This window comes from Salvelinus alpinus, chromosome 2 (assembly GCF_045679555.1).
Source record: "Salvelinus alpinus chromosome 2, SLU_Salpinus.1, whole genome shotgun sequence".
Lineage (NCBI taxonomy): Eukaryota > Metazoa > Chordata > Actinopteri > Salmoniformes > Salmonidae > Salvelinus > Salvelinus alpinus.
Genome location: NC_092087.1, coordinates 129,268,140 through 129,494,432, shown reverse-complemented (window position 1 = coordinate 129,494,432; position 226,293 = coordinate 129,268,140). Strand labels below are relative to the sequence as shown.

At 43.1% G+C, this 226,293-nt stretch overlaps 4 protein-coding genes, 4 long non-coding RNA genes and 1 pseudogene across 13 annotated transcripts; 4 read left to right on the top strand and 5 right to left on the bottom strand.

Annotated features, from left to right (window-relative positions):
* The first annotated feature begins 21,380 nt into the window (after positions 1–21,380).
* Positions 21,381–32,170, top strand: LOC139568777 (mitochondrial import receptor subunit TOM20 homolog). Its single transcript, XM_071390856.1, has 5 exons — positions 21,381–21,707; positions 22,888–22,934; positions 23,562–23,643; positions 23,986–24,128; positions 31,282–32,170. Exons 1-5 carry the CDS (start codon positions 21,584–21,586, stop codon positions 31,327–31,329), a joined length of 444 nt encoding a protein of 147 aa, XP_071246957.1. The 5' UTR covers positions 21,381–21,583; the 3' UTR covers positions 31,330–32,170.
* On the bottom strand, positions 31,424–39,236 carry LOC139568779 (uncharacterized). Its single transcript, XR_011673662.1, has 4 exons — positions 38,437–39,236; positions 35,050–35,646; positions 34,741–34,954; positions 31,424–34,579 (listed from the first exon to the last, which is right to left on the bottom strand). It is a non-coding gene; the product is annotated as an uncharacterized lncRNA (long non-coding RNA).
* LOC139568778 (tubulin-specific chaperone E-like) lies at positions 39,236–49,978 on the top strand (annotated as a pseudogene).
* A 1,031-nt stretch (positions 49,979–51,009) lies between these two features.
* LOC139568776 (uncharacterized) lies at positions 51,010–52,812 on the bottom strand. Of its 2 annotated transcripts, none has more exons than XR_011673661.1 (3): positions 52,722–52,812; positions 51,494–51,850; positions 51,010–51,362 (listed from the first exon to the last, which is right to left on the bottom strand). It is a non-coding gene; the product is annotated as an uncharacterized lncRNA (long non-coding RNA). The 2 variants fall into 2 exon arrangements; XR_011673660.1 differs by having other exon boundaries at positions 51,494–52,519; positions 52,722–52,811.
* A 10,650-nt stretch (positions 52,813–63,462) lies between these two features.
* LOC139568774 (complement C3-like) lies at positions 63,463–108,500 on the top strand. 4 transcript variants are annotated; one of them, XR_011673658.1, is made up of 42 exons: positions 63,463–63,586; positions 68,146–68,341; positions 70,786–70,951; positions 71,471–71,541; positions 71,726–71,814; positions 71,904–71,986; positions 74,888–74,975; positions 75,142–75,244; positions 75,411–75,531; positions 75,637–75,752; positions 75,946–76,098; positions 76,232–76,441; positions 76,786–76,980; positions 77,224–77,379; positions 78,890–79,019; positions 81,137–81,205; positions 81,516–81,710; positions 81,892–82,006; positions 82,126–82,205; positions 82,287–82,426; positions 82,602–82,814; positions 84,195–84,255; positions 84,918–85,004; positions 85,423–85,626; positions 86,105–86,180; positions 86,773–86,932; positions 87,216–87,314; positions 87,501–87,651; positions 96,611–96,774; positions 97,049–97,207; positions 97,542–97,601; positions 97,933–98,023; positions 98,244–98,292; positions 98,466–98,553; positions 102,000–102,058; positions 104,031–104,120; positions 104,252–104,357; positions 104,684–104,773; positions 105,243–105,326; positions 105,500–105,583; positions 106,682–106,817; positions 108,181–108,500. XR_011673658.1 is itself a non-coding variant. In XM_071390852.1 (41 exons), the coding sequence occupies exons 1-41, from the start codon at positions 63,516–63,518 to the stop codon at positions 108,323–108,325; spliced, it is 4,944 nt and encodes a 1,647-aa protein (XP_071246953.1). In that variant the 5' UTR covers positions 63,464–63,515; the 3' UTR covers positions 108,326–108,500. The 4 variants fall into 4 exon arrangements, 2 of the variants coding, with proteins under 2 accessions (XP_071246953.1, XP_071246955.1); XM_071390852.1 differs by lacking the exon at positions 102,000–102,058 and having other exon boundaries at positions 63,464–63,586; XM_071390854.1 differs by lacking the exons at positions 102,000–102,058; positions 105,500–105,583 and having other exon boundaries at positions 63,464–63,586.
* Positions 108,501–109,849: 1,349 nt separating this feature from the next.
* Positions 109,850–181,986, bottom strand: LOC139568775 (nidogen-1-like). Its single transcript, XM_071390855.1, has 20 exons — positions 181,670–181,986; positions 158,496–158,798; positions 157,837–158,069; positions 157,008–157,555; positions 149,959–150,099; positions 149,478–149,729; positions 147,708–147,908; positions 145,893–146,126; positions 138,781–138,918; positions 137,769–137,897; positions 137,283–137,426; positions 129,070–129,198; positions 126,227–126,463; positions 125,607–125,779; positions 124,498–124,624; positions 120,920–121,091; positions 120,481–120,638; positions 119,546–119,669; positions 118,257–118,369; positions 109,850–112,262 (listed from the first exon to the last, which is right to left on the bottom strand). The coding sequence occupies exons 1-20, from the start codon at positions 181,871–181,873 to the stop codon at positions 112,144–112,146; spliced, it is 3,879 nt and encodes a 1,292-aa protein (XP_071246956.1). The 5' UTR covers positions 181,874–181,986; the 3' UTR covers positions 109,850–112,143.
* A 4,615-nt stretch (positions 181,987–186,601) lies between these two features.
* On the bottom strand, positions 186,602–190,100 carry LOC139551725 (uncharacterized). The gene is made up of 2 exons (XR_011670310.1): positions 189,589–190,100; positions 186,602–186,789 (listed from the first exon to the last, which is right to left on the bottom strand). It is a non-coding gene; the product is annotated as an uncharacterized lncRNA (long non-coding RNA).
* A 4,873-nt stretch (positions 190,101–194,973) lies between these two features.
* Positions 194,974–200,710, top strand: LOC139568772 (vitamin D(3) 25-hydroxylase-like). Of its 2 annotated transcripts, none has more exons than XM_071390851.1 (9): positions 194,974–195,248; positions 196,808–196,970; positions 197,213–197,365; positions 197,734–197,894; positions 198,219–198,392; positions 199,172–199,310; positions 199,503–199,690; positions 199,856–199,951; positions 200,144–200,317. In XM_071390851.1, exons 1-9 carry the CDS (start codon positions 195,087–195,089, stop codon positions 200,171–200,173), a joined length of 1,266 nt encoding a protein of 421 aa, XP_071246952.1. In that variant the 5' UTR covers positions 194,974–195,086; the 3' UTR covers positions 200,174–200,317. The 2 variants fall into 2 exon arrangements, with proteins under 2 accessions (XP_071246952.1, XP_071246951.1); XM_071390850.1 differs by having other exon boundaries at positions 194,975–195,248; positions 199,856–199,997; positions 200,144–200,710.
* A 695-nt stretch (positions 200,711–201,405) lies between these two features.
* Positions 201,406–202,986, bottom strand: LOC139568773 (uncharacterized). Its single transcript, XR_011673657.1, has 3 exons — positions 202,890–202,986; positions 202,482–202,634; positions 201,406–201,625 (listed from the first exon to the last, which is right to left on the bottom strand). It is a non-coding gene; the product is annotated as an uncharacterized lncRNA (long non-coding RNA).
* Between the last annotated feature and the right edge of the window lie 23,307 nt (positions 202,987–226,293).

Here is a 226,293-nt window from a genome sequence, read left to right as displayed (position 1 = left end):
GACTAGCGGCTCTACTTTTGTTTGTGCGTATGTGTGTGTTAGAGTTTTGACTTACCAGGTTTAGTATCACGATACTCGATACCATCACAATAAATTGATACCAAAACGATACCACGGCAAAAAAAGAAGGCTTATTAGCCAAAGTCACAGAATGGTACTTGACAGATCGTTTAAGTTCAATACCGTTACATTTAGCATTTTAGATTTTTGAATGTATGCATTAATGAATCAATTATAGAACTATACAATAAATTTGACTTTTACATTTTTTGGGCCATCTAACTACATAACAACATAATGGTAATCATTTATTTGAATGGTAAATCTCTATTGATAAACTGGGCCTATTCACAATACAGGGAAATGCATATTCAGTAGGAGTGTGTGCATGCAAGAGTTATTGATCTTGTTTTGTCTGAATTCATGAGGCTACTGATGAAAAACTGTTTACCTGTTTACCTTCTTTTCGGGATACATTTGTTACTAATTTTATAAAAAAAGCTGGATCCCTTCTAGCCATGACTGCTCGTAGGTGGTGGGCCACAGCAACCTATTGTTACGTGTACGCTGGGAGTTGGGAAGCAAGTTCAGGGAGTGTATTTAATTAATAAATTAACATAGATCAAATTAAGAAACACGAGTAGCGTACAGACATGAAACAACGGAACAGAAACAATGACGCTTAATGACAGAACCAAAGGACCAAAGGTAATCAGGCAGGTGATGGAGTCCAGGTGAGTCTGATGAGGCGCTGGTGCGCGTAACGATGGTGACAGGTGTGCGTAATAATGAGCAGCCTGGTGACCTCGAGCGCCGGAGAGGGAGTATACGTGACAGTACCCCCTCCCTGACGCGCGGCTCCAGCTGCAGGACGCCGACCAGGGGGATGGTCCCGGGGACCAGGAGCGGGCCGGTCACTTCTGCTGAGGCGCAGGAACCTGTCGACCCGGCTGAGGTGCGGGAACCTGACGAGCCGGCTGAGGCGCGGGAACCTGACGAGCCGGCTGAGGCGCGGGAACCTGACGAGCCGGCTGAGGCGTGGGAACCTGACAGGCTGGCTGAGGAATGGGAGCCTGATGAGCCAGCTGAGGCATGGGAGCCAGACGAACCGGCTGAGGCATGGGAGCCTGCCGAGCCTATCGAGTCTTGTGAACCTGTCGAGCCAGCTGAGGCATGGAAGCTTGACGTGCCGGCTGAGGCATGGAAGCCTGTCGAGCCAGCTGAGGCATGGAAGCCTGTCGAGCCAGCTGAGGCATGGAAGCTTGACGTGCCGGCTGAGGCATGGAAGCCTGACGAGCCAGCTGAGGCATGGAAGCCTGACGAGCCAGCTGAGGCATGGAAGCCTGTCGAGCCAGCTGAGGCATCCCCGTTTGCTCTGGTAGCGACACCTGGACCCGACATCACCTACACAAACAAAAACAAAAAAACGCTCCCTGATGCTTCCCTTTGGTGAGCCGTTATTCTGTAACGTGTACGCTGGGAGTCGGGAAGCAAGTTCAGGGAGTGTATTTTTAACAAACAAGCAAATAAGCAAAACAAGAAACACGAGCAGCGGACAGACATGAAACAATGGAACAGAAACAATAACACGTAGGGAAAGAACTAAAGGGAGTGACATATATAGGGAAGGTAATCAGGCAGGTGATGGAGTCCAGGTGAGTCTGATGAGGCGCTGGTGCGATTAACGATGGTGACAGGTGTGCGTAATAATGAGCAGCCTGGTGACCTTGAGTGCCGGAGAGTATACGTGACACCTATATGCTTTCGTTTTTTAGATGATCGACCTCTGTCGAGGGAGGAACTGGTTTTTACATATTGTGTATATTTATTTATTCTGAATACATATGTTTGTTAGCAATGTCAATTCTTAAGAATTTGGAAAAAAAACTACGTACTTTTATGTTCGCTAACTGGACAGGCAAACACCGCTGCGTACTAAACTGTAAACAAATCCAAACTTGAGCACTATCCATGGTACTATCTCTGCTGATCATATCTGCCAATCACATTATCCGTATCCAAGGTAGTAGACCGCTAATGACATTTCCAGAGAGATCTCTGTCCGACAAACTGCTATCAGGTCAATTATTTTTATTTCATTATATAAACGTGATACCATCAATGCAAGTTGTAAAATGTCTCTCAGCTTAGAACACAGCAACCATAGTAATGTAGCTAGCATGCTAGTTAGCTAGTTACCACAAGTAGAACAGTTGCTAGCTAGCAGGAACAGGTAGCTCTATCACTAGCTAGCATGTCATTCTGGGACAAGGATGTTTTAGCTATCAGTTTATTCCAAGTAATAATTTAAGACTACGAAAATCTGTTGAACTAGTAGTGTAAATCTAATACAGTCATCAAGGCACAAACCCACTAATTTAATTCATACTGACAAATAAGAAATGCCACATTGTCCCTGACAATAGTTGGAGAAGGATGATTGCAGATCACCCTGTCTCAGACTGGCAGAATGTTCATTTTCTAGCTCACATACTACATTCCTTTGCCGTGATGATTTATTTTATTAATTCTTGTCTATCACGTTTGACTTTTATTCATTTTTATTTAACCTTTATTTAACTAGGCAAGTCAATTAAGAGCAAATCTAGTCGCTCAAGAGCATCCTTACCTGCCGATCTATAAATTACATCTCTGTAATCTAGCATGGGTAGGATGGTCATCTGAATCAGGGTTAGTTTGGCAGCTGGGGTAAAAGTGAAGCGATTACGATAGTCTAGATTTAACCTTAGCCTGCAGCTTGGATATGTGCTGAGAGAAGGACAGTGTACTGTCTAGCCATACTCCCAAGAACTTGTATGAGGTGACTACCTCAAGCTCTAAACCCTCAGAAGTAGTAATTACACTGGTGGGGGGACATTCTTACTACCGTACCACATTACCTTTCTTTTGGAGGTGTTCAGAACAAGGTTAAGGGCAGAGAAAGCTTTGTTGTAAAGTGTTTAACACAAAATCCGGGGAGGGGCCAGCTGAGTATAACACTGTATCATCTGCATATAAATGGATGAGAGAGCTTCCTACTGCCTGAGCTTTGTTGTTGTTGTAAATTGAGAAGAGTGTGGGGCCTAGGATCGAGCCTTGGTGACAGGCAGTGGCTGACACAGCAGATGTTCTGACTTTAAACATTGCCCTCTTTGAGAGAGGTAGTTAGCAAACCAGCCCAAAGACCCCTCAGAGACACCAATACTCCTTAGCCGACCCACAAGAATGGAATGGTCTACCGTATCAAAAGCTTTGGCCATGTCAACAAAAAAATAGTAGCACAACATTGCTTAGAATCAAGGGCAGTGGTGACATTATTTACGATCTTTGAGGTTGCAGTGACAAATCCATAACCTTAACGGAAACCAGATTGTATAACAGACAGAATACTATAGACATCAAGAAAGTTTTTCCAACACTTATGATAAACAGGGCAAGATAGAAATTGGTGTATAACAGCTAGGATCAGCTTGATCTCCCCTTTAAATAAAGGATGCACTGTGGCTGCCTTCCAAGCACTGGGAACCTCCCCAGAGAGGAAAGACAGGTTAAAAGGGCGAGAGATAAGATCGGCCACGCTAGGAGCTGCAACCTTAAAGAAGAAAGGATCGAAACTATCTGACACAGATTCTTTTTTTGGTGGGGGGGGGGAGTTTAAGGAGCTCCTTTAGCACCTCAGACTCAGTGACCGCCTGCAGGGAGAAGCTGTGTAGTGGGGCAGGGGGGAAAGAGGGAGGAGCAGTCGCAATAGAAGGGCTGGGAGATAAGGAAGTGTTGGATAGGCATTTCTCACATGATCTATTTATCATTTCAGAGTTGAAGAACACCCACTACAGATACATGTGCTTGTTTGAGTATCTTGATTCATTTTTGTCTCTCAATTTTGTCTCCTATGATCTATTCACCAAGTCCTGCAGTTTGAACTAACCCTCCTGTCACCATTTAGACATTGAGACTACAGTGCATAGGCTTCTGACTGTTGTCATTTTCTTTGTGGGTTTTGTCTTACACAGTCTAGTGCACTTTAGAGTTGAGGAACACCAACTACTGATATTGTTTGAGCATCTCAAAGACTAAATTCAATGTAGGATCTAAATATTATTTTAGTATTGTAACATGCAGTGGGGGAGAATTCTACGGTCCCCGTCAGGAGGACCACACAAGCTTTAGATTGCATTCTGCTAAGGCACTTGTCCTGCTCTACACCGGTCAGCTACATTGCAGCTTCAATACGCCTATGGGGCCTGGGAATAAAAATGCTTCTAAACAGAAAGGGGAATACTGAAACATGCGTTGGGGATAGTTCTATAGTATCAATCAGAAGCCCAGGCTTTTGGCATAGGTGGTAAAGCACTGATTTCTGGACTGCAACATTGTAAGATTGTACCCTCCAAGGCACTTGATATACAGTACATTGATTGGTAGGTTACACTATATTTAAATACTTCAAATACTGCCTGAGACACCTTTGCTATTTGTCTACGTAGTCAATAAAATGGTGAAAACACAAATTGTGATGGTGTTCTTCGTTCAAATGTATATGCATGAAACGTACATTATAGAAAACATGTCTCAAACTCCGTCATAGTTAGCAGAATAATGAATGATTGGCAAAATGTTGGCACCGTCAACTTTTAGAAAGGTAGTAGGAAAGTTAATCATTTAAACCAGCTATAATCACATCCACTGAACATTTAGTATTTCGAACTCAAACATTCATTTACCAACTGCTTTTTCTATAATCGTACAGACTCTTTATCATTCTCCATACCTTATATTCCAATGCATCCAACGTTACGCATGCCTGTCACGACTTCCACCGAAGGTGGTTCCTCTCCCTGTTCGGGCAGTGCTCGGCGGTTGGCGTCGCGGGCCTACTAGCCATCACCGATCCATGTTTCCTTTTCCGTTTGTTTAGTCTTTGGTTCATTCACACCTGGTTTTCACTCGCTTTAATTTCTGTGTGTATATTTACCCCTGTTTCCCCGTTTAGGTTTGTGCGGGATTATTTTCTTGTTGCTTGTGGAGGCTTTCCTCCGTGTATTTCGCGTGTGGTTATTATAGTAAACTGCGTTGTGTTTTTGCGCCTTACGGGAGTACTGACTCCTCACCTGACTCATCACCTACCTTCAGTGCGTAAACGCAACAATGCCCACCATGATATTGGCCATCTGCAGTTTGAGAATTCCTCTGGTTTAGAAATCAAACTCTGCTTATCTTATTGCAGAGCACGTTGTCCATCTATTTTTAAAGAACATTGTATTGCAAGAAATTCTACAATTAACAAAAATATAAACGCAACATGCAACAATTTCAAAGATTTTACTGAGTTACAGTTCATAGAAGGAAATCAGTCAATTTAAATAAATCCATTAGGCCCTAATCTATGGATTTCATTTCCTCCTCCTCAGACAGTCCCGCAGGTGAAGAAGCCAGATGTGGAGATCCTGGGCTGGAGTGGTGACATGTGGTCTGTGGTTGTAAGGCCAGTTGAATGTACTGCCAAATTCTATAAAATGATGTTGGGAGGTGGCTTATGGTAGAGAAATGAACATGAACAAATGAACACTTTACATGTCGCGTTTATTTTTTTGTTCAGTATACAGTGTATTCAGAAAGTATTCAGACCCCTTGAATTTTCCACATTTTGTTGCATTACAGACTTATTCTAAAATTGATATAATTGTTTTTATTTACTCATCAATCTATACACAATAACCCATAATGCCAAAGCACAAATGTATAAAATAAACTGAAATATCACACTTACGTAAGTATTCAGGCCCTTTACTCAGTAATTTATTGAAGAACCTTTGGCAGCGATTACAGCCTCGATTCTAATTGGGTATGACACTACAAGCTTGGCACACCTTTATTTGGGGAGTTTTTCCCATTCTTCTCTGCAGTACCTCTCAAGCTCTGTCAGGTTGGATGGGGAGCGTCGCTGCACAGCTATTTTCAGGTCTCTTCAGAGATGTTCGAATGGGCTCTGGCTGGGCCACTCAAGGACATTCAGAGATTTGTTCCGATGCCACTCCTGCATTGTCTTTCCTGTGTGCTTAGGGTCATTGTCCTGTTGGTCGTGAGCGCTCTGGAACAGATTTTCATCAAGGATCTCTCTGTACTTTGCTCCGTTCATCTTTCCCTCGATCCTGACTAGTCTCCCAGTCCCTGCCACTGAAAAACAGCCCCACCAGCATGATGCTGCCACCACCATGCTTCACCGTAGGGATGGTGCCAAGTTTCTTCCAGATGTGATGCTTGGCATTCAGGCCAAAGAGTTCACTCTTGGTTTCATCAGACCAGAGAATCTTGTTTCTCATGGTCTGAGTCCTTTTGGTGCTTTTTGGCAAACTCCAAGAGGGCTGTCATGTTCCTTTTACTGAAGAGTGGCTTCCGTCTGGCCATTTTACCATAAGGCCTGATTAGTGGAGTGCTGCAAGGATGGGTGTCCTTCTGGAAGTTTCCCCCATCTCCACAGAGGAACGCTGGAGCACTGTCAGAGTGACCAAGGCCCTTCTTCCACGATTGCTCAGTTTAGCTGGGTGGCCAGCTCCAGGAAGAGTCTTGGTGCTTCCAAATTTCTTCCATGTAAGACTGATGGAGGCCTATCTGATTGAAGCCTTCCCCATATCTGTGCCTCGACACAATCCTGTCTACGGACAGCTCCTTCGACCTCACGGCTTGGTTTTTGCTCTGACATGCACTGTCAACTGTGGGACCTTATATAGACAGGTACGTGCCTTAGCAAATCATGTCCAATCAATTGAATTTCCCACAGGCAGACTCCAATCAAGTTGTAGAAACATCTCAAGGATGATCAATGGAAACAGGATGCACCTGAGCTCAATTTTGAGTGTTTTAGCAAAGGGTCTGAAAACCTATGTAAATAAGGTATTTCCGTTCTTTATTTTTAATACATTTGTAAAAAAAATTTGCTTTGTCATTATGGGGTATTTGGTGTAGATTGATGATAATTTATTTATTTTTAATACATTTTAGAATAAGGCTGTAACGTGACAAAATGTGAAAAAGTCAAGGGGTCTGAATACTTTCCGAATGCACTGTATATGTAGTCTATGCCATATGTATTGGTTAATATGCTTATGCAGCTGTCATTTTTAAACCTCCATTCTAGCGTACATGACACACACATCTTTCTATCACGTGCTTTTATTTGGGTTTCCATGCAAAGTATATGATTTAAGGTTTTTTTAAGCCTGCAGCTAGTTACTTGAAATGAGACATATAACCATGCCATGCTAACAAAAATGTAATTCACTGACAAAGAGATAGCTATTGAAACACTAATTTGCATTTACAGAAGCTGGCTAGGCTAGTCAAACTGTAACATTGGATAGCTTTCAACAAATTGGTTAAATGGTCTCTCTTCATATGACCAAAACAATTCGTATTGCATGCTGCATATTTCAAGTGCAATCGAAAACAGATACAGTATGTACAGTTGAAGTTTACATACACCTTAGCCAAATACATTTAAACTCAGTTTTTCACAATTCATGACATTTAATCCAAGTAAAGATTCCCTGTTTTAGGTCAGTTAGGATCGCCACTTTATTTTAAGAATGTGAAAAGTCAGAATAATAGTTGAGAGAATGATTTATTTCAGCTTTTATTTCTTTCATCAAAATCCCAGTGGGTCAGAAGTTTACATACACTCAATTAGAATTTGGTAGCATTGCCTTGAAATTGTTTAACTTGGGTCAAACGTTTTGGGTAGCCTTCCACAAGCTTCCCACAATAAGTTGGGTGAATTTTGGCCCATTCCTCCTGACAGAGCTGGTGTAACTGAGTCAGGTTTGTAGGCCTCCCTCTCGCACACGCTTTTTCAGTTGTGCCCACAAATTTTCTATAGGATTGAGGTCAGGGCTTTGTGATGGCCACTCCAATACCTTGACTTCGTTGTCCTTAAGTAATTTTTCCACAACTTTTGAAGTATGCTTGGGGTCATTGTCCATTTGGAAGACCCATTTGTGACCAAGTTTTAACTTCCTGCCTGATATCTTGAGATGTTGCTTCAATGTATCCACATAATTTTCCTACCTCATGATGACATCTATTTTGTGAAGCACACCAGTTCCTCCTGCAGCAAAGCACCCCCACAACATGATGCTGCCACCCCCGTGCTTCACGGTTGGGATGATGTTCTTCGCCCCTTTTTCCTCCAAACATAATAATGGTCATTATGGCCAAACAGTTCTATTTTTGTTACATCAGACCAGAGAACATTTCTCTAAAAAGTACGATCTTTGTCCCCTTGTGCAGTTGCAAAACGTAGTCTGGCTTTTGATGGCGGTTTTGGAGCAGTTGCTTCTTCATTGCTGAGCAGCGTTTCAGGTTATGTTGATATAGGACTCGTTTTACTGTGGATATAGATACTTTTGTACCTGTTTACTCCAGCATTTTCACAAGGTCCTTTGCTGTTGTTCTGGGATTGATTTGCACTTTTCGCACCAAAGTACGTTCATCTCTAGGAGACAGAACGCGTCTCCTTCCTGAGCGGTATGACGGCTGCGTGGTCCCATGGTGTTTCTACTTGCGTACTATTGTTTGTACAGATGAACGTGGTACCTTCAGGCATTTGGAAATTGCTCCCAAGGATGAACCAGACTTGTGGAGGTCTGCAATTTGTTTTCTGAGGTCTTGGCTGATTTTTTTTGAGTTTCCCATGATGTCAAGCAAAGAGGCACTGAGTTTGAAGGTAGGCCTTGAAATACATACACAGGTTCACCTCCAATTTACTAAAATTATGTCAATTAGCCTATCAGAAGCTTCTATAGCCATGACATCATTTTCGGGAATTTTCCAAACTGTTTAAAGGCACAGTCAACTTAGTGTATGTAAACTTCTGACCCACTGGAATTGTGATATAGTGAAATTTAAGTGAAATAATCTGTCTGTAAACAATTGTTGGAAAAATAGGTATATCTGTACACTTTCATCAGACAGCAGCTCACGTTTTCACAAGAGGCTGTGTTTACATCGTAGATAGAAGCAGGCCATTGGCTGCCCTCATTACGAGGGGTATGTACGGGAGTTTTGATTGGTTCCAAGTTTAGCTGTTTTTAAATTTGCCTGAGCAGATATACTTTTTATGAGAAAATGTGCAAAATTTGAAGGTGCCAACTAATTTTAGAGTCATCATAATAATATTTTACTGTCATATACAAAAAATCTGCTCCTTCCTCAAAGGGGACCGATCAGCGTCACTATTTTCAGCAAAGGCCCACCACCTATCGAGCAAAGATGCCTTGACTGGGAGAGACGTGGTGTGGGAGATGAAGTGGATGAAGTTTTGGCTGACAATCAGCCATGTAATCAGCAATATTTTGCGTTATGGTTTTCATATTATTACAAACAAGGTAGTAGGGTAGTGAATGGATGTTGGCTTGAGCTGTAGCTAGCAAGGAAAGTTAGCCTACAAAGCTGGAAGCTACCAGTATCACCACATTGCATTGTGGTGTTCCAGCTTGTACTGGACATTGTTTTGCGAACAGTAATTAGCAGTTTCAACATTTCTACATGCCGTGTTGCATTATTCAAGTGTTTTAACTTCTGAGCAGCATAAGTGGTGATGCAGCCCAGAGTTCAGTGGTTCCTCATGGCAGGCTAGAGCTAACATTGAGTAAGTGGAGAAGTCGCGGAGCTCTCGCGGTACAAGGACATCGGCTGCGTTGAGAGACAGACTTGATCCTCTCTTAATCAGTACACGTAAGACACATTTACCAAACTGTTTTTCATGTTCTAGTATCAAGAAAGTACAGACGTTTTGGTATTCCGTGCAACACTAGTGTGTGTTTGTGTATCCATCCATCTTGTGTGTGTGTTTGTGCATGTGTATATGTTTGTGTGCGCATGTGTGTGCGTATCAATGCATGCATCTGTGTGTACAGCAGGACTATCACTCGGCCGTGGGGCGTGCCAGGCCTGGAGGATCATGGGAAGCATTGTGAACTCGGGATGATTCAATTAAACACTGTAAATAATTGAGCTAATGGAGAAATTCTAGCCGGCGACCGCATGGGAGAGCTGACATCATGAGGTAAAGAGAAACCATACACCCCCTCCAACCGGAGACATAGCTGCCTGTTTCCAGATCAAAGCACCTGATCTGATTACTCACACACATGCACATGCACACACACACATACACACAGTGGTATATCCCCATCCCAAGTCAAAATAAAAGTAAAAGGACAGTGTACGATCGGTACACTGACTGAAATAGCAGGGTTTATTTCGGGACCTGTACAGAGGGCAGGTCAGGCTCCAGGGATAGAACTCGCTGATCCTCACAAACAACATGAAACCCTAACATGAAACCCCATATCAATACATGATCATTCACTTTACATAATCTTGATGAAAAGCTTGACATTTTTTGTCTCTTCTCTCATCCAAATGATTTAAGGTCATATAATATATGATATGGCGCCGGAGGAGATGGCTGCCGTTTTACGATCGCGTTACGATTGCGTTATTTGTAACTTATTTTGTACATAATGTTTCTGCCACCGTGTGTTATGACCGAAAAGAGCTTCTAGATATCAGGACAGCGATTACTCACCCCGTACTGGAAGAATACTTTTTCTTTAACGAGTCGAATGGGAAGAATTTACTTCAGATGCCCGACAAGGCCCTCATCCCCGTCATTCGCAGGAGAAAGAGACAGAGATATCGGGATGAAGGTCTGGGTGCCTTGTAAGGATCTGACGGCGAGCAGGTAATCTCCCTTCACCATCAGTCCTATTTGCCAACGTACAATCAATGGAAAATAAAATAGACTATGATCACGTATATCCTACCAACGGGACATTAAAAACTGTAATGTCTTATGTTTCACCGAGTCGTGGCTGAACGACAACATGAATAACATACAGCTGGCGGGTTTTAAGCTTTTCGGCAGGATAGAACAGCGGCCTCTGGTAAGACAAGGGGTGGTGGTCTATGTATATTTGTAAACAACAGCTGGTGCACGATATCAACAGCTGGTGCATGATATCTCAAGGTTCTGCTCGCCTGAGGTAGAGTATCTCATGATAAACTGTAGACCACACTATCTACCAAGAGAATTTTAATCAATATTCTTCGTAGCTGTCTATTTACCACCACAAACCAATGCTGGCACTAAGACCGCACTCTATGAGCTGCATACGGCCTGCATACAGAGGCGGCACTTCTAGTTTCTGGGGACTAGGGATAGGTAGCTTAGTGGTTAGAGCATTGGGCCAGTAACCGAAAGGTTGCTGGATCGAATCCCCGAGCTGACAAGGTAAAGATATTTTGTTCTGCCCCTGAACAAAGCAGTTAACCCACTGTTCCCCGGTAGGCTGTTATTGTAAATACGAATTTGTTCTTAATACTGACTTGCCCAGTTAAGTAAAGGTTACATTTTAAAACATTTTAAAAAATGAATACAGGGAAACTTAAATCCGTTTTGCCTCATTTCTACCAGCATGTTAAATGTGCAACCAGAGGGAAAAAACCTCTAGACCACCTGTACTCCACACACAGAGACGCGTATAAAGCTCTCCCTCACCCTCCATTTGGTAAATCTGACCATAATTCTATCCTCCTGATTCCTGCTTACAAGCAAAAATTAAAGCAAGAAGCACCAGTGACTCGGTCCATAAGAAAGTGGTCAGATGAAGCAGATGCTAAGCTACAGGACTGTTTTGCTAGTACAGACTGGAATATGTTCCGGGATTCTCCCGATGGCATTGAGGAGTACACCACATCAGTCACTGTCTTTATCAATAAGTGCATCGATGACGTCGTACCCACAGTGACCGTATGTACATACCCCAACCAGAAGCCATGGATTACAGGTAACATCCACACTGATCTAAAGGGTAGAGCTGGGACTCTAACCCGAAAGCATAAAAGAAATCCCGCTATTACCTCCGACGAACCATCAAACAGGCAAAGCGTCAATACAGGACTAAGATTGAATCGTACTACACCGGCTATTACAGACTACAACGGGAAGCACAGTGGTGAGCTGCCCAGTGACACGAGCCTACCAGACGAGCTAAATTACTTCTATGCTCGCTTCGAGGCAAGTAACACTGAAACATACATGAGAGCATCAGCTGTTTTGGATGACTGTGTGATCACGCTCTCCGTAGCCGATGTGAGCAAGACTTTCAAACAGGTCAACATTCACAAGGCCGCAGAGCCAGACGGATTACCAGGACGTGTACTCCAAGCATGCGCTGACCAACTGGCAAGTGTCTTCACTGACATTTTCAACCTGTCCCTGACTGAGTCTGTAATACCAACATGTTTCAAGCAGACCATCATAGTCCCTGTGCCCAAAAACACTAAGGTAACCTGTCTAAATGACTACCGACCCATAGCACTCACGTCTGCATACAGAAAGTGCTTTGAAAGGCTGGTCATGGCTCACATAAACACCATTATCCCAGAAACCCTAGACCCATTCCAATTTGCATACCGCTCCAACAGGTCCACAGATGATGCAATCTCTATTGCACTCAACACTGCCCTTTCTCACCTGGACAAAAGGAACACATATGTGAGAATGCTATTCATTGACAACAGCTCAGCATTCAAGAACATAGTGCCCTCAAAGCTCACTAAGCTAAGGTTCCTGGGATTAAACATATCCCTCTGGAACTGGATCCTGGACTTCCTGACGGGCCATCCCCCAGGTGGTAAGGGTAGGTAACAACACATCCGCCACGCTAATCCTCAACAAGGGGGCCTCTCAGGGGTGCGTGCTCAGTCCCCTCCTGTACTCCCTGTTCACGCATGACTGCATGGGCCAGGCACGACTCCAACACCATCATTAAGTTTGCCAATGACACAACAGTGGTAGGCCTGATCACCGACAACAATGAGACAGCCTATAGGGAGGAGGTCAGAGACCTGGCCGTGTGGTGCAAGGACAACAACCTCTCCCTCAATGTGATCAAGACAAAGGAGATGATTGTGGACTACAGAAAAAGGAGGACCGAGCACGCCCTCATTCTCATCGACGGGGCTGTAGAGGAGCAGGTTGAGAGCTTCAAGTTCCTTGTTGTTCACATCACCAACAAACTATCATGGTCCAAACACACTAAGACAGTCGTGAAGAGGGCACGACAAAACCTATTCCCCCTCAGGAGACTGAAAAGATTTGGCATGGGTTCTCAGATCCTCAAAAGGTTTTACAGCTGCACCATCGAGAGCATTCTGACGGGTTGCATCACTGCCTGGTATGGCAAGTGCTCGGCCTCCGACCGCAAGACACTACAGAGGGTAGTGCGTACGGCCCAGTACATCACTAGGGCCAAGCTTCCTGCCATCCAGGACCTCTATTCCAGGCGGTGTCTTAGGAAGGCCCTAAAAATTGTCAAAGACTCCAGCCACCCTAGTCATAGACTGTTCTCTCTGCTACCGCACGGCAAGCGATACCGGCGCCCCAAGTCTAGGTCCAAAAGTCTTCTTAACAGCTTCTACCCCCAAGCCATAAGACTCCTGAACAGCTAATCAAAGGGCTACCAAGACCCCTCTTTTACTCTGCTGCTACTCTCTGTTAATTATCTATGCGTAGTCACTTTAACTCTACCTACATGTACATATTACCTCAATTACCTCGACTAACCGGTGCCCCCTCACATTGACTCTGTACTGGTACCCCCTGTATATAGCCTCGCCATTGTTATTTTACTGCTGCTGTTTAATTATTTGATACTTTTATTTTTTATTTTACTTCTTAAAGCGTTGTTGGTTAAGGGCTTGTAAGTAAGCATTTCATTGTAAGGTTTATACCTGTCGTATTCATGTGACATATAAAATTTGATTTGATTTTTGATATGATATACTTGTAATTATTAAATCCAACTATTTCCCAGAAATCTAAAAGCATTGGATTGATGGAGGCATGGGCTAGAGCAGGTGTATGAAACAAATGTTGCCCTGGGGGCCCACATTCGGTTTTCACTGAGGTCAGGAGGGCCGCATTTAAAATGAATTATATTTCCTTACCGTCAAAAATAATTGTCTATCCATCGCTTTTTGAATTTTTGATGCTCCCTGACTGTCTAGCTTTCATTTTGATGACTGTTAGCAAACTAGACAGAGTGAAGAGTCTATAAAATGTTAGTCCATTATCTTTTCTACCCAGTTTCGAATTGGTTTTAGTCATTTGAATGTCGATTGAAACCCCCGCAAAGTAAAAAAGAAACAGGGTATTTTACTCAAACCAATCCCGGGATAGATTGAATGGCTTTACATTTTTCCAACATACATTCCATCTGAAATGCCCCTTCTTTTGTTTCTCCTCCCCGGACAGCGCACATGTGATGTGGGAAGCGGTGGCCCGGTCATCTGGAATCCACCGAAGCTCCCCTTTAAGTCTGGGGTAACCACCAGAGCCCTCCTTTAATGCGGTGGGAAATCATTGCCATGTGCTAACGGGAGGTCGGAGGGTACGGAAAATGTGAACGCGCTTAAGGCGGCCATGATGAAAGGATAGAGAGATGGTGGAGGGAGGGAGTGATAGGGGTGACTGTCTGAGAACAAGGTATTTTCTGTTTTGTGGAGGAGGGGATGTAAAGTGGAAGGGGAATGCGGTTGGGGGGGGGGGGGCAGGGCTTTTCTGGGATGTAGAAGTCAACCAATATTGTGACAGTCAAATGAAAGGTGTCAAGATCAAAAGAGAGGCGGACCAGTCCAATTGTTTTCTTTCTTTCTTCTGCGCACTCACTGGCTGGTGGTGCCCCTTTCAGAAAAGGTCACTGTCCCAACCTTTTAAAGTAGGTCTACCTCCTCGGTATGTACTCCACACCTCTTAAGCTCTCTCTTCTTTTCTTCTCCCACTTTTTCACAGGACTGCCATCACGCTCCCATAAAGCCTCTTTTCTTTTCTTCCCCAATGATCCCGATAAATCCGGGAGGGAGGTTAGGGGGTCAGACGCCGACATTCCTGAGCCCCTGGTTAACCCCTCTATTCTACCCCCCTCCCCCTACCACTTCATTGCTACATATCCCAAGCTATTACACATGTTAGACACATACATTCATTTCTATTGGCCACATATGTAGCCTGATGACCCATTTCTATCGGCCATAGGTGGATGCTATTGCTCACATATCACTCTGAATCGGATCATGTCTCCACTGAATCATACTTATGGGTACGGGTGCATTGACACGGCATGGCTCCGAAATATCCTTTTGCAACCTTATACTACAAACCAGTGGTGGCGGATTTAGCTATAGGCGACATGGGCAGGTGACATGGGCAGCACGGGTCGCCCGCACAAAAACAATCGAAATGGTGACATTTGCGCAATCGGTTTTTATTTGCTCATTTGCACGTCACGTCAATGATATCATGTCACCGTGTGGGACTGTGGGTCAATTAACCTTGTCGGAGTGGGCGCCCTGATTCTAGATTGCGAGCTAGGCAGGCTACTGCCTGGGAAGGTCTCCCACTCAGAAGTACGAGATGGGGAGGGGGGCGAGGGTAGGTTGACCTCAGATCTCCCCACTGGAAGCCCGAGGTAGGGGGAGCGGGGGAATCTATCAAATAGCGCACCTCTAACTTTATACAGTACCAATGCAATTAGTAAAATCAGTCACACTACGAAATACTGTGAATATATAGTTTCACAGACATATTGTTGCATTTTTTTCTGGTTTGTGCGAAATCGTTAAGAATAATATAAAACCAATCTGCACACCACCAAGGTGAATTGATTTAGTCTTGACGGTGTGGGGGGATGGGTAATGTATTGATGCTCGAGTGCCAAATCAACACAAATTTGTTTCTATTTGCCTTTGTTACTTCTTTTTGATATTTATCTAATTTTTGTATGTACTTTTATATTTATATAGTTTTAAATGTTATGATGAATTATTTGTATTGTTCCAAATGTCTATAGAAATAGAAATTACAGTTTGTGCAGAATGTTTTTTTTGTTTGTTGGTGGGCTGAAGGGGGGGTTCACCCAGGAAGCCATACAAGCTAGAACCGCCACTGCTACAAACCATGTAAAAGCTTTGCATTCCTGTCACCAGGAAATGGTAAGGTAAACAACATTATATGAACCCAAGCAATATGGCCGCCTCCGTCACTACACAGCCACAACCATGTTTACATTTTTCCCCTGCCACTGATTCCCACAGAAGAAAAATTGCGAAAAACAGTTGCTGGGGAATCCAAACAACAGCTTGGCCTGTGTATCGAGAAAGCCCAGAGGTCCGTCATCATTTCCTGAATAGAGCCCCCCTTTTAACACCCCTCTAGCACTCCTCCCCCTCCTTTCTCCTGGTACAGTGTGCTAAACTAAAGGCAGCGTGTCTGGCTACATCATTGACGACGGGAAACTCTGCTAAAAGCTCACAGACAACCTCATTAATCTCCCCAAATGCTTATCCCAGAGGAGTGCAGAGATTCGCTGCATGTCACTGCACGGTGGGTATCCCATGACGACGCTAAGGCCCACTCTGGTTTTAAATATTAATCTACTGATCCGTCTGCTTGTTTGTTTGGTTTACCCACCTCCAGGCAGGCTGGGACAAGCCACCTTTTCAACCAGACTGCTACCTGCCAAGCTTCCCGACACACTTCCTCCTCTTGTGCCCAAATTATTTCCTTTGTTTGATGCCTTCGACCTATACTCAGTATTCTCACCACAAAGCAAAGCAAATCTGTCTGCTGACCGAACAACAACAAAAATAATATGTTCAACCGCTAAGACAAAAATAACACCATAGCTATATTATATAGCGACAACACGATAGCTATACTTCAAAGAAGAGCGGGACCTCCAAGGCCAATTGGTATGCTGAGAGAAGAGCCTCCATGTAAATGGATGTCTATCTCTTTCAAAGAGGGTCTAATCATCAGAGGCATCTAAGGCGGAGGCGTCACACTGAGCTGCCATCCCCAGCCATCTGGACAGACAGCGGACGCTGCCAAGGCCTTCCTACGGGCGTGCTTGGCCAGGCAGCCGTGATGGCAGAGAGACGATAAAGCTAGCTAGCTTGCTAACCAGGCTACAGCAGACAGGGACGCTATAGCTAGCTAGCACTACTAACCAGGTGCCGCAGAATAGGGCTGGGGGTAGATGTATGATGCCACCAAAGAGCAGATCTAGGAACAACTTACCAGGACTCAATCTTTGATCTGACCATAGGAGATGGTTCTCTTAAGCGTAGATCAGTGCTAACGAGAACTTTCTCCCTATAGCTCCTGCAGCTGCAGTATGCTGTTATGGAATAGAGAGCCAGGAAAACAAACAAACGTACACAGATTAACACTGAAAGTAGCTTTATAGGTTGAGTTGTGCTTGATGGCAATTCCCCAAGTGTAAGAATATGTATTTTGTACTAAACTGCAGCAATGACAGAAAAGCATCTGCTGTATACAATTAATACAATCCTGTAGAGTTACTTCCAAAGCCTTATTTTGTCCACTCTTAAACTTCCCACTGGGCAAAAACGGGTTGAATCAACGTTGTTTTCACGTCATTTCAATAAAAAAAAGTCATTGTGATGACGTTGAATCAAGATGGAAAACTGATTGGATTTGAAAAAAAAGTAATCAACTTAAGGGAATTTCATAAATTGTTTTTCACCCAACTTTTGTTGATTTCATGTTGAATTCATGTTAGTTGACAACTCAACCAACGTCTGTGCCCAGTGGGTTGTGTGTGTTGATATAAGTTATTCGTAGAATACTACTTTTTTAGTGTCATTCACCCATTACTTCAGCTGAAAGTTATCTTGTTTTGGAAGTGTGTGTGTTTCTCTGAGTGTGGGTGTGTGTTAGTGTTTGAGTGAGCGAGTGTGTTTTTCTGTGTGTGTGGTGGTGCTGTGAAGGTTGTGCTGGAGCAGCAGCTACCCCTATTGACAGCTGAAGGGTGGTGGGCTGTCTGCTGCGGCCCAGCAGCCTCTGCTCTCTCTCACCATGCCAAATAGCTCCCTCTATCTTCCACTCTTTTATCAAATCCCTCTATTCCTCCTTGGCTCCCTAACAGCTCAAACCCTAAACTATATCTCAAGTTCTACAACCAAATGATAATCCAGGAGCTAACTCAGAATATAGAGGTCATTCTAAAATGCTAAATAGCCTGAAAGCTAACTCTTGGTCCTGGAGCTAACTCGGCTAACATTTGGAGATCAAATGGTAGCCAACTCTCACTGGCCAGAACTCTGTTGCACTCATATCCGTCCAGAGATTCCACTCACCCAGAAGGGTGGAGGGAGAGGGAAGGAAACTGGCTGGACCTGTAGCCAGCCGCCTCCGCCAGCGCTTACTTTCCCCTTACTGACCCCAGAGGGAGGGAGTGGTGATTTCAACATGGAGGACTAGTTGGACCACTGCAGGGAGGGAGACATGGTTCACTTACAGCCGCAGATAAAACCTCCACCGCCTATGCCGATGCCAAGAGCTGAAGAGAGAGCTAGCTAATGGGGTCCGGCGCAACGCCATGCTAACACAAGCGGTCCTCTTTACCTCTCTCTCTCCCTTCCCTCTCTCTCTCACTTTCCATTCCTTTTCAGTCAGCACTCTCTCCCCCATTCAGACAACCCAAACAGAAAAGTCTCTCTCTTCTCCACTTGGCTCAGAGACTTGGCAAGCCTGCCATCCTCCCTCCTCCCTCCATTCCTGGTTCCACTACGTGTTTCTCCCTTGAAAACACATCTAATGACATAGCCTTTGGAATGGGGAGAGCATAGGGTTCATGGAAAATACAGGGTAGGCCTGCCATTTCCAGTTTTATGGGACGTTCCTGGGCCGGGATTCAAAACGTTCTATATTTTATTCCAATATTAAGAGAGGGGATTTTTTTCAGTTCCTGTCTCCTGGCCTGTCTCTCTGCTGCTGGAGCCAGGGCTGCTAAGACACACAGAAAAGCAGCTGCAGCCAGGGTAAAAATAATTACTTCTCTGTTTGTCCCTGCAAGCTTTCCTTCACTGGAGCCCTTGTGCAAATCTCCACTCAAAAACACTTGCTTGGTGTGTGTGTGTGTGTGTGTGTGTGTGTGCGCGTGTGAGTGTGCATGTGAAGCATCAGTGGGAAAGACTTGTAGTGGTGTGTTTCAGCTGCTCTGAAATAAAAATATTTTTTAAAATCCTGTCATGTTTGAACAGCTTTCTCTTTCTATCCCCCTCTCAACCCCCCCCCCCCCCCCTCTAACTTATCTCTCTCCACCGCTTTGGGGAATACCAACAGTGTTGCCATAGTTACCTCTCTGGTAACCATGGCAACAGAGGAGTAGGAGCACCATTCCAAGGAAGATGACAGGGCAGGAGAAGATAATTGCTTTTGCACTCACAGACGCAAGTCGCCGTGCCAGGTTTTACAGTAAATGTGCAGAGTCAGCATGGGTGTGAATGTCATATAGCGATGAGCTCACCGTGCAGCATCATGCACACTGATTGGATTATGAGCCCAAGCATGCTAATTACCTAGCCTTTATGGAGCATGCTTAATTATTTTAATAGTGCTATGTGCACAGTCAATAAAGGTAGACAGTGTGGCTCGTATACTGCACAATAAGCAACTGCAGGGTGTCTCCTGTCTTATTGCCAACCTTAGCACACCCAGGAGAACAGTACAAGTTATACCCATATAAATGGTTTTAAGAGAGATGTAGGAATCAGTCGGTAAAGCCTCCCCATTGGTTGGTTCTCTTTATAAACCCTAAAGTCTTACATAATTCTACTATCTGATTGAAAGATAGTTTTGCAACAACCATTATTTGTACAACATCCCTAAACAGTCTCTGGTGCGTGTGTCGTGGTCTTTCTATCCAAACCTCCAACCCACATCGACATAAGGACATGAGATCTGCCTGAGTCCCAGCAAATGACAAGAGTACTTGTTTCCTAGGGAATTGATACAGACATGTATAATGTGGCCCGGGATGACAGCATGGATTAGGAGAGCTCCGAACACACACGCACTGGGATCACATACAGTAGGGCTTCCAAAGCAGCTTCCAGGAACGATTGAGTAATGGTAATAATAACCCACCGCCGTGAGACGACGAGCCTCTGGCTGAGCCGCCTCGCGTCATGCCCGGGCACCGGCGGAGCTAGATGTCCCTGAGGGGCGAATTCTTCGCCAACCCTCAGCCAGCTGCATGCCAGGTGCGGGCTGCTAAGCCGCTGGCGAGAGAGACGACAGGGCTGACGGATAATCCTCCTGCCATGTAAATTGTCCACAGACAAGTGTACACATGCACGCACATACACATACACGCCAGCGGAGGCTGCTGAGGGAAGGACGGCTCACTCCATTCCGGCCATTATTATGAATCATCCTCCCCTCAGCAGCCTCCACTGATACATGCACACACACACACACACACACACACACACACACACACGTAAGTATGAAGAAGTACACATGCAATGCATGCTCACATACACACACACATAGAGACATACATAAAGGTATGAAGGTGTACACACACTTGTTCAAACACACACTTGTACAAACACATGCACGCACACAAGCACACACCCACAGCTTAACTGGAACCCCCCCCAAAAGCACACACACCCTTCCAAAATCCTGTCAACCGGCGGCGTGTGGTCAATGACGCCAATCTCTAAGGTTCAGTTATTCCTTTAATAAACTGTAACCACAACAACCGGCCACAGAAATGGTGCAAGGGTGCAGAACGACTCGGTTGCCATTTAAAGGCAAAGGTGCACGTAATACCAGACACAGTATGGTGATGATGTAATACCATGTAAGGATGTACATGCCTGATGGTTTGTATTACTGCAGGTCTGAGCATGTGCCCTCAGAAGCCTAATAGTCAAGGTGGTATATTTTTGCAGCAGCCTGGCCTTGCACATGTAATGCAGCCGACCATCTGTTCTGTTGAGCGGCACTTCTAGGGATTAGCTATCATCTGGGAGATGAAAAGTGCCAACTAAGGCCAGAGAGGCATAGGAGCAAGGCTCAGAGCAACTGGCATCATTTTTCGTAAATGAATTGGTCATAGCGAAAGCAAAATTGTACATGTTTTCTTGCTAGTCTAAATGATTGTGCCACACCATGTAGCCTACTGTTCAATATTTCACTTGGCCATTGTTTGCTGCTGTGTAGTCTACCCCAGATTAGTTAAAATACCTAGAGTTGTAGTTAAATTGTTTCTATTTTTGTTACTCTGGAGAAAATACTGTTTAATTGTATAAAATGTGATCACTTGCCTGCTGCTTCTTTTTTTGATGAATTGCTACTGCACCCTTGTGGCACTTACATTTCAATGCGACAGACTACTACTTATATTGATTTGAAGAAATCCTAACACATTTCCCCCCCCCATCTGGGTTCAACAACATCCAACACTTTATATTCAATCAAATGCATACGCTATCGGAGATATCATGTGATTGGGAATTAAAGGTGTCTTATTTTCTATCAGGCGTTCAATGCGGACACCCTAGCTGTCAAATTAGTCAGTGGTCCTACTGGTCCTTTTTGCTGCGAACTTGCGCCTGTGTGAGGTCATGTACCATCTTTGATATAAGCCAAAATTGAAATATTATCTTTGTTAACATAGAAATATCAACCATTTCGGAAGTGATGATGGGCGGTAAATCGAGCACGATAGCCGCCGGTGTTTGCGGGGCTCTGTTCGTCGGCTACTGCATCTACTTCGACAGGAAAAGGCGGAGTGACCCCAACTTCAAGAACAGGCTGCGAGAACGTGAGTGTTGTCCGCGTCCTTTGCAACCCGCTCCGGTCTCTGTTTGCGAACTCGTTTAACTATTCCCAATTGGCGAAGTATAGAAGCTTTAATGGTAACGTTAATGGTTTGTGCATTAGATCTGATTCATTAATTGTCAGCGCACTGCAAACCCCAAAAGTCCTGCACTTAACTAGCCAGTGCTAACCTAGCTAGCTCCTAGCATAGGAACGCTCAACTCTGTTCTCTTATATAGAGTTGAGCGTTTCTCAGCTAACTACCTCTTTTATCATGTATTAATGTACTTCCTACTCACTCACAACAAGCGTTCTGTTAGTTGAATTCAGACATGGAAAGCTGCACCTACCCTGATTCATTCATTGATGGTGTGTTTTGAACTGCTATGTAACCTAAACCAACCATTCTAGGCTACTAGCCATATCAGACATAGAGTTTGCCAAGCAGGATTAAAAGCAACCTGGATATCCCTGGTGTTACTCTATCCAGGCCTACTACTCATGTAAGGCCGTGGGTTGTCGGTATGAAGAAGCTGATAATGCGCCTTCAGAGCGTTAGACTGCAAACTTTAATGATGCGACTGCATAACTCATAAGGGGTTATCAAATAAATACACCTCCACACACTACATAATGGCAGTTCTGCCTCGTCTTCAACCCAGAATCCCTCACTCTAATACAGGAGCCAATTAGAATACACATATGGATGCATGTCACAATAAAAATCCTATACAGATCACATTCCAGTCCCACATTAACTAGACTACAATTGTAGCTGGACTACAGTATGAAAGATGGATTTTGGCTGTCAGCTGGCCACAATGCTTTATACACCGGCTTTACTGCAATTGAATGAGCCATTTTCCTCTGTTAGCCTTTTTGTCATTAATCACTAGTTGTGACTTGCTACTTAGCAGCTACACTTAAATATTTCCTGATTCTGACCCGGGTAAACCACTTTATCAAGGGATATCAGAAGGGTTGTGGATTATTTTGGAGCTTTGTTCAAAGCCGAAGTTGTACTTAAGGGTGTCAATTTAGGATGTTAATGGGACTTCCTTACTGTTCCTAATCATAGTCTTGCATTGTAGCATTGCCTGAGAAACTTAAGTTGTCTAAGTACAAACAGGAGCAATCCCCAAAGCTATTTATATTAACAGTGATTGCGTTTACCTCTGCCCAAGGGAGGAGAAATCAGGCATCTGCAAAACCGGGGACAGGACTGTCAAAGGTGAGTAAAATCCCCTCAAGGTACTATTTCAATTCTTCCTCAATGAACACACGTCTAAAGAAGTAATGTCTAGTACACTTCAGATGATACCTTGTGGAAAATAATCTCCAATGACCTCAAGTGGAATAAACAGGATATCTTCACTGGCATGTATTGGAACACGGCAAGGTGATGGCTGGGTATGACTGATTTGAGACTGGAATTAGTGCATTTCCTAAACCTTTTGTCTGTCCGTGGTACCGAATGTCAGTCAACACAACAACTGTATAGCTCCCCAATGGAAACAGACCTACTTGACTACACTCTTCCCTCCAAAATGTGTTACTTAAGGCCCATATACTTGACTCGTACAAGAACGGTTCTGTGGCGAACAAGCCATTGTTTTCCAATGGAGGAAGTGCAAACCCAGCAAGAACTGCTGAGCTAGGCGGTGCGCTAAGAGTTCACTTAAATTGAACTCTTACCTTACACCTGACGAACTGGCAAACCTCAGCGGATTGTCCTGACTCGTGTGAACAGGCATTTTATTCTTCCTGGAGCATCGGCCATCGACAACAGCTTTTCCACCCGTCTATGTTTGAGTTATTTCTTGACCAATGAAAAGTGTGTGTTGTGGAACTCTTGCAGCTCCCAGACCTGAAGGATGCTGAGGCGGTCCAGAAGTTCTTTCTGGAGGAGATTCAGCTGGGAGAGGAGCTGTTGGCTCAAGGTAAACAAGTCTTGCTTACATTGACATCACTTAGGCTGTGTGTGACACTCTATTCCCCATATAGGCCTGCTAGTGCACTTTTTACCAAGCGATGACCCCCTATTCCCCATATAGTGCACTACTTTTTACCAAGCGATGACTGCATATTCCCCATATAGTGCACTACTTTGGACCAAAGCGATTGACATCCTCCCCCACTACTTTCGACCAGTGCAATGACGCCTTGTGCCCCATAATGCACGACCTAATGTACTTTTGACCAAAGTAACGACACTGCTCTCCATATAATGTACTGCTCGTTTTGTCAATCTAAACCTCTTTGCGCTCGGTCTTCCGGTATAGGAGACTACGAGAACGGCATCGAGCACCTGACCAACGCCATCGCCGTGTGCGGCCAGCCCCAGCAGCTTCTCCAGGTGCTGCAGCAGACTCTCCCGCCACCAGTCTTCCAGATGCTACTCACCAAACTGCCCACCATCAGCCAGGTACAGTTCTTTTCTCCACTTCAAGGTCATTTAGCAGACACTCCTACCCCTGGGCTGCTTACAGTAAGTGCATACAAGCAAGGAAGCTAATGTATCTAATATCTAATATGTAATATCTAATATGTAGTCAGAACTGCAATCCTATTCAAAATTGAGCTTGTGTAACAACCCCAACACTAACCACCAGCCAGGTATAGTGCCTCTCATACATTTCAGGGTCATTTGCAGTTGCAGGTACTGAAAAGTGATGTTGCGCTGTGCTATAACCATTGCCACAATGTGTGTGTGTGTGCAACACAGTCTGCTACAGATAGTTTTTGACTAACTAACTTTTTAGTGCCCGCGTCTGCAGCAGGTACGCTTCTATTCATAGCAATTTACAGTAAGTGTATTCAAGCAAGAAAGCGGGGAAACCAACTAGGGCTGGCCAATATGGCCTAAACATTCTATCTTTATTTCTAAACATTGGTGAGTCACAATATACCTTGATTTTATTTTTAAACATTTTCCCTAAGTTTTGTTGCACAGTTAAAGGTCAATACACCTCATTTCACAGTCAGCAATAATCTAACTGAATTCAGGGCTTGTGAAATTATAACTAAGCTAAATATTTTTTTTATTTTTTTTATTTCACCTTTATTTAACCAGGTAGGCTAGTTGAGAACAAGTTCTCATTTGCAACTGCGACCTGGCCAAGATAAAGCATAGCAGTGTGAACAGACAACAGAGTTACACATGGAGTAAACAATAAACAAGTCAATAACATGGTAGAAAAAAAATGAGAATCTATATACAATGTGTGCAAAAGGCATGAGGTAGGCAATAAATCGAAAAATTACAATTTAGCAGATTAACACTGGAGTGATAAATCATCAGATGATCATGTGCAAGAAGAGATACTGGTGTGCAAAAGAGCAGAAAAGTAAATAAATAAAAGCAGTATGGGGGGTGAGGTAGGTAAATTGGGTGGGTAGTTTACAGATGGACTATGTACAGCTGCAGCGATCGGTTAGCTGCTCGGATAGCAGATTTTTAAAGTTGTTGAGGGAGATAAGTCTCCAACTTCAGAGATTTTTGCAATTCGTTCCAGTCGCAGGCAGCAGAGAACTGGAAGGAAAGGCGTCCAAATGAGGTTTTGGCTTTAGGGATGATCAGTGAGATACACCTGCTGGAGCGCGTGCTGCGGGTGGGTGTAGCCATCGTGACCAGTGAACTGAGATAAGGCGGCACTTTACCTAGCATAGCCTTGTAGATGACCTGGAGCCAGTGGGTCTGACGACGAACATGTAGCGAGGGCCAGCCGACTAGGGCATACAGGTCGCAGTGGTGGGTCGTATAAGGTGCTTTAGTAACAAAACGAATGGCACTGTGATAAACTGCATCCAGTTTGCTGAGTAGAGTATTGGAAGCTATTTTGTAGATGACATCGCCGAAGTCGAGGATCGGTAGGATAGTCAGTTTTACTAGGGTAAGTTTGGCGGCGTGAGTGAAGGAGGCTTTGTTGCGGAATAGAAAGCCGATTCTTGATTTGATTTTGGATTGGAGATGTTTGATATGAGTCTGGAAGGAGAGTTTGCAGTCTAGCCAGACACCTAGGTACTTATAGATGTCCACATATTCTAGGTCGGAACCGTCCAGGGTGGTGATGCTAGTCGGGCGTGCGGGTGCAGGCAGCGAACGGTTGAAAAGCATGCATTTGGTTTTACTAGCGTTTAAGAGCAGTTGGAGGCCACGGAAGGAGTGTTGTATGGCATTGAAGCTCGTTTGGAGGTTAGATAGCACAGTGTCCAAGGAAGGGCCGGAAGTATATAGAATGGTGTCGTCTGCGTAGAGGTGGATCAGGGAATCGCCCGCAGCAAGAGCAACATCATTGATGTATACAGAGAAAAGAGTCGGCCCGAGAATTGAACCCTGTGGTACCCCCATAGAGACTGCCAGAGGACCGGACAACATGCCCTCCGATTTGACACACTGAACTCTGTCTGCAAAGTAGTTGGTGAACCAGGCAAGGCAGTCATTAGAAAAACCGAGGCTACTGAGTCTGCCGATAAGAATATGGTGATTGACAGAGTCGAAAGCCTTGGCCAGGTCGATGAAGACGGCTGCACAGTAATGTCTTTTATCGATGGCGGTTATGATATCGTTTAGTACCTTGAGCGTGGCTGAGGTGCACCCGTGACCGGCTCGGAAACCGGATTGCACAGCGGAGAAGGTACGGTGGGATTCGAGATGGTCAGTGATCTGTTTGTTGACTTGGCTTTCGAAGACCTTAGATAGGCAGGGCAGGATGGATATAGGTCTGTAACAGTTTGGGTCCAGGGTGTCTCCCCCTTTGAAGAGGGGGATGACCGCGGCAGCTTTCCAATCCTTGGGGATCTCAGATGATACGAAGGAGAGGTTGAACAGGCTGGTAATAGGGGGTGCGACAATGGCGTCGGACAGTTTCAGAAATAGGGGGTCCAGATTGTCAAGCCCAGCTGATTTGTATGGGTCCAGGTTTTCCAGCTCTTTCAGAACATCTGCTATCTGGATATGGGTAAAGGAGAAGCTGGGGAGGCTTGGGCGAGTAGCAGCGGGGGGGGCGGGGCTGTTGGCCAAGGTTGGAGTCGCCAGGAGGAAGGCATGGCCAGCCATTGAGAAATGTTTGTTGAAGTTTTCGATTATCACGGACTTATCAGTGGTGACCGTGTTACCTAGCCTCAGTGCAGTGGGCAGCTGGGAGGAGGTGCTCTTGTTTTCCATGGACTTTACAGTATCCCAGAACTTTTTGGAGTTAGAGCTACAGGATGCAAATTTCTGCTTGAAAAAGCTGGCCTTTGCTTTCCTGACTGACTGCGTGTATTGGTTCCTGACTTCCCTGAACAGTTGCATATCGCGGGGGCTCTTCGATGCTATTGCAGTTCGCCACAGGATGTTTTTGTGCTGGTCGAGGGCAGTCAGGTCTGGAGTGAACCAAGGGCTATATCTGTTCTTGGTTCTGCATTTTTTGAACGGAGCATGCTTGTCTAATATGGTGAGGAAGTAACTTTTAAAGAATGACCAGGCATCCTCAACTGACGGGATGAGGTCAATATCCTTCCAGGGTACCCGGGCCAGGTCGATTAGAAAGGCCTGCTCGCAGAAGTGTTTTAGGGAGCGTTTGACAGTGATGAGGGGTGGTCGTTTGACCGCGGACCCGTGGCGGATACAGGCAATGAGGCAGTGATCGCTGAGATCTTGATTGAAGACAGCAGAGGTGTATTTGGAGGGCAGGTTGGTCAGGATAATGTCTATTAGGGTGCCCATGTTTACGGATTTAGGGTTGTACCTGGTGGGTTCCTTGATGATTTGTGTGAGATTGAGGGCATCAAGCTTGGATTGTAGGACTGCCGGGGTGTTAAGCATATCCCAGTTTAGGTCACCTAACAGAACAAACTCTGAAGCTAGATGGGGAGCGATCAATTCACAGATGGTGTCCAGGGCACAGCTGGGAGCTGAGGGGGGTCGGTAGCAGGCGGCAACAGTGAGAGACTTATTTCTGGAGAGATTAATTTTTAAAATTAGAAGTTCGAACTGTTTGGGCATAGACCTGGAAAGTATGACAGAACTTTGCAGGCTATCTCTGCAGTAGATTGCAACTCCTCCCCCTTTGGCAGTTCTATCTTGACGGAAAGTGTTATAGTTGGGTATGGAAATCCCAGAATTTTTGGTGGCCTTCCTAAGCCAGGATTCGGACACGGCAAGGACATCAGGGTTGGCAGAGTGTGCTAAAGCGGTGAGTAAGGCAAACTTAGGGAGGAGGCTTCTGATGTTGACATGCATGAGGCCAAGGCTTTTTCGATCACAGAAGTCAACAAATGAGGGTGACTGGGGACATGCAGGGCCTGGGTTTACCTCCACATCACCCGAGGAACAGAGGAGTAGTAGGATGAGGGTGCGGCTAAAGGCTATCAAAACTAGTCGCCTAGAGCGTTGGGGACAAAGAATAAAAGGAGCAGATTTATGGGCGTGGTAGAATAGATTCTGGGCATAATGTGCAGACAGGGGTATGGTGGGGCACGGGTACAGCGGAGGCAAGCCCAGGCACTGGGTGATGATAAGAGAGGTTGTATCTCTGGACATGCTGGTCTCAATGGGTGAGGTCACCGCATGTGTGGGGGGTGGGACAAAGGAGGTATCAGAGGTACGGAGAGTGGAACTACGGGGTCCATTGCAAACCAAAACAATGATAATGATAACTAGCCTGAACAACAGTATGCAAGGCATATTGATATTTGAGAGAGACATACAATAAGGCATAAAGTGATTGCAGGTCTTGATTGGGAGAGCTAGCTAAAACAACAGGTAAGATAACAGCAGCTAGTCCACTAACACAGCAACAACAGGTAAAAATGGCGACGACTAGGCAGAGAGGGTCGGATTAACTACACACAGATCCTGAGTTAAAGCACAGAGCCGACAGATAAAACACAAATAAACAGAATGGAGTACCGTGAATTAATGGACAGTCAAGCAGGCATCAGCTATGTAGCCAAGTGATCATAGTGTCCAGGGGGCAGCCGTAGATGGAGCAGGGAGGCCTCCACTAAGCTAGCACGCGGCGTTTAAAGTTAGTAGCCCGGGGGGTGGTCTGCTCAGACGGAGGGGGTCTGCTCAGACGGAGGCCGGTTGAGGGCACAGCGGGTGGGGTATTCGTCTGCAGACCAGACGTGGTCGTGTCGACAGAGAATCCAAGCCGGATGGCGATGGCGAAAGAGAGGTTGTGAATTGTAGAATTGTGTTTGCTAACTGGTGCTAGCTTCGTGGCAGTGGCGCTAGCTGCGCTAGCTGCAAGCTAGCTGTGAGGATCAGAAGTAGTGGCTCAGGGATTACGGCAGGAATCCGGCGTTGTTGTCGAGAGACAGTCCGATGCTGGTAAATTGGTGAGTAATATCCAAGCTAATAACAGGGCTGGTGTCTGTGCAGAAGGTAAAAGCTGCTAGCAGCGGCAAAAAATGGCTAAATTAGCTTGTAGCTGATTAGCTGGTTAGCTACTGGGGGTTCTTGAAAGTGTTCCAAAGTTAAAAAATAATAGCGATTCCGTATCACATTGGGTGAGGTAGGTTACCGGAAGGTATAATCGAATTAAAAATCGAAAAGATAGAAAAAAAATGTTAAAATATATACAAGAAATACGAAAAAATACGAACGTACACGAGAGGACTAAAGAAACACGTCTACACTGCTACGCCATCTTGGATATGTGAGTATGATCCTTCCACAACCATAAGTCTGACTAATAATTGAATTATTTGATTAATAGGTGTCTCCCGGGTGGCACAGTGGTCTAGGGCACTGCATCGCAGTGCTAGCTGCGCCACCAGAGTCTCTGGGTTCGCGCCCAGGCTCTGTCGCAGCCGGCCGCAACCGGGAGATCCGTGGGGCGACGCACAATTGGCATAGCGTCGTCCGGGTTAGGGAGGGTTTGTCCGGTAGGGATATCCTTGTCTCAGTATGTAATAAAATGTATGCACTCTACTGTAAGTCGCTCTGGATAAGAGCGTCTGCTCTTGGCCGGTAAGGATATCCTTGTCTCAGTATGTAAAAATGTAATAAAATGTATGCACTCTACTGTAAGTCGCTCTGGATAAGAGCGTCTGCTAAATGACTAAAATGTAAAAAATGTAAATGTAGTTTAACCTGCTTAAAAAAAAAATCATTGATCTGGCTTTCATGTCTGTCTGAAATTGCATCTATTTATTTTTTTACAAATTTAACCAGAACCATGCACTAACTTCTTCTTGTAGCAGGCATAATAGAAAATTTAACACGGGTCTCGTAAAATCACTCAAGCACAAACCCACGTGCTAGTGAGTAGCCAATGTTTATTTCAAGTCTAACCAACTTGAATCTATTTGCTAGCTAACAAGGTAGAACAGTTGGAACTTATTTAGATATCGAAATCAAGTGGCCTACCTGGATAAACCGATGGTTATTTCTCAGAATGAGAATGAGTTGCCAATTCCTAATGTAAATGTGTTTTTTATGCTCATTGCACATTTATAAAAACACAGACTAGACAGCCAGCACATAAGTCTGTGGCTAAAATGTTGCTAGCGGTACCGCGTGTGACAGACTGAGCATGATTTTTCCACCATCATATTCATTGATACTCGTTTTAGTAGGGTCTGCTCTGTACTACATTTTGAGAGTTGACACACAAAACGGGTATCATTAGAAAGGTTAAGTTCTCGTCTATTTCAGTAAAAGTGTCTAAGCATTTCGGTGTTCCTACGACTGGTTCTGTTGGACCAAACCTCAAATAGCGAAGTTTAACTTCCTCTGTGACAACAAGCAGTTTCTTTCATCTTTGCTGTTGTGAGGGGCTTGGTGTCTGTGTGCTAGTGGGAAGGTGCACAAGGAGCAAAGGAGATGAGACCAAAAAGATACAAGCTCATAAAAATAATAAAAACGTAGATTCCTGCGATACAGGCATCTGGACATTTAGCAAAAACAAATGTTGATGAATTAGATATCGCCCAGCCCTAAAACCAGTTGTATGTACTTCTGTCTAGCATATAAATCTGATTCAAATCAATTTGTTTTGGTCACGTGTTTAACAGATGTTATTGTGGGTGTAGCGAAATGCTTATATATAAAAAAAATACTGCCACGTTGCCTAGGGGATAGAAGCACGGCTGCCCTCTTATCGGCCCCATTTTTTTCAAGAATGAGTTTAGGTAACAAACATGTCTGAGACTGAAACACAGCTCATGACTTTGGTGGAGCTGTATGTGCCTCCAAGTACAGATCCAGCATACTGCTTTTACCTATCAAACCTTGTCAAAAAACTATGATGGTCTTTCTAACATAATGAAAGGCACCCCACCACACTGTTTAACCATCTTCAGTCCTTTCAGGGGCTGCATGTCTCAACCATAGAGTAGGAGTGCTGATTTTAGGGTCAGTTTTTACCTTGAGTAAGAACATGGACAGAGGGGACCTGAGCCCGTATTCATAATACATCTGAGTAGGAGAAGATGCTTTTTGAATATGGGCCCTGATCCTAGATCAGCACTTCTACTCTGAGACTCTTTTTATGATTATGGTCCGAGATCAACAACGAAGAGGAAACTGGACACTTTTTGCATGTTTATGGCTTTAGAATTTGACGTTATTTCCCTCTTTCCTGCAGCGTATTGTGAGCTCACAAGGTAGCTTGAATGAAGAGGACTTAGAATGAGGATCGTCGCTGGAGATTTCCCCTCGGAACCCTCCTATAACGGAGTGCCCCTAGATGCTGATCTTGGGTCAGTTCTGTATTTCCCCCACTAATGGTTAAGGTTAGGATTGGGGGAGGGGAAGCTGATCCTAGATCGGTACCTAGGGGAAAGTTAATCCCGGTGCTCCTATAACCAATTTTCTAGACAAGTCAGGAGAAGAGGTTAACTTTTTTTTACTCGCTTTTTGAAGGGTATTGAACATTCTTTCGCTTCTGTCCAAATGAAAGAAACATGAACCCGTCCCCCACACGTGTGTTACTATTGGTCGCATCAAATTACCATATCGTGATTTGCAGCAACCAATCAAAAATGCCTATCGGACAGCATTTTTATTGGATTCATATGCAGTTAGAAAAATACATTGTTTTGCTTCTCTTAGTGGTCGGTCTCTAGAAGGTGTAGCAAAGCATTTACAATATCATCCCTGCAACCACTCCCACGTTTACACAGCTCTGGGACCATATGTATTAAGCGTCTGGAGTAGGAGTGCTGATCTAGGATCAGGTCCCCCCCCTGCTCATGCATTCTTATTCATTGTGATCTAAAATGGATCCTAAAAAAGCATTCCTACTTGATACATATAGCCCCTGTATTAAAACCTCTTTCTACAAACTTCTTAGATCACATGTAAGGAACAAGGAAATTGAAAGACCGTCTCAATGTTGTTGCTTCATTGTATTTAAGTTATTGTTTTGATTTCAGTCCGACGTGGAGATACTTTAGAAAGTGATTGAATGTTCTGTTCGGTCATTAAGAGGTTGTTCCTCTTTGTAAGAAATCGAAATAAAAAGGTAAATAACACTTGCTTCTAAAAGTTTATTTAGTCTCTCGGGTATTAATGTCCAGAATAGTTCATTCATGTTTTCCCTACCATTAGGTGGGACCATAGACGTACAGTTGAAGTCGGAAGTTTACATACCTTAGCCAAATGCATTTGAACTCAGTTTTTCACAATTCCTGACATTTAATCCTAGTAAAAATGCCCTGTCTTATTTAGGATCACTTTATTTTAAGAATGTGAAATGTCAGATGTTTATTTCAGCTTTGATTTCTTTCATCACATTCCCAGTGGGTCAGAAGCTTATATACCAAATACTAATTGAGTGTAGCATTGCCTTTTAAATTGTTTAACTTAGGCTACCTGTAACATTTGACCCTTCACAAGCTTCCCACAATAAGTTTTGTGAATTTTGTCCCATTCCTCCTGACAGAGCTGGTGTAACTGAGTCAAGTTTGTAGGAGTCCTTGCTTGCACATGCTTTTTCAGTTCTGCCCACAAATGTTCTATAGGAATGAGGTCAGGGCTTTGTGATGGCCACTCCAATACCTTGACTTTGTTGTCCTTAAGCCATTTTGCCACAACTTTGGAAGTATGCTTCCAAAGTTGTCCATTTGGAAGACCCATTTGCGACCAAGCTTTAACCTCCTGACTGATGTCTTAAGATGTTACTTCAATATATCCACATTTTCCTTCCTCATGAAGCCATCTATTTTGTGAAGTGCACCAGTCCCTCCTGCAGCAAAGCACCCCCACAGCATGATGCTGCCACCCCCATGCTTCACGGTTGGGATGGTGTTCTTTGGCTTGCAAGTTTCCCCCTTTTTGCTCCAAACATAACGATGGTCATTATGGCCCCATGTGCAGTTGCAAACTGTAGTCTGGCTTTTTTTAATGGCGGTTTTGGAGAAGTGGCTTCTTCCTTGCTGAGGGGCCTTTCACACCAAAGTACGTTCATCTCTAGGAGACAGAACATGTCTCCTTCCTGAGCGGTATAACGGCTGCGTGTTCCCATGGTGTTTATACTTGCGTACTATTGTTTGTACAGATGAACGTGGTACCTTCAGGCATTTGGAAATTGCTCCCAAGGATGAACCAAACTTGTGAAGGTCTACAATTTTTTTTCCTGAGGTCTTGGCTGATTTCTTTTCATTTTCCCATGATGTCAAGCAAAGAGGCACTGAGTTTGAAAGTAGGCCTTGAAATACATCCACAGGTACACCTCCAATTGACTCAAATGATGTCAAGTAGCCTATCAGAAGCTTCTAAAGCCATGACATCATTTTCTGAAATGTTCCAAGCTGTTTAAAGGCACAGTCAACTTAGTGTATGTAAACTTCAGACCCACTGGAATTGTGATACAGTGAAATAATCTGTCTAAACAATTGTTGGAAAGATTACTTGTGTCATGCACAAAGTGATGTCCTAACCGACTTGCCAAAACTATAGTTTAACAAGAAATTTGTGAAGTGGTTGAAAAACGAGTTAATGACTCCAACCAACCTAAGTGTATGTAAACTTCCGACTTCAACTTTACATGTTAATATTTACATACATTGGGTGGGATAGCCCCAACCTAAAAAAAACTGTTTCAACTGGAAAGGGTAGGCATGGATGTTACAACAGGAACGCTTACACACCATCTCATGATATGGCCCCACTGACATCAAGTACAAGAGGGGCCTAAGCACAAGTACAGGAGGGGCCCCCGTGTTGAGGATCAGCGTTGCGGATGTGTTGTTACCTACCCTTACCACCTGGGGGCGGCCCGTCAGGAAGTCCAGGATCCAGTTGCAGAGGGAGGTGTTCAGTCCCAGGGTCCTGTTCTTAGTGATGAGCTTTGTGGGCACTATGGTGTTGAAAGCTGAGATGTAGTCCATGAACAGCATTCTCACATAGGTGTTCCTTTTGTCCAGGTGTGAAAGGGCAGTGTGGAGTGCAATAGAGATGGCATCATCTGTGGATCTGTTGGTGTGGTATGCAAATTGGAGTGGGTCTAGGGTTTCTGGGATAATGGTGTTGATGTGAGCCATGACCAGCCTTTCAAAGCATTTCATGGCTACGGATGTGAGTGCTACGGGTCCGTAGTCATTTAGGCAGATTACCTTAATGTTCTTGGGCACAGGGGCTATGGTGGTCTGCTTGAAACATGTTGGTATTACAGACTTAGACAGGGAGAGGTTGAAAATGTTAGTGACGACACTTGCCAGTTGGTCAGCGCATGCTCGGAGTACACATCCTGGTAATCCGTCTGGCCCTGTGGCCGTTGACCTGAAAGTCTTACTTACATCATCTAACTCACTCAAAATGAGCACTCACATTGTCTGATGATGGGTGTGAGATGAATCTAATACAGTGAATGGAGTACTTACCACTGATCGAAATCGAATGCTTTCACTGGCTCCCTGATCCTTGAAGACGAGCTGTAGTGTCTGAAAAACCAAACACAGAAACAAGATACGGCATATTTGTATTTTCACTTGATCACCATTTATTTGCTTTGATTTCAAATGCTATTTGATCCCAGGTCTACTTTCCTAAATGAGGTTATGTTCACCGCTTATAACACAACTAGAACTGGTGCTGCTGTTACCTTCTTTGTGCAGCTGGCAGGAAGGTTGCCGACAAACACTGTTCGTTTCTGCTTTACCCTCGCCTCTGCAATTTGGGATCCAGTCCTCTGTTTTTTTGTCTGCCTCTCCTCCTCTTTCGCACTCCCTTCTCCCATCTCAACAGCTTTCCTTTTAGTCTTCTTGGGCATCTTTGGGACCTGTTCAGCTTTGTAAGCATTTTGTAATGCACTTTCTCTGAAAGCGACAGAGAAAGCTTTTATCTATCAATCTACATCTCTTGCAGCATATTCTTTTGCATGTCACACATTGTTTAATTTTTAATCGCTCACCTGTTTTCTAGACTTAGGTCTGCAGCTGATTTGTCCTTTGCGGCTTTCTTTGTTTGTTTCTGGTTGTTCGAGACTTTTGTGACCGTGCCTTCCTTCAACTCCACGCTCCTCAGTTCAGGCTATGAATGGAATAAAAATAAATAAACGTAATTTCACTCAGTTGGCAAATACAGAAGATTCTAGCAAGGGTACATGACTCAGGCCCTCAGGCTCTCTAGTTCTGTTGGTTTTCCAGGTAATACCTCCCCATCATTTTGGAAAGGAAAGCTAAAATATGTGTTTCTTAGTGGGCAGGTAGGAACTCCGTTTCACATTATTTCAGAACCTTTTCTCTACTGAATATGGCCTTGGTTTTTCTGGAAAACAAAAAAAAGTCAGCTGGGCAGCAGCATTAAAAGACCCGAGCTGTGCGTCCTTGCCTTGGGACTTATGGCCTTGGGAGCAGGAACAAAGAACAGAGTGTCAACTGCTGGTGCAGCTTGGAACAATGCAGATAACGACCCGGAGCTGGATGCGGACTCCATTGGAAACAAGCTGCCTGACACTGATCCCACTACATAGTCCATGGACTGTTTGTCCACAGATGGCCCCTCCTCACTAAGGGAAAAAAAAGAAAAGAACATGGTTAGACTTAGATACAGCAGCAGTTTGTTCACTACCACAGTTGTGTTGGGTAGCTAGATGTGCATGAATGCCAAGGGTACGTGTAATATGTATTGCTACAAAGACAGCTTGCTGCCCTTGTGATGTCTTCATAAGCATTTCCTGGACATCCAGAGGTAACACACACAAGGTAGGCTATCCAGTGTCAATGAGCTGCCAACCTCATTGGTTGCGAACAAACGGAAGCAATTTACTGAACAAAAATATAAACGCAACATGAAACAATTAACGATTTTACTGAGTTAGTTCATGTAATGATATCAGTCAATTGAAATAAATAAATTAGGCCCTACTCTACGGACTTCACAATTGAATACAGATATGCATCTGTTGGTCACAGATAGGGGAGTTGATCAGAATACCAGTCTGCCTGATGTAACACAACACATCTCCTTCGAATAGAGTTGATTAGGCTGTTAATTGTGGTCTGTGGAATGTTGTCCCACTCCTCTTAAAATGGCTGTGCAAAGTTGCTAAATATGGTGAGACCTGGAACACGCTGTCGTACATGTAGATCCAGAGCATCCCAAACGTGCTCAATGGGTGACATGTCTGGTGAGTATCAGGCCATGGAAGAACAGAGACATTTTCAGCTTCCAGGAATTGTGTACAGAGCCTTGCGACATGGTGCTGTGCATTATCATGCTGAAACATGGTGTTGGCGGCGGATGAATGTAACGACAATTGGCCTCTCGTCATGGTATCGCTGTGCATTCAAATTGCCATCGATAAAATTCAATTGTGTTCGTTGTCTGTAATTTATGCTTGGCCATACCATAACCCCACCGCCACCTTGGGGCACTCTGTTCACAATGTTGACATCAGCAAACTGCTCTCCCAAACGATGCCATACACGTGGTCTGCGGTCGTGAGGCCGGTTGGATGTGCTGCCAAATTCTGTAAAACGACGTTGAAGGCGACTTATGGTAGAGAAATTAACATTCAATTCTCTGGCAACAGCTCTGGATATTCCTGCAGTCAGCATGCCAATTGCAGGCTCCCTCAACTTGAGACATCTGTGGCATTGTGTTGTAGCATATCTGCACATTTTAGTGGCCTTTTGTCCCCAGCACAAGATGCACCTGTGTCAAATCAAATATTATTGGTCACATACACATATTTAGCAGGATGTTATTGCGGGTGTAGCAAAATGCTTGTGTTCCTAGCTCCAACAGTGCAGTAGTATAACAATTCACGTCAATATACACATCTAAAAAAGAATGGAATTAAGAAATATATAAATTAGATTGAGCAATGTCAGTGGCTCATACAGTATATACATATGAGATGATTAAAGCAGTACGTAAACATTATTAAAGTGACTAGTGTTCCATTACTAAAGTGGCCAGTGATTCCAAGTCCATGTATATAGGGCAGCAGCCTCTAAGGAGCAGGGTTGCGTAACCGGGTGGAAGACGGCTAGTAATGACTATTTAACAGTCTGATGGCCTTGAGAGAGATGTTTTCAGTCTCTCGGTCCCAGCTTTGATGCACCTGTACTGACCTCGCCTTCTGGATGATAGCGGCGTGAACAGGCTGTGGCTCGGGTGGTTTATGTCCTTGATGATCTTTCTGGCCTTCCTGTGACATTGGGTGCTGTAGGTGTCCTGGAGGGCAGGTAGTTTGCCCCCGGTGATGCGTTGGGCAGACTACAGCACCCTCTGGCGAGACCTGCAGTTGCGGGCGGTGCAGTTGCCGTACCAGGTGGTGATACAGCCCGACAGGATGCTCTCAATTGTGCATCTGTAAACGTTTTAGGGGCCAAGCAACATTTCTTCAGCCTCCTGAGGTTGATGAGGAGCTGTTGCGCCTTCTTCACCACACTGTCTGTGTGGACCATTTCAGATCGTCAGTGATGTGTAGGTCAAGGAACTTGAAGCTTTCCAACTTTCCGTTGATGTTGATAGGGGCATGCTCCCTCTGCTGTTTCCTGAAGTCCACGATCATCTCCTTTGTTTTGTTGACGTTGAGTGAGAGGTTATTTTCCTGCACCTCTCCCAAGGCCCTCACTTCCTCCCTGTAGGCTGTCTCATCATTGTTGGTAATCAGGCCTACAAATGTTGTGTTGTCTGCTAACTTGATGATTGAGTTGGAGGTGTGCGTAGTCATGGGTGAACAGGGAGTACAGGAGGGGGCTGGGCACGCACCCTTGTGGGTCCCCTGTGTTGAGGATCAGCATATGGGCTGGCAGCCTTGCGGAGGTTAACACGCTTAAATGTCTTACTCACGTTGGCCACAGAGAAGGAGAGCCCGTAGTCCTTGGTGTGGGCCACGTCGGTGGCACTGTGTTATCCTCAAAGCGGGCGAAGGTGTTTAGCTTGCCGGGAAGCAAGACGTCTGTGTCTGCGAAGTGGCTGGTTTTCCTTTTGTAGTCAATGATTGTCTGTTGACCCTGCCACATACTTCTGTGTAATGATCATCTTGATATGCCACACTTGTCAGGTGGATGGATTCTTTTGGCAAAGGAGAAATGCTCACTAACAGGGATGTAAACAAATTTGTGCACAGTATTTGAGAGAAATAAATTTGTGCATATGGAACATTTCTGGGATCTTTTATTTCAGCTCATGAAACATTGGACCAACACTTTACATGTTGCGTAAAAAAAAGTTCAATTTAATACAGTGTGTGTTTCCCGAACTACCTTGTATTTCCAACAATGTACAAATTGAACATAATTCTTAATGTTAGATACATGAGGATACTCGTGGAATTGCGACTAACCTCTCTCCAGAAAGTGTATTTTTCATGGTCAGTTCACTTCAATGTTCTCGATGGTTGATTCCAGCTGGTTTGAATGATGAGACAATCTTATAAAAACGTGATTTTTATCATGGAAATAATTAATCAAATAATTTGCACGGGAAGTTATAATGAACACATCTCATTAGAACTATGTGTTGATGCCAAAAAGAAATGTAGCTATTTACTCACGTTTTACTCCATGAAGACCTGTCCTTCACCTAATTATGTCCTACCATGCACAACGCAATTGTAAATGTCCCTAGCTGTTACATATGGGTGGGCTTTCATCCAGTGATCTAAATATAGATGCATTGATTGTTACCCGACTATAACGATGATGGCTATTTAAACAATGACACTAAAATAACGTTTATTGCCGGTAACTTAATCATTAATAATCTATCAAACTTGTACGGCAAACGTGTGCATCATCATATTCAGTTACTTCCTATCGGCGTTTGTGAGCTGTGATTATTTATGCTGCTGCGAAATATGACAAACTCTCTGATTAAGGTAACTTTCAAACACATATTTGGAAATAACATTATATCCATTCTGTGGACACGTGGTCCTCGTGTTTCATTGGCAGTGAAGATGTTTGTAGTAGCCAATCAAATAAAGCCAAACGACATTGCAGTTTCTTGGGAGTTGACATGACAGCAAGTATTTTAGCTAGTTAACGTTATTACCTAATGCTTTCTTAAATAGCACTGTCAAAGTACAACAAGTAAGTACAGAAGGCTTTACCTGCTCATTCTTTTTCATTGCACATATATAGGTCGACTTATACCCAACGTTATAGATTCAGTGAGTTCAATGAGAGTCCCTGGCCAGACACAAGCCACCACCATGGACGAGTGCCTTCCATCAGACGCAGTGGGCAGACGTGTGGCGGGGAGCGTGGCACGGTGCGGTTTGTTGGCACTGTACCACCAACTGCGGGTAAGCTAACTAGCTACAGAAGGCTTGGGATATCGATATAATAGGCAAAATGACATAAGAGTTATCCACAGTGTGTGTGGCAGCACTGTTTGAGAGAAATGCACAAGTATTCTTGGTCATGCACTATAACCAAGTAACGTTACTTATTCAATGCCTGTGCTTACCAATTCCTCTGTGCTTAGGGTTGTGGCTTGGTGTGGAGTGGGACAACCCTGATCGATGCAAACACAATGGAAGCTATGAAGGTGGCCACTACTTCACGTGCTAGGTGAAGTAAACCATATCTAGTATCTCCATGATGGTAGCATGACATAGGTGTCATCCTAATTACTGTTAACCCATAAGTAAAATCTTCTGTAATTTGGTCAGCTGTGTGATTCATTTCTGTGTTCGTACGTGTTAGAAATTGAAATTCTGGCAAAAATGAAGTCTCCACCCTCAAAAAAGAAAACAGACATTTGTTTTGGTTTGGAATGTGGCCGTTATGTGTTTTTGCTGCTCTCAGACCAAGGTTCTCTCCCCCTCCACCCCACCAAAGGCACCCGAAGGGAGGCTCTTTCGTCCGGCCCAAGAAGGCCAGCTTCGGGGTGGACTACCTGACGGCCATCAGGCGGCGTTACGAGATGGAGGTCCAGCAGGTCTTGGGAGAGGAGATCCAGATCTCCACGAGGACGGTGGAGATGGTGGGCTTCGAGGCCATCTCGGAGAAACAGAAGTAAGGGGACAACAAGGCTTTGGAGACCGAGAGTGAGAGGGCATTTTAGTCCAGGACTAGGCTTAATCTGATTTAGGGAATCTGTCCCAAAGTGGGCTTATTTGAACAGTCAACTCCGTATGTACTGTTTGCAATAGTTAAGGAATATTGTTAAAGCATGCCACCTATACCAGAGGATGCCAGTATCAGGTCCCAAAAAGCGGTTTCTAACCTAAAGGGTATTCCCTGGTTAAATAAATAAATATAAAGTTAAGAATGTTATAAAAAGTAGGCTAATGCACTTTAATTGGGACTGTTGAACTGCACCACTCTCCAACAGAGTTTGCACTTCTGATGTGCAGTCATCTGTACTTATTCAGTGAAAAGCGTCGTTGTCATCTGTGCTTCTCCGCAGGGTGGAAAACCTCACCGATGTTGCGCTGAGGTTGCGTGAGGTTTCCAGCCCGGGCCCTGCAAACGAAATCCAAAACTCCACTCCCCGTATCCTTTCATTTAGTAGCTTTTAATTAGTTAAATAAGTGCCCATGTCAAAAAAATACAACTATCATTTTTGTTCATTTTAATAATTTATTTTTAAACCCATTTTTCTCCCAAATTTTGTGGTATCCAATTGGTAGTTACAGTCTTGTCTCATCGCTGCAACTCCCGTACAGACTCGGGAGAGGCGATGGTCGAGAGCCATGCGTCCTCTGAAACACAACCCAGCCAAGCCGCGCTGCTTCTTAACACCAATGCCCGCTTAACCCAGAAGCCAGCCACAGACGTGTCGGAGGAAACGCCATACACCTGGCGACCCTGTCAGCGTGCATGCGCCCGGCCCGCCACTGGATTCGCTAGAGCGCAATGGGACAAGGACATCTCTGCCGGCCAAACGCTCCCCTAACCCGGACAACGCTAGGCCAATTGTGCGCCGCCCCATGGGTCTCCCGGTCGCGGCCTGCTGTGACAGAGCCAGGGTCTCTAGTGGCACTGCTAGAAACTGCGATGCAGCGCCTTAGACCGCTGCGCCACTCGGGAGGCCACAAAATTGTTAATGTTAATAATACTTGAGTGCACTTCTCTGACCTGGAATTACTGTGATATGTAGCGACATTACACCATGTTTGAGTCCCAAATGGCACCCCTTTTCCCTATATAGTGCACTACTTTTGACTAGGGCTCTGATCAAAAGCAGTGCACTTTAGTGAATGTGTGTGTTATTTGGGACGCAGGCCCCATGTCCTGTTAGTAAATGTACGGTCCACCCACCCAATTGAATTAGCTTGGGGGAAGCATTGATTGGACATTTAGCTGATGTTGCGCTACTACTGCATCCTTAATGGTCCCTGTCAGACGTGCTGATGTTGGGCCTGTGTGGGAACCTCCTGTGCTGCTGGGACGACGTGATGGCCGTCACGGAGCAGATGGAAGGAACTCAAAGAGCTTCAGCTCAGGTAGATCACACTGAATAATGGTGTGTGTGTTTTTGTGCCTGACTTTTCTCAACCTCTGATCCCCTCACTGACGTGTCTCTCTCTCGTCCTCTGTCCCCTCAGCCACAACAGACTGCGTGTGCCCTCCAACCCTACGGTGCGACCTCGGGCCTGCCTCAGTGTCCTCTCCCTCACCAACTGTGCCCTCACGTGGCCTCAGGTGGTGACAGCCACCACCCTGTACCCTTCCCTTAGGCATTATGGGTCTCTTTCTCAATGCATCTTTCCTCGATTCCTTGCATCCTCTATGCTTACATCCTCAAAACCCATTGGAGAAGAACGCTGGAGGGAAAGAACCTTGGACCTTATCCACCAATATGGTTGAGAAGGAGGCAAGGAGATAGGATGTGAGGAATTGATGATGGATTAATTCAGATCGATCCCATCTGAAGAAAATACAATTTTGCAGGCTGATTTTATTTTGAAAGGTGTTTTTGTACCAGTTAATACGGTAATAGATCATTAAGTTGCAGTGCACGATATGTTAATTAACGAGCTGGTGCAAACCTGTGAAGGCCTAATGAAATGAGAAAAACTTCTCTATATGCTGTCTCTTTACATTTATCCTCTCTCCCTTTGGTGTTGGTCTGTTAGCTGCTTGAGTGCGCCCCCATGTGGCCACTGCTGGAAGATCTCTACGTCTCTGAGAATGACATCACTGAACTGCAGAGGTAAGGTTTTAGCCGTTTTGGGTCTCCCTTCCGATTTTAGTTTTTTTTAATTTCTAAAACAACATATAGAACTGACGTGTATTTCCGCCTCTTTCGTGCAGGCCAAACAATGTCTTACAGTCCTTGGCAGTTTTGGATTTCTCAACAAACCCTTTGGTTGATGGAACCGTACTGAGTATTGCCAAACTGCCGAGGTAAGAGCGAGCATAACCCTACCAACACAGACACTTGTCATAACAGTTCTCTACGTCTTATGACAAATGACATAGCCCTGTCGGTAGCTTGGACTTGGGCATTGACAGTTCTTGGGAGTACTTTACTTTCGTGAGCAATAATCAACAAAACATTTTTTTTGTATACATACTAATATCCTAATAAATGTGTATTTCGTTATTTGCTTAACATTAGCATTTCAATGAATAAGCATTTGTAACATTCATAATAACTTATGTGGCATTTATCATGGAATTTACCATAAAGTGTAACCTTTTTACATCCATGATTTTCATGAATTTCAGACTGGAGAATCTAAATATGTCGAAGACTGGTTTGTCAGCCTTGAGGTTAGATGATGCACTGCCTGGTAAAGTTTACATCCACACTTTTTTTCGAAAACGTTATATTTTTTTGTGTTTGTTATTGGAAGTCAAGTTGAATGAACATATCAGGAGAGATATTTGAACAAGGTTTCCGAACATGCATATGGATCTGTGTTTTGATGACAGGTAATTTCACAATGTGTAAAACTGTAAGAGCGAAAGATCAACATTGAGTATGCTAGTATTTTTTTCATGTCTTCTGAAGGTTGCATGACAGCAATGTTTCCTGCCCTGAAAATTCTCACAGTTAATAGCGACAACATTTCAGAGGTGAGTATCGTCTGTGAGTGGAGATGAAACGTTATGAACATTTCGTATCACGATTGTGACAAATGTGCTGGAAATGTTCAAAAAGTACTGATACATACACACGGAAATCATTTCATATTGAAAACCAACAAATACAATTAGCAGCATTATTCACTTTGTGTGCATAGACATTAAAATAATAACATTAACATTAAAGATGGCACCATGTGGCCATGAGAGGTAAAAGTTTCCCTCGTGGAGGTTTAAATGAACACAACCTTTAAGGAAGCAAATCAAATGTGCATATAAAAGCATATAAAAGCAACACAAGTAAAGCAATGTGCATGTAAGAGCAATACAACCATATGTAAACACATCCAATGTGCATGTAAGAGCAATACAACCATATGTAAACCAATCAAATGAACAGCACTGATTGTATGTCCGTTCTCTCCTTCATACAGAAATAAGGTGCTGCTGGCCTAACATCCTGTATGTCCGTTCTCTCCTTCATACAGAAATAAGGTGCTGCTGGCCTAACATCCTGTATGTCCGTTCTCTCCTTCATACAGAAATAAGGTGATGCTGGTCTAACAATCCTGTATGTTGGCATCTTTGTTCACTTGAGAATGAAATGTAAAAATGTCAGCATATTTACTTGGTCCGGTTTAAGTAGTGATCTGCGAGGGGAGACAATGTGCCCGCTGGCACTGAATACCCTCTGATGGCACGCTGGTTGCTGGGATGCACAAAAGCTGCCTGGCAAACCTGTCAAGGTGAGACAGCTCTGATGCATGGTCCCTCCACCACACCAGTGGATCCTCTTCTGCTGGAATGGGTGGCAGAGACAGGTAGACCTTGATCTCTTCTTTCACTCTGTCTTCTGGGGAGGTCGGAATCTGACCCTCTTTACCTCAACAAGGCAGCAGAGAGGTGATCTTTCTCAGCAACCCAGCCAGGCCTTTCCCATCCGATTCCGCTGTGGGGGTGGAGGTGCTGCTGGTGCTTTGTGGTTCTTCCCTGACTTGTGCAGCTGCCAGCTTCAAGGCCTCCTGGACACAGCTGTCAGTGTCAACTTTTGCAGCCTCAGGCTCATCTAAAAAGCTCCTTTTGAAGCGTGGGTCAATGAAACAAGCCATATGCATGACTCTCTCTTTGCTTCTCTGTGTATCTGTTGTTAAATAAGGTCTTCTCTCATTACCCTTTTCATCTCCTTTGTCGGGGACGGCTCCGTATCCTTTTCCACCAGAACATCACGGGTGATGTGGTCCAGGACAGGCTTGATGGCTGACAGTGTCTCTGAGCAAGTTTACAGATGCACAGACTGAGGAGCTGGCACAGTTGCACCATGACACATGCCGGTATCCTTGGACATCAGATGCCATGTTCCTCTTTCACCAGCCAGTGTCGCACAGACTGGCTGCTGTTGGCTAAGGAAACGCTCAAGCATCTTGTGTGTAGATCCCCCATCGGGTCACCACATCATGGATCAGAGCCTTCTGTGTCATGTTGAGGGCAGCTTGCTTTTCTCTCAGTTCTCTCCTTCTCTTCCAGCTCCGTGAGAAGCCTTGGATGAGATGACGGCATTCCTTGACTGCTGTGTCAACTCTCTGAATTGTCAGAGCCTTTGAGATGGTTAGGTTCAAATTATTGCCAAAGCACCCAAGCCACAGATCTGGGAACTCTTCAAAAGCCTTGATCATGTTTGTTGCGTTGTCTGTAGTTATGCAGACCAGGTCTTTCTTGTTGATCCCACCCACTCTTTCAGCATATTCTCAAAAAACTCTGATGTTGTGAGCCGAGTGATCTTCTGGAAAGAACTGTGTTTCCAGGCAGTTTGATTCCAGTTGCCAGTCTGGGGTAAGGTAATGGATAGTGAAGGTGATGTAGGGTTGACCACCCCTGGGGTCCAGGGGCCAGTCTGGGGTGAGGTAATGGATAGTGAAGGTGATGTAGGGTTGACCACCCCTGCTTTCACTGGTCCAGAGGTCAGTAGTTGCAGCAAACCGTATGCCTTGAGCCAAACTTTTTCCAACATCAGCTTTAACCTGGTTGTACAGGTTTGGGATTTCAGTCTTGGAAAATAATATTCGTGATGGCACTTTGTAGTGAGGCACGGGAGCCTTCATCAGCCTCAGAAAGTCTGGCCTCTCAACAATTTGAAATGGCATCATGTCCTTTGCAATGTAATATGAAAGGGCTGCAGTGAGGTCTTGAGCATTTTTTTGATGTGGATGCATAAGCAGCCTGTCTTTTAAATGCTTGCTTCAGTGTCTGTGTCACAACTGTAGATGAGGAGGGACCAGTAGCATCACTGGTTTGCCTGCTGCACGAATAGAAAATGTTTTATTATTATTATTACATTATTATTATTCACCCTCTCTCTCTCACACAGTCTGTCGTCTGTGTAGCATTTGAGTATATGCAATGACCCCATGCACAATTTACATAAATACAAATGAGTCTTAAGAAGAAAGTTGCAATGAGCCCAACAATTGACATAAATACAGGAGTCTTGTATAGGAGTCTATAGTGTTTCTCCCGTTGGAACACTTTTACAACCAAGTCGACGACTGCCGGATTTTAAATGAACAAAATGTTGTTTGGGTGACTAAACTACATAACACGGTGCATTGGGCGTATCGAGTCTGCAGACACACGACTCATACAGCAGCAGAACAACGGGTAGTGTTTTTACAAGAGTAGGTAACACTGAAAGCTTCAGTTTACATTATTTACACGCTATTAGCAAGTTAGACAAACCATGACATTTTCCTCCATTCCGAAGTCCCCACATCATGCATTGAGCTAAAAGTTAATTTACCTTGCATTCGCTCTAAAGTAGTGGGTGGTGGTCATGAAGATGACTCGAGATTAAAAGTGTTGCCCCCTTTCGCAGAGATTTTCTCTCTCTTTTTGCTTGTTCTGCAGACAGGGTCACCATCTTCGATTAAGTTTCCCTCAGCACTCTTGTAAAACCCCAAAATACGACCACACTTCACAGCTCTGTCACTGCCTTCCGCCATGTTTTCACACAAAACTAAACCCACGTTGCATGCTGCGCCTGCGCCAGACTTGCTAACTTTGGTTGATGCTGGACAGTATTTAACGTGAGTTTTTCAAACCTCTGTAATCAAACACGGTTTTAATGATAATTAACATTTCAAATGGTCATACTAACCGTCGGGAATTTTACCGTGGTTTATCGTGAAACCGGTAACCGTTTCATCCCTATCTGTTAGTAAGGTCTCTCTTCTAAGAGAGATTTTATTTTAATGAAATGTATCTGGATATATGAATGATGAATTACTAAAACTAATTTGATGAATGTCACTAACGTTAGTCTGCAAAAAGTTAATACTTGTTCTGTAAAGATAGGTAGTGGGGGGGGAAGAAAGTTTTCACATGTAACTCAACCCTTTATCTCCCCTTTCTCTCTCTTTCCAAACTCTACACACACACCCTCTTGTGCTTACACACTGACACTGCAATACATACAACAATAAAAATCACACATTCAAACACACAGTCACTGACACACACTCATACAATCTCATTCACTCACTGACACACACACACACACACACACAGTGGTCGGTAATAAACGAGCTAGAGAAGCTGCAGAGCCTGGTCCGGGTGTCTTGTCGGCAGAACCCCCGGCACAGCCATGCAGCTGCTCATCGCCAGGGTGGGCCGGCTGGAGGCCCTCAACAGGTGGACGGTGAGGCCCCGTCCTCCATTTAACGCTACCGCCAAACCTGGGTGTGTTCATTAAGCTCCATTTTAATACACACGGGTTTGAAAGACGGACCCAGCTCCTTACAGTTGATCCCCACATGGCTGACATGCAATATATACTGGTGCGATTAATGGTCAGCCACTGCGCACAAGCGTAAAGGGATAGCTGTGATAGATCCAGCTATATGCCTCCATCCCAAATGAATGGAAAAGATATGCACCGAAGAAAACCAGGAAATTAGACCGTGCTTACTGTATCTTCATTCGAGATTTGAGGCGTGTAGTAGCTGGATCTACACATGTCATGGGATGTGGTTTCATCTAGACATTGTGAAATGTTCCTTTTTAAAGCTATATATGTTTCCTTCTCGTATCTCCCCCTATGAATCTATCAGTGTTTGCGGATGCGCTTGCTGAAATCCTCCATTCTCTTTCCCTGTTACCGTGGTTACCTGTAGGTCCTGCCTGAGGACAGGAGGGGCGCGGAGCTGGACTACTGCAAGATGTTTGGGCTAGAGTGGCTGGCATCCGGGGGACACCGAGACCCCCAGCAGAACCGCCCCAGTGCTGAATTCACCGCACAGTACCCCCGCTATCAGAGTCTCATACAGAGTGAGTCAAGAATGGTACGTTCCTCCTGAGGTTTCCCAGCCCTCTGCTGCAACACCCTATTTTAGACTGAGAAGTGGTACAGCCCATCCTATATCTACTCCACTATAGGCATTTCTGAAGAAAAAACATTTCATGTCTTGTTATCTGCCATACTGCTACCCATATCGCGAGAAAGAAGTGATACATCGCAACCCATGTCGTCACTCTTACAAAGAGACAATGGCGATCCTAATTCCCGCCCTGTATCATGAGTTCAATGAATTTACAGAGGCTCGATATCGTTTGTTTTTCAGAATACGGAGCTCCAGAAGACAGCGAACTGAAGAAGCAGGAGCCATTTGCATTGAAAAATCAGCTCTTAAGTGAGTCCTCCTCACTTCTCCTAAGCCTAATTTCTACAGAATGCAATTAGCAATCCTATATAGTTGCGTCAAGTTACAAATTCCGGGGCTGCACACATTTGCGTAAAGCAGTGTTTCTTAATCCTGGTCCTGGGTTTTTTGTCCTAGCACTACACACCTGATTCCACTAATAAACGTATTATCAAACATTGAATAAGTGTAATGTTGCTGTCTTGGGCAAACACTAAAATGTGTCCCCCAAGACCAGGATTATGAAGCGGTTATGGAATGAATTAGATAATTATTTTAATGATTTCGTAATAACCCGTAATAATAACCTGTAATGTGCTGTGACCCAATAAACACATATAAATATTTAGTCAGGAGACGAGTCAGAGTATCAAAATTGCATTAGTCCGTAAGAATAAAATAGAATTTCATACTTCCCCCACCAGGCATAACATTTGTTTGTCCGGATGAGACGGACCGAAAATCTGTGGTGAAGAAACTCCCAGGTAAAGACTCCCACCTGACTTCATCAGCTAGTTAGATGGCATTTGATATTATTATTATATTATGTGCGATAGCTAAGCAAATGAATTGAGATGTGCATGGATGTGCCGGACTCCAGACCACATATACCCCCTGGCAAATTTGTATCCCTCTTATTGTTTCTCCCTCTGTCATTTCTGACTGCTTTGAAATAACAATACAAAATATGTAAGGAGGCCGGGACCCCGATCTCCAATAAATAAATAAAAAAGACTTCACAATACTGAACCAAGCTGTACTGAGCTGGCCTGGTTAATCGTCGCCAGCGTAGTTACTGAAACGCACAATGTGAAAAGCAAATGTCAGAGCCAGCACAGTTTGGTTCTGTTCAGCACGATAGTGGGAAAGGGATATACCTGTGCCAAAGGTCTTTTTTTCTCATTGAGGGGCTGAAAATGAAAGAAATCTAGTTAACATCCGCCATACCTGTGTGGAATTATAGTAAGAGATACTTAACCAGGCAATAGGAAACGTGGTGGATGTTTTTGAACAGTGTGTTTCGGGCTCTACATCCAACAACCGCAGACTTTGGATTGTTTGCACTTGTTAGGCAATGTTTTGGGCAGCATGCACACTGCATAAAGTTGACTGTAGACCCACGTGAAAATGGCACGTCAAATTATGAAGTGCTGTTTGGATAAATAGTTGCACTGATCAACTGTTTTTATACTCTTCGATCTCTTTGTGCCAAAATGGGAGATCATGCATGTAAGATCCTAATGAAATGCTACCATCTGTGTGAGCGACCTTCTGTGTAAGAGCAATTGAAGTGACGGTAACCTATTGTATTTTAATGGAACACTCTTTTTGATGTGTTTTAGATTCCATGATCGTTCAGAAAGGGAAGGGGCTGCTCTACAGACTGCTAAAGATACCGGGTGCTGAGTTGAAACTCTCCTACACTAGCTCAAAGGTAAAGAGGTTTACTGACAACAGCAACTGCCCTATACTACCTCAAAGGTAAAGGGGTCTAGTCTAGTTTTATTTGGTGTAACCATACTCGGCATTCATATGTGAATCTGTTTAATAGACCAATGTTACAGTATCACTTTCATAGCAGTGGAAGGGACTCCCTAAAACGCCATTTGTCTTTCCTCAGATGGAGGGCAAAGAGATTGAGATCGACAACGACCTGAAACCGCTGCAGTTCTACTCCATCGAAGACGGAGACAAGGTCCTTGTCCGCTGGTTGTGATCAGCAAAGGTCCGGATTGGTTGCCTGATGACTCAAACTGAATTCTTCCGCTTCCGTGGCATAACGTTTGGCCGGAGCAAGGAGTTTGGGTAGCCAGGCAACCGGATTGGAAGTTTAAGCGATATTCCGAAATCCATGAGATAAATGTACAGCACTTAAACTTGGACGAAAACACAGCGCAATATCTATTCAGCCAGAGGAGACCAATCGATGTAGGAGAAGGAAACACTTGGGTTGTGTTCATTTGGCACGAAACGGAAGAGAACTGTCCGAAACGGGAAGGGAACATCTGAACTTGTCCAATAAGAGACCCTAGGGCCTAGTGTCATGTGCCCTTTAGAACATAACCCAAGTGTGCACTATGTGACCAATTTGTGTATTTGTATTTATTTGGATCGTATCAAGAGCTTACATCATAAATACAACAATTAATTATGCAATAAACTATTACAAAATGATTCTTATTACTCTCACTCAATGAGGTACCGGGCAAATGATAACTAGGAGACATTTAGGCCCACGAGGGGTGGAGTTTCCCATCCCTGAGCTATGATACCTTTCATAGCTTGGCCTTTGAGTTAGCAGCAGTTAAGGTATCATCAGGTGGTGTCAAATTAACCTACAACTTTCCAGCAAATATAGCTCTGAATATGTGGCTATGATCCTACACTAGGGCTGACTCCGTTTGGTCGATAGGCTGTTGGTCGACCAAGATGGGGTTTTTTGTTGTCATTTTTTTTCATGCCTCATGAGACACCTTTATGATTCGCGCCTGTCTCTGTGGACTAATCCATTGAGGAGGCCACGGTCCAAGAAGAAAGGGAGTGTGGCTGAGATGCACAAGGCACATTTCTGTCTGGAATGCGCTCTCTCCAACCATTTTGTGCGCGTTCATTGTTTCATAACTTCATTGTGGGAATTGTTTGCCCTTTGATGTTAGTGTCTATCAATTCCCCATTACATGTCACCAGTAGTAGCCTACATTTACCGTTAATTCCCATAATTTCTGATCTACAATGTTTCTTTAGTTACTGTCATTTCATTCAATATGATTTTTTTTGTCGTTTACCGTTTTCTGTCAGAGTGGACACATTGTTTGCAGACCTCAACCTATACTACACTTGTAAGAAACACGTTTTGGTTTATTTCATTCCATTTATGAGTTTTGTCCATTTTATTGTCTTTTGTTTGGAGTGCTCCTGTCAATGTTAAGGACGCGCACCTGATTCCGCATATAGAAGTACGCCCACTAAAATAGAAAGGTTCCTGGAGGCACCTTTGGGGGTTCCTCAGATTGCCACACCGGTGGAACCCCTAAAGCTGCTTCCAGGAACCTTTCCCTGAGGAATCTTTTTAAACAGGTTCCTCAAATAACCTTTTTAGGGTGTTAAGGTTCCTGTAGTAACCTTTTATTTCCCATTTATTCTATTGTTAATAATAATACATAACATTAAGTGGCAATCTTGTAAAGTCACAAATACATTTTATTGACTTTAAAAGTCACAGAAATATCACTTGCAGACATCACAGGAATCTCTGGTCTCCCCTATCTCGCACTACAGCAAAAAGTTTGCCATTCATACAATATTTGTTGATCATTTATCCCCTCATCAATTCCCAGAAGATGTCTGAATGAACAGCATTGCTCTTTAAACTGATGCTGCATACTCAATATTAGAAGGGAAATGCATCCCCATGGAGATGTCCTCTGGCTCTTCAGTAAGTAGCTCCTCTCCATTCCAGGAAGAGTTGGATGTGGCTCTCATCCGCAAAGAGTTTTTCCCTCTATTCTTATGGTAGATGATGGGAACTTTACACACTGTAAGAAGTATTGAAAAAAATTGAAGTTACTGAAGTCATATTTCAAACAATAAGTTAACTGAGCACAGCATACCTCACACAGTACAACTAACTTGGCATTTATTTATTTGTCTGCTGGGAAATACATACCTGGTCTGAGATGTACAGCCCACTCGGATTTTCTTTGAAGAGGTAGGGGAGGAGCAAAATGGCTGCAGTGACCTTCAATTGGAGGGTGGGTAATAAACATCTGGATTAGAATCAATAGAATTAGAACGGCTGCATACTGTTAAGGGTACGCTTCACATGCAGTAAGAGTGGAGAGAAAAAACAAACCTTTGTGAGCCTCCTCCGTGTGTGAGAGAAGTGCCGTCTTGTAGAGATTCAGCAACTCCACGGCCACACCCCTCTCCGTTTCTGCAATGATTTTGTCAGCCATTGTGCCCGAATCCGGACAGAATGTTCCTGTCCACATCCATACTGAATTTGCTTCTTATCTCTGAGAACCTGAAAGTCAGTTTGTTTATAATGCATCATCAATGTATCTTGGATTCAGATTACAGTACGTGGCTATGCTACATTAGTTGTGCTTTTTACCATTTACTTTCTATTAGACTTTACAATGGCTGACAAATGGAGTGCTGGGTACTGTTTTTAAGATGTCCTTGGTGCCTTTGTTGTTTTATATAAAGTTTCCTTTTTCAGTCCTTTTCATTTTGTCTTGTAGAGAATATATGTTTGCTCTTTTTTTGGCACTCCTGCATTTTTTTCAACATGTAACTTCTGACTGAAGGAATCCTCACCCGTCTCGATATTAAAAAAATCTCATGTAAATATAAAATATTGATACATGCAATATGAAACGCAAAGTTTATAGAAAAAGGCTAAACGTATTCACAAAGCATCTGAGTTCTGATCTAGGATCAGGTCCACCCACCTTTACAATATTATTTATGATCTTAAAAAACAATCTGGGATCAGCGGTTCGACTGAATATGGGCCATTATTTGTATACAGATACCGTGGCTATTTTGGTCGGGGCTTCATTTTCGGTGTCATCTGGACTTTTTTTCTCCCCTTGCCTCCCAAACCTCTTTCTGCATTTCCTGTACTTGTGCAACGTGAGCAAGTGGCTGCCTTTCTTTTTTGTATTTATTCTTTATCAGGCCATGACTCCTTAAAAAAATGTAATGTGGAGAGGAGAAATGTCATGACGGATTATTTCGACGGAGGTTAGAAGAGCAGATTTGAGATGGTCTTGAGATGGTCTTGAGATGGTCTATCCAAGCCAGCACATGATGGTCTGGCTTGGCACAAGGATGTAAAAAGGTTATTAGTGTGTGAATTAACGTGAGTAGGACATTTGAAGAATTCTTACATATCCCTTCCCTGTGTGGTATCTCAACGAGGGGTACTTTTGAATGAGCGCTGTGCACACATCCATGTATTGCCGGGTAGTGGAGTACCTAAAGCAAAAGAGATTACATTTAGACTAACAATTCTGTTTGTAATACAAATTACATTGATGGAAGGCGTTGATTATCATCATGTAAAAGTTGAGTGTGCTAAGCGATCAGCTGCAGTGATTATGACGAGACAGTATGGAGGAGAGTATGGAGGACGGAGACAGGGCTCAGGATGATACACACACAAGCATTATGACTCATAACTGAGGATCGTATGTCATTAACATTAAGCTAAGATCAGGTAACTACATAACTATACTCACCAAGTGTAAGTACAGTGGGGCAAAAAAGTATTTAGTCAGCCACCAATTGTGCAAGTTCTCCCACTTAAAAATATGAGAGAGGCCTGTAATTTTCATCATAGGTACACTTCAACTATGACAGACAAAATGAGGAAAGAAAATCCAGAAAATCACATTGTAGGATTTTTTATGAATTTATTTGCAAATTATGGTGGAAAATAAGTATTTGGTCTGTATACAGTTCTGTATATTCCACACACTTGCTCCCAGCGTTGTCTTCCCTGGAAACAGCTAATGGAAATTCAGGGATTTTTTTTCTGTCATGTATTGGATCCAGGATCTTTTTAAGACTGGGGCCAAGATGATGTCGGATATTGCTCGAAGCAGAAAATAGATATCCCAAGCACTGCCATTTTGTATTAGACTAAAACATTTGGGGGGAAAACTGAAAGTGTAAATATTTCTGATGCACTTCCGGAAAGATGCCCATTCTTCCTTAGGACATCTCGTTTGGCATAAAACAAGTTCTCAATCTCATAGTTGACCTGAGCAAGAGAAATTTGCCCCTCTTGAACCAGTTGTTGCAGCACTGAGCACTGTGGGTGACCTAGACAACTACAAGTACCATCAGGCTGTGGAAGAAAATCCAGACAATGCATTGATGTACGGCATCAAAAAAGCCTGTTGCTTCTCTCAGCTGAATCATTTTCAATCTCCAATTACACCAGACGTCATCATGACCTTCACTGGGGCATCATCAAATCAGTTCAGTCAATATGGAATATTTCAAGAACTTTCAAAGTTTCTCCCACTGCAGTTGCAAAAATCATCAAGCGCTATGATGAAACTGGCTTTCATGAGGACCGCCACTGGAAACGAAGATCCAGAGTTACCTCTGCTGCAGAAGATAAGTTCATTAGAGTTACCAGCCTCAGAAATTGCAGCCCAAAGAAATGCTTCACAAAGTTCAAGTAACATCTCAACATCAACTGTTCAGAGGAGACTGTGTAAATCAGGCCTTCGAATTGCTGCAAAGAAACCACTACTAAAGGACACCAATAAGAAGAAGATACCTGCTTGGGCCAAGAAACACGAGCAATGGACATTCGACCGGTTCCAACCGCCGTGTCTTTGTGATACGCAGAGTAGGTGAACGGATGATCTCCGAATATATGTGGTTCCCACCGTGAAGCATGGAGAAGGAGATGTGATGGTGTGGGGGTGCTTTGCTGGTGACACTGTCAGTGATTTATTTAGAATTCAAGGCACACTTAACCAGCATGGCTAACACAGTATTCTGCAGCGATACGCCATCCCATCTGGTTTGTGCGTAGTGGCACTATCCTTTGTTTTTCAACAGGACAGTGACCCAACACACCTCCAGGCTGTGTAAGGGCTATTTGACCAATGGGGAGAGTGATGGAGTGCTGCATCAGATAACCTGGCCTCCACAATCACCAGACCTCAACCCAATTGAGATGGTTTGGGATGAGTCGGACCGCAGAGTGAAGAAAAAGCAGCATATGCTCAGCATATGTGGGAACTCTTTCAAGACAGTTGGAAAAGCATTACAGGTGAAGCTGGTTGAGCGAATGCCAAGAGTGTGCACAGCTGTCATCAAGGCAAAGGGTGGCTACTTTGAAGAATCTAAAATCTACAATATATTTTGATTTTTTAAAAACTTTTTAGGTTACTACATGATTCCATATGAGTTATTTCATAGTTTTGATGTCTTCACTATCATTCTACAATGTAGAAAATAGTAAAAAATAAAGAAAAACCCTTGAATGAGTAGGTGTGTCCAAACTTTTGACTGGTACTGTATGTTCAGCAAATCCCCTTATTGTTTGGGATACCTTTAAATGTAGTTTCAGAGGTCATTCAATTCAATATTCATCAGTAAAGAAAAAGCTGTTTCTGTCCAAAGAGACAAGACTAACAAGGGAAATACTGGAACTAACAGTACAGGTAGAGAGCAAAAGAAATAGAAAACGGTACTACAGAGATACGAAGAAAGTTAGAGGGAAAACTAAAAGAACTCGAGGAATTTATTCAAGAACGATCTGTTTTTCAATTACAGCCCCCAGAAAATATACAACTATATTACAACAAATATTATGGTTGAACTCAAATGTGCTGGTTGATAAAATACCTGTATTTATAGAAAATATGTTTGGAAAGGGTATTTTGTTTTTAAATTATATGTTAAATTGGAATGGTAGAGTTATATCTTTCATGGCGCTATCGGATTTGTATGGAAAGGTCTGCTCAATGCCATCTACCCGGTACAGTTGAAACCGGGATTAATCCGTGAAGAGCACACTTCTTTAGCATGCCAGTGGCCATCGAAGGTGAGCATTTGCCCACTGAAGTTGGTTACGGCACCAAACTGCAGTCAGGTCAAGACCCAGGCGAGGACAACGAGCACGCAGATTAACTTCCCTGGGATGGTTTCTGACAGTTTGTGCAGAAATTCTTTGGTTGTGCAAACCCACAATTTCATCAGCTGTCCAGGTGACTGGTCTCAGACAATCCTGCGGCTTATAGTAGAGAAATTAACATTCAATTCTCGCAAATTGGTGCTCAGCAGCTACCGCCTCTTTGGCACGCTTGGTCCTGCCCAGCACAAGGTGCACCTGTGTAAGGATCATGCAGTTTAATCAGCTTCTTGATATGCCACACCTGTCAGGGGGATATTCCATAGTGATATTCAATTGGCTACATCTGTTGGTACAGAAGTTGAGAAATGATGACGTAATTTACATTTGTATTGTTCTCCAGCACCTAAAGAATTTGCACTACACCATGAATGGGAGGGGGATTGTAGTGTGTGTGTGTGTCCCGCAAAATCCTCCTGTTGTCCCGCATTTGGGTATTTTAAATGTGGTCACTCAACTGCGATCAACCAATAGTATTAGTATTTCCTGTGCCGAGCCATGTTGTATCTGGCACGTGTCACATACAACTTTCCACCTGAGAACAGGAATCAATCTCTGCTTCCAACCTTCCCACTGTTTCTCCCATTTGCCCGTCTCCCTGTCTCGTTTCATTACTGTCTGAATAAAGTGTAAAACCACCTTAAAAATATGTTGAAAAAAATTATTAGCATACTTAAAATTTCATCCCACAAAAAACTCAAAGTAAGAAAGTTGTAAATTTTGGAGTGTTCATTTAATGTTCAAAGTATCCTGAATACACTTGACCAGTTTTTTATTTATTTTTTAAAATACATTGTCGACCCTGGTTATAGGCCTAATATGTAAAATTGCAGGAAATGAGCTTTAAAACAGTAAATGTTCCTGGGAGAGGACCCCTAGTCCCCCCGTCTAGGGGTTGTGCAAGGGGGCAATGAAATTCACATAGCATACCTCACCCAAGCTTTCTACAAAAGTTGGCAGCCCTGATTTTGGTAGCCTTGTGAAACCAGACTGACCGCTGCACTCACGTTTCGTAACAGTTCTTGTGAAATCAGGCTGGTTTAACGATGCTAACATTTTGGCAATGTTCTTTGGCTTTCACACGACTCTGTTAAAAATGTATATTGATGAAACCAGTCGATTGGTTTGGTCCCCTGGTTAAACACTCCAAAATGGAAGCTTCTCCAACACAGCCCCTTCCTTCCGGGCAGTACATCAATATTCTGCATAAAATGTTTACTGCAGACCTTGGTCAAATACATATTTATTTTCTGTTGATTACCCAAGGTGTGTTTGATTTTGAGTCCAGTGTGAGTCCAGTGTGCTGGGTAAGCAACATTGCCTAAACAAACACTGATGTTTGCAGAGAGATAAGAGCTGCCGGGAATTTTGGTTCAAATGATCGATCAGTAATAACACAACACACATGCTTACAAATCAGCTAAATCGCAAACCCTTCCCCAGTTATTGGTGGGTAGGATGGCTCAATCTTCTGTTAGGTCCAAGATTACAACCAATCCAAGATTACAACCAATTGACTACAGCATTACCTCAAATGGAGGAAGCAGGTGGCAGCGGGAGGAGGTAGGGAACTGGTCTGTCTGCCCAATATAAAAGATCAAAACTGATGGAGGAACAAAAATAGCCAAATAGGAAAGTATAACAGTTTCATTTGAGGACCAGGATTTTGACAGCTGTGGCATACAGATTGCAAAATAACTGGGAAGAGATGTTTGATGTACCGATTCCATGGCACAGGGTGTATGAGTTGATATATAGAAACAGGATTGTGTCGAGGCACGGATCTGGGGAAGGGTACCAAACAATTTCTGCAGCATCGAAGGTCTCCAAGAACACAGTTGGCTCCATCATTCTTAAATGGAAGAAGATTGGAACAACGAAGACTCTTCCTAGAGCTGGCCGCCCGGCTAAACTGAGCAATCTCTGTGGAGATGGGAGAACCTTCCAGAAGGACATCCATTTCTGCAGCATTCCACCAATCAGGCCTTTATGGTAGTGTGTGGCCAGACAGAAGCCACTCCTCAGTAAAAGGCACATGACAGCCTGTCAAAAAAGACCTGTTTTTGCTTTGTCATTATGCGGTATTGTGTGTAGATTGATGAGGAGAAAAAAAACAATTGAATCCATTTTAGAAGAAGGCTGTAACGTTACAAAATGTGGGAAAAAGTCAAGGGGTCTGAATACTTTCCGTATGCACTGTATGAATCCTATTGTTTTTCTCTTAAAGATTATCATAGTTAAATGTCCAGTGTGCTGGCTGGGCGAATTTTGCACTTGTGGAAATTCCCTTGGTTCACTTGTCTGCTAACCCAAGAGCACTTCAACGTTTTGAGAGGAAAATACACATTTAAACCCCAAGTTTGGTACATAGTAAGTATTCTACAGTAGCAGGATAGCTCCTTTGTATTGAATGTGTACTAAATAAAAAGTTACAGAACTGCTGTCAACGTTTTTGTTTGGATTGTTCTTTTCTTTCAACGTTCTTTCAACGTTTGGGAATTTATGTGGAAAATTGGCAACATCATTTTAGCTTTGCAGTGTGGTGTGCGTATTAATACACTCTTCAACTTTGTGTATTTAATAATAAAAATTCATAGTGGTGATCAAGTTTGGAATAACCTGACAAACCACTGCAGCACCCTGCCTGCACCCCCTACTTTCTGAAACCAGGAGTCTTAACTACTGGATTTAATCTGAGACACGCTTATTAACGCAGCTGTTCTAGAAAGCCAACAATTTGCCTTTTAAAGGTAATTTCCCCAGCGTTCACTGAATTTGCATTCATGGTAATCGCTGTGGATGTTGGCTTAAGCGTAAATGTCCTTTAATACAGTACACGCGTTATCGAATGCCTAGCGCAGCTGTGCTATAGTGTGGCTTGGATAGAATCCCAGCCTTACACTTACTAGGCTAGTGGCCAATCCAAAAAGGGCTTTAGTTTCTGAGATACCTGAGGTAGAACAAAACACAACCATGTCTCTTATTTCTCACATTTATGAACTAAAACACCCCCTAAACTAAAAAAAAAGTGCTTCGTAAGCTTTTTTAACCCAATATTGCAAGCTCTGAAATTGATAAAATGTGGAATACAAGTAGTCAGTTGTCTGCCCTACATACACAAACAAACTGCATTACATCAATTTTTCCATTATTAAAGTGGCTGGAGTTGAGTCAGTATGTTGGCAGCAGCCACTCAATGTTAGTGGTGGCTGTTTAACAGTCTGATGGCCTTTAGATAGAAGCTCGCGATACATAGCCCCATCCATCCTCCCCTCAATACAGTGCAGTCGTCCTGTCCCCCTTGCACGGGAAAAAAAAAAAGCATCCCCAAAGAATGATGTTTCCACCTCCATGCTTCACAGTTGGGATGGTGTTCTTGGGGTTGTACTCATCCTTCTTCCTCCAAACACGGCGAGTGGAGTTTAGACCAAAAAGCTCTATTTTTGTCTCATCATACCACATGACCTTCTCCCATTCCTCCTCTGGATCATCCAGATGGTCATTGGCAAACTTCAGACGGGCCTGGACATGTGCTGGCTTGAGCAGGGGGACCTAGCGTGCGCTGCAGGATTTTAATCCATGACGGCGTAGTGTGTTACTAATGGTTTTCTTTAAGACTGTGGTCCCAGCTCTCTTCAGGTCATTGACCAGGTCCTGCCGTGTAGTTCTGGGCTGATCCCTCACCTTCCTCATGATCATTGATGCCCCACGAGGTGAGATCTTGAATGGAGCCCCAGACCGAGGGTGATTGACCGTCATCTTGAACTTCTTCCTTTTTGTAATAATTGCGCCAACAGTTGTTGCCTTCTCACCAAGCTGCTTGCCTATTGTCCTGTAGGCCATCCCAGCCTTGTGCTGGTCTACAATTTTATCCCTGATGTCCTTACACAGCTCTCTGGTCTTGGCCATTGTGGAGAGGTTGGAGTCTGTTTGATTGAGTGTGTGGACAGGTGTCTTTTATACAGGTAACGAGTTCAAACAGGTGCAGTTAATACAGGTAATGAGTGGAGAACAGGAGGGCTTCTTAAAGAAAAACTAACAGGTCTGTGAGAGCCGGAATTCTTACTGGTTGGTAGGTGATCAAATCTTATGTCATGCAATAAAATGCGAATGAATTACTTAAAAATCGTACAATGTGATTTTCTGGATTGCTGGCACTGTGCCACTCAGGAGGCCTACATCTGTCTTTTGATGTTGTGGCTATTGTAATCTGCTCTAAGGAAAACAAATGGGCTCAGACATAAGAATGAGATGTTTTTGGGTCCAAGGTTCCTTGAACGGATTTTGTATTTTCTTTGGGGCTACATTGCCTCAAATCCAATATCGCTGCCATAATACCATTTCATTAAAGTTAAATCACGTGTAAATATCAATTTTGTACAACTCACGCCCATAAAGACTGTTTTGGTGTTAATAAAATTTTATCAAATATATTGAAAATTAAATAACACAATAGGAACAGAGCCCCAGCTGTTTCCAGCGACGCCGCTCTGCCGTGGGGAGGTGTGTGGCCCCTACCTCCATGGGTTCAGGCTCTGCCTCAGGACGGCCAAAGGAGGAGGGAGAGAGGCGAAGTGGGGCGCTGACGCTCCTGAAGAAGGTTGTCCAGACGGATGGCCAGCGTATCCAAGGAAAGGTTATCGGCTCGGCACGCCAACCCTGTCTGGACCTCCTCACCCAGTCCACTTCGGAATAGGGAGTGGAGTCCCGGCTCATTCCATCCGCTGGAGGCTGCCACGGTCCGGAAGGTGAGGTCTTGGCACCCTGCCGGAGTGGGAGTAATCGTTTACCTCCCTATCTGCTCTCCAGTGGATGCTCGAAGACTACCCTTAACAGAGCCATGAACCTCTCGTATGAACCCAGCTCTTCCTCTTTCCCAGACGGCCGTAGCCCACTACAACACCCACCCGGTCAGCTGGGAAATTACCGTGGCAGCCTTGGACCTCTCAGGGGTGGGGACTCCCGTCTGATGGGCGAAACAGAGAGAGCACTGGAGTAGGATGGAGTCCTGTCATACTTGTCCAGGAGTGACATTCGGGCATCGTTGACCTAGGCGGACTGCTGGATAGGATGGGAGATTGGCTCGCTGGGACAACTCGTGGTAGGAGGCCCTCTGCTAGTTGGAGGTGAATCTTCTCGGGTGGCGTGGAGGCGGTGGAGGACGCAGAGGACCTCATCCATAGCCACACCCAGTTGCACCAGCTGATCGTGGTGTTGACGGAGTAGGTGTCCCTGCTTCCGCATTTTTAGGCAGTAATCTTTATTGAGCGGGAGTAGGTATGACACAGTGTCTGTTGGAGAGCAGACTGGACCAGGTTTTCCTTGAGTATTATTCCTGTGCTTGCCTCTATTCCATTTCTAATATATGGATTTCATGACTGGGAATACAGATATGCATCTGTTGGTCAATGATACCTTTTCAAAAAAGTTAGCGCCGTGGATCAGAAAACCAGTCAGTATTTGGTGTGACCACTATTTGCCTCATGCAGCATGATACAGTACATCTCCTTCGCATATAGTTGATTAGGCTTTTGATTGTGGCCTGTGGAATGTTGACCCACTCCTCTTCAATAGCTGTGCGAAGTCGATGAATATTGGCGGGAACTGGAACACGATGACGTACACGTCGATCCAGAGCATCCCAAACTGGCTTAATGGGTGACATGTCTGGTGAGTATGCAGGCCATAGAAGAACTGGGACATTTTCAGCTTCCAGGAATTGTGTACGGATGTGACATGGGGCTGTGCATTATCATGATGAAACATGAGGGGATGGCGGTGGATGAATGGCACGACAATGGGTCTCAGGATCTCGTCATGGTATCTTTCATTCAAATTGCCTTCGATAAAATGTAATTGTCTTCGTTGTCTGTAGCTTATGCCTGCCCATACCATAACCCCACCAACACTATGGGGCACTCTGTTCACAACGTTTATATCAACCAACCGCACGTCCACACAATACCATCTGCCCAGCACAGTTGAAACCGGAATTCATCCGTGAAGAGCACACCTCTCCAGCGTGCCAGTGCCCATCGAAGGTGAGCATTTGCCAACTGAAGTCGGTTACGACACCGAACTGCAGTCAGGTCAAGACCCTGGTGAGGACGACGAGCACGCAGATGAGCTTCCCTGATAAGGTTTATGACAGTTTGTGCAGAAATTCTTTGGTTGTGCAAACCCATAGTTTCATTAGATGTCCGGGTGGCTCGTCTCGCAGGTGAAGAACCCGGATGTCAAGGTCCTGGGCTGGTGTGGTTACACTTCGTCTGCGGTTGTGAGGCCAGTTGGACATACTGCCAAATTCTCTAAAATGACATGGTAGAGAAATTAACATTGAATTCTCTGGCAACAGCTCTGGTGGAGATTCCTGCAGCCAGCATGCCAATTGCACGGTCCCTCTAACCTTCAGACATCTGTGCCATTATGATGTGACATAACTGCACATTTTAGAGTGGCCTTTTATTGTCCCCAGCACAAGGTGCACCTGTGTAATGATCATGCTGTTTAATAAGCTTCTTGATTTCCACACCTGTCAGGTGGATGGATTATCTTGGCAAAGGAGAAATGCTCACTAACAGGGATGTAAACAAATTTGAGCACAAAATTTGAGAAATACGCTTTTTGTGCGTATGGAAAAAAATTTACGATCTTTGATTTCAGCTCATAAAACATGGGACCAACACTTAAATGTTGCATTTATATTTTTGTTTATGTATAATTTGTAAAAATGTCTAAAAACACAATTCCACTTTGACATTATGGGATATTATGTGTAGATCAGTGAAACAAAATATACATGTAATAAATGTTTAATTCATAATTGCAAGAGTGTGGGCAGAACAAATCAAATCCACAGATGAACCATTGACTGAAAAAAATGAGTTTCCAGTGTCTGAGCCCACTTGTTTTCCTTCGAGCCGATTAGATTACAATAGCCACAACATCAAAAAAACATGTGTAACTGTTTGTATTTTCGTCAGACAGGAGGACCAGTGAATGAGAGCAAATTTGCCTTGGAAAATTGTCTAGTAAGCAAGTACCAAAAAGTAAAGCTTACATTCATCATAAATATTCATGCTAGATATTTTCACCTATTGTATCTCTGTGTTTCCAGGTCTATATTTCCAAGATAAAATAAGATATCTTAGTGCTATGTGTATGTAGTGCATATGACTGACAACTTTTATTACATTAGTTTGTGTTTCCCATCACCCCTCAACACTAATTATTCTGCACTTTTTGAGTTTAGGTGCAGGGGGGTTGTCACAGTATCTATCAATTTAACCCCTTTTGCAGTAAAACATTTCTACACAACCATCCATTTCATAAATGGGGAGACATTAGGGACGTGAAAAAACATGTTTTTTATTTTGTTCTACCTCGAGTCGGATAATCTAAAAAATAAACAAAATGGGGGCTTTCCCACTAGCCTTTCACATAACAAACACTGCTTTCAGAGAGAGATAAGAGCTGCTGTTGTTGAAACGATCAATCAGTAAACACACACACACACACACACCAGCTAAGTCATAAAACATTACCAAGTATTGGTGGGCAAGTAGGGCTCAATCATCTATTTGGTCAAAGTTAAGTTTAGTACAAAAACCTACTTAGCCTATTGTTTTTCTTTGAAAGAGTCTCTCATTTGAACTCCTTCACACATTCATTTAATTTATCTAGCCAACCGGTTTCCCAAGTCCAAGTTTTTTAATATACCCACATGGCATTTTAAGCACTGACACACTTACAGTAGGTATAGACTTAACAGCAATAAATAAACAATTACACACAGTTAAGATGAAAAGACTCAAAGTCTCATTAATTAGGTGGCAGAAGTAGGGTTTAAGGGTGTCTCGTACTGTATCTCTCTGTTCCCGGAACAAATACAGGGTGGGAGGGTGAGCATGTTGTCTGGCGCTCGCCCAAAAGGGGAGGGTCAAGAGCGGAACTGAGGGAAAATGCAACGATAAAAGCTTGAGGCTGGGTGGGGCTAATTAATTTGGACTTGAATCAGACCCACGTTATGCTGGTGGAGCTGGTGTTGCTGGCCGCTGTGGCTCTGTCTCTCCCTATCCTCTCCAATGGTGAAGTGCTGTGAGTACATCATAAATAAGATCGTTTTCAATGTGGTCGAACATTTGGTCCCACAATTCTGAAGGCAATACATCAGCCATCATTCCTAGAATTGTCATGGTAAACGTGTCATAGAAACATTGATGAATAATAAATATTACTTCTAAAAATGGTAGTATTAAGAGATAGATTTCCATCCAATTGGAGACAGATTTTCATGCGAAATTCTAAAATCCGCTTAAAGGAATGTTGCGGATAAAATTGACTTTTTGTGGATAAAAATCAGGGTGTAATGATGTAGCGCACACAATGTACTTTTTTGCTTAAGTTTTCATGTACAAAATCTAAATCTAAAGTTCAATATTTTTCCATTGCATTTTCAACAGTACCAATAGTTTTGTCACAAAAACTGTTGCGTTAAATAGCAAATGTGCCTAATCTTGTTTTGGCACATGTACTCTAGACCAGTGGTTCTCAACTGGTTTTGCCTGGGGACCCAAAATTGACAATGACAATTGAGTCGTGACCCAATATTATGGACTGTTGTATTGCAGCTATATTTTGTAATGTTGTATTGCAGCTACCTTCTTGGACAGGCTTCACTTGCAAAATAGACTGTCTCAACGGGCTACTATTATGGTATAAAAGAAAGTCATTACACAGCCATATTAACTGAGAAAACATTTATTATCAATTCAAGAGAATAAGCCATTTAATTAGGCGACCAGTTCAGGAGTGGGTGTAATAAATGATCAGATTCAGAATATGACATCGAAACCAGTCCAATTATGTTAATGAACAGTAACACATAGCAGTGTTTAAAATAGAAACAACAACAATCATTAGGATTTCGTAATCAGCAATTACCATATGAATAGCTTCACAACCTTGAAGGTGTCAATTTTTAACCAGTTCAATAAAAGTAATAAAAGTTTTTTTTTTTTTTTTTAAGTAAAAATAAAAGTAAAGTCAGTAATAATTAACATACTGAACAATAACTAATTTACCTGTTTATCTGTGCTTGACAAGATCCTGTTTAACAGTTTTTTTCAGTGTGTCGCTGTGTGCTTTGTTGATCAGAATCTGAATCTCGAAATCAGCATTTGGGAAACATGTCAATCGTCCCGTTAGAAATATGATTTGCCCAAAGGGTAAGCTTCATCTTGAAAGCATCCACGTTGTCCCTCTGTTCAAGTCGATTGTGCCCCGGTCCCTTGCGTTGACACTTTGAGCGAATTCAGATTCAAAAAAATATCCGCCAGGTCGGCAAACTTTGTGAGCTACTCCTCTCAATCGAAATGTTCAGCCAGATGTAACTTGTTCTCCGAAAAAAACGCAGCAATCTCCGCTTGAAGTGGGTATGTGTGGGGTGAGAATCGTTATTGTTTTGGTCAGTGAGTATGTGCAGCGTGAAAATGTAGCTAGCCATTTCATCACTGCGGAAGTGCTGCACGTGGGGGGTCGTGACCCCCCAGTTGAGAATCACTGCTCTAGCCAACAGCTCGCAGATACAGTGCGGATAGGCTAGTCTAGATGATGAGATTATTATGGATAAGAGCAATAATATTTTTATTTGTCATCATATCGCCAGAATAAGACCCTCAATATTTATTGTAATGGATCATCAAGATCACTGTGCACTTTCACCACCCTGTGAAGTTCATCATCATTTATTTCATCAGTAGCCTAATAAACAGTATGGTTTCCCGAGTCATAGTGGGAGGACCTCACACCATATCTTCACGTGACTCCAAGTTAAGTACGATATGATGGTTATTATATATAATATATTTTACTGACACAAAAAGACCACACCATGTCAAACAAACAAATGACCTGTTTGCATTTTATAAAATTATATCGAAACTTCCCGTTTCCGTCACAGCTGTTGTGATTTTTTATTTCATATGATTTGACTTTACTTGCATAAGATCTGTGGTTGGAAACGTGATTAGTGCCATACAACTTGTTTACCAGTTACTGTGCATGGGTTGTGAATGTATTCACGTTTTGTTTGCATGGTCACTGCAGGTACCATAATGTTATGACACACCAATGACATTTTTATTTCCTGCAATTACACAAAAAAGTACAATATTTTATAAAAAAAGGAGGGGGGAAATTCTTAAAAGGGATTGTTCACTTTTTAAATCAAAGGGGAAGTTCAGGATTTTACAACTTAAGAGGATCCTCACCCTAAAAGTAGTCTATGGGCCCGAAGAAACTGTAATCTATGGTTTAGTTGTCTTTAAACAACCTCTACAAACATCGTCTTTGTTTAACCACCGTCTTGACTAGAGGTCGACCGATTATGATTTTTCAACGCCGATACCGATTATTGGAGGACCAAAAAAAGCCGATACGGATATTAAAATCTGCCAATTTTTTAAAATATGTATTTGTAATCATGACAATTACAACAATACTGAATGAACACTTATTTTAACTTAATATAATACATAAATAAAATCAATTTAGCCTAAAATATAATGAAACATGTTCAATTTGGTTTAAATAATGCAAAAACAAAGTGTTGGAGAAGAAAGTAAAAGTGCAATATGTGCCATGTAAAAAAGCTAGCATTTAAGTTCCTTGCTCAGAACATGAGAACATATGAAAGCTGGTGATTCCTTTTAACAGGAGTCTTCAATATTCCCAGGTAAGAAGTTTTAGGTTGTAATTATTATAGGAATTATAGCACAATTTCTCTCTATATGACTTGTATTTCATATACCTTTGACTATTGGATGTTCTTATAGGCACTTTAGTATTGCCAGTGTAACAGTATAGCTTCCGTCCCTCTCCTCGCCCCTACCTGGGCTCGAACCAGGAACACATCGACAACAGCCACCCTCGAAGCAGCGTTACCCATCGCTCCACAAAAGCCGCGGCCCTTGCAGAGCAACAACTACTTCAAAGTCTCAGAGCGAGTGATGTCACCGATTGAAACACTTTTAGCGCACACCCCGCTAACTAGCTAGCCATTTCACATCGGTTACACCAGCCTAATCTCGGGAGTTGATAGGCTTGAAGTCATAAACAGCTCAATGCTTGAAGCACAGCGACCAGCTGCTGGCAAAACACACAAAATTGCTGTTTGAATGAATGCTTACGAGCCTGCTGGTGCCTACCATCGCTCAGTCAGACTGCTCTATCAAATCATAGACTTAGTTATAACATAATAACACAGAAATACGAGCCTTAGGTCATTAATATGGTCGAATCTGGAAACTATCATCTCGAAAACAAGACGTTTATTCTTTCAGTGAAATATGGAACCGTTCTGTATTTTATCAAACGGGTGGCATCCATAAGTCAAAATATTCCTGTTACATTGCACAACCTTCAATGTTATGTCATAATTACGTAAAATTCTGGCAAATTAGGCGGCCCAAACTGTTGCATATACCCTGACTCTGCGTGCAATGAACGCAAGAGAAGTGACACAATTTCACCTGGTTAATATTGCCTGCTAACCTGGATTTCTTTTAGCTAAATATGCAGGTTTAAAAATATATACTTCTGTGTAATCGGTCGACCTCTAGTCTTGACCTCTGAATGCTCGGCTATGAAAAGCCAACTGACATTTACTCCTGAGGTGCTGACCTATTGCACCCTCTACAACCACTGATTATTATTTGACCCTGCTGGTCCTCTATGAACGTTTGAACATATTGAAGAACGATCTGGCTTTAATGGCCATGCACTCTTATAATCTCCACTTGACACAGCCAGAAGAGGACTGGCCACCCCTCGGAGCCAGGTTCCTCTAGGTTTCATCCTAGGTTCCCAACTTTTCTAGGGAGTGTTCCCTAGCTACTGTGCTTCTACATCTGCATTACTTCCTCTTTTGGGGTTTTAGGCTGGGTTCTGTGTAAGCACTTTGTGACATCTGCTGACTGATGTAAAAAGGGCTTTATAAATACATTTGATTGACGGACAGTTGCGCCTATCAATGGCCAAATCAACTGAAATCAACTACATATTTGGTTGCCAAAAAACATATTCTGTTTATAGGATTTTTCAACCCAAAGTTTGCATAGAGGTGTCAGTGAAGCATTAGCCTACTAGACATGCCAGAATGGTTGAATAAGTCTACTGGTTTGGAACCTTGTTCAGGGGTAATGCATTTCTCAGCAGTTTACTACATTTTGCTATACTTTATGAATGGCGTGAGAAATGGGAACTAGAAATGGATTCTTATGCTGTTCCAAACACAGCATGTTTCTGCAGACAGATTCCCCAAAAAACACACACGCAGACAGATGCATGTACACATTGATCAGATGTCAGTCATTCCATAACAAAAAGGTCTAGCCTGTGATTCAGTGCAAGGTGTGTTATCGTGTGGTGCACTGAACAGCCAACAATATGCCTTTTAAAGGCATTTTTACCAACGTTCATGGAGATCACATTCATGGTAAACGCTGCCCATGTCAGCTCAACTGTAAATTACCTTTAAAGTGTGTTATAGTGTGCTGTGACGTGCCCTGAATTACATCCCGGGCTTAGTCAAGCACAAATCAATATTCCACCCTCCATATTTTGAATCATCCTTTCCCCTCTCTTCATCACTGCAGGTATGTCATGTCTGCTCCTAACCCTATACGGGTGGGTAGCATGGAAAGGGTCTTTGTTGAAGCTCAAGGTTACTCAGGGGATGACTTCAATGTCCAAATCAAGGTGATGGACTTCCCTGCGCACGATAAATCGCTTTACACCACAAGTGTGTCCCTGAATTCAGTGAACAAATACCAGGCACTTAAGGACATTCAAGTAAGTCTTTATACATGTTTCCTCACATAAATTAAATGGCTTCAGAAAGAATTCACACCCCTTGACTTTTTCCACATATTATGATACAGACTGAATAAAATAAAAAAAATTGTCACTGGCCTACCCCAAAGTGGAATTATGTTTTTTGAAATGTTTACAAATTAATTAATAAAACAGGTAAAAGCTGATATGTCTTGAGTCAATAAGTATTCAACCCCTTCCTTATAGCAAACCTAAAGTTCAGGAGTAAAAATAATAACATAATAAGTTGCAGCTGCACAATTCACTTTTTGTCCTGAATACAAAGTGTTATGTTTGTGGCAAATCCAATACAAGACATTACTAAGTACTACTCTCCATATTTTCAAGCATAGTGAAGTCTGCATCACGTTATGGGTATGCTTGTAATCATTAAGGACTTTTTCAGGATAAAAAGGAAACGGAATGGAGCTAAGCACAGGCAAAATCCTAGAGGAAAATCAAGCTCGTCTTTGAGCCTTTCTACACAGGTCTTCCAGTCCCTTTCTGCTACTGGACAGCTAAGCTGTTTACCAGTGTATACAACAAGAGTAAACAGAAATCCAACAGGCTTGTCCTTACTGGGGTCAGGTCAACGGCCAAGTAATGTCCGTTAGGTTCCTGTCCAGCCACCACCCAACCTCCAAACGAATTATGTTCAGGTGTGTTCAATTAGGCTCATACCCTTCCGGGCCATCCTCTCTCCTGGCCAGCAGATGTAGCCAACGAGGCCATTGTCCACAGAGGATTTCGATGGGACAAGGCGTCTGCATTTCCTTGTTTTAACCCGGACCTGTGGACAACAGAGAAACAATACTGTTGGAGTCAGAGAGACCACCTGGTCACTATCGTTGGTTTCCTTGTTCCTGGACATCCAGACTAGAGGAGCATGGTCCATGACCAGAGTGAAGTGTCGTCCTAGGAGGTAGTACTTTAACTTCTTCAATGCCCACTGCACCGCTAGGCACTCTTTTATTTGGTTTCTCGGGGCAACAGTTTCCGGCTGATATATGATGGGATGCTCCTCCCCTTGTACCACTTGTGACAAGACCGCTCCCACCCCTGTGTCGGAGGCATCAGTCTGGACCACAATCTCTCTCCCAAAGTCCGGCATCACCAATACCAGTCCGGAGCACAGGGCCTCCTTCAAGTTCTGGAAGGCTTCTTCCGCTTTGTCAGTCCACCCGACCCCGTTAGGCTGGGTCGTTTTTGGTCAGGTCTGTGAGTTGACAAGCTACAATTGCATAGTTAGGAATGAACCTACGGTAATAGCTGGTTAGCCCCTCAAAGGTTTTTACCTGAGACTTGGTTTGGGGCCGTGGCCACTGTCGGATGGCTTGAACTTTCTTCTCTTGCGGTTTGACGTTGCCCCTCCTGACGATAAAGCCCAGGTATTCTGCTTCCTCAAGTCCCAGTCTGCATTTTTTTTGCATTGGCGGTTAGACCTGCTCTGCGTAGAGCCTCCAAGACAGTGTTGAGCTGCTCAGTTGAGATATCCAGTTAGGGCTGTACACAATCATGTCATCCAAATATGCTGCCGAGTACTCAGTGTGGGGTCTCAGGACCCTACTCCTTAGTAAGATCCAGGGTGCTGATATATCGGGTGTATATATTGAGCCTTTCTACAGAGGTCTTCCGGTCCCTCTCTGCTACCGGACAGCTATGCTGTTTACCGGCGTATCCAACAAAAGAAAACTGAAATCCAACAGGCTTGTCCTTACTGGGGTCAGGTCTACAGCCAAGTAACGTCCGGTAGGTTCCTGTCCAGTTGGGCTCGATATCCCTCCCAGTATTGGAGGGCCCTGCATGTCAGCTCTTGCTGCTCCAGACCAAACACAGATCTGGCCAAAGCTAGGTTAAAACAGCCACCACCCAACTTCCAATCTAATTTTGGGGCTCCCGAGAGGCGCAGCGGTCTAAGGCACTGCGTCTCAGTGCTAGAGGCGTCATTACAGACACCCTGGTTTGAATCCAGGCTGTATCACAACCGGCTGTGATTGGGCGGCGTCCAGGTTTGGCCGGTGTAGGCCGTCATTGTAAATAAGAATTTGTTCTTAACTGACTTGCCTAGTTAAATAAAGGTTACCTTTACAAGGCTCTTACCCTTCCAGGCCATCCTCTCTCCTGGCCAGCAGATGTAGGCAACGAGCAGGAATATTCCGGCCTTCACACACCCACCCTCTAAGCTCCATCACATTCTAAAAACATGTTTTTACTTTGCCATTATGGGATATTGTGTGTAGATGGGTGAGAAAAATATATATATTTAGTCAATTTCAAATTCAGGCTGTAACACAAAATGTAGAATAAGTCAAGGGGTATGAATACTCTCTGAAGGCACTGTATCTTCATATAAGATATTAATTTCACAATTTTACCTATGGTTGTGTACTTTGCACAAAAAATCACTTGTGTTTTCTCATCAGATCCCGGAGAGACTTGGCTTCCTTGAGGACTACACAGGGACCCAGTATGTGTACCTGCTCGCTGAGTTCCCAAGCCACAAGCTTGAAAAAGTAGTCCTGGTCTCCTTTCAAACCGGCTACATATTTATACAAACGGACAAAACCATTTACACGCCGGAAAGTAAAGGTATGGCTGAGCCCACTGACCTAAAGCCTTCGAATTAGCATCGCTCAGCAACCACCTATGCTCGGGGGCGGACTGGGACCAGAAATCGGCCCTGGTATTCCTAACACACCGGCCCATTTTTTTTGCTCGAGTCCCCCACACAGTCCATATTTTTTTTCTTGGGGCCCCCATTATTAGCCAGATAATGGTCATTTAGCGCAAAAAAAAACAAGTTAAACAGGCCCACTGGGCTAAAAATGGACCGACCCAGTCTGCCCCTGTGAATCAATTTGATTAATTTGGGTCAGGTCGAAACTCACATGAAACATTCATGGACATTTAGCTAGCTAGCTGGGAGATGAACATTGGGGTGTTACTTTACCTGAAATGCATTTTTTTTTACCAGATCTTTGTAGAATTTTGACCCGCAGTCAAAATCGTGTTTCTCTACTTAATCCACAGATAAAAAGGTGTTACTCTATAAAAACCTAACATCTTAAACTACATTCTTAGTGTATTAATTCAGTAACATTGTTTCAGTTAAATACAGAGTCTTCGCCTTAAACGCCGGTTTAGAGCCTGTAACAGATAGCATCAATGTGGAAATTATGGTAAGTAAGTCCTCATATTAAATGTAACTGCATTGACGCATTGATGCATATGGCCAGTTGTCAAAATAGGTATTTTCTGACGTTACTCATGTTTACAACTGTCAGTCTTGAGTAGTAACAGATTAATTATCTGTGATCCATTTATGTTAGTCTTTCACATTTCATGTATATTATTTATTTATAGAACCCTGATGGAATCACCTTACTGCAGGAAGATTTCAAACCAGATAATGGGATGGCATCTAAAGTCTTCAGTGTCCCAGAAATCACCAGGTTTGTTTTTGCTATTCAATCATCCTAACACACTTATCGGGAAAACGTTTGCCTGTGAACTCTTCTGCTCTCATTCTCTTTTTATATAGCTTTGGAAACTGGAAAGCGGTGGCCAAGTTCAAGAATAGCCCACATAAGAACTTCACTGCAGATTTCGAGGTGAAAGAATATGGTAAGAAGGGTATTGGTTTTGGGTGGCCTTTTATTAAAAGGACAATTACGCCACTTTTCAACCTCATATTCATTTCCAGTCTACATATGTGAAAATGGCACGTTTCTATGATCTGTGGTTAAAAAGATAAGAAAAGAATGTTCCTAAAAAATGCTTCTCTATGACATAAAAGTAGGATTAAAAGTAAGAAAAACAGTGATTTTCAAAACCTGTTTCTAGCCAGATGGAGGGTATTTTCTTTCTCCCCACATCACTGAAAATCTCATGATTGAAAATCACTTAAAAAAAAAATAATTTTTAATCTCTGATGTCATTGGGAATATTTTTTGTTTGTTCTTTCTATAAAAGATAGAAATGCACCGTTTTCAATGAGATGAAAAGAGGTGGAATTGCCCTTTAAGAACAGGCCTCGCTTGTCTAGGACGGAGTGTTTGTACAGTGTTTGTACAGAGTAAATAGGGCCTATGTAAACTACATGAACTGAACAAAAATATAGACCAACATGCAACAATTTAAAAGATTTTACTGAGTTACAATTCATATAAGGAAATCAGTCAATTGAAATAAATTCATTAGGCCCTAATCTATGGATTTCACATGACTGGGAATGCTGATACAGTGCATTCGGAAAGTATTCAGACCCCTTGACTTTTCCCACATTTTGTTACGTTACAGCCTTATTCTAAAATTTATTAAATCTTTTTTTCCCCTCATCAATCTATACCCAATACCCCATAATGACGAAGGAAAAACAGGTTTTTAGAAACTCTGGAGCTTTGTCAGAGTGAACATAGGGTTCTTGGTCACCTCCCTGACCAAGGCCCTTCTCCCCCGATTGCTCAGTTTGGCCGGGCGGCCAGGTATAGGAAGAGTCTTGGTGGTTCCAAACTTCTTCCATTTAAGAATGATGGAGGCCACTGTGTTCTTGGGGAACTTCAATGCTGCAGAAATAGATATAGACAGGTGTGTGCCTTTCCAAATCATGTCCAATCAATTGAATTTACCACAGGTGGACTCCAATCAAGTTGTAAAAACATCTCAAGTATGATCAATGGAAACACGCACCTGAGCTAAATTTCGAGTCTAATAGCAAAGGGTCTGAACACTTATGTAAATAAGGTATTTCTGTTTTTATTTTAAATACATTTACAAAAATGTCTAAAAACCTGTTTTCGCTTTGTCATTATGGGGTATTGTGTGTAGATTAAGGCTGTAACATAACAAAATGTAGAAAAAGTCAAGGGGTCTGAATACTTTCCAAATACACTATGCATCTGTTGGTCACAGATACCTTCAAAAAAAGATTGGTGCGTGGATCAGAAAACCCATCCGTATCTTGTGTGACCAACATTTGCCTCGTGCAGCGCGACACATCTCCTTCGCATAGAGTTGATCAGGCTGTTGATTGGAATGTTGTCCCACTCCTCTTCAAAGGCTGTGCGAAGTTGCTGGATATTGGCGGAACTGGAACACGCTGTCGTACACGTCAATCCAGAGCATCCCAAACATGCCCAATGGGTGATATTGAGCATGGAAGAACTTGGACATTTCAGCTTCCAGGAATTGTGTACAGATCCTTGTGTACAAGTCACTTTGTTCACAACGTTGACATCAGCAAACCACTCGCCTACACAACGCCATACATGCTGTCAGCCATCTGCCAGGTACAGTTGAAACTGGGATTCATCCGTGAAGAGTACACTTCTCCAGCGTGCCAGTGGCCATCGAAGGTGAGCATTTGCCCACTGAAGTCGGTCACAACGCCAAACTGCAGTCAGTGCAGGATCCTGGTGAGGACGATGAGAATGCAGATGATTTTCTGTGAGACGGTTTCTGACAGTTTGTGCAGAAATTCTTCAGCAAATCCATAGGTTCATCAGCTATGTGGGTGGATGGTGTTCTGACAGAGTGAAAAACTAACGGACAACTAGTCAAAGCTCAAACCAAGTTTATTCACCCACTGGGTCAAACAGCTGAAAATACATGTTTACACAGGCACATATATTTATACCCTCCTTCTAGGCGGAGTCTCCTCCTTGCACCTCTAGACAGCCAATACATCTCTGTCGCTAGGCAGGAATTTAAGTGGGGACTGTTACTTCTCACTTCATCTGACCTGACCGTGGCCCACATTCCTCACTCCTCCCTAATCCACGGCTATACAACCTTATCAGTGACTGAAACCAGACTGTTACTCTTTGCCTCTCTCCATAGGATACATGAGATTTGACAAAAACAGAATGTAAGCAATATGAGATCAGGAGCAGGAGACCGAGTCAATGCCATAGCTATTCTCACGGCAATCGCTGTATGGACAGAATGTAAACTTTCTGCACTCCCCTTTCTCACTCAGTAGATTTCCATACACCCAGTTCTAATATAATTCTAGATGAATAAGGATATTTTAAGTTAGAATCCAACACTTAAGAAGCCAGGTGTGAAGGTCCTGGGGTTGGCATGGTTACATGTGGTCTGCAGTTGTGAGGCCGGTTGGACGTACTGCCAACTAATCTGAAACGACGTTGGAGGCCGCTTATGGTAGAGAAATGAACATTCATAAATTCTCTGGCAACAGCTCTGGTGGACATTCCTGCAGTGCAACACTCCCTCAAAACCTGAGACATCTGTGTTGTGTGACAAAACGGCACATTTTAGTGACCTTTTATTGTCCCCAGCAAAGGCTTCTTGATATGCGGATGGATTATTTGACAATGGAGAAATGCTCACTAACATGGATGTAAACACATTATTGAACAACATTTTCGAAGAAATATGGTCTTTGTGTGTTTGTAAAATGTTTAGGATCTTTTATTTCAGCTCATGAAACATGAGACCAACCCTTTACATGTTGCGTTTATATTTTTGTTCTGTAAATTAATTCATAACTAACTTCCTATCTAGTTCTACCCAGCTTTGAAGTCAAATTGACAGTGAGCAAGTCCTTCTTCTACGTTGACGACGATGAGCTAACGGTCGACGTTGATGCCAGGTTGGAGCCATTGTAGAATGTCAAAATATATTTATAGTTGTCATTTCCATGGTAACCATTGCTAAAATTGCTACTTAACATTTCATCTCATTTATAGTACTCCTCGATCCGTTTCCCTCCCCCTGAATTCTCTGTGGTGATATTGCTGTATGGTTTGTGTCGGAAGGTACCTGTTTGGGGAGCCTGTGACAGGAGTTTGTTTTGTGGTGTTCGGGGTGATCCAAGGAGATGACAGGACGAGTTTTCCTGCCTCTCTCCAGAGAGTGGAGGTTTGTGCATGTAATATGGGAGAGAGTATATTTGGATGATTTGGTACACATACGGGTATTCACAAACATTCACCATGGGTAGTCTATATTTGATTAGCTCTATAGCTAGAATAACACAAAAAAGTCTGACAGATGGACATCTTGGCTTTGTTTCTTTCTAATGCAGCTTAAGGAAGGAGAGGGCAACGCGGTACTGAAGAAAGAGCACATTAGCAAAACTTTTAAAGACATCAATAAACTTTTGCATAATTCCCTATACATATCAGTCAATGTGTTAACAGACACAGGTACGTAGAGGTTGTAAGTTGTGGTACGTGCATACTTTTGCATCTTTTGAAGTGTGCGTTTGTGTTCAGTCTCAGAACAGGGAAGGTGTCGGTTTTATCCCTCAGGTAGTGAGATGGTGAAAGCAGAGAAAAAGGGAATCTTCATAGTCAAGTCACCGTATAGCATTCACTTCAAGAAGACCCCGCCGTACTTCAAACCAGGAATGCCGTATGACGTCTCGGTACATTTAAGAACATTCAATCACTGTGTTCTACATGAACTCAATTACTATGCTATTCCAAAGTGTTGCCTAGTTATTTTAACCATGGAAACCAACCAAGTAACTGTGGTCAAGGGGTAGGATGATATATTGGGCTTACACCGTCTTTCCCACCTATTGGTCTAATTGTACCCCTTTCCATTTGTACCATTAGGTGTATGTGACCAATCCAGACGATTCTCCAGCCAAAGATATCGATGTGGAGCTTTTACAAAAAGACCAAAAAATGCTGGGGAAGACCAATGACAATGGTCATGCCAAAATAACCATTAACACGATAGCGGGGGATTCTGAGCTGCCAATCACGGCAAGTTCAAAACCAAAACGTCTCTAAGCCGCAATCCAATTATGTGTGCATGTCTGTTTTGGCTTTTTGTTTTGTATCAATAACAGTGTTGACGCCTTGTAGTCATTCATTTTGTTACTCTATTTCCACACAGGTGAAAACCAAAGTCGTTGGACTTGGGGATGACAGGCAGGGCACACAGAAGATGACTGCCAAACCCTATCAAACAAAAGACAACTCACGGAACTACATTCACATATACATCCATTCTGCAGATGTCAAAATCAAAGATCAACTCACAATAGACCTAAGCCTCGGCAACAGTCCCTCGGCCCAAAATGACAATCATGAGATAACCTTCCTGGTGTGTACCGGTCAACTTTAACCACATAGACTTGTGTATTTTACCTAGCTGGGGTGCATTGGTCACCAACATTACAGGGTAAAAATGCTACATGGTGTGTATGTATTGTATTCAAGTGTGGTTATGTAAACCAATATATCTATATTTTTTGTTGTTTTTGAAAAACGTAAAAAGTGCAGAGGTGCTGCTTTGAGGAAGGAACAATGACGCTGAGTCGTGTTCCTTACTTAAACCATGAACTCACTGACTCCACCCATCACTGGCTGGTCATTTATTCCCTTAGTGCCAGTTTGTCATCCCCGTATGGGATGATTACTGACAGTTATCGGTCTCTGTGTTCACAGATCTTGAGCAAGGGACAGCTCATCAACTCCCAAAGGATCGAGTGGAGGAAGGGACAGCGACTGATGTCACTGCCTCTGACGGTGAACAAGGATATGATCCCCTCCTTCCGGGTCGTGGCGTATTACCACGTGGGCCAGAATGAGGTTGTGTCTGACTCTGTGTGGATCGACGTCAAGGACACGTGCATGGGATTGGTAAGAATGTTGCCTCACTGTGCAGAGCCCATCGTCTAGTGGTAACACTGTGCTCTAGTCACATCTACCACTCTCCACCAGAGAGCGGGGTTCAATCCCTGTGTCCAACCTTTCTACTGTTATACCCATGTGCCTGTCTTCCCCTCTTAAAGCGGTTTCCTTACTGTGTTAGTATTTCAGTGTGAGGTATTGCATTCAGGACTTCTCAAACATTACCTCCGTCTTTGTGTGCCATTACTGCAGCTAAAAGTGAATGCTGTCCGACACAGTGCTAGTTACGCACCTCAGAAAAGAGTCACCCTGTCTATCATTGGTGATCCAGGGGCCAAGGTGGGACTTGTGGCCGTGGATAAGGGGGTCTACGTCCTGAATGACAAAAACCGACTTACTCAGACTAAGGTGAATAACTGCAGACTGAACTTTCCCCACTTCTGCCAGCTAATTAATGATACTCTTTGAGCCTTGTCATCTAAGTTATGCATAATTGTTCATTTATTGATGTTAGTCCATACCTACAGTGGTATCCGAAATTATTGACACGCTGGAAACAGATGAGCAATAATGACTGTATAAAATAAATACTGAGCTATATTGCATGCCAAAACATTTTTTTTATACTAACACAATTGCTCAGAGAAAGAGATTTTGTTTAACAAGTAACAAAAATAAGGTAGGGGTCAAAATTATAGACACCCCTAAAGATTCTTATGAAAAAAGCAGTCCTAGCACGCAATGACTACAGTACATCAACCTTGTGATCTACAAACTTGTTGGATGAATTTGCAGTTCGTTTTGGTTTTGTAAATAGTGTTTTGTGTCATTTTGGAGTCACTAAATAAAGAATAGAATATGTTTTTAAACACTTCTACATTAATGTGGACGCTACCATGATTACAGATAATCTTGAATGAATCGTGAATAATGATGATGAGAGGGTCAAAGATTATACCCCTCAAGACATGCTAATCTCGCCTGTTATTGGAACTTCAAAAGCAAGCTTGATGTAGTCATTGTGTACTAGCAATAGGGGACCAAATACTAAACTCCTTTATTCGTAAGAATCTTTAGGGGTGTCAATCATTTTGACCCCTACCTTATCTAGATGAAGAAAAAAAAAAAAGGTGTTAAACAATATTTATTTCCCAGAGAAATGTATTAGTATAAAATAATATAATTTCCCAATTTTTTGGAGCATAGAATATTTTATTTATTTATTTTATACAGTCATTATTGCTAATCTTTATCAATGGTGTCAATCATTTCAGACCTCCACTGAATGTATTTCATGTGGGTCTAAAAAAAAGTGCCATGTGTTTTTTAAAATGTAATTTTTCAAGTGTATTTAAAAAAAAAAAAAAAACGTGGGTATTTAACATAACTGTACTTGGGAAACTGGGTGGTTCGATAAATAAAATTAATGTGCGAGAGAATTCAACTTGGGAGAATCTTTATAAAACAATATGATAAATAGGTTTTTGATAGATGCAACATTTTCATTTGTACTCTTAGACTTAAATAAACTTTGACCATACGGAAGATTGCGCCCTACTTGCCCACCAACACTTGGGAATGTTTTGGGACTTAGCTGATTTGTGTGTAAGTGTGTTTTTGGTTTTACTGTCCTTGTGTGGACCAGTAGTCCACAAGGATAGTAAAATAGGAAAGTTTGGAACAAGTGGGGACATTTTTGCCGGTCCCCAACAGGAAAAGGGCTATTTTAGGTTTAGAAGTTAGGTTTAGGGGTTAGTTTTAGGGTTGGGTTAGGGGTTAGGGAAAATAGGATTTTGAATGGGAATCAATTGTTTTGTCCCCACAAGGATAGTAAAATGTGTGTGTGTGTGTGTGTGTGTGCACGTGCGTGTGTGTGTGTGTGTACACGGTATGGGTATGTGCATGCATCCATCCTTAGATCTGGGATACAATAGAGAAACATGACACAGGCTGCACTGCAGGGAGTGGAAAAGACAGTATGGGGGTTTTCTACGATGCTGGGCTGGTGTTTGCATTCAACACTGCAGAGGGCACCCCTCAGAGGACAGGTATGTGACAAAAGGCCTCTACATACAAGCTGCAATACACATTCAGGCCTGTCTAGTCTCTCGTTCACTTGACTATCGGAAGTCAGGCAAACTTCACGTTTGGATTTCTAGTTTGAATGGGAACGGTCAGAGTCAATTGCATTCAGCGCTCGGATTTGATTGCCTCAGTAAAGGCATTTCGTGTATTTAGTTTTTTTTCTTGTTTTGTCCGTGTCTCTGTTTAAGTAGCCTATGCAACATTTCTTTTGTATCTTATGCATGCTAGCTTGTTGCTTGTTATTTTTTGACTCAATGTCAACGGAACGGCACCCATGCAAAATACTTGATTGGTTTGATAGAGGCAAGGCGTCATTACCCACTGGGCACGAACTGGTTGAATCAACATTGTTTCAACATCATTTGTCAATGTATTGTGACGTTGAATCATCAACGTAAACTGTTGTTTTTGAGGGTGAAATTTCAACCACAGGATTATGTCATCATGGTAACCAAATGTCAACATAGACAAACCTTTCAATTTGTACCTTTAAAACAATGTCAGGTCTTCAACATTATATCCACTATCAGAAAAAAAACTACAGGCTGGGCCGCACCTCCAACTGGAGAATTGATCTATCAAAAGCTACCCTTTGGTCTCCCATCCAGGGTTTTAACCAAGCCCTGCTTAGCTATGACAAGGTACACATTTTTCCCCCTGAGCAAGGCAGTTAACCCACTGTTCCCCGGGTGCCTATGAAGTGAATGACAATTAAGGCAGCCCCCCACACCTCTCTGATTCAGAGGGGTTTGGTTAAATGCGGAAGACACATTTCAGTTGAATGCATTCAGTTGTCCCCCCTTTCCTTTCCCTACGATATTTGTCACTTCCTATTACCAATATGCTATGGTGAGACTGATTATTGAAAAATCTCAACCTAAAAACTAAATAGATTCACTGTTGCTATCGATATTGGCCATATACCACAGCCCCTCTGGCCTTATTTCTTAAATAGACAATTCATATTGTAGGCCTACTGTTTCAAGCTCTGGTTGATTTCAAATGTAATGATATTTAGTGATATTGAATTGGGTTTGGTTGTCAACGCTGTATCTTCTGCTTGGTAGTTCCATCTGTGCCACTGAATTAGTCTGGCTTTAATTTCAGTTTGGCTACAAAAAAGCAAGTTTTTTTGTCCATTAAAATAACATTAAATTGATCAGAAATACAGTGTAGACATTGTTAATGTTGTAAATGACTATTGTAGTTGAACATTTTTTTATGGAATATCTACATAGGCGTAGAGGCCCATTATCAGCAACCATCACTCCTGTGTTCCAATGGCACGTTGTGTTACCTAATCCAAGTTTATCATTTTAAAAGGCTAATTGATCATTACAAAACCCTTCTGAAATTAAGTTAGCACACCTGAAAACTGTTGTTCTGATTAAAGAAGCAATACAACTGGCCTTCTTTAGACTAGTTGAGTATCTGGAGCATTAGCATTTGTGGGTTCGATTACAGGCTGGCCTGTAAAAATGGCCAGAAACAAAGAGTTTTCTTCTGAAACTCGTCAGTCTATTCTTGTTCTGAGAAATGGAGGCTATTCCATGCGAGAAATTGCCATGAAACTTAAGATCTCGTACAACGCTGTGTACTACTCCCTTCACAGAACAGCGCAAACTGGCTCTAACCAGAATAGAAAGAGGACTGGGAGGCCCCGGTGCACAGCTGAGCAAGAGGACAAGTACAATAAAGTGTCTAGTTTGAGAAATAGACACCTCACAAGTCCTCAACTGGCAGCTTCATTAAATAGTACCCGCAAAACACCAGTCTCAACATCAACAATGAAGAGGCGACTGTGTTCTTTTGCCCATCTTCATCTTTTATTTTTATTGGCCAGTCTGAGATATTACTTTTTATTTGCAACTCTGCAAAGAAGTCCCATGTATTATTGCTTAACTTATAAAACACACTAAAATACATATTTTAGCCAGTTATCAGCTGGTGTATCATATATTACTTCACCAGAGAATCTTCATTCTCAATGTGGAGTTTGGTTGATGTAGGCCTAATAGATTTGTCCTTAATATTGTCTTGGCAAGTTTTGTCCATCATTCTTCTTCTTTGTGTGCTTTAGTCTCCAGCTGCCCTGTCAACTCACGGAGACGACGAGCAGTGACTATAAATGATGTAGTAACCACACTGGGTAGGACAAGAGTTTCTCTTCTTGTGATGCCTGATCATAAAACTGGATGTTTTTGTTTTGACTATGTACTGTATGTACGCATGTACGTATGTATTTATTTATTAGTAGAACTTAGTACTACTTTCTTACCAAACAGACATCTGTTGTAAGGATGTCAAATAGTGTTTTATTGTTTATGTTTTCAATCTCTGGGAATGAGAACGAATTGTGAAATAGGAAGACTGCTGTCCTGATTGGTCACTAAACACACTTTAAGTGACTCTCACTACTGGGTTTCCCAAAGCTTTTGATGCACTTCTCTCTGTCCTAGCGAGCCAGTACACAGGCCTGGAGAGACAGTGCTGCATGGACGGTATGAGGAAGAACATTCTAGATTACACGTGCGAGCGGCGTGCCCAATACATCAGTGATGGAACAGAGTGTGTGGGAGCCTTCCTGAAATGTTGTAGGGAAATGGCCACCAAACGCGAAGAGGCCAAGATTGACCAGCTCATACTAGCCCGCAGTAAGTAAAACAACTGTGGTGGACTGGAATTGTCAATTCTAAAATTGCACACTATGGAAATCCAGAGGGATAAACAAAACCAGAATGTGAATGTTAAAGTATTCTGGTATTCCCTTCTGTGTAAAAGGGAAATACATTCACAGTGATGGGAACTGTCTGACTTCTTGTCACTCTTTGTAAGGTGAGGAAGAGGATGACCGATTCGAAAGTTTTCACGATATCAGGTCCCGTTCCTTCTTCCCTGAGAGTTGGCTATGGAAGGAGGAGAGTTTGCCACAGTGTTCTAAAGAAGAGTGGTAAGAGCAGAATTGAGTGAGATCGTTCAATGCACTACAGTAAAATGCATTCTTATGCATATCCCTTTTCCCATGTAAAAAAAAATCCTACCTCTTTTCTTTCTCTTTTTACCATTTAGTGCAATACAGGAAACAATTGACTTACCGGATTCCATCACCAGCTGGCAGATCACTGCTATTGGCCTGTCCAAAACACATGGTACTGTCATGTATTCGTGCCCCTCTTTCTATATTGGTGGCTACTCTTTCTACATCTTATGGCAACTCTCTTGCTCAATAGGAATCTGTGTGTCTGAACCCCTTACGCTGATTGTTCGGAAGAATTTCTTCCTTGACCTGAAGCTGCCCTACTCTGCCGTACGCAATGAGCAGCTGGAAATCAAAGCCATTCTTCACAACTACATGGAGGACACTATAACCGTAAGCTTATTGTCATTTAAAAGCAGGCACGCAACCCAGACCAAATATTTGATTCGAAAATCAGTATGACGCCTGATTATTATTATGATAATTATTATTATTTTACCATTCAGTGTGTTTTTGATCTGATCAGATGCACGGCGATGTGACTACACCCTCTCCACCTTAATGGCAGGTCCGTGTAGAACTGAGGGAGACATCAGACGTGTGCAGCTCTGCCAGCAAGAAGGGGAAGTATGTTGTTACTGTTATGGTGGACCCCAGGTCCACACGAAGTGTCCCCTTTGTCATCATCCCCATGAAGCTGGGCCTCCATACCATCGAGGTGAAGGCCTCCGTCCGAGATTGGGGTGGTCAAGACGGTGTTAAGAAGGAGCTACGTGTGGTGGTAAGGCAAACCATTGCATCTTGACAGATCTATCTAGTAACTCCCCTGAGGATGATATGTAATTTATATATGAACATGTGTCGATCAGTGTGAATCTGATTGTTTGAATCTTAAATTCCAGTCCTCAACAAATGAGGGTTACCACCTTACAGTTATGCTAAGAGGTCAAACCTGGAGAAGAGAAGGCGCTCAACCAATTAGAGATGAGGTGCCACAAAAAAATGGTCCACTTATAACCAATAAGGCGGGGGGGGAGGGGGGTCAAGGAGTCACCGGGCCAACATAGAGAAGGGGCCCTTGCCCTTCACAGAAACATTCTGTAGTCAGTGTAGCCGTTTCCAAATGACTAAGTTATCGAAACCAGATTTTGACTTATTAAGAATGTGACCTTTCCCAACCTATCCAAGGTACAGGTTGCCAATATTTAGTGCCATCCGTGTACCCATCAGTCCAACTACACTGTAAGAAGAAGGCGTCAAACTTAAAATAATTAGTGTTGCTAGAAAAGAGGAAGGTGGACTGGTATCAGTTCTCATATCAAGATGTTCTGGTACCTTGAAGTCACCGGTCTTTATGATAAGATGGAAGAGCAGGAAGCATTGGTTTGATGCTCCCAATATCTGACACAATGGGTCTGCCTGTCCAGGCCCTTGTGGATCTTCAGTTACGTGTAGAAGAGGGGGAAGTTGGACATACAGCAATTCTCCTGTTTTCTCATCAGTGATTTACTGCTTCCACCAATGACTCCTTTTACCCCTTTTCGTAATATCCAATTGGTAGTTACGATCTTGTCTCGTCGCTGCAACTCCCCTACAGGCTTGGGAGACGCGAAGGTCAAGTCATGCGTCCTCCGAAACATGAACTGCCAAGCAGTGCTGCTTCTTAATTCACTCTAGCTTAACCCGGAAGCCAGCCGCACCATTTAACTCACAACCGGGGTCAGCTTGCTAGTGCCTGGCCCACCACAAGGAGACGCTAGAGTGCAATGAGCCAAGGAAAGCCCTCCAGCCAAACCCAGACGGCACTGGGCCAATTATGTGCCGCCTTATGGAGCTGCCGACCGGCTGTAACACAGCCTGGCATCGAACCCCAGACTGTAGTGGTGCCTGCACACTATGATGTAATGTGGCAGTTCTTGACCCTTGTGGTGGATGTTGAACCTTGAGTCTTTGGTAACTGGAAAGCCTTGCTATTTAACTATGATTCCAGAATTTTCCCATAAAAAGTAGGCCTATTTGCTGTTCAAGTAAATACTTTATCGCGCATTTTTGGATAACCTAGGCCACCAGGTGAATTGTTGTAACTCAAGCAAAAAACATATGTTGAGTTGATAAATAAACATAAGAGCAAATTACAGTGTTTTCATTCTAACAATGACAGGCCGAAGGGGTGGTGACAAGGCTTACGGTGAAGAATGTGGAACTGAATCCTGCCAGACACGGTGAGTGTATGGCAACATATACAGATATAAATAATCTATAGTTCCAGTGACAGTGTTGCCATTCATTTAAAAAAAATAAACATTTGTATTTAACCTTTATTTAACTAGGCAAGTCAGTTAAGAACAAATTCTTATTTATAATGATGGCCTACCAAAAGGCAAAAGGCCTCTTGCGGGGACGAGAGCTGGGATAATAAAAAAAATATATATACAGTATATATCTATATAGGACAGAACACACATCACGACAAGAGAGACAACACTACATAAAGAGAAACCGAAGACAACATAGCAAGGCAGGAACACATGACAACACAGCATGGTAGCAACACAACATGACAACAACATGGTAGCAACACAACATGGTAGCAGCACAAAAACACGTACCGAAACATGGTACAAACATTATTGGGCACAGACAAGAGCACAAAGGGCAAGAAGGTAGAGACAACAATACATCGCGCAAAGCAGCCACAACTGTCGGTAAGAGTGTCCATGATTGAGTCTTTGCACTGATGAGTATCATGATGGTTGATAATATACATTTAATATGCAAGCCATATTGTATGGCTTTACCTGTAAGTGAGACTGAATGGTTAAAACTCATCACAACTGTTTGCTCTCTCTTTCTTTCTCTGTCTTTGTCTCTCTCTGGTTAAAAGGGGGGATTGATATTGTGCATGTTCGGAGTGGTGCACTGACGAACCAGGTTCCAAATACACTTGCCAGCACACACATAAGTGTGACAGGTGAGATGGAATGATCTGACATACATGCACCATTTAGAGATGTACTGCGGATACGCGTTAACAACATTAGTTGAATTAGAGCTAGAGTTGCCCTAGGCTCACTCGTCTCGTCTGGATTCACAAAGCTATAGGACCACAGAGGGAGTGGCAAAATGTCCCCGCCATGGCTATTAACATCATCAGTAGAAAAAAAAGACATTGTGTGATGCTTTGGAAGCTTAGTGTTGGGATAAGGCCCGGGATCAGTAATAATGCTGGTGTGGTGTAGCCCTGTTGCTCCGCGGTAATTCTTTATCATCTCTGCCATGAAAACGTCTTTTGTCATTTTGTCACTGACCATTGACCGAGTCATATTCCAGTTATGAGGATGTTTTACTGTCTGCGTTTACCTTTGAATGCGCTGTATGCAACTTGTCAGGTGAGCAGTTGGCCCGGACGATAGAGGCTGCCATCAGTGGTTCGCCCCTGGGTGACCTCCTTCGGCAACCACGTGGCTGCGGGGAGCAGAACATGATGAGCATGTCTTTACCTGTCATCGCCACACGTTACCTGGACGAGACCAAGCAGTGGGATAAGGTGGGATTAGAACGCAGAATGAAAGCAGTCAACTTCATTCAAATGGGTGAGAGAAGCTTTAGAATTCCACTTTTGAGGTTTGCAATTTACAGTTGCACAACTCCCAGATAGGATGGCATTGATTGGAGCATTTGCATTAAAAGTTGATATAATATTACAGTGTAGTTTTAGCAATTGTTGTTGTTTCTTACATTTGATTTGGTTAGTAACCACACAAAAAGCAAGTTAGAATTATTTAAAAAAAAAAATGTTTAATGCTTGAACAGACCAGGGGTGGGTTTCCAAAAGCCTTTGTAGCTAATTTGGTACTTTGTCTCTCAGCAATCAGTGATGTAGTGGTAAAAAAAGAAATTGTGCGGAAACGCTGATCGCTGTTCAGGCTGAATAAAGTAACGCTCCCTAACATGTTAGCTACAAAGACTTTGGGTGTGATCAGCACCCTCAGCACAAATTCTTTGTTATCATCAGCACATAAAAGGCTTTGATTATCTTCATGTTTCCTGGTTTTCTTTTCTTATATCAAGGCTATACGCAGGAAATGGCCTATCGGAAAGCAGATGGATCATATGCTACCTTTCTTTATGAGCATAGTGGTACCTGGTGAGCTACACCTTCCCCCACACAAATGTTCTCTATATCCTCCAATGTCCCACAATACCAGGGACACAACATTAGATGTACAACATATAGGCCTAGGTCTACAGTATGTTAAAACAACAGTCTGCGATTGGTTCATCATTTAACATGTAAATAAATGATTGACATAGCCATTGATTCTTTAAGAATATAACAACTGTCTTACCCCATCAGAACCCAAAATATAAGCACTTTTTTTTTTTTTCATTGTTTGTAAACAATGTTACTGTTTTTGATCTCATGAATGGTCAGTCCTTGCATCTATAGCTCCGTCTGTAATGTCTTTGAGTGGTTACAGTTCCTCAGCCCCAATCCCTCAGCTGTTTACCAAAACAAGTGTCAGGGCAGCCGTGTTTTTTCTTCTTCTTCGAATCGCAGACTGCAGCTTTAACCGAATTGTATCTGTTGACTTCCGGCCAAATAAAGACCTTGTAATGGTGAAACAAAGAAGCGCGTAACACTTTGAGGAATAACAAAGGAAGACGATTTAGACATTTACATTTTGTTCATGGCAGGGCATATGACACATAGGCCTAAATCTCATCCTTCCATCTAGGCTCACAGCTTATGTTGCTAAGGTCTTTGCCATGGCAAACCCGTTCATCGTTATTTCGGAAGATGTCCTGTGCAGTGCAGTCAAGTGGCTTGTCATGGAAAGACAGCGGCCCAATGGCATTTTTGAAGAATCTGGCACAATCCTGACCCCCAGCATGATGGTACTGTATAGGTTGCTGGCAAAATCAAGTCAACCATCATTATTTGTGCAAAATTTATTTTCTAAAACGAATGATATCAATGGCAGTGGGCCTACATCTCACCCCTGTCCTTGACAATATTTACAATACATGTAGCCTAACAAGAATGATAATAATATTCCTCAGTTGTCATTTTGTTTTTGAGTCTTATTGTGGCTTGTCACAAATTCAGGGGTACATTCTTGCAGAGAATTAGATAAGAAAACTGACATACCATTTATGTCTTGTATTCGCTTATCTACAGGGAGATGTACTGGGGGAAAACGTGGACGACACACTGACAGCATTTGTGCTCATAGCCTTGCAGGAAGCACACACACTTTGCACAAATTATAGTATCAGTGTAAGTGAAATTTACACATTCTAATTTCTTATTACTTCTTTCATAAACATGTTTTCTATGGTCATGCATAGTCAAACAACAATGGCAGTTTTTTAAAGAAGTCTATTGAGTTGTTTTTGGTTGCCTTATCCCTCTGATACTTCAAGAAGTTAGTAACTGCCTCTCTTTTTCTTTCTCTCTCTCCAGGAGCTACCAGACAGCATGAAAAAGGCTAAGCAATACCTGGAATCTCGGAATCAATACCTGACCAACCCCTATTCAGTGGCCATGACCTCATATGCCCTGGCTAACGAGGGCAAGCTCAACAAGGATATCCTGTTCAAATACTCATCTACAGGTAACAGGCCAAATCCTCCTTCACGCCAGTATAGTCGGAAATATGGAGCAATTGAACCCTATGATGAACAGTTTCATGAAACTCAATTGCTGACTCATATAGCCCGGTGCTCTTGACATCAAAAACGTTAATTTTGCCAGTGTAGCAGATGTGTTTTTGTACATTTCATTACATTACATTTAAGTCATTTAGCAGACGCTCTTATCCAGAGCGACTTACAAATTGGTGCATTCACCTTATGATATCCAGTGGAACAACCACTTTACAATAGTGCATCTAACTCTTTTAAGGGGGGGGTTAGAAGGATTACTTTATCCTATCCTAGGTATTCCTTAAAGAGGTGGGGTTTCAGGTGTCTCCGGAAGGTGGTGATTGACTCCGCTGACCTGGCGTCGTGAGGGAGTTTGTTCCACCATTGGGGTGCCAGAGCAGCGAACAGTTTTGACTGGGCTGAGCGGGAACTGTACTTCCTCAGAGGTAGGGAGGCGAGCAGGCCAGAGGTAGATGAACGCAGTGCCCTTGTTTGGGTGTAGGGCCTGATCAGAGCCTGAAGGTACGGAGGTGCCGTTCCCCTCACAGCTCCGTAGGCAAGCACCATGGTCTTGTAGCGGATGCGAGCTTCAACTGGAAGCCAGTGGAGAGAGCGGAGGAGCGGGGTGACGTGAGAGAACTTGGGAAGGTTGAACACCAGACGGGGCTGCGGCGTTCTGGATGAGTTGTAGGGGTTTAATGGCACAGGCAGGGAGCCCAGCCAACAGCGAGTTGCAGTAATCCAGACGGGAGATGACAAGTGCCTGGATTAGGACCTGCGCCGCTTCCTGTGTGAGGCAGGGTCGTACTCTGCGAATGTTGTAGAGCATGAACCTACAGGAACGGGTCACCGCCTTGATGTTAGTTGAGAACGACAGGGTGTTGTCCAGGATCACGCCAAGGTTCTTAGCACTCTGGGAGGAGGACACAATGGAGTTGTCAACCGTGATAGCGAGATCATGGAACGGGCAGTCCTTCCCCGGGAGGAAGAGCAGCTCCGTCTTGCCGAGGTTGAGCTTGAGGTGGTGATCCGTCATCCACACTGATATGTCTGCCAGACATGCAGAGATGCGATTCGCCACCTGGTTATCAGAAGGGGGAAAGGAGAAGATTAATTGTGTGTCGTCTGCATAGCAATGATAGGAGAGACCATGTGAGGATATGACAGAGCCAAGTGACTTGGTGTATAGCGAGAATAGGAGAGGGCCTAGAACGGAGCCCTGGGGGACACCAGTGGTGAGAGCACGTGGTGCGGAGACAGATTCTCGCCACGCCACCTGGTAGGAGCGACCTGTCAGGTAGGACGCAATCCAAGCGTGGGCCGCGCCGGAGATGCCCAACTCGGAGAGGGTGGAGAGGAGGATCTGATGGTTCACAGTATCAAAGGCAGCCGATAGGTCTAGAAGGATGAGAGCAGAGGAGAGAGAGTTAGCTTTAGCAGTGCGGAGCGCCTCCGTGACACAGAGAAGAGCAGTCTCAGTTGAATGACTAGTCTTGAAACCTGACTGATTTGGATCAAGAAGGTCATTCTGAGAGAGATAGCAGGAGAGCTGGCCAAGGACGGCACGTTCAAGAGTTTTGGAGAGAAAAGAAAGAAGGGATACTGGTCTGTAGTTGTTGACATCGGAGGGATCGAGTGTAGGTTTTTTCAGAAGGGGTGCAACTCTCGCTCTCTTGAAGACGGAAGGGACGTAGCCAGCGGTCAAGGATGAGTTGATGAGCGAGGTGAGGTAAGGGAGAAGGTCTCCGGAAATGGTCTGGAGAAGAGAGGAGGGGATAGGGTCAAGCGGGCAGGTTGTTGGGCGGCCGGCCGTCACAAGACGCGAGATTTCATCTGGAGAGAGAGGGGAGAAAGAGGTCAAAGCACAGGGTAGGGCAGTGTGAGCAGAACCAGCGGTGTCTTTTGTTATCAATAAAGAATGTAGGGCCGTCCCTGACTAAAACAAATCTTTGTCGACCGAGAGTCATCCTGTTCTTTCGACCAATCGATTGGTCTAAATGTTTAAACAACTGAGATTGTCTGATGGCGCACGTTGTCTCGCTCTCCTCCCTACTGCAGTGAAAAGGCTCCACAGCACAGCAAGTGTTTATTACGCTGTCCGTGCTGAAGTTGGAACAATCATTTCAGCCATTTAGTTTCTTACTTATGTTATTGAAATCCCTAATTTGTTTAGGAAAACATTCCCTATTTCCTCAACCCTTGCTCTCTTTACGTGAAACATGTAAGCATTGCATGCATGTGAACAATAGGGCCTGACCTGAAGCTTATCATATTCACATCAATAAATTGGTTATAACAAACTCTGAACACAGTAACACGTGACAGCAAAATGGATGTGGAGGACGTGAAAAAGAAACTTGACATGGGCGAATGTTTACTGGTTGCTCAGGAGGGAAAGGGGAAGTCATATCTGTGGAAGACATTTGACTTAGTTGTGGAAACTACCGGAGATCAAGAAAAAGGAGGGTATAAGAGCAAGCGTTGAGTAATTATTATGTGTGCCAAAAAAACAAAACAAACATATTTAACCAAATATCAGCTCTGTCTATTAAATGGACAGTGTTTATACAGTATTTTCTGTAATTTCTTTGAAGGAACTGTCTGTAAAATAATGGAAATTGTATCAATAATTTTTTGCCAATATATGTTCCGTTTTTATATGGATATGTTGTTAAAATAGTGCTCCCCCTCCATGTATATACAAAGTTATATGTACATAAATTAACAGAAACTATTATTTTAAAGAAAATTTTTAATTATCATTCAGAAGTTTTTTTTGCAAAAGAACAAACAATACATTCCTCAATACAACAAATAAATGCAATACTATAAACAGTTAATGTACAATAGCATTGTGCAAAGTACAAATTGTTGTTGTCTATATTGGCAAAAGAGAGAAAAGGTTATGAAGGTTTTTTCAAATTCATAGTTATGAGCAATTAGTGCTCTTTTATGTCGGTTTTGATAAAAATTATCACGGTTTTCACATTAAATACACTTTGCATTATGTTATGAATATGGGTCCAAATACTTAACTTTTTTAGAACTTTAATACACAAGTGAATTTATCCCAATACTTTTGGTCCCCTAAAATGGGGGGACCCTATGTAAAAAAAGAAAAAGAAAAAGGTTAACCCGATATGGATGAAAATACCCTCACATAAAAGCTGACCTCCATAGTCATTGTATAATTTCAAATCCAAACCTTTGGAGTATAGCGCCAAAAAAATAAAAAAATTGTCACCTTCCCAATAATTACGGAGGGCACTATAGTTGGCGACCTCATCCTGTACCAGTGAGGGGCGTGAATACTAATAAATTGGAGTGAATGGGAGTAAAAAGTAAACTATGGTCAGTATTCTACTTTAAATAGTTGGGGAAATAAATCATATCCCGTTCCAATGACATTCTTTCCACTTCTGTCTTGGAAAGAGCAGGGATATTTCTCTATGATATTTCTCTTCAGCAACTTGCTGCACCTTTCCTCTTCCTGGGCCTGGACTCTTTGCTCAGTAGATCATCAGTGAAAATGAGAACCATCTCTCTTCTTAGTGATTTGCTTGATCTCTTTTTTTCTTCCATTGCAAGGGTGAGGTTAGAGGGTAGCTTGTGCCAAGGAATTGTGAACACCTCACTGGATAGGCAACTGGGACCTATCAATGTTGGAGGCTATGACAAAACTGGTTGGGAGGGCTAGGGTGCAGCCTTTGGATCTATGGATAGAGCACATCACCAAAAACAAATCATGAGCAATGGTAGACGTAACTGAAATAGTTAGCGCATGTTAAGAACATGAGCGCGTGCCAAGATCATTCATATTCTTCCATTTGAAAAAGTCTTTAACATATAGAATTCAAACCAGGATTGATATTTATAATGTGCACAATACAAAACTGACAATGACAGAAGTAAATGTCAACTCATCAAAAAAATAAACGTTTTCTCACTGTCAACTGCGTTTATTTTCAGCAAACTTAGCACGTGTAAATATTTGTATGGACAATTTTATATTTTTTATTTCACCTTTATTTAACTAGGTAGGCCAGTTGAGAACAAGTCCTCATTTACAACTGCGAGGATAAAGCAATGCAGTGCGACACAAACAACAACACAGAGTTACACATGGGATAAACAAACGTACAGTCAATAACACAATAGAAAAATATATATACAGTGTGTGCAAATGTAGTAAGATTAGGGAGGTAAGGCAACAAATAGGCCATAGTGGCAAAATAATTACAATTTAGCATTAACACTGGAGTGATAGATGTGCAGTATATGATGATGATCATATACTATGATGATGCGTATAACATATCAAGATTAAACAACAGAGACATAAACTGAACAAGTTCCACAGACATGTTACTAACACAAATTGAATCAATGAACAAAGGGGGGGTCAAAATCAAAAGTAACAGTCAGTATCTGGTGTGGCCACCAGCTGCATTAAGTACTGCAGTGCATCTCCTCCTCATGGACTGCACCAGATTTGCCAGTTCTTGCTGTGATGTTACCCTCTCTTCCACCAAGGCACCTGCAAGTTCCCGGACATTTCTGGGGGAAATGGCTCTAGCCCTCACCCTCCGATCCAACAGGTCCCAGATGTGCTCAATGGGATTGAGATCCGGGCTCTTCGCTGGCCATGGCAGAACACAGACATTCCTGTCTTGCAGGAAATCACCCACTGAATGAGCAGTATGGCTGGTGGCACTGTCATGCTGGAGGGTCATGTCAGGATGAGCCTGCAGGAAGGGTACCACATGAGGGAGGAGGATGTCTTCCCTGTAACGCACAGTGTTGAGATTGCCTGCAATGACAACAAGCTCAGTCCGATGATGCTGTGACACACCGCCCCAGACCATTACGGACCCTCCACCTCCAAATCAATCCCGCTCCAGAGTACAGGCCTCGGTGTAACGACAAAACCACGACTCGTCAGTTAAGAGCACTTTTTACCAGTCCTGTCTATTCCAGCGACGGTGAGTTTGTGCCCATAGGCGACGTTGTTGCCAGGGATGTTGGGTGAGGACCTGCCTTACAACAGGCCTACAAGCCCTCAGTCCAGCCTCTCTCAGCCTATTGCGGACAGTCTGAGCACTGATGGAGGGATTGTGCGTTCTTGGTGTAACTCTGGCAGTTGTTGTTGCCAACCTGTACCTGTCCCTCAGGTGTGATGTTCAGATGTACCGATCCTGTGTAAGTGTTGTTACACGTGGTCTGCCACTGCGAGGACGATCAGCTGTCCGTCCGGTCTCCCTGTAGCGCCGTCTTAGGCGTCTCACAGTACGGACATTGCATTTTATTGCCCTGGCCACATCTGCAGTCCTCATGCCTCCTAGAGGCATACATACCTAAGGCACGTTCACGCAGATGAGCAGGGACCCTGGGCATCTTTCCTTTGGTGTTTTTCAGAGTCAGTAGAAAGGCCTCTTTAGTGTCCTAAGTTTTCATAACTGTGACCTTAATTGCCTACCGTCTGTAAGCTGTTAGTGTCTTAACGACCGTGGCACAGGTGCATGCTCATTGCGTGTTTATTGAACAAGCATGGGAAACAGTGTTTAAACCCTTTACAATGAATATCTGTGAAGTTATTTGGATTTTTATGAATTACCTTTGAAACATAGGGTCCTGAAAAAGGGACGTTTCTTTTTTTGCTGAGTTTATATAGGTCACAACATACAATTTTAAATACTGTATACATTGAGTGTACCGAACAATTCGCCAGGGCACGGACTCTACAAGGTGTCGAAAGTGTTCCACGGGGGTTGCTGGCCCATGTCGACTCAAATGCTTCAAGTTGTCTGGATGTCCTTTGGGTGGTGGACCATTCTTGATACACACGGGAAACTGTTGAACGTGAAAAACCCAACAGCATTGCAGTTCTTGTCACATAGGTGAACAGGTGATATTTGAGTGGCATCCCACTGTTTGTGATATCTGGAGACATGGGAGCAGAAGGATGACTTTACATTAAAAGTCTTTGAACATCCTTCAAAGGGCCAGGTTATGTTCAGACCTTCTTGTATGTGGGAACTCAAGTGAGATTACAAGCCCTTTCAAATGTACAAATTCTCTGCTGCAGAAATCCCATGAACATTTCAACTGTACACACATTTCAGTTTAAAGTTTGCTGTGCCCTTCTGTCAGGGTAAACTCTAGACATGTGAACAGTGTAGCCTTCCCCATTTCTCCTTCTCCCAAATCCAGTCAGCTGATGTTCTGAAAGAGCTGCAAAATCTAGACCCCTACAAATCAGCCGGGCTAGACAATCTGGACCCTTTATTTCTAAAATTATCTGCCGAAATTGTTGCAACCCCTATTACTAGCCTGTTCAACCTCTCTTTCGTGTCGTCTGAGATTCCCAAAGATTGGAAACCAGCTGCAGTCATCCCCTGCCCACATTCAAAGGGGGGGAAACTCTTGACCCAAACTGCTACAGACCTACATCTATCCTACCCTGCCTTTCTGAGGTCTTCGAAAGCCAAGTCAACAAACAGATTACCGACCATTTCGAATCCCGGCCTCCAATTGCTCTTAAATACAAGTAAAACTAAATGCATGCTCTTCAACCGATCGCTGCCTGCACCTGCCCGCCCGTCCAACATCACTACTCTGGACGGTTCTGACTTAGAATATGTGGACAACTACAAATACCTAGGTGTCTGGTTAGACTGTAAACTCTCCTTCCAGACACACATCAAACATCTCCAATCCAAAGTTAAATCTAGAATTGGCTTCCTATTTCGTAACAAAGCATCCTTCACTCATGCTGCCAAACATACCCTTGTAAAACTGACCATCCTACCGATCTTCGACTTCGGCGATGTCATTTACAAAATAGCCTCCAATACCCTACTCAATAAATTGGATGCAGTCTATCACAGTGCCATCCAATTTGTCACCAAAGCCCCATATACTACCCACCACTGCGACCTGTACGCTCTCGTTGGCTGGCCCTCGCTTCATACTTGTCGCCAAACGCACAGGCTCCAGGTCATCTACAAGACCCCGCTAGGTAAAATCCCCCCTTATCTCAGCTCGCTGGTCACCATAGCAGCACCCACCTGTAGCACGCGCTCCAGCAGGTATATCTCTTTGGTCACCCCCAAAACCAATTCTCCCTTTGGCCGCCTCTCCTTCCAGTTCTCTGCTGCCAATGACTGGAATGAACTACACAAATCTCTGAAACCGGAAACACTTATCTCCCTCACTAGCTTTAAGCACCAGCTGTCAGAGCAGCTCACATATTACTGCACCTGTACATAGCCCATCTATAATTTAGCCCAAACAACTACCTCTCCCCCTACTGTATTTATTTATTTTGCTCCTTTGCACCCCATTATTTCTATATTTACTTTGCACATTCTTCCACTGCAAATCTACCATTCCAGTGTTTTACTTGCTATATTGTATTTACTTCGCCACCATGGCCTTTTTTTGCCTTTACCTCCCTTATCTCACCTCATTTGCTCACATTGTATATACTTATTTTTTTCTACGGTATTATTGACGGTATGTTTGTTTTACTCCATGTGTAACTCTGTGTTGTTGTATGTGTCGAACTGCTTTGCTTTATCTTGGCCAGGTCGCAATTGTAAATGAGAACTTGTTCTCAACTTGCCTACCTGGTTAAATAAAGGTGAAATAAATAAAAAATAAAATAAAAACGGGCAAAGAACAGAATTGCATTTTATCGATGGCAATTTGAATGCACAGAAATACCGTGATGAGATCCCGAGGCCCATTTTTGTTAAGGTATCTGTGACAAACAGATGCATATCTGTATCCCCAGTCATGTGAAATCCATAGATTAGGGCCTAATTCACTGATTTCCTCAAATGAACTGTAACTCAGTAAAAATCTTGAAAATTGTTGCATTTATATTTTTGTTCAGTATCCTAATTTAGCTGGCAGGACAGCATCCTTTCACCACGTTAGATAGCTAGCAAATGCAAAATGTTCTCATATGGGAGTTTATTAATTCACTCATTACTACGCAGGGCTTTGAGATGCATTATAGCCAGGGCTGGGTTTCCCAAAAGCATAACATTAATCTTTCGTCTATTTAGTTTGAATTGAATTAAGATGATCTTATGCTTTAGAGAAATCTAGACCAGAACGTTAAGCTAAATTTGATAAAATAGCTAGCCCAACGTTAATTCAGTGCCAAGTGACAGTGTTTACTGTCCGACCCTGGCTGTAGCCAGCTAGCTAACGTTACCCAACGTTAATATTATTGTAATGTTAGTAGTTAACTTAGCTAACACACCAGCAGTAACAAATGTATGATATCCAGCAGATCTATCGTATAGTTAACTTATACAGCTAAGTCATTAAAAAATGTCATAATGGAGGTGCTCAACTTTGATAATTTCAAGAACGTGTCAAAACTGAATTAACTAAAGTTAGCCACATACACCTGCAGCTAACCATCCAGGCAATAACACAATTATATTACCGAGCTAGGTTGTATACCACAAAATTACTTTCCAGCAGCTATCGTAAAAAAAGTTTAGCTAGATGTTTAGCTACATTTAATTTCAATGCACAACTTTGTATTGTACTAACATTAGCTAGCTACAGCACATCATCAGGCAGCTAATCTGCCATCAACGATGGAGATATGTTATGCTAAAATATAATTAACGATATGTCCAGTAGCTGTCATAAAATGTATACCCTAAATGATTTACCACAGAGCTGTTCAATTTTCAAGGCAAAACTTTTCCCGATAACAAAGGTTGGCACATGACAGATGTCTCTGTAGTGATGCTGCCTAATACCCAACAGGCAAAACGTGTTTGGTTAAATCCGAAATGACCTGTAAGCGGTTATACAGAACATTTCTGTTGGGAAAATGCAGAAGATTGTCCATTAAAAAGACGGATATTTTTTACAGTGAATGTTTGTGTGTTTCCCCCACAGACCGGACCCACTGGCCTGTTTCAGGCAATAACCTTCTCACATTGGAGGCCACAGCTTATGCCCTGTTAGCCCTGGTGAAGGCCGGTGCCTTTGAGGAGGCTGGTCCCATTGTCAGATGGCTCAACAGCCAGGGGTTTCAAGGTGGAAATTATTCATCCACTCAGGTACAGCCAGACCCATGTAACAAGTAACATCAAACATCCAACCAGGGCAAACAAGCTGGCTAACTAACCTTGGCTAAGTAGGGCTAATGTCAATATCATATAATTTGAAACAGTCTGCTTCGAGGTCATACAACATTATATCACAATATTGGAAATATGCTGTGTGTTGGAGAAGGCTGCATTTAGGATACAGCAAATGCAACACTCAAAACTCAAGAGCCACATATGACACTGTACACTTTCTTACCACCTGCTTCTGTTTCTTCCAAAATAGGCCACTATTATGGTGTTCCAGGCTGTGGCAGAATACACGACGAAAGCAGGAAAAGTAAAAGACATTGATCTGAATGTGGACGTTGATATCGCAGGGAGATCTCAAGTCATCAAGTGGTCATATAACAAACATAACGCCTTACTCACTCGCACCGACAAGGTAAGGACGTATGCACACATAAACACCTTTGTAACACGTTAGAAGTGCAGACCTATTGTCAATGAGAGCAGAACAACACAATCAAGCCAAACTATTGGGTCACCTGAATCACCCCCCTCGGTCAAAATGTTGCGGGTGTGAAAATGGTTCCCAGAGGAAAGGAGCAAGGCAACCTGCATCACAGAGGGGGAAGGAGAAATGTGTGTTAGAGGAAGCAAAATTAGAGAATAGTTGATCACAGCGAGATGGAAGAAGGACTACAACAGTTTGGGTAGGGATGTATGCTATGTTGTCTGTTAGGCAGGTCTTAAATTAAAGTTTTTATTCTGTATAGGTCAAGCTGCATGAGAACTTCACAGTAACAGCCGAAGGAGTTGGTCAGGGGCAATTATTGGTAAGAAGCATGCCACTTTCTTACAATGACTTAATTCCAGCAGAGAAACTGGGATTTAGTCTGCCAACAAATGGGCAATGATCCAACATTTTATGGGGGCGGGGGCTATCCCTCTGCCCATCCTTCCTTACCCCAAATCTAGCCTCAGGTACCCAGGCTTTGCTCAAGTCAACAGTTCCCTGTTTTCTTTCCACACAATAGTGCACACACAATGCACTGGATTTAAATGAGTCTAATTAGTGTGAAGACAATATTTGATAACATTCAAATAAAATGAGTACCTAAGGCTAACCAAGTAACACCAACCCTCTCCTTGCCTATCCGTGTCAAGGTTACAACCTTATACTATGCCATGCCCAAGGAGAAGAACCAAGACTGCAAAAACTTTGTGCTTGACGTGGAACTAATAAAACAGGATACAGGTAGGCTACTTGTCATGGCTATTGTATTTGAACTTGTTTCCACTCAACAGAAATAATTCAAGTTTGTTTGTTTTGTTTTATTTAATTGAAATGGGTAAGAGCTAATAGTGGCAGATTTACGTTCTGTGGTTGTTGATATCTGCAAGACTGAAGTTGCTCCACTGTGTATGATGTCATATTGCTAAATCTACCTTCAAAATGACATTTCTTGTTTTTTAAGTTTCACTCAAAGAAGCTACAGAGACATATAAGCTCTACATTGACGTGTTGTAAGTAAAAGAAAAACCTGATTACTCGGGGTATACTGTAATCACCATCATACCTTGCCATAGGCCAATATTGTTATATCTGATTCTTATCTAGTGAGGAACAGGAAATACTTGCAAAAATGAAATCAGTTCAAATCAAGTCTTGCTTATGGACACTCCCATTCTCTCCTAAGGTTTAACTCTGACAGAAATGCCACCATGACAATTTTAGACATCAGCTTGCTGACTGGCTTTGTAGTTGACTTTGAGGATCTGAAACAGGTGAGTGATCAATGTTGATATAGCAGATGGCTTATGGTGCATCGCTACTGCCTCTGAGACCTAGAAATACTGTTGCCCTGGCCTGGATCCAGAAAACGCAATTGGCATGTACTGGGTCAGTAGTATTGACTAGAGGTCGACCGATTATGATTTTTCAGCGGCGATACTGATATCGATTATTGGAGGTCCAAAAAAGCCGATACCAATTAATCAGACGATTTTTATTCATATATTTGTAATAATGATAATTACAACAATACTGAATGAACAATGAACACTTATTTTAACTAAATATAATACATCAATAAAATCAATTTAGTCTCAAATAAATAATGAAACATGTTAAATTTGGTTTAAATAATGCAAAAACACAGTGTTGGAGAAGAAATTAAAAGTGCAATATGTGTCATGTAAAAAAGCTAACGTTTAAGTTCCTTGCTCAGAACATGAGAACATATGAAAGCCTGTGGTTCTTTTTAACATGAGTCTTCAATATTCTCAGTTAAGAAGTTTTAGATTGTAATTATTATAGGAATTAAAGGACTATTTCTCTCTATACCATTTGTATTTCATATACCTGTGACTGTTGGATGTTCTAATAGGTACTTTAGTATTGCCAGCCTAATCTCGGGAGTTGATAGGCTTGAAGTCATAAACAGAGCTGTGCTTCAAGCATTGCGAAGAGCTGATGGCTAATGCAGGAAAGTGCTGTTTGAATGAATGCTAACGAGCGTACTGCTGCCTACCACCGCTCAGTCAGACTGCTCTATCAAATATCAAATCATAGACTTAATTATAATAAACACACAGAAATACGAGCCTTAGGTCATTAATATGGTCAAATCAGGAAACTATCATTTCGAAAACAAAACGCTTATTCTTTCAGTGAAATACGGAACCGTTCGGTATTTTATAGAACGGGTGGCAACCCTAAGTCTAAATATTGCTGTTACATTGCACAACCTTCAATGTTATGTCATAATTATGTAAAATTCTGGCAAATTAGTTACGGTCTTTGTTAGGAAGAAATGGTCTTCACACAGTTCGCAACGAGACAGGCGGCCCAAACTGCTGCATTTACCCCGACTCTGCTTGCACTGAACGCAAGAGAAGGGACACAATTTCGCTAGTTAATATTGCCTGCTAACATGAATTTATTTTAACTAAATATGCAGGTTTAAAAAAAATATACTTGTGTATTGATTTCAAGAAAGGCATTGATGTTTATGGTTAGGTACATTGGTGCAACGATTGTGCTTTTTTCACGAATGCGCTTTTGTTAAATCATCACCCGTTTGGCGAAGTAGGCTTTGATTCGATGATAAATTAACAGGCACCGCATTGATTATATTCAACACGGGACAAGCTAGTTAAACTAGTAATATCATCAACCATGTGTAGTTAACTAGTGATTATGTTAAAACTGATAGTTTTTTATAAGATAAGTTGAATGCTAGCGAGCAACTTACCTTGGCTCCTTACTGCACTCACGTAACAGGTTGTCAGCCTGTCACGCAGTCTCGTTGTGGATTGCAATGTAATCGGCCATAATTGGCATCCAAAAATGCTGATTACCAATTGTTATGAAAACTTGAAATCGGCCCTAATTAATCGGCCATGCCGATTAATCGGTCGACCTCTAGTGTTGACTGTGCTTCTTGCAGATCTCCTAGAATGCCTGGAGTCGAGGCTGTTTCTCCAGAACGCCTGGAATCATTGGATGTCAGAGAGGGATCACAGTGTTCCTTTTGGCTGGGCAATTTCAGTGATACATACCTAGCAAAACAGCTTGCAGATATGCTGTCTTAATTTGATCACTGTGCTGTCGCAGTGAAATGCAAATTGTGCTGTGTTTGAGGTTTAAAAAGGCTTCTAAAGTTTCCACAAATCAGACTTGATTTGCCCTAACGAAAAATGTATCAACCCCTACAAAAATGTTCAGTAGTTATAATCCACATGCTAATTCAAATGTATTGTTGCTACAGGATTATCTTCCTGCTGTGAGAAACATGGTCAAATTAAGATAGCAGATCTGTACGTACTCTTACCCTTAATAGTCTTTGATTAGCCTAATTGTAATATTTCCCTGTAAAATCAATTGGGTCCATACTTGCGAACATAAAAAAAAAGTTTGATTAATGATTAATCAACAGCCGAATAAAATTGTTGATGTAGTGGCACGTGATCAAAGGCTACATGTTAGCTGTTCGCATTACATAACCGGGCAAATTCCATATTAGCGAATTAAAATCGTTGACGTAGTTGGACGCGAGAGAACACTTTTCCTTAACAGCTGTCTAACAGCACCATCTGCCAATCAGTTACTAAAACGTGTACCAATTTTTAACTGGACGAGTCGCTCACACTGGTGAGGTTAGCATAGGGCTAACGTGTGCCAGGTTATCTGATGGGACCAACTACAATGTAGCGTTCTATCACGTGAAACTACATAAACAATTTTAATTGGCTGATGCTTAAACTTAACCTTGAACTGAAACTTTTTCGAATGTTCTACGTATTTCCATTTCACACAATATAAACATGAGCTACACATACAGACGAGAGGAGCTATAGGAGAGGAGGCTGGTGGGAGGAGCTATGGGCTCATTGTAATGGCTAGAATGCAATACATGGAACTGAGTAAAACACATCAAACATATGGAAACCACGTTTGACTTTGCTCCTCCTATAGCTCCTCTCACCAGCATCCTCTGATACAGATAGAAACAACTGAGTGTGGCAGAATATGGCCAAAATGCATAAAACTGTTAAACATTACATTCAGCGTCACCTGATTATATAAACCATTAAATGGTGTCTATAGTCTTCTGCAACCATAGTGTCTGCACTAAAGCCCCTTTGTAGCAGACAACCATACCGCCTGCACTAAAGTCCCTTTGTAGCAGTTAAGTGCTTACTCTTATAGTTTTCCATTAAAATGGTCAAAAATAAGACTATTATTTTTTGCTAGGACTGTCTGGGAGTGGTCTGGGTGAGCGGCCTAACTGGAGGGGCCTAATAGGATTTATGTAACCTGAAAACTAGCTGTTATTATTGGCAGTGGTTTGGAACTCTCTTTACTATTGGTCTATTAACTTGTACGGCTGGTGATGTCACCAGGCAAGCCAAAACTCCACCCATGCAAAACCTCCTGATTATCAATTTGTTTCACACTTTTACAGTGTTAGTTTCAGCTGTTGTACTATAGAATACAAAACACAGGAAAACTGGATTTTGATTGCACTGGGCCTTTACAAATGTGATTACACCTTTGACAGAATTGTTACTGAGGATATTATAACATGTTATTTTTATATACATGCTTTTACATACCTATAGTAGTCGATAACCGTACACAAAAGTGACTGTGTTCGCAGTTCTGTCGCATTCTTTATTCTGAAGAATCTCGTGTCTGACCAAAACCTCTTCCTCTACTACCGCTACAGCAGTCGTCACCAACCGGACTTGTCGATCTCCAAGACATTTCTAGTCGATCACCGAAAATGTATGTTAAAAAACAACAACAACAATAAAGCCTTGTGTTCCTTTTTTTATTAGTCTCGGGCTGTTGGTGGTAGATGCAGCCATTTTAGCTGCCCTGCACGCCAGGTAGGCAAACTGTTGCCATGTCATGTGTCTGAAGGCACAAACTCTGCATTCCCGGTGGGACTGGAGAGGAAATAAAGTGCACTATGCTCCAGTGATGCCAATTTAGCAACTTTTCAGACTACCCTGGCAACTTTTTTTTCAAACAGCACCTAGCAACAAATGTAGCTACTTTTAAAAATATTTGGAACTTTTAGCAACTTTTGAAAAGTGACTCAAACGCTAAAATGCACGCATTTTCCCTCTAAATGACACAAAAACGATTTTCTCTGTCACACTTATTCACAACACACGTGCCTGGCTGCAAAAGTGCATTGTGAGTGACGTCAGCAGCAGGCGCTCAGCTCGTGCACAGGCAGCAGCAGGCCAGTAGCAATTAAAGCAAATTGCAAATCATTGTTAGCTGACTGCAGCAGCAGTAGTACGGGTTCGACGAGCCAAACTCAATGAATATAGTTGGTCACGAATCTTTATCTTGAACAGAACTTACAACATCAATCAACATGTCTCAATCAAAATTGTACAGAAAAGAGTGGGAGTCTGTACCTGAACAAATGTCAAATCAGTCAATTTGAGTAACGTTATTGTGTATTCAAAGTAATGACGCAGTTTTACGTTATCCCGCAATGACATCATAACGTCATTTAGCAACAATTAGCAACAAATCAACCTGCCTGGCAACACTGCTATGCTCCCGCTGGCCAATCAGATTAATCAGATGACCGAGTCTGCAATAATGTAGCAGGCATAAAAGATAGCTATGGCAAAATTGATACTGTGAGATTTCAAAACGTTTAAAACCATGACTAGAGAGAGACTGTCAACGAATACAGCAAAAAGCTGCTGTTTTTATGAGTGAGGTCATGTTTAAGTTCTTACTCAGCACTGTCAACACTTTGTATTAAACACTTTTATAAGCCATAAAATGCGCGTTCTTCCTATTTCCACTCAGCGCTACAACAAGCAGTGCAGCAGTAATTAATGAGGCTTACGTTGTTGTTATTATTAGCGGCTTGGGTATTTTTTAATATCAAGGAATATTTCACTTTCTCTGTGTATAGGAGTAACAACATGAATTTGTGCATGAGGCAGGATTAATGCGGTGAGACTCTAGTTTTGCCATCAGCTGGAAGACGGTGTCCCTTTTTGGTCAGTGGAGGAAAGAGAGAGCGGAGGGATGTTGAGAGAACGACGCTCAGTCTGAGCACTCTCCCTTCGCTGAGACTGACCATCAGATGCAGGCACCATCAGCCCAGTAAAATAAAAAGCAAATTATTTAGATGTATGCTCACTCAGCTGTTCCTCACAAGTAATACAACAATGGATCTATTACCGGTGTGATCATATAGCCTACCTCAAATTTTGAAATATAATTTAAAAAAATGTCCCGAACAACAATGCATTGGCAGGTAAATTCAAGCAAAGCCAGTATGCGGTGATAATGTATTGGGCCTATAGCTTACTGCACAAACCTCATTGCTATAGTACTGTTTTTAATTTGTTAATGTTGCGTAGGCTTACATTTTTTAAGTCATGTTAATAAAAAAATCAGAGCGGAAGATCTCGGGATGCATTTTGACTCAGAAAGTGATCTTGACTCAGAAAAGGTTGGTGACCACTGCGCTACAGAGTAACAGCGCCATCTATTGGATTGATGGTATAACTACAGCTCTAATGCCAAATTTTTCAACACATTACAAATGCTTAATGCAGCTCTGGTGTAGTTATGGCAATACTCTTAATCACTCAACCCGGATCAACACTTCTTAGCACAGCATTGCCAAACACAGTTTTTCTTAATTTCGGATTTTCTTTGTGGATAATACAATACACATTAATGGTTCAAAGTTCACTCGTGTTTCTGCTTGCAGTTGTCAACCGGGAGGGAAAGGTACATTCAGAAGTTTGAAATTGACCAAAAGTTGTCTGAGAGGGGCTCCCTCATCATCTATCTTAACCAGGTATCTGTTTGTGACTGCATGCCACACTGGTATTGAAATGACTTTCTTCTGCTCAGTGACAGTGACATGTTTACAATGACGTAACTTAATTGTATTATTCAACTTTCACTATATCTCCGGTATCCTTTAAGGTTTCTAATAAACTAGCAGACAACGTGGCATTCAGAATACACAAGGTTCAAGATGTAGGTCTGCTTCAACCTGTTGGGGTCACCGTTTATGAATACTATGCTCAAGGTATGCTTTATTTGAGAGGTGATATGAACCAGACCTGGTTTAAATAGAATGTACCTTTCTTTAAAGTACTTAACCTGTGCTTGATTCAGCTTGTCTGGTGGAATGGAACCAATGGAATAGTCCCAAAAGTGTAAACCCTGCCCATCTGGCATTCCAGGCAGGCTCAATCAAACACTCAAAAGTATTTGAAAGAAAACAAAAACTATTTGAACCCAGGTCTGATATAAGCACACATACTCACATGTACCTCACAGACTACAATGCATTCACTAGAAATGCCAACACACAGAAGAAATTGTTTTGAATAGGGACTTTTGTCATTTTAGAGAACCGCTGTGTGAAGTTCTACCACCCAATGAAGAAGGATGGAACCCTGAACAGGCTTTGTCGGGATGATGTGTGCCATTGTGCTGAAGGTACCACGCCTCGGTGGCCAAATTTCTGCCAAAAAGTAGTTGCAGTTATAGGATCAGCTTACCCTACTCTGATCCTTTTACCATTGTCAACAATCCCTCCATCATCCATTCAATGTTCAGGAAAAACCTAAATGTCGTGTTCCATTTTCACATCGAATGATCATTTTGCCTGTACAATAATATGTTAATGTTGCCTGGATACCAGTCTGTTTCTGTCATCTTTCCACTCCTTGCCACTCCTTGTCATGCCAAACAATGACACGGAGTACAATGCCATGTTTGGCAATGACACGGAGTACAATGCCATGTTTGGCAATGACACAGAGTACAATGAGTGGAATATTCGCACAAAACAGGTTCTGAATTTCAGCCTAATGTTAATATACTGAATGTCAAAGTAACACTGTCCTCACTATATAGATTGTCTGGTTACTTTGAAATGTTCATACACGTGACCTTTCATTCATAGAGAGCTGTAGCTACCAGAAGAAACTTGGAGACGTGAGTGAAGTAAAATTGTTGGACAAAGCCTGCGAAGCTGGTATGGATTATGGTAAGTCTCTAGTCTTTTGAGGCAGACAATTGTGTTCAGTAGTATGACACAGCGATGCAAAGTGCTTTGCAATGGACCATTTGTGTTTTCTCCCTACTGGACACAACACAGGAATGATTAAATTGAACAAAATTATATGTTAACTTATTCATATGACTGTCTTTTTCACACAGTTTTCAAAGCCTCCTTGGTTAATGCAACACTGGAGTCCTACACCGACACATACCACATGGAAATAAAAATGATTATCAAAGAAGGTAGGATAAGTCCTTAATGGTTAGTCCGTAGTTCCCAAACGAGAATCATTCACTGTTGGATTATATGGAGTAGGACTATGTGTATCAACAGTGGCAGTTGATATATTTTTTTAACATTAACAGCTCCTCTCACTTCAACACAAATGTGTCATTCCACAAATAGAATGCCTATTATTGGGTAGTGTAATTTGTCAAAAATATATATTTTGAATTTTTCACCTAATTTTCACATTCTGATCAACTTCATAAAAACATGTTTCCCAATCTCAAGAGGTTTAATTAAGAGAAATTACTATAGTGACAGGGTTGATCATAACAGTGTTGAGGATTTCATCTTGAATCAACCATAACTTCCCTTCTGACAGGGGAAATGGAAGCTTGTAGTGTGCAACAGAGAGGGGCAATTGAATGCAAGCTTAATACAAATATTTAACTTGTTAAAATATTTCTAGCCTTCCTATCGATGAGTAACAGGGTTGACTTGTTCTGTTTAATGTGCTCCGTTTTCCACCATTAAACACCAGAAAATGGCCAGCTCACCTGCTTGTACATTTTGATTTGACTATTAAATGTTCAATGTTTCTTTAGAAAAAAACTGAGGGACAAATGTTAATGAATCACTAATCACATGAAATAAGTAAACATCTTCAGAAATGACTTTCCCAAAGCAACAAAGTAAATAGGGCTTTACAATAATGGTGAAATGTTGTGAAAATCTTGGGGTTATGTGGGTTCAAATTTTCCAGAGAAGTTGAACAAACATGTGGGACATGCCAAAATTGGGATTTTCATAGAAAACAAATCACTTACTTGAATAAAAACAGACTGCTATTGGAATTTTTAACATGGTTTAGTTAGAGCATAGATGTTTGTGATCCAACTGGTAAATCAAGTGTTTTATCAACATTTACACACATAATGTCTGAAGTATATAAAAGGCAATCTATTCGTGAAGCGACCCAAATATTCCCTAGAAACACAATATGGTTTTGCACACAAATGCAAATGTTTTTGTTTTGCAAGCCACTCTTTTTCCAGAAAGTTTAAAACCAAGTTCTTTACAAATGAGATCAACGTTAATGTTCAATTTCTCTTTAGGCACTGACCTTCTGTTGGAGGGGGAAAAGCGCTTGTTCCTGGCCCACCCCTCCTGTAGAGAGACACTGGATCTGAAAGAAGGCCAGAGCTACCTGCTCATTGGAAACACTGCAGATCTAATCCAGAGTGGTCACGGGTAAGAAATGTCTCATCATTTCATTACGCTAGTTTCAAAAGAGTTTGGAAGATAAATCTTGCCCACGACTCATATTTCTGCAAAAAGCAACTTTCATGAACATATTTGTTTTTTAATCGAAAACCAGACGTTTTAGGCTCGGTTATAGTGATACGCGTCTATTCTGGTCTTCATTTTGACCGTTCGTTGCGAAAGTGATATGTTTTGGTATTTTAGTAGTAAATCTAGCTATTTTCGCCCCTAGCGGTACCATTGAAATCATAATGTAAAGGTGCCTCTACGTCATCTCAAGGGAGGGGTTCTGTATGAAATACACTCCCTTCTAGATGTGCTGGGTGGTTCCACCTCAAGTCTTACTATAAAAGCAGGCGAAAGCCTGCCTTATTTGGAAATGATCTTGGTAAGTGGAGTGTGCCAATATATTTAGCATGATGCTACCTTGACTAGACTACTGACGTTACACAAAATTCAAAAAGGTAGTAAGGCGCATTTCCCCATATGGACATAAATTCGATGTTTTTGCTTACCGTTTCATACACATCTATGCATTTGACAAAAAACATGTAAACTATGAGGATTATACATTCATATTTGTAGCTACATCCTAAGAAGAAATCGATGACAATGGTGGTCATGTCAACTTGTTGTATTTTTTCCCAACCACTGACTGATTGGTGGTGCGGTCTGCTAAAACAGATGGCTCATACTGTTTGTTGTTGAATGGTTGTGAGTTCTCGTCAATGTGTATAAACCCTGGATGACCAACAGGGGGCGCTATATTGAAACCACATTGCGGATTCAGATTCCGGATTAACCTTTCAAGTGTAGATCAGATGAAACAAACAATGGTATGCAGTATCAGCTTTAAAGGAGTAGTTCAGTATTTACAACTTGATGTTAGATGGTTCCTCAACCTTAAAGCAGTCTATGGGCCAGGAAAAACTGTAATCAATGGTTGTTTTTTCATTAAACAGCCATCACAAACTAACTTTAGCCACCGCTAGCTAACAATCAATGGAAGTGATGGGGGGGGTGTGAGCATGTTAGTTTTGAATGGCCAAATCACCTTTAAGTAACATCAAGCCAAATATGGAGTTATTAATTGATTTCGGTGATTTGGAGAAAACGTTTTTTTACATTCTCACATGCCCCCATCACTTTCAATGATTTTTATGCTAGCAGTGGCTCAAGTTTGTAGTGGCTGTTTAAAGAACTGTACCATGGTTAACAGTTTCTCCTGGGCCATAGACTACTTTCATCCTTGAAGTAAAAGCTATGAATGAGCTATTTTATTAACTGTAACTATATTTCCGTCACACTACTAGACCGCAAACCCTGCTAAGAGCTATGTCTTTGTTTCTAGATTCGAGTACGTATTGGGTGAGCGGACATGGATCGAGTACTGGCCCACAAGTGCTGAGTGCAATATGCGGGGTCCGGTCAGGAAAAGATGTTTGGAAATCAATGACTTTGTTCACGAAATGGGAAGCGAAGGATGTGTAAACTAGAGTGAACATGTGTTATTCTGTTGTTTTCATTTGACAGTAATTTTTTTCCTTGCACAAGAATGTCTTTGTACCAAATGTAGCCTAAATTAGCACTATACTTGTCAATTAAAATGCTTTTGTTTGTTGTACTGGAAGATGCTTGCAAAAACATGAATAAAGATGTTTTTCGAATTTTCTTGGTTGACACCAGTCTCAGTCCAGGGGTTAAACCAGGTTCATCCATGTGTAACAGTTTAACTTTAGTCCGTCCCCTCGCCCCGGGCGCGAACCAGGGACCCTCTGCACACATCAACAACAGTCACCCACGAAGCGTCGTTACCCATCGCTCCACAAAAGCCGCGGCCCTTGCAGAGCAAGGGGAACCACTACTTCTAGGTTTCAGAGCAAGTGACGTAACCGACTGAAAGGCTGCTAGCGCGCACCACCGCTAACTAGCTAGCCATTTCACATCCGTTACACATGTCCCCACCTGTCCCATGCGGTCCTGTTGGTAAAGCAATTGACTTGCAACGTCTGGGCATACCCATACGAATATGTATGCATGCACCAGTTATGAGTAAAGACATGTATCCATGAAGGTAAATCCACCTGATGACCTGGCTGGTTGGTGTTGTAATGCCGTGCAGTACTTTTTCAAACCAACTTTTAAAATAGATCCAAAGAACAAACTCTACCAGTAGGTGGCCCACTCCCACAGACTGACTAAATCACTTGTAAAGAGTCTGCACACATTTGAATGGAGTCTGCACTGCTCAGTGGACAGTTCGGAGAAAATCACACTTTTTGTAACTATGTACTTGCGCTTGTGTCCTCAAAAGTGAGTACACCACATCAATTTATTTTAAACATTACCAGAAAGGTGAGTTCCAGAAATGTAAAAAACTATACAACGTTAGCAGTTATTGTTTATGGCCATGCCATGACAAATAATTATGTTTGAGTATGCCTCTTTAGGCGGAAATCAACATTTTGCCATATCATATAAGAGTATAACTGACCAACTATTGTTAGTGTCTGCCCTGAGATTATAAGTTTAGGGGTTCAATCCCCTGCCGAGTCATACCAAAGACTTACAAAATGGGACCGATGCCCCTGCTTTGCACTCAGAATTAAGGAGATGGATTTTTGGTCTAGCCCTTTGATTGACTAGCATTCTGTCCATAGGTGTACTTGTACATCAAGCTGCCTCACGCTACAGACACAGGAGATGGGTTTCTGCCCTATTGGCTGTTCTGGCTCGGACAAGGCTTACTTACTTAGGCCATGGCCAGAGATTTTGCATTCGCCACAGTTCATTTTGAGATCTTTTAGAAATGTAATGCACATACAAATGACAATGTGTGAATTCACAAACCACAAACTGGTATTAAAGTTACTGTATGCCTTCAAAAAAGACAAAAAGCTTCCTGATAACTAACATGTTACTGTACTAACAAGAAAAAAGACACAATGTACACCAAACTTGTAAAAAAAAAAAAACTTTAATAGGACAGCTGCACAGAATGTAAATGTCCTTATTTTCCCCCACAGTCGCCGCACAGCTGCACAAACAGTACATGCGTTATCCTTATGTAACACTCCTATGGTGGGCTGTCAACCCTCGTATGGGGAGAATGAGGTCATCAAAAGGCACTGGGCCAACTTCTCTCCAGATAGGCTTGTGGCAGTCAAACACCAACAACCTGGCGTAATGCCCAACAATCTGTACACCTTCACAGTTGTAATCAGCTATAACTGGTCACCAAGCGCACCACTGGAAAGGTGTACTTCAGATAATATGTCTGCAGTTGAAGTCGGAAGTTTACATACACTTAGGTTGGAGTCATTAAAACTCGTTTTTCAACCACTCCACAAATTTCTTGTTAACAAACTATAGTCTTGGCAAGTCGGTTAGGACATCTACTTTGTGCAAGACACAAATCATTTTTCCAACAATTGTTTGCAGACAGATTATTTAACTTATAATTCACTGTATCACAATTCCAGTGGGTCCGAAGTTTACATACACTAAGTTGACTGTGCCTTTAAACAGCTTGGAAAATTCCAGAAAATGATGTCATGGCTTTAGAAGATTCTGATAGGCTAATTGACATAATCTGAGTCAATTGGAGGTGTACCTGTGGATGTATTTCAAGGCCTACCTTCCAACTCAGTGCCTCTTTGCTTGACATCATGGGAAAATCAAAAGAAATCAGCCAAGACCTCAGAAAAAAAAGTGTAGACCTCCACAAGTCTGCTTCATCCTTGGGAGCAATTTCCAAATGCCTGAAGGTACCACGTTAATCTGTACAAACAATAGTACGCAAGTATAAACACCATGGGACCACGCAGCCATCATACTGCTCAGGAAGGAGACGCGTTCTGTCTCCTAGAGATGAATGTACTTTGGTGCGAAAAGTGCAAATCAATCCCAGAACAACAGCAAAGGACCTTGTGAAGATGCTGGAGGAAACAGGTACCAAAGTATCTATATCCACAGTAAAACGAGTCTTATATCGACACAGGCCGCTGAGCAAGGAAGAAGCTACTGCTCCAAAACCGCCATAAAAAAGCCAGACTACTGTTTGCAACTGCACATAGGGACAAAGATTGTACTTTTTGGAGAAATGTCCTTTGGTCTAATGAAACAGAAAAATAACTGTTTGGCCATAATGACCATCGTTATGTTTGGAGGAAAAATGGGGATGCTTGCAAGCTGAAGAACACCATCCCAACCGTGAAGCGCGGGGTGGCAGCATCATGTTGTGGGGGTGTTTTACTGCATGAGGAACTGGTGCACAAAATAGATGGCTTCATGAGGATGGAAAATGATGATGATATATTAAAGCAACATCTCAAGACATCAGTCAGGAAGTTAAAGCTTGGTCGCAAATGGGTCTTCCAAATGAACACTGACCCCAAGCATACTTCCAAAGTTGTGGCAAAATGGCTTAAGGACAACAAAGCCAAGGTATTGGAGTGGCCATCACAAAGTCCTGACCTCAATCCCATAGAAAATGTATGGGCAAAACGGAAAAAGCGTGTGCAAGCAAGGAGGCCTAATTAACCTGACTCAGTTACACAAGCTCTGTCAGGAGGAATGGGCCAAAATTCACCCAACTTATTGTGGGAAGCTTGTGGAAGGCTACCTGAAATGTTTGACCCAAGTTAAACAATTTAAAGGCAATGCTACCAAATACTAACTGAGTGTATGTAAACTTCTGACCCACTGGGAATGTGATGAAAGAAAGAAATTCTGAAATAAATCCTTCTCTCTGCTATTATTCTGACATTTCACATTCCTAAAATAAAGTGGTGATCCTAACTGACCTAAAACAGGGAATTTTTACTTGGATAAAATGTCAGGAATTGTGACAAACGGAGTTTAAATGTATTTGGCTGTATGTAAACTTCCGACTTCAACTGTATATTTCAGGTATTTATTTACAATACAAAAAAATACAATGTGACTTTTTATCAAATGGATCAGAAGATAATGCCAAAATAATTTGTGAGGTTTCAAATACACACAGTACAAGGTCAAAGGACTAGATAGGTGGAAGCAATAGGATAGCAACTCCACCTAACCAACCAGAGAACTACAGTAGAGATCACTATCATGTCCTTACAAACTACCCAATCCTCTCAGATCTGCCAGAGGGAAATCAACAAGGAACTGAGGCAATCGAGGCCTAGCGATCTGAATGGATTTGGGCCACAGTGTAACCCGCAGCCGGATGCAGCTCATCTTTCTTCCTCTAACGAGGAAGTTGGAAGGCACACGTGTCACAACTCCTTTGTGCAGTTAGCAGGAGAATCTACTGATCTCTCGTCAGTCCTCACAAGTTCCTCTCCGCACAGCTTCCGTCCACCACGTCTGGGCACCGGCAGGTGAAGCCGCCGCGGCGAGGCAGACAAAGGTGTGAGCAGCCTCCGTTGTTCGAGCAGTAGTTATACGCTGCGGGAGACATTTGGATAACATTACCATCATTCACAGGAGTTTCTAGCCATTTGGCACAATTGTACTTTAAATTGTACTTTGATATCAAATGTCCACTACGTGTGGTCTGAATGAGAATAAGAGCAAACCCCACCAAAAGCAGCAGTAGGGTTATTCACAGTGCTATAACAACATACACAGCTACATACTCGTACACTAAAAAGTGTTCAATTGATAACATGTGACATTTCACACACACAAAAAACATTCACTGTATGCTCTGGGAGTGTTTAAGACACCCAGAGTACTTTGAAAAAGAGAGTCAGAACAGATTTACACTGTTCTTGGTCATGCGGTCTTGATTATGCAGTAATGTAACCCAGAATGAGGGCTCTATTAAAACCTCTACAGGATCGGTGGGTCCCCATCGGGACGATTGAGCTAACATAGGCTAATGTGATTATGAGGTTGTAAGTAACAAGAACATTTCCCAGGACATAGACATATCTGATATTGGCAGAAAGCTTACATTCTTGTTAATCTAACTGCACTGTCCAATTTAGAGTAGCTATTACAGTGAAATAATACCATGCTATTGTTTGAGAGTGCACAGTTATGAACTTGAAATGTATTAATAAACCAATTAGGCACATTTAGGCAGTCTTTATACAATCTTTTTTTACAGAAATGCAATGGTTCTTTGGATCAGCCTAAAACTTTGCACATACACTGCTGCCATCTAATGGCCAAAATCTAAATTGAGCCTCGGCTGGAGTAATACATTATGGCCTTTCTCTTGCATTTCAAAAATGATGGTACAAAAAAAAATATTTCAAAAAAAATAAAACATTCTTTGAATTATCTTTTACCAGATCTAATGTGATATATTCTCCTACAACAATTTAACATTTCCACAAACTTCAAAGTGTTTCCTTGAAATGGTTTCAAGAATATCCATATCCATGCTTCAGGCCCTGAGCTACAGGCAGTTAGATTTGGGTATGTCATTTTAGGCGAAAATGTTTAAAAAAGGGTCCGATCCTTTTAAGAAAGAAATGAAATAAAAATAAAAGTATAACAAATAATTAAGGAGCAACAATAAAATAACAGTAGCGAGGCTATACACAGGGGGTTCCGGTACAATGTGCGGGGGCACCGGTTATTCAAGGTAATTGGGGTAATATGCACAGTTGAAGTCGGAAGTTTACATACACTTAGGTTTTTCAACCATTCCAAAAAAAAATTGTAATCAAACTATAGTTTTGGCAAGTCGGTTAGGACATCTACTTTGTGCATGAGACAAGTCATTTTTCCAAAAATTGTTTACAGACAGATTATTTCACTTCACTGTATCACAATTCCAGTGGGTCCGAAGTTTACATACACTAAGTTGACTGTGCCTTTAAACAGCTTGGAAAATTCCAGAAAATGATGTCATGGCTTTAGAAGCTTCTGATAGGCTAATTGACATAATTTGAGTCAATTGGAGGTGTACTTCAATCAAAAGAAATCAGCCAAGACCTCAGAAAAAAAACTGTAGACCTCCACAAGTCTGATTCATCCTTGGGAGAAATTTCCAAACACCACGTTCATCTGTACAAACAATAGTACGCAAGTATAAACACCATGGGACCATGCAGCCGTCATACCACTCAGGAAGGAGACGTGTTGTGTCTCCTAGAGATAAACGTACTTTGGTGCGAGAAGTGCAAATCAATACCATAACAACAGCAAAGGACCTTGTGAAGATGCTGGAGGAAACAGGTACCAAAGTATCTATATCCACAGTAAAACGAGTCCTATATCGACATAACCTGAAAGGCCGCTCAGCAAGGAAGAAGCCACTGCTCCAAAACCGCCATAAAAAAGCCTGACTTTTTGGAGAAATGTCCTCTGGTCTAATGAAACAGAAATAGAACTGTTTGGCCATAATGGCCATCATTATGTTTGGAGGAAAAAGGGGGAGGTTTGCAAGCCGAAGAACACCATCCCAACCGTGAAGCACGGGGGTGGCAGCATCATGTTGTGGGGGTGCTTTGCTGCAGGAGGGACTGGTGCACTTCACAAAATAGATGGCATCATGAGGGAGGAAAATTATGTGGATATATTGACACAACATCTCAAGACATCAGTCAGGAAGTTAAAGCTTGGTCGCAAATGGGTCTTCCAAATGGACAATGACCCAAGCATACTTCCAAAGTTGTGGCAAAATGGCTTAAGGACAACAAAGTCAAGGTATTGGAGTGGCCATTGCAAAGCCCTGGCCTCAATCCAATAGAACATTTGTGGGCAGAACTGAAAAAGCGTGTGCGAGCAAGGAGGCCTACAAACCTGACTCAGTTACACCAGCTCTGTCAGGAGGAATGGGCCACAATTCACCCAACTTATTGTGGGAAGCTTGTGGAAGGCTACCCGAAACGTTTGACCCAAATTAAACAATTTAAAGGCAATGCTACCAAATACTAACTGAGTGTATGTAAACCTCTGACCAACTGGGAATGTGATGAAAGAAATAAAAGTTGAAATAAATTATTCTCTCTACTATTATTCTGACATTTCACATTTTAAAAATAAAGTGGTGATCCTAACTGACCTAAGACAGGGAAATTTTACAAGGATTAAATGTCAGGAATTGTGAAAAACTGAATATAAATGTATTTGGCTAAGGTGTATGTAAACTTCCAACTTCAACTGTATATTTCAGGTATTTATTTACAAATTATTTTGGCATTATTTTCTGATCCATTTAATAAAAAGTCACATTGTATTTTCTTGTATTGTAAATACAGCTTGCAGCTGTGCTTCCCTTCGTAGTCCGTAATAGTTTGCAAGCCCTGCCACATCCGACGAGAGTTGGAGCCGGTGTAGTACGATTCAATCTTAATCCTGTATTGATGCTTTGCCTGTTCCCTCTGGTTGCATATTGAACATGCTGGTATGAAATTAGGTAAAATGGATTGAAGTTTCTCTGCATTAAAGTCTCCGGGCACTAGGAGCACCGCCTCTGGATGAGCATTTTCCTGTTTGCTTATGGCCCTATAAAGCTCGTTGAGTGCCGTCTAAGTGCAAGCATCGGTTTGTGGTGGTAAATAGACAGCTACGAAAAATATAGATAAACTCTCTTGGTAAATAGTGTGGTCTACAGCTTATCATGAGATACTTTACCTCAGGCAAGCAAAACCTCGAGACTTCCTTAATATTAGATTTCTTGCACCAGCTGTTGTTTACATATAGACACAGACCGCAACCCCTTGTCTTACCGGAGTCAGCTATTCTATCTTGCCGTTGGACCGAAAACCCGACAGCTGTATGTTATCCATGTCGTCATTCAGCCACGACTCGGTGAAACATAAGATATTACAGTTGTTAATGTCCCGTTGGTTTGATATCCTTGATCGGAGCTCATCCATTTTGTTATCCAATGATTGCACGTTGGCTAATAGGACTGATGGTAGACAGGGTTTACTCACTCGCCTACGAATTCTCAGAAGGCAGCCCGACCTCCGCCCCCATTTTCTCCATTTTTTCTTCACGCAAATTACAAGGATTTGGGCCTGTTCCCGAGAAAGCAGTATAACCTTTGCGTCGGACTCGCTAAAGAAAAAAATCTTTGTCTACATTGAGGTGAGTAATCGCTGTTCTGATGTCCAGAAGTTATTTTCAGTCATAAGAGACGGTAGCATTATGTACAAAATAAGTAAAAAATAAGTTACAAACATTGTGAAAAAACAAACAAATTGCACAGTATATAGTGTTTAAATGTGTGAGGGATTTGTGTGGGAGTGACAGTGTAGTGTGTGTGATTGAGTGTGTATATGGTGTGTATATATAGTCTAGCGAGTGTACGTAGGGTCAGTGCAAGATAGTCAGTGCAAATAGTTTGGGTTCCATTAATGAACTATTTAGCTGAAGCGTTACAGAATGCGCGCTTGAAATTAAAGGTCATTTCCAATTGAGTCACATATGCAGCGTTTACCGTGAATGCAGTCTCCGCTAACGTGGGAAGCTTGCCTTTAAATTTCAATCACGCTGTAACTCTAAACTTCCGCGATACGGATTAAATAGAGCCCTGAGAGAGGCTTTCACAGGGCCAGGTACAGTCCAATCAAACCATTTGTACCTCTGCATTAGCTTTAATGTAAGGCAGGGACTGCTGTATGTTTAAACCTAAAACCCCTTGAATCCAAATCAAAAAAGACTGTCTTGATGAATGGTTTAAAAGCAGTTGGCTGGCGGTTCGCCATCCTAAAGCCTTTAAATCACACAACATCGGGCGTCATTTTCCTTTTTCAACATCGGCCGTAATTTCACGACAATTCTGCATGTTGAATGGCCACCGTTCGTCGACACTCATTAGGCGATCTACAGCACATAGCCAACTAACTACACTATAAGTCCCTACTATACTACTCATACTGTACACAAATTAAGTCCAGAAAATAAGAACAGACCACCATGGTGGATTGGATCAGACCAGATAAATCCAGCGGGAGCACAGATGTATGAACATGGCAGACGGTGCACATTCCGCCAGACCCGAGTAATTGCATCCAGACCATGTGAGGATATACAGTATATGTAGGAAAGGGGGGTGGGAAAAAGTGAATCTCTGCATAGCCAGCTGTAACATTACAGTTATGAGACTCTCAGCTGTATCCATGTACAGCTGTGTATTTAAAGCTATGTATCCAACTTGACTAATTCTGCTTCAGTGCTATATAACTAGTCTAGAACCACAACCATCAGAGTTGGGAATAGAATTGAACATAAATTCAGATCACATACGTATGTGTTTATTGTATAGACCTACACCAGTAGTCCCTAACCAGTCGATCACCACACATTTCTGTAGAAAAGCCGACGATAAAGGCATAAAGGGTCCCTTTTTTTGTGTTGCGCTGTTGGCGGTAGGTGCACTTGATTCAGAAGCCCTGCGCACCGGGATACAAAGTGTTCCTATTTTGAACCATTTCATTTGTCTGAAGAGACAAACTGCCTACCCTGTGGACCAGGAGATCTCTGGCGAAATTGAGTGTGCCGACTGCGTTGGCCAATTGGATAGCTCAAATCACTGTGCCTACCTACAGCTTCCACGACCCTAGCCTATGAGAGATTTCATGACTTTTAAAACCATGACCAGCGAGACTGTCAAATAATACAGCAAAGAGAGGCTGTTTTTTTGAGTGAGTTCACGTCTAAGTTTCATTCAGCACCGTTAACACAGTTTTTTCCCGACACTATTACGAAACATAAAACGTGCTTCTCTCTACTTCCACTCGCACTGTAGCTGCAATGAATGAGTAGCCAGGTGTATCGATAGCCCTGCGTTTTTATTGCTATTAGCAGCTTGTCGTGTCTGTTTTAATATCAAGGAATATTTCACTTTCTCGGGTCATTGGAAAAACATTAACTTGTGCCTGAGGCAGATGCAGTGCGACTCGAGTTTCGCCATCAGGTGGAAAACTGTGTCACGTCTCTCTGGTCAGCCTCATCAGAGGACAGGAAGGACCATGAGAGGCAGACCCTCTGCTGAGGCTAATGCCATGTTCAAAACAACTGGGAACTCGGAAGTCTCAGACTTCCGACTTCAGTGCGTTCAAGACAAATGGCAAATCTGAAAAAAAAACAAGATCCGACTGAACATTTTTTTATTTGACCCGCCATCCAACTCGGAAACTCTGGTCTCTTTCTAGATCTCCGACTTTCCGACCTGATGTTCACTGATGTCATAATTTGACCTTGTTTTTTCAGAGTTACCAGTCTTGAAAGCATTATGACCATCAGATGCAGGTACCTACAATCAGTACAGTCAAATAAAAAAGTTAATTATTTACATTTATGCTCAGCTGTGCCTTGCAAGCTCAGTCTAGGTCAGTGGTCACCAACCTTTTCTATCTCCAAATTGCACCCTATTCCTTATATAGTGTACTTCTTTTGACCAGAGCCTATAGGGTGCCATGTGGGATGCAAACCAAGGCTATTGAGAGAGTGAGGAAGTGTGAGGAGGCTTACCTTGTGGGCATTGAGTTGGGGCCGTGGCAATGCCGTACACTCGCGAACGCTTCTGTGGCAGAAACTCATCCGTCTCTCTGTCCGTTGTGCGGTCCACGGCTACCACCGCCTCCCTGGCAACAGCAAACGACATTATCAGAACATTTTCTAAACATTCGCTGGGCCCCCTCGGGACCACACGCCAACGTTTGAGCCATGTCCAGTGCTATAAAATACTTAAGTAATAATACTTTAAAGCTGTAAATTTTTGGAGGTATCTGTACAATACTTTACTAATCATATTTTTGACAACTTTTACTTCACTACATTCCTAAAGAAAATGATCTACTTTTTACTCCATACATTTTCCCTGACACCCAAAAATACTTTTTGAATGGTTAGCAGGACAGAAAAGTGGTCCAATTCACACACTTATCGAGAGAACATCCCTGGTCATCTCTACTGCCTCTGATCTGGCAGACTCACTAAACACAAATGCTTAGTTTGTAGATGCTGTCTGAGTGTTTGAGTGTTCCCCTGGCAATCTGTAAAGAAAAAAGAAAATGGTGCCGTCTAGTTTGCTTAATATAATGAATTTAATTTATAATTTATACTTCTACTTTTCCTTTTGATACTTAAGTATAATTAAAACCAAATACTTTTAGATTTTTACTTAAGTAGTATTTTACTGGCCAACTCACTTTACTTGACTCATTTTCTATTAATAAATCCTCTTAAGGATCCGCCTCTTTTTTTCAATTTTTGCCTAAAATTACATACCCTAATCTAACTGCCTGTAGCTCAGGCCCTGAAGCAAGGATATGCATATTCTAGATACCATTTGAGGCAAATGGCAAAAATTACAGAAATTAGAACTCAAATTATTGACATGGAATTTATTTTTATATGATTTAAATGTATAGGGATTTGAAGCCTATAGTTCTAGACCTACTGTATTTCTATTTTAATGCAGTCATCATGTTTTAATTTGAAGCACCTTCACTTGTTTGTAACAATTGCAAAGACATTGGCGACTTTGTATTTCTGTTCAACTTCATTCTGCAGTTATCGTCAGTCACAGAGAGAGAGATATGCCTAATAATCTTGATTCTATGTATAGCAGAGATTATATGTGTATAGTAGGATAATCTACAGAAGGGCAGTCTGTAAATAACAAGCATTTTCAAGAGCAACTTTAGTAAGAATAGTTTTGGGAAACAGCTTGGAGATTTAACGATGCTCCTACCAAGGTTCAAACGATGAACTTAGCCTTAAGATGCTTTTGGGAAACCGGTCCCAGGTGATCATACCTTCTCCAGTCAGTGTAGTAAAGGTTCCTCCCATGGGATACGATGGCGAAAGGATACTGAATCCCCTCCACAATAGTCCTACGGTTCCTACCATCGGGGTCCATACACTGTACCTTACGAGTACCTGTAAAGGTTTAAAAAAACACACGCAGCAGTCAAACCAACATCCCTGCTGTTAGCACCAGTGGTGTAAAGTACTTAAGTAAAAAATACTTTAAAAAGTACGACTTAAGTTGTTTTTGGGGGTATCTGTACTTTACTATTTACATTTTTGACAACTTCTACTTTTACTTCACTACATTCCTAAAGAAAATAATGTACTTTTTAATCCATACATTTTCCCTGCCACCCGAAAGTACTCGTTACATTTTGAATGCTTAGCACAGGAAAATGGTCCAATATATGCAAGAAAACATCCCCGGTCGTCCCTTATGCCTCTGATCTGGCCCACTCACTAAACACACATGCTTCATTGGTAAATTATGTCTGAGTGTTGGCTATCCATAAATAAAATTACAAATAATATAGTGCCGTCTGGTTTGCTTAATATAAGGAATTTGAAATTATTTATACTTTTTTTACTCAAGTACTATTTTACTGGGTGACTTTCACTTTTACTTGAGTCATTTTCTATTAAGGTATCCTTATTTTTACTCAAGTATGACAATACAGTACTTTATCCACCACTGGCTAGCACCATGCTCCAACTAACTGAGTCATCTGAACTGTCTCAGTACAGTGGGATTTTCCCATGGACGGCTACATAGCATGTTTAGCTCACAATATCAATAGTGTTAACATGTTTAGTGTAGCGTCTTTACCTGCATCACTAGTGTTAGCATGTTTAGCACACCTTCTTAACAACATCAATAGTGTAAGCATGTTTAACATAGCTTTTTACAGATAGTGTCTGCATGTTTAGCGTAGCCTCTTACCAGCGTCGGCCCAGCACAGTTGCTGGCTCTCAGGGTCGTATGTCAGGCCGTTGGGCAGCCCCAGGTCGTCCTTAACCAAGACTGTCCTGTCGGTTCCGTCCATGTTGGACATCTCGATCTTGGGCCCGTCTCTGTTCCAGTCTGCCCAGTAGAGTCGTCTGGACAACAAGCAAGAGAGAACATGTTCCTGTCACGATGCTTAGAACCAACAGCTTTAAAAGGAACACAGCACCAGTGATTTGTGTTGTCAAACCTACGTCAAACCTACCTACGTGCTATCTAAACCATGAAAAGGCTAACCTGACAGATTCGCTAGCAAAATCATTCCAGGCCTTAGTGGTTAAGGACAATATATCTTCAGCACAAAGAACTAACTGCTTATTTAATCACAAATTTGCATCAAAGGAATCAAAGTCAGACATTGTCCAAAGACACGTACCCATTGGAGGGGTCAGTGACGATGGGCCGGGGGTTGACCAGGTCGGTGTCGAAGAGAACACGGCGCTGGCTTCCGTCCAGTTTGGCCACCTCAATCCTGTCCTTCATGGAGTCCGTCCAGAACATTAGGCGGGCCAGGTGGTCGATAGCCAAACCCTCTGGGCTCTCCAGGTCTAAGGAAGAGAAAAGGAGGATATCATTACGCCCAGTTCAGACAGAAACTACAGATTTTCTATGAGGGTCATCAGGTATGGAATTTAAGGATTTTGAGCACTGGCCTGCCAGCCTAATAGACCGCAATTCCTACAAGCCCGGGTCCAAAATCTGTGGGATATTTAAGAAGAAGAAAAAATCACTAGCCAGCAAGCTAGTTGGGCACATTTTCTACAAGCCCGATATGAAAAATACTATCCTTAGGTTAGCTTTATTTCCATCCCTGGGAGTTATACACTACATGACCAAAAGTATGTGGACACTTGCTCGTCGAACATCTCATTCCAAAATCATGGACATTAATATGGCGTTGGTGCCCCCTTTGCTGCTATAAAAGACTGTTCTGGGAAGTCTTTCCACTAGATTTTGGAACATTGCTTGCTTCCATTCAGCCACAAGAGCATTAGTGAGATCGGGCACTGATGTTAGGCGATTAGAGCTGGCTCGCAGTCGGCGTTCCAATTCATCCCAAAGCGGTTCGATGGGGTTGAGGTCAGGGCTCTGTGCAGGCCAGTCAAGTTCTTCCACACCAATCTCAACAAATCATTTATGTATGGACCTTTTTTTCACCTTTATTTAACCAGGTAGGCCAGTTGGGAACAAGTTCTCATTTACAACTGTGACCTGGCCAAGATAAAGCAAAATAGTGCGACAAAAACAACAACACAGAGTTACACATAAAGAAACATACAGTCAATAACACAAAAGAAAAGAAAAATAGAAAAATCTATGTACAGTGTGTGCAAATGTAGAAGAGTAGGGAGGTAGGTAATAAATAAGCCCTAGAGGCAAAAATAATTACAATTTAGCATTAATACTGGAGTGATAGATGTGCAGATGATGCTGTGCAAGTAGAGATACTGTGGTGCAAAAGAGCAAGAGGGTAAGTAATAATATGGGGATGAGGTAGTCGGGTGGGCTATTTACAGATTGGCTTTGTACAGGTACAGTGATCGGTAAGCTGCTCAGACAGCTTAAAGTTAGAGAGGGAGATATAAGACTCCAGCTTCAGAGATTTTTGCAATTCGTTCCAGTCAGCAGAGAACTGTAAGGAAAGGCGGCCAAAGGAAGTGTTGGCTTTGGGGTTGACCAGTGCAATATACCTGCTGGAGCGCGTGCTACGGGTGGGTGTTGCTATGGTGACCAGTGAGCTGAGATAAGGCGGGGCTTTACCTAGCAGAGACTTATAGATGACCTGGAGCCAGTGAGTTTGGTGACGAATATGTAGTGAGGGCCAGCCAACGAGAGCATATAAGGTCGCAGTGGTGGGTGGTATATGGGGCTTTGGTGATAAAACGGATGGCACTGTGATAGACTACATCCAGTTTGCAGAGTAGAGTGTTGGGGGCTATTTTGTAAATGACATCGCCGAAGTCAAGGATCGGTAGGATAGTCAGTTTTACGAGGGTAAGTTTGGCAGCATGAGTGAAGGAGGCTTTGTTGCGAAATAGGAATCTGATTCTAGATTTAATTTTGGATTGGAGATGCTTAATGTGAGTCTGGAAGGAGAGTTTACAGTCTAACCAGACACCTAGGTATTTGTAGTTGTCCACATATTCTAGGTCAGAACCGTCCAGAGTAGTTATGCTAGTCGGGAGGGAGGGTGCGGGCAGTTGAAGAACATGCACTTAGTTTTACTAGCATTTAGTTTTACTAGCACCATTCTCTGTGCATGGGGGCATTGTCATGCTGAAACAGGAAAGGGCCTTCCCCAAACTGTTGCCACAAAGTTGGAAGCACAGAATCATCTAGCATGTCATTGTATGCTGTTGTATGCTTCACTGGAACTAAGGGGCCTAGCCTGAACCATGAAAAACAGCCCCAGACCAGTATTCCTCCTCCACCAAACTTTACAGTTGGCACTATGCATTCAGGCAGGTATTCGTCCGTTGGACTGCCAGATGGTGAAGAATGATTCCTCACTCCAGAGAACGCATTTTCACTGCTCCAGAGTCCAATGGCGGCGAGCTTTACACCACTCCAGCCGACGCTTGGCATTGCGCATGGTGATCTTAGGCTTGTGTGCAGCTGCTCGGGCCATGGAAACCCATTTCTTGAAGGTCCTTAACGAACAGTGCTTGTGCTGACGTTGCTTCCAGAGGCAGTTTGGAACTCGGTAGTGAGTGTTACATGCAATGTGCTTCAGCACTTGGCGTTCCCATTCTGTGAGCTTGTGTGGCCTACCACTTTGCAGCTTACAGCTTACTCCTCACATTTTCCTTGACACCCAAAAGTACTCGTTACATTTTGAATGCTTAGCAGGACGTCAAATAGTCAAATTCACGCACTTATCAACCGAACACCCCTGGTCATCCCTATTGCCTCGGATCTGGCGGACACACCAGATGGCAGAAAATGGTGCCATCTGGTTTGCTCAATATAAGGAACTTGAAATTATTTATACTTTTACTTTTGATACTTAAGTATATTTTAAACCAAATACTTTTACTCAAGTAGAATTTTACTGGGTGACTTTTACTTTTACTTGAGTCATTTTCTATTAAGGTATCTTTACTTTTACCCAAGTATGATAGTTGGGTACTTTTTCCACCACTGTTGGAAAGGTGGCATCCTATGACGGTGCCATGTTGAAAGTCACTTAGCTCTTCAGTAATGCCATTCTACTGGCAATGTTTGTCTATGGAGATTGCATGGCTGTATGCCCGATTTTATACACCTGTCAGCAATGGGTGTGGCTGAAATAGCCAAATCCACTAATTTGAATTGGTGCCCACATACTTTTGGATATATAGTGTACATTGAAAGACTACCAAGACAATGGATCACAATCCGTCATTTGTCCGTGTTGTTTCACACATGTCAAAAGATGAAATTTATGGAACTTTTGTTTTTGTTTACACGTTATACAATCTTTCATGAATAAGCCTTTATAAAGGCTTTACATGTGTATATAAGTAAATTATGAGAAATCCATGAGAAATCAAATATTATAAATGAAAAGTTAACTATTATCATTCTTGATGCGTTTCATGGACCAGGCTAGCTAGGTTTGAGCTGATCTCAGACCAGTGTACCGCTCACCTGTTGTGACGAGAGAGATTGTGTCTCCTCCCTCCAGACTGGCCTGAGACCTGTGTACTGAAGCGGTTGTGACGAGAGAGATGGTGTCTTTTCCCTACAGGCTGACCTCAGACCTGTGAACAGCTCACCTTTTGTGACGAGAGAGGATGGTTTCTCCTCCCTCCAGGCTGACCTGAGACCTGTGTACTGCTCACCTGTTGTGATGAGAGAGATGGTGTCTCTGCCGTCCAGACTGGTCTGAGACCTGTGTACTGCTCACCTGTTGTGATGAGAGAGATGGTGTCTCTGCCGTCCAGACTGGCCTGAGACCTGTGTACTGCTCACCTGTTGTGACAAGAGAGATGGTGTCTCCTCCCTCCAGGCTGGCCTTACTGATGGAGGGCCCTGTGATGTCCGACCAGTACACCATCTTCTCCACACAGTCGTAGGCCACAGCGATCGCCACTCTGTCCTGGGAGCAACACATAGAGACAGAGGGTTTTATTGATTAATGGTTTATTTAGATCGGGACAGATACAAACACATTGACACATTGAATAGACCAATTATCCAATGCACTTTGCACCATAGTATTGTGTGTAGCTGGCCTGGTACAACAACAAAAAATGTCCTTGTGTTTTCCCTTCTTAACTGTTAATTGGAAACCATTCGAGCGTCAGAATATAGGATGCATTGTTTACACCAAGAGAGCATTGCAGTAATGTTATAAATGGTTTTTATCAAGATTGTCAAATGTATGTTGCAAGCAGAACAGGAATTACTTTAATAGTGTTAATGTTAATATCTCGCCCCGCTCATTTCAGATGGGGTTCAACCAAATGACATAAGAAATACACAATGTTACATTACATTTCAAAATGGCAGATTGCGGTTAGCCAAACAATTGAAGCATTTATGGGGAATCCCTCTGTATGTCCAGTTACATGTTCTGCCAGACCATTCCACGCTAGTGAGAAGAAAGAAGAAAAGCCTGAGGACGAGTATGGATGGCCGACTCACACAATCAGGAGATTGTTCAAGTGGCATTTGGGACATTCCAGAGAGTGGGTACGTGGACCCACAACACCCATCAACGCACTCTCAGTCCGGCTAAAGGAAACATCTGACATGCGAGGAAGAGATGATCAAATCCCCCTATTTTCATTCAACCTAAGACTGGGGGTCTTAGAAGACAGCTCTGGCCGTCTGGTGAGCGGCCATCTTGACAAGGCGTGGTAGGCCAGGGCTTACAGAGGAGTGAGTTACTGACAGAGTGAACCACTCACTTGAGAAGAGAGTGAGTGAGTGAGTTAAAGTTTGTGAGTCAATAAGTAACTTCCCACAGTGCTTGTAGCAAGTGATGTGCAGTGCTTGACTGAATGACTGACAAACTGACTGACTGTCTGACTGAGATAATGTGAGGTGAGTTGAGGTGCGGGAATGTGGAGCCTCACAGGCAGGTGCAGCAGGGCTTTGGCCTCTCCTTTGTTCATGCTGTATCCGTCCAGGGGGATTTGCTCGATCTTCCCGCTCTGGGCAAAGAGCAGGTGGGTCCCTGGGGCCACAGGAGAGACATCCGGCCTGGTGGTGGGTCCGATCGGGGGAGGAATAACTCCCTGGTCAATACCTGTCAAGGGAGGTCAACTGAAGTTACATTGTCATTTCCCACTGGGCACAGACGTCCTATCAACGTCTAGTTTTGAGTTGCATATGATTGAGTTTTCAACTAACCTAAATTAAATGTGAAATCAACAAAACGTTCAACCATGCCATTGAATTTAGGTTAAAAGTTACTTTACTTTGATTACTTTTTGCAAATCCAATCAGTTTTTCACGTTGATTTAATGTCATCACGTATATATTTTTTGTTGAAATGACGTGGAAACAATGTTAATTCAACTAGTATGTGCCCAATGGGTTCCTAATGTATTTTTATTTAGCATGCGGGTGCAAATGTTGAGTGTAATGGAATAGACATGAGTGCTATGAGTGCATGAATATGTTGAATATGAATATTAAGGTACAAGCCAAGGATGACCAATCGCCCCCTCCATCTTTTGAGGCAGTCACTCACACAAAGGTCTTTGGCCGGGGCCAGTTCTAGTGTTCGGGATCTCCTGACCATTGCCGTCCACACACCAGCACTGCCCAATGCTACCGTGGCACTGGGTAGGCTCGTAGGCACCATGCTGGTCGCAGGTAGGAACGTACTGACTGACGGCAGGGCGTGGGCGGAAGAAGGAAAGCGAGCCTGTGTTGGAGGAGACCTGGATGCTTTCTCTGTCTCGCTCGCACTGCGTCTTCTCACGCTCTGGAATAAAAACAGAAAGATGACATGAGAGAAGTAATAAATGAAATAGAGGAAATTAAGAAGATAAAAATGATCCTACATGTCTTTTAGAAAAGGTTTCTAAGAAATTGCTCTTTCATTTTAAAGCGCTGTATAGCTTTGGTTTAAATATAATCTCCTTACTGTATGACATGGCACATGGCAGTTCGAAACTAAAGTTACTTGCCCACTACTAATATGGAAAACATGGAATAAGGAGAGGGCCGATGAGCATACGATTAAATGTAGAATCATTTTTGAAGTCCCGTAACTCTGACATAGGGGACACGGTGACATCTGGAATATCAGTGTCTCACTGAAAGACTTACCCCCAGGGTATCTGTCCGGTTAACCACAGACCAGTCATAACAATCCCAAACAGCCGCAACATACAATCTGCGCTTTGCACAACGTCTGGCCGCAGCAATCAACAAAAGCCACCAAAAAAAGACAACTAGTCAACGGTGGGAACGGTTGTCTCTGAGGAGGCAAAGATCAAAGCAGTCTTTGTCAGACGGTCGTCAACTGTCGAGATGCGAGGGAGACAACCAGGTCAACTCTCACCGGGTCCAGACGCTACAGTGTATACTACAAGTACAAGTTCAGACAAAGGAGGACCAAATGATGCCCCCTTTTCAGACGGGTTGTACAAATTATGACAAAACTGTGGAGGCAGAGTAGAAAAAGCTATAATTAGCGTGGTGGAGTACATACATGCAGTTGACACCTGGATTGGACTTGAACAAAGAGGTAACAGCTGAGAAAGATGCCAACTCACAAACAACCCAAGGCTTCAGTACATGACACGAAAGCTGCAGCCTATAGAAAAATAATGGAACACTTGAATACACATACCCTACATTCCCAAACATACAGTGGTGAGTTGAATCAAAAAGGAAATGTATTGGTTGCTAGGTCAATAGGGGCAAGTGATACTTTTTCCTATTACTTCAGTTGTTGTTTATTAAATGTTTAAATTCCTGGTTGTAACTCCAGGGCATCTTTACCTTTATGTTCAACTAAATTGGACTATTGACCCTGGCCAAAAGTAGTGCAATATATAGGCCATTAGGGACGCGACCCAGGAGTCTGTATTCGGGAGTGTGGAAGCATTGGCTCTATTCAAGCACATCCATGTGACATGTTCCAGGCCTTTGGCCCTAATTGCATGGAGAATGCGCAGCTACGTTGGTCTTTCTCAATGGCGATTGTATGTTATGTATCAACACCATTCCTTTATCCTCCCTACGTAACACCTGTGTGTTGTTATACCCATCCCGGCGCAGGAAGGCTGCACAGTGTCAAATGTCAACCTTTAAATGTCATTCAAGGGGGGAGGGAAGAGGGTCAAGGCACACCAGAAACCAACAGACACTCAGTTCCGAGTGAGTTTCAGAACCCCGAAGCACACGCACACGCACTTCATCCATCCTCCCTCCCCCTAACAGTTCCATATTTTAGCACGCAGTCTCATGGAGTCCTATATCAGTCTTATGGTTGTACACTCTGTTCCGGCCTTCGCCTCAATCCACGGTCTACCATGCTGGGAGCGTTCCATGATTAAATAACTTTCCATTTGTGCCAGGCGATGACGCAACACCAACTTAGCGGACAGACCTCCATTAGTAAAATGCACTGTGTATACTGTTAAGTCCACTATGGCTTGTGTTGACGTTCAATATAAACAGTTCGTCTCTGGTATATTATGCTTTCCTCTGATGACAAATCTGTCTCGCTCCGCCGCCCGGACTCTCCCCCTCCCCCTCCCTCTCCCTCTAAACCAAACTATACAGTTAGGAGCTTCACGTGTTCCAGCTGTTGGCACTAAGACAGAAGAAGTATAACTAGGGCGAATCCTAACATTTTGAGGGGAAGAAGATGGCTGATGAGAGCTTGAACTGTACCCATTGAATGTACAGTATTTACATACTTCCGGACATAGCCGTATCATTCAGAGGTTCCTTCTGAATGCATATCTCTTGACTTCCCTTTGCACATTTTAGACTACACTGCCTCTGGCTGCTGTTTAACTTAGAAGTATCAGTAGCCTTGTCTGAGACAAAAGGGCCCATAGGGTAGGAGCCTATATCCTGTTTCTGCAGCATGAGGCAGCTTAATGTACGTACACACCCTGTCCATTTCCTTAAAGGGCCAATCTACACATCACAACTTGTAAATGTCTCATGAACTTATTTCAACTGCCGTACCCCATCAGAACCCAAAATATAAGCGTATTTTACTCCAATGTTTGTAAACATTGTAATTCTAAACAAACAATGTATATCTTTAAAACGTGGGTAAAACTATCATTTTGATGTCATGGAAGGTCAGTTCTTGCATCCATAGCTCCGTCTATTCATTTGAGAATGGTTACATTTCTCCAGTCCCATCCCTGAGCTATTTACCAAAACACTGGCCGGGTGACAACTTTGTTATAGTTTGAACTGCAGATTCACCCATTTTTAGAGTTGTTGGTATGACTTGACCAGGGATCAAACTTCTGTTTGGTTCCAAATGAAGAAGAACTCCTCTCACACAACTTGGGGTTTGAAAAGGTGATTTATTTACACAGAAAAGGGGTTACCTACCCGGGGAGCCGGGAGTACACTGGAAGCCGTCGCCATGGAAACCAGGGTGGCACTGACAGGCGAAGGAGCCCTGAGAGTTATAACAGACGGCGTCCCGGTGACAGCGACCTTGCTCACACTCGTCAACGTCTGTGTGTGAAACAACAGTCAATGAGAAACAATAGGGACACAGACGCCAAGTTCAACTGAAAATAAGGTATCAACATATTTAAATATATAGCTGAAATATACAGTCAATAGGACTGTGAAAATGAAATCCTGCAATGGAAATATACAAAAAAATACACATTCATATGTATTGGTATTGCACTACGCCTATATAAAGTATCTAAATCTGAAACATACATTCATGACATGTCACATCCTGTGCTATGTGATGGTGTTACATGGGGAAAGAAACATCATTCTTTAGATAACAGTCAATAAAACATAATAGCTGCATAACTAAAGTACTGTGTACACATTTTGAAGCTTAGCGTTTGATAGGGACAGGGAGACCATTCTTTGGATACAACTTGGATGTAACACACCCAGCTCACTACCCCAACCTCTGAAGTATATCTCTAAGGCCAACAAATGAAAAATGAGTTCTCCAAATCCACCAAATTCTACAAGAACACATGGAAATTCCTACAGCTTTCGTTTGGTGGCGGGCCAAGTCACGTTGGACGAGGGAAAATAAGAAATACAGGGATGGATGGATGAATAAAACGCATGACCAACGAGCTCCCCAGCTGTAGGGCCGGGTTGTGTTTGCATTTCCTGTCCAGGTGCATTACAACGAGAAGGACTCAGAGGGTTCAAACTAGAGAGACCCAGTGGAGAGTTTAGCTGATGGGTTTGTGTGTTTCTGTGGTGTCTGGGGGGGGTTCTGAGAAAAGCAAAAGACAACTTTATTTTTCATCTTGGACAGTAAAGTACACTATTCAAATATGGCCTAGTAACTAGACAAGTGCTGCAAAGTCTAGACATATCTGAAGTAACCCATGGGGAGGGGGTCATACTCAGACAATCAGAGAAGGGACATATTATTGTGGCCCTGGTGGCACAAAATAATCAAAGTTTTGACTGCACAGAGATGCTTGGCGAACTGGTCACAACGGGGGACCAGCGTGTGTGTGTTTCAGGGGAAGGGGGTGTATCTGATCTCCATCACCTAGGACTTGACAATGGTTAATCAAATCTCCCCTTTTTGTGCACAGTCTTGCAGGCCTTCTCAAACAGCTGCAACTGTATATCCGTTCGTAAATCATGTCCTTTCTTGAGTTGGGCTCAGGGATGGAACAACTGTTGAGCATCTGAGCTTATGGTTGTTTGTGGGGGAAAGGGGTTGAGTGAGTGAGTGAGTGAGTGAGTGAGTGAGTGAGTGAGTGAGTGAGTGAGTGAGTGAGTTTTTGTAATGGCAATCCTGGTTATACTGTAGGTAACAATCCTGGTTATAGGTAACAATCCTGGTTATAGGTAACAATCCTGGTTATAGGTAACAATCCTTTGCATGAACTGCCTACATTATTACGCATGTTATTTGTTAATTATGGAAATTAAGATGTGCTGGATTTTTAATATATATACATATTTTAATAGCAATATATAATGCAAATTGAGGTGAGGGCAATGGAAATGCTTTTGGCGGTTGATCTGTTTCTGTTCTGTGGGTGGCACTGTGTGCTCTTTTCCAAGGATGGGTCCTGGTCTTTAGGGGATGGGGGTGGTCTGCCGGTCACTGGGATGACAACCCACCTTGGGATGGGGAGGGGTTTTAGCGGGTGGAATAGTGGGGAACAATTGGAGGTTTACTTAGTAGCAATGCAAATATCATGGTATAGCTATATGGACACTCAATCACTATGGTACTTTTCAATGGTGAGTTTACAAACATATATTATGATAAATAGATTTGAAATTTGTATCTCACTATGGTAAATGGTGAAATAAGTATAGCCAGTTATAATTGTAATGGCTTAGTAGATAATGAGAAAAGATAATCAGTATTTACCTGGCTAAAAGAGAAGGAATATAATATATATTGTTTACAGGAAACTCATTCAACAATTTCAGATGAAGTTGTGTGGGAAAAGGACTGGGGGGGGGGGGGGCTAAATGTATTTCTCCCATGGGCAAAGTAATTCAAAAAGAGTGATGATATTAATTAACAGTAATTTTGATCCGAATATGCAAATTGTCCAAACAGATCCTCAGGATAGATGGATGATTTAAAATATGTTATTGGACCATAAACAGATATCGCTCATTAACCTATACGGTCCAAATATTGATGATCCACGCTTCTTTGAAAATACATATAATAATTTATCAACCCTACAAGCAATACGAGACTATTATTATGGCGAGAGATAACAATGCGGTTTTAAATACCTCAATGGACCGTAAAGGAAATCCCACTACAAACTATCACCTGCATGCACTTAAGGAAATCACAAATGTCATGGAAATATTGGAACTAGTGGATATATGGAGGCTTAAATATCCTGACCTAGTGAGAAAACATGGCGGAGGCTCAATAAAGCTAGTCGTCTTGACTACTTTCTTATGTCATTCTCTCTGGTACCAAAAGTTTAAAATGTTTTTGTTAGGGGACAGAATGCGGTTGGACCATCAAATAATTGGCTTATACTGTATATTACTTACAGAATTTACACGTGGGCGAGGATATTGGACATTTTATCAAACCCTATTGGATGATAACTTGTTTTTAACTAGGACAGAACAATGAATAAATCATTTTTTCCAACATAACATACAGTTGAAGTCAGAAGTTTACATATACCTTAGCCAAATAGATTTAAACTCAGTTTTTCACAATTTCTGACATTTAAAACTAGTAAAAAATCCCTGTCTTAGGTCAATTAGAATCACCACTTTATTTAAGAATGTGACATGTATGAATAATAGTAGAGGGAATTATTTATTTCAACTTTTATTTATTTCATCACATTCCCAGTTGGTCAGAAGTTTACATACACTCAATTAGTATTTGGTAGCATTTCCTTTAAATTGTTTAACTTGGGTCAAACGTTTCGGGTAGCCTTCCACAAGTTTCCCACAATAAGTTGGGTGAATTTTGGTCCATTCCTCCTAACAGAGCTGGTGTAACTGAGTCAGGTTTGTAGGCCTCCTTGCTCGCACAAGCTTTTTCAGTTCAGCCCACACATTTCTCTAGGATTGAGGTCAGGGCTTTGTGATGGCCCCTCCAATACCTTGACTTTGTTGTCCTTAAGCCATTTTGCCACAACTTTGGAAGTATGCTTGGGGTCATTGTCCATTTGTAAGACCCATTTGCGACCAAGCTTTAACTTCCTGACTGATGTCTTGACATGTTTCTTCAATATATCCACATAATTTTCCTCCCTCATGATGCCATCTATTTTGTGAAGTGCACCAGTCCCTCCTGCAGCAAAGCACCCCCACAACATGATGCTGCCACCCCCGTGCTTCACGGTTGGGATGGTGTTCTTCGGCTTGCAAGCCTCCCCCTTTTTCCTCCAAACATAATGATGGTCATTATGGCCAAACAGTTCTATTTTTGTTTCATCAGACCAAAAGACATTTCTCCAAAAAATACGAACTTTGTCCCCATGTGCAGTTGCAAACCGTAGTCTGGCTTATTTATGGCGGTTTTGGAGCAGTGGCTTCTTCCTTGCCTTTCAGGTTGTCGATATAGGACTTGTTTTACTGTGGATATAGATACTTTTGTACCTGTTTCCTCCAGCATCTTCACAAGGTCCTTTGCTGTTGTTCTGGGATTGATTTGCACTTTTTGCACCAAAGTACGTTCATCTCTAGGAGACAGAACGCGTCTCCTTCCTGAGCGCTATGACGGCTGCGTGGTCCCATGGTGTTTATACTTGCGTACTACTGTTTGTACAGATGAACGTGGTACCTTCAGGTGTTTGGAAATTGCTCCCAAGGATGAACCAGACTTGTGGAGGTCTACAATTTTTTTTCTGAGGTCTTGGCTGATTTATTTTGATTTTCCCATGATGTCAAGCAAAGAGGCACTGGGTTTCAAGGTAGGACTTGAAATACATCCACAGGTACACCTCCAACTGACTCAAATTATGTCAATTAGCCTATCAGAAGCGTCTAAAGCCATGACATTATTTTCTGGAATTTTCCAAGCTGTTTAAAGGCACAGTCAACTTAGTGTATGTAAACTTCTGACCCAATGGAATTGTGATGCTGTGAATTATAAGTGAAATAACCTGTCTGTAAACAATTGTTGGAAAAATTACTTGTGCCATGCACAAAGTAGATGTCCTAACCGACCAAAACTATAGTTTGTTAACTTCTCTAGGGTAGGGGGTAGCATTGGGAATTTGTAGATTTGGATAGAAAACACTCTGAAGTTTCTAAAACTGTTTGAATGATGTCTGTGAGTATAACAGAACTCATATGGCAGGCAAAAACCTCAGAAAAAATCCAACCAGGAACTGGGAAATCTGAGTCTTGAAGTTTTTTAACCCAGCCCCTATTGAATTTACTGTGGGATATTGGTTATGTTGTACTTCCTACTGCTTCCACTAGATGTCAACAGTCTTTAGAAACTTGTTTGATGCCTCTACTGTGAAGTATGGCTGAATGAGAGGGGAATGAGTCAGGTGTCTGCCAGCAGCCTCGAGATCAGTCTCGCGCGCTCCCGTGAGAGCGAGCTCTGTTCCATTGCTTCTCTACAGACAAAGGAATTCTCCGGTTGGAATATTATTGAAGATTTATGTTAAAAACATTCTAAAGATTGATTCTATAATTAGTTTGACAGGTTTCTATGGACCGTAACGGAACTTTTGGATATTTCGTCTGCAACTGGTGGACCCGCTTCGTGAGTGTGGATTTGTTTACCAAACGCGCTAACAGAAAGATCTATTTGGACATAAATTATGGACATTATAGAACTAAACAAACATTTAATGTGGAACTGGGATTCCTGGGAGTGCATTCTGATGAAGATCATCAAAGGTAAGTGAATATTTATAATGCTATTTCTGACTAATGTTGACTCCAACATGGCGGATATCAATTTGGCTTGATTTTGTCGTCTGAACGCTGTACTCAGATTATTGCATGGTTTGCTTTTTCCGTAAAGTTTTTTTGAAATCTGACGCAGAGGCTGCATTAAGGAGATGTTTATCTAAAGTTCCATGTATAATAGTCGTATCTTTATCAATGTTTATTATGAGTATTTCTGTAATTTGATGTGGCTCTCTGCAAAAATCACCACATGTTTTGGAACTACTGAACATAACACGCCAATGTAAACTCAGATTTTTGGATATAAATATGAACTAAAACATACATGTATTGTGTAACATGAAGTCCTATGAGTGTTATCTGATGAAGATCAAAGGTTAGTGATTAATTTGATCTATATTTATGCTTTTTGTGACTCCTCTCTGGCTGGAAAAATGGCTGTGTTTTTCTCTGGCTTGGTGGTGACCTAACATAATCGTTTGTGGTGCTTTCGCTGTAAAGCATTTTTGAAATCAGACACTGTGGCTGGATTAACGAGAATTTTATCTTTAAAATGGTGTAAAATACATGTATGTTTGAGGAATCTTAATTATGACATTTTTGTTGTTTTGAATTTGTAGCCCTGCAGTTTCGCTGGCTGTTGACAGGTGGTACGCTACCCTAGAGAGGTTAACAAGAAATTTGTGGAGTGGTTGAAAAACGAGTTTTAATGACTCCAACCTAAGTGTATGTAAACCTCCGACTTCAACTGTAGGTACAGCAAACCCCCTTATTGTATGGCACACTTTTAAATGTGCCTATAGAGGCCATGCAATTCAGTACTCATCTCTAAAACAAAATAAATGTAGGTCAAAAGAGTCCATATTAACAAAGGAAATGGAAGGGCTAACAGTCTAGTATATCCACAATAAAAACGAGTCCTGTATCGACATAACCTGAAAGGCCGCTCAGCAAGGAAGAAGCCACAGCTCCAAAACCGCCATAAAAAAGCCAGACTACGGTTTGCAACTGCACATGGGGACAAAGATCATACTTTTTGGAGAAATGTCCTCTGGTCTGATGAAACAAAAATAGAACTGTTGGCCATTATGACCATCGTTATGTTTGGAGGAAAAAGGGGGAGGCTTGCAAGCCGAAGAACACCATCCCAAACGTGAAGCACGGGGGTGGCAGCATCATGTTGTGGGGGTGCTTTGCTGCAGGAGGGACTGGTGCACTTCACAAAATAGCTGACATCATGAGGGAGGAAAAATAAGCATACTTCCAAAGTTGTGGCAAAATGGCTTAAGGACAACAAAGTCAAGGTATTGGAGTGACCATCACAAAGCCCTGACCTCAATCCCATAGAAAATTTGTGGGCAGAACTGAAAAGCGTCTGCGAGCAAGGAGGCCTGCAAACCTGACTCAGTTACACCAGCTCTGTCAGGAGGAATGGTCCAAAATTCACCCAACTTATTGTGGGAAGCTTGTGGAAGGCTACCCGAAACGTTTGACCCAAGTTAAACAATTTAAAGGCTATTGCTACCAAATACTAATTGAGTGTATGTAAACTTCTGACCCACTGGGAATGTGATGAAAGAAATAAAAGCTGAAATAAATCATTCTCTCTACTATTATTCTGACATTTCACATTCTTAAAATAAAGTGGTGATCCTAACTGACCTAAGGCAGGGAATTTTTACTTGGATTAAATGTCAGGAACTGTGAAAAACTAAGTTTAAATGTAGTTGGCTAAGGTGTATGTAAACTTCCGACTTCAACTGTACATATATTTACAAAAAATATATATGGGAGATTGGAAATGATGCAGACAATAACGTTGATGGAAGCTACAATCTATCTGCAATATTATTTACCCCCTAAAAGAATTATAACAAATAAATAAAACATGTAAAAAAGGTCTAGACATATCACCTGATGACAAATAAATAAAACATGTAAAAAAGGTCTAGACATATCACCTGATGACAAATAAATAAAACATGTAAAAAAGGTCTAGACATATCACCTGATGACAAATAAATAAAACATGTAAAAAAGGTCTAGACATATCACCTGATGACAAATAAATATTGTTGCTGTGAGTTCAGATCATTTAAGTCATTTCATTAGTAAAGATTTTAAAAAGTGCTTCAAACTCAGAGAACACCATGCGCACGCACGCACGCACACACACAGCACGCACACACTGCACACACACACACACACACACACACACACACACACACACACACACACACACACACACACACACTTGTACAGCTAACCTTGTGGGGACACACAATTCAGTCCCATTCAAAATCTTATTTTCCTTAACCCCTAACCCTAACATGCTGACCAGACCAGACACGTCGCGTGCGCGAGCGTTGTAAAATAAATGTACACATGCATGTTATTCAACCATTGCACCCACACTGCTCGCGGGTTTCAGCGAGCGTCTGTGTGGCCATGCGCTACAATAGAAATCGGTTCTATTTGTGACGCTCATCACGCTGCAAGTTGGCCTCTCCCATCTCCTCATAGGTTTTTAGGAGCATATACCCACGTGGGTGATTGAAAGATGAATTTAGGTCCACACTCCGGAAGGTTGTAGTAATACTGTGAAGTTGGTTGCCAACCGCCATATTAAGTCCAAAATAATAAGAAGAAGCCTGAAGGAAAGAGGAGAGATGACGAGAAACTAATTTGGTTTGCCGTTTTATCTGTGGATTAATTGTCGGAGTTGAGGACCTTGTGCATTTCAGGTAAAATAACAACCCAATGTTTATATCCCAGGACAAATGAGCAAGCAACAGCAAGCTAGCTAAATTGCCATAAACATTTAATGCTTTTCGACCTGTCCCCAAATTAATATAATTAGTTCAGAGTTTGTTTTGATATTTCATCCTGCGTGTCCTGATCGTGTCTGGTGTGGGGGTACAAAATCAACACGCGCGCGAGTGGTTTGGTCAGCATGTAAACCTAACCCTAATTCTAACCTTAACCGCCTAGAAATAGCATTTGACCTTGCGGAGACCAACAAAATCCCCAGTAGGTAAGATTTTTGTTTTGGACTTCTGGTTCCCATAAGAACAGTTAAACACACACACACACACACACACACACACACACACACACAGTTTGCTGTTTGGGGTTTTAGGGTGGGTTTCTGTACAGCACTTTGATATATCAGCTGATGTAAGAAGGGCTATATAAATCATTTGATTTGATTTAAAGTGTCACCCTACCCTGGCAAGTATAACCATCACCCACGAAGCCGGACAGACAGGAGCAGATATAGGCAGACGCCCCCGTGTAGCTACAACGTGCCCTCTCTGGGATGTCGCAGTTATTGGTACCCCTCTGGCAGTGGTCTATGGGACGGTCCACTTCTACAAAGGATAGGGGGGAAAGGGAGAGGCATATTTTAGACTTGGTGGAGACAGGAATACCCTGAATCCTTTGTTTGATGAAACTCAAACTATAAAAAGGAGTAACAAATGTGAGAAATTTCTCAGTAGACTGTTTGATAGACTAATGAAAACAACAGATGAATAGACTGAAATAGCATAGAAACTCTTAAATTTGAGTTTAAGATGAATATATAGATGCTATGAAACAATCTGTAAAAGGTTACTGTATTTAGAGTGTGCATTAAGTTAAGCAACAGAGTTATATTGGAGGTCATCCAAACAACAACACAGCTGCAAACACGCCTTTTCAGCACTACATACCGACACAGGTCTTGCCATCGCTGGCGAACTGGAAACCGTCCATACACTCGCAGCGGAATGTTCCCGGTTGGTTGTTGCATATGGCGTGAGAACCACAGATCTCGGGCGTCTCTCTGCACTCGTCAATGTCTACAAAATGAACACATTCAATTCAACTCAACTCAATTCAAACAACTTTCTTTGTATCCATAAGAGCAATTCTGTTGCACCAGATGAATGCTTACTGCAAGGCATATCAACAGCCATAATAATAATGACATTATTCCATTGCATATTTGTAATAAATTATTTAACGTGATCATTTGTGTCATTTGTAGTATATGTAACAATATACTGTACATTACAGTATATTAATAATATGAACTATTAGTGATGGGGCATTTCTGATGACATTGCTTGTTTTCCTATGCTACAGTCTGTCTCAGTCCTGTAGTACTTGCTTATCTCTTTGGGCGGTCTTGCCTTTTGCTGATGTAAAGCGTCTCTGAGTTCTTAGAAAGTGCAAAATAAGCCAAATGCAATATCATCCCCACTACTATGAAGATGCCATCTTACTAATATTAACAATTTTTTTATGAAGATCAGTCATGAAAGGTAATGAGCTGTTTTCACACCAAATGTACAGATCTAGGATCAGCTCGCCCAATCCTAACCTTCCCCCAATCCGTAGTGGGGAAATTGCTAAACTGACCGAAGATCAATGTCTAGGGAAACTTCACTTTTAGTCCTATTACAGCTAGTATTTATTCAAAAAAATTGCTACAATTGGTATGCTCTGCTACTGAAATTGTTTAAGGAAATAAAGTACTCTTTATTTCAAAGAATCCCTATGAAACCGATAAGTTTATTAGATAATGAAGTAATAAAGTTACTACCACGCATTCTTTAGTGAATTTCCAGGTAAATAGGTTAAATGAAGTAGAACCCAAACTTCAATAGACTATTCCCCATGTCCCTTATGCATCAGCTGGTGTAGGTTTAAGCTGATGTGTATAGTGTGCAGGGCCCCTACCATAGCACTGACGTCCGTCCCCAGTGAAACCAGTGGAACACTCGCAGGTGAACTGGATGCCTTCTCCGGGTCTGCAGGCGGCGTTGGTGTCGCAGCCGTGTCTGCCGGTGAAACATGGGTTCTGCTCTGGTGGGCCACCTGTCAATCAAAACAAACGTCCATTCTCTTGAGGGGCAGCAGTGGGTTCCGTGTTAGTGGGTGATGCCATCAATGCCTAGTTCAGGGTTAGTTCTGATGTTATAGCTAGAATTTAAGCAAAATAGTTGCAGTAAACATGGTAGGGACCAATTGGTTGGACAAACAGCAATTCAGTTATAGGCTACATGTAGTCCTTCAGTAAGGCTTTTGTGTGGCTGTTTTCAGATTATGGATTTTGTAAATCAAGGGATCAGGGGAGTTCTACTTTGGAGTTACTTCAGTCTTTGGATACTTCAGTCTGAAAAGCCACAGTATAGTACTAGAACCTGAAATGAATAGACTCCTAGTAACCCTCACGTTAGTTATTGTTGGAAATGGCTTACGCTGTGGAATATCTGAACAAGATGTCGTGACATCACACACACAAACACACAATGTCTCAGTTTTGAAGACACAGGCATGTAAGACACCTCTCCTGGCTGTTAGAAGGGACATGCAGACCGCTTATCAGACAGCTGCTTATTGGGGGGGGGGGGGGGGGGGCATGTTTGAAGTCCCTGCTCCTCCAGACCCCATTGCGTCCTCACAGGAAACTTGGCACAGATGTTACACTTTTGCCAATAAACTCCAGCTGAGTCAAGTTTGCTTGCATAACCTACCCCCGGCCCCCTGACCGCCACCCCATCCCCTATGTACCTTCACCCCTCTCCCGGTGCCTTCCTCTTGCCCTCCCCCACTCTCCCCCTTCTTCTTACACCTCCTACCTGCAGTAAATAACCTTGTGTGAACTGACGCACAGCCCCTTGTTTACCTTAGCCGTTAACCTTTACCCTGTCAAGGATTTGGGTGTCTTTGAAAGGCCAGCTGAGGAAATACAACAACACAAGGTTTTGGTTTACCTACAGATAATGTTACTCAACAGATAATTACTATTCTTTTGGCTCGACATTCCATACTGTGTATAGACAGGAATTCAAATGCTCTTGACGAGAAATGTATGTAATACGAGGGTCCATTGAGACAAGAAATGAGTGGTAACAACAACCCCCAGATGTCTAAAGAAGACACACGTATGAGTAGAGACAGAAGAATCTGTTGGGAAAATGTATACTGTTACAATCGCAGGTCCTGATCCTAGTCTCTTAGAACCAGCTGTCCTGTAAACACCAGCAAGAATCATTAGGAACCACCGGTGTCTTTGGTTTTCCCGTTTGACGTCAACACGTGTCATAATAATAATGTGATTCATAGATGCTACTGAATGCAAGTGCAACGAAAACGACAATGGAAAGGCTACAATTCTTCCAGTGAAGGCATGTTTTGCATTTCCATTTCCATCCGCCACACCACACTCACACACAGCAGCATCCACCAGTCACAAAATAAGAATACACTTTCATACGCTCCCCATTACACACATTTGACCAATCAACCTTCTTTACATCTTCAGCATTGGAATCACTACAAAAATGTTGTATGATCTCTTAAACACTATGTTAGGCCCTGCCTTGGAACTTCAGCTTTTCTGGAGACAGCTATTTTATCGTGGTCACTACATCCAATGGGTGTGGATGCACCTTTAGCACAAAGTTCTGCAGCATTACAAAAATATAATCAATACACGTGGGTGATATACAGTAGTTTCTGTACTGTTTGTAAACACCCTGGTAGCTTGATTAATAACCTGAAGCAGATTACAGGCATTGGTTACAGTAAGCAGTTTCTTCTTGAGTGGACAACTTGATGAAAACCGATATTTTTTAGGTCACCCGGGAAAATAGACCTCTCTGTTAACATCATATACGCTATCAAGCATTGCACACATATTATCCGGATAATGTTAGCACTTGGTGGCCAATAGCAGCACCCCAAAAGAAGAGGCTTTAGATGAGGCGGGTGAAACTGCAACCACAACACCAGAACAACTTTAGGCAAGACATCCTCTCTGAGCTTCACTGGAATTTGGCTCTGACTTTTTCCACATTTTGTTACGTTACCCCTCGTAAAAATCACTCATCAATCGACACACAATACCACATAATGTCAAAGCAAAAACATGTTGATAGATTTCTTTGCAAATGTATTTAAAAAAATGAAATATTACATTTACATAAGTATTCAGACCCTTTACTCAGTACTTTGTTGAAGCACCTTTGGCAGCGATTACAGCCTTGAGTCTTCTTGGGTATGGCGCTACAAGCTTGGCACACCTATATTTGGGGAGTTTCTGCCATGCTATTTTCAGGTCTCCAGAGATATTCGATCAGGTTCAAGTCCGGACTCTGGCTGGGCCACTCAAAGACATTCAGAGACTTGTCCTGAAGCCACTCCTGCATTGTCTTGGCTGCGTGCTTAGGATCGTTGTCCTGTTGGAAGGTGAACATTTGTCCCAGTCTGAGGTCCTGAGTGCTTGGAGCAGGTTTTCATCAAGGATCTCTCTGTACTTTGATCCGTTCATCTTTCCCTCGATCCTGACTAGTTTCCCAGTCCCTACCACTGAAAAACATCCCCACAGCATGATGCTGCCACCACAGTGCTTCACCGTAGGGATGGTGCCAGGTTTCCTCCAGGCGTGATGCTTGGCATTCAGGTCAAAGAGTTCAATCTTGGTTTCATCAGACCAGAGAATCTTGTTTCTCATGGTCTGAGAGTCCTTTAGGTGCCTTTTGGCAAACTCCAAGCGGGCTGTCATGTGCCTTTTACTGAGAAGTGGCTTCCATCTGCCCAATCTACCATAAAGGTCTGATTGGTGGAGTGCTGCAGAGATGGTTGTCATTCTGGAAGGTTCTCCCATCTCCACAGAGGAACTCTGGAGCTCTGACAGAGTGACTTTCGGGTTCTTGGTCACCTCCCTTACAAGGCCCTTCTCCCCTGATTGCTCAGTTTGGCCGGGCGGCCAGCTCTAGGAAGAATCTTGGTGGTTCCAGGCTTCTTCCATTTAAGAATGATGTAGGCCACTGTGTTCTTGGGGACCTTCAATGCTGCAGAAATGTTTTGCTACCCTTCCCCAGATCTGTGCCTTGACACAATCCGGTCTTGGAGCTCTACGGACAATTCCTTCAACCTCATGGCTTGGTTTTTGCCCTGACATGCACTGTCAACTGTGGGATCTTATATAGACAGTTGTGTGCCTTTCCAAACCATATCCAATCTCAAGGATGATCAATGGAAACATAATGCACCTGAGCTTAATTTTGAGTCTCATAGCAAAGGGTCTGAATACTTATGTAAATAAAGTATTTCTGTTTCTTTGTTTTAATACATTTACAAACATTTCTAAACTTGTTTTCACTTTGTCATTATTGGGTATTGTATGTAGATTGATGAGGAAAACATGTCAATCTCTTTTAGAATAAGGCTGTAACATAACAAAATGTGGGAAAAGGGTAGGGGTCTGAATACTTTCCGAATGCACTGTATACAGAGACACCTCCCCTATATGTATTCATGTCTGTCCTATGGATATTAATATCCCTGTATTGCTGCTGCTGTGTTGACAAATGAATTAACTAAGTGAGTCTAAGTGATGGCTAATATACACTATATAAACAAAAGTATGTGGACACTCCTTCAAATTAGTGGATTTGGGTATTTCAGCCACACCAGACTTTCAACTTGGCATAGTCAAAGGATACCACCTTGTTCGTCAAATTTCTGCCCTGCTAGAGCTGCCCCGGTCAACTGTAAGTGCTGTTATTGTGAAGTGGAAACGTCAAGAAGCAACACCGGCTCAGTTGTGAAGTGGTAAGCCACACAAGCTCACAGAATGGGACTGCCAAGTGCTGAAGTATGCAGCGCATTAAAATTGTCTGTACTCGGTTGCAACACTCACTACCAAGTTCCAAACTGCCTCTGGAAGCAACGTCAGCACAAGAACTGTTTGTCGGGAGCTTCATGAAATGGGTTTCCATGGCCGAACAGCCACACACAAGCCTAAGATCGCGCAATGCCAAGCGTCGGCTGGAGTGGTGTAAAGCCTGCCGCCATTGGACTCTGGAGCAGTGGAAATGCTTTCTCTGGAGTGATTAGTCATGCTTCACCATCTGGCAGTCCGACGGACAAATCTGTATTCGGCGGATGTCAGGAGAAGGAGAACGCTACCTGCCTGAATGCATAGTGCCAACTTTAAAGTTTTCTGGAGGAGGAATAATGGTCTGGGGCTGTTTTTCATGGTTTGGGCTAGGCCCCTTAGTTCCAGTGAAGTGAACTATTAACGCTACAGCACACAATGACCTTCTAGATGATTCTGTGCTTCCAACTTTGTGGCAACAGTTTGGGTAAGGGCCTTTCCTGTTTCAGCATGACAATACCCTTGTGGACAAAGCGAGGTCCATACAGAAATGGTTTGTCGAGATCGGTGTGGAATAACTTGACTGGCCTGCACAAAGCCCTGACCTCAACCCCATTTGGGATGAATTGGAACGCCAACTGTGAACCAGACCTATTCGGCCAACATCAGAGCCCGACCTAACTAATGCTCTTGTGGCTGAATGGAAGCAAGTCCCTGCACCAATGTTCCAACATCTAGTGGAAAGCCTTCCCAGAACAGTGGAGGCTGCTAAAACAGCAAAGGTGGGACCAACTCCATATTAATGCCCACGATTTTGGAATGGGATGTTCGACGAGCAGGTGTCCAGATACTTTTGGTCATGTAGTGTATGAATGCTACCTGAGATTAGCAGGTTATTGATTTCACAAATCATATTTCTTAGGCTGCATGTAGTAATATGGACTATTTATTGCCCTTTCCTGTGTAGCTTATTAGAGATAGACATAATATGGGAAACCACAAACAAAGCATGCCGTCAATCAGGATGCAGGGGTTAGGCTATGAACCCATCTGCTTGGTTCTCTCACCCCTTCCAGGCTTTTGGGTGGGAGAACAATGAGCCTGTGGTTACAGATGTACGCAATGTCCCCACGCTCTCTGGCAGCTTTCATAGCTGGGATCAGTTTCAGAGTAGTCCTCGTTGAGGAAGATGTTGGTTCCTCTCCATAACAACCACCTTGTCTTTGTACCTCAGGAACTTTACCACTATTGACCTGGGTCTGTCACCTGGGCCAGAGGTAGGTTTTCCAATCCTGTGGGCACACTCCACCTCAATCTTCTTCTGATCTATCTGCAGCTTGTCATCGATTATTTTTCTCACTTTCTCCTCAGACTCCGTTCAGGTCTTGTGTGGAGACTGGGATTTCATCCACAACAATGTTATTTTGCCTTGATTGTCCTTCTTGGTACTCCTGTTTGCCTGTCATTACTAACATCGATCATACAAATCAATTTTTTCAAATCCACACAGGGCTTCCACCATCATTTAAATTTAAGCATCATGTGTCGGTCTTACAGCCACATCCAGCCAAACATAGAGGATAAGCCATACAGTATTTATTTTTTTACATTTATTTAACCAGGTAAGCTAGTTGAGAACAAGTTCTCATTTACAACTGCGACCTGGCCAAGATAAAGCAAAGCAGTGCGACACAATCAACAACACAGAGTTACACATGGAATAAACAAACATACAGTCAATAACACAATAGAAAAAAAGAAAGTCTATATACAGTAGTCTATAGACAGTGTGTGCAAATGGCGTGAGGTGGTAAGGCAATAAATAGGCCAAAGTAGCGAAGTAATTACAATTTATTAGATTAACACTGGAGTGATAAATGAGCAGATGGTGATGTGCAAGTAGAGATACTGGTACAAAAGAGCAGAAAAGTAAATAAAAACAATATGGGGATGAGGTAGGTAGATTGGGTGGGCTATTAACAGATGGACTATGTACATCTGCAGCGATCGGTAGATGCTCAGATAGCTGATGTTTAAAGTTAGTGAGGGAAATATAAGTCTCCAGCTTCAGCGATTTTTGCAATTCGTTCCGGTCACTGGCAGCAGAGAACTGGAAGCAAAAGCGGCCAAAGTAGGTGTTGGCTTTGGGGATGACCATTGAGATGGAGCTGTTGGCCGGGGTTGGGGTAGCCAGGAGGAAAGCATGGCCAGCCGTAGAGAAATGCTTATTGAAATGTTCGTTTATCATGGATTTATCGGTGGTGACCGTGTTACCTAGCCTCAGTGCAATGGGCAGCTGGGAGGAGGTGCTCTTGTTCTCCATGGACTTTACAGTGTCCCAGAACTTTTTGGAGTTAGAGCTACAGGATGCAAATTTCTGTTTGAAAAAGCTAGCCTTTGCTTTCCTGACTGACTGCGTGTATTGGTTCCTGACTTCCCTGGACAGTTGCATATCGCAAGGACTATTCGATGCTATTGCAGTCCGCCACAGGATGTTTTTGTGCTGGTCAAGGGCAGTCAGGTCTGGAGTGAACCAACGGCTATATCTGTTTTTAGTTCTACATTTTTTGAAAGGGGCATGCTTATTTAAGATGGTGAGGAAATTACTTTTAAAGAACGACCAGGCATCCTCAACTGACGGGATGAGGTCAATATCCTTCCAGGATACCCGGGCCAGGTCGATTAGAAGTGTTTTAGGGAGCGTTTGACAGTGATGAGGGGTGGTCGTATGACCGCGGACCCATAGCGGATGCAGGCAATGAGGCAGTGATCGCTGAGATCCTGATTGAAAACAGCAGAGGTGTAGTTGGAGGGCAAGTTGGTCAGGATAATATCTATGAGGGTGCCCATGTTTACAGATTTAGGGTTGTACCTGGTGAGTTCCTTGATGATTTATGTAGCGGGAAATTTAGCAGAAAGGTAGCAGAACATTAGCACAACTTTAGCTGATGATTATCAGTATCTACATGATAGGCTACACTCACTGAGGATGGGCCCAATCCTGTTAGCAGAGGGTTACCAGAACATTGGCAGAATATCAACAGAAGGTTAACGGAACTAGCAGAACATTTGCTGAACATTAGAAGAACGTGAACACAACTAGCAGAACATAAGCACAAGGTTAGCATAACATTATAGGAGAACATGAACAAAGATTAGCAGTAACACAAGGGGTTCTACTCACTGTGGATGGAGCCGATCTTGTTGCTCATAGCGTAGCGGATCAGCTGGTTGCCCGAGTCGTACATGACGAAGATCTGGTCGACGCTGAGCTGCTGGGTAGACTGCACGGCCCTGACCTCCTCGTCATTGGGACAGCTCTGGTAGGTGATGGTCTGACGCCACTGGTAGGTCTTGGTCTGGACACTGCCATCCGGTAGGCTCACGGTGTAGTCGCGGTTGGAGGAGGAGGTGATCACTGAAGAGAATATGGAAAATGGAGTGTTACTACATTGAACGTCCATATACAGTTGGTATCATAAGTATTCACCACCCTTGTTTTTTTTCACATTTTGTTGCGTTACAAAGTGGGATTTTTGTCATTGATCTAGACAAAACAGTCCATAATGTCAAAGTGAAAAGAAAATGTAACACATTTTTTCTAATTAATACTAGAACTAGAGTATAGTTGTTGCAGAAGAATTCACCTCTTTTGTTTAGCCAAGCCTAAATTAGTTCAGGAGTCAAATGTGGCTTAACAAATCACATTGTATGAAATAATACGGGTTGACATTAATATTTTATGACTACCCCTTCCTCTACATACAATATCTGTAAGGTCCCTCAGTCAAGTGCTGAATTTCAAGCACAGATTCAACTACAAAGACCAGAGAGCTTTTCCAAAGCCTTATAAAGAAGGGCAGTGTTGGTAGATTGGTAACAATAACAAGTCAGACATTGAATATCTCTTTAAGCATGGCCTAGTAATAAGCATGCTGTGGATGATGTACTGAACCACCCAGACACACCAAAGGTACAGTCATCCTTCTGAACTGAGCTGCAGGACAGGAAGGAAACTACGCCATTGGTGATTGGTGATTTTAAATGGCTGTGATTGGAGAAAACTGAGGATGCAGCAACAACATTGTAGTGACTCCACAATAATGACTTAAATTAACAATACAAATGTGCAAAATAAATACAGAATAGTCCAAAACATGTATCCTGTATGCAACCAGGCAATAACATACTACTGCAATAAAAGCATGCAAAGGAATATACTTTTTGGCCTAAATGGAAAGTCTTATGTTTGGTGCCAATCCAACACAACACATCACTGAGTAATTGCCTCCTTATTGTCAAGCATAGTGGTGGCTGCATCATGGTATGGGTATTCTTGAGGCAAAGACTGGGGAGTTTTCAGGATAAATAGAAACGGGATGGAGCTAATAACAGGCAAAATCCTAGAGGAAAACCTGGTTCATTCTGCTTTCCAACAAACACTGAGAGAGGAATTCACCTTTCAGCAGGACAACAACCTAAAACACAAGGCAAAATCTACACTGGAGTTGCTTACCAAGATACAGTTTTGACTGAAATTTGCTTGAAAATCTATGGCAAGACTTAAATATTTCTGTCTAGCCATGATCCCCAACACCTTGACAGAGCTTGAATAAAAAAAAATATAATAAATGGGCAAATATTGCACAATCCAGGTGTGCCGAGTTCTTAGAGACGTTATCCAAGAAGACTCACAGCTGTAATTGCTGCCAAAAGTGTTTCCAAGACAATGTGTTTCATGAAAAGAATAGGAAAGACTACTATCTGGTCGCACGTAAGAGCACTTTGACTAATAACAACATTGGGACTAATGCTGACCTTTCTTATGTGATTAGATGTACTACAAACTGTGACAGTGTCGAGTTTCAGGATTGGGGTCAATTCCATTTAAATTCAGGAGATCAAAATCATTTTAGTTGACTTCCTGAATTGACTCAATTGAAATGGAATAGACCCCAAGTCTGCATTCCAAGTTATATTGGTTGTGGTCGTGACTTACGGTTGCTGCCATACTGGTAGATCTCCTTGTAGGGGTCGATCTGGACAGTGGAGCCGCGTGGGACCTCAGGGAGACGGCCCTCCAGCTCGGTGCTCACCACCAGGTGGTCGTGCTCGTCGATGCCCTTGAACTCCTGCTTGATGGTCAGCCTCTCGTTGCCCGGTAAGAAGGTCACCTCGGCCTGCCTGGAGAACACACCACCTGGAGGGGGAGAATGGGGGTTGAGGGTGAAGGTGGGGTTGCGGGTGTTTGTGTGCGTGTGTGTGTGTGAGCAGAGATGGGGGTGGGAGAAGGGAAGAGAGAGACAACCAATACTCATAGGTTCTCTTCAGCTCCTGAGCACAAATCTAGGATCATCTTGCCTTGCCCAAAAGTTAACCTCAACCATTATGTGATGAAACACAAAACCTAGCCGTACCTAAGATCCCCACCCATCAGCTCCTGAGCACAAATCTAGGATCATCTTGCCTTGCCCAAAAGTTAACCTCAACCATTATGTGATGAAACACAAAACCTAGCCGTACCTAAGATCCCCACCCATACCCTTGAGTGTATCCCCCTACTTTTAGTTCTCCCTGGAGCCAATAACATTACACATCAAAGGGGAATATTTTGAAAGAAGTGAAGCCAGCTGGAAGCAATGAGCTTGAGCAACATTTTGAGGCCGAAAAGTAGAAAGATTGACCAAAAACGGGAACACAGAACAAATTCCCCATCATTTTCCTCATCATCGTTCTACCTACAAATCATGTCCAAGTGGAAGACTAAAGCGGAGTTCAACTTGTTGAGGAGAGTATCAAAAAGAGGAAGATAGTCCTGATCACTTGGCACAATTCACTCAAACATCCACGTATACCACTCAAAAGGCCAGTAGAGAATCTACTTTCCCTGAGCAAAGAGATTGGCAGTGTCCGAATACCCTTACTTGGGTTCTAAATAGTAGGCATTTTGGGTATGCAACAAAAATTGTTTTATAGTACATATGTGAAATGTCCAAATGTTGTATGCTTTAAATGCCAGGATGTCATACTCATTTCTGCTTTTAATCTAGTAGAATTCGCTTCATACTATTGAGGAATAGAATCGTCTATCGAGACCAACGTGTGTTTGACAACAGCTGATAATCAACCGAGGAGACGCGCCGTACCAAAATGAGCGAATGGCGGGAATCAACGCAATTGTGGATTAGATGACACATTCTCAGTATGAATGAGCCAGGTATGCTAATATTTGTTGTTTACTGCATTTGTTTTTACTAAACAGTACATTCTTACAGTACATTCTTACAATACACAGTATGCCATTTAGGTAAGTAGTAGGTGAGGCAGATTTTGGACATAGCCTCTGACTATAAAAAAAAAACTGTCATTCGAAGAGAGCAAATAAATCAAGCTAATCAAAGTGAACTTGAATAAATGTTGACCTAAGCAGCAATCCCACAGCGGTCATTCACACCTGTCTTTGAAGGACATCTCATTAGACCACAACAAAGCCCCAAGCCCCAGGTACCTTTGCTACAATGTAGGGAGAAGCTAAACCAAATGCTACCCAACACACATGAGAAAAGCCTAATGTATTCAAATCAACTGCTGCCTTTTTAATGACACTATGGCACTTTCTCAACTCGTTATGATTCGTTATGAATCAAGGAAGCGATGAATCACTTTTGTGATTCACCCAATGTCAGCTCTTACCTTAAAACAACTCTTAATGACACAACAATGTGCAAGATTGACACAATGTGCAAGATAATCGTCGAACAGCTCTTACCGATGATGCTGAAGCCGTTCTCATAGCCGGGCTGCTCCAGAGCGAAGGCCCAGCCGATGACCCCTCCCAGGGAGGACAGGGGCTGCAGGGAGGGTCCCAGGCCGGCCGGAATGGTACTGATGGCCACGTAAGCGCGCCCATCGTTGGCCACCACGTACGAGTGCAGGTCGTTGTTGGAAAAATCCAGCGCCGACGGCGAGTTGCCCACAAACACCCGGCCGTTCACTTTGCCGTTCATCCGCTGGGGCTTACCTGCGTGTGGAATGTGAGGAAACTAACTTAATTTGATTTTAATTAATGTAACTTTAAATGTAACTGATGTGTGACTGTGTGTCAAGCATTATCAGGTTTTCAATTCTTTATAAAATATTGAATCATTCTTATACTTTATATCACATATTTCATTAATTAAGGTAGCAGGCTAGCCCTAACCCTTATTACACAAATACTGTATGTACTTTGGGTATGGGGTTACTCCTACCTTCAGCCACACAGTTCTTGCCATTGCCATAGAAACCAGGCCTACAGTGGCAGCAGTAGCCATTGGTGTAGTCCTTACAGTCAGCGAAGGACGAGCACTTCTGCCTGTTACTGGCGCATGTCTCCGAATTGTACGCAAACACTGCCAAAAAGAAGACAAACCACATTCTTAGAAAAAATACAATTTTAGAAAAAAAAGCTGCTATCTAGAACATAAAAGGGTTATCCGGCTGTCCCCATAGGGGAAACCTTTGAAGAACCCTACATCGAACCCAAAAGGGTTCTACTGGGAACCAAAAAGAGTTCCATCTAGAATCAATAACGATTATCCAATGGGGACAGTCAAAGAACCCTTTTTTTCTAAGAGTGTAATTTCATAGGCCGGTTAAACAAAGCAGCATGGCTCAAAACAAAGAAGCTCAAAACAAACCAGCACGCCTTGCCCTAACTGCACACGGATAACTAACATCAACAACATGCATGATAGTCTTTCACGTTTGTACGCAAAAAGAAGACAAAACCACATTCCGTTTGTTTTTATGCGTTGTTTGTAACTTATTTTTTAACTTATTTTGTACATAATGTTGTTGTTACCGTCTCTTATGACCGAAAATAACTTCTGGACATCAGAACTGGGATTACTCACCACGAACTGGAAGAAGCTTTTTCCTTTAACGAGTCAGACGAGAAAGATATTTTGTTCTCCTGGGAACAGGCCCAGATCCCCGTCATTTGCGCGTAGAAAAAAACGGAGGAAAAGAGGAAGCAGATCGGGCTTGTAACGGTGGTCCTCCTCCTCTTCAACCGAAAAGGAGGAGTATTGAGGGAACCAAGGCGCAGCGGGTTGTGAACACATAATATTTATTAAAGACAAGACGAAAACACGAACTTCACTATAAACTAACAAAACAACAAACGGAGTAGACAGACCTGAACGACGAACTTACATTAAACACGAGAACGCACGAACAGGGAAAATAGCCTACACATAAAATGACGATGTACAACACAAACCGAACAGTCCCGTATGGTGCGACAAACACTGACACAGGAGACAACCACCCACAACGAACACTGTGAAACAACCTACCTAAATATGACTCTCAATTAGAGGAACGCCAAACACCTGCCTCTAATTGAGAGCCATACCAGGCAACCCTTAAACCAACATAGAAACAGACAACATAGAATGCCCACCCAAACTCACGTCCTGACCAACTAACACATACAACAAACTAACAGAAATAGGTCAGGAACGTGACAGGGCTGCCTTTTGAGAATCCGTAGGCGAGCGAGTAAACTCCCACTGCCATCAATTCTACTTGCTAACATGCAATAATTGGAAAATAAAATTGATGACCTACGATTATGATTGTCCGACCAACGGGACATTAAGAACTGTAACATCTTCTGTTTCACCGAGTCGTGGCTGAACGACAACACAAATAATATAGAGCTGGAGGGATTTTCAAAGCACCGGCAGAACAGAGACGCTACGTCTGGTAAGACGAGGGGTGGGAGTGTGTGTCTTTTTGTCAATAACAGCTGGTGCGCGATGTCTAATATTAAAGAAGTCTCGAGGTATTGCTGGCATGAGGTAGAGTACCTTATGATAAGCTGTAGACCACACTATCTATCAAGAGAGTTCTCAACTATATTATTCGTAGCTGTCTATTTACCACCACAGACCGAAGCTGGCACTAAGACCCCACTCAACCAACTCTATAAGGCCATAAGCAAAGAAGAAAATGCTCACCCAGAAGCAGTGCTCCTAGTGGCCGGGGACTTTAATGCATGCAAACTTAAATCCGTTTTACCAAATTTCTAGCAGCATGTCACATGTGCAACCAGAGGGAAAAAAACTCTAGACCACCTTTACTCCACACACAGAGATGCATACAAAGCTCTCCCCCACCCTCCATTTGGCAAATCTAACCATAATTCTATCCTCCTGAATCCTGCTTACAAGCAAAAACTAAAGCAGGAAGTACCAGTGACTCGCGCAATGCGGAAGTGGTCAGATGACGTGGATGCTACGCATACAGGACTGTTTTGCTAGCACAGACTGGAATATGTTCCGGTATTCTTCCGATGGCATTGAGGAGTACACCACATTAATCACTGGCTTCATCAATAAGTGCATCGATGACGTCATCCCCACAGTGACTGTACATACATACCCCAACCAGATGCCATGGATTACAGGCAACATCAGCACTGAGCTAAAGGGTAGAGCTGCCGCTTTCAAGGAGCGGGACTCTAACCCGGAAGCTTATAAAAGATCCCGCTATGCCCTCCGACGAACCATCAAACAGGCAAAGAGTAAATACAGGACTAAGATCGAATCGTACTACACCGGCTCCAACCCTCATCGGATGTGGCAGGGCTCGCAAACTATTACAGACTACAAAGGAAGCACAGCTGAGAGCTAACCAGTGACAGGAGCCTACCAGACGAGCTAAATAACTTATGCTCGCTTTGAAGCAAGTATCACTGAAACATGCATGAGAGCATCAGCTGTTCCGGACGACTGTGATCACGCTCTCCGCAGCCGATGTGAGTAAGACCTTTAAACAGGTCAACATGCTCCAGATACTCAACTAGTCTAAAGAAGGCCAGTTTAAATGCTTCTTTAATCAGAACAACTGTTTTCAGCTGTGCTAACATAATTGCAAAAGGGTTTTCTGATCAATGATCAATTAGCCTTTTAAAATGATAAACTTGGATTAGCTAACACAACATGCCAATGGAACACAGAGTGATGTTTGCTTATAAGTGGCCAATGTACGCCTATGTAGATATTCCATAACAAATCTGCCGTTTCCAGCTACAATAGTAATTTACAACATTAACAATGTCTACACTGTATGTCTGATCAATTTGATGTTATTTGAATGTACAAAAAAATTGCTTCTCTTTCAAAAACAAGGAAATTTCTAAGTGACCCCAAACTTTTGAACGGAAGTGTATATAATAGGTGGTGTCAGAGGAAAGCCCATAAAATTGTCAGAGACTCCAGTTACCAAAGTCATACTGTTTTATCTGCTACCGCACGGCAAGCGGTACCGGAGTGCCAAGTCTAGGACCAAAAGGCTCCTTAACAGCTTCTACCCCCAAGCCATAAGACTGCTGAACAATTAATCAAATGGCCACTGGAATATTACAACGACCGCCCCCCCCCTCCATTGGTTTTATACACTGCTGCTACTCCCTGTTCATTATCTATGCATAGTCACTTCACCCCTACCTACCTACATGTACAAATTACCTCTAACACTGACTCGGTATTGGTACCCCCTGTATATAGCCTCGTTATTGTGTTACTTTTAATTACTTTTTAGTTTATTTGGTAAATATTTTCTTAACTCTTCTTGAACTGCACTGTTGGTTAAGGGCTTGTAAGTAAGCATTTTACGGTAAGGTCTACACTTGTTGTATTTGGCGCATGTGACAAATAAAGTTTTATTTGATTTGGTTGAGGAGAAATTGGCTTCTTCTCTTCTAGTCTTTTTAAGAAACGTGTGTGTTGAAAATGCCGAACTAATTGTATAATCTATTTACATACACTACAAACGGAAATACCTTATTTACACAAGTATTCAGACCCTTTGCTATGAGACTCGAAATTGTGCTCAGGTGCATCCTGTTTCTGTTGATCATCCTGGAGATGTTTCTACAACTTGGTTGGAGTCCACCTGTGGTAAATTCAATTGATGGGACGTGATTTGGAAAGACACACACCTGTCTATATAAGGTCCCACAGTTGACAGTGCATGTCAAGAGCAAAAACCAAGCCATGAGGTCAATGGAATTGTCCGTAGAGCTCCAAGAAATCAAATCAAATTTTATTTGTCACATACACATGGTTAGCAGATGTTAATGCGAGTGTAGCGAAATGCTTGTGCTTCTAGTTCCGACAATGCAGTAATAACCAATGAGTAATCTAACCTAACAACTACCTTATACACACAAGTGTAAAGGGATGAAGAATATGTACATAAAGATATATGAATGTGATGGTACAGAACAGCATAGGCAAGATGCAGTAGATGGTATCGAGTACAGTATATACATATGAGATGAGTAATGTAGGGTATGTAAACATATAAAAGTGGCATTGTTTAAAGTGGCTAGTGATACATGTATTACATAAAGATGGCAAGATGCAGTAGATGGTATAGAGTACAGTATATACATATGAGATGAGTAATGTAGGGTATGTAAACATTATATTAAGTGGCATTGTTTAAAGTGGCTAGTGATACATTTTTTACATCAATTTTTCCATTATTAAAGTGGCTGGAGTTGAGACAGTATGTTGGCCCTGATGGCCTTGAGATAGAAGCTGTTTTTCAGTCTCTCGGTCCCTGCTTTGATGCACCTGTACTGACCTTGCCTTCTGGATGATAGCGGGGTGAACAGGCAGTGGCTCGGGTGCTTGTCCTTGATGATCTTTATGGCCTTCCTGTGACATCGGGTGGTGTAGGTGTCCTGGAGGGCAGGTAGTTTGCCCCCGGTGATGCGTTGTGCAGACCTCACTACCCTCTGGAGAGCCTTACGGTTGTGGGCGGAGCAGTTGCCGTACCAGGCGGTGATACAGCCCGACAGGATGCTCTCGATTGTGCATCTGTAAAAGTTTGTGAGTGCTTTTGGTGACAAGCCAAATTTCTTCAGCCTCCTGAGGTTGAAAAGGTGCTGCTGCGCCTTCTTCACCATGCTGCCTGTGTGGGTGGACCAATTCAGTTTGTCCGTGATGTGTACGCCGAGGAACTTAAAACTTACTACCCTCTCCACTACTGTCCCGTCGATGTGGATAGGGGGGTGCTCCATCTGCTGTTTCCTGAAGTCTATGATCATCTCCTTTCTTTTCTTGACGTTGAGTTTGAGGTTATTTTCCTGACATCACACTCTGAGGGCCCTCACCTCCTCCCTGTAGGCCGTCTCGTCGTTGTTGGTAATCAAGCCTACCACTGTAGTGTTGTCTGCAAACTTGATGATTGAGTTGGAGGCGTGTATGGCCACGCAGTCGTGGGTGAACAGGGAGTACAGGAGAGGGCTCAGAACGCACCCTTGTGGGGCCCCAGTGTTGAGGATCAGCGGGGTGGAGATGTTGTTACCTACCCTCACCACCTGGGGGCGGCCCGTCAAGAAGTCCAGTACCCAGTTGCACAGGGCGGGGTCGAGACCCAGGGTCTCGAGCTTGATGACGAGTTTGGAGGGTACTATGGTGTTAAATGCTGAGCTGTAGTCGATGAACAGCAGTCTCACATAGGTATTCCTCTTGTCCAGATGGGTTAGGGAAGTGTGCAGTGTGGTTGCGATTGCGTCGTCTGTGGACCTGTTGGGGCGGTAAGCAAATTGGAGTGGGTCTAGGGTGTCAGGTAGGGTGGAGGTGATATGGTCCTTGACTAGTCTCTCAAAGCACTTCATGATGACGGAAGTGAGTGCTACGGGGCGGTAGTCGTTTAGCTCAGTTACCTTAGGTTTCTTGGGAACAGGAACAATGGTGGCCCTCTTGAAGCATGTGGGAACAGCAGACTGGGATAAGGGTTGATTGTAAGGCCTTGGTAAGGGAGGTGACCAAGAACCCGATGGTCACTCTGACAGAGCTCCAGAGTTCCTCTGTGGAGATGGGAGAACCTTCCAGAATGGCAACCATCTCTGCAGCACTCCACCAATCAGGCCTTTATGGTAGAGTGGCCAGACGGAAGCCACTCCTCAGTAAAAGATACATGACAGACCACTTGGAGTTTGCCAAAAGACACCTAAAGGACTTTCAGACCATGCAAAACAAGATTCTCTGGTCTGATGAAACCAAGATTGAACTCTTTGGCCTGAATGCCAAGTGTCACGTCTGAAGGAAACCTGGCACCATCCCTACTACGAAGCATGGTGGTGGCAGCATCATGCTGTGGGGATGTTTTTTAGCGGCAGGGACTGGGAGACTAGTCAGGATCGAGGGAAAGATGAACGGAGAAAAGTACAGAAAGATCCTTGATGAAAACCTGCTCCAGAGTGTTCAGGAACTCAAACTGGGGCGAAGGTTCACCTTCCAACAAGACAATGACCCTAAGCACACAGCCAAGACAATGCAGGAGTGGCTTCGGGACAAGTCTCTGAATGTCCTTGAATGAACATCTCTGGAGAGACCGGAAAATAGCTGTGCAGAGACGCTCCCCATCCAACCTGACAGAGCTTGAGAGGATCTGCAGAGAAGAATGGGAGAAACTCCCCAAATACAGGTGTGCCAAGTTTGTAGCATCATACCCAAGAAGAGTTGAGTCTGTAATCGCTGTCAAAGGTGCTTCAACAAAGTACTGAGTAAAGGTTCTGAATACTTATGTAAACGTGATATTTCCGTGTTTTATTCTAAATAAATTTGCAAAAATTTCTATAAACCTGTTTTTGCTTAGTCATTATGGGGTATTGTGTGTAGATTGATGAGGGAACAAAAATGATTTAATACATTTTAGAACAAGGCAAAATATGCAAAAAGTCAAGGGGTCTGAATACTTTCCGAATGCACTGTACATACCCCACCAGACACGCCACTATGGGTTTCTTCACGGTACCCAAACCAAAAACAGATTTAATGCATCGGTCTCTGCCTCCAGAGGTTACTCAGGCAAAAAGCAAGTTTAGCTTTAAAAAATAGATATATATATTTTATCACAGTGCCTCTCCTCTTTCTAAACATCTAATTTAACTTTACTGTATGAATATGAATATGAATAGTGTGTAAATAGTATTTTTGTTGTCTCTTGGTGTCTTTCCTATATATAACTTCTTCTTTTTTTAAGTTACATTTTTATTTATTTTATTTAATGTAATCTTATGTTGTTCTTGTCTAAAACTGTTCCGTACTTTGTCATGTATTTGTATGTTTTATGTGGACCCCAGGAAGAGTAGCTGCAGCATGTGCAGTAGCTAATGGGGATCCTAAAAAACTAAACTAAACTAATGTTTCTGTCATGGCAATCTTGACTAGGATTCTATTCCCGGTCACAATTTTCAGACACAGATTCAATTGTTGTTTCTTTCATGGCTTACCGTCAACATCAAGGTCATCATCTTCATCCACGACCACCACCTGTGGGGTTTGAGGCTCGTAGCGTGGTGGCTGCGGCTGGGCCGGCTGGACAGGCTCAAGGTATCTGGGCTGGATCGGCTCAGGGTATCTGGGCTCGATCGGGTCAAGGTAGCTGGGCTGGGTCGCCTCAGGGTAGCTGGGCTGGGTCGTCTCAGGGTAGCTGGGCTGGGTCGGCTCAGGGTAGCTGGGCTGGGGCGGCTCAGGGTAGCTGGGCTGGGGCGGCTCAGGGACAACAGGGTAACTGGGCTGGTACTGGACCGGGTGGACAGTTGGGGGCAGCTCCGGTTCAGGTGTCTCCTCTTCCTCCTCGTGCTCGTAGGGAGGGAATTCAATCTCCTGTTGTTCTCCAGTGTTTCTGGGTGGAAACTCTGGCACGGACTCCATCTGCCCACTTGCCACGCCCTCCTCTGGGGACAGGTTGGTGACCTGGCCTGGGGTGATGGAGGAGAAGATCGGGGAGGTGCCGATCTCGTACACCCACACACCACGCCTGCCTGAGTTGGTCTCCCTAGCGGAAGACAGATCATCATGAGACCTACCTCTATGAAGAAGCTTTGTGCATATGTCAGGTTATTGAAATCATTACATAATTACCATAATGCAATGTAACTATGCAAATACCAGGTCAAAACATAATGACAGAAACCTAACCAAGTTTTCTATGAACAACACTTACTACGCCTAAGTTCTTGGAGCATCTGGAAGCCCATTATAGAAATCCAATCAACCAACCAATCAACCAACCCAACGAACCCACCAACCAGCCCACCCACCAACCAATCAACTTACTCGGAGAGCTGTCTGACGGACGCCTCGTCGTCGGTGGCAATGCGGTAGTAGGGCCCCTGGCTGCTGCTCCAGCTGAACCAGGTCTGGACCAGGCCTTGGCTGAAGCCGGTGTGGACTGGCTCGCTCTGGCCCGCCACAGGCGTGGAGATGTACTGCAGCCCCTCCCTAGGGTAGAACAAGATGGCGTAGGAGGCGGACGCCATGGACGCCACCACCAGCTGGAAGGTGTTTCTCTACATGGTAAAAAGAAAAGATAGAAGAGGGAAACTGAGTCCTAGCACCCTATTACTACTTTAGTGCACTAACTTTGAGTTTGGCTTGGTAGAGTGAACTAAATATGTAACAAAAAAGTCTATGTAGCCCACCACAAAAACTGCAAACAGGTAACACAGTTGGAAGGATTATGTAACCATGAGTAACATCACTCTAATTATACTGTACCTCCATACCTGTAACTACATTGTACAGTGTATGTGTTTTAGGCAACTTCATATTAGGTGGATAGAAAATATGGTGTCAAATTATAATTTCAAGTGCTATCCATATCAATGTGGCATTAAAACAAGTTTATCAACTGTTCAATATATCCAATGACATATTTTAAAAGACACAAAATAAACATGACCCTATCTAGGCCATGCGATGAGGGTCCTCCTTACCTTTCTGTCCAGCCCATCTCCTCGACCAGGCACGCCGTGGGCCGCCATGTTCTCCCATGTGATGATTAAGGCGTGGGTGGGATTGATCTCGTCGTCCTGAGGGAATGCCTGGCTGATGTGGTCAGTGGTCCGGAGAAGCACGGAGGGCCTGCTGTCCTGTCGGTAGTACACCTTCCCCACTCCGTCGCTGTTGTCCAGATCTCCGAGGAAAGCCGCTATCATTCCGAAGCTGGCAGGCATCTTTCCCAGGTACTCAGACTCCACCTTAGGTTCTTCTACTGCCAGAAAGCCATTGGTGTTGATCTGGGATTGGATTATCGCAGATGTGTTATCATCAGCAAAGACATGGATGCAAATTTCTCTGCAGAATTTTCTGCAACTTCATATTTTTCTCATAACGCCAAAGTTAAATATAGCCTAGAGTTCAAATAGGTTTTTTGGATAATGATGTTTTTGAACCACAATGTGGTTGAGGTCACAATTGTCAATGTCCATGATACAATCGGAGATCCTGTCACTTTTTACCCCAAAACTGCTGGGAATAACCGGCTGTGGGGTTCAGAAAGTTCATTTTATCATGATGACTTCAACTAGAATTGAAATCTCAGGAATTTTGACAATGGTAAGCGATTGTAGCTATGCAAACATGCTCAAGAGAACCCTCTTCTGCTGCAAACTCGGTTAAGTAAATATCCAGATTTACAGCACGGTCAGGGTCCTCGTTAAAATAGTTGTAAATCTTAACATGCCATGACCCCTCCTTCACATTAGTTAAGGCCTCGTCCCCTCCCCGCAGGGAACATGGGGTATCTTGCTCCCCCTATTGTGAAAGATGTCTGAGGTTCCCCCTACTGATCTAGGAACAGTTCAAACTGGACAAGGCCTGACTGCTTTATTTATACGCTACATGACCAAAAGTATGTGTACACCTGATTGTTGAACATCTCATTCCAAAATCATAGGCATTAATATGGAGTTGGTCCCCCCTTTGCTGCTATAACAGCATCCACTCTTATGGGAAGGCTTACTACTAGATGTTGGAACATTGCTGCAGTTTCCAGTCAGTCACAAGAGCATTAGTGAGGTCGGGTACTGATATTGGGCGATTAGGCCTGGCTCACAGTCGGCATTCCAATTCATCTCAAAGGTGTTCGATGGGTTTGAGGTCAGGTCTCATTGCAGGCCAGTCAAGTTCTTCCACACCGATCTCGACAAACCATTTCTGTATGGACCTTGCTTTGTGCACGAGAGCATTGTCATGCTGAAACAGAAAAGTGTTACCACAAAGTTGGAAGCACAGAATCGTTTAGAATGCTGTGACATTCTAAACGTATGCCTTCACTGGAACTAAGGGGCCTAGCCCGATCCATGAAAAACAGCCCCAGACCATTATTCCTCCTCCACCAAACGTTACATTTTGGTGCCCTCGGGCAGGTAGCGTTCTTCTGGCATCCACCAAACTCAGATTCGTCCATTGGACTGCCAGATGGTGAAGCGTGATTCATTACTCCAGAGAACGCATCTCCACTGGTCCAGACTCCCAATGGAGGCGGGCTTTACACCAGTCCAGCCAAAGCTTGTCATTGCGCATGGTGATCTAAGGCTTGTGTGTGGCTGCTCGACCATGGAAACCCATTTCATGAAGTGTCCAACTAACAGTTATTGTGCTGACGTTGCTTCCAGAGGCAGTTTGGAAGTTGGTAGTGAGTGTTGCAACCGAAGACAATCGATTTTTACGCGCTATGCGCTTCATCACTCGACAGTCCCGCTCTGTGAGCTTGTGTGGCCTATCACTTCATTTCCACTTCACAATAACAGCACTTACAGTTGACCGGGTCAGCTCTGGCAGAGATTTTACGAACTGACTTGTGCCACGTTGAAAGTCACTGAGCTCTTCAGTAAGGACATTCTACTGCCGATGTTTGTCTATGGAGATTGCATTGCTCTGTGCTCGATTTTATACACCTGTCAGCAATGGGTGTGGCTGAAATAGCCAAATCCTCTAATTTGAAGAGTTGTCCACATACTTTTTTCCCACATTTTGATACGTTACAGCCTTATTCTAAAATATATTGAATAAAAACATTTCCTCATTTATCTACAAACAATACCCCTTAATGATGAAGCGAAAACAGATTTTTTGAAATTTTTGCAAACGTATGAAAAACGTAAAACAGAAATACCTTATTTACAAAAGGATTCAGACCCTTTGCTATGAGACTCGAAATTGAGCTCAGGTACATCCTGTTTCCATTGATCAACCTTGAGATGTTTCTACAACTTGATTGGAGTCCACCTCCAATCAAGTTCAATTAATTGAACGTGATTTGGAAAGGCACACACGTGTCTATATAAGGTCCCACAGTTGACAATACATGTCAGAGCAAAAACCAAGCCATGAGGTTGAAGGAATTGTCCGTAGAGCTCTGTGACAGGGTTGTGTCGAGGCACAGATCTGAGGAAGGGTACAAAAAATGTCTGCAGCATTGAAAGTCCAAGAACACAGTGGCCTCCATCATTCTTAAATGAAAGAAGTTTGGAACTACCAAGAGCTGCCCGCCTGACCAAACATCAGGGAAGAAGGGCCTTGGTCAGGGAGGTGACCAAGAACTCGATGGTCACTCTTAACAGAGCTCCAGAGTTCCTCTGTGGAGATGGGAGAAACTTTCAGAATGGCAACCATCTCTGCAGCACTCCACCAATCAGGCCTTTATGGTAGAGTGGCCAGATGGAAGTCACTCCTCAGTAAAAGACACATGACAGTCCACTTGGAGTTTGACAAAAGGCACCTAAAGGACTCTTAGACCATGAGAAACAAATTCTCTGGTCTGATGAAACCAAGATTGAACTCTTTGGCCTGAATGCCAAGTGTCACGTCTGAAGGAAACCTGGCACCATCCCTACTACGAAGCATGGTGGTGGCAGCATCATGTTGTGGGGATGTTTTTCAGCGGCAAGGACTGAGCAACTAGTCAGGATCGAGGGAAAGATGAACAGAGAAATGTACAGAGAGATCCTTGATGAAAAACTGCTCAAGAGCGCTCAGGACCTCAGACTGCGGCGAAGGTTCACCTTCCAACAGGACAACAACCCTAAGCACACAGCCAAGACAATGCAGGAGTGGCTTCGGAACAAGTCTCTGAATGTCCTTGAGTGGCCCAGCCAGAGCCCGTACTTGAACCCGATCAAACATCTCTGGAGAGACCTGTAAATAGCTGTGCAGCGACACTCCCCATCCAACCTGACAGAGCTTGAGCGGATCTGCAGAGAGGAATGGGAGAAACTCCCCAAATACAGGTGTGCCAAGCTTGTAGCAACATACCCAAGAAGACTCGAGGCTGTAAGGTGCTTCAACAAAGTACTGAGTAAAGGGTCTGAATACTTAAGTAAATGTGATATTTTAGTTGGTGTTTTTTTATACATTTGCAAAAAAAGGGGTCTAAATACGTTCTGAACGCACTGTAGTGTAGTCAAATTATAATAAAGAACAGAGAAGAAAAACTGGTATAAGGTCAGTGCTTGGGAATTTCCTCCTATACTGTGAAATATGGATATGAGTCATTGACCTATATTATATTGTGATACACTAAGTATAAACATTAGGAACACCTTCTTACTATTGATTTGTAGTGCAAAAACACTACAGTAAATACTGTAGTATTTATTGTCGTATACTTTAATATTTACAGTTAACTATAGTATATATTTTTTTTATATACTATAGTAATTAATGTTGTGTTTTTGCGGACTGTACTATACTGTAGTATTTACTGAAGTGTTTTTACGGACTGTAGTATACAGTAGTATTTACTGTTGTGTTTTTGCGGAAATTACTGTAATACAGTGCCTTCAGAAAATATTCACAACCCTTGACTTTTTACAGTTGTGTTACGACCTGTGTTTAAAATAGATTTTGTGTTACTGGCCTACCCACAATACTCCATAATGTCAAAGTGGAATTATGTTTTAATCGATTTTTACAAATTCATTAAAAATGATACCTGAAATATCTTGAGTCAATAAGTATTCAACCCCTTTGTTATAGCAAACCTAAATAAGTTCAGGAGTAAAAATGAACTTAACAAGTCACATAATAAATTGCATTGACTCACTGTGTAAAATAATACTGTTTAACATGATTTTTGAAAGACTACCTTATCTCTGTACCCCACACATACAATTATCTGTATGGTCCCTCAGTCGAGCAGTGAATTTCAAACACAGATTCAACCACAAAGACCAAGGAGGTTTTCCTATGCCTTGCAAAGAAGGGCACCTGTTGGTAGATGGGTAAAAAAAAAAGAAGCAAACACTGAATATCCCTTTAAGCATGGTGAAGTTATTAATTACACTTTGGCTGGTGTATCAATACACCCAGTCATAACAAAGATACAGGCGTTCTTCTTAACTCAGTTGCCGGTGGCGAAGGAAACTGCTCAGGGATTTCACCATATGTTGACTTTAAAACAGTTAGAGTTTAATGGCTGTGATAGGAGAAAACTGAGAATGGACCAACAACCATTGTACTGTAGTTGTTCCACAATACTAACCTAAATGACAGAGTGAAAAGGAAGCCTGTACACAATAAAAATATTCCAAAACAAGCATCCTGTTTCCAATAAGGCAAGTCTTTTGCAGTAAGACGGCAAAAACATTTATATCTTTATATCCTGAATTACGAAGCATTATGTTTGGGGCAAATCCAATACAACACATCACTGAGTACCACTCTTCATATTTTCAAGAATGGTGGTGGCTGCATCATGTTACGGGTACGCTTGTCATCTGCATTGACTAGGGATTTGTTTTGGGATAAAAATAAACAGAATAGAGCAAAGCAAAGGCAAAATCCTAGAGGAAAACCTGGTTCAGTCTGCTTTCCAACAGACTTCGCGAGACAAGTCCTCCTTTCAGCAGGGCAATAACCTAAAACACAAGGCCAAATCTACACTGGAGTTGCTTAAAAAGACAACAGTGAATGTTCCTGAGAGGCCTAGTTACAGTTTTGACTTAAATCAGTTTGAAAATATATGGTAAGACTTGATCATTGCTAGACAGCCATTTTCAACAACCAACTTGACAGAGCTTGAAGAATTTTGAAAAATAATGTGCAGCAAATATTGTACTATCCAGGTGTGCAATGCTCTTAGAGACTTACCCAGCAATATATATATTTTTTTAAATTTATTTTTTTACAAAAGTTTGATTTTTCTTCTACTTTGACATTACGGAGTATTTTGTGTAGATCGTTTTAATTCCACCTTGTAACACAACAAAATTTGGAAAAAGTCAATGGGTGTGAATACTTTCTGAGGGCACAGTATTTACTGTAGTGTTTTTGTTTTATTATCTTTGACATAGAAGTGGAGGCTTTCTCCTTCAGGAAACCTACTGGAGAAATACTAATCGAGCACAATTCCCATAACCTGTAGGTAAGACTGGGTTCTGAACGCAGAGTTCAGAGCTTCTGCTCTTTCCAATAACCTGTAGGAAACACAATATATGGTCTATACTTTATACTAGCTACCAGCCAACAAAGCAATAAGCCTCATGTGCGTTTGCTACAACGGAAGAAGCAATGCGACCCAATTCACATCTGACAAGTCTCATGTATTTAAATCAACTGTGTTGTGCCTAAAGACAAATAGTTCAAATAGCATTTGAAATCTTTCAAATAGTTTAGCTGTCCTTTAAAAATCTTTCAAATCCTTTATCTGTGCTTGGCTGAGCTTGCCTGGCACAATGGAACCAATTGATGTCTCAAAAGAGCACATGGCAGCCGCAAGCAAACACACATAGTTCTTGACAGATTTTGAATACTTGATCCCAGTTCTAGCTGGAATTACTTGTGAAATTAGCTTGCTTTCTCTAGAAGAAAAAAAAGTGTTTGTTTTTATCTGAGTGGAACTACCAGGAGAAAAAGGCGGATAACAAGTACCTACGGCACAAGGAGAAAGAGCGGATCTAAACCAATGTTAAGTCCATTCTCCCATCCGGTTGAATGAATTTGATAAGCCGGAGGGATTTAGCTAGCTAAACTATTTGAAAGATTTCAAATAATGTTTAAAATATTTGTCTTTAGACTAAACACTGTTGATTTAAATACATGAGACTTGTATGCACACATGACTGAATGACGCTTTGAACAAAAGCGTCGGCTAAATACCATATGTTATTATTTTATTAATATTAGCTGGCAATAGACTTTGGTTTGGACCAAAGGAGAATCTAGACTACAGCACTACATCTGGTTCAGGCTCTCACACTCAGCCCTTGTCTCTAAACGACAACTCATCCAAAGGAACGCATGAATGACAAAAGCATCTGGGTGAATAGCCGCCCTCACAGCAGGTATTTGACTTGAAGAAAACACCTGTAGTGCAGGAGTCGCTTGGCTGCAATGTGACGAGACAGGGGCTATCAGAATTTGTCTTAAAGTCCTCCAGGGGTTGAAAAGAGAGGACGTGCTTCTAAAGCCAAAGCAACACGTAGGCATTACCAATATCATTTTAGGAGACCCTTTCCACGAACCAAAATTAAGCCACTCCTGGATTTTGAAAGCCTGCTCAACGGAGAATCTGACAGTCTTAATCTGGATAGGTGGGCTTAAAAAAAATTGCTTTTAAGTCCAGGAATATGGGTTTACTCTGGGTCTGGAAAAGCGGTCCTGTGAAGTTCAAGACTGTAAAGTTATGCAAAGAACGCTATAAAGGCTGTAAAATTATCTTTGAGAACGCTTTCCTGAGAGGTACGAACAGGAACAGCATAATGGTTACATCATACAGACGCCTGGGATCAAAATGATTAGTTGAGGGGAAAGACAAGCAGAGAGAGAGAGAGAGAGAGAGAGAAAGACAGAGAGAGGAGGAAGTGAGAAGACGAACCAAGCACTTGTTTTTTAGATAGAGGAGCGAGAGAGAGAAAGTGAGAAGACGAAACAAGCAGTCTTGCCTCCGGTCCAACTTTCCAGATGTGTTAGTCTAATAATGGCATTGTTCGTGGATACATCCTTAAGATTCCTACTGAAAAATGCTTACCTGGGTCATTCCACAAAAAGAGTGCCTTTGATATTTTAAGTAGAAATTGTGCACCAACATTGCATTTTAAAAGCCTGTTACATTAAATAAGGCGCACTTTAACATACACTGAGTGTAAAAACATTAAGAACACCTCCTCTTTCCATGACATAGACTGAGCAGGTGAATCCAGGTGAACGCTATGATCCCTTATTGATGTCACTTGTTACAGTTGAAGTCGGAAGTTTACATACACTTGAGCCAAATACATTTAAACTTGTTTTTTCACAATTCCTGACATTTAATCCTAGTAAAAATTCCCTGTCTTAGGTCAGTTAGGATCACCACTTTATTTTAAAAAATGTGAAATGTCAGAATAATAGTAGAGAGAATGATTCATTTAATCTTTTATTTCTTTCATCACATTCCCAGTGGGTCAGAAGTTTACATGGAGTTTACATTTCAATTAGTATTTGGTAGCATTAGTATTTGGTAGCATTGCCTTTAAATTGTTTAATTTGGGTCAAACGTTTCGGGTAGCCTTCCACAAGCTTCCCTACAATAAGTTGGGTGAACTTTGGCCCATTCCTCCTAACAGAGCTGGTGTAACTGAGTCAGGTTTGTAGGCCTCCTTGCTCGCACACACTTTTACAGTTCTGTCCACAAATTTTCTAAAGGATTGAGGTCAGGGCTTTGTGATGGCCACTCCAATACCTTGAATTTTTCTTCCTCATGATGCCATCTAGTTTGTGAAGTGCACCAGTCCCTCCTGCAGCAAAGCACCCCCACAACATGATGCTGCCACCCCTGTGCTTCACGGTTGGGATGGTGTTCTTCGGCTTGCAAGCCTCCTACTTTTTCCTCCAAACATAACGATGGTCATTATGGCCAAACAGTTCTATTTTTGTTTCATCAGACCAGAGGACATTTCTCCAAATATTACGATCTTTGTCCCCATGTGCAGTTGCAAACAGTAGTCTGGCTTTTTTATGGCAGTTTGGAGCAGTGGCTTCTTCCTTGCTGAGCGGCCTTTCATGTTATGTTGATATAGGACTCGTTTTACTGTGGATATAGATGCTTTTGTACCTGTTTTCTCCAGCATCTTCACAAGGTCCTTTGCTGTTGTTCTGAGATTGATTTGCACTTTTCGCACCAAAGTACATTCATCTCTAGGAGACAGAACGCGTCTCCTTCCTGAGCAGTATGATGGCTGCGTGGTCCCATGGTGTTTATACTTGCGTACTATTGTTTGTACAGATGAACGTGGTGCTTTCGGCGTTTGGAAATTGCTCCCGAGGATGAACCAGACTTGTGGAGGTCTACAGTTTTTTATCGGAGGTCTTGGCTGATTTCTTTTGATTTTCCCATGATGTCAAGCAAAGAGGCTCTGAGTTTCAAGGTAGGCCTCGAAATACATCCACAGGTACACCTCCAATTGACTCAAATTATGTCAATTAGCCTATCAATAGCTTCTAAAGCCAAAATCATTTTCTGGAATTTTCAAAGCTGTTTAAAGGCACAGTCAACTTAGTGTATGTAAACTTCTGACCCACTGGAATTGTGATACAGTGAATTATAAGTGAAATAATCTGTCTGTAAACAATTGTTAGAAAAATGACTTGTGTCATGCACAAAGTAGATGTCCTAACCGACTTGCCAAAACTATAGTTTGTTAACAAGAAATTTGTGGAGTGGTTGAAAAACGAGTTTTAATGTCTCCAACCTAAATGTATGTAAACTTCCGACTTCAACTGTAAATCCACTTAAATCAATGTAGATGAAGGGGAGGAGACAGGTTAAGCCTTGAGACAATCGAGACATGGATTGTGTATGTGTGCCATTCAGAGGGTGAATCGGCAACACAAAAAATGTAAATGCCTTTGAACTTGGTATGGTAGTAGGTGCCAGGCGCACCAGTTTGTGTCAAGAACTGCAACGCTGCTGGATTTTTCATGCTCAATAGTTTCCCATGTGTATCAACAACTGTGGGAATCATTGGCGTCAACATGGGCCAGCATCCCCGTGGAACGCTTACGACACCTTATGGAGTCCATGCCCCGATGAATTGAGGCTGTTCTGAGGGCAAAAGGGGGGGGTTGCAACTCAATATTAGGAAGGTGTTCTTAATGTTTTGTACACTCAGTGTACAGCATAAACTGTATGTTACAGAACTGTACATTTTTTCTAAAGATAACATGAGATAGTTCGTCAGAAGTTCACTGAGTTAGAGAATCAACATTGACCATCTCAATGCACTTTAACACCCAGAATATAAGTCGCAAAATACCAAAATATAAATTTTTCTTCCTGAACAAACACAGTAATGGACAAACCCATTCTTCTCCCACTCCTACAGAGCACTGAAATAATTAAACTCCCTGACCCTCAACTCACACACACACATCTACCCCTCAGTCAACCTCTAAACATTCCCTCCTGGAGGTGTGTATGTGTGTATGCGAGTGTGTCGGGGGCAATTTCAAAGACAGCTGCTGGGACTGCTGGAAAGGCTGAGGGGTAGATGTGTGTGTGTGACTAGAGCGAAACACAGCCTTGACCTGCACATCAGAGGAGGGGGAGTGGGAAAGAGGGAAGAAACAGAGGGAGACAGGGAGCAAAGTATGGAGGTAGGGGTGGCTCTCGGCATCTGCTGAAGCTCTACAGACCGTGATTGAGAGTGAAGGGGAAATCCCACATGCACAAGGGGTGTGGGAGCAGAGTTTGGTGGGAGGAAAGCAGACTTCAGAACTCGTTGCTTAAGCTTACAGATGACCCGCAACACAACGCGACGGTGAAGGGCAGCTGGAAAACGACACTCTGTGTAACGATTCTCGTCCTCGTCTGATGAGGAATATGAAAGATCGGACCAAAATGCAGCGTGGTACGTGTCCATGTTAAATTTATTAAACTGAACACTGAAATACAAAATAACAAAGGTGAAAAAACAAAACAGTCCTATCAGGTGACACAACACAAAACAGGAAACAACTACCCACAAACACAGGTGGGAACAGGCTACCTAAGTATGGTTCTCAATCAGAGACAACGATTGACAGCTGCCTCTGATTGGGAACCATACCAGGCCAAACACAGAAATACAAAATTAAATCTACAATCGGCTTTGTATTTCGCAACAAAGCCACCTTCACTCACGCCGCCAAACATACCCTCGTAAAACTGACTATCCTACAGATTCTCGACTTCTGCGATGTCATCTACAAAATAACCTCCAACACTCTACTCTGCAAACTGGATGCAGTCTATCACAGTGCCATCCGTTTTGTCACCAAAGCACCACACACCACTGCAACCTGTATGCTCTCGTTGGCTGGACCTCTCTTCATACTCATCGCCAAACCCACTGGTTACAGGTCATCTACAAGTCTTTGCTAGGTAAAGCCCCACCTTATCTCAGCTTACTGGTCACCATAACAGCACCCACCTGTAGCACGCGCTCCAGCAGGTATATTTCACTAGTCACCCCCAAAGCCAATTCCTTCCAGTTCTCTGCTGCCAATGACTGGAACGAACTGCAAAAAACCCTTAGCTGGAGACTCATATCTCCCTCACTAACTTTAACCACCAGCTGTCAGAGCAGCTCACAGATCACTGCACCTGTACATAGCCCATCTGTAAATAGCCCATCCAACTACCTCATCCCCATACTGTATTTATTTATTTATTTTGCTCCTTTGCACCCCATTATCTCTACTTGCACATTCATCTTCTGAACATCTATCACTCCAGTGTTTAATTGCTATATTGTAACTACTTCCCCATTATGGCCTATTTATTGCCTTACCTCCCTTATCTCATTTGCACACACTGTATATAGACTTTTTCTACTGCATTATTGACTGTATGTGTGTTTATTCCATGTGTAACTCTGTGTTGTTGTGTGTGTCGAACTGCTTTGCTTTATCTTGGCCAGGTCGCAGTTGTAAATGAGAACTTGTTCTCAACTAGCCTACTTGGATAAATAAAGGTGAAATAAAAAATCAACTGCACACCTGACGTGTCTCACTCTACTGTGTGGGAGTCATTAAAAGCATATCTAAGGGGCCAAATTATTTCATACATAGCGTATGACAAAAAACAGCGCACTAAACGCCTATCGGAGCTATCTCAACACATTCTAGATGTGGACAACAGATATGTCTCTTCTCCGACTCCTTAAAGAGCAGCAGTAAAATAACAATAGCGAGGCTACATACAGGGGGGTACCGATACAGAGTCAATGTATGGGGGCACCGGTTAGTTGAAGTAGTATGTACATGTAGGTAGAGTTATTAAAGTGACTATGCATAGATGACAACAGAGAGTAGCAGTGGTGTAAAGAGGGGGGGGGGGGGGGGGGGCACTGCAAATAGTCTTGGGTAGCTATTTGACTAGATGTTCAAGCTGTTTAGAAGCCTCTTGGACCTAGACTTGGCGCTCCGGTACCGCTTCCCGTCTATGACTAGGGTGGCTGGAGTCTTCAACAATCAAATCAAAAATTCTACTCTGCTCTTTCCTCGTCAGAGGCTCTTCCTGCACATGTCGTATGCATGCATTTCTAGACAATCTGGACATCCCCTGTCTTAATTCAGATGAACAAACCAACATGGATGCCTCAATAAGCGATGATGAAGCTACTCTGGCAATCCGGTCCATGCAGAGCCGTAAAGCCCCTGGGCCTGATGGCTTCCCTATTGAATTTTATAAATATATAAATTATCCCCTATCCTCAGCTCAATGTACAATGAAATCCTTTCTAGTCAGAAACTGCCACCGACACTTACCCAGGCGACTATTTTGGTTTTGCTTAAAAAGGACAAGAATCCCCTAGACAGTGGCTCATACCACCCTATAAGCTTTTGTGCTGCGATTATAAAATTCTCACTAAGGTCCTCTCGCGCCGTTTAGAGACAGTGATGCCTAATTAACTCTGACCAAACCGGATTTATCTCAGGTAGGCAATCTTTCTATAATATGCGCCGGCTTTATTCTGCTCACTCAACTCAACAGTACAGAGGTTGTCATCTCTCTTGATGCTGTAAAAGGCTTTTGACCGGGTTGAGTGGGAATATCTATTCACGGTACTAGAGAGATTTGGCTTTGGCCCGTCATTCCTTTCCTGGATTAAGATTTTGTACTCGTCCCCAGTGGCTTCTGTTCGCACCAACAATGTTACCTCTAGCTACTTCCTTCTCCACAGGGGGACCAGGCAGGGTTGCTGTTTATCCCCTTTCCTATTTGATATGGCTATTGAGCCTCTTGCTATCGCCCTGCGGGCGGAGGAGAGGATTAAGGGAATACTAAGGGGCGACATAACTCACAAGGTGTCCTTATATTTAGACAATCTTCTTTTATACATCTCTGACCATGGGGAGTCTATACCCTATCTCTTGAACATGCTACACTATCTCTTGAACATGCTACACGGTTTTGGGACATTCTCTGGTTATAAGTTAAATCTAACAAAAAGTGTCCTCCTCCCCATTAATCAGTTAGCAGAAGGAATTGGGTGTGCCAACTTCTCATTTTAGGTGGAGCATCAGGTCTTTACTTATTTGGGGATAAAGGTCACTTGCTCATTTAAGGCTCTGTTTAAACCTAACTTCAAAACACTCCTGGAGCGCACTAAGCAGGATTTTATAAGGTGGTCTACTCTTCCCATTTCATTAGCAGGTCGCACTAATTCTGTTAGGATGACTGTATTACCTAGGTTTTTGTACTTATTCCAAATGATTCCCATTTTTCTGCAGAAGTCGATGTTCAAACAGCTGGACAGCTACATTTCCAACTTCATTTGGAATAAGTCAAATCCACGAATGAGAAAGGTATTTCTAGAGAGACCTAAACCCCGCAGGCGGGCTGGGCCTTCCCAATTTCTTACACTACTACTGGTCAGTAAATATATCTAAATGTGTTTATTGGGTTTCTACATTTGAAAACAAGGATGGTCCAATTTGGGCCATCATGGAGCTACAGTCAAGCCTTCCAACTTCTCCAGTCTGGCTCCTTTGCTTCCCACTGCCCATGAACCTTGGCACCCATGTTTTGAATCCCATTGTCAAGAACTCCCTTAAAATCTGGTCCCAATTCCAAAATCACTTTAGCCTTAAACAAGCAAGTGACTTCTCTCCATTAACATCTAATAATCTCTTCCCAGCGTCACAGATTGACACGGCATTCCAATACTGGCAAAGGAACGGTCTGGTGTTTTTTTGTGACCAATTTGTTGACAACACATTTGGGTTAAAATTCCCAATTCCCACTTTTTTAGATATCTGCAAACTCGCAGCTTTGCTAAAAAAAAAATCCCTTAATTTCCACTCGAGCCCACTAAGTGTCCAGTTGAGAGGGGCTTAGATCTTAACCCGTATTTGAAGGGCACAATCTCCAGATTATACGACATAATACATTAAGACATAAGACATTAATCCGCCTTCCTTGGAAAATACAAAATCTGCATGGGAGCAAGACATGGGTGGCGAGCTACCCGATGATATATGGCAACATTGTATTGAACGTATCCACACCTCATCATTTTGCATAAGGCATGGGCTCATTCAGTTTAAAGTTTTGCACCGTCTCCATTACTCAAATGACAGATTGGCAAAAATATACCCAAATGTGAACACCAAGTACATCTCTGGTGCCACCAGAGTCCAGCGACTGTGGGACACATGTTTTGGTCATGCCAATCTTTGAGTGGCTTCTGGGACCCCATTTTTGAGGCATTCTCACATATGTGTAGGGGAGGGGAGGGGAGGGGAGGGGAGGGGAGGGATAGATAGATAGATGGGAAAATTAGGGGTTGGGGTTGTACTGTTCTTGTTCTCATATTTGAAAATCTATAAATACATTTAAAAAAAAGACTCAAATGTAAATGTAAAATGAACAGTAAGACTTAATGAAAAATGTGATCAATGTGATTTTTCCCTTCCGCAATTCCATTTAAGTACAATGTTGCTCTGGTTGCATCCAGCCCTTGGTGTCGTTCTGCAATTAGTGGGTGGTATATTATCTGGCTAATCTGGTTGGAAGGGGTTCAAGTAGCACTGGGAATATTACTAAATTCCAGGATGTCACTCATTGGGAGGGGAGGAAGCTGTTCTGGACACAAATGCAGCCTTTTTTCAGGAAACTTGTAGTTTGTATGGAATATGTAGTTTTAGGGGAGTTTAAGTCAACAAAAAGAAAAGAGATAGATGTGGTGAGAAGTGAGAACAACCACAAGCGTGTTGGAATCTCTTCGTTTAGAAAAGAGGATATTTGCATAGCACACCTCTATTTTTTTTTTATTTTTATTTCACCTTTATTTAACCAGGTAGGCTAGTTGAGAACAAGTTCTCATTTGCAACTGCGACCTGGCCAAGATAAAGCATAGCAGTGTGAACAGACAACACAGAGTTACACATGGAGTAAACAATAAACAAGTCAATAACATGGTAGAAAAAAAAGAGAATCTATATACAATGTGTGCAAAAGGCATGAGGTAGGCAATAAATCGAATAATTACAATTTAGCAGATTAACACTGGAGTGATAAATCATCAGATGATCATGTGCAAGAAGAGATACTGGTGTGCAAAAGAGCAGAAAAGTAAATAAATAAAAGCAGTATGGGGGGTGAGGTAGGTAAATTGGGTGGGTAGTTTACAGATGGACTATGTACAGCTGCAGCGATCGGTTAGCTGCTCGGATAGCAGATTTTTAAAGTTGTTGAGGGAGATAAAAGTCTCCAACTTCAGAGATTTTTGCAATTCGTTCCAGTCGCAGGCAGCAGAGAACTGGAAGGAAAGGCGTCCAAATGAGGTTTTGGCTTTAGGGATGATCAGTGAGATACACCTGCTGGAGTGCGTGCTGCGGGTGGGTGTAGCCATCGTGACCAGTGAACTGAGATAAGGCGGCACTTTACCTAGCATAGCCTTGTAGATGACCTGGAGCCAGTGGGTCTGACGACGAACATGTAGCGAGGGCCAGCCGACTAGGGCATACAGGTCGCAGTGGTGGGTCGTATAAGGTGCTTTAGTAACAAAACGAATGGCACTGTGATAAACTGCATCCAGTTTGCTGAGTAGAGTATTGGAAGCTATTTTGTAGATGACATCGCCGAAGTCGAGGATCGGTAGGATAGTCAGTTTTACTAGGGTAAGTTTGGCGGCGTGAGTGAAGGAGGCTTTGTTGCGGAATAGAAAGCCGATTCTTGATTTGATTTTGGATTGGAGATGTTTGATATGAGTCTGGAAGGAGAGTTTGCAGTCTAGCCAGACACCTAGGTACTTATAGATGTCCACATATTCTAGGTCGGAACCGTCCAGGGTGGTGATGCTAGTCGGGCGTGCGGGTGCAGGCAGCGAACGGTTGAAAAGCATGCATTTGGTTTTACTAGCGTTTAAGAGCAGTTGGAGGCCACGGAAGGAGTGTTGTATGGCATTGAAGCTCGTTTGGAGGTTAGATAGCACAGTGTCCAAGGAAGGGCCGGAAGTATATAGAATGGTGTCGTCTGCGTAGAGGTGGATCAGGGAATCGCCCGCAGCAAGAGCAACATCATTGATGTATACAGAGAAAAGAGTCGGCCCGAGAATTGAACCCTGTGGTACCCCCATAGAGACTGCCAGAGGACCGGACAACATGCCCTCCGATTTGACACACTGAACTCTGTCTGCAAAGTAGTTGGTGAACCAGGCAAGGCAGTCATTAGAAAAACCGAGGCTACTGAGTCTGCCGATAAGAATATGGTGATTGACAGAGTCGAAAGCCTTGGCCAGGTCGATGAAGACGGCTGCACAGTAATGTCTTTTATCGATGGCGGTTATGATATCGTTTAGTACCTTGAGCGTGGCTGAGGTGCACCCGTGACCGGCTCGGAAACCGGATTGCACAGCGGAGAAGGTACGGTGGGATTCGAGATGGTCAGTGATCTGTTTGTTGACTTGGCTTTCGAAGACCTTAGATAGGCAGGGCAGGATGGATATAGGTCTGTAACAGTTTGGGTCCAGGGTGTCTCCCCCTTTGAAGAGGGGGATGACCGCGGCAGCTTTCCAATCCTTGGGGATCTCAGATGATACGAAGGAGAGGTTGAACAGGCTGGTAATAGGGGGTGCGACAATGGCGGCGGACAGTTTCAGAAATAGGGGGTCCAGATTGTCAAGCCCAGCTGATTTGTATGGGTCCAGGTTTTCCAGCTCTTTCAGAACATCTGCTATCTGGATATGGGTAAAGGAGAAGCTGGGGAGGCTTGGGCGAGTAGCAGCGGGGGGGGCGGGGCTGTTGGCCAAGGTTGGAGTCGCCAGGAGGAAGGCATGGCCAGCCATTGAGAAATGTTTGTTGAAGTTTTCGATTATCACGGACTTATCAGTGGTGACCGTGTTACCTAGCCTCAGTGCAGTGGGCAGCTGGGAGGAGGTGCTCTTGTTTTCCATGGACTTTACAGTATCCCAGAACTTTTTGGAGTTAGAGCTACAGGATGCAAATTTCTGCTTGAAAAAGCTGGCCTTTGCTTTCCTGACTGACTGCGTGTATTGGTTCCTGACTTCCCTGAACAGTTGCATATCGCGGGGGCTCTTCGATGCTATTGCAGTTCGCCACAGGATGTTTTTGTGCTGGTCGAGGGCAGTCAGGTCTGGAGTGAACCAAGGGCTATATCTGTTCTTGGTTCTGCATTTTTTGAACGGAGCATGCTTGTCTAATATGGTGAGGAAGTAACTTTTAAAGAATGACCAGGCATCATCAACTGACGGGATGAGGTCAATATCCTTCCAGGGTACCCGGGCCAGGTCGATTAGAAAGGCCTGCTCGCAGAAGTGTTTTAGGGAGCGTTTGACAGTGATGAGGGGTGGTCGTTTGACCGCGGACCCGTGGCGGATACAGGCAATGAGGCAGTGATCGCTGAGATCTTGATTGAAGACAGCAGAGGTGTATTTGGAGGGCAGGTTGGTCAGGATAATGTCTATTAGGGTGCCCATGTTTACGGATTTAGGGTTGTACCTGGTGGGTTCCTTGATGATTTGTGTGAGATTGAGGGCATCAAGCTTGGATTGTAGGACTGCCGGGGTGTTAAGCATATCCCAGTTTAGGTCACCTAACAGAACAAACTCTGAAGCTAGATGGGGAGCGATCAATTCACAGATGGTGTCCAGGGCACAGCTGGGAGCTGAGGGGGGTCGGTAGCAGGCGGCAACAGTGAGAGACTTATTTCTGGAGAGATTAATTTTTAAAATTAGAAGTTCGAACTGTTTGGGCATAGACCTGGAAAGTATGACAGAACTTTGCAGGCTATCTCTGCAGTAGATTGCAACTCCTCCCCCTTTGGCAGTTCTATCTTGACGGAAAGTGTTATAGTTGGGTATGGAAATCCCAGAATTTTTGGTGGCCTTCCTAAGCCAGGATTCGGACACGGCAAGGACATCAGGGTTGGCAGAGTGTGCTAAAGCGGTGAGTAAGGCAAACTTAGGGAGGAGGCTTCTGATGTTGACATGCATGAGGCCAAGGCTTTTTCGATCACAGAAGTCAACAAATGAGGGTGACTGGGGACATGCAGGGCCTGGGTTTACCTCCACATCACCCGAGGAACAGAGGAGTAGTAGGATGAGGGTGCGGCTAAAGGCTATCAAAACTGGTCGCCTAGAGCGTTGGGGACAAAGAATAAAAGGAGCAGATTTATGGGCGTGGTAGAATAGATTCTGGGCATAATGTGCAGACAGGGGTATGGTGGGGCACGGGTACAGCGGAGGCAAGCCCAGGCACTGGGTGATGATAAGAGAGGTTGTATCTCTGGACATGCTGGTCTCAATGGGTGAGGTCACCGCATGTGTGGGGGGTGGGACAAAGGAGGTATCAGAGGTACGGAGAGTGGAACTACGGGGTCCATTGCAAACCAAAACAATGATAATGATAACTAGTCTGAACAACAGTATGCAAGGCATATTGATATTTGAGAGAGACATACAATAAGGCATAAAGTGATTGCAGGTCTTGATTGGGAGAGCTAGCTAAAACAACAGGTAAGATAACAGCAGCAATAACAGGGTGCTAGTCTAACACAGCAACAACAGGTAAAAATGGCGACGACTAGGCAGAGAGGGTCGGATTAACTACACACAGATCCTGAGTTAAAGCACAGAGCCGACAGATAAAACACAAATAAACAGAATGGACAGAATGGAGTACCGTGAATTAATGGACAGTCAAGCAGGCATCAGCTATGTAGCCAAGTGATCATAGTGTCCAGGGGGCAGCCGTAGATGGAGCAGGGAGGCCTCCACTAAGCTAGCACGCGGCGTTTAAAGTTAGTAGCCCGGGGGTTGGTCTGCTCAGACGGAGGGGGTCTGCTCAGACGTGGTCGTGTCGACAGAGAATCCAAGCCGGATGGCGATGGCGAAAGAGAGGTTGTGAATTGTAGAATTGTGTTTGCTAACTGGTGCTAGCTTCGTGGCAGTGGCGCTAGCTGCGCTAGCTGCAAGCTAGCTGTGAGGATCAGAAGTAGTGGCTCAGGGATTACGGCAGGAATCCGGCGTTGTTGTCGAGAGACAGTCCGATGCTGGTAAATTGGTGAGTAATATCCAGGCTAATAACAGGGCTGGTGTCTGTGCAGAAGGTAAAAGCTGCTAGCAGCGGCAAAAAATGGCTAAATTAGCTTGTAGCTGATTTAGACCAGTTGTGATGGATTGGCAGGGCTCTGTGTCGGCAAAAAAAGGTCCAGTCCAATTGGCAAAAGAGGTATTGTAGCCCAAGAATTCGCTGGTAGACCTCTTCGGCTAGCCGGCAGATGGGCCTAGCTCGAGGCTAGCTCAAGGCTAACTGGTGCTTGCTTCGGGACAGAGGTGTTAGCCAGTAGTAGCCACTCGGTTGCAGCTAGCTAGCTGTGATGATACGGTGTAATTGTCCAGAGCTTGCGTCAGGAATCCGGTGATGTGGTAGAGAAAAAGCAGTCCTATATGCTCTGGGTTGATATCGCGCTTGCAGACTGGCAGGTATTGGCCCGAGCTGAAGCTGGCTGTGTCCGAGTTAAGGGTGAAGACCGCAGCAGTGGCTAACTGACTACTAGCTAGTAGCTAGTTATCTGGCTAGCTTCTGATTGGGGTTACGGTTCTAAAGTTTAAAAAATAGCAGGTCCGTACCACATTGGGTGAGGCGGAATGTAGGAATGTATATTCAGTTCCTAGATGGAAAGTGAAATTAAAATATATACGAAATGTATACGAAAAATACGAGGACTATTTACACGGGACAAGACAAACACAAACACACGTCCGACTGCTACGCCATCTTGGATTGAATATGTCAAAAGAAGAACAATCTGAGCAGTTGAATGGTCCCACATGACAGAATGTTAACTGACTTAGCTATGTAATGACCCAAAAAACTTGAAATGCAGAGACAAATTCCCTGCTAATATCCCTAAACAATGACAAACACTGCACACACAAAAAATGATTTAGGGTAGAGAAAAATCATTTTCAGTCGAATCAAGTCAAGTCAATATGATAAGCATCAGGATTGGCTATCAATTGGAGTTGAGCTCGCATACAGCATGAAACACACTGAGAATCTCACTGCCGATAGACTGCCGATAGGTAGGTCTACTTATCAAAGTGGGAGGCCGTTCCTTCCCTTGCTAGAACAAAAGCGGTAGCTGCTGCGTGCCGACCCGGTAGCGATGAACCTACAGATTATACTTGTAGAATCGCAATGCTCGTCAGTGGCCAACAACTTGACTTTGAGCCAGTCAAAGAGCACGAACCCCCACGTGGGCGATCCAACAAAAAAAGAAAAAAAAAATAGGGCATTTTCTCAGTACATCCAGGGATGAGCCAGTCACACTTCATATGCAATGTAGGCTATGGGATGGTTGCTAGCTAAGCGCATAGACGCATAGACGCAATGCACACAACACTAAATACTTCCTCTAAGCTAGCTAACCACTGTAGCTAGCATTGACATTATAATTAAATCACAATGGATTAGCTCGTTTCCATGAAACAGCTGCCTGTGTTAGCTGCCAAGTGAGTGCAGTGTCCTTAGCTAGCTAGCTATGTTGTACTAGCTAGCGTATATGCTAACGTTAGCTAGCCACCTAAACATTTTGCTATGGACTGGCACCGGCAGTATGGAATTATGGAGAGTGAATTACATAGCTTCTTCATCATCTTGCTAGGTACTGTAGTTATCTAGCTGTCCCACCTGACTAGTATTTAGTTTAGTTAATTAGGATCCCCATTAGCTACTGCAAATGCAGCAGCTACTCTTCCTGGGGTCCACATAAAACGGATAAATACATGACAATGTACAGAACAGTATTAGACAAGAACAACATAGTATCAACAAGGACTTTCTACAAAATAGCAACATTAGCGCAGATACAGTAGCTTCGAATCTAGGCCATAAGCAATACACACGGATATGCATTGCCAAACAACGCTACTGCCACCTTCTGGTTTGGAGTATTTTAGCAAGGCTGAGTCGCTGACGCCTTCCAAGGTCTCTGCTGTGTGAACACAAAAGAGATTGACTGCCTCTTTGGAGATAAAATCACACAATAGACCTGCTGTGTGGGGACCTCATCAGTTCTCTGTGCCGTCTGTCTTTTGATCCAACAAAAGGCGGGTCACGTCACAGACAAAGCTTTCTTATGGGGCACAGGGACGAGCTTACCTGGGCCTTCTGGGGTTAATGTTTTGTCAATTTACAACAATGGGGCTCAGCGCTTTTTAATGAACAGACTAGTCATTGTTAGGGTTAATTAAGCCTTACACTACACCGTCTGGGATCCATAGCTAAAGGGGGATTTCATTTAGAATGCAGTAGATACATCATACAAAGATGTAGGAGAGAGAGAGACAGAGGGAGGGAGGGAGGGAGGGAGAGAGGGAGAGAGGGAGAGAGGGAGAGAGAGAGAGAGAGAGAGAGAGAGAGAGAGAGAGAGAGAGAGAGAGAGAGAGAGAGAGAGAGAGAGAGAGAGAGAGAGAGATGGACATTTGGGGATAACAGGGGTAACAATTGCCAATGTGACATTTTGGCCAACTTTCAGGTGCTTGGGATGATCTGAACCATTCTAAACTAAATACAGGTGTGGATCAATGAATGTATCATTCTCTATCGATCATCATCACATGATTTGTTGGTATGTGATATTCTACAGTATAAGGAGGTACAGAGCCAAGCCAGTGTTTATGAAGGTGGGCGTCGATAGCCTTATCAGTCACATAACGAATTGACCGACATTCCAAACCCTCCTAACAACATTCCACATGGCCTTTTGTAGGCCTCCACATCACTCCAATTCAATGGCATTTGAGCAATTTATGCTAATTTGATTATCATCAATGAGTACTTTAATGTTTGAACAGATTTGGAATGATGTGATATGTGGCATATGCGTGAGGTGGTAGACTATTTGAGAACATAGAATGTAATTGTTTTGTTAGCTATCTTTCATGGATAAAATCGCCTCTCACAATGAATCAATGGGAAGGGGTTCTCAGCAGTCAACGTGCATGTGAATATCATAATTGATGGCTGTGCATTTTTCCCATTGATATACACTCACACTAAAATAACACATCCTAGATCTGAATGAATGAAATATTCTTATTAAATACTTTTTTCTTTACATAGTTGAATGTGCTGACAACAAAATCACACAAAAATTATCAATGGAAATCAAATTTATCAACCCATGGAGGTCTGGATTTGGAGTCACACTCAAAATTAAAGTGGAAAACCACACTACAGGCTGATCCAACTTTGATGTAATGTCCTTAAAACAAGTCAAAATGAGGCTCAGTAGTGTGTGTGGCCTCCACGTGCCTGTATGACCTCCCTACAACGCCTGGGCATGCTCCTGATGAGGTGGCGTATGGTCTCCTGAGGGATCTCCTCCCAGACCTGGACTAAAGCATCCGCCAACTCCTGGACAGTCTGTGGTGCAACGTGGCGTTGGTGGATGGAGCGAGACATGATGTCCCAGATGTGCTCAATTGGATTCAGGTCTGGGGAACGGGCGGGCCAGTCCATAGCATCAATGCCTTCCTCTTGCAGGAACTGCTGACACACTCCAGCCACATGAGGTCTAGCATTGTCTTGTATTAGGAGGAACCCAGGGCCAACCGCACCAGCATATGGTCTCACAAGGGGTCTGAGGATCTCATCTCGGTACCTAATGGCAGTCAGGCTACCTCTGGCGAGCACATGGAGGGCTGTGCGGCCCCCCAAAGAAATGCCACCCCACACCATGACTGACCCACCGCCAAACCGGTCATGCTGGAGGATTTTGCAGGCAGCAGAACATTCTCCACGGCGTCTCCAGACTCTGTCACGTCTGTCACATGTGCGTGTGAACTTGCTTTCATCTGTGAAGAGCACAGGGCGCCAGTGGCGAATTTGCCAATCTTGGTGTTCTCTGGCAAATGCCAAACGTCCTGCACGGTGTTGGGCTGTAAGCACAACCCCCACCTGTGGACGTCGGGCCCTCACCTCATACCACCCTCATGGAGTCTGTTTCTGACTGTTTGAGCAGACACATGCACATTTGTGGCCTGCTGGAGGTCATTTTGCAGGGCTCTGGCAGTGCTCCTCCTTGCACAAAGGCGGAGGTAGCGGTCCTGCTGCTGGGTTGTTGCCCTCCTACGGCCTCCTCTACGTCTCCTGATGTACTGGCCTGTCTCCTGGTAGCGCCTCCATGCTCTGGACACTACGCTGACAGACACAGCAAACCTTCTTGCCACAGCTCGCATTGATGTGCCATCCTGGATGAGCTGCACTACCTGAGCCACTTGTGTGGGTTGTAGACTCCGTCTCATCCTACCACTAGAGTGAAAGCACCGCCAGCATTCAAAAGTGACCAAAACATCAGCCAGGAAGCATAGGAACTGAGAATTGGTCTGTGGTCACCACCTGCAGAACCACTCCTTTATTGGGGGTGTCTTGCTAATTGCCTATAATTTCCACCTGTTGTCTATTCCATTTGCACAACAGCATGTGAAATTTATTGTCAATCAGTGTTGCTTCCTAAGTGGACAGTTTGATTTCACAGAAGTGTGATTGACTTGGAGTTACATTTTATTGTTTAAGTGTTCCCTTTATTTTTTTGAGCAGTGTATTTTGCAGCTATTCTCGTGCATAATTAAGCTACTATTTGCGCATGTGCATAAAACATAATTATACTCACATAAACAGTGTCATATGCGCCATCGAAGAAGAACATTGACTGGTTCAAAATAAATTCTTGAGTTCGGTCGGTCCCCTGCTCCAACAGTTGGTCTCCAGCTTGCTCTCCATAATCAAACATGTCGCGTTTGCTCAAACTGTTCACTGATAACGCAATGGCAAAAAGAGTTGCCCATCCTAACCAACCTCGTTGATGAAGATCCATGTTTAAATACGTCTATGCCCAGAACTCTTATTCGTTTTGACCTATAGGCTTGCCTACCCAGTTTTTCCAAAGCGGTTCCGATGCGGTGTACACCTCAGGGCGCACAACAGCGGAATGAAAAGTAAAAGTAGTAAAAGCCCATATAAAGGAGGGTGGAGTCGGAGAAGGCGGAGAAATATGCATGGGACACTTGCGCGGGATTGCCTGCATCACATATCGCTTTCCAGTCTTTGCAATCATGCATCTGTCCGGACGGTTTAACCTTCTCTCTTCTAGATATGATAGATAAAATAAACATGAAAAAGTAGATTTAAGTCCCTTTGCCTTTACTCGCAGTCTTTCACCAAACAAACTGAACCTTGTTTTTTCATGAATTGATAACCACATATTTAAGCAATTTATGAGTGATGATTTTGGGTGCAGAATTACAGATCATTCTATATAAGAAATCATTCTGTAATGTTTGTCCGACAACATACTGGTGGTTAAAAAGTTTTAAATGTGTAATTTACCAAACTACAGCAACTACAGCGGCAGGTAGCCTAGATGTTAATCGCGTTGGGACGGTAACCTAAAGATTGCTGCTTCGAATCCCGGAGCAGTCTGGGTGTAATATCTGTCGATGAGCGCTTGAGCACGGCACTAATTGCTCCTGTAAACCGCTCTGGATAAGAGAGTCTGCTGAATATTGGAATGTAAACAACAACACTGTTGAGTAGAGCGTCATGCCAATATATTTAACAGCTGCAAAGTGTTGCCTATGTTCACCTTCAACCCACATTTTGTTCCAAGTTAGGTAACAGATTGTGAACAATTGCAAACGTTTGCAAAATAACTATATAATATGTGTGCAGCATAGAGTAGTATTGCAATGGCAGGTCGCCATTTTCCTTTTCCAAACCAGATGAACTAGTTACGCAAATTAATAACAAGGGAGAGAAACATATAAAGGTACTAGAAACATTGCTTGTAATTGCCTTATTTTTTTACTTTCTTTTTCATTTGAAGACACTGCCACCTGCTGACTTGTGTCTGAAATTTGATGTCAAAGAGTCTTTAACAATCAATTTGAATGGATGAGGAGCATTTTATAATCTCTTTTTGTGTGTGATGTATTTGCTTTTTGATTTAAATGAAACTACATTGACCTGTTTTACACATGTAGTTACTACATTCAGAGGTAGTATTGTACCACTCTATCTATTCCTATCAGGGCCTGGTCAGTTTGATGTACAGTGCAGTCTTTTACTTACAGATGTTAACTTATTAAAATATTTATTAAGAAAATATTTATGATGCAGCAATCATCAAGAGGCACTCGTGTGTGTGTGTGTGTGTGTGTCTTTGTCTAAGTGTGTCAGGGTTGGAGTCAATTCCTTTTCAATTCTCTCAATTTAGGAAGTAAACTGACTTTCCCCTTCCCGTTCCAATATTCCTCAATGCCTCGTTTTAAGATTTTGTTTTAATGGAAACTGGGATTTTCAGCTTACTTTCTGATTTGACTGAATTGAAATGGAATTGACCCCAACCCTGATGTGTGCATATGAATGAGTGAATATCAGTGACTATGCTCCCTCCTCTTTCTTGCGATCTGGGGTCTCCTCCTTCTTCACTCTGGGTATATGCTCTTTCCAGCCCCTGCTGACATACAGTGGGGCAAAAAAGTATTTAGTCAGCCACCAATTGTGCAAGTTCTCCCACTTAAAAAGATGAGAGAGGCCTGTAATTTCCATCATAGGTACACTTCAACTATGACAGACAAAATGAGAAAACATTTTTATTGAATTTATTTGCAAATTATGGTGGAAAATAAGTATTTGGTCACCTACAAACAAGCAAGATTTCTGTCTCTCACAGACCTGTAACTTCTTCTTTAGGAGGCTCCTCTGTCCTCCACTCGTTACCTGTATTAATGGCACCTGTTTGAACTTGTTATCAGTATAAAATACACCTGTCCACAACCTCAAACAGTCACACTACAAACTCCACTATGGCCAAGACCAAAGAGCTGTCAAAGGACACCAGAAACAAAATTGTAGACCTGCACCAGGCTGGGAAGACTGAATCTGCAATAGGTAAGCAGCTTGGTTTGAAATCAACTGTGGGACCAATTATTAGGAAATGGAAGACATACAAGACCACTGATAATCTCCCTCGATCTGGGGCTCCACGCAAGATCTCACCCCGTGGGGTCGAAATGATCACAAGAACGGTGAGCAAAAATCTCAGAACCACACGGGGGGACCTAGTGAATGACCTGCAGAGAGCTGGGACCAAAGTAACAAAGCCTACCATCAGTAACACACTACGCCGCCAGGGACTCAAATCCTGCAGTGCCAGACGTGTCCCCCTGCTTAAGCCAGTACATGTCCAGGCCCGTCTGAAGTTTGCTAGAGAGCATTTGGATGATCCAGAAGAAGATTGGGAGAATGTCATATGGTCAGATGAAACCAAAATATAACTTTTTTGGTAAAAACTCAACTCGTCGTGTTTGGAGGACAAAGAATGCTGAGTTGCATCCAAAGAACACCATACCTACTGTGAAGCATGGGGGTGGAAACATCATGCTTTGGGGCTGTTGTTCTGCAAAGGGACCAGGACGACTGATCCGTGTAAAGGAAAGAATGAATGGGGCCATGTATTGTGAGATTTTGAGTGAAAACCTCCTTCCATCAGCAAGGGCATTGAAGATGAAACGTGGCTGGGTCTTTCAGCATGACAATGATCCCAAACACACCGCCCGGGCAATGAAGGAGTGGCTTCGTAAGAAGCATTTCAAGGTCCTGGAGTGGCCTAGCCAGTCTCCAGATCTCAACCCCATAGAAAATCTTTGGAGGGAGTTGAAAGTCCGTGTTGCCCAGCAACAGCCCCAAAACATCACTGCTCTAGAGGAGATCTGCATGGAGGAATGGGCCAAAATACCAGCAACAGTGTGTGAAAACCTTGTGAAGACTTACAGAAAACGTTTGACCTCTGTCATTGCCAACAAAGGGTATATAACAAAGTATTGAGAAACTTTTGTTATTGACCAAATACTTATTTTCCACCATAATTTGCAAATAAATTCATTAAAAATCCTACAATGTGATTTTCTGGATTTTTTTTCTCATTTTGTCTGTCATAGTTGAAGTGTACCTATGATGAAAATTACAGGCCTCTCATCTTTTTAAGTGGAGGAACTTGCACAATTGGTGGCTGACTAAATACTTTTTTGCCCCACTGTACCAGCAGGCCTCTAGCTGCTGCTTCAGTTTAGGCCTCTTTGACTTTCTCAGTTCCTGATTGAGAACATCCCTCAGCTGCTTCCAGGAAAGGTACGCAGACACCGGCCTCCACATGCTGCATATATTTAGCTCGGGGGATGACAGTTGAGGTCTCTTGAGCTGGCTCACTTCCTGATTGACGGAATGACTATCCGCTCCCATGTCAGGGGGCAGCAAAGGTACCCAGACACCTGACTGGCATTGACCTCCACAGCCCTCTGGGACAGGTCTGGACACCGCACGGCTTGCTTGGTCAGCTTGGGGCCTGACATAGCCTTCTGAGATGAGCCTGGACAACCAACCTTCTTCAGGATCATCCTGATGGCAGAGGGGTTTCTGGGGTCGGCACACAGGATGCACTCCCAGAGGACTTTGGCCTTGCACCGGTCAGCGGCTCTGACTTTGGAGCCAAGAGATTGGGTCTCTGATTGGGCTGTTGGAGACCAAAAACTTGACCTGTAGGCCACTGTCACTATGAAAACTGGGGTTCTCCTCAGAGTTGAATCCTATGTACTGCAGTGCAGTTCTCTAGGCCCTCTACTCCTTTCTATTTATACCAATGATTTGCCACTGGCATTAGACAAAGCATGTGTGTCCATGTATTCTGATGATTCAATCATATACGCATCAGATACCACAGCTAATGAAGTCACCAAAACCCTTAAGAGTTGCAGTCTGTTTTGGAATGGGTGGCCAGTAGTAAACTGATCCTGAACATCTCTAAAACTAAGAGCATTGTATTTGGTACAAATCAAGTTCTAGAGCTCAGCTGAATCTGGTAGTGAATGGTGTGGCTGTTGAACAAGTTGAGGGGACTACATTAATTGGTGTTACCTTAGATTGTAAACTGTCATGGTCAAAACATATAGATTCAATGGTTGCAAAAATGGGGAGAGGTCTGTCATAAAGAGATGTTCTGATTTTTCGACACCACACAAAGCAGGTCCTGCAGGAACTCATTTTAGCTTATCTCGATTATTGTCCAGTCATATGGCCAAGTGTTGCAAAAAAAAGCGGCACATCTTGCTCTTCAATGTAATCAAAGGGCTAATACTAATACTATGCATGCCAGTCTCTCTTGGCGGAGAGTTAAGGAAAGACTGACTGCTTCACTTGTTTTTATATGAAACATGAACGTGTTGGAAATTCCAAATGGTTTGCATAGTCAACTTACACACAGCACTGACACACACACCCCGCAGGGGTCTTTTCACAGTCCCCAGGTCCAAAACAAATACAAGGAAACGTAGAGTATTATACAGAACCATGAGTGCATGGAACTCCCTTACATCTTATATAGTGCAAGTGAACAACAAACTGGGTTTAAAAAAAAAAAAATAAGCAACATCTCATGGCACAATGCCTCTCCCCCATGTGACCTAGTTGTTGTATGTATTGTGGCAGTTTCGGCGACATGATCTTGGTAAGGCAGGGTTTACACAAACACACACTGCCAGTCCACGGGAAGGGTTAATACGGTTTCTTTTTTTAATCAGGTACCGGCAACTCAAACAAAGTAAATCCATCTTCATCAGTGGAAGGTCCTCCACTCCTTTGGGTTCATTCCTTGCTAAAATCTTCAATTCCTTCATTCCAGTAAACCTCCTTCTCCACCGTATGCACAGTCTCTCCAATAGCCTCCTCCTCGTTCACCTGCCGGGGTTAAAGGAAAGACAAAGAAAGCATACACAGGGCGCAGTTAAGTAGAGGCCCCGATTGGTTTCACCTGTCTGCCGTTTAGCCTCTAAATACAACTGGAGACAGGTGTGGCTGTTCTGCTGTAGTCTGGCAGTTTCCCCTGAGCTGTCCATGGTCCTGCCCCTGGGAAATACTTCCCATTGCTGTCCGAGGTCCTGGCAGCCAGAAAACACAGAAACCTCGCAGGCACATACCGACCATCCACCATACAACCCCTGAAACAGTATGTAATGACATGTATGTGTAACTGATAGATGCACACACACACACACTACTTGTTCATGTTTGTATGTAAATTCTAAAGTATTTTGTCTGTAATGTATTTTTCGATATGTGTCAGACCCCAGTAAGACTAGCTGTTGTCATTGGCATCGGCTAATGGGGATCCTCATAAATCAAATCAAATCTATGATTGCCTCTGCACCCCCATCCAGAAAAAAAATATTTGCCTTTGAATGGATACCTGAAGAAGAGATATAATTTTGAGTTTACAAGCTAGTTGAATGTACACTATTTCTAAATTCATGAAGATATACCCATACCCAGGTGGTAAGGGTAGGTAACAACACATCCGCCACACTGATCCTCAACACGGGGGCCCCTCAGGGGTGCGGGCTCAGTCTCCTCCTGTACTCCCTGTTCACTCATGACTGCATGGCCAGGCACGACTCCAACACCATCATCAAGTTTGCAGATGACACAACAATGTACTCCTGATCACCGACACTGATGAGACAGCCAATAGGGAGGAGGTCAGAGACCTGGCCGTGTGGTGCCTGGACAACAACGTCTCCCTCAACGAGATCAAGACAAAGGAGATGATTGTGGATTACAGGAAAAGGAGGACCGAGCACACCCCCATTCTCATCGACGGGGCTGTAGTGGAGCAGGTTGAGTACTTCAAGTTCCTTGGTGTCTACATCACCAACAAACTATCATGGTCCAAACACACCAAGACAGTCGTGAAGAGGGCACGACAGGAGACAGAAAGGATTCGGCATGGGTCCTCAGATCCTCAAAAGGTTCTACAGCTGTACCATCGAGAGCATCCTGACTGGTTGCATCACTGCCTGGTATGGCAGCTGCTCAGCCTCCGACCGCAAGGCACTACAGAGGGTAGTGCATATGGCCGAGTACATCACTGGGGCCAAGCTTCCTGCCATCCAGGACCTCTATACCAGGCGGTGTCAGAGGAATTTCCAGATGCCTGAAGGTACCACGTTCATCTGTGCAAACAATAGTATGCAAGTATAAACACCATGGGACCACACAGCTGTCATACCGCTCAGGAAGGAGACACGTTCTGTATCCTAGAGATGAACGTACTTTGTTGCGAAAAGTGCAAATCAATCCCAGAACAACAGCAAAGGACCTTGTGAAGATGCTGGAGGAAACAGGTACAAATGTATCTATATCCACAGTAAACCGAGTCCGATATCGACATAACCTGAAAGGCCGCTCAGCAAGGAAGAAGCCACTGCTCCAAAACCGCCATAAAAAAAAGCCAGACTACCATTTGCAACTGCACATGGGGACAAAGATTGTACTTTTTGGAGAAATGTTCTCTGGTCTGATGAAACAAAAATAGAACTGTTTGGCCATAATGACCATCGTTATGTTTGAAGGAAAAAGGGGGAGGCTTGCACGCCGAAGAACACCATCCCAACCGTGAAGCACGGGTGGCAGCATCATGTTGTGGGGGTGCTTTGCTGCAGGAGGGACTGGTGCACTTCACAAAATAGATGGCATCATGAGGAGGAAAATTATGTGGATATATTGAAGCAACATCTCAAGACATCAGTCAGGAAGTAAAAGCTTGGTCGCAAATGGGTCTTCCAACTGGACAAAGACCCCAGGCATACTTCCAAAGTTGTGGCAAAATGGCTTAAGGACAAAAAAGTCAAGGTATTGGAGTGGCCATCACAAAGCCCTGACCTCAATCCTAAAGAAACTGTGTGGGTAGAACTGAAAAAGCGTGTGCGAGCAAGGAGGCCTACAAACCTGACTCAGTTACATCAGCTCATTCAGAAGGCATAGGACAACATTCACCCAACTTATTGTGGGCAGTTTGTGGAAGGCTACCCGAAACGTTTGACCCAAGTTAAACAATTTAAAGGCAACGCTACCAAATACTAATTGAGTGTATGTAAACTTCTGACCCAATGGGAATGTGATGAAAGAAATAAAAGCTGAAATAAATCATTCTCTCTACTATTATTCTGACATTTCACATTCTTAAAATAAAGTGGTGATCCTAACTGACCTAAGACAAGGACATTTTTACGAGGATTAAATGTCAGGAATTGTGAAAAACTGAGTTTAAATGTATTTGGCTAAGGTGTATGTAAACCTCCGACTTCAACTGTACATGTACATATTACCTCAATTACCTCGACTAACCGGTGACCCCGCACATTGACTCTACCGGTACCCCCTGTATATAGCTTCTCTATTGTTGTTTCACTGATGCTGTTTAATTATTTGTTACTTTTATTTTATTTTTTAAAATATGATCTATATTATAAGGGCTTGTAAGTAAGCATTTCACTGTAAGGTCTACACCTGTTGTATTTGGCACGTGACAATAAAATTTGATTTGATTTTATCTTTATCTGAAAAAAAATTGGAAGACTTTAAAAAAAAAGGTCGAACGGCTTTCATAGGCCTACAGGCCAAAGCAGTCCACTTTTTGACTAACATTTTAAGTCACTGCACGACAGTAAATTAACAAAAACTGAAGAAAAAACAACTCACATTGTCCATTGTATGTAGTTCTGTCCTTGAGGTTTTCTTGTCGATTGATGTTCTGTATTATGTCATGTTTTGTGTGGACCCCAGGAAGAGTAGCTGCTGCTGTTGCAACAGCTAATGGGGATCCTTGTAACGGGGTGAGTGACTGGTTGCCGGGAAGTCAGGCGCAGGAGAGCAGAGATGGGTGATTTCAGGAGAACTTTAATATACACCCTGGCCCAAAGAAACAGGTGAGGCAGCACAAAGCACAACCACGGTAACATGAACCGGATTAAACAAAACAAACAAACCTAGGTTTAGCCCAAGCCAGCCTGTAGCGTAACACCCTACACAAAGAACAATTCCACACACAGACATGGGGGAAACAGATGGTAATATACATTTAGTCTGATGAGGGAATGTGAACCAGGTGTGCGGGAAAACAATGAAAGGTGGAGCGGCGATGGCTAGAAGACCGGTGACGTCGACCACCGAACGCCGCCCGAACAAGGAGAGGGACCGACTTCGGTGGAAGTCGTGACAGTACACCCCCCCCCCCCCCGACGCGCGGCTCCAGCAGCGCGCCGACACCGGCCTCGGGAGATGCAGGGCGATCCGGACGAAGATGGTGGAACTCCCACAGCATAGAAGGGTCCAAAACGTCCTCCAGCGGGACCTAGCATCTCTCCTCCGGACCGTACCCCTCCCAGTCCACGAGGTACTGAAGGCCCCTCGCCCGACTCCTCGAATCCAGTATGGAGCGAACGGAGTACGCCGGGGCCCCCTCGATGTCCAAAGGGGGCGTAGGAACCTCCCGCACCTCAGACTCCTGGAGCGGGCCAGCCACCACCGGCCTGAGGAGAGACACATGGAACGAGGGGTTAATACGGTAATCGGGGGAAGCTATAACCGATAACTAACCTCGTTCAGTCTCCTCAGGACTTTAAATGGCCCCACAAACCGCAGCCCCAGCCTCCGGCAGGGCAGGCGGAGGGGCAGGTTTCGGGTTGAGAGCCAGACCCGGTCCTCACTGCGGTGACGGTCTGCGCTGGCCTTCTGGCGCAGCACGGCCCGCTGGAGGTGAACATGGGCGGCGTCCCAGGTCTCCTCCGCGCGCCTGAACCAGTCGTCCACCCCAGGAGCCTCGGCCTGACTCTGATGCCAAGGCGCCAGAACCGGCTGGTGCCCCAGTACGCACTGGAAGGGCGAGAGGTTAGTGGAGGAGTGGCAGAGCGAGTTCTGAGCCATCTCGGCCCAGGGCACGAACGCCACCCACTCCCCCGGCCGGTCCTGACAATAAGACCGCAGAAACCTAACCACATCCTGGTTCACTCTCTCCACCTGCCCATTACTCTCGGGGTGAAAACCCGAGGTAAGGCTGATCGAGACCCCCGACCTTCCATGAACGCCCTCCAGACCCTCAAAGTGAACTGGGGACCCCGATCAGACACTATATCCTCAGGCAACCCGTAGTGCCGGAAGACGTGTGTAAACAAGGCCTCCGCAGTCTGTAGGGCCGTAGGGAGACCGGGCAGAGGGAGGAGACGGCAGGACTTGGAAAACAGTCCACAACAACCAGGATCGTGGTGTTACCCTGTGAGGGAGGAAGATCGGTGAGGAAATCTACCGACAGATGCGACCAAGGCTGTTGTGGAACGGGTAAGGGGTGTAGCTTACCTCTGGGCAGGTGCCTAGGAGCCTTACACTGGGCGCACACCGAACAGGAGGAAACATAAACCCTCACGTCCTTTGCCAAGGTGGGCCACCAGTACTTCCCACTCAGACAATGCACCGTCCAACCGATGCCTGGATGATCAGAGGAGGGTGACGTGTGGGTCCAATAGATCAACCGGTCACAGACGCCCAGCGGGACACTGGAGGGGAGCGGGCTCTGCACGTAACGCCAGCTCAATGTCCACGTCCAGCTCCCATACTACTGGCGCCACCAGGCAGGAGGCCGGGAGTATGAAGGTAGGATCCATGGTCATACAGCCGGGACAGTGCGTCTGCCTTAACATTCTGGGAACCTTAGGCGACCAAAAGCCCTGTCCGTCTCAGCCAACCACTGCAAATGCACTGGGTCCCACTTCAGCAGTGAGGTAATGGGAGCCGCTACCTGACCAAAACCCCGGATAAACCTCCGGTAGTAATTGGCAAACCCTAAAAAACGCTGCACCTCCTTTACCGTGGTGGGAGTCGGCCAATTACGCACGGCTGAAATGCGGTCACTCTCCATCTACACCCCTGAGGTGGAAATCCGGTATCCTAGGAAGGAGACGACTGCTGGAAGAACAGGCATTTCTCAGCCTTGACATACAGGTCATGCTCCAACAGTCGACCAAGCACCCTGCGGACACATGTTCGGCGCGTGCATCGGAGTATATCAGAATGTCATCGATATACACCACTACACCCTGCCCGTGCAGGTCCCTGAAAATCTCGTCCACAAAGGCTTGGAAGACTGACGGAGCATTCATCAACCCGTACGGCATGACGAGGTACTCATAATGTTTTTTATTTTTTTATTTATTCATTATTTTACCAGGTAAGTTGACTATTCCCCAGCAACGACCTGGGGAATAGTTACAGGGGAGAGGAGTGGGGATGAATGAGCCAATTGTAAGCTGGGAATGATTAGGTAGCCATGATGGTTTGAGGGACAGATTGGGAATTTAACCAGGACACCGGGGTTAACACCCCTACTCTTACGATAAGTGCCATGGGATCTTTAATGACCTCAGAGAGTCAGGACACCCGTTTAACGTCCCATCCGAAAGACGGCACCCTACACAGGGCAATGTCCCCAATCACTGCCCTGGGACATTGGGATATTTTTTAGACCAGAGGAAAGAGTTCCTCCTACTGGCCCTCCAACACCACTTGCAGCAGCATCTGATCTCCCATCCAGGGACTGACCAGGACCAACCCTGCTTAGCTTCAGAAGAAAGGGAATTGCCAGCAGCATACCACCCTGCATACCACTGCTGGCAATAATGCCCTGAGGTGGTACTGAACGCTGTCTAGTCTGATGAGGGAATGTGAACCAGGTGTGCGGGAAAACAATGAAAGGTGGAGCGGCGATGGCTAGAAGACCGGTGACGTCGACAGCCGAACGCCGCCCGGACAAGGAGAGGGACCGACTTCGGCGGAAGTCGTGACAATCCTAATAAATTACCAAATACCAAATACCTTTGTTGAAAGGTTTGGATAAATCTTCTATTTGTGTTTGAATCTTTGCAAAAAAAAGCTCTTGTCTTGGTAATTGTTAGAATTCTTAATTTTGGCGAATATCAAAATATTCTGGAAAAGAATGTCATAATAAATTAGAGCATGGAATATTGTTGTTGCATCCATTTCCAAAGTATTGCGCAAAGAAACTTCACAATGCATTCTGTGAACCGAGGTAAAACCAGTTTCAGGTTGGATATTCAACGGATATTCGCCTGTAGTTTTCCTTATGTCCACCAAAAGCAGTTAGGAACCGTCAACATAGTGACAAATCAAATTTTTCTAATTTCAACAGCTCTTTAACCATTACTTCTAAAACTTTCTAAACTTGTTGTAGCTAACTCGATGGCATAGACACACATTACACATACTTTTTTTTGTTGATTTACATCTGGTATTATTTTAAATTATTTATTAACATTTTTGAATTTCAATAGCTCTTTGGTCATATGACCTACTGACTTCAAACAAGGTTCAGAATGTCCACTGACTATCCTTCTATATTGCACACCCTTTAGTTTGTCCATTTTCATCTCACACATATTTACATTAATTTAAAAAATGTCAAATTTCAATAGCTCCTTGGTCATGTGACCTACTGACTTCAAACAAGGTTTAGAATGTCCACTGACTACCCTTCTATATTGCACACCCCTTAGTTTGTCCATTTTCATCTCACAAGATTTTGCATTAATTTTTCCAAATAAAAAATTTCAATAGCTCCTTGGTCATGACTTCAAACAATTGAAATTTTACATTTTGAAAAATTTGTGTAAAAACATGTGACATGAAAATTGACAAACTAAAGGGTGTGCAATCTGTAGGCCCACTGAGTGGACATTCTGAACCTTGTTTGAAGTCAGTAGGTCACATGACTAAGGAGCTATTGAAATGTTTAAGTTTGAAAAATTCATGTAAAAACGTGTGACATGAAAATGGACAAACTAAAGGGTTGCAATATAGAAGGGTAGTCAGTGTACATTCTGAACCTTGTTTGAGTCAAGTAGGTAACATGACCAAGGAACTATTGACATTCGATTGTAAAAAAAAGTTTGTACTTTGTTTACGCTCCATAACTAATTCAACTAGGAATACAAAATGCTGCTCACATTTCCACATTTATTAGCTTTGGAAAGATAATTAATGTCCAAATCGTGAAAATAAGACCTGTGCAATGTTGTGTGCAATTTTTCCAACATCATGACACTTATTTGGAGCCTGTGGCTCAAGTGGTTTGAAAGCTGTTGAGGTTTGAAAGCGCAAATATCCGTCGAATATCCCATTTGAAACTGTCGTTACCTCGTATTGGGCAGCAAATAAATCCCCAGTTCCAATACCAAATCAAACAAAAAATATTATCAAGTCCTGAATCAAGGCTGTAAACCTACTAGTCTCCCATAGGCAGACAGGTTACCTCCCACATTAACTGTTGCCATAGATCTGTGCACTTAGAGTCAGCAAATATCCCTCTCATAAACCCTTGTTGACTAGTGTAAGAAAAACTTTTATGCTCATATATGCTTGAAGCCAAGATAGGCTTTTATATCTATGCATTAGCCTTTAGTAACAAAAGGCAAAAGCGAATGAACTTATATTACAAGTGTGTTTGCAGTATGTTGCACAACCTGCTTCTGGCATGCCATACTAATGTTTCCACATACAGCCAAGAAAACAGGAACTGGGTCAACCGCAGAGGTCTAAGGGACTTCATCTTGTGATGACATATCTGCTGATGGCTGGAAGACACACACACACCCACGCACATTTACACTCAAACACAGAGAACCACACACACCGCATTAATACCTAATAGAGCTTCTAGGGATCCTAAGCTTATCAACATTGTGCACCCACGGCAGTTGGGAAATTCAAAACAGACATTAAGCAAGGGACATTCTTCAACAACAATGGTGGACCAATAAGCATGGACTACGCCCGGACCAGAGCCAACCAGAGGACCAGGACTTCAAAGAATCAACCTACTTTCTGTACTGTATATAATCTGTAATCAACCTGTTTTAGGGGTCTCCTCTTTCAGCTCACTCGGAGTTCTAAGACGGAGCCCCGCATGCGCAGTACCAAATATATTTACTCTGAATAAACTGCTGATTGTTAAACTTTAACTCCTCGTCTGAGTCGATCCTTGACCGACTCGCTCACCTGTGCACCTCACCTTTTATCAACACTAGTGTTCAAAACAAAGTCCACAATTTGTGTGGGTGGCAACCGGCGTCTTTAAATCAGCCAGCTTTAAATCGTGAAGTAGCCTACACAATTCCTGAAGCCCAGTCGCGATGCTTGGGTCGGTGGTGTTGTTGTGGCTCTTTATCCTCCTTCTATTCTTCTTCATCAGGGTCCGCCGACCTAAAAACTTCCCACCAGGACCCCGTCCCCTGCCCATCCTCGGCAATCTGCTACAGCTGGATCCTGTCAACCCCCTCAAAAACCTGGAAGGGGTAAAGTGGGCTATACTTTGTAGGCTAGAGTTAGACCAACTCTCGAGACCTGCTACGATAACGCTGCTGGAAATAACTATTTTTTTTGTGACGCTAATATTTTGGATATAGTTTTCTTCAAGCAACTCGTAATATAGGACAACGGATTCCTATTCTGTATAATAAATCCAAGTCACTCCATTTAGTATGTATGATGTCACGTTTCGTATAGTGTGTAGTATGGATGTCCATCACCCATTTCGTATGATATGTTACGAATTATAATTTGTATTATATGTTGTGAATTTGCAAAAAATAACAATATGTTATGATTTTGCTGGGCCCTCCCTGCGCGCAAGCGCCACGTCTACTTATAAGGGCAGAGCACTGTTCATGACAAAAAACTGTTCACACCCCTCTTGTTGGTGGAAAGGATTTTGCAGGTTTAAAGCTTATTTCCTGAAATTCTACACATTTGTCACGGGGTGCAAAGAAAATGTTGCCGTTTTAAAGCTACATTTCTTGCAATTCTATACAGTTTCCCATGTCTAATGTGTATTCATGTGATATTTGAGTGGCAAAAAAAATTACAACAAAATCTATGGGACTGTAACAACCTTCAAGAGTCAATTTAAATCTGGACAGGGTTCTTAAAAATAAAACAAGTTTTGGAACCACTGCCTTAAGTAACCATCTGTCTTATGTAACCATACCAGAGGTAACATATCATACTAATTTGAGAGTCCCGGATCTACATTTACTATGTTACGTCTAGTCTATGAGACCAGTCTGACTGAATGGGTATTAAGTGTGATGTAGGCTAAAGTTTTAGGAAAACGGATACAATAGTTGATTCATGCCACAATTGGACAAAAAAATGCTCAACAAGGTTGGAATGTCATAACACAATTTCAACAAAAGACAATGATTAATTAATTTGAAAATAAACAGAAATAATAAGTGGCGCAGCGGTCTAAGGCACTGCATCTCAGTGCAAGAGGTGTCACTGCAGTCCCTGATTCGAATCCAGGCTGCATCACATCCATTCTGATTGGGAGTCCCTTAGGGCGGCGCACAATTGGCCCAGTGTCATCCGGGTTTGGCTGGGGTAGGCCGTCATTGTAAATAAGAATTTGTTCTTAACTGACTTACCTAGTAAAATAATGAGTGAAATTTGTGGATGAAAACCATGCTTTCTGTTATTTCTAAACCGTAACATTCTTTGGGATTTATAAACAAGGAAAAAATATTGAATAAAAAAAAAGGGAAAAACTTTATTATCCTTGGTAGAAATTGTGTAATTACAGACTAACAACACTGTATAGATATGTTCTGTATAAGGTTGAGCTATTTTGTTATTACACATAAGAAAGGAAACCAGGGACTCAATGTTTAATATCAGAGTGCTACACAACTTGTAAAGGGACAAATAATAGTAGTCAGCCAAGAGTTACTCTAAAACGCAAGACTGAAAGCTTATCCATCAACCCTTGCGTGCTTGAATAACATTTCAAAAGAAAAGTTCCACATTATATTCTCACAATAAATACTCCCCCTGTCCCTCTCCTTCCGTGCTTCAGCTGAAGAGGCGCTATGGTAACGTGTTCAGTCTGTACATCGGCTCACGGCCTGCAGTGGTTCTGAATGGCCTGGAGGTGGTTCGTGAGGCACTGGTGACACGCGCAGCGGAATATGCTGGACGACCAACCCATATGATGGTCAGCCACCTCTTCAAAGGCAAAGGTAGAACTTTCTTGACCCCTTTTATAATATGTATTATAATAAGGGCACTATGTGTGTGTATGTGCCACCGGCGGTATCTGAGCCCTGGTCTCACACAGGAAAAAACAACGTCTTAAGAATTAGCCCAATAGGAAATCACCCCTTGGGCTGAGGGTGACACTGATTTTAAAGGAGCAGGCATGAGACCGTGAGTCCGACCCACTTACGCTCCGTGTGTGTTTGTATGTGTGTGTGCCGATCAGGGATCGTCATGGCCAATTATGGCTCCAGCTGGAGGGACCACCGGCGCTTTGCTCTGACCACGCTGAGAAACTTTGGTCTGGGCAAACGCTCCATGGAAGAGCGCATCCTGGAGGAGGTGTCCCACATCTGCACTGAGCTGGAGAGCAGTGCTGGTGCAGTCTCACACACACAACGTCCTAGTAATCACAGTCATCACTGTGCATATTCATGTCATTATCAGTGCTTAGTATCCACCCCAAAGCTCCTCCAAATACTGTATCAAACCATTACACTATTAATCCCTTGTTGTTGTAACAAACTTCCATAAACCACACAAACTTCACAGAAATAAGATGCTCTCAGTAATACTCCCAGTATGACTATATGTACTATACTTGTTTTAACATCAGGTAAAAAGACTGTGGGGATTGTTACTTTACTCTATCCTGTCAGTGTGTTCAATTCAGTAGCTCTGTGATCGTTGTTCTTACCTTGTCCGTGTGTATTGCCTCGTGTGGTGATCGTTGCTGTGCCCTGGTAGGCGGTTCGATGGATCCTCAGCACCTGTTCCATCTGGCTGCGTCTAACATCATCTGCTCACTGATTTTTGGAGAGAGGTTTGAATATGACGACCCGGTCATCCTCACCCTCATCCAGAAGTTAGAGGAGTTTACCAAGGAAGCTCTCGGACCTTGGGCCATGGTACAGTCTAAGCCCTGTACCACTCCATGCTTACTAAAAAAGGGTTCCAAAATGGTTATTCGGCTGTCCCCAGGTAGAACCCTTTTGGGTTCAGGGTAGAACCTTCTGTGGAAAGGGTTCTACACTGAACCCAAAAGTGTTCTTCAAAGGGGTTCTTCAAAGTGTTCTCCAATGGGGACAGCCAAATACTCCTTTTAGATTCTAGATGGAACCTTTTTTTATAAGAGTTACATGATCATCACTGACCTCTCTGTGCTAGACATGACACACTGATCCACATTCCCCTTTGTTTTACCTCCATTTCCTCCCATCTATCTTTTGTAGCTCTATGAAATCATGCCGGTCTTGAGGCCCCTCCCTTTGCCCTTCAGGAACGTTTTCCACAAATTTGATAAAATGAAAGAACATATCAAGAAGGTTGTGACCAAGCACAAAAGTTCAAGGGTCGCAGGAGAGCCCAGAGACCTCCTTGACTGCTACCTGGACCAGATTGACAAGGTAGGAGAACAATAGAAGTATGGTTGTAGAAGTAAAATAAAGATGTAACGATCTTCGTCTTCATCGGATGAGGAGTAGGAAGGATCGGACCAAAATGCAGCGCTGTAAGTGTCCATGATAATTTATTATATCAGAACACGAAAAATACAAAATAACAAAGTGAATGAAAGAAATGACAATCGAAACAGTTCTGTATGGTGAAAACACAGACACAGAAAACAACCACCCACAAACAAAAGTGGGAAAACAAGCTACCTAAGTACGGTTCTCAATCAGAGACAACGATTGACAGCTGCCTCTGATTGGGAACCATACCAGGCCTAAACATAGAAATACAACACCTAGACATACAACATAGAATACCCACCCACATCACACCCTGACCAAACAGAAAATAGAAACATACAAAGCAATCTACGGTCAGGGCGTGACAAAAGAAGATAAGATATCAAGTAAGTAGCCTTGTACAAGTAACCCTGAATGGTCCATAGGGCAGGAGCCTATCTCCTGTTTCTGTAGCATTAAGAAGCTTGATGTAGAAGTACCTGGATAGGACACTAGTCTGTCGCAGGACTTTACCCTGAATCCATTTGCCAATCAGAGAGGCATCGGGTCCCATTTTAGAGTCTTTGTAATGACTTCCGTGAACGGGGCAAACGTTTTCATTGGGCTGGTAGAAGAGGAGGAAGTACTTTACAGGAGGGAGCAGGGTGGAATGCAGAATTTAATGTCGATGCCTTTGGTGTCTGCGTGCGTGTATGTGTTTGTGTGCGTTTCAGACAGCTGATGGAGGCTCCACATTTAATGACACTCAGATGGTGTCTCTTCTACTTGACCTGTTCATTGCTGGGACAGACACAACTTCCAACACCCTCCGCTCTGCCATGCTATACCTGATGACCAACCAGCATGTACAGGGTGAAGAAATACACAGACAACACACACACGGGCAGACATTTCATTCAATTCGATGGCGCTTGTAGACAATGGTTCCGCATTCACGGTAAACGATGCATAGGTCGGCTAAATAGAAAATGAGCTTTAAATATTAAACATTCTACAAAACTTGATCGGATTGAAACCCGGCCAACGAGTGTGTGTTTGTCCCAGATCGCTGTCACCGAGAGATCGCCGAGGTTCTTGAGGGACGTGCAGACGCTTCGTTTGAGGACAGACATGCCATGCCGTATGTTCAAGCCACGATCCATGAGGCACAGCGCATGAGCGACACCGTTCCTCTTAGCGTGTTCCATACTACCTGCAGCAACACACAAATACACAGCTACCAGCTGCCCCAGGTGAGCATTACCATGACGACTGATATGCTGCCTGCTGTTGACCTTAGAACTATAAAGGTCTCCTGGGCTACAGTGAGTGATTTCATGATTGGTGCTGTCTGTCTTTAGTGTACCTCTTCACCTCTCCTTCTCACCCTTAATCCCTCTCTCCCTCATCTGTTCCAGGGCACAACGGTGATTCCTAACCTGTCTTCAGTGCTGCATGAAGAGGGCCAGTGGAAATTCCCTCACGAGTTCAACCCTGAGAACTTCCTCAACGAGGTCGGAGAGTTTGTGAAACCAGAAGCCTTTCTCCCATTCTCTGCAGGTGCCTTTTTGTAAAAGTGTCAATATCTATGGCTTATAAATGATACTAAGACAGGAGAATATGTTGACACAAAATGCCAGGCTGCATGCATATGAAGGTATGAGTGAAATGTTGTTCTCATCGATAGCCGTGTGTGTGTTCCCTAGGATCTCGTGTGTGTCTGGGGGAGGGGTTAGCACGTATGGAGCTCTTCCTGGTTCTAGTGACATTGCTTCGGCGTTACCGATTCGTCTGGCCTGAGGATGGAGGTGTCCCAGATTTCAGCCTCATCTTTGGTGGGACACAGTCTCCAAAGCCCTACCGCCTTGGAGTGCGCCTGAGGAGCAGCGAGGAGCTACCCACAGTCTCCACAAGAGAACCCTAGTTCTGTCAGACAGCTATAGATCTTATTCTGTAATAATTCAACTTCATTTTAGTAAGTCATCAGATGAGTAGTTTTTCAACAATGTGTAACCCACCATTTAACGCCTTATAATCGGTGTCAGCTTCTGTAAGGATCCGATATTGGAATGATCATTCACAAACTAGAGCTTTCAGTATGCTTGCATGTATTTTGTAATCCATCCCATTGTTAAAACTATTGGTTTTGTGTTTATGTTAATTACAACGAATTGTCTTTTCTTATCAAGTTTTCTTAAGTAAAATAATCATTACTAAAACCATGTGACTTGGATTAAAAATGTGGACCTCTGATTTTATGTCCTCCCATCCCCTTCCCTGCATCTGTAACTCTTATGTTTGAGGTCGAATCTCCAGAACCCCCCAAAAAATGTTGATGAAGCTCAATATGAGCTGCAATGCTTAACCTAGTATTGCAGACGAACGTTTCGTGCAGATAGTTATTGCTATTTGCCTCCTAGATAGCATATGCTGGAAAATGTTATATAAAATTGTTTCTTAAAGCTTCTAAATGCTTTCGCCTTTACCAAACTGATTATTGCTCTCAGATCAATAATAACCACTCGGATTTAAGTAATTTATGGAGGGCCCTCTTCAGTCTCCTCTCCGGAAAGATCCATGAAGAAATATCTCCTCGGCACTGGGGGCGTTTGAGAGGCCTGCTTTTCAAAGTTTGTGCATTATTGGGATAAACATTTGAAGACTTTCGCCTACATGTTGACTGCATGAACGTTAAAACAGCCATGTGATCAAAGGTCATGAAGTTCCAACTACAGTCTATTTACATTTTCTGCAGTTGCTCCTCACCAGCCGCAACTTGCAGCTATCTCCTGCTTTGTTTTGGTTTGACCAACGCGAACGGGACCAAACACGTGTCTAAACAGAGGAAGCAACTTTGCCTCGATTCATATGTATACGGTAGATATGTACAAATGAATGTGATATTTGAGGCTCTCTCTCCCCAAGTGATAGTACCATGTACACACATACAGTATATTTACAATTTGAGTGTGTGATATGGGGGCTGGAGACATGTTTATTTTGACAATATAAAGAAAAACTTTATGAACAATGGCAACACTACCATGTTGCACCGAGAATTGTTGTTGGAAAACCACATCAGTGTCCAAATTCCGTCTGTAGCAGATGCACCACCCCCGAATTCAATACTCAACTTGTCTGCAGTAGAACACGGTAACAGGCCAGCAGCATGAACCTCCTTTCACAGCCTGCGCAAAAAAACGAAGCAGAGCTCATGACTTTCAAGCGACTTTTTTCAAATCATCCTTAGTGGCATCATGCAGCCTTACATTGTATTAAACATCAAAACATATAGCCCAACGTTTGTAGAACAACTAAAGTTACATTAATAACTCTAAATTAAGCATATAGGAGAACCTATTTCTTTGTTAACCGCTCAACATAGAATAGCCGCATGTGCGCTCTAACAATGTTTGGGGAAAATATTATTTTTTATTTTATTCAGCTTTGTTCAATTGTATTCTTCATAATATAAAATAATGCCACGGAATTCTGAGCAAATCTTGTCTGCTAAATGAACTAGTGTAGACCACAGCCATATGGCATAAACAGATCAGGACCTAACATATGGACAACTCAGACAAAGCTATTCTGTTCTTGTGAAATAATCTACATTTTCTTCATATCATGTTTCTTTAGACCTGTCTAAAATAAATACTGGATTTATTGTGAAGGTGTAGACTATATTACATGGATTTGTTCAACTTTTTAAAATGTAGATGTTCCAAAGGTCTACATCAGTGGCTTGTAGTCTGAGTGTGGAAGCCAGAAGATGCTAAATGTTTTTATGTTAATTAACGGTTAACGTTCAATTACCGTGAGACCGACAATTATTTGCTTGACAATCACCGGCTGATGAAATTTCATGACCACCACAGCCCGATAAGAGATCAAAACAGTTGAACTGTAGAGCCCTGACAGATGAGCTGCTAATCAACACTAAATAGCTACGTTGTGCAAATATGGGTCAATTAATAAATATTGATCAATCAATGAACTGTTACAGAAGATTGTAGTCTAATTCACACACAGCATTATTCTTACCTGATTACATCGAATCTCAATCTCCCTTTTCCTCCTCTTCAACTCCTTCTCTCGCAGTTCCGCAAAATTATTACCACAGAATTGCTCTCCAAGTACGGTGTTTTTGACGGTGACAACCTGCTGACCTCCTGCTGCTTCAGAGGACCGAAAAGACTGGAAAGAGAACACTATTTCTTTACCATATACAGTTGAAGTCGGAAGTTTACATACACTTAGGTTGGAGTCATTAAGACTAGTTTTTCAACCACTCCACAAACTTCTTGTTAACAAACTATAGTTTTGGCAAGTCGGTTAGGACATCTACTTTGTGCATGACACAAGTAATTTTTTCCAACAATTGTTTACAGACAGATTATTTAACTTAGAATTCACTGTATCACAATTCCAGTGGGTCAGAAGTTTACATACACTAAGTTGACTGTGCCTTTCAACAGCTTGGAAAATTCCAGAAAATGATGTCATTGCTTTAGAAGCTTCTGATAGGCTAATTGACATAATTTGAGTCAATTGGAGGTGTACCTGTGGATGTATTTCAAGGCCTACCTTCAAACTCAGAGCCTCTTTGCTTGACATCATGGGAAAATCAAAAGAAATCAGCAAAAAAATATTGTAGACCTCCACAAGTCAGGTTCATCCTTGGGAACAAGTTTCAAACGCCTGAAGGTACCACATTCATCTGTACAAACAATAGTACGCAAGTATAAACACCATGGGACCACACAGCCGCCATACCGCTCAGGAAGGAGACGCCTTCTGTCTCCTAGAGATGAACGTACTTTGGTGCAAAAAGTGCAAATCAATCCCATAACAACAGCAAAGGACCTTGTGAAGATGCTGGAGGAAACAGGTACAAAAGTATCATATCCACAGTAAAACGAGTCCGATATCGACACAACCTGAAAGGCCGCTCAGCAAGGATGAAGCCACTGCTCCAAAACCGCCATAAAAAAAGACAGACTACCATTTGCAACTGCACATGGGGACAAAGATTGTACTTTTTGGAGAAATGTCCTCTGGTCTGATGAAACAAAATCGAATCGTTTGGCCATCATGACCATCGCTATGTTTGGAGGAAAAAGTGGGAGGCTTGCAAGCCGAAGAACACCGTCCCAACAGTGAAGCACGGGGGTGGCAGAATCATGTTGTGGGAGTGCTTTGCTGCAGGAGGGACTGGTGCACTTCACAAAATAGATGGCATCATGAGGAAGGGAAATTATGTGGATATATTGAAGCAACATCTCAAGACATCAGTCAGGAAGTTAAAGCTTGGTCGCAAATGGGTCTTCCAAATGGACAATGACCCCAAGCATACTTCCAAAGTTGTGGCAAAATGGCTTAAGGACAACAAAGTCAAGGTATTGGAGTGACCATCACAAAGCCCTGACCTTAATCCCATAGAACATTTGTGGGCAGAACTGAAAAAGTGTGTGCGAGCAAGGAGGCCTACAAACCTGACTCAAACCTGTTATTTACAATAACATACAATTTACAACAAGATGCAATGTAGTAAAATAACTACCGTCTTGAGGCGGGGAGCCGGTCAAGCAGTGAAAACAAGTGTGGGGAAAACATCAGACAAAAGTGATGAGAACACCTCACTAGTGTCTTCTTGTCCAGTGACTGGACTTACCTGTCCCTGGTCCTCCAGTCCGACGCAAGCCACCCGTGAGAACATTTGATGGATTAGTACAGTGTAAAGTATAGCCTACCTTAAGCTGGTCCCCTTCCTACTCAGAGCACAGAGAATCAGACTGATCCGAACTCACTGGCTCTGGTGGATTGGATACCTCCTGGGTGGCTCGGGCGGTTGACAGCCCTAAAGTCATTTGGAGAGGTAAATTGAAGGTGTACATGAGCTCCGCATAACTAACATTTCTTGCTTTGTCAAAAGTCAACCAAAGCTTAACATACTTTGTCTCACGGGCTTCACCGAAGTGTAGGGCGTCAGGGCTTTCAGTGGTCGACCGTCCAACTGCTCCAACTGGAGAATATTGTTGGCTTCCACCCAGGTAACCCTTATGAAGACTTAAAGAGAAAAATGTCAGTTTTAGGAAAACTAAAACTAGCTTCAGGTTATTTTGGGTGCAAATTCAAATAGTTTTCTGAGATTTTTTTATATTCACCTTAACGGATGTGGACCCCAGCTAGGAGCGAAAGAGCAACGAGATTTCCCAGCTCTCGCCTTCCTTTCATCCTTCTTCCAACCAAATCATTCGCCCGGATGTCGAAGCAGTTGGTCACCTTCTTGATTCTCCTCCGGTAGCTCTCCTTCTGCTTATCCTGTGCCTTGTGGATGTTCAGTCTCACCTTGATAACAGAAATATGCAAATACATATATTTCATATTATTACAAATACCTCTCTTACATATCTCTTGGGGGGGTCAAATAAAGTAACCATTTAAAAAAAAAATTATCAATGCTAAATTTTAATTGTGACACACTTACCGATCATGTGCCATGGTGAAACAACTTTGATGGGCTTCAACTCCGCCGCCACAGTCTTCACCCCCTCAAACTTCTGTCAGGCTAGACAGGTACTGACCTATAAGCACGAAGTGACACATTGAAACACTGTGTGCGCTCTGATATGACATTCATCGAAATCATAATAATTTCAGATATAATAGCAATGTGATCGATAAACAAAAGGTTATTTGACTTGCCCAGCTGTCCACATCCTTGACAATCCCACGCCAGAAGAAGCGTAGGCTGATTTTGGCAATCATGCGCTTCACTCGGAAATGTCCAGCATGCATCTGTCAGCACGGCCTCCTTCTCCTCCTTAGCGAAAATTACCCTCCTGTGCGGCTGTGCATCCTTCCCCTGTAGGTATATTGCCTAACAAGTTGGAAGACAAGAGTCGTTGAAATACTAAAGTCGAAGTCAATTTGCACTGCTGTCTTTCTCTTTCACTCTCTTCCCACCTCTCTCTCCCTGTCACTTTCTTTCTCACTTTCTTCCTCTCTCTCTTTCTGTATGAGTCTCTCTCTGTCTAGCGAAGACACCTACATAAGGCCAGTTAGAGTTACCATAATTGCTTAGACCTATCCATTTGATTGATCAGGGTTAGGTTATAGCTCGATACGTCAATGTGACAGACATATAACTAAATGTATAACTGGTGACATGTAGATGAGCAACTAATGTTAGCTAGATGGAAAACGGTCGTACATAAATCCTTCCAGTTATAGAACAGTAACAGTAATAGAAATGAAACGGTACCCTGAATTGTGAATTCCTCTGCTCCCCTATGAATGTTGCGCCTCTTGTCGAGATCAGTAGTGCCTTCATAGTACTTCGCCTGGTTGGAAAGATAAAAGAAAATCAAACAGAAAACACAAACAGGAAGCAACTACAATAACAGTTAGCTTGCTAGATAACATTAGTTAAATCAAACTCTCTGGCTGAGGTAAATCAGTAGCTAGCAATGTCAATATGCCTGGTAGGAAAGATAAAAGAAAATCAAACAGAAAACACAAACAGGAAGCAACTACAATAACAGTTAGCTTGCTAGATAACATTAGTTAAATCAAACTCTCTGGCTGAGGTAAATCAGTAGCTAGCAATGTCAATATGCCTGGTTGGAAAGATAAAAGAAAATCAAACAGAAAACACAAACAGGAAGCAACTACAATAACAGTTAGCTTGCTAGATAACATTAGTTAAATCAAACTCTCTGGCTGAGGTAAATCAGTAGCTAGCAATGTCAATATAAAATCAATCTAAAAACAGCGTAAATTATTTATTCCTATTTAACAATATGTTCCTATATCAAAGCAAATACAGTTGAAGTTGGAAGTTTACATATACCTTAGCCAAATACATTTAAAGTCAGTTTTTCGCAATTCCTGACATTTAATCCTCGTAAAAATTCCCTGTCTTAGTCAGTTAGAATCACCATTTTATTTTAAGAATGTGAAATGTCAGAATAATAGTAGAGAGAATGATTTATTTCAGCTTTTATTTCTTTCATCACATTCCCAGTGGGTCAGAAGTTTACATACACTCAATTAGTATTTGGTAGCATTGCCTTTAAATTGTTTAACTTGGGTCAAACGTTTCAGGTAGCCTTCCACAAGCTTCCCACAATAAGTTTGGTGAATTTTGGCCCATTCTTCCTGACAGAGCTGGTGTAACTGAGTCAGGTTTGTAGGCCTCCTTGCTCGCACATGCTTTTTCAGTTCTGCCCACAAATTTTCTATGGGACTGAGGTCAGTGTCACGCCCTGACCGTAGAGAGCTTTTTATGTCTCTATTTTGGTTTGGTCAGGGTGTGATTTGGGGGGGCATTCTATGTTCATTTTCTATGTTTTGTATTTCTTTGTGTTTGGCCGGGTGTGGTTCTCAATCAGAGGCAGCTGTCTATCGTTGTCTCTGATTGAGAACCATACTTAGGTAGCTTTTTCCCACATGGTTTTTGTGGGTAGTTATTTTCTGTTTAGTGTTTTGCACCTTACAGGACTGTTTCGGTTATACTCCTGTTATTTTGTTAAAGTGTTCAGTTTTCTATAAAAAGCATGAACACTTACCACGCTGCGCTTTGGTCCACACCTTCTTCAACAGACGACCGTTACAGTCAGGGCTTTGTGATGGCCACTCCAATACCTTGACTTTGTTGTCCTTAAGCCATTTTGCCACAACTTTGGAAGTATGCTTGGGGTCATTGTCCATTTGGAAGACCCATTTGTGACCAAGCTTTAACTTCCTGACTGATGTCTTGAGATGTTGCTTCAATATATCCACATAATTTCCCTTCCTCATGATGCCATCTATTTTGTGAAGTGCACCAGTCCCTCCTGCAGCAAAGCACCCCCACAACATGATGCTGCCACCCCCGTGCTTCATGGTTGGGATGGTGTTCTTCGGCTTGCAAGCCTCCCCCTTTTTCCTCCAAACATAACAATGGTCATTATGGCCAAACAGTTCTATTTTTGTTTCATCAGACCAGAGGACATTTCTCCAAAAAGTACGATCTTTGTCCCTATGTGCAGTTGCAAACCGTAGCCTGTCTTTTTTTATGGCGGTTTTGGAGCAGTGGCTTCATCCTTGCTGAGCGGCCTTTCAGGTTATGTCGATATTGGACTCGTTTTACTGTGGATATAGAACATTTTATACCTGTTTCCTCCAGCATCTTCACAAGGTCCTTTGCTGTTGTTATGGGATTGATTTTCACTTTTTGCACCAAAGTACGTTCATCTCTAGGAGACAGAACGTGTCTCCTTATCTCTAGGAGACAGAACGCGTCTCCTTCCTAAGTGGTATGACAGCTGCGTGGTCCCATGGTGTTTATACTTGCGTACTATTGTTTGTACAGATGAACGTGGTACCTTCAGGCATTTGGAAATTGCTCCCAAGGATGAACCTGACTTGTGGAGGTCTACAATTTTTGTCTTGGCTGATTTCCCCATGATGTCAAGCAAAGAGGCTCTGAGTTTGAAGTTAGGCCTTGAAATACATCCACAGGTACACCTCCAATTGACTCAAATTATGTCAATTAGCCTATCAGAAGCTTCTAAAGCCATGACATCATTTTCTGGAATTTTCCAAGCTGTTGAAAGGCACAGTCAACCTAGTGTATGTAAACTTCTGACTCACTGGAATTGTGATACAGTGAATTCTAAGTTAAATAATCTGTCTGTAAACAATTGTTGGAAAAATTACTTGTGTCATGCACAAAGTAGATGTCCTAACTGACTTGCCAAAACTATAGTTTGTTAACAAGAAACTTGTGGAGTGGTTGAAAAATTAGTTTTAATGACTCCAACCTAAGTGTATGTAAACTTCCGAATTCAACTGTAAATGGTAAAGAAATAGTGTTCTCTTTCCAATCTTTTCGGTCCTCTGAAGCAGCAGGTGGTCAGCAGGTTGTCACCGTCAAAAACACCGTCCTTGGAAAGCAATTCTGTGATAATAATTTTGCGCGGACTGATCGAGCGTTTCTGAGGTGAAATAGAACTAGAACTGCCAGCGTCCTCCTTCCTTCACGACCACTACGAGGTAAAATAGAGCCAAGCATCCAGCATAGCAACGGACGCTTTGGTTCATTAAGTAATCCGGTCAGAATTTCTCAAGTTCTAGCAACAGTCCTAGCAACAGAAGTTAGAACTCATTGAATCCCATTGTTACGTAGAGGGGGACACTATTTAGCCGTGGGACACTATTTGGCATGACAGGCCCATGCCAAAAATGTTCAGTCACCTGAGGAGGTAGAGGTGCCTTCGTGCCTTCTTCACGACTGTGTTGGTGTGTGTGGACCATGATTATTCCTTAGTGATGTGGACACTGAGGAACTTGAAGCTCTCGACCCGCTCCGTACAGCCCTGTCGATGTAGACGGAGGTGTGCTCGGCCCTCTGTTTCCTGTAGTCCACGATCAGCTCCTTTGTCTTGCTGACCAGGGGATCTGGTCACAATGCGGATGCAGTGGACAGATCACACACACATTTTAACAACATGTGTAAACGTGACAGACCTTGATAAGTTACTAATTGGATCATCTTGATTGGATTATGAAAACCACATGTTAGCCAAGATGTAAACAAGGCTATATATATATATATATAAGTTGTTATTTTCCGTGTGGGTTTTGTGGGATCTTGTTTTCTGTTTCGTGTCTGTACCTGACAGAACTGTGCGCTTTCGTTTTGACGTTTGTTATTTTGTTTGATAAAAGAATCATGAACACTTTCCACGCTGCGCTTTGGTCCACTCTTCCTACCACCAACGAGAGCCGTAACAATAACCAAATCATTAAAGCAATATTCAGTCTAGGAGGAAGGCTAGGCCAGCCGATAAAGATGAGTCTTAGCTAAATAAGCCCTGTTTAAGCCGAGGGAGGGGTTCTACTAAGCCAGTGGTTCCCAAACTTTTTATAGTCCCGCACGCACCCCTTCAAACATTCAACCTGCAGCTGCGTACCCCCTCTAGCACCAGGGTCAGCGCTCTCAAATGTTGTTTTTTGCCATCATTGTAAGCCTGCCACACACACACACACACTATACATTTATTAAACACAAGAATGAGTGTGAGTTTTTGTCACAACCCGGCTCGTGGGAAGTGACAAAGAGCTTTTATAGAACCAGCGCACAAATAATAATACAATCATAATCAATAATTTTGCTCTTTATTTAGCCATCTTACATATAAAACCTTATTTGTTCATCAAAAATTGTGAATAACTCACCACAGGTTAATGAGAAGGGTGTGCTTGAAAGGATGCACATAACTCTGCAATGTTGGGTTGTATTGGAGAGAGTCTCAGTCTTAAACAATTTTCCACACACAGACTGCGCCTGTATTTAGTTTTCATGCAAGTGAGGGCCGAGAATCCACTGTCACATAGGTATGTGGTTGCAAAGAGCATCAGTATCTTAATAGCATGATTTGCCAAGGCAGGATACTCTGAACACAGCCCTATCCAGAAATCTGGCAGTGGCTTCTGATTCAATTCAATTTTCACAGAACCGCTTGTTGCAATTTTGATGAGGCTCTCTTGTTCAGATATCGATAAGTGGACTGGAGGCAGGGCATGAAAGGGATAACGAATCCAGTTGTTTGTGTCGTCCATTTTGGGAATGTACCTGCGTGATTGCGCACCCAGCTCACTCAGGTGCTACGCTATATCACATTTGACATTGTCCGTAAGCTTGGGATGTCCTTGTCCGATCGCGCTCTAGCAACTCCTTGTTGCGGCTGGGAGCATGCATGCTGACTTCGGTCGCCAGCTGTATTATGTTTCTTCCCCCGACACAGTGGTGCGGCTGGCTTCTGGGTTAAGCGAGCAGTGCGGCTTGGCAGGTCGTGTTTCGGTGGACGCATGGCTCTCGACCTTCCCATGTCCGTACGGGAGTTGCAGCGATGGGACAAGACTGTAACTACCAATTGGATATCACGAAAAAGGGGGTAAAAATAATACATTTAGTTTACATTTTTTCACAAAAGTAGTACACTGGGCCTTACTAGTCCATTTTCTTCTGGATTGGAGAGATCTGTGCCACTGACTTAGTATAAGGGCACAAGGCAGATGGTTGAGCTCCGATATTTATTATACTAAAAGGGGTAGGCAAAAGGCAGGTCGGGGACAGGCAAGAGTTCATAAACCAGGTCAGAGTTAAAACAGTACAAGGGGATAGGCAGGCTCGAGGTCAGAACAGGCAGAGTGGTCAGGCAGGCGGGTTCGGCGTCAGGACAGGCAAGGGTCAAAACCAGGAGGGCTAGGACAAAACAGAGACTGAGAAAAATAGGAGCTAGGAGAAACGCTGGTTGACTTGGCAAAACAAGACGAACTGGCACAGAGAGACAGGGATAAATACACCAGGGACAATCACAAAGACAGGTGAAACAGATCAGGGCATGACACTTAGTCTGGCTTTAATTCCAGTTTGACTACAAATTAATAATTGATATGCTGGATTCAAAACTCCATCTCAACCAAAAATCTAAGGTAAAGAATAGGATTAAGCCAGTGGCTCAGATGCAAATATCCAAGCACATCTTCTCCTTTAAATGTTGATAGTTGGTTGCGTTGTAAACCAAACACAATTCAATAATACTTTTGTAATACAATAAATAGACTAAAGTTAAGCCTATCTTACAAACTAATGTAACAGTATTTATTTAACCTTAAAATTAGCAACACATCCATGGCCACATTTTGAGGTTATCGTTACTAAATGTCTTATGTAATCATAGAAAATGTGCAAGTTCAAGATGGCATTCAAAGGTTGCAGGTCTGTGGAGTTCTTCACAATTGCTATAATAATCTGTGTGAACAGCACTACTCACTTGCACTATGTACTTTGAATGTTATCTCAACTGCAATTCAGGTCATTTGGTTGTGCAATAACATGAAGCACAGTGATAACACGTTAAATTGTTGTATAAATACAAATTATTTGAAATTGTATTCCCATTTCAACATTGTTGTGCTTTTAAACGGTTGAAAGCACAGTAATAACACATTTAGATGAGAACTAAACCAAAAATCAGACATTGTTCTTCCATTGGAATGTGATTGTACTTTTAGATGGTTGAAAGCATAGTGATAACATGTTGGGAATTCAACAAACTCCTGTCTGTCTTTTTGACTGGGTGAATAAAAGTTGAAATCTCATTGATCAGCGTCTCAACCAAATACTACCTACATTTCCACTTTGAAGTTGTGTGCCCAGTGAGTAGCACCTGAACAGTGTCGGCAGTCAATCTTCCGGCGCCGGAAAGAGATGGCCGCCTCGCTTCGCGTTCCTTGGAAAATATGCAGTATTTTGTTTTTTTATGTGTTATTTCTTACATCGGTACCCCAGGTAATCTTAGGTTTCATTACATACAGTCGGGAGGAACTACTGAATATACGATTAACGTCAACTCATCATCGTTCCTACCAGGAATATGACTTTCCCGAAACGGATCCAGTGTTTTGCCTTCCACCCAATACAATGGATCTGATCCCAGCCGGCGACCCTGTGCGACGCCGTAAAAGGGGCAAACGAGGCGGTCTCGTGGTCAGGCTTCGGAGACGGGCACATCGCGCTCCACTCCCTAGCATACTACTCGCCAATGTCCAGTCTCTTGACAATAAGGTTGATGAAATCCGAGCACGGGTAGCATTCCAGAGAGACATCAGGGATTGCAACGTGCTCTGCTTCACGGAAACATGGCTAACTCAAGAGACGCTAACGGAGTCGGTGCAGCCAGCTGGTTTCTTCATGCATCGCGCCGACAGAAACAAACATCTTTCTGGTAAGAAGAGGGGCGGGGGGGTATGCCTTATGATTAACGAGACGTGGTGTGATCATCATAACAACACACAGGAACTCAAGTCATTCTGTTCACCTGATCTAGAACTCCTCACAATCAAATGTCGACCGCATTATCTACCAAGGGAATTCTCTTCAATCATAATCACAGCCGTATATATTCCCCCCCAAGCAGACACATCGATGGCCCTGAACGAACTTTATGTGACTCTTTGTAAACTGGAAACCACACACCCTGAGGCTGCATTCATCGTAGCTGGGGATTTTAACAAGGCTAATCTAAAAACAAAACTCCCTAAATTCTATCAGCATATCGATTGTGCTACCAGGGCTGGAAAAACCCTAGATCATTGTTATACTAATTTCCGCGACGCATATAAGGCCCTCCCCCGCCCCCCTTTCGGAAAAGCTGACCACGACTCCATTTTGTTGATTCCAGCCTACAAACAGAAACTAAAACAACAAGCTCCCGCGCTCAGGTCTGTTCAACGCTGGTCCGACCAATCTGAATCCACGCTTCAAGACTGCTTCGATCACGCGGATTGGAATATGTTCCGCATTGCGTCCAACAACAATATTGACGAATATGCTGATTCGGTGAGCGAGTTCATTAGGAAGTGCATTGACGATGTCGTACCCACAGCAACGATTAAAACATTCCCAAACCAGAAACCGTGGATTGACGGCAGCATTCGCGTGAAACTGAAAGCGCGAACCACTGCTTTTAACCAGGGCAAGGTGACCGGAAGCATGACCGAATACAAACAGTGTAGCTATTCTCTCCGCAAGGCAATCAAACAGGCTAAGTCCCAGTACAGAGACAAAATCGAGTCGCAATTCAACAGCTCAGACACAAGAGGTATGTGGCAGGGTCCACAGTCAATCACGGATTACAAAAAGAAAACCAGCCCCGTCGCGGACCAGGATGTCTTGCTCCCAGACAGGCTAAACAACTTTTTTGCCCGCTTTGAGGACAATACAGTGCCACTGACACGGCCCCCTACCAAAACCTGCGGGCTCTCCTTCACTGCAGCCGAGGTGAGTAAAACATTTAAACGTGTTAACCCTCGCAAGGCTGCAGGCCCAGACGGCATTCCCAGCCGCGTCCTCAGAGCATGCGCAGACCAGCTGGCTGGTGTGTTTACGGACATATTCAATCAATCCTTATCCCAGTCTGCTGTTCCCACATGCTTCAAGAGGGCCACCATTGTTCCTGTTCCCAAGAAAGCTAAGGTAACTGAGCTAAACGACTACCGCCCCGTAGCACTCACTTCCGTCATCATGAAGTGCTTTGAGAGACTAGTCAAGGACCATATCACCTCCACCCTACCGGACACCCTAGACCCACTCCAATTTGCTTACCGACCCAATAGGTCCACAGACGACGCAATCGCAACCACACTGCACACTGCCCTAACCCATCTGGACAAGAGGAATACCCATGTGAGAATGCTGTTCATCGATTACAGCTCAGCATTTAACACCATAGTACCCTCCAAACTCGTCATCAAGCTCGAGACCCTGGGTCTCGACCCCGCCCTGTGCAACTGGGTCCTGGACTTCCTGACGGGCCGCCCCCAGGTGGTGAGGGTAGGTAACAACATCTCCACCCCGCTGATCCTCAACACTGGGGCCCCACAAGGGTGCGTTCTGAGCCCTCTCCTGTACTCCCTGTTCACCCACGACTGCGTGGCCATGCACGCCTCCAACTCAATCATCAAGTTTGCGGATGACACTACAGTGGTAGGCTTGATTACCAACAACGACGAGACGGCCTACAGGGAGGAGGTGAGGGCCCTCGGAGTGTGGTGTCAGGAAAATAACCTCACACTCAACGTCAACAAAACAAAGGAGATGATTGTGGACTTCAGGAAACAGCAGAGGGAGCACCCCCCTATCCACATCGACGGGTCAGTAGTGGAGAAGGTGGAAAGTTTTAAGTTCCTCGGTGTACACATCACGGACAAACTGAATTGGTCCACCCACACAGACAGCGTTGTGAAGAAGGCGCAGCAGCGCCTCTTCAACCTCAGGAGGCTGAAGGAATTCGGCTTGTCACCAAAAGCACTCACAAACTTCTACAGATGCACAATCGAGAGCATCCTGTCGGGCTGTATCACCGCCTGGTACGGCAACTGCTCCGCCCACAACCGTAAGGCTCTCCAGAGGGTAGTGAGGTCTGCAGAACGCATCACCGGGGGCAAACTACCTGCCCTCCAGGACACCTACACCACCCGATGTCACAGGAAGGCCATAAAGATCATCAAGGACAACAACCACCCAAGCCACTGCCTGTTCACCCCGCTATCATCCAGAAGGCGAGGTCAGTACAGGTGCATCAAAGCAGGGACCGAGAGACTGAAAAACAGCTTCTATCTCAAGGCCATCAGACTGTTAAACAGCCACCACTAACATTTAGCGGCCGCTGCCAACATACTGACTCAACTCCAGCCACTTTAAAAATGGGAATTGATGGAAATTATGTAAAAATGTACCACTAGCCACTTTAAACAATGCCACTTAATATAATGTTTACATACCCTACATTACCCATCTCATATGTATATACTGTACTCTATATCATCTACTGCATCTTGCCATCTTTATGTAATACATGTACCACTAGCCACTTTAAACTATGCCACTTTATGTTTACATACCCTACAGTACTCATCTCATATGTATATACCGTACTCTATACCATCTACTGCATCTTGCCATGCCGTTCTGTACCACCACTCATTCATATATCTTTATGTACATATTTTTCATCCCTTTACACTTGTGTGTGTGTATAAGGTAGTAGTTGTGGAATTGTTAGGTTAGATTACTTGTTGGTTATTACTGCATTGTCGGAACTAGAAGCACAAGCATTTCGCTACACTCGCATTAACATCTGCTAACCATGTGTATGTGACTAATAAAATTTGATTTGATTTGATCTCTTTTGTGTTGACACAGCAGAGACCTTGAAGTCACCAGCCACTCCAAACCAGAAGGTGGCAGTAGCGTTGTTTGATACTGTCATGTCTGCTCCTCCCCTCCGGCATACAACTTCGCCAGAGTACTAACCACCGGTCGTGGGATTCATCATTACGCACACCTGGCACTCATCATTACGCGCACTTGTGAATCATTATGATTCACACCTGGACTCCATTACCTTCATAATTTCCTCCCCTGTATATGTCACTCTCCCAGGTTCACTCACCAGTTGGTATTATTCTTGTGTCTCGGCATACTGCCTTATGTTAGTGTTGTGTTCTTGGTTTTGTTGTTTTATTAAAACATTTCACCTGCACCTGCTTCAATTCACCGCCCCATCATTACAGTTAGCAAGCTGTCGTTCTAAAAGCATTTAGTGCTACATTGTGCTGCACTGACCACCCCATTTGTTTCATATGAAGTGTGTGTGACTGCCTTGCTCAGTAATCACTAAGTAACTAATCAAATGGGTTTGATAATATGCACTAACAAAAAATCCTTCTTCCATCACAAAGCTCCATAGCTAGATGTAAAGTCTTTCTCTAGAAAAAAATATGCATTATGCAGCTTTATTGTTTTAGAACAATTCAATTAGGCCGGAAAAAAATTCCCTGGTTTTTACTTTTTAATTGTCACTCCTGTCGGCTCCCCCACATGAAAGTTCGAGCTCGTTGATTGGCTCAAAGTCAAGTTGTTGGCCACTGCCAATTCTACAAGTAGAAACGGTAGGTTCGTCGGTACCAGGTCAGTACACAGCAGGTAGTCCTTTGTTCTAGCAAGAGAAGGAACAGCCTCTTACGTTAATAAGTACCTATCGGTAGGGCCGGCATTATGGGTGGGCCTTCGGGGCCTGGCCCATCTTACCTTACATCATTGCAGTCCTAATCAAATATTTTACTATTGATCATTTATTTGAACGAGACGTGCGCCAACAGAAATACGTATCAATCTCAGATAAAGCATCCGAGCGAGCAAAACAGCGACCCTTTGTCTCAGTATGTGTATCCCATGTATCTGATGCTGTCTGGGAAAAAATTGTATGACATATAAATGTATTTGTTTATTTGGATCCCCATTAGACAAATAAACATTCTATACTCTATTATCCAGACAGCATCAGATACATAGTAATATAGTAAGACAGAGGTTCGCTGTTTCCCTCACTGGGATGCTTTCTCCCTCACTTTCTCCCTCACTGGGATGCTTTCACCGGTGAGATTGTTTCGGAAGTCCAGAGAGGACATGTGAATAAAAAATGTAAAAATCCCTCATTATGTCGAGATCGCGACTTATTTATGTCATGATCACTACATAACAAAAGTTGTTTTGTCAAGATCAGGAGATCATCAAAAGTACCTCGCATCATCCATTAATTTGTTCAGATGCACGATAACCACATCATCAAGGAGCCCCGTGGCTGCTTTGATTGTAACGCGCTCGTGGAGCATTTAAGGCCTGACTAATGCCTGACAGGCAACTCTATCTCCCAGGCTGCGTGTCGCCCCTAATACCACAGCCATGGCTAGTCTTGTGAACTAGCTAGTAAGCTAGGTAGTATTGTTAGCTAGCTAGCAAGCTAGCTTGTTATCTATGCTGGTTGTTAGCTTGCATAACTGATGTGTATAATTCAGGAAAGTATTCAGACCCCTTGACTTTTTCCACATTTTGTTACGTTACAGCCTTATTCTAAAATGGATCAAATACATTTTTCCCCTCACCAATCTACACAAAACACCCCATAATGACAAAGAAAAAACGTTTTTTATGAGAAAAAAACGAAACAATTAAATAACCTGAAATATCACATTTACATAATTATTCAGACCCTTTACTCAATACTTTGTTGAAGCACCTTTGGCAGCAATTACAGCCTCGAGTCTTCTTGGGTATGACGCTACAAGCTTGGCACACCTGTATTTGGGGAGTTTCTCCCATTCTTCTCTGCAGATCTTTTATTTTTTTTATTTTTATTTCACCTTTATTTAACCAGGTAGGCTAGTTGAGAACAAGTTCTCATTTGCAACTGCGACCTGGCCAAGATAAAGCATAGCAGTGTGAACAGACAACACAGAGTTACACATGGAGTAAACAATAAACAAGTCAATAACATGGTAGAAAAAAAGAGAATCTATATACAATGTGTGCAAAAGGCATGAGGTAGGCAATAAATCGAATAATTACAATTTAGCAGATTAACACTGGAGTGATAAATCATCAGATGATCATGTGCAAGAAGAGATATTGGTACTGGTGTGCAAAAGAGCAGAAAAGTAAATAAATAAAAGCAGTATGGGGGGTGAGGTAGGTAAATTGGGTGGGTAGTTTACAGATGGACTATGTACAGCTGCAGCGATCGGTTAGCTGCTCGGATAGCAGATTTTTAAAGTTGTTGAGGGAGATAAAAGTCTCCAACTTCAGAGATTTTTGCAATTCGTTCCAGTCGCAGGCAGCAGAGAACTGGAAGGAAAGGCGTCCAAATGAGGTTTTAGCTTTAGGGATGATCAGTGAGATACACCTGCTGGAGCGCGTGCTGCGGGTGGGTGTAGCCATCGTGACCAGTGAACTGAGATAAGGCGGCACTTTACCTAGCATAGCCTTGTAGATGACCTGGAGCCAGTGGGTCTGACGACGAACATGTAGCGAGGGCCAGCCGACTAGGGCATACAGGTCGCAGTGGTGGGTCGTATAAGGTGCTTTAGTAACAAAACGAATGGCACTGTGATAAACTGCATCCAGTTTGCTGAGTAGAGTGTTGGAAGCTATTTTGTAGATGACATCGCCGAAGTCGAGGATCGGCAGGATAGTCAGTTTTACTAGGGTAAGTTTGGCGGCGTGAGTGAAGGAGGCTTTGATGCGGAATAGAAAGCCGATTCTTGATTTGATTTTGGATTGGAGATGTTTGATATGAGTCTGGAAGGAGAGTTTGCAGTCTAGCCAGACACCTAGGTACTTATAGATGTCCACATATTCTAGGTCGGAACCGTCCAGGGTGGTGATGCTAGTCGGGCGTGCGGGTGCAGGCAGCGAACGGTTGAAAAGCATGCATTTGGTTTTACTAGCGTTTAAGAGCAGTTGGAGGCCACGGAAGGAGTGTTGTATGGCATTGAAGCTCGTTTGGAGGTTAGATAGCACAGTGTCCAAGGAAGGGCCGGAAGTATATAGAATGGTGTCGTCTGCGTAGAGGTGGATCAGGGAATCGCCCGCAGCAAGAGCAACATCATTGATGTATACAGAGAAAAGAGTCGGCCCGAGAATTGAACCCTGTGGTACCCCCATAGAGACTGCCAGAGGACCGGACAACATGCCCTCCGATTTGACACACTGAACTCTGTCTGCAAAGTAGTTGGTGAACCAGGCAAGGCAGTCATTAGAAAAACCGAGGCTACTGAGTCTGCCGATAAGAATATGGTGATTGACAGAGTCGAAAGCCTTGGCCAGGTCGATGAAGACGGCTGCACAGTAATGTCTTTTATCGATGGCGGTTATGATGTCGTTTAGTACCTTGAGCGTGGCTGAGGTGCATCCGTGACCGGCTCGGAAACCGGATTGCACAGCGGAGAAGGTACGGTGGGATTCGAGATGGTCAGTGATCTGTTTGTTGACTTGGCTTTCGAAGACCTTAGATAGGCAGGGCAGGATGGATATAGGTCTGTAACAGTTTGGGTCCAGGGTGTCTCCCCCTTTGAAGAGGGGGATGACCGCGGCAGCTTTCCAATCCTTGGGGATCTCAGATGATACGAAGGAGAGGTTGAACAGGCTGGTAATAGGGGGTGCGACAATGGCGGCGGACAGTTTCAGAAATAGGGGGTCCAGATTGTCAAGCCCAGCTGATTTGTATGGGTCCAGGTTTTCCAGCTCTTTCAGAACATCTGCTATCTGGATTTGGGTAAAGGAGAAGCTGGGGAGGCTTGGGCGAGTAGCAGCGGGGGGGGCGGGGCTGTTGGCCAAGGTTGGAGTCGCCAGGAAGAAGGCATTGCCAGCCATTGAGAAATGCTTGTTGAAGTCTTCGATTATCACGGATTTATCGGTGGTGACCGTGTTACCTAGCCTCAGTGCAGTGGGCAGCTGGGAGGAGGTGCTCTTGTTCTCCATGGACTTTACAGTATCCCAGAACTTTTTGGAGTTAGAGCTACAGGATGCGAATTTCTGCTTGAAAAAGCTGGCCTTTGCTTTCCTGACTGACTGCGTGTATTGGTTCCTGACTTCCCTGAACAGTTGCATATCGAGGGGGCTCTTCGATGCTATTGCAGTTCGCCACAGGATGTTTTTGTGCTGGTCGAGGGCAGTCAGGTCTGGAGTGAACCAAGGGCTATATCTGTTCTTGGTTCTGCATTTTTTGAACGGAGCATGCTTGTCTAATATGGTGAGGAAGTAACATTTAAAGAAATCTGTGCCTCGTCACAATCCTGTCTCGGAGCTCTATGGACAATTCTTTCAACCTCATGGCTTGGTTTTTGTTTTGACATGCACTGTGGGATCAGCTGTCGGACATTATATATTCAGGTGTGTGGCTTTCCAAATCATTTTCTGTCAATTGAATTTACCACAGGTGGACTCCAAACAAGTTGTAGAAATATCTTAAGGATGATCAATGGAAACAGGATGCACCTGAGCTCAATTTTGAATATCATAGCAAAAAGGTGTGAATACTTATGTAAATAAGGTATTTCTGTTTTAGTTTTTGTATTAATTTGCAAAAATGTCTAAAAACCTGTTTTCACTTTGTCATTATGGGATATTGTGTGTAGATTGATGAGAGCAAAAAAATGTTTTATCAATTTTAGAATAAGACTGACATAACAAAATATAGAAAAAGGGAAGGGGTCTGAATACTTTCCGAATGCACTGTAGGTAGGTAAATGGTGGTTTCTTCCCTGTCTTCTCTCTCTCTCTCTGGCGGTGGCGCAAATTATGAATACTGTAGGCTTGTGTGCAGAGGCCCGTCGATCGGTTGGACCAAATCAGACGTAACAAGAACAGCCACAGACAAAAAACTCTACGAGGGGTTACTAGAAACGGCTGTCCCTCAAAACAGTTTGTTATGGGCTTGGGGCCCATGTACGACACATTTGAACTCGCCCTACTGTCTGAGTGCTTAGCTTACAGAAATGCACCACCTCTATCGCGTATGCAGACAAACTGATCAGCCGCATGAACCTTATCATCCCACCAACGAGATCTAGGATCCAAATTCACTGCGTGTCTGCCTTGAAGTTCATAAAACTCCACGGGCCCCCTCTTGCGCAGTGGAATTCAGAACGATACGTGACCACTTGGTTACGGTGCTGTCCTTTCAGCACCATGATTCGTAGGGTGCTTACATCGCATAAAATAACCCTCATCAAGTTCTGTTGCCTACGCCTAATAGTCCAACTCATCACTTACTATTATTACTATTATTACAAATAGAAGATTGTCCGTTCTCACAATGGTGCTGGTTTAGTAAATTAAGAATCAAGCTGAATCAATGTTTCGCAAGATCACATAATGATTCATTCATTTTTTACATAACTGAACACAATAGCATACAGTATACTGTAGCATAGAGTTCAGGTGGCCCTTCGCGCTTCCGCAAACAAAGGAAAGGAGGGGTGCTCAACAACAAGGACAAAAATCACAAGAATGGCTTACAAAGAAAATCATCCAAAAGGACTAATTCGAGGTAAAAAGGAGTTGGAACACTCAACAAAAAAGGCAGAGATTGACTTCTTATTGCTCACTTTAATCCATTGTACAGGATGTGGACAGGTGACTGACGTTTCGACATCAAGCTGTCTTCCTCAGTGACCTGACTATTGCACTTAAATCTTATTTATAGCCTAGTGGCTCATTGAGAGAACAATAAAAAAAAATCATAACGATAATATATTTCAAGGTAAATGGCAAATAATCTATCAATCAATCAAATGTATTTATAAAGCCCTTTTTACATCAGCAGATGACACAAAGTACTTATACAGAAACCCAGCCTAAAACACCAAACAATGCAGGAAGAACCCTAGAGAGGAACCAGGCTCTGAGGGGTGGCCAGTCCTCTTCTAGCTGTGCCAGGTGGAGATTATAAGATTACATGGCCATTAAGGCCAAATCGTTCTTCAAGATGTTCAAATGTTCATAGATGACGAGCAGAGTCAAATAATAATCACAGTGGTTGTAGAGGGTGTCTCGGTAATCAATAGGCCATGTCAAAATATACATAGGTGACATATGGGTGTCTGTGAATCGAGAGACACAAAAAATACTGTAGCGTAGTAGGCTTATAATACAGTTGAAGTCGAAAGTTTACATAAAACTTAGGTTGGAGTCATGAAAACTCGTTTTTCAACCACTCCACAAACAAACTATAGTTTTGGCAAGTCGGTTAGGACATCTACTTTGTGCATGACACAAGTCATTTTTCCAACATTTGTTTACAGACAGATTATTTCACTTATAATTCACTGTATCACAATTCCAGTGGGTCAGAAGTTTATTCCAGAAAATGCCATAAAATGATGCCATGGCTTTAGAAGCTTCTGATAGGCTAATTTACATAATTTTTGTCAATTGGAGGTGTACCTGTGGATGTATTTCAACACCTACCTTCAAACTCAGTGCCTCTTTGCTTGACATCATGGGAAAATCAAAAGAAATCAGCCAAGACCTCAGAAAAAAAATGGAGACCTCCACAAGTCTGGTTCATCATTGGGAGCAATTTCCAAATGCCTGAAGGTACCACGTTCATCTGTACAAACAATAGTACGCAAGTATAAACACCATGGGACCACACAGCCATCATACCGCTCAGGAAGGAGACGCGTTCTGTCTCCTAGAGATGAACGTACTTTGGTGCGAAAAGTGAAAATCAATCCCATAACAACAGCAAAGGACCTTGTGAAGATGCTGGAAGGAACAGGTACAGATGTATCTATATCCACAGTAAAACGACTCCTATATCGACATAACCTGAAAGGCCGCTCAGCAAGGAAGAAGCCACTGCTCCAAAACCGCCATAAAAAAGACAGACTACGGTTTGCAACTGCACATGGGGACAAAGATTGTACTTTTTGTAGAAATGTCCTCTGGTCTGATGAAACAAAAATAGAACTGTTTGGCCATCATGACCATCGTTATGTTTGGAGGAAAAAGTGGGAGGCTTGCAAGCCGAAGAACACCATCCCATCCGTGAAACACACAGGGGTGGCAGCATGTTGTGGAGGTGCTTTGTTGCAGGAGGGACTGGTGCACTTCACAAAATAGATGGCATCATGAGGAAGGGAAATTATGTAGATATATCGAAGCAACATCTCAAGACATCAGTCAGGAAGTTAAAGCTTCATTGCCAATGGGTCTTCCAAATGGACAATGACCCCAAGCATACTTCCAAAGTTGTGGCAAAATGGCTTAAGGACAACAAAGTCAAGATATTGGAGTGGCCATCACAAAGCCCTGACCTCAATCCCATAGAAAATGTGTGGGCAGAACTGAAAAAGCGTGTGCAAAGCATGTGCAAGCAAGGAGGCCTACAAACCTGACTCAGTTACATCAGCTCTGTCAGGAGTAATAGGACAAAATTCACCCAACTTATTTTGGGAAGCTTGTGGAAGGCTACCCAAAACGTTTGGCCTAAGTTAAACAATTTAAAGGCAATGCTAGCAAATACGAGTGAATGCTTAAATGTAAATGTAAATGTAATGTAAACTTCTGACCCACTGGGAATGTGATGAAAGAAATAAAAGCTGAAATAAATCCTTCTCTCTACTATCACTCTTTTTCACATTCTTAAAATAAAGTGGTGATCCTAACTGACCTAAAACAGGGAATTTTTACTTTGATTAAATGTCAGGAATTATGAAAAACGGAGTTTAAATCTATTTGGCTCAGGTATATGTAAACTTCCGACTTTCAACTGTATGTTAAAACAAAAACACATCCTCAGTCATTTATCTGAAGCTGAATAGTCCCAAAAATTATCATCATGCGGCCAATGCTCAATAGTGCCACTAGGCAGGATATACACTGAGTATACAAAATATTGAGTTGCACCCCCTTTTGCCCTCAGAACAACATAAATTCGTAGGGGAATGGACTCTGCACGGTGTCAAAAGCATTCCACAGGGATGCTGGCCCATGTTGACTCCAATGCTTCCTACAATTGTGTCAAGTTGTCTGGATGTCCTTTGGGTGGTGGACAATTCTTGATACACAAGGGAAACTGTTGAGTGTGAAAAACCCGGCAGCATTTCAGTTCTTGACACACTTAAGCCGGTGTGCCTGGCACCTACTACCATACCCCGTTCAAAGGCACTTAAATATTTAGTCTAGCTCATTCACCCTCTGAATGGCACACATACAATCCCTTCCTCAAAATGGCGCAGGAAGAAATGGCAGCAGTTTTACGGGCGCCCAACCAATTGTGCTATTATGTGTTTTTTTCACGTTATTTGTAACTTATTTTGTATATAATGTTTCTGCAACCGTATCTTACGGCAAAAAGAGCTTCTGGATATCAGGACAGCGATCACTCACCTCGGATTAGACAAAGACGACGCACAAGACATTCTTCAAACACCCCACAGCACCGACATCCCCGTTATTTGCAAGAGGAAGCGACGCAGGTGCAGAGGTCAAAGAGCCGGATGCCTGGTCAGGACCCGGAGAAGGCGACTGGGAAAGCTGCCCGTTACCGTCAATACTACTCGCCAACGTGCAATCATTGGACAATAAATTAGACGAGGTACGATCACGAATATCCTACCAACGGGACATCAAAAACTGTAATATCCTATGTTTCACGGAATCGTGGCTGAATGACGACATGGATATTCAGCTAGCGGGATATACGCTGCACCGGCAAGATAGAACAGCACGAGGGGGGGCGGTCTATGCATATATGTAAACAACAGCTGGTGGACCGAAATCTAAGGAAGTCTAGATTTTGCTCGCCTGAAGTAGAGTATATTGTGATAAATTGCAGGCCAGACTACTTGCCTAGAGAGTTTTCAGCTATACTTTTCGTGGCTGTTAATTTACCACCACAGACAGATGCTGGCACTAAGACCGCTGTATAAGGAAATAAGCAAACAGGAAACCACTCACCCAGAGGCGGCGCTCCTAGTGACGGAGACTTTAATGCAGGGAAACTTAAATCAGTTCTACCAAATTTCTATCAACATGTTAAATGTGCAACCAGAGGGAAACAATTCTAGATCACCTGTACTCCACACACAGAGACGCGTACAAAGCTTTCCCTCGCCCTACATTTGGTAAATCCGACCACAACTCTATCCTCCTGATTCCTGATTACAAGCAAAAATTAAAGCAGGAAGCACCAGTGACTCGGTCTATAAAAAAGTGGTCAGATGAAGCAGATGCTAAACTACAGGAGTGTTTTTCTATCACAGACTGGAACATGTTCCGGGATTCTTCCAATGACATTGAGAAGTACACCACATCAGTCACTGGCTTTATCAATAAGTGCATCGAGGACGTCGTCCCCACAGTGACTGTACGTACATACCCCAACCAGAAGCCATGGATTACAGGCAATATTCACACTGATTGAATCATACTACACCGGCTCCGACGCTCGTCTTATGTGGCAGGGCCCAGTGACACGAGCCTATCAGACAAGCTAAATCACTTCTATGTGAGGCAAGCAACACTGAGGCATGCATGAGAGCATCAGCTGTTCCGGACGACTGTGTGATCACGCTCTCCGTAGCCGACGTGAGTAAGACCTTTAAACAGGTCAACATACACAAGGCTGCGGGGCCAGACAGATTACCAGGACGTGTGCTCCGGGCATGTGCTGACCAACTGGCAGGTGTCTTCACTGACATTTTCAACATGTCCCTGATTGAGTCTGTAATACCAACATGTTTCAAGCAGACCACCATAGTCCCTGTGCCCAAGAACACAAAGGCAACCTGCCTAAATGACTACAGACCCGTAGCACTCACGTCCGTAGCCATGAAGTGCTTTGAAAGGTTGGTCATGGCTCACATCAACACCATTATCCCAGAAACCCTAGACCCACTCCAATTTGCATACCGCCCAAACAGATCCACAGATGATGCTATCCCTCAACGTAAACAAGACTAAGGAGATGATTGTGGACTACAGGAAAAGGAGGACCGAGCACGCCCCCATTCTCATCGACGGGGCTGTAGTGGAGCAGGAGGAGAGCTTCAAGTTCCTCGGTGTCCACATCAACAACAAACTAGAATGGTCCAAACACACCAAGACAGTCGTGAAGAGGGCACGACAAAGCCTATTCCCCCTCAGGAAACTAGAAAGATTTGGCATGGGTCTTGAGATCCTCAAAAGGTTCTACAGCTGCAACATTGAGAGCATCCTGGCTGGTTGCATCACTGCCTGGTACGGCAATTGCTCGGACTCTGACCGCAAGGCACTACAGAGGGTAGTGCGTACGGCCCAGTACTGGGGCGAAGCTGCCTGCCATCCAGGACCTCTACAGCAGGCGGTGTCAGAGGAAGGCCCTAAAAATGTCAAAGACCCCAGCCACCCCAGTCATAGACTGTTCTCTCTACTACCGCATGGCAAGCGGTACCGGAGTGCCAAGTCTAGGACAAAAAGGCTTCTCAACAGTTTTTACCCCCAAGCCATAAGACTCCTGAACAAGTAATCAAATGGCTACCCACACTATTTGCATTGTGTGCCCCCCCCCCCAACCCTCTTTTTACACTGCTGCTACTCTCTGTTAATCATATATGCATAGTCACTTTAACTATACATTCATGTACATACTACCTCAATTGGGCTGACCAACCAGTGCTCCCGCACGTTGGTTAACCGGGCTATCTGCAATGTGTCCTGCCACCCACCACCCGCCAACCCCTATTTTATGCTACTGCTACTCTCTGTTCATCATATATGCATAGTCACTTTAACCATATCTACATGTACATACTACCTCAATCAGCCTGACTAACCGGTGTCTGTATGTAGCCTCGCTACTTTTATAGCCTCGCTACTGTATATAGCCTGTCTTTTTACTGTTGTTTTATTTCTTTACTTACCTATTGTTCACCTAACACCTTTTTTGCACTATTGGTTAGAGCCTGTAAGTAA

Coding starts and splice junctions, on each gene's coding strand:
- LOC139568777 (XM_071390856.1), top strand. CDS start 21,584: ATGATGGGCGGTAAATCGAGCACGATAGCCGCCGGTGTTTGCGGGGCT. Junction 21,708..22,887: donor CAAGAACAGGCTGCGAGAAC/GTGAGTGTTGTC, acceptor CCTCTGCCCAAG/GGAGGAGAAATCAGGCATCT. Junction 23,644..23,985: donor AGAGGAGCTGTTGGCTCAAG/GTAAACAAGTCT, acceptor CTTCCGGTATAG/GAGACTACGAGAACGGCATC.
- LOC139568774 (XM_071390852.1), top strand. CDS start 63,516: ATGCTGGTGGAGCTGGTGTTGCTGGCCGCTGTGGCTCTGTCTCTCCCT. Junction 76,099..76,231: donor ATTCTGAGCTGCCAATCACG/GCAAGTTCAAAA, acceptor ATTTCCACACAG/GTGAAAACCAAAGTCGTTGG. Junction 84,256..84,917: donor ACTGAATCCTGCCAGACACG/GTGAGTGTATGG, acceptor TCTGGTTAAAAG/GGGGGATTGATATTGTGCAT.
- LOC139568775 (XM_071390855.1), bottom strand. CDS start 181,873: ATGGATCTTCATCAACGAGGTTGGTTAGGATGGGCAACTCTTTTTGCC. Junction 149,730..149,958: donor CAAGAACTGTGTGGCTGAAG/GTAGGAGTAACC, acceptor TTCCACACGCAG/GTAAGCCCCAGCGGATGAAC. Junction 137,427..137,768: donor CGATGGCAAGACCTGTGTCG/GTATGTAGTGCT, acceptor TATCCTTTGTAG/AAGTGGACCGTCCCATAGAC.
- LOC139568772 (XM_071390850.1), top strand. CDS start 195,087: ATGCTTGGGTCGGTGGTGTTGTTGTGGCTCTTTATCCTCCTTCTATTC. Junction 197,366..197,733: donor TGAGCTGGAGAGCAGTGCTG/GTGCAGTCTCAC, acceptor GTGCCCTGGTAG/GCGGTTCGATGGATCCTCAG. Junction 199,691..199,855: donor ACAGCTACCAGCTGCCCCAG/GTGAGCATTACC, acceptor CATCTGTTCCAG/GGCACAACGGTGATTCCTAA.